Raw genomic sequence first — 258,348 nt, forward strand, 5'->3', positions numbered from 1 at the left:
CGCTTTATTATCCATCCATTTCACATATGATATGCCTTGAAAACTTGTGTAAATGTCTCCACGGTTCATTTTTTTATCCACTGGTGCAGTTTTCGGAAGATGTTTTCGGTTAGTTCGAACAGTCCCACATGCCTTGATATTCTGGTCAATCAGTCTGTACTGCAACAATGGTGAGTTGAAGAAATTTTCAATGTAAATTTCACAAACCTTCCAGCTTTGTCGCAAGTTTCAGCACTACTGATTCACCTAATCCATACTCAGTCCCTAAAGTTCGTTTATCAGTATATAAATCGAATTCAAATCAGTAACCTGTTGCCACATCACATCTGCACCATAATTTGAACTCCATCTTACTGGTTTATTTTTTGTGTACATATTGCTTTTTGTCATTACGTTGTGACCCTTGAATTTGATCATATGCTCGTCGATGGATTGTTTTTTCGTGTTATTGAGAGCATTTTAAAATGAAGTATTCAAGTGATCCATAACTGGCCGGATTTTTTATGCTCCATCATAGTTAGGGCTGTTTATGTCTCTTACGTCGTCATTGTTACAGAAATGTAGAATTCTGCGTATTTTTTCGAATCGCATTCTTGGCATAACATTTGAAATGAATGGTACCGCCATGTTTGGTTCTGTAGACCAGTTATCTCTCAATGGCAAGATATGGTAGCCCATAACCAGATTCACACCAAGAAATGCTTTCATTTCATCGATTTCGATAGTGAACTGCCGTCCATTTGTTCTAAAATGTCGAAATTAGTTACTTAACTGAAAATGTCAAAAGGAGTCAATGTATCGGCTTCAATTTCTTGACAGATTCTCCTGGCATGAGAATTGCACACCAAGTTGACCAGATGGGTGTGGAAGTCGCAGATAGCTGACCGGTATCTTCAGGTTCCGGTCCCGTACCACTTGCCGAGAATGACCACCTTTTATCTCAAATAAAAGGGCTGCTTCGTGGACCCAAAGGTCCAGAGGAAGCAGCTCAGCAAGGATAAGGGCCGAGTGCAGGGACGCGGTCCTGTGAGTCCACGCCATCTTCTGAGCGAAACCTCTCTGGACCGCGCCCAACTGCCTGCGTATCAGCAGCTTCCTAGCCATACACTCGCTGCAAACAAAATCGTCGGCTCGACCAGAGCCTTGTGTTTCGTGCCCCACGCTGTAGCATACTTTATTTAATTGAGCTTGTTAGTCGTCGAGTATTTTGTTTTTAATTCACAGAGTTCGGGGATTTTTACAGCGACTGATCAATTTTTGGGAAAGCTTACCGAAACAAATTCACGATGCTTTGGCCTTGTGCAGTCGCACCAGCCTGTTGAACAATGTGTGTGTGCCTCGTCGCTCTAAAAAGTGGGATTAACAATGCTTAAATATTTAACATAGTTTGAAAAAAAACGTTTGCAACAAACATAGTCACCATCTTTCAATTCTTGATTAATTTAAATATACTATATCCATACTACAAGAAAGGACAGAACTTCAGATCCTTTTTTGAAATTTCATGCGTAATTGCTCTTGTTAGTCCAGTCTAGTCTTCTCTTTCCCGTATTGAAAGTCGTGGATATTCACGTAAACTGCTCTTTCTCTGCCTTGGGGTGTTCATAACCGAAGTAGTTGTGTGAAATCTCTGAACCCAGGAGCGAATTAAATTTACACTGGCTGACTAAACGTGATAGGCAAAGGACTTTATCGCCTGTGTAAACTGAATTTCCTCGTGCCCGTTGATGTTGTTGGGAATATTAGAGAGATACCGGTAATTCAAGGATATAAACTCCCGGTTTTGGCTCGAGGAAATGCTGTTGCCGCTAATTTTGGTTTTAAGAACCTCGTTAGTGTACTCGCCTAGCTGCATTAGGACGGGGCGGTGATCAGAGTCCAGTTCATGGAGTGTCTCGATGCTCTGGACTTAGAGTGATACGTTACTAAGGAGTGCTGCATCAACAGATAAAAAAGTTATAAAGAAAAATTGAATTGTTTAAATGTTATAAAGTTTATAGCTCTTGCCGTTAGAGCTGGAGAGATTCCAGTTTCGTATTTGCTGTTGAAATCGCCAGCAATCAAGACGGCCGGAGCTAAGTAGGTGAGCTTCCTAATATCCAAAAGGAGTATATTTTGTGACAAGATAGGTAGAGGTAGGCAGAGGCAAATATATGCGGTAGGTGTCCCGTGAGGGATTATCTACACATCGAGACTTCCAAGTTAGTGAGAGGTCGAGGATCTAGGGAGAGCAGAAGACGGACCTTTTAAAATTAATTAAGGCGCCTCCTCCCTTATTAGGAGCAGTAATTTCTGACGAGATGGCAGTTGAGGTGGGATTTTTTAATGAGAAAGATGTCTTTGTTTTATTTTCTCAAGACCGCATCACCTCAGGAAAAAGGGCGGGAGCAGGGTCTCGGACTCGTGACGAAAGCAGCCGGCCCATGCTTTGTTCAGTTTTAGAAATAGCCACGTCGTTAAAACGCGTAAGACTGGCACACGCTACATCATTGGGTGAACAAATCAAACCTTGTAAAATAACTATGCTGTATGTAGCATACCTGTAGTGCTTTTCAGTGACCAGTTTAAGAGATTATCACAGGCAATAGATTCCCTCGAGTTCATCACTTAAAAGTCTGTAGCGTTCTCTCCAACGCACACCATATTCATTGTTTACCCAATGTCGCCATTAATACTTGTTACTTATAATAATTTTTTGTACGAAACTAAACTCGAACGCTCGTTGGTATTTAAAGTTTGCATATGGATTGTCGTTGTCTTAATTGTCACATCAGATTATGAACACTCGAATTCACGCTTTCCTATTGATGAGGTCATAATTATTGTCCCATGACACCATGACAATCTGTACGTGGGAAATATAGGAACTTTGTATTTAAAAAAATAACGTAATATACTCATTGCTTACAAGGAAAATACTATAACCCATCCGTTGAATTTTTTTATAACAAGTATTTGTTACGTTTGCCGAATTTATTAGGCTTGTATGCAATATTCTACACATCAGGACTGCAGTCGTGACTTCAAAACAAGATAGAAAGCGATTAAAGATGGCATTAATAAAAAATGCAGTTTTTTGAAAAAATAAACAAATTGCTATTTTTATTCAACTTTATCAATAACTTTATTTACTTTGCGTAGGTACTAAAGTAATAATACTCTACAATTTCTTATTAGTCTGTACCATATTAGTAAATGTCAAACTCAAATGTCAAATTTTTTGAAGAGCTGAAAATAAATGAGAATTAGCCATTAAAAATTATATCCATAATCATCTATTGAGTCTGCAATCGTAAATTTATTAAAAATGGCCATGTTCCCGGGAACTGTTGCTTTCGATGAGTTTGGGCGTCCATTTATAATTTTAAGAGACCAGGAAAAACAAAAACGGCTTACCGGTATTGATGCTCTAAAGGTAACTATTAAAACTAACTTAAGTTTCCACAATTTCTTTCAGCTCAAATTGTGGAAACATCTCTGAAATATAGTTGGCTGAGTATATTTTATTGATCCATAGTATTTAGGAATATTGTTTTGTCTATATTTTACGTTGTAATTTTAAAAATGCTTTTTTCTAATTTAAAAGATAATTATGAACGTGCCTTTTATTTTAATGCTTCAATATCAAAATAATATATCAATAACTCATTTGTAAATAGAATGTAATATAAAAATTTTCATATTTTAAGAGTTATTGACATTTAAAGAAACAGATGTTCTGAGTCACATGATTCATTTTCGGGTCATTTGAAAACATATTTGTAAAAATAAACTTGAATTAGAAAAAAGGGATAGTTTCATAAATTCAATAAAAACTGCGACTCTCTTTTATTATTCAAAGATTTGTTGGAGGTATACATTAATTTCCATTTTCAGAATTCTGTTGTTCTGTTAAATAAAAATATGTAAGGTTTATTAAGTTTTTATTATAACTTTTATTTAATTCATTATCACTTTATACATCTACAATGGAATTTGAATACATTTTTTATAATTTTTACATGCACCTTTAATGATATTAAAAAATACCTTTTTTCAAAAAAAATTACCATTTAATCATGTTCAATCAATTTTAAAAATGTTCCTTATCTGTACTTATTTTCTTATATTCAAAATTTTGAGTTTGTATAGATTTTTTATTTTTGTTACTATAAAATTTCATGTCAGTCTTTCACATTATACAGCTGGTTTATCCCAAAAGTAAAGGCTTTGAACCTTAAGTATTATCTTGGAACAAGCATAAATAGGTCAGTAAACTTGTTTGAACAAAAGGTTAATAAAAACAAAAATTAAAAATGATTCTAATTGGCACAGTGTGTACCAAGATTTTAATTAATATTTTTACTTGAAATTTATTAATCTTTTTCCAGTCTCATATTCAAGCTGCTCAACAAATAGCTACCATACTGCGGACATCTCTAGGGCCTCGTGGTCTTGATAAGATGATGGTATCTCAAGATGGAGAAGTCACAGTAACTAATGATGGAGCAACAATTTTGAAACTGATGGATGTGGAACATCAAATTGGTAAACTAATGGTGCAGCTCTCACAGAGTCAGGATGATGAAATTGGTGATGGAACAACTGGTGTAGTTGTGTTAGCTGGTATGTAGTCTATTAACTTTTAGATATGTTAAGTAATGTAAAGATGGGAATCTTTCAATAGACTTACAAACATTGTACTTCTTTGTTGTTACATTATTGTTTCTTTTTTTTAAGACACTGCATATATGTACAATGAATTGTAATATAATTGTTATAAGTGCCCGTCTATTATTATCAAAGTCACACAGTTATAATTTACCTACAGAAGTACTAAAACTTGTTGTTCACACACATTTACTCTCTATTAAAATCAATTGTTGATATGCCATAGGCTTAGTTATTAATGTTAAATAGATCATGTAGGGAGCTTATTGATAAGGGTGGTGAAACTTTGTGTATGTATGCAGTGAGTCACTCTTCTTTTTAGTTTTCTATATATGTAATACACACAACACAGTGAACATGTCTATTGCCCAGAAAAATCCCAACTAAGTAGATCTTGATCATTGTCATGACCTGTAGCTTTGCCACAGCATTTACAAGCTCACATGTTTTCTGAAACATGTCATGAACAATGAGCCTAACAAAATACACACAAAATACACAAGTTAGGTTTTCTAACCTCTGTATGTATGAAGTAACCAATATTTGTTAAGATTAGCTGTTATTCCCAACATGGGTGTATCAATTAACTAAAAATTATAAACATATTATATTTCTTGCAGGTGCTCTTTTGGAACAAGCTTCAATACTTCTTGATAAAGGTATTCATCCTATTCGCATTGCTGATGGATTTGAAATGGCTGCTGCAACAGCTCTGGCACATTTAGACTCAATAAGTGAGGCATTCCCTGTGAATAAGGATACAAGAGAGCATCTTATAAAAGTTGCTATGACAACGCTTGGCAGTAAAGTAGTGGTGAAGTGTCACCGTTTGATGGCGGAGATTGCTGTTGATGTAAGTTTTACAGAAATAATTTTTAAGACTGTTTATTTGTAAGTCCCTATTTGTTCCCTGGGTGTTACTGGCACTATTTTTTAGTCACTAGGTTGCCTCTAGAATCTTAAAAAAATTATCAGAATTTATAAGTGGTCTAGTTCAAATGCAAAATAGCATAAAAGCAGTGACATACAGTTGCAGACATTAAGCTGTCAAAAATAATTTAGCAAAACTAATCAATTAATTGCTATGAATTTTTTTTGTGTTTTTCTTTAGGCTGTGCTGACTGTAGCTGATCTCGAAAAACGCGATGTCAATTTTGAATTGATCAAGGTTGAGGGTAAAGTTGGGGGTCGAATGGAGGACTCTATGCTTGTGCGTGGGGTTGTCATTGACAAGACTATGAGCCATCCGCAGATGCCAAAAGTATTAAAGGTAATATTACAGAATTGTTCTGTTTAAATATAATATACTATATAATTCTTCCTTTTTTTTAACAATATTATGCAATCCGGTGACAGACTGAGCAAATTATTTAGTATTTGCAATGGCCAAAAATTGTCATTAATTGTTACTTTTATATCTTATCATCCTGTTTTCAACATAGTTCATGAATCATCAGATCCCGAATGTGTGGAGAAAACACTGATAGGACATAGAAATTTTTTTGGATTTCCTACCAAAGTTATTTGTCCATTATAATTATTATAGATTTTCTCTCAACATAGAGAATATTACAAAACTAAATCAATATATATATATATATATAAGATGAGAGAAATGAACTTATTTTTGTTGTTAACTCTCAGGGTAATCAAAATTACCTTATTAAAACTATGAGACAAAAAATTACATCTTGTTAGCCTAGTAATGTATTAAATATTATTTAACATTTATATGCAGCTATTACTTACTATGTAGTAAGTAGCATGATACTGTAAACTTTAAATTTTTTATTTAATTTCAGGATGTAAAATTAGCAATACTTACTTGTCCTTTTGAGCCACCGAAACCAAAAACAACGCACAAGTTGCATGTAGGTTCTGTTGAGGAATACAGAGAGTTACGTCAGTATGAGCAAGATAAGTTCTTAGAAATGGTTCGCAGAGTTAAGGTAAGGATTTTTGAGTTTCCTAAAAAATAATGTTTCCTATGAATGTTTTAACTATCTAGAGTCTAATCAATTTTTTCTGGTTATAATTTTTATTACATTATATTTATTGTCAATGGGTTGAAGGGGAGGTTATGCCTCTAATCTGAATATGGCGCCTTCAAGTCGTCATGTATCATGACAATAATGATAAATTTATTATTATTTGAAATTCAATATAAAATTTATGTTCTTGGATACTGATGATGCCTTCATCTATCATGTAGTGTACTGATTAAATTATGAAATCACTTAGTCTGTTCTGAAGTATCCTTCTTTTACATTGTTTTAGAGTTTATTTGTATATTGTTAACACTGAAATATATAACTGTTCGGTATATATGTTTCTGTTAGTTTTATTTACTGTTGCAAATTTATTTGTTAAATTAAAAAAAAATTCAGGACACAGGTGCAACATTAGCCATTTGTCAATTTGGTTTTGATGATGAAGCAAACCATTTGCTGCTATCGCAAGGCTTGCCTGCAGTACGTTGGGTGCATGGACCTGAAATGGAGTTAATTGCAATTGCTACTGGTGGCCGTATTGTACCACGTTTTGAAGAACTCACTCCTGACAAACTTGGTTCTTGTGGGCTTGTTCGGGAACTTAGTAAGTTCTTATCAGTTATGCATTGGCATATTTGGAATTCATTTGTATTTTTGTTGGACCAATGAAAATATTATTTATATTTACCCTTGCAGCTTTCGGAACTTCAAAAGACGAGATGCTGGTCATCGAGCAGTGTTCCAACTCACGCGCGGTCACCGCTGTCGTTCGTGGGGGGAACCGGATGATTGTGGAAGAAGCCAAGCGCTCTGTGCATGATGCACTTTGCATTGTGCGAAGTCTTGTACAAGTAAGTGTTCTCGACTTTACCCCCTTTAGTTCCCTTTAAGCTTAATGCTATTGTTAAACTAATATATGCTATGTGCATGTATGAGATTTCTTAACCTTTTGACTATTTTGACTTAGTCACCTAGACCACTAACTGAGATGCAAAATATTTTTTCATAAGCTTTGGTTGTATCACATTTGTTAGTTAGCTTTGGTAGCACTGCTTGTCTCTTTTAAATGTAAAAAATATACGTAATAATGCAATGGTTTTCTAGGATTCTCGCGTGGTGTATGGCGGAGGCGCTGCAGAAATTTCGTGTTCATTGGCAGTTGCACGCGCTGCTGAAAAGTTGTCGTCCCTCGAACAGTATTCATTCAGAGGCTTTGCAGATGCTCTAGAAGCCATCCCACTTGCTTTGGCCGAGAATAGGTGAATACTTACAACATATAAGCCTATCAATAAAAGACCACTTGCAAATATATCCTTTTCAATCAGTCCTATAAAATATAAGTACACAATGATTATCTTTCATTTTGAATTAAGGTATTTTACAATGCGGTTATGGCGTCATATTATATACATAATTTAAACATAGTTTATTCATTGGACTTTACTAATTATTTTTTTTACAGTGGTTTGTCTCCAATAGACACACTATCTGAAGTAAAAGCAAGACAGGTAGCTGAGAATAACAACAATCTTGGTGTAGATTGCATGGGTTCAGGTAATATTTCTATGTTGAAACCAATGCTTTTTTTTATCTTATACTTGTATTATTATTCATAATATCTTCAAAAAATATATTCAATTGCAGGTTCAAATGACATGAAAGCAATGAATGTTATTGAGTCTCTCCATTCGAAGAAACAGCAGATCGCGCTCGCGACACAACTCGTTAAGATGATTCTCAAGATTGATGATGTGCGGTCACCGGCTGATGGCATGGAATAGAAATTTAATATTAAGTCTTTAATGCAGAAGTTCTTTAAAATTATATTTTGGAACTTTAACATAACAGGAAGACAGCTTTTTGTTTTTAATTTACCATTATATTTGGTATAATGAAGAATGAATATAAGTTATCAACCAGAATAAACTTGTTTGTAATGCTTTAATAACACAACAGTTAGTATTATTGAGTGAAAGGGCTTGCTTTATTTATCCTGGAGATTTTGGTAATATGTAGTAAATCTATTTTACAGTATCATTTTAGTTTGTTAAAACTAGTAAAATAGCATTTGCTTTTATTTGTGCTAAAAAGTTTGGTCTTTTTAAATACAAAAATACACTAAAATTTTCTTTGCTAGTGTGAAATTCATTCCTAAAAATAAATTCTGTGAATTTCAGGATAAACTAATTATTCAATACTATATATAATATTTTTCATACCAGCTAAGATTTTATTTACTGTCCCTGACACTTTCTTTTTCAATATAATTTTTCATGTAATTTAAAACAAAAATCATAATTTAGTGGACTGATTAAAAAAAACTGAACATACATTTAATTGGCTAATATGTGTAATCAGTGTTAAATTGCCATTTGGAGGAAGATCCGTCTTTTTGGTTAAAAAAGTAAATTGAGCTTGATTTGTGAACTTTATTCTTAAACTAATATTTTATTGGTTTAAAATGGTGGTAAAATGGTTACAAGTTGGTTTATCTAGTTCTTATGATTTGCAGTCCCCAATTCATTTCACTCCAACGTTTTATTGTATTAACATTTGATTATTTTAAACCTATTATGGAAATAAGATAAAGGCTTAGTTTAATTGCTTAGCTTTAATATTTCGTGAATAATTTATAAAAAAAAACTTAAAATAATTGTATCAAACAAGATTAACACAAAGCAATTACATTTTCTACTGCTTATAGAAATGTCACTATTTTTTAATAATATCCTTCAACATATTTCTTGTCACATTTATTTAAAGTTAAATGTACATTTAGTACTGGGCATGTGAAAGTTAATGTATATATGCCTTATTACACTAATAAAATTAATGAATACTAGTGATATTTTATTACATTTAAATATAAAGATATAAGTAACATTTAAATTTTTTCTATTTATGTGTACCAAACATTATTTAAATTACAAGTATTTTCATTTATATGAAACTTAAATTTGGTATAAAAGTACAGATGACATGAAGTTTGGTATAAATAACCTTGACAAAAACACAGCCTATGGGTTTATGACAACAAAAAAAAATAGCATTTCAAATAAAACACAAAAAAGTGGATTGAAATTCTTGGGGTAGAGTAGCATAATACATTTTAAATTTCTATTCAAAAATCCTAGGTTCCCAACATTTTAGATGCATCTCTTTACATGAGAAAAAAAATCCAACATACATCAACATGTCATTAAAAGTATGTGTATATTATAAATATGTATCTGGCTATTTTTGTTTTTTTTTATTAAAAAAAATAGAATTTCATAACATATTTTTGTTTTTGAACTAGCTACCAGCCATGAAAATGCTTACAAAGATTTGTTGGCAAGCTATAAGCTAAGTATATCATAAAATTCATTAGTTTTTCAAATTCACATAACCATAGCAGTTTTCACATATTCAGACATCATAATGTCCACACATCCCACTCAAGCTTACCGAGCTAGAAATCTACTCCGAAGATTTTCTAGCTCGCTTACGCCGTTATATATCAAATCTTTCAAACGCCAATGCTTTTCCTTCCTCTTCATATTCTTCTTTAGTCATGCATAAAGAATAAAATTCAGGGTCCCTAAATATATCTTTCCCACCTTCCCAGGGATATGTTAAAGGATTGTCAGCAAGAGAAACATTAACATTATACAAGTCTAGTGCAAAAGCTCTCACTTCACTATATACTCTATCTCTAAATCCAGGGAAAAGTGTGCACCCACCATACAGTATTATATTTTCCAATAAACTCTCTTTATTTACTTCTGGACAAGCATCTATCGAATGAATTATGGCTTCAGGTATTCCCATTTGGGGAATGCCAACATCAGATGGATGAAAAAGCAATTCAGGTATTGAAAACCTTTCATTGTTCATGCGAAGAGTTTGTTGTTCTAGGTCTTCATCTGGTTTTACTATTTCACGTAAGTATCCTCGTCTAATCGTTGTGTAATCTGGCAGCACATAATCCTTAACTATTGTATTTTCTGTACCTATAAAAGCAAGAATTTTAATTTAATTAATAAATGTTGTGAATATTATACAATTTAAAATAAATGTGAAACTACATTTTTCTGTTACTTCTAAATGCAACAAATCTCCATACAATATGTTTAAGTGGACTGTCACTAGGAGTCCAACAACATAATCAAGATCAGGAAAGTTGTTGAATGCAGGCATTGTAAGATTGGTCATCATGGCAATTTTTGGGATAGGCATACATCTCCCCCATGCATCGATGCAGAGGTCATCTATCGGCTGACATGATGATGAAGAATTTTATGATAGGAAATATATCTTTCATTGAAACAGCTGAATTCTTGACATGTGAAAGATATTTCTACCATGTACAGATTCATCACAATATCTTTCAAACCAAGGCTTTGAGGTTTTAAATTTGGTGGAATATTCACTGAATAAAGATCAGCTAAAAACCAATATGAAATTCCACTCCCAAGGAGTTATTAAGAGATATTATAGGTTCAAAACTTGACCAGAATAATTTTTGTGGTTTCATAAAAATGACCAAGAATGGATTTTATGGAATTAAACTCCCAAAAAGCATTCAGTATTTTCCATGCAAAGTGGGCACATTTAGTTATTAAGTAATGTAAAGAAGTTTAAAATTATTAAATCATATTTTAATCAATAATGAATAGAAAGCAATCAAATTCAGTGTTCAACAACAAGTCAACCTGTGTGTATTTGTAAGAGTTTTGTAATTGATTTTGATTGTTTTTCCAATTGGTTGTCAAGGGGAGCTACAGCTCAAGCCTATAATATCTGAAGTAACAAGGAAGGAAGTAGGCTATGAAAATTGCCTTAACCCTTAATTAGGCGCATGGGGTCAGGGCCACTTAAAATTCAAAAAATAATGGCTTACAGTCTTCAGAGCGTACTGACGCTCTTTCTAGCTTCCCAACTCCCCGCGGGGTACGCAAATTAGTCGCATCCAGAACATTAACTCTTGCGCACACATCGCTGTCCTTTAGAGAGCTGACCCCATGCGCCCAGTTACGTCCCATTTTTTGGCGAAGGTAAGTTTTTACTTTTGTGATTTTTTTTTGTGTTCATATTAGTATATTGTTTACTATTTATCTTTGTATGTGTGTATTTTGATACGGTATGATTTCTTTACGTATTTTCGAGTTTTTTTCTGTTTTTTCTTTTTTTTGAATTGAAATGCCTAACGACAAACAAGTATTGCAATGGCTGGATGAAGTGGTTGATGAAGGGCAAGATGTTGCTGCTTCGGATTCGCAAGACGAAACTTTAAACGATGCTGTCATTAATAGTGCTTATAATTCAGAAAGCGAAATTGAGGAGTCTGAACATATCCAAGACATCCTTGTATCAACGGAAGATAATTATTTTTTAGCTCGACATACTCAGAGATATGGCCCGAAAGAGAAATGGTGTAAAGTACCACCATTGAACGCAGTAAGGACCCGAGCACAAAATATTATTTTACATTTACTGGAGTATAAACATATCTGGCATCGACGCATTTGTCATACACAAAGCGAATACTGAGAAGACTTTGACATACACAAGACGGATTTTCTTAAAAAAAATAGCTGCGAGAATTGTGGAAGATCACAAAAATGTCGCATACAAGTACGTGCTGTACCAGCGACAACAAAAAAACGGCTCCATGAAATTTATAATGTGAACAAGACAGTTTATGTCGATTGATAAGCTAAGCGCGGGTGCTTTTCATCATGTCCTAGAAAGGACAACAAAAAAGTGCCAACAAAATGTTTCAAGTGTTGTAAATTTATTTGTCAGCAACACTCAAGGATTTACTGCGTCGGATGCAGAACAGAAGATTCTGCTGATGAGGCTGAATAAACTTTATTTCTTAAGTTGATCTTGGCTATGCCAAAAAAAATATTTTAAAGAGAGGTTTACTGTTTTTGTTTTTTCTTAAATATTTTTAATGTCATAGTAAGTATTTGTTTCTTAAAGTTAAGTATATTAAAGAACTTTATTAAATACTATAGAAATCCATTAAGTTTTATTCCTTTTTGATACTCTTTTCTCAATGTTTTTTTGGGGTCATTTAAGACCCCATGCGCCTAATTGAGTGATTTTCTTAATGCGCCTAATTAAGGGTTAAAACTAAGTGTATCAACACTATTTGGTGTAATTGTGCTTCATGTGCCAAACCAATAGGGCGAAAAAACAGTATGACAAGATTGTGCAGGTAATTGATTACACATCTTTGATACTAAACATACCTCTCTTTTTGGCAATTTCCATATCAGCCATAAAATCCTGGGAAACGAAACAGGAGTCTTCTTTTACTTGATTTATAACATATGTTTCATCCATAACATTAAGCTGCCGGTAGGATAAAATTTCTTTTAAATGGTTTGTTAATACTTTACCACCAACATCTATCCTTCTGATTCCTTCTTTGTATTTCTTTCCCTTTATATAAGGTACTATATATGTGTAACTATACCCAGAATCTACTACTAAAGTGCTTTCATTTGAATTAAGTTTCCTATAATGGTATTCTGCTAAATCAGTAGCATTTATTCTTAAAAGTGATTGGCATTCATACTCCTCAAAAAAAATTTCTGTTATAGCCTCTTGAATAGACGAAAAATTAAACAATGGTTCAGTTATTATAAGTGGGACTTCACTGAAGTTGACTGGGCAACATTCTTTGCTAAAAATGTAATCCCACACTGTCTTTTGAGTATCCCAGTTAACAAGGAATCCTTTTTGAAAAGGTAAAATATAGTAGAGCCCAGATGCATCTCTGCATTCATCGATTTGTGATCCAATAAAAGGACGCCGACGTTCCGACTTAGCCTTCATTATGCAGTTGGGGACAATTTTAGGTTCGGTTGTGGAAAATCCAACCTTCGCTGTATAACCACCATTATCAAGAATATAGCACGGTGTTTCAGACATACTTTAAATAATTATGAAAACTTATCAATAAAGTAGTATTCTTTACAGATTTTATAATTAATTTGATAAACAAAATTGTATTCCAGTCATTTTAAATTGTAAACTAATATTTGCCTCATTGTTGACAGTCGGTTGCTGTCAAAAGAATCTTAAACTTTTATTAAACTAAGTTTAATGACATTTTACAACACATGGAACTATTAGGATTAGTAGAAGTAACATGACAATTCTTAATATAATTTATGCATATTATCTTGATAAAAGTTCATTAATGAACCTAGGAAAATTATTAGAATATTTGAGATGAAAAGTTTTTTTTAAAATTGGTTTTAAAAATTGGCCTGTCCTTTTTAAATTCATAAGATCACAGACAAATCTTTATCTTGGTATTCATTATTAACACAAAACAAAAATGGACTTTTTATTAACGTTATATTATAAAACTAGTAAACAAAACAATTTTATCGACAAACGTTCCCACATTATGCTTTATACTATATATTACAATTGTAGAATACAAATACTTATCGGTAACAGCGGCCGGAGCTGCGTAAAAAGGAACAAATGATAACTTACTAGTTAATATTTTCAATTATTTAATTTATATTTTCCCTCTTTCAATGTTTTAATAAATTTTTAAGTTTGATGATATACTAACAAATAAATATAATTCTACTAGTTTCCTTACCTTTTTTCTTAGTGAATTACTGCTGTCATTTATGTTCGAGGTAATAGGGTGCTGATGGCTATTAGCTTAAACTTCGGTTTAGGTACCAAATTGTGAGTCTACTTGGCTCGGATCGTTCGCCCTATTTATAACCAGGTGGAAGAGCTGTCGAGCTTTTAAATTGTTTGGACGGACGTTCCATACAGTGACTTGGACTTTCCCCCAACATCGCTCATCTTAAGTCAAGTTACTCAAAAAGGGCTGTCATTAAGTACGCATTTTGTATATGATCTCAAGTGCGTTCGACAGGGCCGAGCCTCGATTTATATAGGTTGACATTGATTATCTAACATTACTATAACTTCAGAAAGTGTTAGCACTGAGAGAAATGGCAGATGAAACTCTAGCAATATTTCTGTCTATAATATTTGCGGGTTGTTATCTCCAGTATAATCCGTCCTCTTTGACGAGGGTGGCTTGTTCACAATTGGCTGTAAATTGTTTTGTATTATGGTTTTTTTCTTATTATCATGCAACAAATTCAAGAGGATGTCTTAATCATAAGATGGCACTTTTGCCAATCTCTAAAGAGATTGTTGTTAGTGATCGCTTCCATACAATTAAAAAATTTGAGTTATATCAAAGACAACGAAATTTGAACTTGCCTGACTATAATATAATGTAACATTAATAAACAAAATAAATTTTTAAAATAGTAAAACCACTTCTAATACAATTTAAATAGTTTTCAAAAGTATTGTTAAAACAAAACCATTATTACAAACAGTAAGCTTGGTAACCAGGTTGTAATTTAAAACTTGTAAATAAAAAGACATATACTCCTAAAAGTTTAATATCATTTACTATCTTAACCTAAGGAAATGTTCCGGGATTCCTTGTTGCTTTTTGTTTCTTGTAGTTTACCTGTAACGAATAGGTTAATTACATGGTGGTCATAAGTGGTCATATACCAAGACATACTAACATTTTAATCTTCATATTATTATATTGACATAAGGATATTATATTTGACACATTTAAAAATAATAGTGACTGTAACTTACACAAAATTAATATTACTTAATCTGGCCAATAGATTACGATATTCCTATAAAACACTGATTAAATTTATTGCAAAAAAAAATAGTATTAATTCTAAGTAGTTTATGTAAATTTGTAAAATTAACATACATAAATTCATTAATAGCTTTTTACTACAACTTATTAACAGTTCATATTTTATTTTATTATACTTTACTTCTTGAGAAGTTGATGGCGGGTGATGAGGAAAGGTGCTGACAGTGCAGAACCCACATACACCAGGAACATAGCAGTCAGCTTGTAACGATTAGAAATATCAAATGGCAGGTTCTGAAAGGAAATATATTAGTAACAATTAAAATGAACAATATTTTAAAAAGTTATTAACACATAACCTATGTATTGTAAAAGACTAAGAAGTAGTCAGTAACAGGAATGATTACAAATAAATAGTCTTTTTTAAGTTATACATGAGTTGAATATTAATGGTTTAAAAGAATATAAGGTTATAAGGCGTTAATAAAAAAAAATACACAAAATGAGGTCTGATATCATAAAAGGTGAATTAACATTGATTTTACTTATAAAAAAGTCAAGAAAATTGTAACACAAACGTTATGTAATAATCTGTGATATTCAAATTAAGAACTCACCTCTCCGGGAACCCCACCATGAGAACCATGGTTTCTAACGAAGTTTGTCATGACATTTCTGCCCAACTGATTGGACATACGAGCCAAAGGATTAAACATTTCGAAATTTTCTTTCTACTACACGATCCCAAGAACACTGAAGATACTGCAGATGTTTCGATCTATGATATTTTTTATTGCTACCGTAGTGTTCATGAAATGTTACCAATTTGTTGGTGAACGCGTCAATTAAAAAACAATTTCCTTGGGATTAACATTTTAAAAAATAAAAGTATTTTTAAATTATCATATTTTATTTCGTTTAATTATTTGACAACTATAATTCATATTCTATATTTTTACACCATTTTTGCGGGTTCGAAAAGTATCTTCATTCTGAAATGAAAATTTTATGACAAAATTAGACTGTTTTTAAAATACTACTAAATTATATATTTTCATTTAATTTACCTAAATTACTCCATACCGTATTAATTAACTTTATATCACCTCAAAAGTATTAAGTAAAAATTCTATTCAGTTAATAATCGCAGTTTGGTAGGATAATACATGTAACACTTACGGAATAAATTAAAAAAATATAGCACTTAGAAATGTAAAATGCTCTTTTTTGACCGAGATGTAAGGTTCCCTAAGAAATATCAATCTTAAATGACTATTGTAAACATAAACAGTCGTTTTACTGATATTATAGTATTTAAATGATTGTACAATAATAATTAACTATACAAGTTAAAATATAAATATGTAGGGATTAAGTTAGTGGCTGATTTTCAAAATAAAACATATTTTTTAATACAATCATGCCTATTTCGTAAATTTTATTGAGTTAGTTTATGTCATAGATAAATATTTTAACTAAATAATAGCTTTTGAGAATGCTTTTGAGCAACTAACCAGTTCACTTTTTTTTGAGTTGATGCACGAGGATAATAAATGGCGCTCCTATTGCAGTACCCACGAACCAAAACATGTGAAATGTAAGACGAGTTTTGTTATGAATGTCGAACGGCAAATTCTGTAATTAAACGATTCATTATTTAATCAAATATTTGTGTAAAAATGTAGTAATCAAATGGGACGGGCGTTTATTACTCGTTTTTTTTAAATTATTATTCATAAGTTGTGAATAAAAATATTGTTGGTATTGCCAAAGGCAACAGTATGTATCGAGATGTATTTAATACGAACTCATCAGTATGTAAAAATCGCAATACGTTTTTGAAACCCGAGAGTATTAAAAACATGATCAAAGACCAAAAGCGACTCATGTCTCGTCTCACGATAGCCCAAAATACATGCAAAATTAAGATCCAACTAGAGTGATATTTATCTATTTTCACTGTGACGCCGTAATCTAAGATCGCCATTATTTTGTTATATTTCTAAGCAATGATGGTTAACAGGTGAATTTCAATTCATTATTAAGGTTACACATACATGGTTTTGTATCATTATAATATTTTGAATAGCACCGTATAAGCATGTTCAACGCTGTGCATTGAAGTGCGAGCTTTGTTTCGCGTACCAATTATTAGTTTTCAAAGCAAAATGTATGTTAGAAATGTGAAATATAGTAACGTCATTGTTACGTTCGTGTGTTGATTGAAATTGACTTGAGCAAAATTGCTGGACGCACCCACTAGGCATTTAAGTACGCCGTATATCTATTGCTAATTCAGTAGTGCAATAACTCATTTAGCAGTAAAATAAATATATACAGTAAAATATATTTATTAGGACTCTTGTTCATACACAATTAAATTGAATACGCTTTTAGACAATACCTTACAGTTGCGATTTATATTACGTAATTATATATAATATTCTTACCTCTCCTGGAACGCCACCATGTGATCCATTTCTGATGAAATTTCTCATAACATTTCTATTTAAATGTTGAGAAACTTTTGAAACGGTTCCTAGCATTTTAAATTATTTTTTATTATTTTCTCAACTGCTCAACCAGGTAAGTAACGTAAGATAAGATAAAGTTATTCACTGAATTTTAGTATCGATATATCCGCTCGGATGCCGATAAGAAATACGAATGTTTAGTTAAACGTATTTGTCTATTCCTGTAAATATATTGGTAAACGAGTTAGAAACTAGCCATTTTATAATTAAAATCTAATAAAAAGTAATGTTAAATGAAAATTAAAGCTATTAAGGGTAATCAAAAATGAAGCTTGTTAAGGTTTATATCACTAAAAACATAGATTCTAAAGAACATATTTTATTTAAGCAATTATGACTACTTAGTTTAGTAAGTGTATGATTAATTTTTCATCTCAATTCTTATAAGCGTTAAAATCATTCTCTAAGTCGTTTATAGAAAAAAATATTGATAATCAGGACATTTTTACATAAATGCAATATAATTTCGGTGATGTTATGATTGTGAAAAAATATTATTAAATAATTGTATTGAAATTACGTAATAAATCAAAGGATGCGAGCAGCGCAAGACCGATCATCGTGGCAGCCTTTGCCTTGCAGTGGGCGCCTAGCCGCTAATATAATGATCGTGAATTGGGTGATATATAATTATTATGTACTGAAAAATTGTACAGAGGATAGTCTAGTTTTTGCATTATTTTGTAGAATAATTTAATTCTCAAATTGTGTATAATTTCGTACAAAATATAAATTTTATTATTTAGAATATGATTAATATTTTCATATTAAGGAAGAAATTTTATGTAAAATAACGTACATTATCTCAAAATTAACATAAAAATAAAAAACATTAAAAATACTAATATAATAAAATCTTTACAGTTGCAACTAAACTACTAGGTACCTATAAAATATATGTAATGACAACCCTCACTGCCCTTAAAAAAAGAAACAGTCGGCCACGCTTGCCACAAAAATCGTCTTGAGATATTTCAAGTATTTTCATCTTTTTTAGTTCTAATATTGTTGTAATTTCCATATAATTTTTTAAGGCAATTTTAAAAATTAGCAATGGCCGATTTAGATGATTTCTTTGCAAAGAAAGATCGCAAAAAGTCGAAATCGGTCAAAAAGTTTGCTACTGCCGATGAATTAGCCAAAAAATTGGAAGACACAAAAAAATCGGACGTTAGGCCGAAAAAAGAGCGACCGATACAAGAAGGCGACGAACCTGGTAGAGCTGGGGTAAGCTTTTTCTTACTAACAATTTGAAATAATGCAAATCTTTATCTTCATTGTCAAATGACATGATTCAGGCGGGTATTGTCGACCTAGCAATGCATGCTTGACGTTCGTCTGGCGACTTTAATGCCGTGTAATATTGAGAAACACTTAGAATAATATTAATGCGTTATTCTTGGATTATTTAAATCCGCTAAGAAAAATGTCTAATTATTCAACTGACCTATTTAATTTAAATTTCATTATACTATGGTTAAAATCATATAATTACATTTTGACTGTCAAAATTGTTTTATTACTAAAACAGTAATGAGAGCATGATTACTATTAACGTTTGCCCAATCGACATTTTGCAACAAGATGAGGGATGTTACAGTTTTATACTAAATGCAGTATTCAAATTATTTTGATGTTAGATGACATGTGCAATATTTTTTTTATGCGTGTAGTTAAATCCCTTTTTTTTATTTCCTTAATTTGCTTGTAACTCTGTTTATGGCTTATTACTAAATGAGATTTTAATATTTTCTTAAGATAAAGTACAAAATTTGGATCCTAATTAGACTATGACTGATTGTGAATGATATTCCAATAACTTCCAGTACAATGTAAAATTCTGTAATGATACAGCTTCCTGTGAAATGATACTTTTAATGCTGTCTCCTTTGGTACTCTTTTCGCAATCTCTTATTTATGATTTTTTTAATGCATGAAACACATAAAAGCAAGCTGAAGAAATGGTCATCTAGCTTTAGGTTGAAAATTTAAATTTATTTATTGTTTAGTTAGGGTATAAAGTGGGGTTAAATGTAGTAAAGTGCAATATGGTGCAGCATACATGTATGCATGACTGCATATTTAGATGATTTAATGGAAATACTGTTATTATACCCATGTAATAGTATCCTCAACAATATCTAACAATAAAGGCCAACTGTCAAAAATATTTTTTTTTTCATTAATCATTCAAACATCACCTTCACAATATTTCTGCACTAATTTTTGATAGAATTTGATATCATAGTGAAAACTTTACAAATTTTCATTCACTTAATAGCATCAACTCGTTGCTCAGAGATTTTTTATTAGGCTGTTATTTCATTAGGTAACCTACTTTTTTAACAGTTTTCTTACAGTACTAAATCCAAATTCAGCTAAAAATGAAAGATGTACATAATAGCAATAGTTTTCACATAGATTTTTGTCTTATCCAATGATCATTTACTGCAATTATTTAAGAATTTGCATTTAATGTTAAATTTGGCACTGAAATTTTGCATTTTCTCTCTGTAGGGTGTGGGTCCCAATTGAGAAACACTGTATATATAATATAATAAAGAGTTATGTTGTTTTAGATGTTAGCAAAATAATGTGTGTGTATAACTTTCTATCCATTCATGAGATTCCTTAAATTTATGTCTGCCATAAAATTATTTTGTGTTAAAATTATTTATTACAATATTTTAACAATGTTCTTTGGTTTTCATAGATTATTTTACTATTGCATAATAAATGGTACGTTTTTATTTAAAAGTACATTCTAGAAAATTTATAATAATTTTGAAATAATTATTATAAATTTAATATTTTGACTAAGGGTTAGTATTTTCTTGAAGTTAATTTTATTTTATTTAACCTTTTTATTAAATATTATTTCTGTATGTATATGACAAATTTATGAACAGTGTTAATCTTGTTTTAGGTATTTTTCTATGAAAAATCTATAATGAGTATACCAATATTTTATATATCAGCACTTTGTTAGAATTTGATAGAATAATAGTCCCTTTTATGTTAGTCAACTTGATTTTTTTGACAATATTTTTGTGAATTCTTTACCCACTTTGGTATGATGGGAGCTGAGCATCGACTTTAGTCATCAACAAAGTAATGTTAACCTATCTCTGCAATAGTTTATTATTGTTACATTAGGTATAAAATAATGTTTCATTTATCATTAGCAAAAATCATACTAATTTTATTAAAGATGAGAGAACGTTAAGTACATGAAATGTACTGCTGTACTTACAACAACAATTATTTGCTAAATTTAAATTTTTGTTCATTTCTTTCGTTATTTGGATTTTTAGGCTGTCAAATTTGTGGTCACGTTTTTTTGAATAAAGGAGTTTATAGATTGAAATTATATCACTATTATAATGTCTTTTTAGGAGGAAGAAGAATGGAAAGAATATGAGGAACCAGTAAAAGACTACACAGGACTTAAGATTCAAGTTCTGCAAGGTAGCACAGCACCTGAGTCACGGGATTCTGCAGCAGAAGATTCTGCACCTGATAGTGGCAAGGTTAAAGGACCTTGGAACAAACCTGTAAGTTTCTTTTACACTTACATTTTAATTAAATATATAATATTATTACCCTTCACAGGTGAATGATTTTTATAATATTTACAATAATATTCATCAGTCATTTATATTGTTGAAATTAGAAGCTTTTAGTTCTGACGAACATATTTTAGATGTCCCAAATTATATTAACTATAATAACATTTCTTTGCTTGCAATTCATTTTACAAACATAAAGTTATTCAGAGTATTGATCCTTAAACTGATGAAACCTGTTAAAATTGGAAATTATCTTGAGCTTCAATGTCACTTTTTTTGAGAGTAAGGTCATTAACGAAGGCTCCAGTTTTTGTGCATCAAAAATAATAAAGATTTCTTTTAATTTTGCCTGTCATACTCCTTTTGTACATATATAGGTGGAGGTGGAACAGCCGCCGCCGCCACCGCCAGTGGAGGAGAAACCACGCGAGGTGAAGTCGAATGTTTACGTCCCGCCAGCTCCCCGAAACCGCGAGGTGGAACCTATGATCCGCCGGAATCAGGCCGTTAGTATTAACTGCTTATATTTTCCTTTGATCTTTATCTACATATTAAATCATAGGTTCCCAAAATTTCATAAAAATGTTAGAATTAATATTGAAGAGAAATTATGAGAGCAAGGCCTCAAAAGAGTCTATCAACTTGTTTACCTCGGTTCCCCGACGCAAAAATGGTCACAATGCCGCTTGATTGCGGAAACCTGTCCACAGAGACAAGACAAGAGCAGCTCAGTTCAGTTATAACATTTAGTAGAAATTGTAATACTGAACTAATATGGAGAGCGCAAATGGCTATAGTTACTGTGAAAAGTAAGAATAAAGTGAAGAAACAGGCGGTACCACAAGAGTACCAAATTAAAATTTATACATGCCTTGTCATCTTGCTTAAGTCTCATACAAGGAAAAGGCACATTTTAGATGTGGTGTTGGTATTGAATTCGTAATATCGTCAAAGAGCTCAGAATTAAGTCTGGCTTGCATAGAATGCTCAATTACTTCAGCTACTTTGCACAGAGGAGCTTCGGTAATCCAGAGAAGGTAATGGATGATGACAATATCCTCTACATTTGTAAAAAGGCTAGATGATGGTCACTCACTGAACGCAGTTTCAAAAGTGCACTGCCACTGCACAGCTCCTTAAAATTTTCATAAAATAGAGAAGCCTGGAGAAAATAGCATACATGGATGAGGTAGGCAAATTGAATGGTTATGGGTAGGTCACATAGTTTGCAGGACAGAATAGCCACTGCTGCCTTAAGGTTCTGATGTTTTCTATTTTTTTTACTGCAAGTCAGACTCAATAATGGTTTGGTTTATATATCGATTGTGATACACAATAATTTTGGTGTTCTTATAAGCTTTTTTGGATTTTTTGTCATTCACTATCACTTCGGTATTAGATTAATATTTTACATTTATTTTCTCATCGAGGAAAGTTCTTCTCGTGTCATAAGGAAATTATAGAATCGGTCGAGCGGTTTCCATAACGGCTTAACTAACTTCCAAAGATCGTTAGTCCAAAAATTCGAAGGTTTAATTTACTCTATTGTTTGCAATGGTAGTACAAACATCAAAAAATTTGATGTTTGTACTATTTTTTTGACGAAGAATGAAGTATTAAAAGAAAAACGTAAATTGGTCAAGCCATTCTCGAGTTTTGCGCTTTACAACATATTCGAAGATTTATTCCTATATACATAAATATTTGAAATGTATTCATTACAGAAGCATGCACCGGATATTCACAACGATGATTATTTCCCCGTACTCGGCGCCAGCGGCAAGCGTGCAGGCGGCTGGAGCACAGCCGGAGGCGGAGCCCCTCAGCGAGCGGGGAGTGCGCGCCAGCCGCTTGCGTTAGGCAACCGTTTCACCTCTCTGCAGGATGACAGCTAGCCAGGTACACCTAAGATTTAAATTCAAAATGACTTAATTCATGTAGGTGTTTGTATGTTTGACCTACTTTTGTATCTTCAATTATTTTAAAGTTATATGTCAGTTTCCACCAGCAAAGCATGTGATAATCTGTTACTAAGAGTTGACCAGAAATATAACGGTAGCTTCTTTAAAATGAAATTTAACAATTTGAAATATTACCTTCACAAGATTTCTTTTTTAATTAAGTATTTTGATCGAAATTGCAGAAAATAGCTTTGTAATGTTATGCACCACAAATCTGCTTTCCATCTTCCTTTTTGAGTTGTCATGTCAGAAAAAACGCAATGTTATCAGTAAAAATAGTACTAGTATTTATCTAATTCAAAATTTTCTTTTGTGTTTTATGTTTCAAAGCAACAGGGGCCAATATTTGCAGTGCTATAATATATATATATACATATACATATATTTATTGTTTTTCTTTGCTTTCACATGCTCACCTTACCACCAAATCACTAGTTATAAATATCTATTCACAATGTAAATATTTATTAAATCAAGGAGTATTAACAACAGTTTTGAGAGACACTTTTTGAAATGCACTCCAACTGAATGCTGTGAAACATTACAGACATTGTGATGGGTTATTTAGGGATGAAAAACTGCATTTGTAGAGATTTTACAGTGCTTAGGTTTCCCTGCTGTAGCAGGGTTAAGGTTAAGCACTGTTTCAACAAGCAACTAGTTGTTCTCGACAAGTGTTCTCGTCTAAATTTAACAACTAAATCATTGCATAGAAATCGCTCTGCATGGGCCCCATGTTGAGAAACATTGGGTTAAAGCTTCTTTATCGTGACTTCATTTTGCTAAATATAATATCCCTATTATGTCAGTAATGTCTAAACTCCCAACTTCTCATTTACAGATAACAATACTAAGCTACAAGTAGCAAAGCAGTAAAGTGAAGTGTCAATATGGACTTGTAAGCAAAGCTCGGCGAGCATACATCTACATACATACATTTAAGTTATGCAACAAATAAGAAGACAGCGCATTTTCACTACATTCACTACGTTACTAGAAATAAAGGCCGACGTAAACTGTGCAGACAGTTGCTATTACTGAAACTCTTTTAATAATAATTGGTCAGTAGGAGATATTTTTATAGAGATTACATCTTAAATGAATTGTAGACAATAAATTATATATATGGCGATGTGCAACTAACGGGTGTTGTTTATGGTTACTAAATTAATACGTATTTTAAAAATTATTCTGATGTTTAAACTTGTAATAATTCCTTATGGCAACTGTCTAATAATGGTGTAATTATGATATGGGCAATCGGCACCTCAATTGTTTTTTTACGTTTTTATGAAATAATTTTAATGGCAGTGTCATTGCACATTTTGTGATTGACGTTTCAGGTAAATTTTTGGTGTTGTATACATAAATCTGCTGATGTAAGTGTAAGATAGACAAGCGTGGATCGATTGGAATTAAATTTGTATATTAACTTAAAAATCTTATAAAAACAGTAACATTTGAAATCTCGTAGGATGAGCTGTTTAAATATGTATTTCAATTGTATATTTTGTTGTATTATTTCGACATAAAATATATGTATATGCATTATTTCGATATCGATAAATCATTCAAAACATGTTGTACCATAGTAATAAATTATGTATTTAAAACTAAAAAAAAACGTGTTTTTCTTCCTTTTTTTTTCTAGGAAAGGTGAGATTTACAAAATTTGGTTCAGCTTAGAACTGCACTTGAGGACAAAAATAAATCAGCATCTCTTGTGGTACATATAATAATCATTAAAATTGATAACATTATTTTTGCATTTATTTCTTTTTATTAATAATCCTTAAAACTCCGATCCCGGTAAATGGCCAAAAAATGATCAATCATTTCTAGTTGCAGAACTGTATGACACATACTTATCACTTATAAAATGATTTAAATTATTTTAATGACGGAGTTATTAGCAGCTAATATCTAACCTTTAAATGTAAATATTGACACTCCGAAGGTAATCAATACAGTTCATAGATGTTATTGAAGACTTTAAAAAATATAAAAATATGTGACAATTTTTAAAGATTGTGGGACATTTTCTGTTTTATCTTTTTTAATTAAGGTTCATTAAGATTGAGCATCCAAATGAGCCAAATGATGAAAAGACAAAGTTAATACAAATAAAATTTTTTTATAACGTATACTTTTGCCTATATTTTAAGGAAATCAAAACAAAGAAACGGTAAAATTTTATGCTATATTTTACAGGTATTAAATTTACTTTTAAATTTTCAGAGTACCTTGTCTTTGCATATTCATACATATTTATATGTACTCAATGTGGAGTTTTTCTCTTCCTTTCTTACAAAGTAAATAAGAGGTAACTTAAACTACTAATTATGTTTAATTATTAAATAAGTACCAAAAGTATTTAATTTTATGCCTAAATTAAAGATCTGTCTTTTGCCTAAATTAAAGGCTGTCACAAAGCCTCAAAAATGTACTTTAAATGCTATAGGTAGCAAATTTTGTTGTGTATGTTGTACCAAATAAATACAGTTTTTAAACATACTTCATCATTAATCTTTTATAATTATATGATTCAAAAAATGTGGAACGCTTCACGATTTTGCGTGTCATCCTTGCGCAGGGGCCATGCTAATCTTCTCTGTATCGTTCCAATTTTAGTATATGTACTGCCGAAGCAAGTACGATTACTCGACATGACGTTTTGTATATATAATCCATGTTATTCAAAACTTCGATAGCGTGATTTAGAAAATTTGGAATTTATCCTAACATTAATTTATCAAACAAACATAATATGGTTGAATAATGTTATTGAAGTTTTAAATTATATTTTAAAATATTAATAAGTAAAAATTAAGTTAAATCTAGAACGAAACTAAAAAAAAAATGCTTAAAATCACAACGGTTGCAATAGTACTCCCATCTAGTTACTAAAAATGTCAACATTGTATTGATATAAGCGCCATCTTGTATTTTTTTGGTACACTACTACGGTTTAATATTAGCATAGAGAAACTAAACTCGCGTATTAGTATATTTACCAATCATCAATTACGATTGATAAATTTAAAATTTCAATAAAAGATATATTTGAAAAAAGAAGTTCATTTTTTTTAATTTAATGCCTTATTTACATTATTTTAATTTTTATACATAAAGCCTAAACTAATTTGAAACTGTCACGGCAACTCTTGAATCGGAAAACTATTGGTAGCCATATCCAATTAATGCTGGGCTCTGGTAGCCTTTTGGCTTTTACTATGAACGAAGAAATATATATAATTATTTATTCAAGGCTTTTACAGTTTCGTCGTACATTTTTAACTTAAAACCAAGTCAAAGTTGTACATTTATAAAAAGTATTATTATAAAAATAAACATATCAATGGTAATGTGTTTTAAAATTTTTGTTTCAAGTATGCTTTTCAACACAATATTATTAACGTACTTGACTTGGTAATAAATGTAAATCAGTATATTATAAACCACTGAAATTTAAAGCATTAGAAAATATGTATTAAAAATATTGTATACATACGGTGTTGATTTTTAAATATTTAATATAAAATGGAAACAAAAACATTAAAGATGTAGTACAAAATACAGTTAAAATTATCATTTATTGGAAGTACATCATATGTAATCAATATTTTGTAATTATTGCTAAATTAGCGTGGAATTATGTTCCGGATTGAATCGCAATAAGTTTTAAAAAAATTTGTAATATTCAGAACAATCTTTTAAATTAATAATAAAGTTGAGTCAAATTTATAAGTTGATTCAATTTATTATATCCAAAACAATGACACGAAGAAAATAATAAGGTTATTTTACGGAGGATCCACGATGAACATAATATGTTACCTATGTCTATTTAATAGAATTCAATTAGTGTGATTTGCGACTGCAATAACGGATGGTTCCAAACATTGGGATATCGAAATATGAATGAGCAAAGGAAGCTAAGAGAGGAATTAACGAGAAGTCGTTTCATCGATGTCTCCCTAATTAACGTCGAGAACAAACTGGGCCAACCCCTACACGTGTAAATCATTGAATACGGCTACGCAAGCACCGCATACCGAAGCAATTTAGAAGCGTTGATGTTAAAAGTTCGCATTCTGTAGTCAAATATGCGGAAATCAGGCGTAACGAGGACTTGTGAAATATTTTTTGTTATTAACGTTTAGAAAAGACCTCTAGAAATTAAGCATTTGGTTATGACTATTACTTTAATCTGCTTAGTAAAGATAATAAAATTTCATCGTTTATTTTATTATCGTTATTGTGATTGATGAATTAATAAATAAAGACGCTAGACGAAAATACGTTTAATAGTCTAGTAGTATGACTTCTTCGTTGCGGCATATTTTAGAAATACGCCCACTGCATGACATAAGTCTGTCCTAAAGATCGTGACAGTGGCTAGTCTTGTGCCGCCTGCATCCAGTAACTTCCTCTCAGCAACTTTATAATGACATCTGTCCACCTAGTCGGGGCACTACCCACGTCGCATCCACCGGCTTGCGGTCACAAATCGAGAAGCTTTCGGCCAATACGGCCTTCGGTTGCACGAGCGATGTGCTCTACCCACTGCCACTTCAGGCGAACTCATCTTAGACCTACGACGGTGACTTTGGTTTCTCTGAGGATCTCCTGTGAGGCAAAAATCATTTTTTTTTATTTTATATACAAAATGTTATTTATGAACTCAAAAAGGTGATATTAAATATGTTTAATAATATATATTCAGCGAATGTTAAACTTTTACAGAGACGTTGAGTATAAATCAACGGCAGCAAAAAATTAAAAAAAAAAAACAAGCGCCACAGCGCCCGCCTAATTATGACAAAATATGTCGGTTATTTGAAGGAGCAACAAGGCCGAATTTTTTCCTCTAATTTATGGCTTTTAATATGAGGTACATTAGTTTTGTCTCCATTAAATCTTGGCACTGTCTACTGTTGGCAGATAGATGTTTTTTTACTTCAAGTGTTAATACTTCAACAGTGATACGTTGCGTATATAGATGGCTAGCTAGGTTTGTAATACGTGAATAGTGGAAAAGTTACTATTAATGAAATCATTAAATTAATTCGGGAAATGCATTTAAATTTTCTGATCATCAAATTACTTTTAAAAATCGTATTAATTGGAACGTGATACTCTAAAAAATTGTCAGTGTTCTAAATCATTATAATTAGTTGAGTTAATTGCTTTTCATTCATCCGTGCGGGTGGCGCTATAGAATTAAATATTTAATCTTTTCAGTTCGTAATCAAAAACGAAAAAATAAAAAGATCTTCCGGCTAAAATTTTTGGTTTAAATTACAATGCAACTAAACTTGAATCATTAATGTTATAAATTAATTTCGCACTATTTTTTGAATTCATATTATATAAGTTTATTTTTCTTATAAAAAGACATTTATAATATTACTATTAGAATTAGTACATTAGTAGTATTCGAATTATAATAATAAATAAGTTTTCGTACGTTTATTTATACTAAAATAAAAAAATAAAAACATTTACAACAACTTATGCAATCATCATCGACATTACAGTCAGGAGGACCACGGCTGGAAATAGGCTTTCCGCTCCTCCTCGAGACGTAATCAGTTGTTCCTTGATATTGGGCGGCCCAATGATCGGCGTTGACTGTTTTACGTCCGGGTTTAGTCTATCTCTGACCAACCATTATACTTTTGCATTTGGGGTTTTGAACTGGCACGGTGAAGCATATTGTCCTATTAGTCGTCTTAAACGACTATCCAAGAAGAGAGAAAGTGGAGCTATTTTTCAAGGTGAACCGGAAACCACACGGACTATTTGGAAGCGGCCTGTAACCACCGTCTTCAAACGTTAATGTAATAAATCAAATTAAATATGTAATAGAATAAATCTTCATCTGATTTGTTTTATTTTCATACATTCATCAATAGAAATAACTAAAAACCTCTTTCAAATTATATTTTTTTTAAATGACAGACATTATCAGGAGAAAATGGAATAAGAGAATCGCATGAGATATTTAATATACATTGAAGTAAGAAAAAAATTACATAAGCTGTTTGTTTAGTTAAAGCATCATGTTGTAGAATGTAACTGCAGTATTCATCCCCTTCATTTATACGCCCTTGCTGCCTATAATAATAGTAACGATCAGTGCCTATATATATTAGGGCGACCGGAAAGCAACATCGCTTTCTTAAAGTTAAATTCACACGTCGATTTTTAACAAGTTTTTATTTCTAATCAACAATGTATTCACCTTCGTTATCAACAACCTTTTGCCATCAGGTATATTAATTATTAATGCCGGAACAGTAAAAAACCAATCAGCTTTTCTTTAATATATGTCGACAGAAACGACATAACTTTCCGGTACCTCTAATATATGTTGATAAATACGGGTATGGTTCATGCGGTTATACACACAGATGTAACGTTGTCACTAATTGTAACTTTATGAAGCATCTACTTAAACTATCTAAGAGCTTGAAGGTTTTCAAATCAAGTAAAATAACTAATTTAACGGTCCTAGCTGAGGATTCAGAGATAGTCCTCGAGTTTAATATCTGCAAAGAGGTTTAGAATAACCACCTTTAGCGATGTACCACTTTTATATTAGTAATTCTTATTTGTATCGCTTGTGTTTTTTTTTACAATATTATTTTTTCGCTTTTACTAAATGCAGACAGTTGAAAAAGGGTTGCCGCTATTTGATTCGGATCTTTCTTCTCCCAGCTGCGAGGCATAACAGCGTTTTATAATCATTTACAATTTTTCTTACACAATTTTCTTTTATGGTTAAATATAGCTAAAATTTATATATATTAACAATACAATTTGAAAGTTTTACTCAATTATGTATTAGTCTGCCTGTCAATTATGTACCACTTTGAACCTGGTTAAGTAGTATATACCAAGAGGCATACAGCATTGCTGTTGTGACTTCGTAATGCCGCTTGGACGTCTTATTGACGCCTGTGCGAAATCTTCAAACAATAACTCTATTTAGATCAAGAATATAAATATCATTAAAAGCACTGAAATCCTAATAAGGCTAACTCATGGCTAATCAACCTCACGTATTTATCCATGGCTTACGAATTCAAGGCACGATGAACGGGTAGCGGTCTGTTAAACTTATAATATGTATGTATATACATTTGTATATATTTCATTTAATTATCACTATGTGCTAGAATAAGCAGCACACGGCTATGGAAGATCAGTGCGCTGCAGCTCGTCCGTGGTGCCATGCTGCATAGATCCGTTTACACAGCGCAATGCACATGAACGGATACCATTCTGTTCTACTACAACACTTTTTTTGTTTATGTGTGTTTCATAAGTTAAATTACTGTAACTATTTTGTCCAATAAATACTTATTATTATTAGAAAATGATTAAACGCATGTTTTTCTACAATACCAGGGTGAGGGAGTTCGCTACGTCGGGCAATAGCGATTTCGATATAACTTAAAAATTTTCTGGATATGGCCACATTTGTTTTTATTGTGGAATACTAATTTTACACTATTACCACCATTTTGCACTATAGTGCTGGTGTAATTTTAATAATTAGTCAATGAACAAAGACTAATTATTTATTCCACGAAAATTTATTATTGAATATAATTGATGGATATAACATGTGTTCTAAGAGAAATAGGTGGCAAGCGGCCTAAAAGTAAGATTACAAGACTATTAGGACATAACTAACTAAATATTTAATGGAATCAGGCGTTACCTCACGGAAGTCCATCCTAAGTAAGAAAAGGACCAATATTTAGCCATTATAGTGGCTAAATATTGGTCCTTTTCTTACATAACTAACCTTTGCCTTATTAAATGTTTAATGTAATATTATTTATAATTATAACTATTGTGCAGTTACCACCGCAGCGCATAGACAAGTCACCATCCTCTCATCCTATGGTCACTTTTAGAATCGGTTCATCGTCTCAACCCATAGACGTCCACTTCATGGTATAGGCTTCCCCCAAAGATATTTATGGGGAGATATACCATAACCGCCCCGCTCGGCAGGCGGGTTAGGAACAGTATTGTGGTATTATGGTACGCAGAGGAAGCTGCTGCTCATCCTCTGGAAACTTGTGAGTGAGCAGTGCCAATCCTATATAATTAATGCACAAAGTATTAATTATATATAAGACTGTATTCCAGGAGTCAAACCTGGGACTTGTGATACAAGTTTCAGTCCTCTAACACCCGGCCGGCAGACAAAAACACAAGCCTATCAGTCCCACGCAGCTCCGCTATTCCGTGCGGGGTCAGCAGCCATGGTAACGACAGGGCAGAGGGTGCTAGGAATCTCGGGCAGAAACACCGACTACCCACCCCGAAGACGACTACAGAAATCTACGAAGGAAGCCTATATGCCAACATGGGACGACCTTTAGCTGAAATTATTAATGAAAATGATAATGAAATAGACAAAGTATTATATCATAATAAATTCATAGGATGCTAGCGGTTTCTTGTCCGTCTAATATATAGGAGAGGCTCGTCCCCAGTAGTGGATGCCCTACGGTTAAAATGAAGATTATGATGATGAAGTATTTCACAAACTGGGAAGAGAACTCTTTGGAGAGAACTCTTAGACCGATTAGGCGGACTCTCCATGGATTGACTGAACTACAGAGAGTCTCTATTCTTGTACAGATATTGTCCCTGAAAACATTTTTCGGTACCAAAAATGCGTATCACTTAAGAATATTCGAGAGAGACCTACCTTGCTTATATTTTATGTTAAAAAATATATATTCAACGTATGGTGGATTAAATCTTATTGTTGATGTTTTAACTCTACGACCTGTTCGTGTGATAAATGCCTCAGACTTGATAAACACAATCGAATAAAAATCATCGGAACCATTGTATATAATTTAAATAAAAATGTAAAATTAGAGATAAATATTAGAATAGCCTGGAGGCGAATACATAATTTACAGCGTTACTGGCACATAAACGTTCTTTTACAATGTTTTTTTAAAACCAGCAATAGAATTTCACTTTGGATCCTACAGTAAAAGCGAATATTTTACGCATAGAAAGACTAATTAACTTCAATTCAGTTGTCTTTCATTATAAAAACTACACGCGTACGACTGCCGTGGTCAATTTTAGTGTTATTAATCTGGTGATAACTGCACGTATTTTAAACGTGACGTGATAGTTTGAAGCTTAATTACAATGACTGTAATTACCGCAACTATAATCACCAATAAATAACGTCTCGCTATAAATAAACTTCTCGTTCACAGTTCCAGTCCCACATACATGACGCGTCCAATTACACGAACTAACTAAATAATTATCACAATTAATGATGATGCGCATATCTCACGAGGCTCCTTAAATAAATCCTAATTTGATGTACAGCGAGACAGACGCGGGCGCATCCGTTCCTGTCTCGACACGCCCACTGTCCCCTGATTGGTTTATTGTTAATTATATCTCACTATCGTCTTCAAGAGCTATTTGCATCGTTTAGGTGGAAACACTTAATAATGAACTGTAAGCCGGTGGTGTAGAAACTAAAATACATAATATAGCTGCTAAATGTAGCATACAAAATTGTCATCCACAAAGACGCCCATTAGTCGAGGTTTTCCATCTTAATTTCGAACGAAGGTATCCCAGCCAGACGATAAATCTTTACGTTCCAAATGATTTTGTGCTTTATGTTTCTGGTAATAAGATGGATGCAATTAAAGGCGTATCGTCATCAATGCTTTTCTGAGGAGGCAGTTAACAGTTTCGACTCGCAGTCGTTTCAACGATCCAATTTGACAAAAACGCATCTTTAGAGTTTCGAATTGGTTTAAATTATTATCGTGTGTGAGTTATTCTACACTAAATCGGACATGGAGGCGAAAAACTGTATTTAATACGAAAGCTTTAAAATGTTTGTTGACTCTACGCCGTACGGACGTCGCGTCTATCTTTGAAAATTATAAAGTGTTACGTTTGATAATGAATTACGAAATGAACGAAGAAATGGAAGTCGAGGAAGTGAGTAAGGCACCTGAGGTGAAAACAGATAAATCGGAAACTAAATTAAGGTTTTCAATAGATAGCTTACTAGCAGACAAATATGAAAAACAAATTGAAATTAATAAACCTGAAGACGATATAGTTAGCAATGAAGGTCCAAATGAATCAGAGTTTTTTTTTAAAAACTTGGACAACGACGAACGGGGTTTTATTTCGGATAATGAAGACGACAAAGATAGCAATAGCTCTGAACAAGTGGACGTAGAAAATTCGGTAGCCGGAGAGACGCATGATTTTACTGACGTAAAATCTCCAACTAGTTATCAACAACCAGGTGAGCTTATTGTTTTTATAAACCTAACCTCTTCATTTACCACAGAAAATTTTATGTGCGTTTACCATTACAGTTACCTCGATATTACATAACATAGTATACATTTCATAAGTTTCTGGCAGGTATATACGAGATTACATATGTAAAAACATTATGAACATACGGAATTTATAGCTCATTAGCTTTCAATTAATATATGGTACTCAGTATCCTAACAATAATGGTTTAGGAAAAAATAAATAACATTATGAAAATATACCAAGAAAAAGAGTTATCATAATTAAACATATTAAAATTATTTATTGTTTACTATTCGTGGTTGCTTATTTTGAATAATGGAAGTTATGGGCATTTCGCATTCCAATATAAATTAATGTTACATATTTTGGAGATATCACTTATAAACTGATAGTAGTGTAAATGAACATTTACCCTTTTGTGACTTTTACATGTATAATATATATACATAAATCACTCTGTACGTTGACATACGAGGAGTTTTTCGGAAGTCAAATTATGATGTCTCCCGTGTAGTCAAATCCATCATAGTGGACATAGATTTTAGTTGACTGGCGGGCCGCGGTAACGGGTAAGCTTTCAATGAACAAAAGTTTTTTTTTTACAGTAAGAGTTGTCGTCGAAAATGCTTCCTGTAGTAACTAAGAACCTGTGTTTAATTAATATTCACATTAATCGCAAATATTTTTTTTAATTTTTCTTTACATTGAAAGATGTCATTATAAAGAAGCTCAATCTGATTTCAGTTTCGATCAAATTAACCCCTTCTAACATTCTTATCGTGACGTATCACTTATTATTTACAATGATCACGTACACTTCTCGTGATTACACTCCTCGTATTGCTGGCCACTACGCCATCAATACTTTTTAAATTATTATACCGCGTTCAAATTCAAATTCGTAAAAAGACTTGAACTCGAACGCTTTCAGTGATGTTACCATCGTCATTGCTTTTGGGCTGATTTTGAAATGTAAATACGTTCTTTAATAATACTTATGTTAAAACTAAACAAAGTTTGACGAACCTAACGTTCATCGCTAGTAAAGCTGTATTCACCAATGGATTCCTTTGGCTCTCGTTGGACAGTAAAGGTATTTCTTTGATGCCATCGCGACGTTTCGAGACGGGTTGAAATTAGAATACCTTTTGACTACCGCAAAGCGATGTTGCGATCGGTATCACTTAGTTTTTAATGATAAATTGTAATAAATATTGACATATATATTACAATATATCATAGTAGTAAAACCTAGTGGTTAAGAAATGCGATTTATGAACTTAGGAATAATTTACTAGCAGATCGCGTGTTTTTATTAAATAACATCTGCTCTGCTCTTTTCTTGCTTGGGTAACACTTTTTTGACAGGCTTATTCGACTCACGACATTTAACGAGCCATAGAAAGGCTATGCTTGAGATTTCTCTCGATATCATAAATTAAACATTGAATCAAGAATGAGAAAATTAGAATACTAATAAAAGTCAGTGGATTGGCAAATTAAAGTGCCAGTAAATAGATCACATAGGGCGTAAAGCAAATAACCTCTGTGGACTTGAATGTTCTGGATAGGAAATCGAGGACCGGCCAACGCGACGCAGGATATGAAGAGAAAAGAATGTAAATATGCAAAAAAATGTGATAAATTGTGAAATTAAATACGTATATTAATTAAGGTTATTGCGTATTACAAATAAGATTGTAATGCCCTGTCCCATAAATACAGTAGGGGTGAGCGAGACGCCCTCAAAAGTGGAAGCCATTAACAAAAAAAAAACGCGGTCCATTTACAAGGTAGACAAATTGCCTAATTAATTTAGTTAAAAACACTGTGTTGTAAGAAAAATCGTATGTCTAGTAGTGAACTTTCTACTGCTGCAATGACAGCAAGGTAAAACGGTATTTACTGAAACTAAAAACTTCAAAAATTGATAATACCCATCAATCAGCAGTAACTTTACGTGGTTCATTACGGAAAGCGTATTGCCGAGCGTCTCTTTTATCGTCTAAAAGAGACGCTCGGCAATATGCCGACGGTGCCAAATTAGAAACAAATTTTAGAAAGCTTCTATTAACAGATTTAAAACAAAACTATCAAAGAACCTTTACGTGCTATGGGTTTCTGTACTGAATAAAGAAAAGAAACAAAGAAGATGGTAAATCGTGGAAATGTGTTCGCCTCCAGGCTATTACAATGAATAGATTAGTAAAGTAAGAGAATTAGTCTTGGATTAGTAATAACTAGTATAATGGATGAGCACATTGTTTGGGCTTACGGGGCGCAGGCGAGCGAACTCGGTGACCACGATATTATAGCATATGTATAGAACTACCGAAAAAGGAGGGAAAACCAGGACAAATTTATTAAAATCCCTTCCTATATCCCGGATGGAATTTAAGGTTTTCAATCAACGCAGAAGACAAACTGTACGAGTATGTGATTAATTTTGTATAGCAGCGCGCGAATGTTTTCTCGTCTCTATTAAAAAGGTTTTAGTAACTTAGTTATACATATTACAATCATTTTAAAGATTTATCAAAAAAATTAATAATCGATTTTCACACAAACTCAAAATGGCAATACACTATAAGATCGCAGGGCTCACGATGATCTTAAAAGTAAAGTAGAAAACTGCCGTACTCAGAAATCAGTGGATATTGCGCGACTAACGCCTTTGCTGTTAAATCTAGAATGAACTCTACAAACAGCGTATTTTTGGATCTTACTGTCTCTGCTGTTCCAAATGGAGTTTTCAGATTCCGCAGGTTAGAAGTGGCCGGGCGCAGAGGAAGCCTAGTCTAAGACCTCTTTCAAAATAGCGAAGGTTAGGCTTTCCGAGGGAGATTCGATTTGGGCTGCTACATACTATTATTTTTCCGAAAAGGGAGCCCGCCAATCTTTTAGATCGTTTCGGTGGACGAGAGGACCTCTGATAAGGTTGTCACTCATCGATAATACCCGCTTAACATTCCGACACAAGGGCGCCTAAGAGAGCCAAACTTGAACAGTTACTATTACCTGGATAATAACACTACTATTCCAAAAAGAATTTGCCTTAGGAGAAGAAGTGGCAAAAGAAACTCTAGCATCGTTTATATCTAGTGTGACCGGGAAATTCGAAGTAACAGTATTTATGTAAATGTAAACAAAAATCTATATTAGGTTGTGCGTGTTCATCTGCTGCCGCGACTAGCGTTAATATTTGTACCGAAGTGATTAACAAAAATGCTAATGAAATATCAGCCGTGTAAATGTATTAAAAAATTATAAAGCCATTCACTTCGTAAGTTAAAATATATTAATTCAAAATATCTCAATTTTCAAAAAAAAATCTCTGCTTAATTCACTATATAGACTTTTGAGTTGTTGTTCTCAATCTGGTTATTTTATAATTTCATTATAGCTGGATTTCAATTTTTCTTCTTCACGTAGAAGTTTTACAAATTCATTATTATCTATCTCATCAAACTGTTGTTAACTGTTTGAATTCGGTTGGATTAATATCGAAGGTGGAATGATAATATAGCCATAATGATAGCCAACCTCCGGTAGATGATGGTCCATAAGAAAAAGAAGTTTGACATTAAGTTTGACATTTGATGAAGCTTTAATGCTAATAGGAAATATTTTACGAGTCAAAAAAAAATCACAATCAAAGCTTTGTTTCTAGGTAATTTAAATATAACAACTAAGTAAGATAAAAAAGTTTTAGTCTATGAGGTTTATATCCAGCTGGTAAATGAATATGAATTTTTTTTTGACATTCCTTTATATTATTTAGAAAAAATCGTAAAAGAAAGGTTTATCCGTTTATAGTTACGCTCAGCTATTTAAAACTTTTTTGAACCAAGTTTCAAATCTTTTTTGGATATTTGCCTAGTTATGGCCATAGACAAAAAATGTTCATGTTACTTTTAGAGAGAACGGAAATATAATACAACACTAACCATGCGCCTGCACGTTTTACAAGAAATTTAAACGAATTAATCATTGTAAGAGGAGCTGCAACACGAGTAACGTTAATAATTCATTATAAAAAGTTAACTTGACTTCGCGCCTTCACGAGCCATTTGACATTATACGGCGTGCCACAGAGTCACATTTATTTTTAGCGCCAATTAACTGTTATTTGAGTTGTAGGTTTAACATATAAAGAATATGGTATTTATTACTTAAAAATGAAATAAATGTATCCTTTATAATTTTGTATTCAGATCCACATTTAAATATAAGCAGGATTTTTAAAAACATTATAATATAGCAGCCAAATAACAGTCAAAATATTATTTGTAGCTGTTTTAAATAAATAAAAATTTTAATTTATTTCGATTTATAAAACTTATAAGCTTTTAACTGCTGGTTAAATACTGAAGCTGATGTAAATAACGCACATATTAATTTTAAAATAAACGTCTTGTGAACATTGTGGCTATATGATAATAAAGGATTTCTTTAAACACACTTATTTGTAAATAGAAATAAAAAACTTTAAAAGATTATTTTTATATGGTCTGTTCACATATAACATAATGTTGTGAAAGTGAAGAAATAATTAAAATAATTAAAATTTTATTTTGATCTGTTTACTATTTGAGCATAAAAAAATTTTATGCCCAAAAAGAAGTAACGATTTTTAAATTTTTAGATATATGGTATACAAACATTATGGTGGTAAGATTGGTGGAATTCAATAACAATTCACACTAAGATGACAAATGCAAACCTAGTACTGCAAAAGATACAACCTCTTTATCTTAAAAATATTGTTATGGCAACGATCAGAATATCCGGCATTAAAATAAATAGTATAATAATAACGGCTTTTAAAAATAAAACATCAACTTTTATTAAAACAAAAAGATATTCTATACGAGAATAATAAATATACACGTTTTTAGCATCAAAAATCGGCTGCTTAGTGGTTTACAACCTGCCAGCGTTCGAGCATCTCTTAGGTTTTTTATGTTCTTGGAGCGAAACTCAAATTAGCCGTTTGAATTGGTTGCCTGACGTTTCGTTCGCACAAACAAATAAAACAATTTATTGGACTCACACACGCGAGCCACTTAACTGCGTACTGATGTCTCATTTTCTAAATTTGTTACGAAAAGATAAATCTCCACTCCTCCCGAGTCTCGTTAGCTTAATCTTCCTCCCTCGTAATTATTCACCGGTTAGGAAAAAGAAGAATAAAGATGAAAAGAAACGTTCCGCGCTTGAAATTTAGTAAGTGGTTTGAGCTCATTAAAAAGTTGTAAAATTCTATTACCAGAAAGCGGATGGGAGATTTTCCGAACGTGTTAATGTCAAGCACTGAAAACAGTTGGATGCTCCGATGAAAGATATATGCCATTCGATATTTTACTTTATTGTTACGTGAAATAGAAGTGATAATTTTTTAAATGTTGTCCTCTTGTCAGCATGTGTAACGTTGTTAATAGGGCATTGGCGTGAAACAAAGACATCGACTGTTGACATGTGACGATATATTGACATTAATTGCTTTACCAGTGTGTCTCTCGGTTGTGTTTTGTATTGCTTTTTCGTCACAAAGCGAATGGTTTAATTTTAGCCTCTAATTAAATTAAGCTATAGATAATTGAAACTGAAGTGATAAATAGTTACAATGTTGTGTTACCAATGCTTTAACAAAGCAAAAATGTTAATTATATCACTTGCAATAAACATTAACATTTACTTAAAAGTTAAATATTGTATACATAAGTAGGACTATTTTAACTATTATTAATGATAACAGTGCTTCATGTAAGATGAAAATAAAAATAATGTTTTGCTAAATTATACTGTACTAATTGTTATTTTCTTTTAATAATTAATAAGTTATTATATATCTAACTATATGTTTAACTAGTAGAGAATGCCTTAGACGTTACGTTCACCATTGTACTTCGTTAAAGTGGGTAAATTAATAAATATATACATTTTAACATTTCACTAAAGTTATCTCTTGCTAAGTTAAAGAATATTAATATATGACCTTTGAAAGTGATTTATGTTAAGAATTATGTAATTGCATTCACCCGTCTAAACGCATACTTTTAATTGTAATTGTACTTTTGCTCATTAGTGACAGCTTCCGTAGAGGACCACGCGGTGTATCGTTCTTAAGATAGTATCCGCTTTTAGGAATGACATGTTGATATATTACCACTAATTACTCATGCCGCGAGGTGTTTATTGAAAATAGCTACAGGGTGATGACACGACATGTCCGCTAACCTAGCCATGAGGATTTTTGCTCATAACTTCCGCATTTTCATTACGAATTATAATCTGCAATCTCCTTAAATTCACTAAGACAATACACATGTAAAAGAAGCTCCAGATTCCAATATAACGAAAAAAGTCAAAGTCGCGACCAAATAAATTAAAAAATCACATTTTAACAAGACATAAGGCGATAAAGAAAAAAACATTATATTTGAACACAAATTACGCGGAATATTTTCGTAAAATGTACTTCTTTATGGCAATAGTTAACCACAGTTAATAACAAATTAGCGGAATCGATAAGTAACCTTTATTATGACAATTTTTAAAGCACTTTTGAAAATAATATTAAATTTTTTGTGCTTTTACGAATTAATACTTTTTATTAAGAAAAGGAACGAATGTTATTTACTTTTTTGAAAGTTATATCGTCAAGGCGTCTCCCCAAACTTCGGGTACATTCTTCTAAACGACATTGAACGTTTTCAAAAACACTTGCAAAAGTTACTATTGTAACCGCCGATATTTTTTCACGAATGTTTTGCCTTAATTCAGTCAATGTTTTCAAAAAGTTACAGAAAACACTGTTCTTGATGTCGTCATAAAAAATCACAGAGCGACCAATCAGGACTTCCTGATAGTCGCTCAATGGATGACATTAATATTGACTCTTCGACTTTTCTCGTGAACATCTCTTGTAAGACCCACTGGCAATAGATACATGACAAATATCCCCTTCCTGCTGGAACCAAGTTATGGAGTTGTACTCATTGAGGTTCCCGAATGTTGCCAGAATTAGTATAAAAACAAAACTAAATTTTGCTATCGCACATCCTTCATTTAGGCTATTAATAGTAAAATTTTACTTCTTATACGTGTTGCAAAAGGCCCCCTACTAGATGAACCAACGACACAGTCGAGGTCGCGGGAAGACCGGTGATCGTGACGGTCTTTGCGGGAGACCTAAGCCATGCAGTGGGCATATATGACTTGCCATGATGATGATGAACATGTGTAAACCTATTTTTTATAGTGACTTAATAATAGTATATTACCTTTTCGCCTAAAAACATTCAACTTATTTTTGGACAGAAAAACTAACGCAGGCAACCTATATCTTTACTGTAAGAAGATGATTGTATTTTTATAATCAGCTACACTTTATCACTGGGCATTTGTATACTTTGTATTTTAATTGGGTAATTTATGAGTTATATTAAATGATGCCTGTAAATAATTATATTATAGATATATATATATGTAACAAAAATGTACAAACGTATGCGACACATTCTAGCACTTTATGACCGTCCGTTATATATTTTTTTCTTAACCAAGTCATAATCCAAGTCATAGACTTCTTTGGAATAAATTGCGTTTTTCCATAAGACCATCCTTTGTACTTAACCCTTTATTATAACATGTGATTTATTCATGTGCCCAAAAATCTGTAAAAATAAAGAGTACAATAAATATTAAATAAATGAATTAAAAGGCTATGTCTAAAGCTTCTTTACGAGATCGCTCTATCAACCGACGGCTGATGGGAACGTAAGATTCTCCACGAGAGGAACTACGTCAAAGTTCTACGTTCGGGACTACCGGTCATAGTGGCGATCTATCTAACCGAATGAAGAAATAAATATTGTATAAATAAAAGTTTTTATTTACATATTTATCTATAATAGTTTATTTGCAGGTCCTTCTACATCTCGCGGTAAAAGAGCACGGACTGCATTTAGCGCTCAACAAATTAAGAGTTTGGAAGCCGAATTCGAAAAAAACCGTTACTTGTCGGTCGCAGCCAGGGGCAGACTCGCAAGACAGCTGAGGCTTACCGAAACACAGGTTAATATTAACAAACTTTACCGATTGTTTTACATACATAATTTCTATAATTGAAAGCATGCAACGATGCTCAAGTAACGAACGGAGAAATTTCACTACAGCTGTTTATGCGCAGGCGGACTAATAAAATAATTATTTTAGTTAATTTATGTATATAACTAATTGAATCCACTTACATAATTTCGTAGCTATGAAATAGGGAAATATACATCGGATTATCTGACCTGTGGCTACATAGGTAAATAGCAGTTAGTAAAATAGCTAATATTTCATCAAATCGATTGCTTAAAATATTACGTATATAATGTGATAATATTTTCAGTATTTACTACTTTTATTATAATTAAAAAAAAATTGAATTTCGAATCTCTCATTTTTATGTCATTGTTCATTGTGTTTTCCTATATTCGCGCCAATATATCTTAAAATATTCTATTAAAATTGAGTGGGGTGCCAAAGAGAACGGAGTCGGTGTGATTGCATTACATAGAGGAAGTATGGTGTTGAAACAATTTTTAAAATCCTCTATACGCTTGGTATAGGTACTAGTCTAATGTTTGTGCACCGAGCTATCGATAAGTACAGTGAAACTTCCTCTGTTTGTGACAGAAAAAGATATGGCCGTCCACGTAGTGTTCGTACAAAGAAGCGATCAAAGCAGTAAGTTAAAGAATTTGAAGAAATCCTGCCCAAAAGCAAAAGATTTTACCTCGGAAGATGAAGATAGCCTTCTATTACCAACGCGTATTTTAAAAAATGACTTAAGACTTGCAGCCTATAACAGACGCACTAGTCATTTCTTAACAGATAATTTTAAAAAGAATAGGATGGTAAAATTAAAACAACTTATTAAGCGGTACGCAAAGGGAGGTCACAGAAAAATTTTGTTTACGGACGAGAAAATGTATACAATTGAGTAAAATTTTAAGAAACAAAGTGGCCGTATTTATGCTGAAAGCTCTACCGAAGCTTTCCACTAGCAGTGTACAACGTGAGCTTCATCCGACTTCAGGGATGGTTTGGTGAAGTGTTAGCTATGTTAGAGTGACTGAGAAATATTTTTGTAAAAAAGCATCAAAACGTCGGCACAAGCGTATCAAGATACCGAGGTGTTTCTTAAGAAGGTAGTTAAGCCCCTCAACAACACAATGTTTAATAACCAAGTATGGTTTTTTCAGCAAGACTTGGCGCTGGGTTATAAAACTCGATCCGCCTAATCTGGGTTAGAGGAGGAAATTGTAAAAAAAGAGATTATAAAGGATCAAAAAAGAAAGTGAAGTAAAAGTATGAAATTTATAAAATGTGAAATTTATAAAATATAAAATGTGTACCCCAGTAGCAAAGGCCCTGCTTCGCACATACCACAGGAAAAAGACAGGTCTTTAAAAAAAAAAAAGGGTCATATTAAAAAAATGGTGAGAAACGGACGTTAGCCGGAGACTGGCCGTCATCTAGTACTGATCTTAATCCACTGGATTATGATTTATGGTCAGCTATGGTTTGATATAAACGCCATAATAATTTGAAGTCCCTAAAACAATCCATACGATTGGCAGTCCTTCAAAAAATGGAGCTTGCAGCCAATGATGACCAAATAAGCGATTTATTTTTTTAATGGTTTTATATTATTATAAACTAACACAATGTAATAGAAATAAATGTTACATTCAATAAAGAAAAGTGTTGTTTTTCTTAGTAACAATATTTTTGGCAAGATTAAGTATAAATATAGTGTACGAGTCACTTGATTCATAAAGTTTTATATTATATTTGTTACAGATAAAAATATGGTTTCAAAATCGGCGGACAAAATGGAAGAGAAAGTACACGAATGATGTTGAACTTTTAGCACAACAGTATTATAGCAGTTTAGGTATAATTACTCCTAGGCCCATGTTCGTTGGCGACCGCCTTTGGATATTCAATTACCCGAATAGAGCACCTTCTTCGCATCAACCATGGATGAAATCGTTACCTAACTTAGGCAATATAAATAGTAGCGGCCATTTAGACAGACCCATGTGTAGGAATATAGCAAAACCCGAAATACCGCCATTTTTGATACCACCTCCATCGGCTACTTATCCAAACGAGAGAATATTTTTAAATATGGAACGTAATTTAAAAATCAATGGACAAAACAGACTGGTTCCCATCCCGAGAGAAATATGCAACAATGTAGCCACGTTACAACGAGATATGGATATATATAAAAATAATATTTTAAACCACAACAATACCTCTCAAGATGCAAACATAGATCATTTAAGAAGATTGGAAGAAAATTTTAGTATCTAATGTGTTAATTATTTACAACGTAAAATGTAATAAAATTCCAAAGTACAAATATCGTTTGATTTTTATAGTTCTAAATTAGTAAGAGACTGAAGACTAAATAAAAACCCGAAATGCCTCCAATTTTTGACATTATGCTTCCTGGTAAATTTGCTATTAATATTAAAACGGTCAAAATTATAACTGTCTCATTCGAACAATTATTTCACCGATTTTCTCTTAATTGTACATAAGTTAAATGGACGAGAATATATATGATTATAAAAAAGTTTTTCTGTCGACATCACGCTACTTCTCGAAGAAATATTATTCATACACAAAGAAAGATCTAAATTTTTATTAATAGTTTATGAAAACTGAACCTTCTTATTCTTTACTACGAAATATAATATTTATTTAATTATTGTTATTTAATTAGTAGATACGATAAATTAAAATGATTAATATGACTTAGTTGTACATGAGAATATACATAAAAAAGTTATGGTAGTGGTTTTAAAAACCAAGATGACGTACTAAACAATTTTATTTTATCTTTGAAACATCTAGCACAACCTGTATTTATTAAACAATAAAATTAAACATAATTTATATATTTACTTATGTAAATGTTAAACATGGTAAATGCTGAAACAAACTTATAATGATTATATGATAACTTACAAATGATTTTGTTATAAAAGAAATAACTATGGCGAAGTTACATGTTTTTATTGATCTAATAAAATGTGTTAAAAATAAGCCGCGATCTCGGAATCCGCTTTTATTTAAATTTCAACAGAGATAACCTACAACAAACTCTTTTGAAATTGACTTCACTGTTACTATTCTGACGTGGAATAACTCCTAGGTGAAATTGAACAACGAACATATCGAAAAGGTTAGACAGTTGCCATTATCATACAACAAAAATAACAATTATAAAACAAAATTAAGGCATATATTGGAGCAAATTTATTTCGTTTTTCCTTATTCGAAGAAAATTTATTGTAAGATATAATTGGTAGTACTCTCTTTTGATAGATAGAGAAATAGTATTAAGTGTAGTTATCATATCTATTTTATAATTCCGTAGTTTCCGTCAGTTTTGATCTCATGTATGCAACGTATAAACTAAACAAGGTTTTGACACTACGTGTCAGTGTTATGTCAGTGTCACTGCACAGTAATCGTTATTGTGGTTGTGGACTGAATAGTTGTGATTAATTTTTTCTTCGTATTAAAATGTAAAGTTTTGTTCTCAAGAGTTACTATTTTTATATGTTAATAAGTGGTCGTCTAAAAATCTTGTATCGATTACAATTTTTGAGGCGTTTAATTACTTTACGAATCAAAATTTGGATACTTTTATTCCTTCGGGGATTTTAGTTATGTTTACAGTTTATTTTACGATTTAACGTGTATTATTATCAGGCGTATGGATCCAGCAATTGAATAAATGAAAGTTTTATTTACCAATGTTCAAAATGCGGATGAACATACGTAGATTGACAATAATAACTGTTGCGTTGGTGACACTATGGTTTCTGGTATCTCATTCATCATTGCTAGAAGTACCGAGTTCAGCGTCACCGCGACATAGAGCTAGTGATATTGAGCATCGAATAAATCAAATTCAGCTCCAAATGGATCAGCAACTAACAGACAGTAATAGTTTGTTGGCCAAAGTGAAACAGCATTTGAAAAAAAATGATTATATTCACGAGGTGCCTGCTAAAGAGACGTTGGAAAATGACTTGGATTTTGAAAGTAAGTATATTTCTTTCTTTTTACAAACTATTATTCAAAATTGTAAATTAAATCTTGATGAGAATGTCTTATAGACATTAGCTTTTTAAAAATAGAAGAGTAAAATTATCAATTTTAATTTATGTAAACAATTTTAAATTTATGTATTAACATTTCAATGTTAATTAAAATAAATTTTTACAATAAATATATAAATAGAATTAATCATTGAAGCAGTTTTATTCTACAGCAGCTAATGGAGACTTTTAAAATCAAAGAGTAACAGATAATTAATCAAATCATTTACCATTGTTATTATTAATCAATGATAAATTAATTTAAAACAATTGTGAAAAGGTGAATATGGTTACATACCTTGTTTTTATATTTTTAATAACAATTATTTATTCTATAATAACAATAACTGAACTAAAATAGTAGAGTAATTTGTGGATATGTGTGTATAAGGAAAAATACAGTTTATTTCAATAATTCAATAAGTATGAATAAAGAATTTAAATTAAATCTCTATTAGATATTTACTCAGTGCATTTCATGTTTGTTAAATATTGTATCTTAGTATATGTAAAGTTTATATATTGTTATATTAAATCTTTCAAACTTGTGTAGTATTAATAATAATAAATAATAAACTCTTTTGTACAAACAATTGGATTTAGGGTTTTTAAATATACATATTTACTTGTTAACATAATGAAGTTAAATTATTCATTTATCTGGCTTCATTTAACTTTTTCAAGTTTGTTTGCCAGTAGGCAAAGACCTATGCCACTCAGATCTCTTTCTGGCCACTCTCTTAAATGTTATGCCTGCAACCTATCTTATGTCATTGTCCCGTGTTATGTGTTGTATTCCTCGGTGCAGTATTTCTAAGCCAGTAAGTATAATATTCTCTCAGCATTTTTTGTTGAAATTCAAAATTTCTTTTTAAAAAAAATAATTAAAATAGGATTCCACATTTATAATTCCTGTAATATTATAATGGACTCTTTTGAGTTCAGCGAACAAAACAAACAAAATAAATTGTGTAAAAATTTTGTAAAATATTGAACATCTGTTGTGTGTGATATTTTTTTTTATTAATAAAAGTTTTAAATTTCATCTCAAAGTTGCAATGTTATAGAAAATTTGCAGTACAATTTGATGATTGATTTTTCAGGTTGTGATTTTTTACTATTGATTTTCTCTTGCTATAGTGTCCTTTAATTCTTAACTATAATGGTCCCATATATCTGTCTATCAAGATAGCATTTGATTTGGTTGAGACTTGGTTAGTGCTGCAGTCCTTCCAAAAATGCCAGCTTAACTATTGATACATGCAGATTTTGAAATGCTTTTATGAAAATGCAACCTTGTCAGTCAGGCTACAGAACTTGAGCTTAAAACCAATTCAGTTGTAGATAGGTGAGAGATTCGAAAATATTACCCTTCCGAAACTGTTCACTGCTGCACTGGAAGAAATCTTGAAGATCATAGACTGAAGCGGGCACAACATCAACATAAATGGCGAGTACACCACTGAATTTCAGTTTGCCGATGACATAGTCGTAATGGCTGAGACCAAGGAAGACCCAGCTACAATGTTCAATTACCTAAGAAGAGCCCCCAGGCAAGAAGGTTTTAAAAGAAATATGGATAAGACGAAAGTATAAGTATCTAATGCCCATGTCGTACCCACTCAAATAGTTGTTGGAGATGTTACGCTCAGAGTTGTGGATGATTATATACAACTGGGACGAGTTGTCGTTAGCTTTCAAGGCATTTTTAAGGGCAATGATTCTCACGTAACAGCTCTTCGGCGATTTTGTTCACAATTCTGTATTCGACGGAAAAGTGACTGGCCATATATTAATTTAATTCGTTCCTGGGTGCAGAGATTTCGCGCAACTGCTTCGGCTATGAAGACCCCTCGGTCATGTCAATCTTCTAGGATCCCTAAAATATTGAACTGGTTGATAACAGTGTCTGTTAAAATCCAAGACTCCAATACGAAAAAGAACAACATCACTGAATTTCCAAGAGGGTCGCTCGAAAGGACGCTCTAAAAATCCGTTCTTTTAAAATTCAAAATATTCGCTGTTATTATTTCACGCAAAACATTTTGTCAAACGATGTTGGAGCGTTTTTATACTGCGAATCAGGGGCATCTGCATTTTTTGGGGCGACGTGGCTCATTTTCACTTACGCGGCCACGTCAACAGGCAAAACTGTCGTCACTGGTCTCCAAGAGATCGCATCCCATCGCATCGACTGAAACATCTCAATTGAATTAAGTTTACTGAAGCGTGTAGGATAGAAAACGAGGCTACATATTGAACAGTGTGTGAAACTCGACAGAATACATTTAGATAATACATAATGATACTCTTTAGAAAATAAAATCCGCATTTCTATTCCATCATATAATGTCAATCAATCTTTCTCCATACACCCTGTATTACCTCTTGTCACACTAAGCGATCCCTCCGCCCCTTCAGAGGGAACGTATTTACCGAAGGAATCTAGGCCTGAGCTGTTTTACCAAACTAGGATGCACCCAAGCTTTTAGGTTGCTTGGGTGGACGCTCCATAGAAAGAACAGGCAAAATGCCCCCTGAAAGAAAACATTGATTTTGGCTCCGTCAATACACGTTTAGTATTCCGATTCAAGAATGTTCAAGAGTACTCAACCTCTGTAAAATTGGTTTTGAATGAAATATTGCATTTTGTTTGAATTCCGCCCCGTAGCTCTCTTTATCGGCTGCAATCAAAACAGAGCGCGTTACATTACACCACAAGCAAACACATGGTGTGTGTCGTAATATTATATTGTATGTCCACCAGAATGGAGGATAATAGTATAATATAGAAGATTAGAAAATTATTTATTTACATCATATATTAAGGTCGCCGGAAGATGCTGTATGCTATATGTCTACATTAGACGTCTGAAATGAAGATTCGATATGTATATATATATGTGTATATATATATATATATATATATAATGTGTGAATAAAATTAGATATACATATATAATAAAACTATGGTATTTACCATTGCTCTGTAGATACCATTAATATATTAATATTTCACAAAAAAAAATTAGTTAACTCAAAAAAATATTTTTAAACTTAATTTAACTATTTATTTAATTCACTTTGTCTAATAACCTTGATGTTATTTGGTTTCAAATTATTATAATTCTAATCAAGTAGAAATGGAAATGCTGAACACGTATTGAGAGATAGTAGTCACTGCGGTCTCGTTCCCAGGTTCTCTAACTGCGGAAATATATAATACATAGTATACATTACATTACCAAACCGCATAAGGCCTGTATCGTTATACTATAGTGAACCGTAGTGCGACCGAGACCGCTGTACCGCGCCTTAGGTATGCGCTTGGTAAGACGTAGGGAGTATCAGACACTCTGTTACGTCTGTGCGCCGTTAACCCTCACGTGGGCGGCGCTAATGCTCTTATTTTTCCGTCCTCACTTCTTTGCGTTTTCCTAACAAGCGATACAGCGGTTTCGGTTGCATTACAACATAAACAGTGATTTCCGTTCGAAAACAAAAATGATTCGTTTACCCGCTCGATCCAATCCATTTAAGCATTTTTAAATAAATCAGATTTCTAACTAGATTTTTAGTTAGTGTTAGCCAATATGAGATTTTTTTTTCAGGCTACTCGAACCCAGTATTGCCAGTGCTGGTCATTGCATGCGATAGGATAACAGTGAAGCGCTGTCTGGACAACTTGGTCAAATTCAGACCAAACAAGGAAACATTCCCCATTATTATAAGCCAAGTAAGTCTATACAAATAGAAAATATAATATGAACTACGTCCAAAATTTTTTTTTCCTAAAAATGATATATTCTAAGCAAAAATCTTGTTTTAAATTTAATGAAAACTATTTCCAGTAAAGGTTTAGGTACGGCTTTATTTAAATTGAATAATTAATTAAGAATAGACTTTCAAATACGAGATATTTAAAAAAAAGCCTTAAGTCAAATTATATTTTTTATACACAGCTTTCCATGGTTTTGGATTGTCAGGAAAAAGTCTCATTTATTTAGGAGCTGTTTTTTTTTTTTTAATTAGAAGAAAATCATTTGTAGTTTTTTTTTGGCACAGGAAACGAACCAACTAGATGTTATGTAAAAATGATGTAAAAAAATTATGATTAAGTATTAGCACCTAAGTTACGCAATATTTTAAATAGATTAAAAATAAAGGCAAATTGAGTCGATGAAAGATGCGTGGGGGTTTTATTAAATTGGGCAATTAAATATTCAAAATGTGAACAATGTTTAAAGGTTTTTTTTTTTTTTACTCGGGACATTCTATATACTTTCAAATACATAAAGTCTACGATTTAACGGATGTTGTGAGTGTTAAGAAGCTATTGAATTTGTAAATCAATATAACATCCGTGTTATACCATCGGGCGTGAATACCACAACAATAGTCTGCGCTACGAACAAGGATGGCGTCAATTATGTTGTAAATTATACTGGAACTTTTGTCATTTGCTTGATCGTACACTTGTTAAACATTGATATTGTTGTGATAGTGTATATAAATGGTGTGTAGGTGAAAATAATCGTTTCTTCTCAGTGCATTTATGCCTACGTTCATAAAAATGAATAATGACCTGTCCTGCGGAACAGAAGTGGAAGAGTAATTTGATATGACAAACACATGGCGCTTTGCAGCCAGACAACAGGACGACCTGGTGGGCAAACGCGGGACTCATACGCGGTGTCGCTAATCAAAACAGTTTTTTAATTAACGATAGAATCTAGAACTTCTTTCACTACTTCCAGCGCTAAACACTATAGATGCATTATAGTTAACTATATAAATTCTCCAGATAAATAAACCATGGTTCAGCCTGCTTCTCTCGAAGACCTTATCGGTCGCTTGATAGACCAAGTGATCTAAGAGCTAGTTAAGGCACCTGGGGAAGGAGCCCTTAACTTAGTTATTAAAAAAGGGATTTAGGCTATGGCCCACGCTCTCTGCCACCCCTGGTGAACCTGAAATAAAACCTGTAAACCCGGCAATGAATCAAACAATTACATTCAGTCAATAAAAACAGCAGATGAAATGGTTCAATGTTCCCCTTATCACCAAGCGCGACCATTGCAGGCGATCGTACGCATTAAACCTCTGCCGACTTAGATAGGGCTATTACGCTTTTTTATGGCCATCCTTTTTGGGGACCTCTTGTTCCCCTCCGCCATGTGTGGGACAGGGACATTACAAACTCGGTTAAACTATTCTCTCATATTATTCTTTTATTTCACTTTCTCATTTCATTCTTCACAATCTCTCATATTATAGTTTCCTTCTGTCCTTCACAATCCCTATCTTCACAGTCAAATCGTCTCTCGTGCATCACCTTTCGGCCCATTACGGTATTCCACCGGTTTTGGAGACTGCCAAGCTATTACATCCCATAGACGAAGAAAATGGACATGGGCATGAGCTGCCACTTGAAACGCAATAACAATTCCGATTTCATTGCTCATTATCATATATAATACTAGCTATCCCCTGCCGGCTTCGCGAAACTAGTGAACGCCTCCCTTGTCTTTGCCGGTGTCAATAAAAAATTATTAATTAAAAACCGTTCTTACTTCACCTCTACACGACGACATGAAAATTCTATAAAAATTTTAAATCTACATCTTATAGGTTCAGTGATATATCAGTACATATGAGAATATCTCATATAGATTACATCGAATAGTATGATTAATACTTAAATTTAAATTTGTACATTATATTTATTATAGACAAAACTATCTCGTACTCGTATAATGACTTGGACTGCCGACGCGCTATTTGTACTGTTTTCAAACTATGGTTGTCGATAAGAAATTGGAACCTGTAGCCCTTCGTACTTTATGTTATTACATCTATATTTTCTTTCTGGTGTGTTATGGACAATAAATATTAAAAAATTAATCAAGTGTTATTGTTTTAGGACTGTGCCCACAACGCGACATTCCAAGTGATAAAAAGCTTTACGGAAGTGGATCCTACTATTACAGTAGTACAACAACCAGATTTATCTGAAATTAAATTACCCCGGGTGAAGGTGAAGTTTAGAGGATACTACAAGATAGCAAGGCATTATCGGTTTGCCTTGAATCATGTTCTGAAGACGTTAGGACACGAGGCGGTGATCATAGTCGAAGGTGAGTTGAATGGTAATCATTGCTATCGACAAACCAAATAGTTTAAAAATGGAGTTTCTTTGACTACATGATGTTATATAGTACATGTACATGTGTAATTTATGTACATATTACATTCTCCTATTTATCATGATCATATCATCTCAGGCCTAGGCCTTCATTAAGATCGTCATGATGATCACTACCCGTATCCAGCGACTACCCGCGACTTTGATTGTTTCGTAAGTCCACCTATTGTCTTGCCGTCGTCGTTTTAGCCCCTAGATGCGCACTGTAAGGCATAGGTCTCCCCAAAGATATTTGGGGGATATGCCATAATCTCCACTCTTTGATGCGGGTTGGCTGTCGCAGTATTGTGTTTTGATACGCAGAGAACGCTGCTGAAATTGCCATCTTCTGGAAACTTGTTATGGGAACAGTACCAATCCCATATGTAATTAATAAACAAAGCGTGAATTATTATATAAGAATGTATTCCGGAAATCGAACCTGCTACCTACGATTGCAAGTCTAAGTCCTCTAGCGCTGGGCTATCACTGCTCCTACCCACAACTGAAAGCTATTAAAGGTGAAAACTGAACTTGGGTATGCGTAAGAAATATTATATATAACACTAGTGATTGTCACAAATACTCACTGATATCAATTTTAATCTGTATCATTATTACGCTCCAGATGATCTGGACATTTCGCCAGATTTCTTCGAGTTCTTCCTGGGCACCTATCCACTTCTTCATAAAGATCCCAGCATATGGTAAGACATAATAATGTGATAATTTATTCATATACTAACCGAATTTACAAAAAATATATATAAATATTATAATAATTTAGCAAAAACAACAAACAAATATTATTGACTGATGTGCAGTGTTACACAGTACAGAAAGTAGATTATACTCGTAAAAAGATGAAGATCTAAATACAGACGTTTTAAACTAATATTGACTACTACATCTAGTAAGGCTTAAAACTAGACAAAAAAGTATAAAAACTATATTTTGTAAGTAATGTTAGTAATAAATGTAATAACTTATCTGTTACCAGATGCTTGTTCTAAAAACACCACCGAGGCTCTTTCTCCGACTTATATTAAGGACTTAACTTTGATAGAGTCGCTTGCTTTTGAACAAGTCGGTACTTGCTTCTGGTTGAGAACAATTGTGTATTAATATTTAAGGTGCGTATCAGCATGGAACGACAATGGAAAGAAGGAAGTCATAGACACATCCCATCCTGAACTGCTTCATAGAACTGACTTCTTCCCAGGACTCGGCTGGATTCTGCGAAGAGAAACTTGGCTGCAACTGGAACCGAACTGGCCAGAAGCGTGAGTCTTTTTTTAAAAAAAACAATTAACTCTAACTTTGTTTCCATTTTACAAAACATTATTCACCAAAATGTATATGTGAATTGGGAATTACATTAAAATTTATTAATTTAATGAACATCTTACCCTCCCTTGACCTATACTCGACGAAAGGAATATTCCTTCCAAATTAATTTACTTAAGCAGATATATCTTATACAGTACTAAAGCAGATATATCTTATACGGTACTTAAGCAGATATATCTCATACGCGTCGATAAATAACCAATTGGTTCCGATAATTCTACATATCTTCTTTAATCTGTGTAACAAGCACAATAGCTCTTTTTTGATGTTTCTAGCTTCTTAAAGCATAGGAATACCTTTTAGCCCCCATGATAGCTTCTGATCGCACACCCTGGAATCGCAATGTTTAACGTGGTTCAAGTGACAGCACAGGAAGGTTGTCACATAATGAATATAGTGCTACCGAAACCGCTATACCGCGCCTTAGGGAAGCCCGTCTGGCTGCCCGTACACCCACTGTGCTTTCGGTAGCACTATAATGACCTAACTACAACTTTAGTCTTTAATGGTTTTCTCTTCAAAATAATTTCAGGCTAATATACCTAATGTATCATATTACGGTAAGTATTCCTGTATCAGAAAGATTAATTTTATATTTTTATTTTAACAGTAACAACATTATTTGGTTCAAGATGAAAGTAAAATAATGTAACTTATCAATGGGCATCTCGTTATAGATTCTTCGACGACTGGCTAAGAGACCCGGAAAACACCCAAGGGCGGTCGTGTATCAGACCAGAGATCTCGAGGACCTACTCCTTTGGGAAGGTATTATTTCATTCGAAAGCGATTCTTTCAAATCATGATCAAAATATATGGTCTTTCCCTTAGTACTACTTACGCACTACTAGAAATTCTAATTACCTTGAATGATATCGATAATTATAAATTCAAATAAAAAAATATCAAGTTTAATGCACATTTTTTTTATTGTCTCATTATTACAGATTGGAGTTAGCAAGGGTCTCTTTTTCGATATGCACCTTCGATACATGCACCTCAATTCAGATTTTGTGGAGTTCACCAAACTTAACCTAACTTATTTACTTAAGGTAAGCTAAATTACAAAGTATTTGAAAATGATGTTAAGCAACAAAGCGAATATTCATGATAACGCCTACATTTTATGGAGAAAAATCAGATAAATTAAAATTCTAGCATGAATGCTATTGTTGGTATACCAGAAGCTCGAGTAAAAGTCCTCTTATGCTCCTGCGAAAACAAAGTCACGGCCGATAGTCAATCCGACTCGAACGGCGTACCTCATGGTTACATTACACATTGAAACTGCCAACCATCCCAGTTTGTGAATAAAAAATGTATCAAAATATACATTGAATTACTTCAACTGACTGACGTCTTGTTAAAATATTTTTCATAGAGGAGCTTGAAGGTGGTACTAAAACGTATATTTAACTTCCCAGGACGTGTACGACGAGGCGTTGATGTCGACAGTGTATGCGCTCCCGGAAATGTCCGCCGATGAAGTGATATCCAGTGCCGGAGACGCCGCCGTCCGGGTGACGTACTCAAACGCCAAGACATATCAGAAGGCCGCCAAAAAACTCGGTCTTATGGATGATTTCCGGGTAAGTTTTTTTAATGACGGATAAAAGTTCTTATACCTGTTGTAACCAACATTTATTACTATCCAATAGTTTGTAGCAATTTACTATTACAGGGTTGGCCAAGCTCTTTGACAGTGCGAGCCTATTTTCGAAATTTGAAATGTTTAGCAAACCGCAATTGATTACGCATTTAAAACACGAAAAAAAGTTTTTTTTCATGAAAATCACATTTACTGAAATTATATATATTATACCTACAAAAGTGCAAAATGTAAGCAAGCGTTTTGAAGATAGATACACATATACCACACACTCCTAATAATACATTAGATGCCAGTTAATTAATTATGATCAGTATTTGGGTTTTGCTAATTTTATGTTGGAATAATAATAATAACTCATTCAAAACAGTAATTTGTTTCCATTTCCCTGCTAACATAGGAAATATAAATTTAAATATTGAAATGATTCGAAATAATCAATCGGAGCCCAAAATAATCGTTCAAAGAGCCGCAGTTTGGCCACCTCTGTACTATTACGACTTATACAGCTTCGTCGATGAAAAACTGTAAAAAATATTTAAAAAATCGGTGCGTAAGGGCAACCTAAGAAGATGCTCAGACCTACCATAACCCAGAGTCATAGATATCCAAACCCTATTTTTACTGTGACATTCTTTACAGCTTCAAACTGAGTTATATTAAAGAAGTCGATATTCAATACATCAAACTTCTACGATCAAAAACCAATTGCAATATAAAAAAAATTAAGAAAAAAGTTAATGTAAATGTCATAACTTTTGTATGTTACAGAGTGGTATTCCGCGTACAGCTTATATGGGTATAGTGACATGTTTTATTCGCGGACGGAGGGTATACCTCGCCCCCGATTACCCCTGGACCAAGTATGACCCCACGTGGGGGTAACGGTTACTCAAGCCACCACGAAAACACTAACAATTTGTAAACACAAGTGACAAAATGTGAGAATACAGTGTTAAAGTGATCTTGTGATGAAAAACAATTATTGACATTAACTAGTGCAGAATAATTCCAAAAGATTAATATAAAGAGAAGTACTTTTAAGTTTAATGATTGTGTATGAATTTACTGAGGCTACTCAAGATGACGGGTAATGATGTAGCAAATGCAATATTTTATGTTTATTTTGTATTTAACTAAAAATGTGTACTGGGATATTTTGTGAGTTATATAAAAAATCAGGTTGGAAAGTAATTTTTCACACCTTTAAGTTTTTTTGACAACTGCATCTGTCATTCAACCATTGTGAATTCTACATATAGCAAGACTACAAGTAATATAATAGTGTTATGTATTTATATAGTTGAACTTTCAAATTGTGCATTTAAATAATTCATTAACTTCGTTAGAGTTAACAATTTATTATAGTCTAGTACCTGGTATTTGATTTGGCACTGCAGAAACATCTTTTGTTGTAATATTTTCAAAAATAGATAATTCCAACCTTTACCATAGTCTATATATACATACTAGTATAAATTTATAAAGTATATATAAATATTAAAACTGATTGTGTTTATAAATAAATACTATATGAGACATGGTAAATTAAACGCCAGGTACTCTTAGGTCCATCATTTGAATGCATCTGCTTTCATTATACAACTTAATTAACATTACATGCTTAATGAAATTTTAGTCAGTAGTCTGAGATAAAAAATTAAATTTTGATGTAACTTCTGTAAATTTGTTTAAGTGTCAAACATTATATAAAACTAATATACTCATAATAATAATGGTGACTAATGGTAAAGTTGGCGAGAGCAAATGCGGTGCTGTACAGAATTTAATATTTCAAAATACTACTACATCACACTTCTACCAAAAAGATAAATCTAATTAAGTCAATGTAAAAACAATTACTGAAAAGAATCCTTTCCTTTTCTTATGGCCGATTTGTAAATAAAATTAAAGGTTATCATTTAGTTTAATTTAAATAATGGTACATAGACCACTTCCAATCATTTGACCATCACTACCCTTCATTTGACAGGTTTATCCTTAAACATATTAAAATGTATATGGCTATGGCAAAAAAATAATCTTCATTGAGAAAATAATTTATAAATTGACTGTGCATAGGCTTTGCTATGCTTTAAGATTTTCTTCTGTAAATATGCTTACTGTGTATGTAGGTTGCCTTCAAAAATTAATGCTAACAAACGCCACAGTTAGTTTCAGTCGCGCCATCATTGTAAAGGTAAAATAAAAATTGTAGATGAAAGTAGACATTTTAATTTAATACATTCATTCATTCCCCATCATATTTAAACCATCACTTATTGTTCTTATTAGTAAAGAAAGAATGTATTAATCAAACAAAGAATGTATGAACCAATAAATTATGTAGAATAATTAATATATAACTGGCTGTGAAACGTTGCCATGCAGCGGTTTTTGATGTAATATGTACCACTATAATACAATAGTCTTATGTAATTATTTTGAACAGACAATGGAATTGTATGTAACATTTTGATATACATTTATAAAAAAAAATATTGTTTACCAAAAACAAACAAATGCTAAGTAATACCTTAATTATTATTATTATACTATTTGAAAAAAAGTTGAATGATGATTAACTATTGACTAAGCTAGATTAGTACTACCAGTACTACACTAGACTGTTATAAAACAAACAATTAACTTTTATAATTCTTAAATATCATTTTGGAACAGCCTTTACTTTGGAAATTGCACAGATGTGAAAATTGTGTTCACAAGTTTTGTTGTTTTGGAATAGGTAAGCTATCAACTAGACATCAAAATTATTTATTGAAATTTATCCACAAAAAGTTGTTTATCTATTGATGCTTTATGATTGCTTAGTGTAAACCCAAAGCCCATTTTAATTAGTTTTAGAAGTTAAAATAATATTTTTATTTGATAAAAGCAAAACCAGAAAAGTTTACTTATTTTTATGAAATTTAGTTATATGCAAATGATCTACATATGCAATAACTTCTAGAACAGGTAAAAACATATTGTTCAACTTATTTATTTGATATGTCTGGACACAATATAGTCATTGTAGCAAAACTGTGACATTTATATGATTTTCTTTCTCATAACCAAGAATTATAGATATAATTGCCAATTAATGCCTTCTGTAGAATTTGATAATAGGTGTATAATTCGATCTCTTCCATATTCCAATTGCTATATAAAATATATGTTTGTTTTGTTTTCACAATTATTTTAATTTAATGATATGTTAAGTATTGATTATTTGTTAATGTGATTGTACTATATTATGTGTGTACTTATAAAATCCAAAAATGTTTTGTATTGTTTTATTTTTCAACAAATGAAACCACAACAGGAAAAAGTTAAGTAAAATGAATTGATGATGAATTTTGCATTTGAAAACACCTTATAAAAATAAATATTTCTTTAGTTATGTGTTAAAGAAAAACAAAAAACAGGCCGTACCTAAAAAATCTTTATCAAAGCAGGGTTGTCGCTTATAGCTTTTTATATAACGAGTTAATAGTGATTTTAAGTATTTCAATAAATTTTATTTTAATTAATACATATTTAGCGAGATTTATTTATGTTCTTGTCTATTGAACAGTCTGATCATACGATTACGCGAAGTTTTTTTTATGTATCAAAGTTCGATTGTTGTCAAAATGTTGAATCACAAACAAAAACAAGAAATTTTAAATGAAGTGCCATTAAAAAATATTTTATATGAAGACAAACAGGTAAAGTTTTTTCATAAATGTTAAATACATTTATGAAGTTACGTATAATTTTGTATAACATTGCGACGATATAAAAATGCTTTTAATAATTTTATTATTTAATGTATTAAGGTTATTTTACAGTGCGTAGTATACGATGAAATATTCAAGAATCACACACCAATGCACTTTATAGTAGAGCCAAAAAAACCTATATCTAAACTATCTCAACCATCAATAGAAGATGAAAAACTTTTAGGTAAGTAATTTATGCTACAATGGAATGTTCTTCAAAAGATTGGGTTAAGTTAAATATATATATATATATATATATATATAACTACTTATCATTTTATGTTAATAATCTTTTTTATCATATACGCATGTAACCTAATCTAACCTTTTTTAAACTTTATCACAGACGTATTATAACACAGCGACTTCCTAAAGATTAATATAATAAACATGTTCAAATTTCTAATGCACGTGTGGTATAATAAAAAAGGGCTGAATTTTGTAGAACAATTTGTTGCAGGTCATCTTTTGCGTGTTGCAAACAAAATAGCTAATCAAAGAGGATTCCATATGAATAGATACCAGGTTAAAATTATCGAAAAACCAAAACCTGTTCTATGTATTGTACCACAATCAGTGCTTTGGCCAATTACACCTACTTCTAGACTGTGATGATTTTTTTATGAAAGGTATTAGTGTGTTTGCTAATATGATTAATTTTCTTTTTCTATATCCTGATATACAATAAAGAGTTTAAAAAATAAGCATTTAAAAAAATTACCGAAACAACAATATTAAACTTATGTTTTATTTTAATAATTTCATTTCGGTAAATGAACAAACTACAAAGAATCAAATATATAATTGAAACTGTCACTTTTATAAAGTTTGATAAAGACATAGAGAATTATTTTTTTAATATTAATTAATTTTCCAAGTTTCTTTTGTTATTATCGCAAATTTCTTTCTTAATACCTTTACCTTACTGTAACTGACAAAAAAGTAAAAAAAAAAACTAGTATTAATTTCATTTATTTTTAATAAATATGAATTAAACTAACAAAAACTTAAACTAAATCGTATTAATTCCTCTCGAGTAATTATTTTGAATATGGATGTCACTTAAGAGAAACTTCGCCGGACTTAAGCGAGACTCAAATAAAAGGGAATATTTTTATCATTACCTAAAATTTTTTATAAAGATTTTGATAAACAGTTTTATCTTTTGTCTTCACGTGAAAATTCAATTCCAACTAATAAAAATAATGTAATTACTATGGTTTAAATATATACTAGAAAGTCTAAGGGTAAGCAATGGTTGCCAGTTGAGGACTGACATTTGTAATCTTAGGTATCTGCTTCGATTTCCGGGTAATAAACCACACTTTGTTCATTAATTATATAACAGTTCAAAAACAAGTTTCCAGGGTAATGAAGTAGTGTCCGCATACTATTATTCCACATTGCGATCGCCAATCCGAGCGTACCAAGCGTGGCGATTATGGTATATCCCACATAGATATCTTTGTACTTTGCACTGGGCGTCTATGGGCCGAAACTACGATTATATTATTTTATTATTATATTGTTGAATGAAGAAAACTTGTAGGAAAGGGAGTGAACTAGTATTATTAAGCCCATTCGTCATCGAGAGCTATGCGCACAAAAGCCAAACACACCGTTTGCTCTTGGAAATTCTACGTTCGTCCGAGACGATTGTCGGTCAGGGTGGTCGGACTTTATTTTCGAGCACCAGGTTGTAAACCGTTAAAATTTAATCACAAACAAAGAAGTGTTCATTCTATACTTCCAATTCATGAAAAACAAATATAGTGATGAAGTAGTAAAAACTGTGGAGGTTAAACTTGAAAATCTCCACGCCGAATTTGACACAAGCCAAAAGCTTATAGTCATTGCTATAACGTAAAAAAAATATGTGCGCAATGTCAGTGTCACCTCTTTTCTAGAATTCTTTCAGAAGATATCTATAGTTTCAAGAGGAATAATGGCAAGTGAAGTCAAGTTAGCGCAGACCGCTGTTGCCGGCGGTGATACTATTTTTGGAAAGATTTTAAGGAAAGAAATACCGGCCAAATTTGTCTACGAAGATGATCAGGTACGTTTTGGTTCTATTTATTTTATATACATCAGCTTTTAAAGATTATCGTTTTTTTAATGCATAGTTACTTCCTTATTTTATTAAAATAAAATGAAGATGATAAACAATAGTTTTTTTTTACCTACTCATGACGATATAAGCATTTTATTTTTGTTTTATACTTAAGTTATATTTATATTATGAAAAAAAAAATTGTTTCAGTGTGTAGCATTCCACGATGTGAATCCTCAAGCTCCGACCCACATTCTTGTGATCCCCAGGAAGCCAATACCACAATTATCACAAGCTACTGATGAAGATGAGCAGCTTCTTGGTATATCTTTTACATTATCTAATTTTGTTTGTTATATATATTTCACAAACAAGTATTCATGTTATTATTTTGGAGCAAAGATAAACAAGACATGAACAAAGGTCACATACTCCACTGAGTAATTGCTTAATTTTTTCCAAGGAAAGGGCTCTAATGAATGTTATTAATATATAAATTAACCAAAGGAATTTTTGCAGTCCTATGCACAAGCAGGTGTAATATATCATTTTACACCACTTACACAAGCTGTTATTCATTTAACTTAGCATTCAGGGATTTTTTTTATATCTGATCTCTGCATGTGTCTTATTTCATGTTATCAAGAGAGGTACAGAGAATTATTGCCTGTTTTTTTGATAACTATACCAACTTTGTAAAGTGTGTTATCTTATTTGATCTTATTTAACTAATAGCATTCTAGTACAAAGTAATATAGTAGTAAAGTATTTAACACATTTTTGTGCTTGATTGGCAGAGACTGCGAGACATTAAGGTTGCCATTGCCCAAAATGTAATAGGAGTCAATAAAGTACAATAAAAAAATATTGTCTACTACTGAATACAGTGATCTTTATACACTTCTGGGGTATAATAAAAATTAATTACAGGTGATTTTTCTTTTAATGGCATCTACAGAAAAATCTAGTTGACAACAATTAATTTTATGAACTAAACTACTAAGTCATATAAATATAATTTTAATTCAAAAGTATTTATTATTATATTCTTTTAAGGTCATTTATTGATAGCTGCAAAGAAAATTGCAGCTAATGAAGGATTAGATGAAAACGGGTTCCGGCTTGTCATCAATGATGGGAAGAATGGTGCACAGAGTGTTTACCATCTCCACCTCCATATCTTGGGGGGTCGTCAAATGCGTTGGCCTCCAGGATAAAGAAGATATAAAAATATTGAAATAAAGATCTTGTGAATTTAATTATTTTTCATTAATATTATTCATGATTGAATCACACTATATGTTACAGGTTGCTTATTAACTATATGTAACTGAAATTATAAAATATTTTTAAATTGTAGCTATGCTTAGTGTAAGGCATTGTATGCAAACTGAACATATATGCAAAGCTATGCAAGTGTGAAAAATGTGTGTGGGGTTAAAAGAGCCAATCTTAAGTAAGACCCTTGAATTGTAACAATGCATTTTAGATTAAGCTAATATGAAGTAACTGTAGTGTAGTTTTGACAAAAACAGTTGGATTTGAGATGGTTACTTTGTTTTGTGAAGGTAGTTTTGTAGTACATGGTATTTTGTATTTGTTAAATCTGAAACTAAAAAAGCGTTTATTTATCGATATAGAGAAAAAGGCACTTAAAACAGTATAAAGGTTTATAAAGTGTTATGAAAGTAAAAGAATGTAAATATATATATGGTAAGGGCACTAGTAGTTGACCGTCTTGTATGAAATTTTAAATAATAAGTGTTGTGTTTATCGTATCTAATTAAAAAATTAATTTATAAGTAGCTGCTCTCATCTATTTACAACTGCGGAAAGCTCAGAACTAAAGCGCATTGTGTGTAGCAGGAGCCGATAGTTGTTTTTGACAGGGTTCAACTGTGAAGCACGTTTTTTGATTTCGTGACTGAATATTATATTTTTTCTATGTGAAAATTAAAGTTTTGACATATGTGTGGTCTTATTTACCATAAAAGTAGGTTTTTATTCATATGGTCAACTACTGATGCTAAATACGGTCAATTACTAATTTAATTTAATTTTTCAGATTTTGATTGGTCAACTACTGAAGCAAACACTTAATATGAATCAAATAAAAATTTAAGTGTTTACGATTTGTTTAATTGAAAGACTTCTTAGTAAAACTTAATCTAAAGGGTATAAGAATTTCCTTTAAGCACCCACTGATATTCTAAAATTTGAATGTATGTGGTCCATCAAAAAAACATTTTAGCAGCGCTCTTAAGTGGTCAACTACTGGTGCCGTTACCTTATAATGGAACTTCCATAGCTTGGCCACAAAACACACGTCTTTAAAAGAGAGCAGATTCTTCATGCCTATTCATATCTTGCAGCCGTGACGCGATTGCGCACGCCATTAGGTGGGTAACTTATCTCTAACTATGGATATTAATTCCGTTTAGCCATGAAATAGTATTGGCATGTCTTAGTAAACACTTAAGACATCGACTCATCAAAGTTTGTCACGAACAGCAAAGTGAAACTTGCAAAGAATTGAGCATGATTTCTTCTTGCTAGTGAGACGACCCATTCTGATACCAGTCTGATGTCCGGCGGAGAATAAATATTGACACCACATAGTTTAAAATTTTATGGTGATCTATTTTAAAGTTGTAACTTCAAGGGATGTATGATCATAGACATTCTCTGAAACATGATGCAACAACAATTTTTTCTTCTATTTCGGAATTCTACACTACTAATGTTGTGCTCTTTAGCTTGCTGCTTTAAATTGCCAAGTACTTAAGTGATGAATGTCCGATTCAAAAAAAAGTTTGTTTTGTAGTTGACGCAATATTTCACCTAAGTCCGCCATTCATTTATACATCTCCATCTCAGTGTGGGTACCTAAGTTTAAATCCATTTCGAGGTTAAAATTAAAGAATCTTTAGTTGTTCGGCAATAGGAATTACTAGTAAGTAATTGTTAATTATATTATTAACATTTAATGTGTACTTAAATATTTAAAAAAAGCTACCTATATTTCTTTTGATCCATGTAGGATTTTTAAGTACTTAGATTAATTATCAACTTTTAGCATATCTATATAGACAAAATACAAGATATATTATTCATTTTTTTATAGAGGTCTTTAATAAACAAGAATTAACAATATTTTGCTTTCATATATTTAATAAATAGCAACTATTTGACATCTGTCAAGTCAATAGCTTGAAACTTTACTTGTTGTAATTGGTTTTTGATAAATAGGAAAACATCAACAAAATGAGCGGAAATCTTGTAATTCAAAATATATTCGGTGAATTTCAGAAATGCCTTGACGAGGAACAAGAATTACGTGAGGTATATACTTATAAAGTATGTCTCTTGATTTCTGTGGATTCGGTAAAGGCTATCAATGTTCTTTTATTGTTTATAATATAGAACGCGATAGATACAATGTTAATAAAAATGCATGAATTGTAATGTGTAGTTATATTAAGGTTCATATCATAAAATTTTACCCTTATAATTATTATTTTACGTTTACAGGTTATTCGTAACATTTGCAGAGAAGTGGATGCTATATCTCGTGCTGTAACAACTGTGCTTCAAGTAATTCATTATAACGAAGCTGGTAGTAAGTATTTTAATAAAAACTACTCAGTAATAAATTATATTTTGTGTTCGAGCTTTATTTAATTTAAAAAAAAACTCGCAGTCAAAAGCTGGTGCCATGCACCTTCAGGTAATCGTCTCACACATCTTTAACTATATTAATTAAGCATTTTATACTATTTCTGTTGTGAAACAAGTTTAATATGAACCGATCTCTGGGCCCATATTGTGTGGTGTAAGCATAATGCATGCTTTGGTCAGTTTCCTGTGGGTGATTCAATCATGACAGCTAAGCAATTTCGTCACAATGAGACAAGATAACCAGCTCTTCGAACTTGTTTAAATCCTGCATGGGTTAATATCTGCTATAAAAGCAACAAAAAGGTTTTGCTAGACTCCCACCAATTTAAACCTTGCTGTCTTGTTTTGGCGTATGTTAGTGAACCTTGAGTATTCTTTTACTCACTAGTTTTTTTTACTACAGGAGTCTTTGCCAAGACAATATCATTATTTTCCTTATATTTATGTTAACTCAATTTCTGCAAGAACTTAAATATTCAATTACATAAATAATTATAAGTTTTACAGGCTTAGAATTTGGCAATGTTGTGTGAATATTCCTATTCTGAAAGTTAAGGTCAGTTAAAAATAGTTTTTATAAAATTACTCCCCCTAGTTGTCTGGTGGGAGTCTGGAGTCTGGAGGTGCATTACAATAATGCATTTGTTTAAACTATAGCTTATATTGGTATAAAACTGCCGGAATATTGTTTTAGCATGTTGAAAATTGGCAAGAATAGATTTTATGAAATGTCTCCCACAGATGGAAGTGTAGAACATGTGAAGTGGGTGAGAGAAAACAAGTATCTAATGTATTATAAGTTACATATATTAATGGGATAATTTTTGTTTCAGTTGCTCCTGCTTGCCTTGAAGCTCGGCAGTTGTTTGAGAAGGCCAAAGATGGATATGTAAAACTAAAAACTGCTGTGCCACCAACTGACTACTATAAGTAATAATCTATTTAATGAGTGTCAAGAAATTATTGTTTCATTTTTCATTCATAAAAAAATTGGCTTCACTTTTCTTAAACTTGTTTATCTTTAGATATCAAGATCATTGGCGTTTCATGACACAGCGCTACTGTTATCTCATATCTTTAACCATTTGGTTGGAGAAGGGAATAATGGCTTCTCATGAGACAGTGGCAGAAGTGCTTGGCAGTGAGTAGCAATCTTTTTATTATTTTATGTTAAAAGGGAAGTTTGTAAGTGAATTACAAATTGGTAAGTTTAAATAAAATAAAAAAAAAATAAAAGGAGTACACTAATAACAAGCTTCCAACCTTAGAAGATTTTAACATTTTGTTTCCAAATATGAACAAAAACATAGAAATTAGTCTCTATTCTGTTTTAATTAATAGAGTGTGTTTCAAGCTAAATAATAAGTTTTGTTCTAAACCACGTCTTCCTAATTTGTCTTTAATTTTCTTTATTTATTTATAAATTAATTGTCCGGCTTGAAAAATTTAATTTTTTTTTTAATTGTATTTTATTAAATCTGTAGTGATAATACTATGTTTTTCTAGGCATCAATAATGTGATGATTATTTTTACTTTTAAAAGGGGTGTTTTTCTTTTGTTAGTAATATGCAAATTCATTATGTAACAGTATTTGGTCTGTCTTCAGTTTTTGTCCCTGTTAGGACATTGTTGTATGACATATATCGCATGGCTGTTCTGTGTGAACTAGTTGTATGAAAACATTACATAGCCACAGTAAGACCCTACTTAATGTGTAAGATATATTCCCTCAAAGAAGATCATAATGTGAAACAGCGCTAAAGGATGCTATCTTACCATATAAATAATGGGATTAAGAGAAGGTAGATAAAAAATTTAATAAGAATAAACCCAATTTCAACAAATAAAAATTCAAAAAGTCAGATATTTCAGTCTATTCTGTTTCCAATTGTTTGCCTATTTATAAAGAAGGCATCTAATAGAGTTTGCGTTGCTCTTTTTGCATTATTTTAGAAGTTCTTGATAAGTAGATAAAGGATGAATAACACTCCGCCTTGCTTCTAAATTCCTATCGAAATTTGGATCATTTTTAAATGATTTGTCCATAATTTGATTATAGTTTCAAAGTCCTCTTTACAAATGACATTGAACATTCTTTTCACTCTTTTTCGAAATCACTACTACCAACATTTTTGTTTTCTTGCTCAGTTAATTCCTAGAGCTCATCATTAGAAATACTAGTCACTTTTTCTTGAACTATTTCTTCAATGTCTTCCACAATTACATCATCTAAACCCGTTTGTTTAGCTAATTCTATTATTTCATCTATATCGACTGCATCCATTGTCTTTGCTCTTACTTTAATCTTGCTAAATATTCTTTCATAATCCTTTCAATGATCTCTCTGTTATCTCTTTCCAAAAAAGTTTTATGTTCTTCATTTTTTTTTTGGGCCCGCTATTGGGGGCCTCTCGTACCCCTTATCTTTTGTGGGACAGGGATTTTACGGGCAAATTTAATTATTCACATAATTTTTTATTATTTACTTTCTCTTCTTTCATACTTCACATTGTCTTTCGGTCTATTCTTTGCCATCATCATTCATGCCACAATTCTGCTGTCTTTCCCTTTTGTTCTGTATCACCTTTCATTCCTCTTTTCGTTTTACATTTTCATAATTACATTGTTATTTTATATCACAGTACTGTTGATATAAATCCTTGAGGCAATTTGCAATGTATTCGCAAAATCAATTCAAACCTTATCTTAAGGTGATATTGATCAATAAGACATATTATTGTATTAAAGATTATTTATGACAAAAACATGCCTGGGATTATTATAATGCTGTTTTTCACGTGACAAATTGACAGTTTATTACAGGAAAAAATTGTAAAGTTAGCCATAGAAGTAACCATCAAGTTTCTTGTTAGGTTTTCAATAGAATCCACATCCCAACCAGACTGTATGTACTCAATGTGTAAATACGTGTTTTAATTTTTTTTATTAATGTATTGACTTTTCGAAAGTGTTTAGCAAAGCCAATTTGAATGAATAAATATTTGTTTATTAGTTGTTGTCTAATTTTTACGATGGGTGGAACTATATACTTATTTCGATTTAATTTAAGTCAAATATTATTTTACAGTAAGTGCAGTGGAAGAAAAAGAAGGATTTCATTTGGACATCGAAGATTATCTGATCGGGCTTCTCAATTTATGCTCAGAGTTGGTGAGACTATTCCTTTATTATTTTTTTATTTATAACAATAATCTGTTTAAATGTGTGCCTTGATTTTTACAAGTGTAGTCCTGCTAAGTCTGATGACTAAACTGCTGACACCAGTACTGCATACTTTATGTTTCTAATTAGGAACAATGGTGATTTACTGCTCTTATAATTTATTTTAAGAGACACTTATAATTTGCTTTTGAATAATTGTTATTATTTTTAGGTACAGTTTTATTAGTTGTAATTAAATGACTGCATATATGTTAATGTTGTGTACTGTACTATGAATAATAAAATCATCGTCATCATTTCAGCTAAGACGGCCACTGGCATATAGGCCCGCCCATAGGTTTCCAATAAAACCGATTGGAGTTTCCCAGCCAGCTTCCAGTTTCTTACAGTCAAACATTCTTGACTTCATTTTAACGTTCAATAATATCTTGTGGTTATATATAATTTTGTTAATCAGTTTACCATCATTCAAGTTGAAATTAAAATGAAAGTGGTGTGTTTGCACATTCAAAGTACACAAGGTGGGTCGATCTTGATAAAGTCGTCGGTAGAGGGTGAATACATCCCGCTTACAACCGGTTTTATGAAATCTGTGGGGGAGGCCTATGTCTTGCAGTGGATGACTTACGGCTGAAATCATGTCGATGAAGTGCTTTCATTGAACAGTTATGGCTATTAGTAGTTTAGTTTCTATTGTTGTCTACAGTCGCGATTGGCAGTGAATTCCGTCACTCGCGGGGATTACAATCGTCCGCTACAAATTTCGAAATTCGTAATGGAACTCAATGCTGGATTCAGGTAAATAAGATTACCTTTCAATTATCTTCCTTAATATTAGAGGGACCGGAAAGTGATGACGTTTCTGCGCATGCAGATATATGATTGTCATTTGGTAGCTCTATACGTACTTGGAAGACGTTTACTAGATGGCAAAAGGTTGTTGATAACGAAGATGAATATATTGTTGATTAGAAATAAAAACTTGTTAAACATGTAGTCATGTGAATTTAACTTAAGAAAGCGACTTTACTTTTCCGGTTCCCTTAATATATTTGCGCATTTTGTTTTAAAGTTTAAAATCTCTTTATATGATAAGCAGTGATTCAATATTTGGAACCCATTACCAATATTTGGCTATGGAAATAACGCCGAGATGCGAATGCGTGAGTGAGACAGATAACTACACCTACTAACAGAAGAAAGACGCTAAACTACATATGTTCTCGAGGTGTAGTTATTGAAGAAAAAAGGACTAGATAAACATACGTCCCAGCCAATGATATTCTCTTACATTTTTTTATATAACGTCCTGTGACCTCTTCTAATTATCAGAAAGTAACTCGTAAAATCTTTATTGAATTAATTATCCTAATTTAATCATATGTTAGATGCGCGAGCAACACTAATAAACATAAAAATCTCGCACATAACGAAATTTTATGGGACATGTCTTGTCAAAAAGTAAACTACAGAGAATTTAAAAATGTATACAAAATTTGGAAAAACGTATAGAAAAATGTTTGGTTTAATTTTTCTTTCAATGTAATCGAAAGTATTTCTGAATGTTGTTGAGCTGGTTTATGAAGTATTTGACTTGGAATATTTTTTGAACTAAATTTATCATCTAATGTGTTCTTGTAACTTTTTAAACAACTAAATGCAATTATAATCTGTTATTTTAAAGCATTTGAGAAAATTTCGTAGCAATCTGTTCAGAACTCTCAAAATGGAAACAAATTTTTCAGTAAACTACTTTGCAAAAAAAAAAAAACATTGTCGACGTTTATGTGGAAGTGAGCGGGGCACATTTGCACATACAACCGGTCGATGTTGGGGCCGGAAGGTTCTCGAGTGACGGCCACGTGTCGTTAGCACGTGTCGTTGGCATGGGTAGGCTCCCCATTAAGTGGATCGACGACATAGTAAAGGTCGCGCGAAGTCGCTGCACACGGGGATCGCAAGGCCGACCGGTTTGGTCATCTTTAAAGGAGGCCTATGCCTTGCGGTAGGCCTCTGTTGCTTGAATAGATTTTATAACGATTTTATGCCCAAGATGGGTAGCTAGAATGCTGGGATGTGTACCTAACCAAATAAATCCGCCAGTGTTTGTTTATAGAACAACTCAGTTTATATTCTTCTTTCAGGTTACTTAACTTGAAGAACGATCATTTGCGCAAACGATTTGATGCACTCAAGTACGACGTGAAGAAAATAGAAGAGGTCGTGTACGATTTGAGTATTCGCGGACTACTGCCCAAAACAGACGAGGACGGTGCGGCTCAACCGGGAAATTAATTTTTTTAATAGTTTTAAGTGTCTGTCTACCTTGTCATAAATAATAAATACGTAGATTAAGTTTAATATAAGATGTATGATTAATGTGACTGACGATTTCTTATTTTATTAAAGTAATTATTGATTCCCTGAGATTGGAAGAATTTTTGGTTGTTTTTATTTGTGATATAGTATACCCGCCGACATGATGATGCGAATAAAAAAACCATCACTTTTTTATTCATGTAATTATCAAAATTTTTCAAATCATACAAAATTACCAATTATCCGATAAAAGCCAAAAGCCGTCTCGCTTTGGTGAATTCGAAAAGTTTTTTTAATAAGGCCCCTTGTATGGCGACTCCTCGTACCCCCCTATCTATTGTGGGACAGACAGACACATTCTTTCTTCTCCTCATACCTTAACTATTACAATTTCTTTATTTTTATTCTATACGCTATATTCTATATCACATTTTTGATCTATTCTAGGTATACATTTTTATATGTATTATTTTATTTACTTGCCTATTTTTAAGATTTCGAATAGATATTCTTTACGAGTTTTAATTGACAGCACAAGGAGAGTTCTCTCGAAGGCCTATATCCCCAATCACTTTTTGAATTATTCGTCACGTGACCTACAAGCTCTATTGCTACGAAAGCCGTTGCGCCGCGCCTTAGGAACTTCCTGACTAAGCGAGGGCCATTGGCATTGTATTGTAGCAGATTTTTAGAATTTCAGTGTTAGCCACTGCGGTACGAACGTCAACTAAATTCGTAAACGTAAACGGCCACAAGCGAATGTGCACAGCCGGCACTTGCGTGCAACGCGCTGCTTCGTAATGTAATTAAAACAAAGTATATTTTTTATGATGGAGGGTGACAGATCTTGCGACACTTTGGAGGGCGGAATGCGAGTCGCTCATCACAGTAAAGGACTGAGCTGTCCCACTGGCCCAGTCCCTTCCGCTAATGCCAGCAGCTGTCTGATGTACAGTGCAGAAGTTGCCCAACTCGAGTACTTTACAGTGCAACAGTGCGGCTTAGATCATAACTATAGATGTAAGGCCGGTTTAAAACGAATTAAACCAATCGGTTTAAAACCAAAAAAACCGTTTAAAACCGAAAAAACCCATTTTTTTCGATTTTAAACCTTTAGTGTTGACGACTATGTTTTCACAAATATAAACACGTTATCTATTCCAAGCGTAGATATTACCTAGCTAAGTTGAAAAACTATTACCTAGTTAACTATATTGGTTATTTTGAAAAGATTTATCAATCAGTTTCATTCGGTTTAAAACCAAACTCACACACTTGCACTTCTCAGACGGAGAGACGTCAAGAGACCTTTGAGTAGACCTTAACTATTTCGAAATAAAGGTCAAAACTCCTATCCACATTTTCTTTATGATTTAGGTACATATTTTAATCTATTATATGTAATATTGTTTCTTTATAATTATAGTACTTTATATGTAATATACTTACCTACATAGGTATAAACTGCATAGGTAACTAACACAAGACCAAGTATTGTTGGTAATGATGTGTAAAAACACTGTTCTTATATTTTAGTAGGCGAGTTTTAAACCGTTTTAAAAGATTGATTTGGGGTTTAAAACCGCCACTTTTGGTTTTAAACGTTTTAAATCGGCTTTTTTACATCTATAATCATAACACAGAATGCCGCACCAACCATATCCTCTACGCGGCTGCCGTCTGTATCAGCTGTGGGGTGATATACCATAATTGCCATGCTTGACAGGCGGGTTGGCGATCGCAGCGTGGTATTATACATAGAGGACACTGCTGCACATACTATGGCAACTTGTGAGTGCTAGTGATTCCGTGTAATTAATACTGTGAATTATATAAGACTGTACCTCGGGGATCGAACCCACGACCTGTCGTAAATTTCATTCTACAACTGCTCTTTTGCTATAGTTCTATTAAACTGCGTTGCGACATTCATGCTGCTTTTCTCTCGGCCCCCACCTAGCCGCGCCTTTCCAGTATACCAGGGCTTCAGTAGAACTATAGCAACAACTGATATACCACTATATCAAACAAATGACCTAATATATCAAACAATATACTACACATTCAAGCTGTGATGGCTTTTTAGGTCAAAAATGAAACAAATATTGCTTATAATTTATACTATTATTCAAAGTTAAAAATAATTTGCACTATTCACTTCGTAAAAACGACATCTAGTAATATTACATAAAAAAAATTTACTAAGATTCTATTAACTATGAAATAATGGCACATCACACATCTATTAAAACTATCACAAAAAGAATAGGAGAGCAAGAGAAGTTTCACTATCGATGCGCTTAAGATAGGAAATCTAAATTCATCTTCGCAATTCACACATGATTATAAAAGACACACCAAAAATACCACACAAAGATAATTTCACTAATTATTTGAACAAATATTAGGCACTTCGCCCACGGCTACTTATTGTGGCCACGCTGTCTCGCGCGTTAACTAGTTTAGTTAGCCGCATTTGCAACGCGCTACTGCATCGCGACGGGAGAGAATCTTCGATCGAGGGCAAGTGCTCACAGCTAGCGACCGTGCAGTGGGCGTGGGCGAGGGGCCTCGTAAGTACTTTTCCGTTAGTCGGACGAATGCAATATTTTTTTCAAATTTCCTACAATCATAAAAGGAATGTTGGTTGTGGTCACGTGTTCTATTTTCTTAAGCCTTATATTATGTAAAAGAAAAAATCGAAAATTTGAAATTTTGCTAGAATTTAGTCTTTTTTCTGTAAATTGAACAAATCATTAACCCTTAAATGCACGACTTTTATTTATACTTTTTTTAAAAAATATCTTGCTGATAAGTACACATAAAATGCAGGGAAAAATAGAAAAAAATGTATATAATATTTTTTTATACTTACGTTTAAAAAAAAAAACTTATGTTGCAGATATACAACACTATGCATTTATTCTTAAGTGTAGTATTCATTTTACGTTTAAGTGGTATGTTGCAGTTTTACATCATTATGCATTTAAGGGTTAAGTTTACGTATTAATTAATTATAAGCTAAATAGTTTTTCCCCAAAAATACTTATTATAAACGCATGCGAAGTAATTTGGTTCACATTTGCGGCCGGCTAACGGAAAAATATCCATTTGCATTAATGGGGACTACACTTAAAAAATTAGATTGCTTAACACTAAAGATATTTTCGTAACCAAAGTTTACGGACCGAATTATGATAATTACTGTGAATGGTATAAAAACTACTAGCTAATAATACATTGTTTCGTTGTAAATTTAATTATGTTAGTTGAAAATACATAAATATATTTTTCATCCCATAACAATGTTTAGTATTTACTAAAATACATACACACTCTTTTTGTAAATATGTTGAATGATCTCACGATGTACTTATTGGCTGATCGCGGTAAAACACAGTAAATACTTAATTATTAAAATTAGAACTGTATATTTACTACATTATTCTTAACCCTTATCTAATAAAAGGCAAATATTTCGAGCCCTTCATACTTCTAATGATCGACATTATGCAGATTTTTGTATGTATATATCCAAGGAAACCAATTACAAACTCACTTTCCAAATTGTTTTCATTCATCATTGTTTATAATTCATCGAAATTAGAATATTAATCTCTCTAAAATTTGATTATTACGATGCATCTTTTTCTAAAGTTAAAGTATTAGCCTAATGTGGAAAGAACTTCTGCATCAACAAAACCCAGAATACGAATATGTAAGGGCAAATAAAAACCTGCTTGCGCGCAAGATAATCCGAAAACATCAGACTATAAACTTATTTCCGTTACGAACATTATATCATACACGCTTATATATGCAATACAAAACTTTAATAAACATGTAAACTAGGCTCTATTTTTCGATATTATCTCGGACATTTTGTCAATAAACTTTTGTTCGACAGAAACATCAACCTCTAATGACCATTTTACAGAAAAATTGTATAAATAATGATTTACTTTAGCTTAAATCAGTGCTATGAATAAAGATATTCATTTCAATTTACGAATAAAAACGGGTTAGTAAAAACAAAATATTATATATGATTATAATTATTCCCTATAAAACATCTTTTTAATCTGCTGTCTGTCGCTAAAATCTCGTTTCGGAGATATATCTATCCAACAAATGTTTTTCGGATTATATGATGACTCTGCTAGAAGAATACTACTGTACTAATCTAAGCTAATAACCTCAAAAAATGCATTTCATAAATTGAAATTATAGTTATTTTTTGGTTTATAGCATCGGTGATTCTTAAAAAATAGTTATTCCAAGAAATAATATATAAAATTATCAAGATCTCCCTATTATATAAATCAACAATCTATGGTCTATGCCTTTACACATCAAAATGCAGTCTGCCATTTTCAATATATCCTCCAAAATTTATTATTTAGGAATTTCGGAGGAAAATATGCATCGGAAGGAATTACATAAGTTCTTTGCTCGACATAACAATCGCTCGCAACACGCAATCTTATTTTGTAATTTTATTTTCTACAAGATTTTCTGATATGAATTTTTATTATTATATCTTATGGTTAATACCTATTCTAAAAACTATTCGGTGGGATTGATTGTTAATCAGTTAAATAACATAATAAATAGATAAGTAAGTTTCAAACTCATCATCAATCATGTCAGCCCCAAGACGTTTAAATTCTAAACTAGAACATACTTCAACATTCTTATGAGTTTATTTAATAAAGATATACAAGTTAAAAAAATAATGTTTCATATTCTGTCCATTCTCTCTGTTTTATTCTATTATGTCTATTGTCTTTAATATGCCAAACTATTTATTATTTAAGTCTAACATAGGACTTACGGACCCCTTCTGCTACAATTTTCTAATATATTTATTATCATAAAAGTTACAAAAATTATGTCATCATTTTAATTACATTTGATTTGTTAGAAATTCTGTTAAAAAGTATAAATATATTAAAACCATCAAAATTCACAAAATCATTGTACAGACAGAAAATTATATTTTTGAGTGATACATTTTAAAGATTGAATCAGGAATAAACAGATGTGTAGCTAAACGAAAGTAACAGATATAGCCCAGCTGATTGGCAGTTAAAATGATGATGATGTGAATTTGAATAAAATGTGGCAATTAATTTAAAATAAAAACTTAATTCCAAATAACACTAAATTGAGCCCTATCAATCCCCATAAATAAAGAAAAGTTACATTGGCTTATAAAATTATATGAAACACTGTCCACCTCAATGTCTATTAAGATAAAATCAATAGAAATTATTTTCTTCTCCACCGTCCAACCACTTAGATCTAATTCAGGATTATACAACTTCACTGTATTTAATATTTTTGCAGTGTCATAATCTATGAAAGATTTTATTTTCATTTGTAGCCTGTGTGAACTCCCCGACTGCATAGCACTATCTGTGATTATGAACTTGTCACCAATAACAGTCTTAATCCAAGAATAAGTTTCCTCATTGTAACAGCTATAGAATAATTTATCATCTACAATCCCATGACATTGTAGCAAAGGTAAAAAATTATCACAAGCATCTATTGCATCCGAAATCAACTTTTGTATAAATCTTACTGAATTTACAGTAATTATTTCCTGTTCATTCGTTGATTTTAAATAAATCTCTCTAAATATTTTTAATTCGTTTATCTTACATTTATTTTTGTCTGTTTTACATATACAGTCCACTTTTGCAATGGATGCTTGCAAACCCTCAATATCTTTTTTTAGACCTTCAGCTTCTTTTTCCGAATCAGGTTTTTTAATATCTTCATTTTTACATTCTTTATTTTCTTTTTGTTTGTTCTTTTCTTTTATATCTTGTAATACATCTTTTTGGCGATCTTTAGCTTTTTTAGTACCGTCTTCTCTCATCTTTAGAATCTGATATTGTCTAAATTCTGCTTCAATACATTGAACTGCAACATTTTTTGTTATACATTGCTTGATTTCATTATTAGCCCAAACGTCTTTTTTAATGTAAGTATTATTCGATGAAACTCGCTTTTTGTAGTCCCTTTTGTTACGATATTTTTTTTGAAGTTTTATTTGCCTGTAATAAAAGGAATTACTAGCATGAAAACAATAGCTTATTTATTGGTAAACCGACTAGAAGGCAATGTAAATATATGAAAACTTTCTATTTCTGTTTAAAGATGTATGTGACATAAGGCAGTTTTAACCTGCTAGGTGGAAATCATTTGATAAGTGTAAGATAACAACCTTGTTTTTACGGTCACTGTAATTTTCAAAAATGACTGTACATGGTTTGAGAATTAACTTGTTGATCGTCATTAACCCATTTGTAACTTTGATACTGCACACTGCAACCCTATCCATATATTGAGATATAAAAGTTCAAAAAGTACTTAAATTGTTAATATTTTTTTCATTCATTAGTTTATTTCTACTTATTCCGTAACAATTTTACAAAGATTAATTTTTGTAAAGAAAAATGAGACATTATTAAAAACTAAGTTAAGCTTTTTTTTCTTATAAAAGCTACCAATTCACTTTAGGAAAGGTTTTGCCATTTATTATATTATACTTGCATTATTAACTGACTTTAAAATTATCATTTTATTACTCACTTGTGGTGTGAGATAATATCCAGGTTAAGATAATAGTCTCCCAATTTATTATAAATTTGTTCTGTAACCAGATCTTCATGTGGCGTTAAAGCTTTCTCCCTTTGTCTGATATTAAGGTTTTCAAAAAAAACATATAAAAATCTCAATTGTTTCTTGTGCAGAGAACCTACGAAGTCGTAGTATATAGCAATCTCATCACTCTCAACAAATTCCAGTATTTCCTGTAACATCATATGTCTGAAAGCAAAACTCCTGAAAGATTTGCTTGAGTAGAACACATAGTCCTTAATGGATCTTAATCCTATCATATAGACCTCGACTGACAGGCATTTTCGGGGACAATCGTAATACTCCACCTCTGTGACCATATTCCCATTATCTTCATACACTTTTGATAACTGAATTTCTCTGAAAAGAAAATTATTTATGAATGTTAAAAGAAATTATAAATGTTATTTCATACAATTAATTATTAATTAACATCCATATTATACAAGAAATTGTATAATATAAATTAACTGTTCATCATTATTATATCAACCAATAGACTCGCACTGTAAGGCATTAGCTTTGTGGGGGTCGTAGATGCGCTAATGTGATGTCTGGATGAATAATTGGTGTAAGATTTTATGGGCGAGCGGAGCCGACGGGCGAGCCTAGTGTGCCGACGTAGTGCAGTGGGCACGCGCACGCACCGGTGACGCAGGCGCAGACCTTTTGTTTCAAACAACAAAGGCGCAGCTTTGATGGAGTCGGAGATCTCTATGATGACTGGTCCTGCTTGACTATGTCTTCGGCCTACTTAGCCCAATAACTTTAATATTATATAAAATACTTTGGTTTTGCTACGTGCTAATGGTTAAAACTAATTGAAAAGGCAAGCAATATATACATTTTTGCAAAATAATGACTATCGTTGCAGAGCAAAATAATGACAGATAATTCACTGAATAATTATGAAGTTTACAACTAGTAAGCGCCAAAAACTTTCTTGATATGTTGCAACACACACAAATTAAAGGTAGTCTCTAATATAATCTCTTCTTTTAATTTTCTGTATATAATTTCACCTTTTCTCTCTCTACTGTTTGATGATATTGAAGAGAAAATGAAAATAACTGTTACCATAACATGTATGTCTATATAAATAACTGTACCCTCGTTACCATAGTACCATTTAAAAAAATCCATAAAAATGTTTTGATAATCCCGCCAAGTTTTAAGTTTCCTTTCAAATATGGTTTTATATCCAATTACCATCACATGAAAATGTATTATAATTTTAACAAATCGGGTAATTATTTTGCTATCATGTGTGCAATAAATATTTTTGTACATTGATATTTACATCAAGGCACATTGCACAGCTATGGATTTGCACAATAACCATGAGTATGCGCCACGTTGTTAAGTGATTTACTTGTGAGAAAATCTACAATCAATATTATCTCATTAGTTATTCACGAATGATTCCTGCCATACTACAGTCGTTCGAGTTAATGCAGAACATTGTATGACATATTTGTAATAGTTAATATGGTGGTTCAAATTATCTTTATTTAAGAAGGCATTTACACTTTTTAACAGTCAATTATTTCAAGATAAAAAATGGTAAGCTACCACTGGCCCGAAATGATGATCTGCCGAGAAAAGTCGGGCCGAAACTCAACAGTCGCTCTTATTAAATGAATTAAAACACTTGAATGCTATTTATTTTAGATTCAAAACTAAGAACAGTTAGGTCTAAGATATATATATCAACATTATTTTTGAACTATGTTATTTATTCGTACACTCAGACTCATTACCGATTGTTTCAAATTTTTAAAGACGGAATTTAGGAGTTTAGAGGAAATTTTATGTTTTTATTAAGCGCGTGATGCTATTTTTTTATATAAGATCTTAAATTTTGTCGCTTAAATAAAAATTAGAAAATTGGAACAACTATTTTAAAAATGTTTTAATGAAATCAACTAATCCTTACCTTCCGCCTGTTAAAATAGTAGCCGCAAGCTGTATCTCAGTAGTACCCATCATGGCGTTTTGTATTTTATAAAACATGGTCCTTTCATAGTTTGTCTCCAGTGCTACAAAAGTTCCCTCATTCAGGCTTCTTATGACCGGGTAAAGAAAGTTGATCTCGCTACTAACCAGCGGTACGTGGAACGTTAACACTTTATGGCGTTCATACGACGAGACGAAATCTAACAAGTTACTTAAAATGTACAAGCGTGTTTCAGTGTCTTGCTTTATTCTCCACGACTTCGTCCATGGGTCTACAAACTGTAAGAATGATCATTTTATTAGGACACGAAATCTGGTTTATCATAAACGATTTTACTGAATACGATCGTCGTTGCAATCTTTGATTAAAACTACACTACTAGAGACGTAAAAGATACATTTTTTTTTAAATAATTATTGTGACTATAGTTTGTCAATACCAGGGGAGGCTCCAGCGTAATCGTTTAAGGCCTGGTGTCCCACATCCCACTGGCACTAATTGACAAGGTCAGATTTCTCATAAACGAGCGGAGCAGTTGAGGAGTGCCCACAAGCAGAAGAGGCTACCATAAGCTGCCAACTCTCTAATACCCTGATCCGGCTGTTGCGACCCCGACTGTGTCTGGTACCAGGGTTCTTGATTGGGCATGTTGTTTTTGACAAAGAGGTGTTTGTTAAAAAGACCATGACCGGTATTGCTGTCCGTAACCCCTAAAGAAAACATCTGTGCACTTTAGGTGTAAGGGAGTAGCACCCGACAGGGCTATTTATCTCGGATCACCGAGGTGCCTCCTGCAGATCGCCGGTCACATCAAGGGTCTGCTAGGAATTCTCGAGGAGTCGAGTGGACTTGAGTAAGGCTAACATCGACACAGGATGAGCGCAGTGCCGTATGCAGTGGCTCAGAGACCAGACAAGGTTGTCAATAATTATATAAACTTAGTCTATCTTACTTGCAAGCAACAGCAGCAACAAGTAACAGTAAAAGACATAACAAAAATAGGGGTGCACATATGATTAGCACTAAATAAAAAGACAACCTTATTACACCTTCCTCTATGCTACATAATATTAGTAACTCTTGTGTTTCTAACACCTTAGTTTTTTTTCCCTTTGTCCTTAGTTTATAATAAACTTCAAAAAAATCTTATAAAAGTGTCAAGAATTTATGAGTGGAGCTTGGGTATGAATTGCCCTAACTTCCGTTTTAAAAATATTTGTGAAAGCTGTCACAAAATAAACTCGACTAACTAGACTGAGGGTTCTTTTCAGATCAAAGACCCTTTTTGAAGTTGAAGGACGTCTAGGTAAGAACTAATTTTGATTCTAATCTCTACCTTACTGGGCTTTTCTGACATTCTTAAGACATGCATCAGTAATCACTGTAGGGTTACCCCAAATTTTTAATAAATTCTAATCTAAATATCCTGCACACTTGAAGTCGGGATTCATTCCCCAGTTTTATTTTAATGATAGTGACGTAGCAAGTAACTCAGCTAATGATCACTTATCACTACGTCATGTAACAATCGTATCGCCGTTTTCTTGGAGCGCAATACAAAATATACTGTCTCAGTTTGTCATTCAAAAACAAAAACCAAGCTAGACCGAGCAACCTGCTGCTATTTATATATATATATTCATTTAAAAACAAAAATAACATCGTCCAAATAAGGATGACCGTAAGTTGTACCAGAGATTTGATTGATTGTAATCGTAAAAAAGTATATAAATGTATAATTAATAGATACAAGTGGGGACATAGAAAATCATAATTACTTACAGACATTTCATCAAATATATCGCCAGAATAAACTGATCCTGGATATGGTGGGACATTCATGAAGTTATTTGGCGCATAGTTATTATGTCCCAAGCCTGCTCCACTTACCTGAAAATTGAATAATTAAAGGCTATGTTACATTTCATTTATTATCCATCAAATAAAAAAGTTTATAAAATGCAATTTATATATGTATATATTAATTCATATATTATTATAATAATAATTAAACATATGTGGAGATACACCTGATACCACACAATGTGCTAGTACAAATTTTAAAACCTCAAAGCTTCATTGAAACAAGTATATACTTTTGTTTTAGTGACCATCATTATCACATTTCAGACACAAGACGTCCGCTGCTTGACATAAGCTTCCTGCAAAGGTTTTTAAAAGGACCGTTGGAGTGTTGCCTGCATACAGCGTTATTCTACGGCTTTAACAAGGTGTGTCCACCTCGTGGGTGGTTTAACATTTTATTGAGACCATGACGACTTGAAGGCAACATATACAGATAACGGAGCCTTGGAGGGGCTTGTTTGCATGACAGGTTAATTGTGTAGCATTGAACCACATGGTCTCCACTCCAGATCCTTAAGGCATTAGTGATCATCTGTTCTGCGCCGCACTATGTGGCCTGCCTATTCAACTTGCCAATTCGCTGGGATATATCGGTTACTTTCATTCGTTCGTTTTCAGAGAATTACCAAGAAAAAAATTGTTTTAAATAATTTGTTGATATAACATTCAGAATTATAATTATTTTCTATGACTCATACTTAATAACATTATACTTGTTTGTAAGAAAAGCATTTGTAACGCAAAAACAAAAATCGAAATCAACTTACGATACCGAGGGCAGGCATGATCGGTTCTGTGATGCCTTCACCTCTCGTGCCCAGGCCTCCGCCGTTCCAACCCATTAACTGCATCATTCTAAATGTAAAATAATATTTAATTTAACAAAAAATTATAAAGTTTGTCGTTTTTTTATGTGATAGTCATATTAATCGGAAACTAAATATTAGTTATATTTGTGATAAATTAAGATAATATAAAATACCCTTTCAAACACTAATATAGTACAGTATAGTACCCGCAGTAGGCGAGTCCATTACAGCTTATGGCTTGAGCAGGAAATGGTGGAAATTTATTTAAAACCATCCACTACGTATCTTAAAAACAATAGATCCGCAGAAAAGAAACGTTTCACTTTTGTAAAATCTTACTAAATCCTGACAAACTCAATTTTAATTATAGAATATGCACATAACACAAAGTTTCTTTTAACGCAGCAGAGTAAATAAGTATTAAGTAAATAACACGAACACTTAAAAGTTTAACAACCGTTCAAGATATCACAATATAGTAACCTATACAGACATCATACAATAAAGTACATTACTCCTTTCATCCAATTACCCGATGACATAAAATTTAAAATTAATTCCAAAAATAGTGTTTAAAAATACTGTTTAATTACGATAAATATACATCTTTACAAGCATATACCTATATAAAGTATAAAAATAATCATGTTAAATATGGGTAACATACTGTATATATACAACATGCGAGAACATACACAAAAATGCTTTTAGAGATATTTTTTGGTCAGCCTACCCCTTATTTTAATAATTTTAACCATTTAAAGTTAACCCTATTTAGTATTAATAACCTTGTTCTGTAAGAAAACAGATGATCGATGACGATTATATATGTACAGAAAAATAAACAAAAGCTGCGCAAGACAGGTTTAAGATCTTGTATCTTAATTAAATCAAAACATGTAAAACATTAGTGTTATTTATTTACAAAAAACTTACTTACCATTTTGGAAACATTTAAATATTCGTGTCTTTGCACGAAGTGAATTTTAAAATCCGACATATGTGTAACAAGTGCAAGCACAGCCTCAGATGACGTCAAATAATAATTTACTAATACATAAATTGACGAAAGGCGCTTATTTCCGAGTTCCTACCTGCGCCGAAACGAGTATAGTTTTTCGTCTCTTTCGCACATGCAGGTATTATTATCCTGTCTTACTTGCCTTTAAGGAAAATACTTTTCAACCCTTTTTTACAACTATACACAACCTACGGACCGCAGGGCTACTGTGATTGGCCCATCTTGTATAAAAATTTTTAACCATTCTCAATTACGCACGCATTAAAAATGAGATAGCGCTAAGTAAATAGGTCCTGGATAAAATTACGACACAGAATTATGCAATGTTATTATTGATTCCATAATTTGGCGTAATATACAGGTCGGAAAATCCTTCGCAAAAGGTATGGATAATGTAATAATTAAATTTCTTTGTCTGTATTATTTGTTCTGTATATATTATTTGGCATTACCTGCCTTAGTTTTAATGAATTTAGGGAAAAATTCAAAACGAAAAATAAAGTTAGTAAAATATTGATCCTAGCTATTTTTATTTACTTTGGGCCGTGAAGCATATTGTAACTGTCTCGCGTGAATAATCTCGTTTGTGTACGTTGTTAACAAAAAACTAAAAATTTCAATTGTTACTCGCAAATCTTTTAAAATGGTAGTCGCATGTACACCCGTCTAAATTTCTCTGAAAAAGAACTGAATGTGGGTTGTAAAGTAATTTGTAATTACTCACCGCTTTGCCTTTTCACATTCAAGAGGCACTGACAACCCTTCAACGAGTTTACTTTTCATGGAATCAGTCCGTCTGTCTAGACTTCTGCCGCGGAAACAGTGTTGTTGATTTGGTGGAGTGTTCATGGTCATCGAAGTCGAAGGTTCGATTGACTCGATTTCGTTTCGTTCATTTGGAGATTCCGGCTGCCCACCGGGTTGAAACTGTATAGTTGTTTTCAGTTTTGTTCTAGGTTCTCTAAAAGATAAGTTTAGACAAACGTATGAACACAAATATTCATAATAATGACATAAATAAAGTGAATGTTTTTCTTATTGAATTTCAAATTTTATTCAACGTAATGATAGCCCAGATATTAGATTATGTATTTAACAAGTTCACGCCGGGGCCGATTTTCATTTTGTTTCCTGTGAGGCGGCGCTTAAATTATGCCGCGCTTCACCTGGCGGCGCGCGATTATTGCCTGTTCAGACCTGCATTCGTGATTTTGTTTGTTCAGTAGTACAGTGGGTGTTTATTTCTTATGGTTATTACAGTCGTTTATGAAAAACCAGCTAACTGGTACAAAAAAGTAATAATACAATTAATAAGTGGATCTTCCCTTGTAAACGCTTGGTATATTCATAAAAGATGGGGCACAAAATATATTTATATGTTACAAATTAGGGAAGTTAATTGGATCACCTTTTGGCCAAACCCATATACTGTCATATACCATTAAATAAACGTGTTCTTTAACACGTTCACTGCGGCTCGAGGCTGATTCAGCCTCATGGTAGACTTTGTACTGGTACGGCGCGTAAAACTCGTGTTTTCTCTCTAGTGCGGCGGCTGTTTACACTCAACCGAAACATGAGGCAGATAAGGCCTCAACCGCACTACTAGGAAGTTCAGCTTGAGGCTGATTCGACCTCAGCCGCACCAGCTGAAAGTTCTTCAAAATTGGGCCCGCAGTGAACGTGTTAACCATATTAAGGATCTGCAAGAGAAACACTGCAAGGTACACTAGGTGGATAGACGACCTTACTTAAGAGCACAGCTAGCTCATTTGCAATTACTGAGTGTGTAAACAATGTGTGAACAAAACTGGTGTTTAGCATATATTTTAACAAGATGTTGTTATCATACATTCTTTCAATACTGCTGTGATATGAATTCACAATGTTGCAGGCTTGTTCTTTGACTACAGCGGTGGCATTTTCTTGCACGCAACTCGGAGCTGTCTTCTCTACTGGTGAGCTAAAAATATAAAAAAATATTATTTATTTACAAATCCATTAAGTTAAGGGTATACCATTATTAAACGTTATGTAAATGGGCACATATAGTGTCACCGAAACCCCATATTAGTAAAGCGCGGGAATGTGGAGAGCGAGGATATTGAATATAAGCGCCATCGTGAACGTTGTAGTCGGACTGACGCAACGGAGCGGTCCCTCCCTCTTTACCGTTTCGACGCGCGCATACCGAAAGCCGGTATAGATACCGATTACGTTTAATATTAGAGGAGCTTGCTACAGAAAATTTATTTTAAAAATCTATTCCATGTATATTAAATATTACTGTCTTTCTTAAAAACAAAAAACTTTCATGCGATAGCGCTGAAAGAAGAAGCGTCAGAAAAGAGTCCAGGAACATTTTTATCTAATATGATCGAGAGTTGGCGTCTGTCCCCTGTGATTAACTAGACGACCTCTACGTCGAGGCCGGGTAATTCCCTAGTGGCTGAGAAATATTTTAAAGGTAGTTTGCCATTATCTCTTGGCGTGGTGCCGCTAGGCGTAATATCAGAAGGGAGCAAACCTATTTACCAACTTCAAGAAACCATTTTTCACCACGGTACAGGCTTTTTTTATTAATTTTCTGGATATAACCACCACCTGTAACATCACAATAACACACCGTCGCCTCCACTCTCTGCTTGATTTATGTGACAACCTGTTTATAACATTTTAATTCAAATACACGCGTTATTAAAGTAATCTCGTACTTAGGTTCATCGCTGCTGTGACAGGATTTAGTGGTTATGGAAGGTGACTGATTTTCAGTAGTGACATTCTCCTCCAAACCACTATCAGTCCTCTCCGCAGAAGGCGATATACTAAAAATAAAAGAAATTATGTAAAAATTATATATTCTAAAACACCATAAAAGAAGTCAAGCAAGATGAACAGTGAATATATTTAATAAACGGTAATCATATATATATATATATATATATATATATATACATATGATTACCGTTTATATATATATATATTTTAAAACATATACTTAAAACTAAAATCGACTAATTCCTATTTCTCAGTACATATATTTTTAATGGTTAATTTCTTCATTTTCCGTGCTCGTTAAAGGACTGTATTACGACAAGGTATCATGTACATAATCTATTCCTAATCCTATAGCGGTAGGATTTAAGGTAACTAAATACACATACACATGGCTACTATTATACTATATTCACCAAATGGAGTTAACAAAGCGCTTCCCAACACTTCTAAATGTAAGGGATAGATGATTGTACTGGTCGTCAACAAATGTATAAGAATCTTTTACACGCTGTGGTGTGTGTGTGTGGTGTGGCTTCTGTCAATAATATTGTGTTTAATTTCAATTAATTGAAATGTTTTATTTTTTTGCAACATATCCCGTTACCTAAGCCCGGCAGTTGGTAGGTACTAAATGCTGTGTAGTTCTTTAAATGGTTCAATTCGTTATTGTTGTGTAAGCGCATCCTCTTCTTTTTATTACTCTCGGGTGATATATTAAGTTAGGATAATCAGCAAGGCAATATTTACTATTTTATAAATATTAATTAATTGTAGTTAAAAACAATGGAAACTGAAATACCTTCGTTCACAGCTCGTGTTAGTTGACTTGGTGGATGTCTCATCCATGGACGATTCACTGAAAGAAATATTTTCTTAAAAACTATGCATGAATATTTAGTGTTACACGAAATTTAATATTTTTCATTATGAATATTTTGTTCAGGCGCATCAAACATACACTCCTTTGAGTTTTTTATAATAAAATTTAATCAAATAAATATATTTTTATAACATATTTGGTAGAAGTATTAATTAATTTTGAAAAGGGAGGTATATTGTTCCAAATAGGTGATCGTTTACAGCGGTGTTTCCCAACCTTTTTGGAACTTTAGCATCTATAAAAATTTCTATGCCACCCCACCCCCTCTATGTAACAAATAATTTTTAAAATAAATTTAACTGTTCACCTAAGAAACTTAAATGATAGGTTTAAGGAAAAAATCCATAGCAAATCGTTAACGAATAGGTAAGTAAAATTTCAAAACGTATAAAGAAAATTAATATTTAATGCGATTATTCAAAAATTTGCTTTTTATTTTAGCAGCGAAGTATAGCATAGATTTTAAATTGCCCCGAAGAGAAGGGGTGGGTGAGTCCATTTTCGAATTGCCCCCATAGCAATAAAATTGCCCCCATGTGGGATGTAAGCACGTTAGAAAACACTGCTGTACAGTGACTAGCTAATCTTTGAGGAGTTTTGTATTTTCAACTCTCTGTAATATTGTTGTAGTATAAATATAATGTTTGTTCTCAGAACAAAAGCTACTTTGTTTTTAGTAGGTTCGTACTTTACAATCAAAATCACGTGCGAATAGCTAACGACGGGGTATTGATTGCTGCTGAAATCTTTGTTAACAGCACTGAGACATCATTTGCCTGCTCATATTGCGCCTGTGACGAAAACTTAACGTGATTTATTAAACATTTTTTAAGCCATTTATATAATACCAGCTGATCCCGCAAACTTTGTTTTGCCGTGTATGTTATTAACAAATAAAAAATAAGGGTTGATCGTAGAGTGGTGAAAATTTAGGGTTATTGTGTATCAAAAAAAAAATTGTCTAAAAAAAACGTAGGGGTGGACCACCCTTAACATTTAGGGAGATGAAAAATAGATGTTGGCCGATTCTCCACCCTGGCCGATATGCACGCTAAGATTCACGAAAATCGGTCGAGCCGTTTCGGAGGAGTCCAATAAAATTTTTATATATTACAAAATTATTCATTTACATCGATATAAATACGGCCAAACTCTAATGAATATACACACTTCTACTTCAGACTTCGTATCGTTATTACCTCCAATGTCCTAGAAAGAATCCCACAATACTGTATTAAATAATAAAATAATACCATTTGAAGCGGCCTGTACTGTTTTTATAAATATTAACTAATGTCACCTTTTTTTAGTGACGCACAGTATTTTAATGTTTAAAAACAATTGGATGGGATCCAAATGATTTTAATTTTCATTTCGTTTTCGTCTAACCGAGGAGAATCAAGAGATATAAAAATTTGTTTTGTGTGTCTTATGTAAGAAAGAATAGGTTTTTGTTCACAGTGATTCTAAAGAATTTATTCAAAATGTAATTAAAGTTACAGTAAAATTACATATTGTATGAATTATGATATTGATATTTGTTACCTAGAAGAGGTATCTGTAAGAGGCTTCGAGATTGCACACAACAGCTTATTACTTGGGTTATGGTCTTCAAGCGTAGGCTCTTTTTGCTTCTGTAAAGATGTTCCTTCATTTTGGTCCCTGAATACCAAGCGAAAATCAAAGGTTAATTTTCTTAGTTTCATTTTTAATAAATAAAAAATGAACTAAATAGAGATTTTACGATAACTTTGAACTACTTATAAAATAGCAACCCCGAAACACTGGACAATGGTACCTCTAAATCATCGCTAATGTTATTTCTAGGTCCTTAACAGGTTGAATATCGCGGGGGTCGCCGGTGGTCGGCATGCCCAAATTGAAAAAACATAAGAAAGTTAGACAAAAGACAACACTTGTAATTTCTTATTATAATCATCGTTGATGTGATGGTGCAAAGAAATGGATGCAGTATAAAACGTTTGAAAATAGTTTTTTTATTTTTATACATTTAACATTTATTATGCGCGCACGTTACGATGTGTCGTATTAAAATATTCTAAAAAAGGAAGGGTTAACCGGCACAGTCTTTCCAATATGGCACCACTTTTTGGAACAGTTGTCTGTAATTATTCTTCCTAGCTCTTTTGAATTTTTTTAATAACAAATTTAGCAAAATCCTCGTAACGTTCGAGCTTTTCCCGGCATTGCTTTTAATTCAGGTCGTGTCGTATTTTTTCAGCTACCTTCAGCTTCATGATAACGACATTTTGTTAAATACATTGGGACTTTCATTCTGAATTTGGAAAATTAAATATCTTTCCTTGATACTCCTTTAAATAATATTGTAGAATTTGCCATACACATATGAATATATGTACATTCAGTACATTCAGTAATAGTTCCATTGCTAATTTTCTATACCACTTCAAAGTTTTGCGTAATGGTGAACTATAAAGCTACAAGACTTCGGGTCAGCAACTATCGAAGGCCTAGGGACTGATATGCGTGTCACGTGTTTTCCCTATAGCGGACATCGCAAACTCTATCGTAAATCAGAGGCTCAGTAGCGATGGGCTAGTTTCCTTTCAACTTCCGCTGTTTCGCGTTTTATGCTAACAAATAAAATTGTAGCAGTGTTATTGAACAATGCGAAGACGTAATTTGAGATAATTGACAATCGCGCGAAATCGAGCTCTAGCGCTACGGGGGTCACCGGCGACCCTCACCGAAATTAATTTGTCAAATATATTTATATTTTTAAATTATCTATTGTATATTTCAACATTATATGTATCACTAGATGGAAATTTCATCGTGGCGCCACGGACAATTTTGGTAAAATTGGCGTGGCATTCAACCTGTTAATTTCAAGTTGAATGTATTTTTTGTGATTTTTAATTCATAATGAAATCGAAAGGTAATTTAAAAAAAATCATTTGAATTTTGGAACGAAGAAATGACTTCACTTGTCAACAATATTTAAATAAAATTTAATGAGTCATCACTACGTCAAGATAATCTGCTTATTTTATTATTTATTTTGTTTCCTTTCTTAGTTGTATTGTCGTGTAGTGCATATAGAAGAAAACAGTCAATAAGATAGATTATTAGATGGTCTGGAATCATTTAGAATTATTTAAATTATTAGAATAAGTGATGATGAAAGTGACGTCAATGACTTTGATAAAAAGCTGTGATTGTTAAATTAGTATTTATATTGTGTTTAAGAGTGTTGATTAATGAAATTACTAGATAAATTACTAAAAAAACATTTTTACGACTCATTTTTCTTAAGAAAATATTCTTAAAAAAAAAGTATCATAAAGACATTGGTCTTTAGCATTGTAATCAGTATTGCCATAGAAATTTAATATTTACAGTTGTCGATTCATTGCAGTTATTGCAGGACCATTATATTAGGGGGACCGGAAAGTAATGTCGTGTCTGTCGACATATTGTACAGAAAAAGCGACTGGTATTTACCGCACCGGCATTGAAAATTTATATACGAAATGACATAAGGTTGTTGATAACGAAAGTGAATATATTGTTGATTAGAAAAAAAAACTAGTTAAAAATGTAGTCGTGTGAATTTAACTTAAGAAAGTGACATTACTTTCCGGTCCCCCTAGTAATAAAATTATCATCAACAATCATTTTAAATTGATGCTTTGCGGCACAAACATCGTCTATTGACAAAAGAGTGCTTTTGATGTCTACAGACAATATACACCACCAGTAAACGCCTACAGAGCATAAACAGACAAATCCAGAAGAAATCAAATTTTTATTAAAAAATTTGATTTCTTCGTTTTTAAAAAACATTGTACCAAATCATAGACATGACATTCGGAGGCACATTTATCTAAAGATAAAATATTAACTTAATATCGAAAGGATTTTATGAATGGGCATAAATTTCCAAAAAAAAAGATACTTTAACAATCCAAAGATACTTACTCGATCTCATCAGGTTTAGTGATCGGCGAAAATTTCGGGGTCTTCATTAAACTGACACTCCTGTAAATAAATACAAATATTAAACATTGAATAGAGTGAACAATGTTATTTGTCTATACCCTAAGTTCCCAAAGCGATCCAGGTGGTCTACGTGGAACTCGACGGAGTCTAAGCAGGCGTGACAAATTAAATGTTAGTTTAAAATTAATAAGCGGTGGTCCAAAGAATTTATGAAGAACCAAAATGTTGCCTTGACTTCGCCTTTCAGTGTATGCAGATAGTTTTTTAGAAGCACAGCAACTTATTTCTAAAAACCTATAAAATGATACAAATGAAGCAGCAGGGGTCCACAGGAACCAGCTAAATTTTGAAAGAGATCTATAAGGAAAAAAAAAACTGGGAACCTCTGATCTAAACCATAGCCAATTTTTAACTATTCCCACAGTGAAATATATCCAGATTCAAATAAGCACAAGCACACAAATGATTCGGGTGTTGTTTCATTTAGGTTAACGTGTATTATTTATTATACGTTACTTTACATTTAAGAAAAGTAGTTGCTTTAAAGTTTTTTAAGCCATAGTTGTAAATAAACTTTTTTACATAAGTTTAACTCACTGTATTATTATCAAAGTTGATGTTATAATTCCGCAGTCACCGCTTTACAAAGCTTGTGGATAGCTCGTAGTTTTGGCACATTTGAAAATTCAGAAACGTCTTAAACACAATCAGTTTTAACTACTGTGTGTTTTTTTATGTACCAAAAAATGCCGGGTAACTAATTCTTTGAATATTCGTATATTCACTTTAAGGCTGTATAAATCTACAAAATAGTCGTCCAATTTTTTAAAAGTAAAGTTTTTAAATTTTGATTGATGATCAAAATTTGAGGAAAAATAGAGAAGATTCAATGTGTTCTAAGAATTTTTTAAAGGCAAAATAAATTAATTTTGTCAAAACCAACATAGTGCGTTTGTTATTTAAAATTTGTTTATGATGAACACGATTGGATGAATTTACGAAATGTTTTATTAATTTACGTGATTTATTTATAGTTAATTAATAGTTTTATTATTACTATGAGATTCTTTTTATTATTATTTTTTTACTTATTAACGTTTAGTAAAAGACAATTATGTCCACGGCCGTATGTGCCTACAACAAGTAAACATGTTTATATTTGTACAATGTTAGATAAAGCTTTGGTAAATAATTGCCGTTTTGTTGTAAGCGTGACTAATTACAAATGAAAATGAGATGATGTGCAATAATGGTGATTACAAAAGGATGTTAAGCCTTTTTACTCACCTTTCCCTTTTACTTTTAATAAATTTACAATTAAGAAGTACCAAATTGAAGCCATAATCTTTGTGTGTGCCTATACAATCCAATAGCTTATTAACTTTCGCTGGAAGTTCATTTACTAGTAACCGTCTCATTTTTACAATGACTTTAATGTTCATCAGGAATTTCCATTGTTTTGGAGGCAAATTTTTAAATATGACGCTAGCGCTCATGCTGTCGTCTAAAAAAGACAATATTTTTTCCAAGGCATCCATTATAAAGGGCACTGGAGCGGCATCAACAACTGCAACTTTCTCAACTATCATCTTATTTCTTTTCTTGAGCCTTTTTTCACTCAGTTTTGACGACTCTTTGTTAACGTGAGGACTGCATAAACAAGAAAAGTTATATTTATCTCAATATAATATTAATATTACATTAGACAAATTGTTAAATTTGTTAATATAATCAGACAGTATTGCAAAAGTGCACTTCGGAGAGGGAGAGAGAGAATATAATATGATAATCTGGTTTGTGTGTAACAACGCAAGTAAATTTAAAAAAATGACGATGTACATTGGGAATATAAAAAACCTTTCACAAAAATACTGTATCTGATCGTAATCTATGTCATAAAACAAATTTACAAACTTTACTAAACAAAAACTTAATTGTAGTATGAAGGATTTTTAGGTTATAATAAAGCTTAGGAATGAATTGCTCTACTACAGTATTATGTATAATGTAAAAATGACATAAACATGCAATACGTCAGGTGAAGCATCTGACGTAGATTTTTTTTTAGTTTATTAGCTCGCGGATTTCGGATCCGCGAGCCCTGAGTCCGATGAAGCTGTAAAAGCCAAAACGGCTAACAGCACCCATCCACTTTCGAATATAGTATTGTCCGCTCTTCTTAGATCAGGCCGCGTTTGGAACTCTTATAGCTTTATATTGAAGAATGCCATAATGAAGGAACTCAAGCTGATTCTAGTTTCTATCAAAATGGGTTCTTCTGGCATACTTTCAACGACGCACTCAAGTGGTCACTGCAAATAATCCTTGTGAATAATAATTTGAATAAAATAATTTTCAAAAAATTGTTTCTTTCTCTTCGTATCGTATCAGAGCTTCTAATCACAAAAGAAACCGGGACGTAGTAATGTCCTACGCACACGGGACGAAATGAGAGATTTAAAATTTTAATTAAATGACTTTTAAACACATCTAGTAGAAATGTGTAGTAGATTGCAATTGTTTAAATATATTACGTGGCAACAAAGAATATAACTTAAGGCAGCATTAGAAAGAACACCAAGGGATTCCATGATTCTATAGGAGTACGCCGTAGTATACCGTAGTTTGCAACCGTACTTCGTAGGAAGCAGTGTTGTGCCGGGAGGCGGCGTAGTTCCCATGGGGGAACTTGCATATCCCATGTATATGCCATATCGAGAATTTATAGTATATTATCAAATACGTATGGAATATGCAAGCATTTTTGTCAGAAACAGTCAAGTGGCTAGTATGAGCTAATCGGATGTAAAACCCTTTTTGCTATTAAGTTCCAAAATGCTTAGGCCTTCAAACGTCGATATAAAAAGTAAAAGATATAAAAAGTAATAGAGATAGGATATAACCTTTTTGTTACGCACGCAGCGGTCGGGTATCCCATGTAGGATATTTACATGTAGTGGGAAAGAAAGGTCTTCGGACTTATTATAGATGAGCAACACATCAAACGCTGCAGTTTAAGTTTAGATCATTAAGTATTCTAGTGATTACACTATATTTCATTTAATTAAAAAAGTGTATAGTTTAAAACAAGAGCTAAGAAAGATATGCCTAATTTTCTATGTAAAATATTACTACTTCCACATTTGTTTTTTTTTTTAAATAATGAGGTAGATCTCAAGGTTTCATAAAATTTAGTCCAAAAGTATCAAATTTTAGATTTTCCTTTCAAAAAATATGTTTTATATTTCTCTACGGGCTAGCGCACTGCTAACACAAATATAAGTAAATAATACTCACATTTTAAATTTTACATCACTATTCCTTGGAACTTTTTCCAGGACCAGCTGCCTGTGAAATACAATCCAGAAACAAATCTCTTTGAAAAAGTAAGTTACAATATTTAGAGATTGAAATAATGATTATGTACATATTTTTAAAATTCTAATACCTTTTTCTAAATATTAATAAATTAATTAGATATAAATTTTGGTCATGAAATATGCAATGAATCATAGACATGGTTAATCATCTCATGCATGTAAATGTTTTATAATTTTCCCAAAGAATAAATGAGAAAACCAACATTAGTATGTATTGGTTGATGTCTCATATCTTTTAGGATTTGTTTCCAGGGAAATGCTATTTTCTCTCACAATTTATAAGCAGTAGTTTTAAAATATATACAATTCAATGCAAGTGTGCTCTGCACCAAAAATAGGACATAATTATGATGATGTGGGTAGGCCATTACTAAGTGGACTGATAACATATTCAAGATTCTGAGAATTCTGACCCATCATCTGGGGTCTTCGGGGGAGGCCTATGCCTCGCATTAGGCATTTATCACCTAACATAAAGATGATGATGATGAATAATTCTAATATAATCACTCGTAACAAAAAATAAAAGCATAAACATAATTAATAATCTCAATTAAAAAATATATGCTTACACTGTATTTTTATTTTTCGCAAGTGTTTTCAATAAAAATTCATATTTATTTTTAAATATTGTCATAGCTTCTCGTATTGATAAATAAACAGCCTTGAAGTCAGTGTCAATATCTGCTTCATAATTGTGATGTATTATGGCCTCTATAAACCCTTTTTCTGATGATGGTATCCTAGGATATTTCAAAATATTTTGTTTTTCATTTTTGATAAAGCTCAAAGTACTTTTTAACCACAAAACTTTGATATCTTTTGAAAATATTTGTGCAGTAACCGGAATTACAACATTTTGTTTATTTGAAGCACTGCTGGAATCAAAATTGATTATGTAGTCCCTGAAAAGTTAAAATTATCTTAACTATAACCTCAACATAACATTGATAAAAATATTTTTACTGACGGCAAATTTGGAAGAAGATCAATTTCAGGAAGGGACCAAGAACATTTATTGGGGTTCAAGACTCTTTATCATAAGAGGACGCAAATTAATAAAGACCCCATTGACTTCTTCATTTCAAAGAGAATATCAGAGCTCAAATGCACTAAGATGGAATCTCGCCTTGTTGGGACATCTAACTACATCTCCATTATCTGTACAGTTAGCACAACTGTCATCTGAGGAGAAACACTGAATACTCTGTATAACAAGACTATAAGTATTCATTTAGATATTATATAGATAAAAATACCAACTTATCAATGCATCCCAGCATGGTTATCCACACTGATTTTTAATCGTAAATTTAAAACAAAGATATTTTTGGAGATATTCAAGATGATTGCTCTAAAGAGAAAGCTTAGACGACATTGCTAAATAAGCAGAAATTAATGGGACAATAGGGCACTGAATAAAACACAGAAGTTACTGAAATAAAAGCTTAGACATATTGAAGTTAAAACTATCCAGGATAAGCTCTTGACGTTATCTCTGCACAAAGCTGATGATTACTGTTCCTGGAAATTGACGAAAACTCTATAGAGACATAAAGAACGTGTCCCTCCCCTAAGACGACCAAATGGCGATTGGTCGAGAGAGCCAGCAGACAAGGCAAATTTGTTTTCACAGTTCCCGAAGGAATTGTTTAAACCTAATAATCCAAAATCTGAAACATCCAGTAGAAGTAATCTATTAAATCCTCATGACTGTACAACAACTCGTTTCCCTTGAAGTTGAGAACACTAGCAGAAGTTACAAAACATGTTGCAACTAAAATCTACCCTACCAAGGAATAGTAGTCTTTCTTACGATACTTTTCAATTTCATACTAAGATTGCCATACTACCCATTATTATGAAATAAATCATAATAAAAATGGTCACTAAATGGGGAAAATCTCCAAGAAAAGTAAGTTTGCATGGGCCCATACATAAGTTTGCTCCCATAATCTGGGAGTGGATAGTACTGCTCTGCTGTGTTACTAGACATACAACAGGCATTTGATTGTGTGTGGCACCAGGGTCTTTTGTACAAATTAAAGCTATGTGTACCAAATGCTGCGTACATATCATATCTTGAGGATCAAATGTTTCAGGTCATAAAAAAATCGTTATCAATATGTAACATAGAAGCTCAAGTTCCTTACAGTTCAATGTTGGGTCCAATTCTATATATGGCCTTCACTTCTGACTTACCTCATTCAAACAACACTGTGACTGTAACTTATGCTGATGACATAACAACACTTTCAAGTCACAAAGACCCAAGTACAGCATCCCTTCTCAGCATTCATACAAACATATAGGCAAAGTTGAAATGTGACATGTTTTTAAGAGAGACTGGCTGAATAGACTGAGAGACTATCCACCAGTTAAGCTAAATGGAACCATCCATCCTAACAAGCTGTCTCATTAAATATCTAGGAATGCATCTTGACAAAGCAAGACTCAGGCATGCACTAGTCCTCAATAAAATTGTAGATTTTTACATAAATAATAAAGTTTGTTTGGGCACACAGCTTAGAACTCTGGGGCAGAGGAAGCCCCTCTTAACATTGAAATTCTCTAACATTTCAAAACAACACCCTGAAAACCACAGTTAGCAAACGAGTGAATTCCATTTAAAAAGATCAAGATTAGGGTCAGTCTGAACTGAACCTACATCATGTGGAAGCAGTACATCTCCAAACCCTGATCATAAAATTTAATTAATGCTTTCTGGCTGATAATAAATAGAGAAATATAAGAAAAGAAATCTTAATTATAACACATATACATTTAAAAATATTATGTAGTACCCCAATTATAGTACACTTAAAAAGAGTTCTGTGATATCTAAACAAGGAATTCATAAAAATTCAAAAATTCTACTTAACATTGTTATAGCCTAATCAAGATTTTTAATAAATGCAATTATCATAATTAATATGATCTTGTTTATCACATATTTATCATTGAAAATTATGTTGCTACATTAAAATAAAAGCAAGAATTAATGTATTCATGGAAAGGTATAGCTAGAGAAATCACTCAGGAAAAGAGGCTTATCACCTTAGATCTCAAGGTGCCAAGAATAAAATTCATGTTAAACAACATTTTGTATCACTAAAGTCTACATTTTTATTACCCTGTGACATAAAAACCTTTCATTGTTCCTGTTTTGGAAAAGATCATGTCATTATATCAAATTACTTTCAGGGTATTTTCCAAATGATATATTCTTTTCACATGCAGTTATAATATTGCTAAAACTTACGATAATTCTTCATATGATGTTAATCCCGAATCTTCATTTGGCAACTCACTGACATTGCTGTTTTCCACATTTTTTGTTAGTTTACTTATATCTGTATTCATTATTTTTGTTGAATCTTCTATCCTCAATTCCTTTATAGTGTTTTCAACTGGGTTATCTGGGGCAACAACCATTGATTCCTTAAAGACTTTATTACTTTGTTTTTGTAGTGTTATACAACCATCATAAGTCATATCATCAGTAATTGCTTCATTTGGATTTATTAATTGGGTCCCATCTTCAATTCCTAGTTTGCTCAATACACCGTTCCCTACCTCAATCATACAATTTTTTAGAAAGTCACTTTCTTCTGTATTTTGCAAAGGAACATGACCATTGCAACTCACTATATCATTCAAATTACTCATTGTTAGGTTTGTGTCGTTATTTGCGGGTTCTTTGTTATAACCATCTAATTTGTTTAAATTTTCTTCCACTGCTTTATAAAAATCATAATAACTTAATTCATTTCTCTCTGTATTCATTAATTCACTCAAGTTACCTTTCTCAGACATATCTTCAAGTTTGTTTGTAGATCTACTACTTTCATTATCCAAAATTAAATTGCTTAAATCATTATTTATTTTACTTAAATCTATACTGGATGTAACACTTGAATTTTCATCCATTTTTATATTTTTTTTGCAAAAGTACACAATAATAACATATGTCTACAGTAAATCACTTGAACACTGTGAACCTTGTTTTCTCATTACCAAATTGTATCTGTAAATAGAAACAATATTAAAGTCAACAAAATTGTAATGACTCACTAAATAGGAAAATAAACACTAGTTAATATTTTCATTTAGTTGAAGATAGAAAATTGTATTAAGCATTAAATAATGAAGTAACTAATGAGTTGCGGAAGTAAATTTTGTTAACTAATATTTTATTAATAATTCAACATGATATTTTAGAATTTGTAACCACTTTGTTATGTTAATATACATAATTATTTTTCAACTTTGTACACTTTCTTAAGTTCATAAGTGAGTAAAATTTGTGGGCATTCTATTTCCAAAAACGAGAAGTATTTATTAGGATAATAGGTTATTATTTTAAATACATTTCACACTTGGATTGCAATGATACTACCAGAGATGTTAGTATATCTTTGTACAGATATAATAACTTCTTCCATCTTCACTTTCTTACGATAATCACCATTTTATTTCATAGCTTGCTTATTTTTCATTGGTCTACAATAATCACGTTAAAAAAATAAATTTATAAAAGCGCTTTATTTTTGCCAAACAATTCTGGTAATATCATTGTAATCCAAATCTAAACTTTACTTAAAAACTACCAGTTATCTAATTGAATATTAAATACTTCTCAATTTTAGAAAGAGCATGCCCACAAATTTTATTAATTTATAAACGTAAGAAAAACTTAAAAGAAATGTACATTAATATGGTAGGTAACAAATTCTAAAATATCATGATGAAATTCATTAACATAATAATTACCAAAATTTTCTTACCCAACTTCGAAGATAAATATGCAAAATTCTTTAAAGGCATGGGAGTTTTATTTCTCATTACTATGGTTAATTATTGTTATTTTCGCAATTATACAATAAAACACGGTTTTGTTAGTAAAGATAACTTTGAAAATAATTGTGTTGATGAAAATCACATGGTTTTATTTAATTTAAACAAAAAAAATAATACAACATAGTATAATACCTATTCTGAAGGATGCCGTCGGAAAATAAACAAAGAATAAATGTGTAAGTACTAACCATAGAGTTACCAAAATAACGTTTTCATAAACTAAAGACCGTTACGAAAAAGTTAGCCAATTAAAAATAGTAAAGGAAACGGATAATGAAAGTATAATAATTAATAGAAATTATTTGATTTAATTTATTCAGCTTTTAACTTCATTTTCAAACGTGAGGGTAGTGTGATATTAGATAGTACTGTCTATTTTTCGTTATTCATATTGTTTATAATTTGCTAGGAGATTATCAAACATTATTATCTTTTAATGTTTTCATTATTTTAAAAATTCTTGAGTATTTATGAGTCACTCATTATGCACATCGATTTAGACCGTGAAACCTTGGTTGCTCAAAATTATTATGAAACGTGTAAAACAGTACCTAAAAACAAATCGAAAACAACAGAGATTAAAAATAACTCAAGAGATCTAATCTTGACCTACTGACTTGACTTAATTAAAAAACTTGACCAAAAAAGCGACAAATTTAAATTTTCTAGTCATGTCAAAAAGATTAATCAGTAGACATATTTATCAAAGATTTTGATGAAAATTATTTTATTAGTTCTGTTACAATATGTTATTATTTTTATTGGTTTCTCTGTTCTTATTCTGTGTACCCTTTAACAGTAATCATTTCTTTTATGAACTAAGTAAATATTAATTGTTGTTTCAACAATTAACATCGAAACGTTCGCAATGGTTTCCAATATAAATCCAAAACAATTTTTGACTGTTAGTGGTAATTTTATTACCTTAGAAATTTTTAACGAACACGACTTATTTACAAATTAAATTCGTTTTTGTGAAAGTGGTATCGCTCGGTGTAGTCAACCGTTACTAAAAATAAATATAAATAGTAATAATAGTAGTAATTGCAAATAGGATACGGTTTGGTTTGCAATTTCTATTACAGATTATAAATTTAATCTTTTCAAAAACGACCGATTATTAGTTAAGAATAAACATAGGGTTGGGGAAGCCCACCTCTTACAAATAATTTAAAAATTAGTTTAGTTGTTACAAATTTTAGTACAAATTTCTAAATTTCTGCATATAACCATATTTCTTTAATATTGACGCTAGATTACATGATAATTATTTGTAACATAAAGGAAAGCTTTTTATCAGCCACACCAAAACCGACATCACTAGTTTCTGTCAGAAACAGTTGTCAATTATTTGTAAAATTGTTTTTGTTTATTTTTTTTTCAGACATATGATATTTTTCATAAATTGTGGATTAATAACCACAAATATAAAATGTCTTTTGATATTACATGGAGCATTGATAAATATAAAGATGATCATGAATGCGAAGATCATTGGGAATTAAGAAAAGCCTTTATGGAACATTGGAAGCACGAGTATCCAGAAGAAAGATTAGTCTGTTTAGGTAGAGTGTTTGCAAATATGGAATTTATGGGATGTAGATATCCTATACCTTTAATGCAAGAAGTAACTCGACTATCAACAGAAGTAAGTAAAACAGATTAATCAACAGTTCTTTGATTAAAAATCAATTTTTATTTACTTGTACTTATTAACAGTTTTTTGGTTAGATAGTAACAGATTATAGAAAATCCAAAAAGAACAAATCACAAAGGACATTTGTATCTGCGTCCACTGCAGCAGAAGATCGAGCTAAAGGTGTAAAAAGAAAAGGAGGAGTAATTACTGATATCTCACCTCAGAAATCGGCTAAAATAAATTTTGTACCACAAAGTCAAAGTAAAATTGAAAACTCTGATGAAAATGATAATGAACAGACAGAAAACGAAAATGATGAGAATGGTTTACAATTACAGAGTAAAAAAAAGAGTTCAGAAGTTGTTTACACTAATGATTATTTGAATGAAATGAGTGAGGTTGAATGCTTAAAAGTTATAAGATTCAACGAAGATATGTTTGAAACTACCTATGGTCGAATGGTTTTATTAATTAGACCTTGGACATCTAAATTCTCTAACATACAAGGTTAGTTAGACAAAATTTTTACTTGCCCCATATTTAACTAAACACGACTATTCTGTTAAGGAAGCTTGTAAAATCCCTTAAACTCTTAATTTAAAGTTTACAAACATTGCCCAAATAATGCTATGACGTTTCTGATGGCATTGTTAATGATAACAATTACCTCCAACTGTTTAGCCAAAGCTCTTTTTTTGAGGCAAAGATGAAGTAAAATAAGGGAGTAAACATGAATCTTGTATCCTTATGTTACTTTTTAAATGTGGAAGTATTCAATGCTAGATCAGGAGCCTGTTTGAGTCTTTCAGATGTGATATATAGATGCCTTTTAAGTTCATAGTGAAAGAATAAACCATGGCTAAAAACTAAGTGACTGCACACTTTCTCTAAGATAAATTAGCCCATGAAGTTTGCAAGTATGACAAGAATAACTAGAAACTTGGAATAAAACTTTTACAATGCTGTACTATAAGTTTTTTAGCCAAAATATTATTTTCCAAAATAAGTATGTATGTATCTACATATGTACAAGTATGTAGTATGATTTCATTTGTTAGCTATAAAAAATGATTAAACTCTTATTTCTAAGATTTTGTAATATGTATTTTACAGCAAGTTGCAGTGTCTGTCATTTAGCAGCAATAAGCAAGTACGAAAATAATTGTTTCACATTTTCAATAAATGGAAAACTTGTGGCCCAAGCCACTGGACAAACCAAAGCTGAAGCCAAAAGCATTGTAGAGATCATGGCTTGGAATGTGAGTATTTCTTATGATTAAATGATTTTATGCTGTTCAATCTATTTAATTATTTTTAATGTTAATTTTAGTCTAACATGCTAGGATTGAATATGTATGGTGTTTTGCAAAAGGATACAAAACCATGAATATGTACTTGGCTCTGATTAAAACCCTCGGGTTGTTCCTTCATTATTCCTATAGTGCTGGATCATGGTAACATTTTAACATGTGTAGAGTCCAGCCTGACTGATGACCACTTACACAGCCCCATCTTGATAGGGTATAATTTGCCTTCCGCTTCCACTGCTAGAAGCGTGTCGTAACTTGATGGCCTCTCCTCCTGGACTACCATGAATCCATCACCTATAGTACTAGAATGCTAGTACTAGTGCCAGCTTGATCTATGGCTCAGCTGCCAGATACAATTTGGCTTTAAAGGAAATTGTGAATCCCTGCAGCACCAAAGGTTCAATTGTTAATGTAGCTTTCTTAAAGCTTCTCTCGAAATCAACAAAATCTAAAGCTCATGAGTTATTTCACCCACAATGATGGCAGTATAGAGGGTACCATTGTGTTGAGGTGTGCTATGCAACTATTACAACTATGGAATGTCCATTGCTGAGCCTAAGCCTTTCCCTTAGATTTTAATAAGAATCGTTGGAAGCTATCTGTATCTGTGTCTTCTAACAACCTTAATAAGGTTGTCTGTTAACTCTGTGGGTCTCCATTTCAAAACCTAAGAGCGCCAGCAGCCATCTGTTGCAAACTTTGTAGTCTACCCACTGCCATTTGAACTTACCAATTTGTATGTTACTTTATGTTTGTCTATGGGTCTCCTCTTGTTAGCATGGTAAAGGTGAATTCAGGAATTTTAAACCATTTGAAAATATTATATTTATCATTATGGATAAATAAAATAGATATATTGATTAAAAATTGTAGAGATTGAAGGAAGAAGTAGTAAGTGTGGTAGTCAAGGAGCAGTGGATAGCCCAAGGTCAACATGTTACATTGAGAGACATTTCTGGTGCAAGTGACGCTGTCTTTGGCACGCCTATAGAAAATAGTGTCGCAACTAAGTGAGTCTGTTTAAGTTATGTTTTTACTAAAAATCACAATTTTAAAATAATATTAAGCAACAATTTAGAGTATAAATCAATGTGACATTCTTCCTAAATAATTGCATATTTGATCTGATTCTCTTCATTTAAATAATTCAGATAAAACAGGACCAAATGGCTCGACAAACAGTAATTTGTTGCACTGTTTGGTCCATAAGGTTTTTAAGAATTATAAGTTCTAATTGTGTGTTAGCCCTTTCCATAAAACTTGAGCTCAATTGCATTCTGATTTTCATTTTTGCTTCATTTACTGGACACTTGGTAAGATTGCAAATTTTAACTACAGGGTTATATTTAGTTCTTTACAAAAAGTATTGTCGTCCAGTTCTTAAAATTATTAATAATGTACAAATAAGTAAACTACATTTAAAATTTACAGAATGATGCAGATGATGGGATGGAAGGGTGGGGGATTGGGGGCTGATGCTCAAGGTATCGCAGAACCAATTAAACCTAATTTACAAATGGTATGTTAACAATTATTTCATGACTTTTTAACTTTCAATTTCAACTTAAACTATAACCGGTGGAAATTTATTTATTTATTAACAAATCCTTCAAAAGTCTGTGTACACATAGATAATAAAGTTTCACTAGATATCTTACAACTTACTTATTTTTAAATCTAAAATTAAAGTATATTGATATAATAGTTTTTACTTGATCAAAATGTGTGGACCTTTGATTGTTTACTGATTGACATGGTTGATATTATAACATATACATCAAACATTGTTAATTTTATTTAAAAATAGAAACTGCTGTGTCTGTGCGGCTCGATTCGGCGGCAGATTAGCTTGTCCGAGCCGATGGTTACTTACAATTAGTAATTTTACAATAATTGACGATACAAAAGTTGCGTTTTCATTCAAGTACCTACTTGAATGAAAACATCTTTAATTGGATTTTATTTCAGGTAAACCGAGCAGGCCTTGGTAGTGATTCAAGAGATGTCCGAAATTTAAGGAAAGCAGCACATTCTTTAATGCGTAGATTTATAGCGTCTGACGCTTTTGACTTGGACCTCGTATTCACAAGTGATTTCAGCAAGGAGGAGCGAGCAGTGTTACACCAGTGTGCCCAGAAGTCGGGATTGGCTTCAAAAAGCTATGGGGATAAAGACAAAGATAGGTAAATCTTTTAGCATCGTAATTTTTACAACAAATTTGAAATTTAAAGTCTTTTTTTTATTTTTTTTTAATTTTTATATAAACTAAATATTTTGTAGGGTTGGAAAGCTAAGAAATTTGTGTTGCCAGTTGAATAAAAATCCCTTAAATATTTTTGTTACCGGAAAGAATACAGCTCAGTAATTATTCAGATATATTATTATTTATTATATATTTCCATAATCAAAACAAAAATCACAAATTACTTTAAGCACTGTACACTGCATTGATTTTAGAAAATCAATTCTAACCCCGATGCTAACATTTAACTTGTGTTATGTGTATTAGAGTTACTTGAAATGATACTATAAGCAAAGATTTTTAACAATTTGTAACAAAAATTTACATAGCAAAAGTGCACATAAGCTACTAATTTGAATATAAAAAAGGCAACTCTAACAACTATTATAGGTTCCATAATTGATGCATAAAATATTATAATTAATATTAATATTTTCTAACATAAGTAATTAATGCTTTATTTTAGATTTCTCGTAGTAAAGAAGAAATTGGATCCATTTTCTTTAGTGCGTGCGGTGGTTCAAAAAGGAGGCGTTACTCCAAAGTATCAAGTTTTTATACCTTTAGCACTTGACAGACGAAGAAAATGTTAAAAAATAATAATTGGTAATAAAGTAATAGAGTGAAACAAATGATGTAATAAGTAAACAATTTTATATTTTTCAATATTTTTATTTACCTAAATATCTATATTGAATTATAGATCAATTAAAAGAAAAAAATAATAAAGTATTCATATCATTTTTTTTGTTTTATTTTTTATAGTCACTTCAATAATGATAACACATATATATATACAAAAACATTGTCTTAAAACGAGTGCATAGGTGTTAATTTTAATGACAAAAAAGTTAAGTCTACAGTGATCTCAACAAGGCTAAAATAAGGTTATGACCTTACTTCATGTCTCCATTGTTATCATCTTTGATTCTCGTGCATAAAAAAAAGATAAATATTCTAGGCTGCTATCTCATATTTCGCACATTATGACATTAGAACTATATATGGCTCTCGCTTCTAGTTACTTCTGGTCAACTTATTTTACTTTTGTCATATTTCGGTATTATTCATATAAAAAATATAAAAACCCATTGATTTCTTTGTAATCGGAATTGAATAATTAGCTTTACCCTACTTTTAACCTGACTTGCACTGCTGCCCATATAGCATTAAAAAATTCCGCGGGTGCGAAAGCGCGGAGCCCTAACGGTGGTTAGCCTAAAACCTCTTTTTAGGAGGCGACATACATGTTCCATGGAGTGACTAGGCTCACGAGACTCCGCGACGGTACCTCCGTTTAGGCTGTCACTCGTCTATAATAGTTAAGCGTAAATCAATTAGCGACTCGGTCGGTTACTATTACAAAGCTAACGTTACTCCTCAGAAAGCTTTAGCGCTGGAAGGAGTGGCGAAAGTAATTCCAAGAACGCGTCTGTCTAAAATGAACGGAGCTTGGAGACCATTGTGCTACACGAGCCGATATCTATTCCGTAGTGGCCGGTTGGTTTTCGAACGACTGTGAAATGTTTTACGTGATGCTTGTCTTAAGACGATAATCCCGTGCCCAGAGACTCAAGCGCATGTCCCGGTCGCGGGACAGCGGGATGCCTAAGTGTGTCGGGTGTGATTGGTATGCAGGTAGCGGTACCTACAAACGAATTTGTGTGTTGTGCAGAGCTAAAGTAATGGATCAATGTCGGTTTTATAAACTGGGCGATCGTCGGCTCTTCCTAGTCTACGTGTAGGTCTTCATTACGCACTTACTATGACGGGCCTGTGGCCTTGCACATAAACCTATTATCTATGACTTGAAGACTGCGAATGACACGCGGATTTGCGTATGTAAGAAGGGTGTTACAATTTTATAGAGGATCACTTTATTTGAAAGTGACAATTTCATTCGGTTAAAAATGTGAATGTAAATATTAAAATATAATAATGAAAAATTTATAAATATATTTAAAATGTAGGTCATTTAAACAAATGAATCAATGACTGTGATAATGCAAAAACTGCGACAATTAATAAAAGCTGTGATATGGGAATATAGATGAGGCAAGGAAGGTCAAGCATGGAAGAAGGTATGTAAGTGAGAAAGAATTCTGAAGGATAAAAATATGGAATAAAAATTATAAACATGGAAACCTTAATTAACTAAATCTTTAACGTCCCTGTCCCAAACACGGTAGGCGAAAAAGAGAGGTCCCAAAAAAGTGGAGCCTAAAAAAAACAAAGGTGCGGTTCGCCGAAGCGCACCCGGACCTCTTGCGCATGCAAGTAGCAACAACAGCATAAACTATATTTTATATATACTATTTCTCATAAAGGCTAGAAACAAAGCGTAATTAACATTCAAACACAGTTAGCTAAACACCATATAGCCATCACGCAAAAAGGCATTTTCAGGCCAATGCCACAAGTACCAACTTTATGGCCACTCATCAAGGAGCTGCTATGGTCGCCCTAGATGAGTATTGTCTATGCGACCACGACACCTCCGGTTGTCGTCGTCTCAAGGACACATCTCTGCTGCCGACTTTCGCACCCTGGGCCTGCGTCCTTTGTCAAACAGAAGGATATACGGCCGATTATCACGGCTGGATGATCCTTTTTTGCGAGAAGTCCCAGCACCCTCATCTTTCTACTCCCTTCGCCCAGCGTGGCAAAGATTGGCCGCGCCACCAACAGACAAGTGTGCGTTGTTCGCTAACGCTGTTCAAATCCGCGAAATCTGTAAATGCCTTAAAAGCATATTAGGTCCTTTATAACACAATAGTCATGAAAATAATCAATAAAAAAAAAGAAAAAAGGTGGTTTAGAAAAATGTATTAACTTTATGATTATGTTAATCACAAAATTATAACCTTTTTCTAAACCGTAGTGACTTAGATTAACCAAGCTATGTATGTTACTTAAGCGTATTTATGTTATTAATTTATACAATAAGTAGGACTTATGTATCTTTCCTAGTTAAAATAATACGAACAAAACGCTTAAATTAAAACTTCATTTTTGATATCTAGGCTCGACTCTCTTCGACCCGCGTCAGCCATCCGTTCTCTTGTCATGGATATTGTCCCGTGTTCTCATAAAGTAGTTCGCTTCGTTATTTTCAATATGTACTATTTAGAAGTTACAAATTCGGATAGAATCGAGATACTACATCCTTATATCAAATAATTTGTTATAAAAGATTTTTTTTGAAAACCAAATTTTGTTTTATTTTTGTACGACTGCCAGGACGATTAAATTTAATTACTTCATGACATGTTTCGAAGTCCCCAAACAATAGAATAATACTTAACGTACGTTGGCGAACTTAGGCACCTTACATTAGTATGCATCGCGTATAAATGGTGGTACATTATCATGATTCTTGATTACCATCTAATGATTACATATTCCCACCGTAAAGTACGGGTATCAAATAACTAATAAGCAATAGGGGTTCAATCGAAACCGTTCACTATATAAAAGGGTGAATTTCAGTACCGTCCACAATTGTTACAAGTCTATCTATCACAAATCAACAGTAACTTTAGTTTACATTTTTGATAAAATGAGTGCCAAATATTCTGTCGTTCTTGCGCTAATCTTTCTTTTCTATGCTATTGTTGAAGGGTCTTTTATAAAACCAAACAATGTACCAAGAGTTGGAAGAAGCAATGAAGCAGATGGAATGTTTGATCAAAGTTCGATGGGCTACGTAATTAAAACAATTCCTAGTAAAAATATTCCCCGTATGGGAAGGAGAAATTATGATTCGGTACGTGAATTTCAAATAAACATTTCAATTACAACTTCATAGTGTTACATACTCTTAGAACAGATTATTGGTTATTAAACTTTTATTATCATGGTTTTAAGAGTACAACAGAATTTTCCTTTTATTACATTTCATAGATATGTTGGATCATTTTTTCCTGTCTTATAATAAGTATAATTACAGAGTATGAGAGAATATTAATTTTTGAATAATTCACTTGCATTAAATGCCCTCGCAGGTAGCTTCTTTGGAAGCAAAATCACGATTTCTTTTTTAGTATAAATTCTTATGTGCAAAGCTTAAAAAAAGTAACCGAGACAATTGCTGGTTTGTTTATTGTACATTACAGTATACATTTAAATATTACTATCTTTTCAATACTGCTTTTTTCCTGAATATCTCGGATATTCTCAAGGAATTCATTTTTCATGGTGAATCGTGAATGTTTACGTCAATAAACTCGTTAAGTTTTATTTTCTCTGGACACTTTCGCGAGTATTTGAAGTGCATTAAATTTATAATTTTATAAATGATAAATAATTATAAAAATGTAATTTTATCTTTTTTCGCAGGTAAACAGATATGATATTCCAAAATTTTATCAACTACCAACAGAATCATTTGATTTGTATGAAGGTGAGTAAGCGTCTGAATGTTAATATTACGAATAAACTTTTAATGTTGCAATGTTTTTCGTTTTAAAAATGTTTTAAAAGATAGATCAGTCGCTGAATGACCAGCGCAAGATCGATCATAGAGGCGATATTTGAGCGTCTATAAACTGAAAAGAAGAAGAAGAAGGAAGTTAAACTATATCAGAATCAGTTTACCGAAGTATTTGCGAATAGCACATGTATTTCTGAAGTTTACTAGTTTGCTGCTAAGAAAATTTTTCGCTTTTGTTCCTGTAGGTGATGTTACTATAAAAGATTTTTATATGTCTTTTCATCGTAAATGTATAATAAATAAAACCGACTTCAATGTTTATTTTTTAAAATTACCCGGACAGCATATTATTAATATCTATCCATGTATGTCATAAAATATAAAACTTTATTCTTCTTATAATTATATTTATTATTTTAGGTGACGATCAATCTAAATATGCTCCGGAGTCATTAGCGACGACATATAATAATCAGTTGGAAAACATGAAGTAATGTTTACAAAGGATTTTCAAACCTGGATAATAAGCTGACACTTAATTTTGACTTATGTTCTATCAATAAATAAATAATATTACTCATAGTCATGTCTTTTAATTTTACATTGTAATAATTTTGCATTTATGTTCAATATAAAATATAATATTTCTGTATATAACGGAACACAATGTTTGTCAATGTCAGCATGTTAATGCTACCAATTTAAGATGGCCAGTGTATTTTACAATAATTATATTCCTTTCTCTTTTGTACACCTCTAGATACGGTATTTATTTTTATCTTTTAGTCGGATTAAACACATATATTGGAACTTTCTTCCACTATTACAGTGGGAGAAACTCAAGTTTTTTCAAAATTATTTGTAGCATTACGTCGACCATAAAACTACTTTAAACATGGTGGTAACCGCTAATGTCGTCCTGCCAGAAGATTCTGAATTGACTGTGGATGAGGTCAATGTAACAACAGCTACTTTGAGAGCAGCATCTTTCCACTTAGGAAAATATTGTGAGAATGCAAATAATGTTAGTATCTTAATCCTTTCATATATATTTTGTTGCCTTTTGTATAATTGGTAGCGGTAGCTTAAATATTTCCATATTAAAGTTGATTGCATAACAAATTTTACAGTAGGTTATGTTTTTGTATAATAAATTATCCAATCTTTCAAATAGCTTTTTAAAATATTATAATTTACCAACATTTTACATCTTGTGAATGTTTAAATTGATGCTTTATGTGATAGGAGTTGAATCTTCTTTTGTGGTAGCATCTTACCTGATCTTTTAAGATTTGGTTTACAAAATTTTCGTGTACATTTAATCATATTGGATGTTTTCGCAAAAAAAGACTTCAGTTCAAACAATCATCAATAAAAGATGTTATCCAGAACACGGTCGTAAAAACGCGTCTCAGTATTATTAATTCCCAAAATTAATTTTATCTGTCTACACAATCAATCAAGTATTAGCAGTTTGATAGCTACTAGCGTGTGATATATACTATTTATTAGATCAAAAAATCTTTAATTAATTTACTTCTCTCAATGTATTGATTTCACTGAAGTCAAAGCAACTACAATAGATGATATTCATTATCATACTGTGATTATTGAATTATTAGATAAAAATAAACATTATTTTTCGATTTTATTTATCCTTTTAGTCATGTAATTGCTGATAAATAATGTAACATTTTCAGGAGTTTATGCTCTGCCGTTTTGAAGAGAATGATCCACGAAAATGTATCAACGAAGGAAAAGCAGTTACTGCCTGTACCATGGAGTTTTTCCAGAAAGTGAAAAAAGCATGTATGGCTGAGTTCAACCAGTATGCAAATTGCATTGATAAAAGTTCTGGAGATTATAGTTTCAGATAGTATGTATTTGTTTCTATTATTTTTTGACCTTGATAAATATTTTAAAATTATATTTTTACATAAGTTGATTTTAGATAATCTCAACATTGAATTTGATTATAATTATGATTAATTTTAGTATTATGATTTGGTACAAAATTTGGCACAAGTAAATGATGTCATTATACTTTTATAGATTTAATACACAAGTGTACTCTTGCTTGTCCATTTTGATTAGCAACTTTATATTCTTGCTTGCATTGATCTAATTGCTGGCATAATGTTGCCTTTATTTAGACCGTGTTTTGTTTTATCTATACATAGGTAACATAGGTAATATCTATTGTTTTATAAAATAATACAGAAATAATTTATTTGTACAGATCAATAATAAATATAGTTATGTAATTTAAAACAAGGGTTTACTACTACAATATGGTTTTGAAGTATATTTAATAATTATGTTAGTTTATGCCGTTCAGAATTAATGTTTTGTTTTGAATAATATAACCATAATTATTGTATACTTTCAGTTGCCGTAAAACACAAGGTGTTCTTGATAAGTGCATGTTGGAAAATTTAAATTTGGAACGTCCACCATTTGGGTACTTCTGTGAAGTGAGAGTTCATGACACTAAAAGGTATTGTTAATTATTTGGTTTATGATATTGGATTTAATTAAAAATGCTTTTTTTTTCATTAGGCACTTTTCACATTTGTCACTTAGAACTATAAATGCCCACTGTAAGGCGTAGACATCCCCAAAAGATATCTGTAGTTGTATAGACCATAATTGCCACACTAGGTAAGTGGGTTGGCGATCACAGTGTGGTATTATATTAAATATGCTGCTGATGATGCTCATCCTTTGGAAACTTGTTTGTGAGCAGTGGCAATCCTACATAATTAATTCACAATGTGTAAATTAAAAATGTGTAAAGTAAACCCACACCCTATCACATTAATAAACTGTAATAGGACTTTTCAAATAGATAATAGTAGAAATTGGTTTGATTACATTTTATTAAGAAAATAGGTTAGAATTATATAATTATTTTATCCTTTTTGTTATACTATTCTTACATGTGATTATAATTTATTTGTGTTATTACTCATTTTATTATTTGCTTTTTTAGTAAGTAGTTTTTATAACTAAATGTGATAAGTAGACTAGTAACACTAGTCTACTGCATAACATTATGAGTAGACTATGCTTTTTAGCCATCTTTTGTTGATCTTTTGTTTACCATCAATCAAATCTACCAAGCAATTTTGTTTTACTCTCACTGGCACAGAATATTTGATGTGATGAGGCTTGGCCATTTTTCTAAATGTATCAGTCTTATTGTATAATTTAATTTTCATTAATTAAAATGAAAAAAAGCTTCATTAACCTAATATATTGAATTATCTCATGGAGTCATTGTTGATTTTGTTCATTTTGACTAATTTATCTATTCAAAATTAGATAAGCAGGAAATGAGCCCACAACAAATATAATGTTAAAAGTTCCACACACACAGACTAAATAGCATGTTAGTTTCTTTAACACAATGAATTTACAGTTCTAATTTGTGACAAAATAACAAAAATTTTGTAGGTTCAATAGTATATATAATTCTAAATAGGAAAGGTCCCTCTTCAAAATCTTAGTTTTTTTTGGTATGTATTAATTTTATTTATTTGATGTACTATTTCATTTTAGACCCAAGCCACCCGTTGAGCCGAAAGCTGTATACCCAGATGCTACTCCAGCTCTGCCCGAAGATGCCGAGAAGAAACCTGCACGGTTTGGATCTCGCTTCTACTGGATGACTGAATAATCAAGATGTTAAAGTTCTTGAAAAGAAAACAAACAAATAGCAGAATTTTTAAATTTAGCGTTTGTTGCGTACTTCATTTAAAATCAAACATTAGATAGATTTTGTTGATTCTTTTGTAATCAGTTTACCTAATTTTGAAAAATTTTGTTTATATTTATTTAAGAGTCACCACAATGCTAATGAAAGCTCTTATTAATCAATTATTTATCTAATGTTGTATATTAAATGTAGTTATTTGTTAAAAAGGTAGAGAAATAAAATATTGAAACATAATTCGTTTTTAATAATTACTTGTGTTCTTTAATACCTGTGAATTTTTATTTAATTTACACTAAATAGAAGAAACAAATCATCAGATAGTTTGGATATTAAATAAATTATTTAAACTGTTATGTGTAAGGGAAATATCGTAAGAAACTACAGCATGTTGTATTTGATTATTTTACCGAATTTTTACATATTAAAAAACAATATTCAGATTTTTTGTCTTAGCTGAATATGCGAAAATAAATACAGTAAAAGCTCTTTATTCGCGGGGTATATGTTTTATATGTGAATATGAAATGGTAATTTATATGAGCTTATGGGAAATACGTCCCTAGGACACAAAAAAAAACCAAATATATTAATAAATCAATTGAAGTCTTTGAACATTTTCATTAATTATCTTAAGGCTTAAAGCAATGGTTTTAAGAAATTTGTAATTTTCTATTGCGCGGCACTTTTTAAAAGCTTCAATTCACACTGATACGCAGCAGTCGCATCAGCGATTTGCCTCTTAAAAATATGACTTCTTTTCATAGACGGATCAGTTTAATAAAGAAATCACAAAGCTCATTTGTCATTCTTAAACCATCAGTAATATTTTTCAAATCAAATGTCACATTTCCAGTGCTTGTTGAAGCTTTTTCAATAGGCTGTGAAATTAACAATTATTGCAAATCGGTTTTAGTCAAATATTTATCTTGCGATTCAAGCAATTCCTGGATGTCACTTGATTCTATCTGTTCGAAGCGATCTCGACCTATTCCATTCGCGACAACGCAACTTCGATTTTGTTCTATTGTTGGATTACGAGCAATTTTCAGAGGACCTTGTTTCATTTTCGGATTTTTTTATCGATCGTACAGTTGATTCGTTGACATTCAACGTGCGTGCTAAGGATGCAAATCAGTCTCCAAGGCGTAAACGATAAAGAATTTCTATTTTCACTTTAAGCGGTAAAACAATTTTTTTCGTCTTAATGCGTTTCTCAGGCTGGAATCCTTTTGTTATTATGTATATAATTATTAGATGAGCAAATAAATATATTTTTAGCCAGGAATATAAGAATTAGGTAGAATTTTTTATTTGCGAATAGTAAAACGCGAATGAAGGAAGAGCAAATAAGTAGTTTTTACTGTACAGAGAATGATTTAACATTTAACTCTGAATAATCTTATTGTGATTTATGTAATTATTTTTTTATATTCTCACTTATACCACCTGATTGACATTAGGTGATGATATACATTCTAGTAATATTATATACTTTTGATGGAGCAGGGGTTACTTATCGCACTAAGACTAGCAATAAAATATTGCAGATTCAATTAACAGGATAAAATTTAATATTTTTCACACTTTCAGCATTTATTATTGCCACCGCCCTCAAGGTTCCAGATGATGTGCAGCAACGTCCTCTACGTACCATAACAACCCTCCTGCCAAACGTGGCGATTATAGTATATCCCCCATAGATATAAATATCTTAGGGGTAGGCCTATGCTTTGCAGTGGGTATCTATGGGCTGAAACGACGAAAATAATACATTTTTTTAAAAGCAGAGAACCCATATTCCGACAGAAACGAAGCGTAAGCTAATTTTTCTGTTATTTATTGTAGATTAAATATTTTATTATCCAATCAAAAGCATTAACCAACTTTTTATTGGTTTATAAAGATATTTGCTGTTACCTTTCAACTTTGTTTCGTTTCTCAGATTTTAAAATAGCAACTGTTTTATATCATCTAAATGAATTCATCTTTACTAAATAAATTAGTAAAGATGGATTATTGTCTTTTAAACACTGTGTTGTTGATTCAATTGTATCAAACTAATTGTTTTTCGCTATTTTAAAAAAGGAAGTAATCACGCATAAAATGCAAATGAAACGACGTGTTGATATTGTAAATGTCAACAGATTTATTGTTTTATTTACATGTTTCCAGTGACAAAACACTTATATCAGTCTTCACCCATAAACCAACATCTGAATAGGAATCAGGTACAAGAATGCCCTTGGAAGTAAAATTGTTTCAGAGTTGGTGGGTTTATGGTCAGTCGTCTAACCAATCAGTGCTTTCAATTTCGATATGACAGAAATAGTAATTAATAAAAAATTATATTAATGAATGCAGTAAACATTTACTTTGTTAGGTCAAGGATAGTCTGTCTTTTATTCCATTAACACTGAAATAATATTCGTGTGAATTTACAGGACATTTTATTATAATTAAAGCTTGTCTTAGATAAAGTGAACATAAAGCTTAATTGTAAATAATCTGAGCAAAATAATATCCACTATATTTTAAAAGATATTTTACAACTTCTTATGATATTTAAAATAAATTATATATATTTTTCTGTAAGCTGACCGTATCAATTTAAAAATATAATTTTTACCTTCATAAAAGGCCACAAAATATGAAGGTAAAAATAAATAAAATACAGAATAATAAATATATTTTAGAAAAGTCTGAAATTATATGGAATCTAATAGATGCGCTTAAATGTTTCAGTTTTAATTGCTTACAGGATATGTTGATAATAAATTTGACTAGTAAAATATGGCCTAAAAGTAAATAGTGATGTATATGGTCAGTCCCACGCAGGAATGCAAAAATATCATTAAATTATATTTAGATTAATAATAAACGATATATCATAAGCCGTTATAAATTACAAGATTAATTAAACCAATTATACTGGTATTAAAAAGTTCTTACATCATCCCGACTTTAACTGATAATATGAAAAACACAGGCAGTAGTGAATATTGTCTCTGTTTATCCATTTTCCATTTTAAAATAATACAGCTAATACTACATAATCTACAATTAAAATGTCTTTTATAGTTCATGTAGGTAATAAGCAGTCTATATGAATGTTACTTAACGAAAGATATGGCAATATGATATTTAACTTAAATAATTGCTTAAAGTTAAAATTAAAGTGCATTCTTGAGTCCTTCTCTTTGAAGTTGGTATTCTATTTATAATTAGACAGCCAACGTTATTAACGAGGCCTCTTATATCTAGAATCTACTTTGACAAACTCATGTACACTCCCTACAAACCGTGCGAAGAGTAAGCATTTATTATCTACACACTAATAGTACAATACTAATTGATAATTATTGTATAAAGGAATTACAACCATGTTTCTACTTGACTCTGCTAAGATATGTTCAGCCTTAAGAAATGTACAGACTACCGTCAGACAACACAATTGACTGAATTATAAAAAAAAAAATCAAATAAATGATTTATACACCTTTATTTAATTTTAACAATTATATTAACCATTTCGTTTGATAAAGTGACTAGTAAATATATATATATTCAGGTTTTTTCCTATGGTCTAAGGGTAGTCTGTAACAAAAATATATATTACACTGTATTCGCCTGACAGTTAATACGAGAAAATAAACAACTAATTGGTGGTACACAGGGCACAAGGTAAAGATGCGCTTACAATGGTGGATTAATGTTTGTGTACATCGGTCGCTTCTACGCTGCGGCTGCGTTCTCTTGCTTTTATCATTATTACTAACTGATTATAATTAACCTGTAATTGAAACATGTAGACCACGCCAAAAATCCATAGACCATAACATCGAAACAAATGATTGAGTATTTCATTAATGTAAGAATCCTAGATATTGGCTACGAAAGTATCTTCAAATAAAATAATATTGCTAGTTGCTCAACTTTTAAAAAAATATCCAAGTGTAGTCGCATCCTTAAATTTCTTTACAATTGTTAACGCCCAATACAAATATCTGTCTTTCACTGGGATACGAAAGTGCAGTTGAAAATACAGTATAGTTCTGAATTCCCGAATTCACATGATTTTATGACAATAACCATTGCAAAAAAATATAAAGATAGTGCCAGGTCAACTCTCCACTTTAATTTTTAGGTAGATAAAATTATTGATAAAGTATTTTCTCAATGGGAACATTTAAATTAAACTTCCACATGAAAAAACACGAGTTTTCAGAGTACTAACATGAATGGAGATTATTTATAGATTGAAATGTTTTAATGTTATATTTTTATATAGACTGATAAGATTGAACAATGGTATGTCAGTATAAGCCATTTTATTGTACATTAAATAATATATTTTGGATTTTTATGGGATAAGTGCCTGTGAGCCCAAGACATTATGTAAAAATCAGCTTTTACACTATAAGGTGTCTGGTGAGCGATTGCCTTTATATAGTGTCTTTTTATGACCAAATTTCTGTTTTAATCTAAAGCAATGTTTTAAAAACATTACACTTTATTATTTAACGAACGTTATTTATCTTACACACTTTTAATACACTTGTTACATATGAAAGCCGGGATAAGCAAAACTTCATAGCTTGGTTATTGACAAATCGTTCTTTACTACTATTGTATGATCAATTAGTTCCAGTTTTATTCATAGTTAGATTATTATAATGCACCATTTGTATGATGTATAATATTTTTTTTTGTATCTATCTAAATAAACATTTATTATGTAACGTCCAGTTATTTTGTAGTTACATATCTTTAATATCATTGCTAATTTTTCATTTTATTGCTTTCTTATCTAGAAATGTTCTCTAATTTAGTGTTCTTAACTGTTAAATTTAAAAAGTGGAATGCAGAAAAATACCTTAAAATGATTTTATAATAAAGATAAACAATAACTTATTCTTAAATGAATTGGTATGGCAACATTGTTTAAATATCTTCCTATATTAATCAAAATATGGCAAGATGTACAATTTTAAGAAGCGCTCCCAAAAAGAAAAAACCAATAGTACTCCACAAATTAAATGAATAGATAACTAAAAAATAAGTGAATATATTTTTGCTGCTTCCATTGCTAATCTCTTCCTAATTTTTACGATTTATATAGGAGAGACTTGTTTTCACTAACAAGAATTGTCGCTGTTTCTTTACATTAATTATAAACATTCCACACAAATATTGGGTTAAAACCATACTTGTAATAGTACAAATATTTATTTAAATTTATTAAAATTAAGACACCAGATATTCCTGATTCATATTTACCTAATATGAAACGTTGGCTTATTATGGAAAGAACTTTAGAAAATAATATTTTTGGCTTATGAACAGATTTCCAGTTACTTTTGTTAATTTATGTATTAAAACATTGAAAAAAATGATTAGCATATAAGCATTTGATTATCTGATCTCTAATTATAAAAGAACTAGTGCAAACGAAACCGCTGTACCACGCCTATGATGGAAGCCTACGGTGGGAGGTGTACAAAAGCGCATGAGAGCCTGCAACGACGGCTTTGACGGTTGGGAAGCGGTTGAAATCCTCCCCCCCATATTATCGAGTGAATACCTACGGCGCGGTATAGCGGTTTCGGAGCACTATAAAACATAAATTATTTTGTCATTTATATCCAAATGTAACCAATAAATATATAATAAAATAAGGCTCAACGTTTACTTTTCATCGGTTAAATATATTAAGCGAGGTGCCAAGTTATATGAATTTTCCCATTTAATTCAATCGAAACTAACTTTGTTACGGGTAAAACCCATAATTTCTGTGATCTTTTCTGTTGTAGAATTCACAATATAAGAAAGTTGACTTAAATAGATTGAATATCGTATTTGCACTTTAAACAGCTCAGTCAACTTATTTCTTTGGTACATGCTTCATTTGCAAATAATTTAAAAACCTATAATTGTACCTTCAACACCAATTTATAAGCTCGGTCAAATAATATGCAGCTTGTGAAATAATTTAATAAAGAAAATTTCATTGTACTGTTACGAAATTTAGTATATTAAAAATAATATGAAAGTCCATTTAAATTGAATATGTTTAGATTCCTTGAAATTGAGTTTTCTTGAAATTGGTGTTAATATTAACTTCATTATTGAAGTGATTAATATTTTATATGACATTTGTGATTTTGTGTATGTTCTTTTTTTATAGAAAGTTATTCATTAAAGTTAAAATTTGCTTCTCATATTTACATATAGAGAGTTGGTTAACACTATGTCCATTACTAAACTCATCATTTCAATTTTTTCTTGTATATTAATGATTTATTTTTCTATTATTGGATAATCTATTTTATAATTTCTAGCCGATATTCTAGTCGTTTTCAGGTTCAACACTTAAAATTATGTTTGGATTAATGTCTTAAATAATTTCACATAATTTTATATATAAAAATTGCTCGACATGTTTGTTTCATACAAGTTACTTAACTTTGTACACGATCTTAATTTTTTATCGTTTATGAAGCGATAAACCCGTCGAAGCAATTGCGAATAACCCACAAATAACGCAACTAAATATGGCACCGAATTCTCCAATTCCTTTCACTATAGCTCCTCCCATATAGGCTACTGAGAGTATCAACCCATGGGCTGTACATCTGTAAGCAAAAGTCAAAATCGGAACATAGTAATAGGGGTCTAATTTCAAATTGTAAAAGGAAAGATTCATAAAGCATATTCATAAAAATATTTCAAAGTGTGTAAAAAAATAAATCCTCCATATATCGCGCAAATGATTATAGGTGTAATATATAAGGCTTTAAAGATGTGATAGCTCCTTTGTCAGGAAGAAGCTTTAAAGCTATTAAACCCTAAATTTCTAATCATTATGTATAAAGTGATCGGTCTCTGTAATCTAAAGCATTATTTTATTTTGTATAGTGCAACAGGCAATTTAGATAGTACAGTCTGCAGGAACAGACGGTAAACAATAATTAAATTTCATACATTGTTAATTACAATTTTGAATATCTTTTTCCTTACTATATTATGTTAAATGAAAATTATTATAAACTTTAACCCTGCATATATCAGATAATATACAAACAATAATTAATATAACAAATGAATACTTTTAAAATGTTAAAACTCACCTTAAGTTAGCTGGATAGGAATCTACGACATCAAGTCCAACATTGTAAAATATGAGTGTTCCCAGAAATCTATAAGTTGCTTCTATAATGTATAGAGCTGTTTCATCTTGGGTCAGATAAAAAGAAGGTGAAAGCAATATACATGCCGCACAAAGGAAAACTGAAACAATAAATAAATAATTAGTGTTTTGATTTAAATTGTATTACTAAAGTGCTATATTATCACTACAGGTCATGTATGATTTAACAATTGTAGTTCTCTTTAGCTGTTTAGATGGAAATCGACCATTATTGTAATATATCTGAAATAAGAGTCTTTGATGAAGTAGTTTGACTTATGCGGGTGTTGTGGAAATCTTCACAATTCTTATTAGCCTATTCAATATCCAGAGGGGGACAACGAAATATTTTAAAATAATACGAAATAAAATAGAAAACATATTTATGCATGTCCTATTTTATTATAATCACATTCCTGATTTGGTTGATCTATGTTAATATTTTAATATCGATAGGATTTATCATTATATAATTCTGTAATGATTGGCTTGAGTGGATGGTCACAAAGGGAACCTGAAACATAGATAATGTAAGAGGTTTTAGTTAAGCGAAAAATAAATACAACGCGACAAGGTAGGAAAACAATCATTTTCATTGAAAAAACCTTTATACTTAGACTTGTAAACCAATATTTGCCACCAATAGGCAAACCAACTTGTTATCCAAAAGAATCAAAAACAGGGAATGCAAAATTTAAATTGATCTAAAGAGAGAAAGTTTTTAATAGTGTAATGTAATTTTTTAAACATGTTTTTGACAAAATTATTGGGGTTGTAAGTACATTTTGTATATTGTGCTTGCTAAACATTTGATTTTTCTTTATCCCTTTTCTGGATGATCCTTATTTAAACTTTAGTTTTAAAGTACTTTATATTTCACTTTTATCACATGAACATGCCTTTTGTAGACCGCTCTAAACATTTTGTAAAGAAGCCGAAGTAAAAATTTGCCAAAAAGAAGAAATCGGAAACGTTGCACACAAGCTACATATTGTAATTACCAAACACCACATATTCCTATTGTCCAACTAGACGTGATTTTCAAATATAATAGAACCGTTGGGTTTTAAGCCTTTTGCTCTATCGCAATTAGTTAATTTTTTAATGGAATCAGGCGTTACCTCGCGGAAGTCCATTCTAAGTAAAAAAAGGACCAATATTTAGCCACTTCCGCACATGCAGTGGTAGTCGTGCAATAAAGTGCACCGCCCGCCAGCCCGCCGCTTGTTATTTGTGACTTTGAGTAGTAGTGGGAGAGGATGTGGCATATAAATAACAAGCGGCGACGGACTGAGCTCGCTCTGTGTTTGGCACTAATCGGTGTAACATAACTCCTGAAGATGCCCCGTGGAGGGGTGTAACACGTGTTGAGTAATTTGGCGGTGGCGGTTGTGTGATTCGCATTGTTTCCGGCATACGCATTTATCAGCGGGCTGGCGGGCGGTGCACTTTATTGCACGACTACCACTGCATGTGCGGAAGTGGCTAAATTTTATTTTGATTAAATAACTGCATGATATAATTTAGAATATAAATCTGATTTAATAAAAACGATCGATTTCCTAATTTTGGTGAAGCTCGAATGAAGTAGTATACTGTTCATCAGTTAGTCGTAAAGCATATAATGTGTAAGTGAAGTGTAATCAAGTGTGAAATTCTAGCCTGTGGTTGGTCTTCCCAGACTTGAAGTTAGTAGCCATAGTGGGTCCTTAAGATAGCTTTCAACAGCACGTATTGGCAACTTATGGGGAAGCTTATGTTAAGTAGTGTTATATGAGCCAGAGATTTGAGTTGGAGGTAGTTACCGGTGGGGCGCAGGGAGCAGGGATGTGGTAGTAGTGCGAAGGTCGCGGCGAGCAGCGCAGCGCGACCCGCGTGGCTTTGCTCGCGGCGCAGGCCAGCTAGGTGGGAGCGTAGGTCGGCGTGGCGCGCGCACCCGCCGCGAATGCCGCGCACCACGCTCCCCGACAGCACACACCCGTCAAGTTCACGCCCCACTTCCATGTCCGTGTCGATTATGCTGGATACGGAAATCACTGCCGGTTAACCATTGTGCTATCTAGGCCTCTGATATAAGATATCTACTACTATAAATTATTATCTACTGATTGTGTATTTACATTGTTTGGCGATCAAAGATTGTGAACAAAAAACAATCATTTAGTAGAACAGTTGTTTGGTAAGCTAATAGAGTGGGCCGCGTTAACGTCCACTGTGTGACGGTCAAGTATGGTGAGTCTTTTTTTGCGTCATAATCAAAAATCTGAAATGATGTATATTTTCATAAAATTGTTAAATTCTCAGAAATTATGGAGATGGCTTTAATGCAATTACCAAGGGATAAATTATCTTAGGGGAATATTTTCATAGTCTACCAACTGCACAAGCAGGTAAACACTTAGTTACTAAAAGTGCTTAGTTTAATAAGTTGACGCTTACTACTTTATTTAAATATGCACATAAATAGCTGATAGCTGATAATAAGGGTAAACGTTGATTTTTTTGTAAAATAAAAAAATGTTTACATGGTAAAAATTCAATTTAAATCATAACATTACTTTTTCTATTAAAAATTGCGTGCACCCCTTATGTTTAAGAAACAAAGAATTTTTGTATACATTTCCTACCTTGACAAGATACAATAATTATTAAACAGTAGTATAGTATTATAGACTTTTGTATCTGCCTTTATTATTTTAAATAGTAAATTCATATCAATAATGATGTAACTTGAAATGTTCTGACAAATATTATAAGTTAAGCTGAATAGGCCATTCAAAATTATCACTTAATATTCAAATAGCATTATAAAATAAACAAAAATCAAAACAACAATACCAAACTCTATAAGTCAGAATTAAAGGTGTCTTTCATTAATTGGTGTGACAAAACAATGAAACTAATATTTATTCTTTTAAATAACCTTTGTTAAGCACCTTCAACAAGTTAAGACATTAACATAAAGCTAGGTGATGCCATGTTCGATTCAATTCTATCAAGATGAACCTGACAAAAGTCTGGTAACTTCTTTAACGGCAATTCTAGTTTTTTTCCATTATAAATCTTTTATTTGTCACATGAAAATCAGCATTAGTATAACATTTCGAGACATATTTATCTCCTAAGTAATCTTTAATACAATAATATGTTTTATTTATCAATCGTGCCTTAACATTAGCTTTAAAATTTTCGCTTCAAGGACTAAAGAAGCGCAGACGTTGTCCCAAAAAGGATGGATCAACTTTATGTAAACGGAAAGTTATTTTTCTTTCTGGTATTAAAGGAATAATGGTCACTGTTTTTAAGTTTTTTTTTTTATAAACTTGAAATGTTACTCACGTGCTATTAACGAAGACGGACCCTTTGAATGTGGTGTAAGACGACATGATATTGGAGAATGAGACATTGGTGAAGGTGCAATTGTCGAACTCGACGTGCGATATGATCATGTCTCGGAACGTGCAGTCGCGGAAGGCGACGCTCACGTACTGCACGTTCTCTAATGTCTCGTTGTAGTGCTCGTTGACGAACGACTCGTTCGCGATCATACGTTTCGACGCTTCGAATTCTTCACTCTCCGCTCTCACTACTGTCGCTGGTACATACGAAGACAGGTAATACTGTAAAGACAAAATCGTACTGTTTACATGCCTAATTATTCGTTGAAAAGTAGTCTTACATAGGTAGGCAGTCCTTGTAGATAGACAAGGACTGCCTACCTATGTAAGTGTTAAGTTTTTGGTTTATCATATTCTGTTTCAGTGTAGGTTTTTCTCGTTTGTGATGTGATATTTATTTTTGATTTATTTTTCACGTCACACGAAAATAAACGTAGAAAAAGAGATGACAGTGATAATGTCTAACTAAAAATCCGTTTTGAAGAAACCTGTTGCAAGACAGTTGTCTTCCCGGCCAGTGCAAGACAGGTCATATAAGATATAATAAAGATCGTCTCGATGACTTGTGCGCTGCCTGCATCCGGCAACTTCACACAACCTTAACTATGTCGTCGGTCCACGAGGCGGGGAGCCTAGCCACGCCGCATCTACCGGCTATTGTTCGCCAATCGAGAACCTTGCCCAAACATGCGTCAGTTGCAAGAATGATGTACCCCGTCCACTACACCTTTACACAAGCAATGCTTTTGTAGTTTCTTCTTTTTAATTGTTTTGTACGTGTAATTGTAGTAAGAAATAAATGATTATCTTATCTTTAGATGACGTCAAAACCTAGTAGTGTCGCCCTAAAGGAATAAATATAGAGAAACAGACGAGAGAATTCTGAACCAGAACAGTGTTTTGAATAACCGTGGGTATACTTGCACATCCAACTCATAGGTAGTTAGTTAGGTAGATCAATAAATAAATTGATTAGTTTTACTTATTTTTTTTAATAGGGCACAATGACAAAATCATTTTCATAAGTTTCATATAACAGCACAAATTTAAATATTCTTTGTAGGGTATAAAGTTCTATCTTTTAACCAAATTTTAAAAAATATGTAAAAGAAATATAAGATTTAAATAAAATAATAATAACTACACCTTTACATTTTTCTGTATTTTTTAAATTAGTAGATTTTCTATACATAATATTTGCACTAATTATATGAAAGTAAAAATTGTGTAGTTAAAACAAGACCAAAAAATCATTACCTGTATAGCCATACTAAAAAGAAGTATTCCGCCCAAGGATATTGTAGTACTCCTATATGCACTTGAAAATAATTGAAAGAATGCTTGCCAGAACTGAAAAAAAAGTAAATATTCTGTTAATAATAAAGTCAGTTGTTATGAATTTCTAAACGGGCTCTCACTGCGTGCCGCGGGTTTGAGGTGGCATGATGTTAAAGTGCGTAAAGTTTTAGGGCTCCCAGTGGAGCGTTGGCTCGGGTCACTACATGCTTCTGTTTTACCGGATTGGGAAATTACCGAGCTCTTAGATCGCTACGGTTGACGCTCCATGAATTGACTACGCAAGTCGTCCATGGAGACTACTGGTCGATAATACCAGCGGAGTATTCAGACACAGGGGCACGCGAGAAAGCCAAAGCTCAATTTTGTCGGTGGCTAATTTTTTTTTTAAAAGAAAAGCTTATGTACCATCGGCACGAGTGTTGATGGCAGAGTGTAGAAATGGAGCGGCTGATAATCTCCCCGTCCCGCCGCACTATACTTAGGGCGCGGTATTGCGGTCTCGGTAGCACTATACTGTTACGATAAATGTTTACCATTTTAACGCTGTGTCGCACGTGGTGCAGGGCGGGCGGACGCCGCTTTCCGGGAAGCGACAACTCACCCAACCTGTACTCGGAATCCCCACCAGCCGCCGCCACGTTTGCTTTACCACACAAACGGAACTGATTGCTACTGTGTATGTTCTGAAAATAAAAACAATAATTATTAATTTATATGTAAGTATACTAGCTGTCCCCCAACCACTACCTGAACTTAAAGAACGCTCGCTCCACCTCCCTTACAGTTATAATTTCGTAAATTCCGTTTTTAGCTGGCCTCTATTCGGCGAAAGGAATAAACCTGCTTAATTTCAAGTGAGTCAGTACATAAATGTAAATCTCTAATATATGATATATCAGATATCAGAATACAAATATATTTTTGTGAGGTATAGAGGAGGGTAACATTGCCGTGTCTATTTCTACTAATAAAAGTAAAGGCTGATTTATTTATTCATATTATTACTCACATAGTATCGTTTACAGTGACAACCTGTGGACATCATGAGAAGAAAGAAACTTGAAGGTACAAGTATGCGAAATGCGCCCTGACCTGGTAGAAGCTCACAAAAAATTCCGCTTTTTTTGACACTTTTACAATATTTTTGTCATAGTTAGCTAAACATTTATCCTTTTAAACCTTTTACTTAATGAACCTGGAAATCTTGTATCTTTTTATTTGGATCTTTTTCGTCATATTTCTAAAGAAACAATTTATAAAAACTAAAATAAAATTTTAAAAAGGAAAAAAAAAACTACCTGGTAGACCATCATGGCATCTACTTCTCGACCCACGTCAAGAAGATACCGCGGCGACTCTTGGGTCCATATCAAGCTTACTAATGAAGCGAGTATTGGTAACGTGCAAAGGAGTAGATACCTGTAATTAATGAAATAGATATTCCATTCATATATTATTGCTAAGAGTAGAATTAAAAATTAAAACACCTGTAAAAATTACAATTAAAAGTGTTGTATTGATATAGTGAAAAGAATAGCATAATAGTTTTGGACTATGGCGGGGTGGTTAATCTGCGGCTCGCGTTTTTCGTGGCTCTCATTAAATGTTTTAATTCCCTTTCATATTTGTGCTATTATATTTAGAAACTATATATATTATCCTGAAATTCATACACTAAGCTGTAACTAGCCAGCATCTAAAAGAATTACTAAGAAGTGCTGCCACCAATTATACATCAAATGTCAATTTTTTCAAAAACTTAAGGCAAATTTAGTTTTCGTGTTTCGATCAATATTGATATTTTTTCAATAACAAACATACAATTTTACAGTGTGCTTACTTCGACGTTAAACATGCTATATTGAGATGTATACAATCGCTATGTAGTCGATAATTTTCCTGCCAAATCGCAGCGTCACGGACTCAAAGTATTGAGAGATAATATAGATATAGCGCCGACAACCGATAACACGCCTGTTAATAGCCCCCTGTTTACAAGTTGCATCCGCCTTATCGCTTCGCGCAATAGGATTAATACACTCGTCTTTCGCGTTCTGCCCTCAAAAGGGGCGTAAGGAGTTATTCATTTACGGAAGCTGATGTGTAAAGGTGTTCTGCAGGTTAGATACCTATGCCAAGCACTGAAATGTTCCTTGTTTTCTTTGAGTGCAGCGGCGCCGGTGTCGGGCAGCGTGGCGTGCGCGAGCGCGGCGGCCAGCAAAGCGCCTGCGCCCGCGCCCGCCGCCAGCAGTGCCAGCGCGCGCCGCCGCCGTGCCCGGCTGCACCACTCGCCGCAATACGTGTATCCCACGGCCGCCGTGCCGCCCGACCCGATCGACGAGCAGAATCTGTTCGTTTATATTTACATTCAATATACTTCTTCTTTTCAACCGATAGACGTGCATCACAAGAATTAGACTAACATCTAGCGACTTTCAGCGACTATAACTGTCGTTGCAGTGGCGTAGCTAGGGGGTGGCGAGCGGGGCGGCTGCACCAGGTACCACAAGCAGGGGGTGGGGCACCAAAGTTGAAAATATTTTCTTTTATTTTTTTTTTGAATGATGAATAATGAAATGTTAAAAGAAAAATGAAAACCATTATTTAAAGTAAATAACATAAAAAGAATATAGAATTTTACTATTTTTGTGCTAAAAAAGTTGTTAAATAATATGAACATTAAAAAAAAGTAAACGGTTACAAATTATAATATACACAGTGTTTAAGCCATTCATTCGCAAATCACGTAAAGTGTTTTTTAAAAGGGCCCTAAATCACAAAAACTTATCTGTGTTCATGAAATGTACAAGAAGATATATATGTGTTCAACATTTAAGGACACAATCCTCTCCCTTAATGTATAAACCACAAAGATGAGTTCATAAAGGGTTCAAAAATTTCTGGAAACACATTTTTGTTACAAAAAGGGTGAGCATCATGTCCCTTTAAGAAAAAAAATATTTTGGTTTCCTTAATATTTTAAAGAAAAAAAAAAACAAAATTCAGCTTCGGATTTTTTACTATTTTATGGGCACAACATAAAAGATTGTACAAAAAGGTGAAAAATATATAAATAAAGAATTTAGACTCTTTAGAGGTGGGGGGCACCAAGCCCCAATCTGCCCCAGGCCCCAAATACCATAGCTACGCCACTGTGTCGTTGGTCTACCTAGTGGACTACCAACCTACCCACACAGAGTCTAACGGCTCGTGTTCGCTACTCAAGAACGTTTTGACCCCAACAGCTACCGATTGCATGGACTATGTGCCCCCCCCCCCCCCTCCCCACTTCAGACGATCAATTTTTTGACCTACGTAGGTAACCTTGGTTCTTCCGCGGATATCCTCATTCCTAAGATCTCTTCCTAAGGCTCTTATATTATTTAAAACCATTTTAATAACACACTCTACCCATAACATTATTAAGCATATGTCTTGAAGAAAATTGCGCGAAGGCTGAAACACTTTTACATTATGAGCACTTTGGCTATCTAAAATCGTAAGTCAGATGTTTGATAGTGTGACCACCGTTATTCGTATTTGATGTTTTTGTTTCTACAATGTTGTTTATAGTAAACATAGTACCCACAAAGTTGTAATTTTTTGTAATTATTATGTACTTATATAAACATACAAATTGTTTTTATCCTTCACAATGTCATCAGCGTCATTGTCATTGCCAGATTTACTTGATTTAATTATAGTGACGCGTCGAGGGGTGGGGGGATAATAACGGTTCCTCCGTTGCGTCAGTTCGCAGTCAGCGTTCATGCTGGTCTTTTTCTCGGCCCCCACCGCGCTATCCTAAGGTACGGTACAGCGGATTTTGAACATGATTGTGGCATCAATAAATTATGTAAGTTTATAATAGGCGATGCCAACTTCAATCATCTGTCTCTTTCACTTTTAACAAAAGTGCTATGGAAAGAGCGACATAACTGTGCCTGGCGAATGATCATCAGATCTGGGGAGATTTGCCTTGCGTCAGAATTAATAGTTTTCGAAGAAAAAAGTGAGTATTGATATGTTGATTAATTGATAGCGCTGTGAGCGTATGTCAAAAAAAGGAAAATTGGCCAATCGAATCACGTTGTACTGAATATGGAATATGCAAGGTTTAACAAGTTGCTTTGTTTAAAATATCACCACCCTTCACCAATAAGTGAAGTGAAATCAACATTTTAGTTCTTTGCAATAGAAACAGGTTAAATTTTCGTCGGCCGCCCTTTTTGAACTGTGAACATACATCTTTATCCCACGCCAACGCAGACTCTTCGAGTCTTCCGTGAATCCGAAGGGGTCAACCTAGACCAATTTAACCAATGTAAAATATTGTATGTCATGAAATACCTGGCCATCATAAAAGTGCCGTAGGTGGGCATGAAGGCAGCAATGGATGCAAATACCGCATTGACAGCGAGGCAAGACAACAGCGTACGTCGCCTGCCCAAGCGCTCGCCTAAGGCGCCCCATCCCACAGCACCCAGAGAACCTCCCACCAGGCTTATCAACACTGTACAATAATTATAATATAATTAATATTTATAACAGAAAAACACTTATCAAAAAATGGAATAGCTTGTTATTTCCTCTAGTGTATGGTTACATCAAATAAGGTTATTGTTTAATATCAAAATAAACTTAATAGTAAAAACAGCATTCTTCTTGTCAAACATTTAATGTCGTACAAAACCTACATTAGATGTGAATGCAATTAAAATATTCTTTTTTTATTAATCATATAGTTAATCAGATACTGCAATTTATGATATATAAAAATAGTTTTAGTAAGTACCACAATATTCAGTAGTGTACAATCTGTGAAAACTCATAACCCTGTTAATATATATAATTAAGATTTATGTATAATTTTTTCTAGTTCAGACAGGTAAATATTTTGACAGTACTAAAAAAAAAAATATCCAAAGGATGCCTTAAACAAAATTAAAATTTTCATCTAAAGGGAATAATATCTTTTTAAACTCTTATCATTTTTCTTTTTAGATTGGAAATTATATTCCTAGTTTCTCTAATCATTTTTGTTGTTGCTAGAGACCCGCAAAAAAGTAATCAAAGTGCTACAATTCGACTATTCATAAACATGGCCAATGAAATTACTATATCAGATAGCCTCAAGTAAATTTTGGTCTGTGAGAGGATATTTCATTAAATTTAATTAACCTAGTACCCGCAATATTTACTAACTAGTGACTATGCTACATAATTGTGTACCGCAAGCACTATAGATGAGTAATGTAAACTTCCTTCAGACAATTCTCTTTACGCTTGCTTATTTTTAAATAAAAAGTTAATTTATATGAAAAAGTGACGTACCTAGCCAATTTTTCTCGTGTGGTAATATACAGAGCTCAATCTCCGCAGACGGTAATACAAAAGGAATAGCAGCCAGCTCAAGTGAGGCACCTGCTATAGCGAGAGTGGCTGCGAGAAGAACACGCGCCTGCGATAGCCCGCAGCCAGCCTGCAGAAAATAATTTAAAATATTATATAAATGATAGTGAGCAGGCCCACATAGCGCACGCGAAGCAGATTCCGTATGGGCTTAAGGTTCTGAAGTTGACACTACAGACCAACAGACGCGGCATTGGTTGTCCACCCATAATGTGTACGACTTCATCAAAATCGACCGAAGACTGAGTGCAGGCCGTTTCAAACCAGTTCTTTTGGAAATCTATTTAGGTGGCCTATGTATAACAGTGAAGGTGCTATTGCTGAAATTTATGATATTTGAATAAAGAGTCTGGAGAATTCTATTATAATTAGCTAGATTTAGGGACAAACATATTGTTAGCCTTTAAAATTAAACAAATAAAAATCATTGGATTGCTCGGAGAGTGATAACGTTTATTTTTTGGTGAAAATGAAAGACGATCTTCGTGTAATGAATAAATATTTTATTTAATTATATATTGGCTATTCTGATCCAACGCCTTTTGCCATCTTTCTGGTAGTAGCATGGCTCCACTCTCATAAAATTCTTGGCCTTTGATGGCAAAAAACTGACCCAAGTAATTTTCGACGTCATCATTTGAGGTAAAGATTTGCAGTAACCGGAACAAATAATTATCCGAAGGCGCCAGATTTGGAGATTATGGTGAGTGTGGCAATGTATCCCGTTCAAGCTGTAAAAGCTTTTGGCGAGAGAACAAACTTGTATGAGGTCTCGCATTATCTTGATGGAACACTACACCTTTTTTGATGATTAATTCTGGCCTTTTCTTTTTAAGTACATCATCCAGTTCGTACAGCTGATGACAGTCGAGTGACGCATTATTTCTTGTGTTATTCGGTAAAAGCTAAAAAACGTCCCCTTTAAAATCTTACCAAACAGGCAGCATCACTTTTTTGATGGATATTGGTTTTCGAAATACTTTGTGCCGGTTCAACTCTTCTGCTCCATGATCTCTAGCGTTAGACGTTGTTATATGCAAATTATTTTTTGTGAGGACATGGAGAACCCATATATCGAGATTCGAGGTTAAACCCAGATTTTTCAGGTGGTCATAAATAGTTGAATTCGGTAAATTTATCTACCAAATAAATACAACAGGGGGTATGTACGCCATACAACGGGTGGGAAATACCCACAGTTCTCACGTGTTGTAATTCGCCAGTTTGCACCAACTAACCTTTATCGTGTCTTTATCATATCTTCGTCATCAAAATTGCCGGATCGAAATTTTGCAAACCAGTTCTGGCACTGGCGTATTGTAACTCATCACTTTCATAAACATTCGTTAATTTATTTCTGGCTTGAACAGCATTTTTACCTTTTCTATAGTTAAAAAGTAAAATATGACGAAAATGCTGCTTATTGCTCGTCATATTTTAAAAGGGGACCAACCAAAAACTACTGAGTAAAAACTTTTTCAGTCACAAGTCTTACTGTATCACTTCTCAACGTATTTAATAATTATGGAGCTTAAGTGTGAAGTTGGGATCAAATAATACAATTAAATCCTCCGTCGAGAAAAAACCAAAGTTCTTTTCCAGCAACCCAAATTATATATATATATATATATATATATATATATATATATATATATATATATATATATATATATATATATATATATCTCAGGAGAGCATCTCTAAAACTAATGAAATGTATAAATTTACTACATTATAATATAGAAAACATAGTAGTTAAGACAACCTGCCGCAAAGCGTCTTCATGAAACTGTTCTAGGACACTGGAGTCATTGTAGTCCAGGAGCTCTCCACTCTCATTGCCATCTGGTATTTGCTCAGGTGGATTTACTGCAGTAGTTGCAACAGTACCCGGTTCTCCGGCACCTTCAGTACCTGAAATAAGGGATTGATGACAAACAATGAACAGTCTTATTGTAATATTGTACAAGTCTCTGAAAGCCTATACTATGAAAAACAACAATATAATATTTTTTTTCTGAATTTGAATTCTAAGATAGTTTTAATTTCTCAATAACGTCATTTATCTTTGTTGGCACCTGCTATAGTATATGCATAGTTAGATGAAGAATCATTATATTGAGATTGATCTTACAACAGCCCTAACCAGTCTTTAATCAATAAGCCACCATAGAAGTTTTTGTCACTTCAGTGTTATTAGAGAGAGTAAATTGCAGTTGCAAAATTTGTTGGCCTCGTAAATTTGATAGTTTTAAGTACATATAAAAATTATATAAAAAGGTTCTAAAGTTCAAATTGCTATCAAACTGCTTGCTATTAAAAAGTTTCCACAAGCTAGTAAAAAAAAAAATATTGTCATTTATAGCCATACCAATATACCAGTACCATATTTTCTTTGAATATTATATTTATCTTTAAATGTGAAGGATTTCACATGTACATTTGTATTATCCATTTTTTAAGTAATTCAACTATAGCCTGTACAAAATGTGTACAGGCTATAGTGTAAATTGGAGCAACTATATCCAAACCTTTTAAGTAAATTAAATAAAACTTGTCCCTAGCAAACTTTAAGTGCAACAAACAAAGAACCAAAACTAAAAAGGGCATGTAGAAATATAATCAAATAATTTATAAAGTATTACAAAAGGAATATAAACACATTAACACGAAAAGCTTTTAGTGAATAGAAAACATACTTTTGTAAGTAATCATAGTCTATCGTTAAAAAATTAAATCAATAAATAAAGAGATAACTCTGAAATACATTGTATTTAATTATTTTTCCTATTGGCCTGTTACATGTCTATAATTGTTTAAAAGTTTTCGATCATCATCATCACCGTCATATCTGCTAATACACGCTCACTGCAAGGCATAGGCCTTCCCTAAAGATTGCCATGATGTCCAGTCTAGTTTTGCTCAAACCTAGCGACTTACTGCGACCTCAACTATGTTATTAGTCCATCTATTGGCAGATAACATTATTTCGAGGCAGATAGCATATATAATTTCGAAATAACAAAATATGATTACCTGTAAGCCTATCCTCTGTGTAGGTCATAGTGCGAGAAATAGATCCAAAGCTACCGAGTTTAGAGGAGCTTTCAGAGTCGGAACGCGCGTGCACAAGGCACGCCTGCTCCTCTGCCATTGCAACTACTACTAAGAGTTGGTGAGCGTGCACAACATGTTACATTCACTTCGAGTATAAGGAACATCTAAAACAAACAAATACACATAACAGTTAAGACCAAATGCTAATCTAAAATATTAACGAAAATGTTGTTTTATAACTTTACGAGATAACAAATCTCCTTTTTGTATAAAAGAAATATGCAATTTATAAAGTCTAAGTACTAATGTAAAAGTTAGAATTTATAATTGACGCAAATATTTTTTCAAAAATTTTATTACATTCAAAGATTCTTCATAACTACTAACCACATTTCTTGTGGTTAGTGGTTATGAAGAATCTTTGAAAACATCAAACTATTGTACAGTTAATTATTTAATTTTTACTATAATTAATTCATAAGATATTTAACATAATGCTTTTCCAACTGCACTTTTGAAAGTAAAAGTGACAGATAATTGAAATGGACCTCAACAGCTGCTAAGAAATTTTGGTTAAATTGTTAAAAAGGATGGGTTTAAATGCTGCCACTTTTTTAAGAGATTGTTCAAGGTGTATATATATTATAACTAGATAATTAATCTTTAATTATATTTCTCATATTATCATGTCCCTTGTTTACAGCTTTTGTCATGCAGTCCACCCACATTGGATACCCTACAGCAGATGCCAAATCATAGATCAATCTCTTTTTTGATGGGTTTTCAATGCTCATGCTGTCATTGTCTGACGGACACCAAATGTGCCACAGATTAAATAGGGATCAATCCAAAAACATGCCTAGACTTAGAGTAAATAGAAACATTCAATATACATAAAAGCAAATATGAAAAGATGCAGGCTAAGAATCTCAGTATCACTGACCAATGAAAAATATTATGCATTTTCTGAGAGTTAATCTCGATTAACAAATATAATCGCAGCACAAAGTGACAGATTGCACTTTGATACAAAGGTGTAATTTGTCATCAGATAAACTTTCTGCTCATTAAATACATTTATACAATCATAAAGAATATAAAACACAAAATGTCAATGGGCAAATTAATTTGACAAATAATATTTATTTAATAGTCTTAAAGTAAATTAAAGAGAAAATGAAGATCTACTAGTTTTTTGATTGTAAAATTATCAATTTTCATTTATAATTAACTAATAATTTATAAATATAATGGTTCAATATCTTATTATGTCCAAACAACTACTTTGCTATTAATGTTAATAAACATACAACTAACATTTATGTTATAATTTTAAACATTAGACATTTAATACTAATATGATAGTTATATGGATAAACAAAGACAAATGACTGTATATTCCTTGATTATAGTTGTACCTGTGATTGTTTTAACAAGGCAAGTGAGACATGCAGTGGTTGTTATAAGGAAGCCACAATTTCCACCCAACGCCTATGTTTTCTATAAAAAAAATTCAATGCACACTTTTCTCAGAAAAGTTAATATATCAATGCCACAATTATTATTTAAACCAAAAAACATAAGTAATGTATTTAAAGAGCTGCTTTTAAGATTTTTTTTTGGGGTAGGCAAAAATTAGCTAGACTTTGTGATGCAATACACTCTTCAAACAGTTTCTTATAAGTTTCCATATTTGAATTTAAACATTCTTGATTGAGTAAATCACATCTTTGCTTACATACTTACATATACTTGTAACTGATAATCCTAAACAGCATCAATTAGTTTACTTTATACTCATTTAAATGTTTTAATGTTTATTTAAAGCACAGTAAGGTAACAACAGGTAGACAACAAGATAAAATATTAAGTGAGATTTTCCTAATGCTCTTATTTGCCTGAGGACCTGCTAAAGCCTTCACAAAAATCTGCAGGGCTACTAGATGGAGATACCGCTCCTGTATGGAATCTATGCTTTAGACAAAAAGATACACTCCTTCCTTACTTGAAAACCCTGTCACATGGGAGCAATAAATACCACTAGTAACAAAGGTCCTAATGTTAAATGACAATATGGCCTAGGGTAATAAAGGCCATTCTGTCCCATTGTTACATTATTAACTCCATAAATAATAATTAATAAATTCAATTCAAAATTCTGTTTAAAATTCAGATGGGATGACTATCAATCAACTAGATAAGAAGAATGATATGCAGTTCTATTACAATGTTCAATACTGACAACCAGGAGCTTTATAGTAGAAAAAGTACAAGGAATAATTACAATGTTTTGAGCTGCTGTTAAAACACTCAGGAGAGTGAGAATTAACCATAATCCATCAACTTAGCATTGAGCTAACTGATGTATGAGAAATATTATACAGTTGCTTCTAGAACTTTTCAGTTTCCTTGTAGCTTTCTACAAATATCATTGACTTAGAAAAATATGGAATCTGGCTTAACATTATGATAACCATGAAGTTACCATTGCTTGACAAAATAAGCAAATTTTAATGATCAGTGATACAGCCTTCTCAAGAAACCTAATGCTGGATAAGGTTTTTATAAAATTTTGTACACAAATCCAGACATATTAGTATAAGAAATCTGAAAATGAATCTTATTGTTCTAGGAATTTTTAGCACAGAACTAAGACTGTATAAGAAATATTTATTTACTACATAAGAAGTTATTGAATATGACATCATAATATACTCACATATAATAATAGGAACTGTTATTGTCTAATTAGCAATTATTAATATAATTATTAGCAAAATAAGAACTTTTTTGTATATAGTCAGAACGAAGCTGATGTTGCTTACATTGCATATTATTTAAAAACTAGTATTAAACTTATGCTGTATAAATGATTTATAAAAATATATTGGATGGCTTATTGATTGGTTTCTAACATAAATTAGTGACTGTTATTTATACCCACTATTTGTTTTAACATGTTCTTGGTGAAAGAAAATAACTTTATATACAGGTACTAGTTAATAAACAATGGTGGTATAAACACGATTGTGGAAAAATAAATTACACAAAGAGATCCGACATCATCGACGTGGGAGATGTAATTGAACAAATTGTTTCTAAGAAGCAGCAAATACTTAACAACCGATGTTATTTATAGTGGATATATAAGCTAATATATATAGCTTATCAGCCGATATTATTTAATATACAAATATAAGAATAATTTATAAATATATGCTGCAATACTTACGTTTTAGTTTACAACTGACAAATATATTTCACATATGATACAAAATGCAATTAACATCACGAACACTGCAAATAAATCTCACTTTCAAGTAAAAATAACAAAACAAACGCAAAAAAACAAGTCGGTGGGTGAAACAAAGCCAATAATATGAATTAAAAAGCGCACACAGACTATACAAATTATAACAAGTATTGATATTTTGAATTAGGTATAAATGACAGAGACTCATATGTCGTTTTAATTTGAAACATATATAAAACTTCAGATATTTTGTATCAGTAAAGGATATAATTAAGCTAAATATAGGATGAAAGTTTGAAACAATTTTACAACAAATCTGAGCCCATATTAAACATATTCTTGATTTCAATATTATTGCTGCGTGTATAATATTTGTAATTATATAGTCATTTATTTATTTCATGATATTACTCAGAATTAAAACGTAATAAATAAATATTACAATAAAAGCATTTTAGCTGGATCACATTTAATTACAGCAAGAGATACAATTATAACATTTAAAGCTGTTTTGTACTAATTTTTTACTAAAAATTAATGAAATATTGTACAAATTACATTGTGTAAATTTATCATATCTGGTGTTAAGTGCGAAATTTTGCAATAATCTAATTGAAGTGTTTAGAACCTGTTCCTCAGTTTATACAACATTTTTCACTTGAAAAAACACATTCACTTCATAAAGTCATTGTTCCTATATTTGTGATATTAAAACAAGAAAATGACACGTTTAAGCACGAATAGACGTTTAAATAAGCTTATTCGACAAAAACCCAATCCTACGTAAATAAAATCTTTAGTGAGACAGTTATATAGCAGGGTTTAAGGTCAAGAAAAGGATAGTGTATAATACGATCGGAATGCCAGAAAGAGACAGTAATATAAGATCAAGGCAATGCAGACAGTTGCTTAAATGAGATGACCACATACGGATATATTTTCTTAAACGCTACATTTGTACCATATAATTTCGGTACATTTAAATTTTTTAAATAAACTTGAATATTCGAAAAGACATTTTTGAATTATATTTTTATACATTACATATACAAAGTTCAAAATTAAACTACTTTTTCAACGATTTTCATCGGAAAAAGGAACTTTCTCAAGATGGATCTCGTGTGCAGTGTTTTCCGGCATCGATTATTTTACCTAAAGAACTGCGCAGGAATAAAATTAACACATGCGCATTGCATCCAACTTGTATTTTATTAAATAGCTAGAAGTACGGAATACGGAATACGAAAGACAGCACACCACAATTATATATAGTATTAAAATAATTGTAATGTATCCATACATAATCATATGTGATATATGAGAGAAAAGCACAGCAAAAACAACTCTTGTTATTGCGGTGCTTTTCTTTCATATGTGATGGGCCGCTGGAAGTATGAGAAGTATAACTCTATTTAAAACAATACTATTATTTATCAAGCCAGAAACAAATTAACAACCAACTGGAAGATGCATATCAAAATTATGTTCAAACATTACTGAAATTTCCTTTTTTCCATGGTCAACGATACAAATTATTAAGATATGACGTTAAAAAGCAGAAAGGTGATAATAAAATTTTGTAAAGAAGTATATGAATTCCAAATTCACAATAAATTAATATTTGCTACTCTTAAACATTATGAATACAAGAGAAAGTTTCATAACTTACGTAAATATGTAATATTTGTATTAATTATATAAATGGAAAAGTTATTTTTTATGAACTGGCAATTTAATGTAAATAATGTTATTTCTCAAGGTCACTATAATTATTTTGGTTCAGGAAGTCTATATGGCTTGTAGCTGGATAAGTTTACCTTATTTTTATTTAATTTTTTGGTTATTTATTTTCGTTACTGTTTAAATAAATTACCAAAGAAGCTATCGGACAAAGTTTTAATTTAAAGTATAAAAAAAATTATAATATAATACATAAGGAAAACGGCTGTATGATCTCGATGTCTTTTATAATGTACGATATAAAAAGTGACGTACGACACAAAACGCGGGAAAATGTAGTCAATGTTAAAGAATAATACACAATAAGAAACTTGTTTACCTTCATGTTGCAATTACAAAATGTATGAGCTAAATCTAATACAAACACTTTCGGTTCACATAAAAGTCATTAGAAAATACTTGAAATTAAAAATTTTAGAAGACAATGTGCAGTTTCACAAACACTTTCAGGAAAAAAGTCATGTATATAATCTCATAAAGCGAGTTGTATCTCATGGGGAATCCCATTCCGTTCTTATTATTGGACCAAGAGGTTGCGGTAAAACAACTGTGTGTTCATAATTCTAAGGCGAAAGCCGTTTCCTAGTTTTAAGTCATTTCGGAATTCTTAATATAAGGGTCCCATATATTTATTTACATTTCATCTATATCATGTACATATTTTTATATTTACATTATCTCTCAAATCTCTATGGAGGTACTCTGGTACATATTTTTTGTAATTACAAGTACTAAGTACATTTCATTAGTATTAAAAATTATTATGTAAAGTAATAATTATTATATAAAGTATTTGAATGTGCTTTCCTAATAGTTTGCACAAATGAGAATTTTGAATGTTTCATAAATATAGTTTATTTTTGTTTTATATTTTTTCAGCTTATTAATTCTGTACTTCATCAGTTATCCAGTGAATTAGATTTGAAAAATGATTCATTGATAGTAAAGCTCAATGGCCTTCTCCATCAAGATGATAAAGTTGCATTGAGATCTATCACAGCTCAGGTATGACTGATGCAGACCCTTGATACCTTATGATATATATATATATATATATATATATATATATATATATATATATATATATATATATATATACACATATTTATATATATGTGTGTGTGTGTTTTATATATATTTATACATGTTGACTCAAAGATAACATGTCTAAATGGTAAAGGATTACAGCAGCCCTCTACAGTCAGCACCAATTAGTATTGTCAAAAATATATCAAGATAATTTTATCCAGTTTTTTATTCCCATGTATTTAAATTAGTCATCTACATAAAACTTAACTTTATTTTAGTTTTGTACATCCATTTAACGTTTCATTTTGATAATTGAGTAAATTGTTTATATTAGTTCTTCCAGTATAGATTTTTTTATGATATATCAATTCTTTAGCAAAGAAAATATTCTTTGTTACATATAAAGACAAATCAACAATCTTTTTAACATTAATTATTTTGTACTATTCATAGATGCAATTAGAAAATGCAGTGGGGGATCGTGTCTTTGGTACTTTTGCTGAGAACCTAAGCTTCTTGCTGAGTTGCTTACAGAGTGGAGCTGATCGACGTTGCAAGAGTATGATTTTCATTTTAGAGGAATTTGATTTGTTTTGTCATAGTGGTAAAACACAGACATTGTTGTATAATTTGTTTGACATTACTCATAGTAAACAGGCACCTATGTGTGTATTAGGTAAGTTGTTAAATCTGTTTCAAATTTTGATTGTTTAACAAATTGAACAAATGACAATATAGTGTAGTAGAATGGTATAGTTGGCAAAGTTTGAATCTCATAAATGTCAATGATAACAAAAATTACATTATACTCATATTTGTTAATATTTAAAAGATGTTGGTTGGGACTACAAATTTCCCATAGACTTTGGTATTACATTGCAGTACACTTAATCATATTTAATTTTACTGAATTTTCTAACATACTTTATATATAAATAAAAAATAAAATAAGCTTGCACTTAAATTTCTGCTCACTATATTTATATTAATTTTAAAATAATTTTGTTTTGTTGACTTCATTAATTATGCAGTATATATTTTAATACACTATGTTATCAATAAAAATGAAAAGGAGTTAATAATTAAGATTTATAAAACTTCTTAGAATAATTAGAAGTTGCAAAAATCAAAACATATGACTTATAAAGTATTCAGAAGTTACAATAGCCGCTGAACATTTTTTTTGTTTTATTGACATTCATTATAATTGACATTTTAGCTGTAGGACATCTACTGCTGGACATGTCTCCCTTTTAGATTTCCAACAAGATTTGTGGGATGCTATTTTCATCATGCATTTTCTAATGACCTTAGCGAGGTCATCTGTCAACCTTCTGGATGGATGCCTGATGCTGGCCTTGCCAATCTGTGGTCTCCACTCTAAAACCTTAAGGTCCCAGGGGCCATTTGATTTGGGTCCTTTGGTAGTTAAACATACATATCAATTGTGTTTTTTTAACTTATAGGTATAACAAATCGTCTGGATGTAATGGAAATGTTAGAAAAGAGAGTCAAATCACGTTTCTCTCACCGACATATCTTTTTGTTTCCAAATGAGAATACCGAAACTTATAGTGATGATTCAACACCTTTGATTGCATTACAAGAACGTTTGATTTGGTTACTTTCCTTGCCCATGAATTTAGCAAAAAAAACTGCTGTGGTTACTAATACTCCAAAGCAAAGAAAAGGTGGTAAAAGAAAATCTATAGGTATGAAATTTATAACTTCAAGTTACAGAAATAAACTTATTTTTATTATGGATAAAAGTATTAATATTTTTGTACTGCACTGCAAGGCATTGATCTCCCCCACAGAAATCTATAAGGGCATATATCATAATCATCATGCTTAGTAGGCGGGTTTGCTGCTGCCTATCTTTTGGAAACTTGTTTATGAGCAGTAGCAATTCTATATAATTAATGCACAAAGTGTGAGTTATATAAGATTGCAACCCAGCATTTGTATCCTCCATCTAGTCCTAAGTCTGTCCTTATTGCTGGACTACCTGATCACCAATACTGATCATAATTATCTTAAATTTTCATAAAACATTTGATGTTAAATTACAACATACAATAGCTCTATGTTGCTTCTGTTATTAAATTTTATTTACATTGTAGCTTAAGTACTGAATTTCATATAGCTATTTATAGGTGATGAGAAGGAGTCTCGGAAGTATTATTAGCTAAATTTGAGTTTTAGCTTAATATAGGAAGTAGTTTCTGTATTGAAAAAATCTCATGGCATCTATATTTATCACAGGATATTGTAATAAACATCACATTTGCTTACAGTAAAGGAAGAACAAATGGATGTAGATAATAATGACGACACAATGCAAATGGCGCTACCCCTTGAGATTTTGGCTAAATGCAAAACAGGTCTTCAGCAGTTCCGGCAACTGGAATCTGGCTTTATAGAAGACTGGAATTCTCATATTAAAAGCTTAGTGGAGAATCAAGGGGTCGTAGATGCATTGGAAAAGCTGTGTTATTACACAGTAAATGAGCAAATATTAAGAAATATTCTAGTGAGTTCCTTTTATTGTTAATAATAAATTATCTGGTGCCATGGTAGCAAGTATTTCCGTAAAGCATTGACCTAAGTAATTTAAGGACTTGGTGGTATCCTAATCCAATAAAATAGATAATGTTATAGCTTGAACTGAAGTTCCTGAGAGAGTCTTTAAGCTTAGTTACTTAAAAAGAGGTTAGGGCTATGCAATGTGCTACCATCAAGTGAAAAGGTTAATGCTAATAATATTACAATTGACCCTTCCCTCATGAAAAAGAAATTACACAATCTAGAGCTAGTATAAGGCTCAATTTGTCATGTTCATTTAGTTCAGAATAATAATAAAAATACATTTTTTCAGTTTCAGGTTGTATCACAAATAAAACCAGAGAAACCATATATCGAGGTTAGGGATCTTGTGAATATTATAGACAATACTGTTGCTCCGGAGCATAAGGTGAAGCTGTTACAATCATTGTCCATACTGGAATTGTCTCTGGTCATTGCTATGAAGCATGGCATGGAAATATTTGATGGGCAACCAATGAATTTTGAAATGGTGCTACATAGGTGAGCGACTCATCTCAAACATTACTTGAAAATAAAATCATGATTAATATTTGGAGAGTATTACACTAGTTTCTAGTATGAGCTTATCATTCCTTCAGCTACTATTTGTAAATTTGTTGCAAGGAGCTTCCAATATTTAGTTTGAATTAAATATACTGTTATTCCTTGAATAGACCATTGTCTTATGGATTCATTCTAAATATTTCCGTCAAAAGTAAATGATAAAGTTTGCTTAGCTTCAATTTTTCGCAGGAGCCTCTTTACTGTCGATGTAATTTCATAAGGAATATTAGTGCAGCTTATATGATTCAAACACCAATAACTGTTGGTGAGGAGGTAGAATATTTATCTAGAATCTCAAATCTGTTAACATACATCGTAGTATGTGGCATTTAAATGTTATATATAGTTACATGTACTGTACGTATTTACTGTAATAAATAAAGTTGTATTATGTATTGATATATATAAAGCATATACAAAACGTGAATAGAATTATCATTTCAGTCAGGACGTTCACTGCTGGGCATAGGTCACAAAGATTTCAAATGAGGTCTGTTGAAAACAACCCCAATTTATCGACTTCCTTCGACCTTAAGAAGGTTGTTTATACACCCTGAGAGAACCCTAGAACATTAAGTCCTTTAATGGCTATTTGTCCTGTGTGTTACGGTTCACTACATTCCTGTTTCGATCTCATAGTGAAATCCCGAGCATAGCTTTAATCATTAGGTCTAAAGGAATATTTTTCTTTTTTTTTTTACAGATATACAAAGTTCGTTAACGCGAACTCGTCGACACAAACAGTTCCACGACCTGTAGTATTGAAAGCTTTTGAACATCTGCAAGAGTTGGAAGTTATCATGCCAGTCCGCTCTACAGACTCCATCTATAATACTGGAGACACCACAACTAGCAGAGTACAAAAAGAATATAAGCTGTACACTCTGTCTGTGTCCGAGGAAGATCTAAAAGAGGCAGTGAAAACATTTAAAGCTTTACCCACAGAAATCAACCATTGGTTTAATAATTCAGTCATCTAAATCAGTACAGATATGTTGAACTCGAAACCGTTGTTATAATTTTAATTATGTATTCAACATCTATTTTATATTCTTTAGTAAATTATTATTTTTGAGCTGTAATAGAAAGTCTGTTTTAAGAGAGTGTGTCCATATGTGAATATGAAATAAAACCATAAACACAAAACTATTCCTTTGAATTTGATTCATCCATTTATAAAGAGACATGCAATTTCGGGTAAATAACCCGACCAGAATCATTTCTTTGATTTAGTTAATATTTATATATTTTATTTGAAACTTTTATGATTAATAATTAGAGATAGGATATGCGTATTATTTGAGACTATAAATTGTGATGTTTCTGTAACGGGTGTGTATTTTAGTGAATAATGGACGTGGTAGGATTTCCCTCTAAACATTAAAAAAATTTTAATTTTCGACGCGAGAAGGCGGGATTAAAAATAAAAAGAAATATTAAGTCAAATTTTTTATCAATGTGAACAAATGTGCGACTAATCGACCCACTTTAAATTAAGTCCAGGAGCGTTACTCCTTATTACATCATTCCGATAATCGTCTTCTGTATATCGAAACCTGAATCGATTTTGACTAGCGTTGATTTCTCCCAATTCTTCTAATTCCGTAACGGTTAATTCTTTGAATTTTTTATTTCTTATATTTTCTGGAATATCCTGTATATTTGAAGGGCTGTTAGACTTTTGTCCTTTCTTTTCTGTTTTTTTCTGTTGTGAATAATTTATCTCATGTGTCACAAAGTCTATAGCACGATGAAGATCGTTTTCTGGGTTGCCTGGGCGTTTGTTCAAAAATCCGGTGTTTTTAAAAGCTTGTTCGTTCTGCTCGGTAGATTCGTCGACAAAACCTTTGTTGGTAAAACTTGTTAAAGTACAGCTGGGACTGGTTTTATTTTTCTTTTTTGCCTGTGAATAACGATTTTAGACATTAGTAAATAATTCAACGTATTACAAGTGCGATTATTATTTATATATATGCTCTATACTATTACTATATGTACACTGTCGGTTTCAGTGTGTTAAGTGCTTTGGGCAAAACAAAGTTGGGGCTCTTTTATGCATATTTATTCAATATCACACAATAAAGAACCGCAGTAATAAAAATGTTTAATATTTTAAAAAAGTTAGTTACGTAACATCAACACAACATGAAAAGCGAGAATTTCGAAATTTTATGCTATTTATGTTGCATACGCGAAACGTACAAGATGTTTTGTAATGCTATTTGTCAAATATTGAAACAAATATTTTATGTTTAGATCAGAGCTTCTCCAAGTTTTTTTTGTTTTGGTTTATAATTAAATATAAATTAATAAATAAATGTCGCCTCCGCAGTCGCCCTGCTAGCCCACCCTTTTAGGCGACGCAGTACATGTACTAAATAATTATACAAACCTCTTGCAACTTATCAACAATTAGGTTATGTCCTGTGTTGATACCAATACCTCCAACTTCTTCTATGCTGTTAGACCGATGAAATGGGCGTAGAGCTGAAACAGCACGCGAAACTCCAACCTGTATTTAAAATTATTACATTCTAATTCTAATTAAATAAATGATAATGGTTATAAATCCTCATTACAGTTGTGACTGTAAGGAACCTTTGCATTGTGTTATCACGTTGGAACAATAGGATACCTGTCCGTGTCTTATCTTATGTTCGGTAAGGTCAGCTCCAAGCAGTTCCTCATAGGGGTCCATGCGGATGGGCACCACGCGATCAATGATCCAGAGCAGTAGCATCGTAACAAGGGCACCCCATGCCATCAGACAGACGCCCGTTAAAGTTTGCACACCGAGAAGGTACCAGCCGCCGCCTGATAAAAAAAAATTGAAAATACTGTAGTGCTACCGTAACCGCTGGGCAGTGCCTAAAGAAAGCGCTTCGAGGTGGAGGCCGCCGCTATGATCCTTGACGGTGGACTGATGGAACGTATATCTAACGCATTCAATAGCGGTTTCATTAACGCCAAAGATTGATGGATTTATTTTATCTTGTTTCATCAACAGCAAATCTTTGAAGATGAATCTTTAATAAATTAGTTAGTAGGCTATATGTTTTGTGAACAATCCAACAACAGTAACCTATGGAGCCCAGGTTCTTTTCTAAGCACCCTCGAATAATAAAACCCTTCATATAGGAATCCAAAGAGCCCTCGAGCTTATAGTTATACCGAAACTACCGTAACATGGCTTAAGTTAAGATCGGAATACTGAAGAAAAAAGAGCATGAGCGCCACTACTTGGAGTAATAAAAGTGCACTGACAGATCGCAACGGCTGATAATCCTAAGCTAAACCTAGGCAAGAGGCCTTTGACGTTCTACCGTCATATATATTAACTGGGAAATAGCATTTGTCAACGACTTAAAAAAGTATTTTTTTATAAAGGATTTGTACAGAGAGGAATACCTTTAAATAATCCTGATCTTCCATTTGTAGTTTCCATAGGTATGGGATTATCTGCAAAGAGTCCAACTGCTATAACTCCTGTAAAATGAAATATAGTTGATTACTTTATTAACAATTGATAATAATGAATGACTAAGGTGTTTTTTTTACATGCGGTAAATAGAGTTTAAACATTTATTTCTTAAAAAACAATCAAAAATAAAAATTTACCCCAAAAACCACATGCACCATGAACGGCGGAAGCGCCAACTGGATCATCTACTCTCATCTTGTCAAAGATTATGGAACTAACTGTCGCTATTCCAGCTCCTATCATGCCGATAATTAGGGACTCCCATGCACGATATAGAAAACATCCCGCTGAAAACATGTTTATTATTTATCGAAATTTATATACAAGTTGAATGGTTATATATAAGCTTTAAGGCAGTTAATGTATAGCTCATTTGCTATCAAGTTAGAAATATCGGAAGAAGTCATGGTCATATAGTGAAAAAGCGTTTTCAAAATTCAGATTACTACAAACAATTTATAATTATTAATTATCTGTCCCTATAGATTTCGTACTGTCAGCAGTTATCGGCCTATCGCATTTCAAAAGAAAAAAATAATTAATGTGACACTTCAGAGCGATCACATACCCTGGAAATAAATTTAAAAGCTTTTGCTTACAAATTTGCTATAAATTTACAATTATTACTCCTAAAGCTAATTAGCCTGTATATGTATCAAATAGTAGAAAAGGTGAACAAGATGCATTAGCGCAACAAACTATTAAAAAATTTAATAAATACACGTTAATCGTACTCTACACAGATGAATCTTATTTATTATTGAATTTGGAATAGGTTTTAAATACTTTTTATTTATTACGTTTTTTGGGCCTAAGTGGCGTAGATTCAATAAGAGGTAATGTTTAAAAAAGTCCTTAATATTTTCCTGGTATTTTAATCGTTTATTTTTAGCCAAACAAGGAGGATAAAGCAATCTCTATTAAAGCAGTTTCCGATACTTTCTGTAAAAAACCAAAGAATTGGCGTCTAAACGAATTAGTTCATGCTTAAAAATACGTATATTGAATTGTAACTAAATAAAAACCATTTTTGATATTTACAAATATTGTTTTAAAAATAAATATTTTTTTTATCCATTTATAACTTTGCTATTTTCATATAAATAACCAGTAAACTCTAATCGGGTATGAAAAATATCGGTTACTCACCGGTTACTGAAACTAAAGCACCCAAGATGCTATTGATTAGTTCCATCACGTCCGCTCTGCCTTTGTTTTTAATCATTGTGTATCTGTTCAATATAAACATCTGTTCAATATAATTATTTAGTAGACTATTTTCTTAACAATAGAAAAATATTTAAAGATGTTTGCGGTATCTAATGACTTCTTGTGTGTATATCGGAGAATTGTAAAGTTAAATTATGGAGTTGTTTTAAGAGAGTAGAGCAATATACGATAATAGCAAACAATCATGCCGAGACTGTGCTTTTACCTTTTTTTGTTTATCGTCGATTTTACATATTGTACGAGTGACAAAAAGTCGAGACGTTTTATGGAACGCCTAAGCAACCTAACGCTGGTGATAGACGTTCGAGCTTCTAAATTGTTAATTTGACGTTATTTTAACCAAAAGTTTGAGAACTTACGTTGAAGTGGATGAGACACAGACAGACAAACTTTATTATTAGGCAAAGTAATCTAAAAGAGCCAAGTCGAGCTTCTTCAGGAAGCTTTATAGCTTAGTTACTGTAAATAAATTTTATAGGCACCTTTTTAGCTGCGTCACCTTAAACACAATAGTTATAAATTCTATATATTAAGAAGCATTTTTTATTGATAAAAAATACAATTATGCACTAATACCGCTTGTTTTTTGATAATAGAAAAGTAGAATCAGATTTGCATTTTAAATACAAACAAAGTAAGTAAAATTTAAATAAAATTATTTTTGATTTTGTTATAATACTATTTATAGAATAATCATCCTATCTTTTAAACTCAGTATAATCCGATGAACTTAATAGTTATGTAGATGTGTAATGATTTACAATTAAGCTTGTAACAATTTGTTTTAACCAAATAGCCCGTAATTATATTGAAATAACGCGCAATAAAACGAAAAGTTTATTAGATAAACATACATTATACCAAAACAGCCGCCGCCGAAAGAACCCATCATCGTCATAACCGCAGCTCGTGCCGCGTACTGCCATTTTGCTCCACTCACCTGCATTAACAGATTTATTGCATTTTTAAAGCTCAGACGTCAGAAACTTTGCCATGGGTTCGTTACTAAGCAGGAAGGCAAACTAAATGTCAATAATATAAATAATAGACAACATAAATCATCACACAGAACACGTTTTAGGGTCTTGAGCGCTCTGGAAAAACAAAATTTAGCTCCTTTTCATACAAGAATGTACAAGTTTACTGTAAATTAAAATATAACAGCAAAAATTCATGATTACTCAACAAAGGACTAAAAATAATACAAGTAATGTATCATATGGATTAACATAATGAGTGCATTTGAAAAGTCAATTATGCTAGCTCTGTTGCCTATGTGTAACTTATTAGACTTTTTGTAATGCTATTTGCTAAATATTAATTTTTATATCGCCGCCTCTTAAAATTTGGCGAGAGCAGTCGCTCGGCTTGCCAGTCCGTTTATAGATCACTAGTGTATGAGAAAAATCCCAGAAGAACTCAATTTCATAGAAACTAAAATCAGATTAGGCTTCCAGACGCTGCCTGATTTGAGAAAAACGTGTTTTTTGTAGTTATTTTCACTATTATCCTTATATTATTTAAAAATTTATTATCTCACAAAAAACTCCATACTATTAAAGGGTATTTTTACAAGTTTAAATTTAAAAATGTTCGCGAAATTTGTTACGCGATAATTCGGAGACTCATTAGACTTACTAGTCAATACACTTATTGTAATACCGTTTAAAGCTGCCACAAAAGTGATACCCATTTTGAAGCCCAGAGTAAGACTAGATACGTTGTAAAAAACAGAATATAATGATGATGAGGTATATTAATCAATTGGATTACATTAGTTTTTTTTAACAGTTTGAATAGAAGTACTACGAACCAAAAAAACTGAGAATTACCATACCAATTAGTATTTAGATTGCGTCACGCAAATAAAGACTCGTGCGCGGTTTGTTTGATTGTACGTAAATGGTGTCATTTTAAAGTTAGATGGATTTCACGTAATGACAACAGTTTTCCATCCACGCTGGTTGAAGGTAATGACCGGTAATTGTTCTCGTTAAGTTCAATTGATAGTATAAAAGAAAAAAGCCGAGTCCTAAATGGGCTCTTATGAAATCACATTAGTAGGTACTAGAATTATCGTTGAAAAATGGGTTTTTAAACAGTTAATAATGGAAAACTATTATTATTTATCCTTACCCCATAAGTACTTCCTGAATTAAAGGCAAGCCAGCCCCACCAAAGAACAAAAGTTCCCATTACGGCATTGACTGGGTTCCCTAATGGGAGTGGGGCTGTACCACGAGCATAGCGTCCCAGCCGAGGTCCTAACATCAGAGCAGATGCGAATGCTGATGATCCCCCTAATAAATTATTAAAAATAAAAAAACAACTTATAAAAACATGTTATTGAAAAATACATCAAATTGTTCATATGTATAGAAATCTATCAATAACTTTAGCCGTAGTTCTGACCACTGTTGAATTCAAAGATTTCCAATAAAGTCGGCTGGAAGCGGACTGCGTCCAGCGTCTTCGGACGACCTCAACAAGCTTGTCTGTCCTTCTTATAGATGGACGTCTTTAGTTATGCTTGCCAGTTCATTATCTGGAGATAACACTCCAGAACATTAAGGCAGTCGCGGTCATTTGTTCAGGGAGCTATGTAACCTGCCCGCTCCCACTTCAACTTGCTTATTAGTTAGGCTTTATCTGTTACTTTCGCTCGTCTACAGATCGTCTCATTCTTGATTTGATCTCGTAGAGAAATCCCTCTCTATGGCTCATTGTGAGCCTAGTGAATATTCTATTCGTATATGACCTTGTGTGATATCTTATAGCTTATTCGCTGCGGAATTCCCAAAAATAAAAACCAATATGCACAGGATGTATCAGCGATCGTTTATGGTAACATAATTAATTATTACATCGATAAGTGGACATCCTTTAATGGCAGTCCTTGATTAAGTTGTAATTACTTTTAAGGTGAATAATGTTACGATAAGAATATTTTTTTTTTTATTTCTCTAAAGTAATTTATTCAACCATGTAAGGAATATTTTCGAATGTTTTTACAGCAAAATATAATGAAAATCCTAGCCTGGATCTACACCTTAGGCAACACTTAATCGGTATCTGCGGATTCCACGGGTTTGAAGGTACAGAGCGCGGAAAGCGCTTAGTGTAAACCTCGATCATGTAAGGTTTTAAGGGCGTCCCCGGAAATCTCGGCTCGAATCTTTTGGAACGCTTGCAATTTTAGCGGATTGAGAGGAGGCCGAGGTCTTAGATCACTTAGGCGACCGCTCCTTCCAGTGACATGGCGCATGTACCATCGAGAGGGTAGTAATGGCTCACCAAAGTAACGGCTAACCTAATTAAAAGTTACCCCGGAAATCGTCAGCGATGAAAGAAGAAAAGTCGGGTACGACGTAGTGATAAGTAATAAAGTGTAGGTAGCGTAAGACGGGTAAGACCTAGTATTATATATTGTGTCCAGAAATCCAGTTGTAATTATTCGATCGCTCATCAATGTACAGAATTTTTAATTTTGTAATCCTTGATAGTATGTCATATTTACTATAAAATAAGTTAGTTTTTATTATTAAGTTTTTCTCAAATAGTGTATTTTTAATGAAACGTATCTTTTACAACCAATTTATAGTAAAAATTCTACATTTTGTCACGAATGTCATAAGAATATTTGAGCTCAGTATTATTTGTGATTGGAACAAATATTGGGGCATTTTTACCGATAAGATGTACGGGTCCGGAACCAGCGATGTCCACGGCGCCTAACTTATTAAGGAAGCCATGCTCTCCCCACACCCAGCCCGCTGGCACGCAGTACACTATAGTGTTGAGGAATGAAAACACGCAGTACGCTTTGAAGTTACACCTGGTATTGAAAATTTGTTACATTAAATTAAACACAAGTAATATTAATTACGAAATATTGGCTGATCAATTTAACATTTGTTAAATTTGCTTATTTTACTACTAGCTTACATGTAATATTTTGTTTTTAATATATTCCTTATCTTAATTTATTTTATTATGACTTAACCGGCTATATATGCCATAATATTTAGTAGTCACACGATTTTTTTTGCCATGTCTAAAATTAATGTATATCTACTTTCTTGTAGCAATGTCAAGGTCGCTATGATGACTTATTACTTGCGCTTACTTTATGTCTTGCGCTGTTTTTTTATGTTTTGGGCCGTAATATTAGAGTTGAACTGACCAGGCTCAAGGGCCTCCATGAGGGGACTTCGGCTTCATCGTCACTCGCCGATAATACTCGCTTGTTTTCCGCTGCTCGAATCCAGCGACATCCCGCGACTTATATTGTAGGTTCACCTAGTGGAGGCCTACTCACGTCGCGTCGATTCGTGGTCGCCACGAGAATCGTTCGACCCGGACTATTCTGTTTTGTTTATACATGATACATTATCATGAAATATCATAATACTATTAAAAAAAGTATTACCTTTCTGCCATTGCTCCACTGACAATAGTCGTGGCGGTAGTTGCAAAAGATAACTGAAATAGGAAGGATGCGAACACGGGCCCCATCAGGGCGTCTCCAACCGGCGGATCCAGTAAGAAGTCGCCGACGCCAATAAACGGGTTCGACCATGCACCTTGCCCGAAAGACATTCCGTATCCAAAAATCCAATACGTAAGACCTGTAGAGAACAACCAATTTGTAAAATATGCTCGCAACACAAATCGTTGATAACAGAAAACTTACCGCCCAGTGAGATATCAGCTAAGTTCTTCATCATGATATTAGCTTCATTTTTGATTGATACACAACCTGATTCTAACATGCCGAAACCTGAAACAAGTTTGATCTTTTTACCCAGTAATTATCAAAAATAAATAAATTGTTAATATTTTGTTAATAGACAAATTTGTTTGAAATGCCGAGTTATGCGATTATTTAAATGTAAGGATTGCACTGAAGGGGAATGCACCGTAGAAAGGGGATAAAAACAATTTAAGAAAATAATCATTATTCCGATTCGCAAGCGTCCAAAATACGGGAAATGCGTCCAAAGCCTTCTCAACAATCCATGGATTCACAATGCGAGCGTCGGTACAAACGAGTTGTGGAGGGGTCCAACGTTCATCCAGATTACGGTGCTCGGGACTGAAGAACCGAAAATGAAACGAAAATATTCTAACGAAAATAATCTTACAAATGCAGCTTTGGAAACTCGTCTCAGAAATGAGCTGATTTTTGTTCTAGACATGTCTAATTCTTTTTGCAGGTTATAGAGAGATTTCCTAGTTATACACTTTGCTCCTACTACCGCCCCATAAACTCATATGAATTTATTTCTAGCCATTGCGTTGACTACGTCGTTTTACTCGTGATCTTAGTTGTGTGACGTTGGGTATTTTTTTCTCCGTGGACAGTGAGTTCTCTTAGTATTATACGTTTCAATATTCTAGAAAATAGGAATAAGTCCAGAAGACGTCATTGTTATATCGTCAAGGATTCTATAACGCAGGGGTGGCAAACGCCAGATAGTCAGAGCCATTTTAGAATGTTGTGATATTTCGCGAGCCATAATTGACTACGTATTTACAGGATATGCAGAAAGATATTAAAAAAAATCACTTTGGCAACATGTAAATAAGAGAAATAAAAATATATATTGTAATCAGTTTTAAAAAATGAACACTTACTTTTCCTGATAATCCTTAAAAATTTCGTGTGTAAGGTGGCACGTCTCAGTAATTCTTTCAGATCCTGTTTAGTTAATGCTAATCACTGTTTGAATTTTAAGGCTAAAGTGAAAAGGGAACTCTGGTACATTTATTGAAAACCACAAACATCTTTCAAAGAGCCGAAGGTTGGCCACCCCTGCTATAACATTGTTTATTATATGTGCCTATCGTAAGTGTCGAATCAGGAGCTCCTTCCAGAAAAAAAATTAAGAGTTTTCGAGAACTTCAAATAAAATACACAGTATTTTCGAAAACCAGGATGTGTTAATTATTTTACGTATATTCTAAATGATATTTTCTGAAGAACTTAGAATCAAAATCAATTTTATACCATCCATTAAGCTCCCGACTAATAAATAGATATAAAATCTTGATCAACATCAAGACTTGCATTCAAACAGTCGTATTAGGTAGAACTGCAATTATTTTTAAGCTTATTTAACAATCTTTAATAGCTGTTTTTGGTCATACACATAAACTATCAAAGATCCAGTTACTTGTTATTCAATGTGAGTTTTCTCGTGACTCCATTACAATTGCTTTAACATCCCTTTTGAATACCGATGAGATTGTTTTGCGTAAAAATTTATTGTCTGTCAAGTATTGCAGGGGTCAATATAATAAATTAATTAAACCATAAATTTTATTGATCCAGCTATCTCTAATATTAAAAAAATTTAAAATTATATTATTTTTTTAAGGAAAGGTAGTAGAAAAGTATACGGTTTACTCCATGTTAAGAGATCCTTTAAGTCTCATTGGTAAGCTGGCCTAGGCCTATATCCAGCAATGAACGGCATATGGCTCAAATGATGATGAGTGGTGATGAAAGAGATCTTCTAGCTACAATAAAATCCAGTATTCTTTTTGAATTCGACTAAGTCTATAAATGCCTTTTTAAGTGATATAAAGTACTTATTTATTTACCCCATCGATATTTGCATGGACTTTTTCTTACTTTAAAAAAATCGTACGTAAGCATGTTTTTACTGAGTAATAAATCATTAGACATATGACATTCTGAATTGAGCTTCCCTCAGTGAAATAAATAATGGAAGTTTCTTAGGAAGCTAGTTCCAAGCGAACTTAGTTAATATAAAGAAATTAAGATTAAGAGCATTTAACGCTCTGCCGCCTTATAACACGTAAAGCAATAAATGTAAACTTACAAACAGCATTTGTCCAGAAAAAACATAAATCATGAAATGATTAATTAATTTAGTAATTTCAATACCCATTAAATACGATTTATAAATGAGATAAAATTGGGAAAAGTTTGAATCAATTTTTATTTTCTTGTTTAAAAGCTTACAACTATAATAAAACACTAAAAGATTATTGCTAAAAAAATATGACGAAGAAAAACATTTTTCAAGATAAATAAGTTGAGACCATTGATGTATATGTTATTTAACACTTATGCTTATATAGTTTTATGCCCGGCATATAAGATGTTATTAAGATGTAAGTACCAAGTATTCACTCAGAAAACCGGTTAGGCACGCATTGACCTATATTCATAAGGAAAGTAAAGCGAATATTACTTAACGCAACAATTTTCCTCCAAAAAGTTTTCAAAGTATTAGTAAAATAAATTAAAAAATAAAATGAAAATGTTGGTTTGATTATTTCTCTCAAGAGTTTACCGAATCGTAAGTTTTTGGGTGCATTTATTTTCAATATTGATAATAAGCTAAAATAGTAATTCAGTCTTCGCTGGAGTTAATATTACAAAACCGTATTTAGAAAGAAAATTTGAGACCCATTGGACCCATTCCTTTTATTATATATTTATTTATGTAAGGGTTCGTCACCTATGTACTGAGTTTTAACTATACTCTGTAACCATAAGGCTTACACTTTGAAATTTCGTAGAGATATTTCTTTCGCCAAGTTGAAGTCAACTAAGAACGAATTTTATAAAATTCCATCAGTAAGGGGGTTGAAGAAGCGTTTAATAAGTTCGTAAAGCGGATAGTGGTCAACTAGTTATCTATTGGTAATAAGTTAATATGTATATAAACTACAATCAATTGTATATTTAGTATTGTGTTTATAATTTGTATTGTATTATATAATATGACTGAATGTTTTATGGACTATCCATAAGGAATTAAGTCTATTATTTGTTCAAAGTAAAAAAAAAGATAAAATCAATTTAGATATATATTCTTTAGCACATAATATCTCGAAACAATTTAACGTACGATTTACGTTATTCATTAAGTCAAATGTTAAAAAGCAGATTCACTGTTATGCCAAAAAATGAGAAACAAGTGAACTACATAAAATAGTTAGATTTTTTTAAAAACAGGATAAACTATGAAAATTACTATTTTCGGTACACAATAAATATAATGTGTAGATAAAGCCCTTTTATAATGAACAATTTAGATATGATTAATATATACTAAGATTACAGTATTGGTTACAAGATTTTTGAAAGATTCAAAGTGTAGTGTTCGTTCCTATGAACTAGAAAAATAGATAACATTGTAATTATTTTATACGTAAATAATTACCTACAGATGTAAGTGTTCCATACAAATAAATAAATAATAAATATAAACTTTATTTAAGATACGGTTCGGTCATGTCAGGTCATGTGTTTATTTAATTGGAGATGTTGAAAATCTAATAATTGTAATCACGTGAATTAATATGTTTTTTCCTGTATTCTTTATTGTCGGTCCCAAATAATAATAATAATAAGACAGTAATTATGAATGGCAATATCTTGGCTTAATTACTTCATATTGTAATCAGTGATATATTTGTTCATCTGATTAAATCTTTTCTGCAAATATTGTCATAGATATTTCAATAGCTTTAATTAGAAAGAAAAAAAATCGGTGGGCTTGATAACACTAAGTTTATAAATATTTTTAAAGCTATAATGAAAAATGTTGAATTCACTGGCGGTTTAAATACAATGTAATGAAGGACATTTTTAATTGTCACGAGCGAATGATTTTGTTAAGAATAATGATATTTCCTTTACTCGAATTCATAAATATTTATATGAAAAGCAATTTAGGTGTTAATTAGTATAAAAATACTTACCAGTTTGCATCGTGAAAATGATAAAAGAAGATGTCAAAATCCAGTTTGTGTCTTCAAGATCAATCTCAAAATTCTCCTGAAGGCTAACGGTTGTGTTCGTTAAGTTTGGGGATCGTAAACCGATACGAGAGTATAAAGTCCAATTGCCTTCCATCTTTTTAAACTTGACCTTTTTTTTTCAATTTAATTTAAGAATTAAAATAATTTGCTTAAGCATGTATTAGTTTTCTTTTATTCACAACTCATTGCTGTCATAATACATATTTTAACTAGTGAATTTTCTTAGTATTATTTTTAAATTATTGTATGCTTTTCTGTAATTTATATTTTTGAACGAAGAAAAAAAAACACTAAAATGAAACGCAGCGGTTGCCGGAGTTTTTCCGCTGAAAGACTATGTTGAATAAAACGGATATCGCTGTTGTCACTTCTCTTATATTGCGTCGTCAGGGTTACCGAGTAATGGGAAGCTGATTACTTTGAAAAACGAAAGATTTTCAAGGTTACTGTGATTTACAATTGTAATTGAGTTATAAAATGATAATGCCGGGATAACAGCTGGAAAGAATACTAAGTGAAATATTTGTTACATCTATGTCACTAAAACTTGGCAGCAATTTCGAGTGAATATAATAATATTCAAATCTGTAACAAAAATGATTTAAATTTTCTTTTAATTTAATACGGCAACAAGAAACGGAATTTAGGAAATAGATATTCTAACTCTTCAGAAAAGGTTTAACATTACAGTTAAAGGTAAATTAGAATCGAGGGGCCAAATGCCCATTAAGCAGAAATAGGCATGCATTATTGTGTTTCCATTTAAATAGAGAAGTTTACCGGAATTATGACACTCAAAATGGATATGTAATGTCTTAAAATTATATATTCGATGATTCTTATTTAGTACGGACTCTACCAAAATCCTTGACTTGGATTATTATTGTCAAATTGTAATCCTCAATACAAGAAGGAATATTTAATGAGAAAAGTTTAAAGTCAAGTACATTTTAAAATCAAGTTCAAGGTTACCTGCTAATTTTTTAATCTTATACAAATTTCTGTTTATAATCATTGGTAAAATAATATCTTGTATTGTCAAATTATGAATTCTGTCGGTTGGAATAGACAGTAAATAGCTGATATTCTTTCATTGTTTAGATATTTATATTTATTTCATTATGTATACCCTTGGCTGTGGCAGTTCCGGATACATCAGACAGTTTTCCTTCCCGTTTCTAAAGCTTGGTTTCATTTCGAAATGAGCGACAATATTATTGAATACAAGTTATGTCAAGTTTTCGTAAAATATATTACATTTTCAACGACATGTGATAAACTTTAACAATTCTATTAATCCATTTTAGTAATAGATTAAAATTTAAAAAATATTTTTTTAAAGAATTTAAATTAATTAATAGTAGAAGTAATTCGATATTACTTTTATTTAAAGTAAATTTAATTTTTATGTGATAAATTCACAGCGAAAAAATTTAAAGGCCTTGCGTGCAACTAAATCTATGTTTGTTTAACATTAATGAAGCTGCGCAGTCACTGAATCGTCGGAAGGCTTCGTTACCCGATGCGATCACGGCAGATATATGCGCTGTCTCTATCGGTAAGCTAGCAACTCTTTTCAGAGATTGCGAACCATTTCTTAGTTTCAGGGCCGAAGTTTGGCAATGCGCTTATCTTCGTACCTGCACCGAGTCCGTCTGAAGGACAGCCAGTCCTGCCTTTGCGACTCCAAAGTGATGGAGGCACCGCTACACATGTTGCTGGACTGCCCTAATTACGGACAGTGCAGGTGCGACTTGGAGCAAGTGTTAGATACTTAGACCGCCCTTCTCGCCTTCAGATGCGTAGCTATGGATATATTGGCTAAGAATGGCAGCTCGGTTTATGCAGGCTGAAGCACAATGGCGGCTATTAAATCACGTGACAAAAATATAGACAGTAAGTTAAAATATAGGAATAACAATATACTTAAAGCTCACTTCTAATAGATGAGCGGCATATTCAAACTAAGGATATTTATTTTAATGTACGCTGATTGATAAGGTATACATTATTAGTATAGGCACTAATGTATCGGATATGGTAGTAAAAGAAATAGTTAAGCAATTAGTGATAAGAAAAATTGATAATAAAACATGAAAAGCAACAAAATTTTACTCGTGACAATTAAAAATAATAGCATTTCGCGATAAAAATGCTGACTAACAAAACTTTCAGGATTTTTTTGCGCGTGTTGTTTTAAGTTACGCCAATTGTACTTTAGTGTCCTGTCCCTGAGCATGGATCCACTGAAAGTGACATCATGCCAAGTCTCCAAGGGAAAGATCTTCAAAATAGCAAAGACATTCAGGTCATAACCTTGTAACATAAACACGTCACATATTAGTTTAATAAATTTTTCATTGAAGTATTTTAATACACTTTCATGTAACGTGAATTCAGAGAGATCAGCGTACGAAGTGTTAAGCCGCCTTGGAATAATTAGCATTGATACTTTGACATTGCGCCTACATTTCGTTCCATGCTAAACAGTAATGATAACATTTTTATTTAAGCACATATCCAAGCAAAATCTCATTGACTGATATCATATGCCATTGACCTGTTAAATTTCATGTTTATAATTATTATGATCAATGATGACTACACGGAGAATTTAAAATTTGTTTGAGCTTAAATGTACTATTATTCTCGTTTTTCATTTTATTAAACTGTTTTGTAATATTATAATCGGGAAAATAATTAACTATACAATTTAATCTTGTCTTCAAATCACTTTATCTCTGCGCACGACTGACAAAACGTCACATAGGTAGTGTGGTACAGAGATAATGTCCTACGAAGCCGAAATAAGTCGATTGTTTCTTTCCAAAGGTCGATGTGCAATATTTATCGCCGGGCACTGTACCCGCATGCTATTTTGACATTGAGCGGGTTACAGTACAAGAATTTTACAGAAAATGTTTTCATTTAAACTATGGGATATTTTTATTTTAATGAGCTTTGTTATTATTTAAAAAGCATTACCAATACAGAAGGGTTTTAAAAAAATTTAATAAAAATTAATAATAAAATAAGTTTCATATTAATGTTAACAGTAATGAACACTCATTTTGCTTCATTAAAGAATGTGAAGCCCCCGTAGAAACTACACACCTGAAATAATTATCCTCTTTGATGCAGTTAAAATTATTTTACAACTATAAATGTATAGACAAAATGAATAGCAAAATAACTTTCATTATAAACGAAAAAATGATATCATTCAAGCGAATTGAACAAATAAGGAGTCCATTGTTGATACCGTAAATGCAATAATTTATAAACGAAAATGTGTCATTAATGTTACTGATTCGATAATAGACAGTTTCTAAAGAGACATTAGCATAGCTTTGATTTATTACAGGTCTAAATATTGCGTTCAAATATTGACTGATTTCGCTTCGCAGCATTATGCAGGTGTCTGTGGCAGATTGATTATTTTTATACGCTTATTTCTAAAAGTAATTAACGGTACAAAAGAAGGTGGTACGGTTTGAATTACTAACTATGCGGGTTTTTTAGACATGATCTTACTGTGGTCAAGTGAGCATCGCACGTTCACCGTCAAGGCATTTTTAAGAGTATTAATTAATGATTTTTACGTACCTGCTCGTCGACAATATTGTTCACGCTTCGGGATTGGACGGATAAGTGATGGACCAAGTTTAAATTTAATTCGTTTCTAGGTGAAAAGATTTCGCGAAACTGTCGGGTACGAATATCCCATGGCAAGGATCCAGTCGATCCTCAAGGATTCTTGAAAACTGAACTGATTGAAAGCAGTGTACGTAAACATCCACGATTTTTAATATGAAAAAGGAGCCTCAATGGGACTTCTTAGAGCAATTGATGATATTTTTATAATGAATCTGAACTTTGATCTTATAAATTTCAAATTGTTCAAGAGCTGAAAGAATGTGACTTTGTTTTTGCACTGAAAATTCCATTTTTGGACGGACAAGCTTATTTTTACTTATACGGCAATATCAGCAAAACTACTTTTACTGGTGTCCAAGATCTCGCAACCGTCGACAGAAACATTACAAACTATTTCCCAGAGTAACTAATTGGTGTGCCTTATCTAAGACTGGGATAATAAATCAAGGAATCAGTCATATACTTTTCCTAAGTTTACTGCCGGGTGTGGCGCAATATACAAGATTCCGTTTTGGACAGTGTGTGCACCTGGAAGATATTTAGATTTTCAATACTTTGTTCAATACTTGTTTTAAAACTATGTCCCGAATATTACATTTTTATTTATGTTTGAAAACATTAATTTGCTAACCGCCGTTTTGTATATTTTTATTAAAGTTCATGAAAAAAAAGGGTGATACTGTTCTTAAAAAATAACAAATTACTTAATAGCAGTAAACCATGGTATGTAAAATGTTAATAATTGAATACAATTTATATCTACAGATACCTACTAGCAAGCCATTCGTAATAATCCCACCCATTAGGATACAGCGTAATTTTCCGCTGCTGCTGCTTGGTTTCGATTGAAGTTGATGCTGTTAGCCCAGAGGCTTTTACAGCTTCATCGGAACTGAGTTCACGGAGCGGAAGAGTCCGTGAACTAAAAAGTAAAATAAAAGTTAGACAGACGTATTCCAGTTGTACAATGATGTTCGCAAGTAGAAAATAGCTCTACCCGAGTAGAGCTGTGTAGTGTTCATGTTGTGTATATGCGGCTTGGGACGATAGCGTGGATCACAGGCGAGCCAAGGATGGATCCGGATCCAATCTCGGTTCGAATAAGCTGTTTGCGGTTAGGAAGCGGGTGGCCGCCCCACCTAAAAAGGGTTGTTGTGAATGCCGCAATATCCTGTGCCGCAGGTAAACGGGTTGCTAGTGCGTGAGTGTTGTGAGTGTCTGCAGCGGGTGTGGTATGGCGTGTGTTCTGTGGGAACTCCGTGGTGGGCATTAGGAGTACGTCTTTGGGATGTCTTTTGGCCTTTGCTAAGGAATGGGGGGAGTAGTGAGCGGAATTTGCTATGAGAGGGTTTCGGTGAGAAGATGCCGTTTCTCACCGAAAGTAAGTCTCTGAGCAAGCCTTAAAGAATTCTTGAACCGTTGGGAGTTTCAGGTTGCTATGGAGATCTACATAACGCTGATACAACTCCGCTTCGGTGGCTATCCGGGTGAAGCGGTTTTGGAGTGTTTCTAGCGATTTGAGAACGGTAGCAGCGGCGTGCACGAATAGAACGCTTAACTGGTCGGTAAAAGATATGGTTATTTTGGGTCCAGCTTTTTATGCTCTTTTCTGTTTTGTTTTTAGTCTGTTGGTACCGATATTTTAAGTTTTTTATTTTATATTTCTTAATAACGGGAGTGTCAGGACAAAGTTAATATTATTTTTGTTGTGTTCTGTTAATATAATGTTATATTTTTACTAACAGTTTAAATTTATTAAAAATTTAAAAATCATTTATCAGATTTTAAAAAGCGACATCTACTGGATATAACATAAATTATTGCGATTGTTATACCAGTGTTCTTTTTCAATGAAGTTGTTTTCTACCGCCGGATAAAAGTAGCTTTAGTTAATATTTATCTACTCGACCACAGATGTCGCTAGTAGTATCATAAATCAATCACGTAGGCTTTCTTTAAAATCAATATGAATAAGTTAAGACATTGGGTAATTATCTTGATTTATTTATTTATTTCATGCAGTAATTTATGTTTACACAGATTATGTTCATGTTCTAGTGAATATAACTGATTTATTAATTAATGATATTTATTTAATAAGTTATATTTTTTGAAAACGTGTGTTTTCAGTAACTAAACAACGATGTCTTTCATTTTTACGTGTAAAATAACTTAATTTTATACAAAACCGACATGCTTGCCCCTTTTTTAATTTTTAACATTAAACAAAGAAAAAGATTTCATTGAAATTTATCTTATTTCTTCAACTTATTTACTAATTGCCCAGCTATAAATAACTATTGTTTTTATAGTTCATATGCGAATTAATTTTATAAATATAGCCTAGAAACATTAATATAACAATAGAAAAATACAAATGGCGGTCTTATTCACGATCACGATTTCTACAGATGAACTTTGAATGGCTAGGAAAAACTTGCACGTTATATAAGAAAGAGGGAGGAAAGGATAAATATGTAGCTACAAATGCAAAATTAACAGATAATGTATAATAGCATAAAGAATATAATATGTATATTTAATTGAAATAAAATATTTATACTAATATTACAAAAATATAAAAAAAAGAATCAAAACGTATTACAGAAAAAAAAGAAAATACTATCCTAATGTAATACATAACTTTTTGTCTAGTAAAATGATTTTGTGTTATAAGCACTTCAAATAATAGTTTGTCTTATACTTTCTTACAGATGAAGTTATCCGCTTCGTTCAGATGCAAGAAGTACAATTAAAAGATGATGTTTGTGCGTTTGATAGCCAGAAGAGCATCGGAGGCTTAAGAGCAATTGATTACTTAATATTTTTTGCTAGTATTGTAAGTTAATCAGATTATTTTCATCCTAACTTTCAATGTGATACATCACTTTAATATGTTTTTCGTTACAATCCATCTAAAGAGATTCATCATTATTATTTCAGTCGTAAGAAGTTCCCTACTGGATTTTGGCTCCCTCGAAAGATTTCCATAAGAAAGAAATGACTAGTTATAAGTGTCAAGCATCCAGCGTTTTCCGACTGCCTTAGCGGGGTCATCAGTGCATTTGGTGGGTGGACGACCAACGCTGCATTTAAGAAGTTAGTAATGACTGTTGACATTTTGTTTCTCAACATATTTTATAATAATTTAATAAGTATCTCGAATCCATTTCCTGACGCTTAAGCTGGTTATATAAGTAAGAAGAACAATATAAAATCCCTAAAAATTTCGCAGTGAAATCTTCTAGATGGGACTTATTTTTATTTTCAAGAACATTGAAACGTGTAAACTAATATAACTTGTTTTGACCTGGTAAACAAATCTTACTATTACGGTATAAAAATACCATGACCATGTAAATTTGTAAGTGGTGGAGGCAGAAGCGATGTACAGAGTAGCGAAATCTATTTCTGTGCTGTAGGATTTAGTCATGTTAAGAGTATTTAATGGAATCAGGCGTTACCTCACGGAAGTCCATCCTAAGTAAGAAAAAGACCAATATTTAGCCACTTCCGCACATGCAGTGGTAGTCGTGCAATAAAATGCACCGCCCGCCAGCCCGCTGATCATGTTAAGAACGAACATATGCTAATTTCTGCAATAGGTTTCCAAACCATTGGTAATTTAAAATTTGGTTAGGTCGGTAGTGGAGTCTGGTCGGTGGAGGTGAAAGCTAATGCTTTGCAAGGGAGCTTGTCTAAAGCAGCTACACGCTTTGTCTGTTCTGAGCACCGTACCCGCCCTCTCTACAACGCGGTGGACCACTGGTGGCCTGTTCATAAATATAATTGTGGAAGTAATTTTATCTTCTTTGATGTCTCAAAATCATTTAAAAAGTTATGGCATTCTGGTTTTATGAATAAGGCAGGAACTTTTACATATTTTTTTGATTTTTCCATTAGAATAAAGGCTTTTTTAGTAACTTATCTATTCGTGTGGTTATTAACATATATGATATATCGGAGGCGTTCTCTGTCAACGAATTTCTATATCCGTTAATTTTTAAAGTTTAGTGTTCCCGTTCACTGGCAAGAGAACTTATTTCACCTTGCCTTTTTCTTTGCAATACACTGACCACTCCTTGAACCTATAGAAATCACAAAACATCTCAATTTTGCTCGATTCATCTTGTTTAATACACGGGTATGTACCTAAGGGATTATAATACAAACCAAAGAAGCTTGAAGACATATAAAGTAAACTTGCGATGGTAAAACGGAATCATTCAATTAAGTTGGATTTCTATCTAAGGCACCTTCAAACTAAAATTTTTAACGCGTTTTCAACGCCGCCAATGCGAAAGTCCTTTCTCGGCCGTAAGCTTTTACACTTTTTTTTTTACTGGACCTTCACTGTTCCTGAACTAGGTTTTGAAATTATCGCGTTTCGAGAAGGCAGGGCGCAGGTGGTGTTTAGCCTAAATAACTTTTAAAGGCAGCAAATTTTAAAGGCTTCCGTCCCAACATTCTATATATTCTACTATATTACCAGGTTGGGTGGCCACCGAGTTCTTAGGCCGCTCCATATTTAGCCACCGAGAGAGGACAACGGCTTGCGCTGTCAATCTCTATCTGTTTAACGTTCCAAAGAGTGTGAGTGATCTACCGACAGGAAAAAGAAAAAAAACAACGCTCGATCCATTTTAGCAAGGTTCGGAGCATCACTACCGTGTCAGTTTTATAATTATGTATATAAATTAGTACCCACTTGGCTAACTAATCGATGCAACGACTGGAACATGAAACTAGTCATATTAAGTTAAGTTTGATTCCATTGGACTGATTTTGTACCAAGATGTGTCTACATATAATATGAGTTGTCTATCTTCCGTTGTTTCGCAGGTTGCTCAGTTATTTCTATTTATTTGTTGATATTATTAATTTAGATCGTGTAAGGCAAGAATGCCAGAAGAACTCTAATTTGCTATTTCTGTTCCAAAATGATGTAATTATGAAGTCATTACATAAAAAAATATTATAAACAAGTGTAAAAATTAAAACTTGAATGTTAACAACCCAAATAATTAAGAAATGCTATAAAATGGACCATATATGTTATTACAAAACATACTTGTAGTTGGACAGTTGTAAATCAAAGAGATATTACTACTTTTAGCTGGTATAAGATTAAGACAAATGCTAATAATAGTCCGCTACTGACAGAACTCATACTGCCAATAACAAAATTTTTTTTTTGGAACAACAAGCGTTGGCTTAAAATAAATAATGAAGTTCTGGGTTGACATTAAAATAGTTTTTAGTAACTGAATAGTTTATTTTAACATGTTACAGTCTCGTTTGTAACATATATTTGCAAATATAGCTGTCAACTGTAAGACGGTCAACTATTAATGGTTTTTCAATGGGAATTTTAACATTTTTAAAAAATGGGTATGTTACAAATATTCTTCCAATAGCGCTCCTGTCAAATTTTATTTATTATTCTTTTTTATCACTCATGGCAGTAATTCCAATAGTTGTTGGCTGGTGCAGACACAAAATTTAACAAAAATTAAAAATAAATGCATACATATTGACAAATATGTAATTAATAATTGTGTTTGATTTATTAATTTATTCATTAAAGCTTAAATATACAATACATAAAAAAATTGTGAAACATACTTTTATAACACAATTACTTCGTATTAAAATGCAATAAAACTGTCTACCTACCTTTTTTGATTTTTTTCAAGAAACCACAGATCATGATCAGTTTATTAGCTATAATTGTGCGATCTAAAATGTATCTTAATACTTATCCAGTAAAGTTGGCAATAGTTTTTACTGAATTCACGTTTTGAGGCATGATAGGTGAATATTGAAACTAAACTCTAAACCTAGCATGATAAGAATAAAATTTGATAAAGTCTTGATACCTCTGTTCCCCTCACGAAGGCGTGGCTACGTACAATCCGTTTAAACGCCAACAAAGCCTAAGTGAGAAGTACGTCCCTCTGACGGAGCTACAAAAACATTCCAAATTCAAACGTTGTCCGTAGAGCAGACGCGTTCGTTGTGCCAGTGACGGTAGTGAAGTGACATAACATTAGTGCGATGGATTCAGAAATAAACAAGATGCAAACCAAAATACCGCCCAAGAACTTTTCAATAGAGTCAATTGTCGGAATAAACGAACGACGGTCACCGGAGATCGATATAGAGAATAATATATCGCAGGATTACACGGTGGACACAACGCACTCAGAGGACGAAGATGTAAAAATTAGGGAAGGGAAAATGGGTTATTATTTCCAACAAAGTTGCGTACCGAATTTTCCGTTTTTCATGTCTTATGAGAAACAGGCGATGAGAAATGGGTATCCGGAAGGGCAGGGTCAAGAGGATTTGAAAAGGTCAAGCCCCTCCAGCATCAGAAGCGAAGTCGATAGCGACGGCGCTGAAGACAGGCCACAAGGTATTTAATGAAAACCTTTTTTAATTTCCACAGATTTTAAATTTTCCATTGAAAGATTATTACGTTAAACGTTTATATTTATCCTTATCTGTAATATCTATTCTTATTTTGTAAAACTATTTGTTTTGGATCGTGGTTTTAATAGCTTTATGACATAGCGGTATCTATTTTTTCGGATTTTTAATGTTACGGCAAATACCGGACAACACCGTACACATAGATCCCGAGAATGACGGATAGATGAGAAAAAACAGTTTTCAGCCAAGATCTATATTTTCGAAGTCCGGTGTTAATTCGATCCTATATTTTATAAAAATTTAAACAATATGTAATCAAATTATTAATATGTAATTGTTACGATTTTTTGACGAGATTCGTAAGACTTTTTAAAAAATTACTTATTTTCTACTTTATTTACTTGCGCACTACGCAGCTTACAAATAATTCAACTATCAAAATATATTAGGTTTGGAATGGACATTGTAATAATGAATATTACAAACAATTCATTTAATAATTCCATCTAGCTTTATTAATCTCGACCAGCTATAAAAATGACATGTTTATTATGCGAGAATACGGTGAATAACTTCAATAAAAACTCAAGTATGCATTGCTGGATCTATTTCGATTAAGGATAAGAATGATGATTGGCAATGTCACTATGCATCCTATTTCTCAAATTATGCTATCATTTGCTTGAATGTAGCATTGGTCGTTTTATTTGTTTTTTTTTTTGAGTAGACGTTGTGTATAAATACACTAAATTATATTTTGTGTGCTATCCATAATTAGAAGTTATTTTTACCAAGTATTGGAAATCAAAGGCTAAACTTTAGTCATAAAACTATATGAGTAAGATATTACCGTGAATTCTCTTCCCGGCGCTAACGCTTTCTGAAATATTCGTGTTAGCTAAACAATAACGATCAACCAAGTCAAGGTTCGGCCCCTACGGAAGCCATTTAGTTGGAATGCTAAATGCGTTATGTGTGACAGTCCAAACTGAGGTTTCCTTTTCCAGGCCTCTTGTTTTAGGTCACTATGAAGCTTCCGTCCTAGTGATTTAAGAGGTCGGCGGCCTCCTACTTCAATAAAGTACTATGTAGCGGTTCGTGCCTACGCTTTTCATAGAAACCTCGAGTTTTGCTGACGATAACGGGGTTTAGACTATGGGCCATTTGAATTAAAGCTAACAAATCTGCGGAATCTGTATCTCATCTGAACGACTATCGGTCAGAAGAATTAAAAATAATGTTTCCATTTTATTTTATAATGATTAATAATTTAATTATACAAACGTGTTACACAAAGCTAGTTATCATTTTTTTTTGAAGCGACGGCGTTCAATGTTAGCAACATTTACCACAATGGACATAAATTTTCCTTTAGTTTTGTACATATGTGTAGGGTGGACGTAAATTTTTACGGTACCTACACTTAGATTTATGAGATAAAACTGTTATTTTTATTTAAATTAAAATTTAATTCGAACTATACAGCGAAACAAAGTAAGTAGTTTCCTATTTTCATTTATATTACTCTTTTTTAACAGTGAATATGTTATATTGAGGAGCGACAGAACAAAATATGACAATTCCATGATGTTATTTTTTTACAAAAAGTCAAAAACCGGCAATTTTTTGACTGCCCGAGCCGCGGTTCCCTTGTGAGGCCCTTTGTGCCTAGTTACTAATAGCTCTGCGGCCTCACAACCTGGTAAAATATTAGTACACAGCGGCCCGAGCCAAGCCTTCCCGGGAGCCTTCCCTAATTTGAAAGAGCTCTTAGGCTAGGCGCACTCTGCGCCATTTGGGCAGCAGTAACAGTACACATCCAAAAAAAAGGCAACTTTTTTGCCTTTGTGCAATTAAAACATTTTTCTTTATGAATAGATTACTGTAAAAGCTTGTTAAGTTAGTTTTTTATTATATTTTTTATTCAAAATTGTGTATCTATTTTTTTTGTAAAAAATAGAGTTATCATGTTTTAATTTCGATCGATCGATATTACAATTTTTTTTACAAATTTGTATCTTCTGGGTGTACGTATCCATGTACCGCTCCGCGCCAATTTCTTTTCTTTACGCGATGTTTTAATTTGTGGAAACCGTAAATTACTTATTATTGTTTATATGGGTTAAGTTTTTTGTTGTTCTCCAAATAATCAATGTTAAAGATTATTGTCATTTCTATATTTGTAGCCAGATATAAATGTGTATAGATATATTTCACCCTTAGTAATTTCCTCTGGACTGAACATCTTATTCTCCGCTATCAGTTTCCTGAAGGTTTCTTTGTAAAAGTTCTATGGAGCCGGTGATGTACTCTTTTGTAACTTTTTGTAGGTGATGTCCTCTAGAGCATTACATTATACATTCCTCGATTCAGTCCATTGACGCCCACTACAAGGCATAGACTTCCCACAAATATGTCTAGGGAGTGTGCGTGTGTGTGTGTGGGGGGGAGAGGTTATACTATAATCGCCACGCATGGCAATTGCAGCAAAACTTATTGTTGAACAATGGCAATCCTATAACAAAAATCTTATACAAAATCCTATAACTAATGCACAAAGCAGAACCTGTAACCTACGTTCGAAAGTCTGTCCTCTACTGCTAGGCTATCACTGCCATGACGACATTACTTTCCGGTCCCCGTAATACTTTGGCAACTATGTATAGATAGGGAGCCAGTGGAAAAAAAAACATAATACTTTAGTTAGGTAATTAACATAGCAGCCGCTTATCTATTTACATTATTTACATAATTATATAAATATATCTTATATAACTATATATCAAAATATATTATATAATTTATTACCTAAAACGTTATATGTAAGTATTGTATATAAAACTTAAGGAGTAGATGTTCGGGCATCGTGTCATTTAATATCAAAGAATTTGTACTCAATAAAAATATTTCACTTGTTTCTTCATTATTAAAAATACATGCTAAGGGTTTAGCAGAACGAAACCATTAACCATAAAGACATAAACGTGACGCAGCACATTACTGAACGCTTTAATTTTAACAAATCATGGTTGGAAACGGTAGCATTTCATTCCACACAACATTGTGTATCTCAGCGTGAAGAATGAAGTCTGGTCTGTTCTCTCCACTAGTATGTCACAGCGGGACATTTATGAGTTTTGCCGCCGAAACAAAAGAATCCGTGAAAAGGTACAAATTTGGTGACATAAACAAAGCTTTCTTTGCCTTTTGTGTGTGTTTTGGTACACAAATATTGTCTTTGCTCAATTATAAAGTAGTGCATTGTTTGTGGTCAAGCAATGAATATTGGTTTCTAGTTTTCTCTTTTATTGCTTCTAATTCTCAGATTTTAAACGTTATTTAGTTTTACTGCTTCCACATTTATGGTCATTTCTGAGTATAAATTTAATCTTATTATAGTTTATTGTATAACAATGATTACAAAAATTAAATTTATTTTGAAGTTAAAAGCATGGCGATATAGTAAGATCGAATTTTAGGAAATAATTTCTTTGACACTTTTGATACCATAAATGTGCGAAATGGGATGAGTTTCATGTTCATTTCTGTTCATTACAATGCAGGCCTTGATTTTTAAATACAAAGTGTATACACACGTGTGCAGCCAAATCGACTCACTCACCCAAACAAAATAGACAAAAAGTGTGTTCTTATTTCAAAAATTTATAAAATGTACTTTTTTATTAAAGCTAAAATTCTTTTACTTTAAATTGACACATTTATCATTTCAATCTAATTACCACTTTTAAAAATATCGTTGTATTAACCTAAGCGCATAAAAATTACCCTTGCAGTACTAACAAGTTGCGCTATGCAACCCCCTGTATAAGCCCCGTACGCAACGCACCCTTATCAGTCGTTTACCAGAAGTTGACCTAAACATATTTCCGCAAGGTGCGATTACCAATTCGCCGCCATATGTATACAAGACCAGAAGTCGTCTAAGTTGTCCTTTTGGTACAATAGAGCTTTAGCCAGCGAGGATTCGCTTTTCGACTGAATATAAGCCAATCTGCTGGATCCAGGGTATACAAAAGGTTTTAGAGACAAATTCTTACTCAAGGAGGCCAGATAACAGTTCGCGTCGGTGTACTTCTAAGAGAGACGGCCGTGTTCTTGTCTCTATAAGTCTCAGAAATCGCCATCGCAATGACAGGAGAGCAAGAGTCTACCGGTGTCCAGATGAGCATTTTCCCTAAAGTTATTACGCCGAAAGAGTGGTATATGGCGGCGGTACGTGTATGATGAGGGCGGGAATTTCAGTGGAAGGAAAAGCAGCTCTTGTTTTTAGTTTCTGAGGAGCCGGTCTGACTGCAGACCGATATGTGGAAGACGTTTTCCTTGACGACGTTTTTCCTTATAAAGGCTACATAAACGATAATGCCCGCTGCCATACAGCACAAATCACACGTCAATTTCTGTATGAAATTGGCATTGAGACTATGGACTGTTCGCCACTTGGCCCTGATCTCAATTCTATTTAACACACATGGGACAAGCGGACCCTGCGTTTTAGGGTTCGGACCAGAAATCCAGCGTCTGCAGACATTGAGAAGCTAAAGACAGCGCTCGGAATGAAGTGAGAAGGTCTCTCTCAAGATCTGATAGTAAGGGTTATCAGATCGATGAGGAATCGTCTAAGAGCTATTATGAAGGCCAGAAGGAGGCAACACTAACTATTGATTTAATAAATTTTTCATGACATTCTAGACTAGGCCTCAAAGAAAACCCTTAAGCGTTGTAACCTAAAACGAAGTTTAGGCTAAGCGCCACCTGTGCCTTGCCTCCGCCATCTTGTTGAAGCTGTAAATGCCTCCAGGGAAACAATGGCAATCCGTCAAAAAATATAATTATTGAATAAATGTATTACGTTTTGTCTTTGACGATTACTGTTTGTCTGTTGACACATATAAACAATTTCATTTGATTTGAGGTAGCAGAACGATAAAGGTATTTAGCTAGGAACTGATCAACTTAGCTCGGAAGCTTAGCTTCTTGCCATTACATTATTCAAGGCAAGCTCTTAAGTTACTTACATTGAACCTTCATAGGTGTAAGAATTCCAGGAAAATTATTTTTTTTACCACGTCTTACATCCTTTAACAGTAGATTAGTCGATAGATATCTGAGACTCGATAGTCTAGCCCGATGGCTAAATTAGTTTTTAAAGTTATCTTCACAATTTTGCTTATCACTAATCGCTTTACTATTTCTTTTATTACCTTAGTCGATACACAGTAGTTACTTACGTGTTCCTTACTAATTAATTTGCATTCAATTGAATATATTTAGTTTATATATTATTTTGTATGTTACATACAAGGTGTTATTTATTTGCATTTTGCTTTACTAGTTCATTTGCTGTCATAGCCTAAGGAGAGATTATTTCAGATCATTAACAAACATAAAATTAAATTTGTTATACACGTTGGAACTTGATAAAAAAGTAAAATATGAATTGGCAAGCAAGCCCGGAGTCAATTCATCAGAGTGAACTGTAGGTGTCTAGTTATGGAGTATTAATACCGGGCCGCCAAGCGATAAGGCTCTATGATGCTCAGTGTTGAATGTTCAGCGGGAGACGCGAGGGGGCCCTATTAAAGCGAAATGAGTTGCGTGATTAATTTAAGCCAGTGGCACACCGGGACACATTTTTTCAGTTTTAATCTAAAACCAAAATATTTGTTAAGGTATCTGTATAGACCCACATGTGTTACACGATCATTTTATAATAATACGTCTAACATGTTTTAATTTAAGGCTATAAGCTACTGAATCAAAACACTAAATTCATTATATTAGATGATAATATATCATTTGTCACATATCAAATTACTATTTGCTATGTGACAAATGATATATGAACTATATTTTATATAATATTAACAACGTTTACACAATTGTCTATTTATTATCACTACACCACTTTTGGTTTACTTGTAGAAAATGCCTATAAGGCATTAAGTCCGCTGCTACACCATGTGTTAAGAGAATGGATAAATAAATAAATTCATATGCTATAAAACAAAACCTTTTTCAGAATACTTAGTTTTAATATGTTCAAATCCGTTTTACTTCACGTTTACTTTTAATTTTATTAAATAAAATGCATGATGTTGATGTGAATAAAAAACTGCAGGTATTAAAAGTAAGCTCTGTGTATCTCTAGCTTTAGAAAATCGTTTTCAGTGTTGTAAGCTCGTAACTACGTAAGCTCATGAGCGAGAGAGACAGAACAATAATTGAGACCACGCCCTTACTGGTAGCGGAAGGGGGGAAGGAGATGACGTTATTGGCCGACGCATTATAGATTTTTAGTGAGGCGGCGCGTAATACGTACAACAAACTATAAGTGACATTGACAGTTCTCTGTCCACGCGCGAGACGGCGGCTACACGTTTTGAAACCATACCTTTGTAATGGAGACGTTTAAAAACTTCATAATGGATCATAGTTCGATACACGAACCGTTAACAGTCGATTTGATTAAGAAAAATCATATTTACAGTGATATTGACACGCAGAATACTCCCCCGTCGTCGCCAAAAAGTAAAGGTTAGTGATCTGTTATATTAGATGTCTTTCGATAAAGGTGCTAAATATTGATGTTTAATATATTAATAATCGCCTTTAGCTTACAAAAATACTTTTGTTACAATTGTATTTCAAACATTTATTAAAGAAAAAATCTTTGGACATCTCGACGTATTGTTTCTAACACTAAAAGATTGTTTTTACGATTCATGTTTATTTTAATGTCAAAACATTCTGCGTCTTCGATAATTCGACAGTTGGATGAGAAAAATAAAAAAAAATGTGGAATTTCAATTAGCGAAATATACCCTGTTAATACAGGGTAATCTAAAATAAGTAATCTTCGCGGTATATAAATTCCATTATTTTTTCGGATTGCTAGAAACTATATCACACGGAAATAAATGCGTCGAGCCGATAAATATTTAAATTTTGAATTTTATATCTATTTTCCTACTTATTTTGTAATCTGTGTATATATTTTTATTAAATTGACATTAGAAATACGTTTTCTTCAGTGATATATTTCTTGTAACATTTAACATTCTGTATTTAAAAAGTTTGTAGGTAATTCATAAATTGTATTTTGTTCGATATCTGTCATTGAGAAATTATGTATCTGTTGGTTGAATTTGGTGAGAATTTTTTATTTGATGTTATAACTTACTATTATACTAGTATACTATACTACTATATACTTACTATATATCTAGTGTTTCGTTAGCAAACTGGTAAACTGGTCTTAAAGAGCCAGCCAGCATGGGCTTTCATATACGCAGCGAAATTTATTTCAATGAAACACTTTAGTGCAGAAGTACAATATAAAGAAAGAATTGCATTGGATTATCTTCTTCCGTAATCTCTGTTCGCTTCTCTGTTCTTTCTCTCAATTAAACACGATTCTGCGCTGTTACGGCGTCGTAGGCATTCTTCATTAGATTCTTCTAGACTATTGTTAGCCATGTGACGATATCTTGACGAATACTTAAACCATGTTATCAATGGATCGTGACAATAATAACGCAATGGTTTTTATTTAATTTGATCTGCAATTTTAGTATGCTTGCTCTCATAAAGGTTATCTTCCACTTGAATTAGGGTTCACTACCAAGAAATACAAGACTAAGATCCGGAATTAAAATTGTCTGTAAATATTACAGACGTAAGAATTATTGTATTAGGGTAACCGGAAATAATGTTGTTTCTGTAGACATGTTTTAAAGAAAACCCGATTGATTTTTGCCGCTCCGGCATTGAAAATTTGTATACTAGATGGTATAAGGTTGTTAATAACGAAAGTGAATATATTGCTGATTAGAAACATAAAAATAGTAAAAATTAAGTCGTGTGATTTTAACTTTAGAAAGCGACATTACTTTCCGGTGTCCCTAATATTAATTTTGATATGTACTTCCATTGTTATTGAAAAGCGATTATAAAATTATAAAAGCTTATGATTTTCCTAACGGGACAGTAAATTTATAAAAATAAAGGACCGTTTGTTAAAACCAAAACGACTATTTAGCGACTATTACAATATTTTAGTGTACCGTCAAAAAGACCGCCAAAGAACAATATATTGCCTTATAAAATGAATTGTAAACAGACTTGGGTCTCTGCAGGTAACGTTATAGTAATATTGCCGTTAATAAATCGAGACGGTAAATGATTTTAGACTTTAAGCTAAGGCAATAAGCGTTATGGACGTGTCTTAATATTTCTCTTAACGATTATGTCTTATTTGTCATAACACTAAAGCAATTATGAGGTTTTTACGGCCGCTTTGAATTGTACCGGCCTGTTGTTGCTAAAATCAAAAATGTTTGGTTTCGTAAGTTATTCTGTTAGTTGGGAGGAAGGAATTTTATTGCCAGTTAATGTATGGGTCTCTAAATACCGTTAGGTAAAACATTTGTTAGATTATTATTATAATGGCTACATTTTTAAGTTCTCTTTACTAAATATTTATTGCTTAAGTAATTATACTAACTATTCTATATTTCAGAAGAAAAATGACAGTAAGTTTATTAAAATGTATATTAGAAGTTATTTTTCATTTCTTACAAATTTTGCCTTACGGAGTATAAGGCATTTTGTCTTACACTCCTTTTAAATTGCTACGTTACATTTGAAAGTTTTTTTTTTTCTGAATCTATTGGTTTTTGGATTCGATGTACTATATGTTACTTGTCAGCGAATGAACTATACATTCACTCATTTAAAAATTTTACACCTATAACCCTATATAACTTGAAACTATAAATATTTGCATTCAAAGCAAATGTAGTACGGAGACATAATAAACATTCAATGTTTACCACAAAGTAGTTCAAAATTTTTTTACTATGTTAGTGTTGCAAATAAATGTAAAATAAGATCAATCTGTCCGAACAGCTGCGCTAATTATCCGCGTATTTTAACACTAACCGGGCCACAAAGATCAATTGAGCGAAAATTAAAACCGTTGTGCTTGCTTTAGAAAGACAAATGTCAATACGTGGGTGGATTCCGCGCCAAAATCTGACAGCTCGTCGCCATTTTTAATTGTACGTATCACAATTGAGGGGTCCAGTTCGTAATAGGTAGTATGTCTTGTCAATTGGGCTTAAACTGATTTTGTTTTTATTGCAGTCAACTCCCCACTGAGATATTTATCTTCATTAGATCGTTGCCGACTAGTAGATACGGATTTTATTATGAAAATTGGTTTAGGGGAACGTGCCGAGGGATGACACCGTATAATTGCCTTTGTATTGGATAATTGTTCGGCAAATGTTTTGTTCGCGATCGTGTAAATTACTTTAATTCCTTTGGGATGTAGTGATGTCTTGATTAAAGTATTTGCACATACTCAAAATAAGCTTGAGAAAGTTATCGGGTGCGGTTTTTACAAAGTAAAATAAAATGAATCGTATTTTACATGTCATTCATTTAATAAGGCATAAATAACATGGCACTCGACTCAAACATTTTTATCATGACGAATTAAAGAAAGTTTCATTTATTCTGCGGGTATTTATTAATTCATTCACAATTTTTATATCTCGGCTATTACATAAATAGCACACTTAATGACATGTATAGGTCTTTTCAACCTCTCAACGCGATCAGAACCTTTAACTCGATAATTAGCAAATCGTCCTAAAACCCAAGTAATTAAAAAAAATTCTTAAATAACATCCTCACTACAACATTACAAGAATATTAGTGCATAAATTAGTATGATTTTTAGATACATTTCGATACTAATGTGAAGAGAATTATGATAAGGTCGAAGGAACGGGTTGCAATAGGAATGTTATGAAAGAGCGATAAAAATAATGGATACGTAATTGGGAATCGGCGGAACGATCACCGGGCAGTGTCATCGTACAATGAACATCTAGGGAGCATTCAGGACACAATTAGGTGCGCGTGCCGGACCGCCTGCGGCTCGCACGAGGGTGGCAATGCCAATTCTCGATAATTCCAATGGTTAATGGATAGCGATCGGTTTTCACCTATTACAAGGGCTATTCGGTCAGTGGCAAATTAAGCGCAGTCAGCATTAATTAACCGTTCAACTGTTCTTAACTGTAAGCGATCTGCGGTAATGGCGCGTGGCGTAATTGATACGGAATATGACTACTGTATGTATAACCTAATGAATTGTTTTAAATTACATTATTTCTCGTAAATAAATACAATGTTAGGTTAGTTAGCTCTGTCATGGTTGTCCACTGTTGGACATAGGCTTCACTTCTAGATATCCAATAGGACGATTAAATTCTGAATCCAACTTGTTTGTGGAAGTCATAAGCTGCGCTTGCCCGTCCGCGGAGTCACTGCAAAACTTAAAGACCTCAACGGCCTTCGCTTCTGTGTGATATGAAGTCTGCCCACTGTCAGTTTAACTTGACTGGGCGACATCGGTTACTTTCATTCGTCTACAGATCTTTTTGATTCTGACTCTAGCATGTAATTAAATCAAGAGGATAGTCGTCTCCATGGTGTGTTGATTATAAGAAGCGACATTTTATAAATTTGTTTTACTACTTGACATTAATATAATAAAGATTATATATGAGATAAACATGCGCGGGATTAGTATAATGCGATAAATAAACGATTTTTAACAGGGAAAAAAATGTAAAATTAGCGCTAACATTTATCAGAATCGACATTCTGAATCCGGCAATAGACAGTCAACGTATAGATACGTATTTAATTGTTTGTCATATTGTCTTGATTTTTCGAAGGTGTTTAGTGTTTAGGTGCAAAGCTTATTCGAAAGAATAAATATTGTTTTCATTGTTTTAGTCGCTTACTTATATAACGTACTAAATTCATTGTAATTTTTCGAACGATAATATTCTCTAAAATTGAAACTATTAGCTGCTACTTATTATGACCGCAATGTTTCGTGTTCTCATCTACGGGAGCATAGCATCACTCATTAGTGAATGATTTAGATGCGCGTTCGAAAACATGTGTTAAAAGGTGAAACACGTCGCGGTTTCATAACGTTTCAATAATGTATAGTCATTTGTTGGTTTCCGAACTTATCGCTATTTCAAGGTGCGTTCCGATTGTAGAGTAAAGAGTATCAAGTTTTAAAATGAACTAGATTTTTGCCAAATACCTACAGATATTTACTTAATGTTTATTATTTCCACAAGTATACACAGTTTTGTAGAGATTCATAGCCTGCAAACAGAAAGTTGTTGCGGCCTTAAGGTTCTGCAGTTAAGACCACGGACTGACTTCTACTCACAAGGTGGACAGATAAGCTTATTACGATCGTCGGGAAACGTTTGATGCAGGCCGTTTCCAACCGGTCTTATTGACAATCTACGAAAGAATCCAATGCCCAATTGGAGAAGCCTTACAACTGAAATGATCATTATATAACATGACACATTTGTAGGTTAATTGATACTTTACTACATAATATACATGTTCGAATATTTTCAATTCGCTTCTATCGTATGTGACATAAAGAAAATGATGTATTTTTTTTGCGTAAACATGGTTAAAAAGTTGTTACAATTTTATAAACATAAGTATCACATGTTTAGCTAGTATCGGCATGCAAAAGTAACTAGGTATTATACCTGTTTTAAAACAATCCTACTTATAACTACTAACTTACATTACGTATTTATTCTATTCAATATCATCTAAAAAATCCTTAACAGTATAGTAGCATTTATCTACTAACCGTATATTTAAATTATTTAAAAATAGCTTTTGTGGTAGCTTCCTTATATGCAATGGTATTTTATTTTATATAATAATGAACATCACATAGCAGTTTTTCTTATATTGGGATGATCAACCTCATAACCTAGTAAGTGGGCAACGCAAAACCGGTCATTGTACTAATTTTTCACACACGATAATGTTACATATATGACAGAAATATTAATAAATCCGTGAATCCTCAGAGCTTTTATAACCTGTTATTGATATAAAGTACGCAAGTAATAAAATTGACCACCGTTCGATTATTACGTTTAGGTACAAATGTGTCACCGTCTTTACATCGTCTTAGATGTGTTTATGACCGTTCCAAGTACTGTATGCTTTGGAAATTAGCGGGCATTTTGAAACAAAGGCTGCGTCGGTCGGTATGTGTCGAAATGTTTCTACTGAAGCGACACGAAATCGTTACAGCATGTTTGGAGGGCAATACGTATTGGTCATTAAAATAATGAGCTTGCATGTGACTTTTTAAAATTATATTTATTGATATAATTATTAAACAAAATATGGATTTTTTAAATATTTTTTGAAGTACAATAAGGAGTAAATAAGTAATTTGTTTGTAATGCTAGATCATTAATTTGTTATTTGAATGCAAAAGAAAACTGTTTTATTTTACTAAAAAACTACGCAGGATGGAACTACACACGGAGCACTACAGGCTAATTGGTCAACAAAAAGGTTTTACCCTTTTTTCCAATCATTCTATTTAAAGTTACAGACACTATGAAGTTTGATATATTTTTATTAGAATGTGGCAAACTTTTAGTAGTACACAGTCTGCCGGGACATACAATAAACAAAAAAATTCTGAAAATGACTTTTCTTACTTTATTATCAATACATTATTTATTTTTTCTGAAAACATTGATTTTTGGATAGGGTGTACCCGACAATAAATGAGACGATAACTTTAAGAACGGTCGGAGACAAATATAACTTCGCTACTTAATAAATGCAATTTATGTGACGGAAGCATCATAGACGGAAGCTTTTTAATCTGTTTGTTGTCTGTCTATTTCCTTTTTTTTTTCTCAATCGGACACACGCCGGCACAGCTGGCTATCTTTTAAGCGATGAAGAATGAATGCGATGTTTTGAAAAAAATCTGTCAACAAGCTTCTGAACGAAAGGAAGCTCGGCTAGACTATTGCAAATTGAGTTTTGAGTGTTCTGTCGCCACCCAGCATGGGAAGCGTTCAAGTGGTTAAGTCGCCAGTCGCAATCGAACAAAAAACATGCACTTTATTACTGTATTGTTTCTTATATGATATTCATAACACTTTAATTTAGATTATTTATCCCTTTTCCTGTGTTTTGTTTGAAAGTTAGTTTTAAATGGATTTATAACATGATTTCTTGTTGGTAAAGAGAATTTCGATTAAAAATAGTGTTGATATTATTAATAACAGATGTAAAAACCACCGTAATTTGTAAAAAAATATATTATTTTTTATGTTTAAAGAAATAATTGTATTTATTTTAGGTATAAGGTAATTCATTTACAAGTTTACCGGAAATAAAATGTCGAACTTATAACAACATCTTAATCATTCCGCCATTAAAGTCACAGACAATAGAAGCGAGTTGAAAGCATTCAATTTTGTTTTTAATGGGCTGTGTCAATAGCGGCGGCGTTTGCTGCGCCCTTTTTTAAATTTAAAACCACTTCAGCGGCTAATCAGATTTGTAAAGTCAATGTTTTGGAGCTACCGCTTTTCGGTTCCGTAAGTAAAAAGTGATAGCGGAGTATTCTCAAATTAGGTGTACAACTTTTTACTAAACGCCATTCAGTTTCAAATTCATAATACCTTTATTCAATCTGCATTTACAAGGACTTGTATCATTAATTAATTTTTACATTGTTTAAACTACCTTCTACCAAATCAGTTGCGATTACACTTAAAATTATAATTTAACATTTATGTATGAATTTTTATATTACATATAATCAAAAATAAATATTTGAGAAGATAATTATTTAAATATTTACTAAATAAATATGCAAAGAATGACTTATATGGTGTTAGTTTTGATATGCGTAAAGGCTTTAAGGATGTAAATATATAGCTCATTTGCTATGAATATGGCACATCTTATCTAAAATCAACGGTTTTTAGGAATAATAAATAACGTAATGATAGAATAAAATAAAATCGTTTTATAAGTTCAGATTTTTGCATATTAAATTTAATTAATGTTTACTATCTGTCCCTGCAAAATTACTAGACTGTTTCAAAGTGATCGCTATACACAGCCTTCTTACTGATAAATGAGCTATTGTATAGTCACTTATAATCTTTTACCACTAAAGTATATTTTTTTTTGTTATTTATGTATATTTACAAGATTCAAAAGAAAAAGTTTATTTTTTTTTTCAAATTGATTATGGAACTTAAAATTTAATAAAGGTCAAACTTTACTCTTCGTTTTTCAAATCGAGCCCGGGATAGTTTAGGCGTTTCGGTTTCTTTGTGACGAACGTTATAATGGATGAAGAAAATAAGGTTCATGAACACCGCATGGGAAAATATTTAATTAGACAATAGCTTATTTGTGTTTGTTTTGTGTTAATGTACTCCTTTTGAAACGCTGGGTGCTGACAATTAACACCTACGAGCCGCCGGTTCCCGACGAACGCCGGGTTATACCGTTTTACGACAAGTCAATCTAAAACTCAACGCGCAATTAGTCTTTCTTGTGTTTTCGAAACTGTGACCGCTTATACTTCGGTCACGAAATAATGACATATTGCTCTAAAAAATCCAAAAACGAAAGGTTTTTGGGTTTTAATTTTAAATTCATTTCATTAATTGTTAATTGTGACGAATTATTTATTTATGTTTTACCCCCTAACAACTTGTGTGGCGGACTTAATATTTTATAGGAATTCTGTACCAGTCAACTCAAGTTTGTGTAGAGATAACATAATGGAAAGTTGGGCTAAAATATTGATAACTTAATACTATTTATTATTGCTTTTCGCATTGCTTTTTTAGCTTTCTTCTTGTATTATTTTCATCAAACTGTAGGTCTTTTACAACTGGACATTGGACACAACAAAAATAAATAAATTATTAATGTTGCGAAGCTCACTTTTAAGTGTATCAAACAATCAATTTAATTTTAGGATATTTTACTTTGCTTATTGATTTGTAGACTGATGAAAGTAATACGTCGGTAACTTCCGTAAGATCGTGCAGTGAGTTAGAAAGTTGAGGTGTCAGTGGGCAGATCGTTATAGGCATGCAGAACAGATGGTGGCTATGGCCATAAGTTTCTGGAGTGGAGACCACGGGCCACCAAGCGCAGCGTAGTACATCCACCCATAAGGTGCGCAAACGACCTTGTAGTCGCTTTCAACCGGTCTTAGTGAAAATGTGTCGAGGAGGCCTCCAGCAGCGCACTTTCTAGATCTGAAATGATAGCGATAATTTATGTTATAAAAGATTAAAAGTTTATGTACTGTAGTGCGCTATAACGAGGTGAAAACTACAAGAAAAGCTGCCTGTTAGTGCGATTAGACTTGATATGGAGATTGGGAAATAACAATTGACGATAACAACGTGTGGAATCTGCAAAATATTTGTTAGATGTTTATTGTAATATAAGTTAGTACTAAAAGTTCAAGGGCTTTATAATATTATTTTAAGCTTTTGAGCTTATCCTCAAATTGCGGGCGGCGTCTTTCATTTATAAGTACAAGTAGCTAACGTCTAGACAAAGCGGTAATGAAGATAAACGATGCTTAAATCGAAAAGCCAGCCGCTTGAAGAGCATACTTATAACTCTTTAACCAAACTGTGCTTAGAGATAAGCTAATTAAACCAGTCTTAAGAAATCTTTAGAAAGATTTTTAGGAAAAAAAAGTCATTAGATATCTAGAAAAACAGAATTTCATATCAGGTTAAAATTAATTTGTTGGACTGGCTATAGATAGATTTTTTTAACTGTTGCCGAAATGGCATTTGTAGATTCCGTCGGTTCGAGGAGGCAGGGCGCAAAGGGCGCTTAGGCTATAACCTCTTGTAAGGTAGCGAAGCTGGATGTATTCCTAAAGAGCCTCGCCTCGGGCCGCTACATTTTAATCCGTTTAGTTAACAGGTTTAGTTTAGATGGATCAGCCCTCATAAGTACAACAGAAATTATTCAAATAAAAATAAATCAGTAATTCTGTTACCAACAGATTTAGAAAATTTATCATAAACGAGACGCCGTTATTTGTGAAAATATGGCATTTCTATATAAATATTATATATGCTTAAAATAAATAGAAAAAAAAACACATTAGATTTTTAAAATAAACAGTTCAATTTATATTTAATACGAAAGTTATATATGAATACTGTACACCGACTAAAAACTTTATTTGTATGTATATATTGTGGTGGTAGTAAATTTGGAATATACTTAGTGTTAATCCTTTGTCGATACAGGTTTTGGTCATGTTTTGTATGTAATGCGAACATCGTTATAACAAGTTCAGATTTAGAATAACAACAATACTAACTGGTAGTAACACTATCAAATAAATTTAATTATTTTTGTCCGCAGAATCATTAAGCCCGCAGTCTGAACAAATAAGCAACTCCAATACCGCCCCGGATCCCAATATAAGGTTAGTGGAGTTACAGAAAAAAACACAACATTAACCCAAAATCGATTCTATATTATGCATTTTCTTTCATAGAATCTGGTTTAACCTCAGAAAAGTGATAAGATGGAAGTATGTACACGGGGACTAACATGTATTGAAATAAAACGTACTCGTATTTGTGCTTCTAATCTCATAAATGCTGGTAATAAGACATAAGAACAATAGATATCCAGGATATGCTATTTTTCTAGACCTATATGTCAATGCACAACAATGACGCAATAAAAGAAACCGTCTATTTTTTAAATAATATCTCCCAAAGTCTAGGCAACTGACAGCGACTCGATTAGTAAAAAAAACAAATCTGTACTAATGAATAGAATAGTGACAATGAAGCTTTTTCATGACACTTGAATGAAAATCATAATTTATTTAATCCTTTTTTTATTTAATAGGAGATATCGAACTGCTTTCACGCGGGAGCAATTAGCGCGTCTGGAGAAAGAATTTATGAAGGAAAACTACGTGTCACGGCCGAGAAGATGCGAGCTAGCTGCCCAACTACAACTACCAGAGTCTACTATTAAGGTGCGTTCATGTTTATTTTATAATAGATAATATAAGAAAAAAAAATTGGACGACTTATAATTTTGAAAAGGAAAAAAGTGTAAAAAAAATACGTGCGATGTCTGCTTTGCCGACGTCTTTGGTATGATTTTATTGATTAAAACACAATTTCAATACAACATGTAGGTACTTCGGAAAAATTGACGATATTTCTGGAAATTCATCAAGATGGAGATCAATGACAAGTAGCATTTAAAGTAATCTGTAGGGATAGTAGGGTATTCTTCATTCGTCATTCTTCTGGCGCGCTTTGGAAAACATTGCAAATGTAGAGATTACATGTGAGAAAATTGTGATCAGTAAAAGTGTAACTAATTAATCAGTGTAACATAGACGGTAGTGCATAATTGTTCCTTGCCACTAACCCTCGCATTTCTTGTGTGCGTGGGGATGGGTTTAGTAAAGAACACTAGGACAAAGACCCTACAAATACAATTTCATACAATCTTCTGTTTGACTGAGAGCTTAACAATGACTCAACTTATGTCCTCTCAACTAACAACTCTTTGCCGTCGGTACATGGTCATCTACACCCATTAACATACAAGTTAAAACAATCTACGTTTTAATCGACTATTCTCAATTATTTATCAACCATCAGGTATTATTATTTGTCCACCTCGCAGTAGTCAATATGCTAATATTCTAAAAATTGATAGTTCTATACTTATTTTGTCATATTTAACTATAACTAAAAAATTGTTCTCTTTGTCAAACAGACGTTTGTATTTACGTTTTGACACATTTGACGCATTCCGGCGTAGGATTGCGACACCTTAACTGCTGTTAAATGTACAATTGACTCTTTTTCTTTTTTAACGACAAATAAATGCAGTTTCTTCATTCATGTCAGCCCGCCCACGTTGTGACCTGAATAAAATCGACCTCCTCTGACAATTATAACTTTCCATAGAGGGCGCTTTCGCAATGTAGCAACAATCAATTGACACATAACCTTGTTGCAAATTAAGAAGCAATCATAATTGAAAATATTTTGCCGTTAAAAATTTAATAACACAGCACGCGATCAAACAATACACTACAAGCATATAGAACTTAATGAATTCATTTATTAACGTGTAGATATAAGCAAACATAATTATGGCCAGGTATATGTAGGCCTACAATAGACAAACATAGTTATTTTTGTAGTATGCTATACGAAACTAATTTCCTCATTTTGTTGGCCAGCATGTTGTAAATGAATACATAAAAAATCAATACCACATTTTCGTTTATCTTGATTGCCACAATGACATTGATGCCTTGAGAATGATGACTCAATTAGATATAAAATAATTTCCATCACATTCGTTTTATGGCATGATGCTAATTTGCAAAAATCACGTCCTCGAAGTGCGAATGCAGATGAAACAAAATACTTTTTTTTAAATAAAGTTGTTATGATGAAATCAAATGGATAAATGTTTTTATTCCGAAATTCGAAAGCGTATTATGCCTCGAATACCGTTTTCTACGCTAATTTAAATTTCTCATTCGCGCGTAAACATTCAGTGTCCAGTCATAATCTCAATTATCACTTTAACTTAAAAAGAAGATCCAACGGTCTGGAAAAAAAAAACACGTGTTTATATTGCTTCATTCGAATTTTACATTCACGCTAATTTGTCGATGCGCATTAATAAAAGAAACCGGCCGAATTATTCAGTAGCTGTAGAACTCTAATGAACATTAATGCCGAGAAGAACGAAACCCTCTCAGAGCTATAAAACGCCTATCATTAGTGAGCTTGTATATGAAGAGACTTCATCGGTTGTCTATTGACGCGCATCTGTTTTACGGTGCGATTATACCAATTAAAAACTATTAAATAAAGCGGCGGCTACCATTTGATGCGCGGTCATATAGAAAATTTGGAATTCGTGTTTGTTTATTGTAATGATTTTTTATTGCTATGCCAATAAACGGTGATAAAATTTAAGTTTTCACTAACGGAACTTTCTCGATTTCTTTACTACTATATCTCTTTAAATTATGTTGTCTGTTAACAAAATAACAATCGTAACTCCAAACTATACAAAAGTGTGATCCCAGAAAATGTTCAGAAAGTTTCTTTTGCTAAAATAAACAATATAAAGAACTTTATATAAGAGAGCACAACTTCGGTATTATATTAAATACGATTTTATGTTGTTTAAAAAAAAACACTACACCCTTCTATTTTTTTTCGCTTGTTCTTCTTAGGTCTGAGTCATTTTATCAAAATAGAAGGTAGACTTAAATTGACGAAAGAGAAAGATAATCCATACGAAGGTTAAATAAAGAAAATTTTTGAACATTTACTTTAAATGTATCGATTTCAAATTATACTTCAAATCGTATGAATTTTAGTTTCAAATATGAAGAATGAATTGTTCTAAATGAATTATTGTCTTGTGTAAAGTTATTAAGCGTAAATGAAATCCGCCATTTTCTGAAAATCCCAAGCACAAAACTGCCGCCAATTTGCACGTCATTCGCTGCCTCTGCGAACAAAAGGCGTTTTAAGGCATCTTGAAGGGAAACTTTGTTTGTATACTTTGTTGTGTTTTGCCGAGAAGGCCATTATACTGCGTTAATGATTTCGAGATGGCTTTTAATGTTTTCTCTCTGCGCACTGAATATTTTATTGCCGGCAGCTGTTATTTTTAAATATTCAATTAATTAACGATGGTGTGCGAAAACGCGCTGTTGAATTATATGGTTTTATATATAAGTGGAATATGATTATAGAAGATCTGTACGATAAGGCGCGTTCACTATCTTTGTAAAGACGTTAAATGGTCAGAAGAAGAGAATTTTTATTTTATTTGTCTCATAAAAATAAACCGGATTATATTACGATGTTTTTAAAAACTTGAAATTGTAAAAATATGTTATTAATCTTAGTGTTATGGACGTTGTATTAATATTCGTTTTTGTCAGCAGGTTTGGTTTCAAAATCGGCGTATGAAAGATAAACGTCAACGCATTGCTGTCGCTTGGCCGTACGCGGCAGTGTACAGCGACCCGGCGTTTGCTGCCTCAATACTTCAAGCAGCTGCTTCCTCCGTTGGATTACCTTACGGATATCCATCCCCAGCTCTCCTACCTCCTTTCCACAACCCACAACTATTACCTACAGGCTATCCCTACCCCTACCCCCCGTATCCTCGATACCCCTATATCCCTCCTACTCCTCCATCTCCTGTCAATGCCGAACCGTCTCAGTTACGGCCAACTTATTCAAATTTTAATTTAAATGTTGACAAATAACTTTTCGAGTTTATACACCAGTAGCGTGCGGCGTTACATGTACGTATGTAAATAGGTTTGCCCATGTAATATAGATAATTTATTCATAAAAACATCCAGTAAAAGAACCGAACAAATGATTTATAGTGAAGCAAAATATCGTCTTCGTTTATGTTTTTATTTCATTTGTTTATTCGTTTTAAATAAATATAAATATTTACTAAATTATAAAAGACATAAGTTTTAAGTAGCATTTAGATTAAGCGAGATTATATTATTGTTGTACAAAGCTTTATATTACAATTTATAGTATGGTTTATGTAAATTTTGAAAATTGAATCATCTCAAATAAATTGATAATTACTTTTAAGATAAAACGAAAAGTCGTACTGCCGTTTGCCTATCTATTTCATCTATATACTTGTGTAACTGGCCATAGTAGGTGCAATACATGTTTTTAGGAGACAAATTATACAACATTAACAAATTATTATACAATAAAAAGTTCAATTTGTTCAAATTAAACTTTTTCAAAGCGACAAAGAATACTTAAAAATAATACGATTATGTCATTCCAGTGTATCTATGTAAAACTATATTTTATGCATTTAGTTGTTAAAATCTGTATATTAAGCCGATAGCTTAGTTTTAGTGTTCATAACATTAAATGAGAACTGTTAAATAGATGAAAGGTGTATTTTTAGTTTTAGGAAATTTGTAAAAAGTTATTGTTTAAACATAAAGGAGATAAATGAGAGGTTATACATATAGTTTTGTGGTTTTATTTGATCCAAATTATTTTTTTGTCTTTAACTAATGCTGTCTGTCTACACTCACAAGTTTAAGCTTGAGGAGTTTTACAGTAGCGGAATGCTGAAGGCGCTTAAAATCAAAACTAATGATTCTCCAAATTGTGGACAAAAAGGACTTCAAGGAGTGCACGGGAGACTAAACAATGGTTTACGTTGGTATGAAAAAAAATGTGGGTTCATAATTCGTAACCAGTTTTGTAAACGAAATAAGTTAAAAACGATCGGTATTTTGTGCTTTGAGTAGATGTCGTAAGTAGATTTAACCAATAAAAAAGTGATTCTATCCAGTTTTCTGTCCAGCAAATTTCTATAGTCTGATCTAATTTTCATTTTTTTAAAGTTTTCATAATATGGTAGGAACGTAGCTGCAGAGAGTACACCGGCACCAGCTACATTTTGAAAGTAGTCTTTGAGGAAAAAAGTCAGAGTGTGTCTTGTGTACTGAATACAAGATGTTCCTTTGGAGCCCCGACTCAGGACGTTACCTGCTCCTTTAGGTTTCATGGATTGACTGACAACACAAGTGGGAACCTCCGCTGGCGTTGTCACAAAACGCTCGAGAAAGTTCGACCTGGATTCGATCTAAATTTTTGTTATCGAATTAAGAGTAATAACTTTTAAGTGTTATTATAATAACACGAAAATAAATTGGTTTAAAAACTGATATCTTTATATACAATGAAGAATACGTATTGAATTCCGTAGACAAACGAAAGTAGTCGACATAGCCAAGTTGTAGTGGCAGTCGGCAGGCCACGTATTGCACGGAATATATGGCCGTAGAGGGTAGGAAGGTTTTGGATTACAGACCAGGGACCGGCAAGCGTAGCACAGTATGTCATCCAATGAAAAGAATAGAAAGACGATAAATGCACGCCGCTTCCCAACGGTCCTATTGGAAATATATGGGAAGTGCCAAAATCCAGCAATAAAGTTTTTAGGGCAGAAATGAGGAAGATGATTCATTAAATTACTAATTGATATACCTACATTCTGGTAGTGTCTTTCACTATGTAGGCTTGGCATTAGTGTTTCGGCTTGGAGTGAAATAATACTATACCGTAGCAGGGTAGCTAACTACGGCCCACAAAATGACATGCGATCATATTTGTTATTAACCTGGTAGCTTCATGTGGCGTTCGAGCTTCTCCGAGTTTACGTGTGCAAGACAGTGTTGCACATAATTTCATTATTTTATAATAATGTATCTCTCCCTATTTCATTGCTTATCGCAACAATATTTTTCTTATCATTTTTAAATGTAAATAATGTGCGCAAATTAACAAAATTAACGTTCATGTATACTTAAATTAAACTTTAATAAAATACCTCAATTTAGGTATTGTACGCTATCAAACCCATGAGATTCGCAGAATATTTATCCGTAATTTTTTATGACTAAAGAGCTTTTATTGGTAGCAAATAGGTAGCTTCGGCTCGGACCGGTACATTTCCGGATTGGAAGGCCGCTGAGCTTTTAAATCCTTTAGTCTGGTGCTACATGGAGTGACCTAGTGTAAGGACTTCCGAGAGGGGACCTCTGCATGGGCCGTTCATTCAAAAAGTGTTTAGCGTCCCGAATCAAGGGTACTTGAAAATGCCGAACCTCGATTTGGACGGCTTCTATTGCCTGATTATTAGTAAACGTAAGCGCTGAAAGAGGAATCGGAAATAAACTTTAGCTAGGTTCTATCTAATGTGATCACGTGTTGGTGTACGGGTCAACCGTCTACGGCGGCTTGTTCTGTAACTTATATTAATAATGTATACGGTATCGATATACGTTTTACGACGGCTTCGAACAAAACATCGCCTGTTAAATGTAAAAATGATGAAGTTGTTGAAAAAACTTCGTGCTTTATATTTAAAAAAGTAGGCACTGTTAAAATATAAATGGAAAAGACGTAACATTTTAATAACTGGACGGAGCGTATAGATCATGTAATGATAACATTAATGCAAAATTATCTATTCGAGTAAATAAAAAACTTTCTTCGAGCGCTTGTCAATGTAGTACTATACAGTATGATGTAATAGACTATGAACATAATGTCTTTTATTATAATATGAAAACATGAAATTGACTGCAAACAATGGTTGCGGCGACGATTCTCGTTTTGAAAAGTAAATTTAATCCTCATATTACAGTAGTTTTATTTAATAGATATTTCTTAATAAATTTGACTCAGATATTTTTTTAAGTAATTTTAAAATCGTACATTCGACCTATATTTGCCAAAATATCAGGCAATAACAAAATTCTAGTTGGATCAACTTTAATCCATAGTGGCCGCGAGTCACTTCCTGTAGACTTTAAGTTCGTGAATTTAGCTTGGATGAAGCTGTACAAGGCCTCTGGCTAACAGCAACAACATCAACACAGATTAAGTAAGTAAGACCTGTATACAAACGTCAAGCTGTCTGTTTTCAAATATCTCGTGCGTGTTATCTAGCGCGATCTCTCCAGTCTTACCGCTCAAAAACTTTATGCGGTGTCTAATGCTTCCGCTCTTTTTATAATAACTTAGCTATCATGCTTAATGGAAAAAGACTATTATATTCCAATATATCTAAAGAATCCAAAAAATCTGATGTTTATATATAATTTGTATAACTAACACTCATGACGCTTTGACCCAGACTATTAGATCAAAGTGGCGATGGCCTGGTCACACGGTGTGCTAAGAGGACAAAATGTGGAAACTACGGTCAACGAAGTGAAAATGTGGCCGGTCATCAATAATTAACATTTTAAATGTTAATTTTGTGATAGCTCTAAATAAAAATTAAAATCCATATATTATAAGAAAACTTGAAATGGTCGATAGGAAATATTTTCATTTTTAAACTGCGCATAACTCAAAATTTTTGTTCTTTTCTCTTATTAGCGATGTGAAGCGAAAGTGCACGTACACTTATGCTATATATTACAAAATATTTTGTCACAATCTATTTGAGTCTACAATTACTTACAATGCCTAGCTTAAATATATTGCAATAAGTATAATTTATTATTCGTAGTCTCGATCGATAAACACAATAATTATGTTTAAGCTTGGTTGCAATACATGATATAAATATAATAACATAATTACAATGCTTTATGGAGTGACCGCTGTCTTAAAATAACGAGAAAGAAGAACAAAATTGTGTCCAATCATTTATTAATTGTGTGCCAATAAATCTCGCTTAATAAGGTGAAACATCCCCTTTATTGCGTGCGGTGACGATGCGCAGTTGGCTTAATTAGGGCAACTGCGCATTATCCAGCCGACTTGTAGCAACCTGGTGATGTATTAGCTACGTGGTGGCAATCGGCTGGGATTCAAGGTGAGGCTGATTGATGGGCGGGTAAATCTTTTGGCTCATTTACCACACTTCTCATTGAAGAGTTGTACAATAGTCTACCCAAAATATAAAATTATAATTAAAAACAAACTTAAACAACATGAGAGCTTTCTTTACCTTATGTATTAAGTATCCAACAGCTCTGTTGTAAAAATACTTAACAAAATGTAATATAATTTGCTTCATTTAAATACCTTAAGTTTTATGAGAATAAATTCCTTAAACCCATTTTATTGTCTTTCATTTGTACAGAAAACAATACCGTTTATATTTGATTACTTATTCTATAAATACTGAAACAAATAGTAAGGCTAATGAAAGGTTTCCGCGAGTATCTTAGAGGTAAATTGGTATACGCAGACAAGGCAAGAACAAAAGAATGCAGCAAAAAATCTCAGGTAGAATAAGTATTGCAGGATTAGGTGCGGCAATTAATATTAATTACGACATAGATATCAATTGTAACCGTATATAACATGGTAAGACAATTGGTCTGCATACACTTTTCCAAAGTAATTTTTGTGATGGACAATAGGTTCAATTGCCCTTTTTTCCGAAAATATTGAGACGGATTATATTTCCATTTAGAGTTATACATACCGACTTATATGAACGCGAGATATTCATATGGCAGAGATTTGCGTATTATATTATATTAGCGCGGGTAAGCCGTCCCCCAAGTCGTACGATATAGCCAAGGTCATGGGAAGTCATCGACGTAGCTCGAAGAATTGCTCAGGCAGAGAACGGAGTGCATCCGTCGGCCGTTGGAGCAGGAAGCTTCTCAAGTGACGACCTTGAACCGGCAGAGGCGGCGTAGGTAGGTCTACCACTATGCCGATGAAACTACCCTAGTACAATAAAGCGTTCATGTAATTTTAACAAAAGGCGTAAAATATAACGTGTGGTTTTATCCAGTACAAGTTTGGCATAGCTTTTCCTTTGTCCCCTGCAATAATAGGACCCCGATTTAGGATTTACCAGCGAGACAAAAATAAAAGGTTTATATTACTATAATTTTGTAACCTTCAATCAAATATTGAAATATGTTTTTTCTATTGGAATTCGACAGGCCAATTATATACAAAGTTTATATATTCATTACATTGCTTGTTATTTCTGAAACCAATGGTAATTGCCGGCAAATAAATATTTTTAAAGCTCTTACACATATAACCAATCATCCTTTATATTACAATATTCTACATAGTCTTCATTTAAAGAAGTCACAAGATTTTAAAGCGATGTTCAAAATTTTGAAAGCGAAATTGAACTGATTTAGAAAGTACACTTGGCACGTAATCGTGCATTGGCGTATCAATTAACATAAAATTTACGAACACTGATGCGTTATTAAGATATAAGTGAAATCGATTTACTTGTGCTTAGTTTATTTTCCATTAGTTTTTATAAATTTCATTATAAAGAATTAAAAAGGTTTCCTTAATGAAATATCCAATATCAAAGTAGCAGTGGCAGCTCAGTGTTTAAGAATTGTAGTCTTGCAGATCGCGGGTATGATATACGCTAGTACCCACTTTATGAATAGAATGGAATATATCCTGTGCATATCGACGATTCCAAAAGAAATGTGACCTCACCTATACGCCAGAGTCCTGCGCAATGTATAATGGCTAGTCATTTCAATATACTATATTTGTTTAATAGCTCCATAAGTGCTCGGTATTTAATTTTGCATGTTTTCAATATATTACAATACAGGCATTATTTTATTATTATTTATATTAATATGACTATTTCATTGATAAATTGGAATGTACTGCTGAGGTTTATCTTTTTAATTTATAAAAAAAGTTTGTTGCGGCTAAGCGAGGATAAAACTCCACTTTTCGTCCGACACTCGCCGAGTAAAGATCTAAATCTCTAAAAGGAAATACAAAATTATGTATCATCTCGGTTTTTATTTAAATTTAAAGATCACATAGGTTCCCAAAGGAACCAACAAGTTAAATAACTAACATTTTATTACTTCATTTCTAATTTATGCAATATCATATCTATGAAAGAAAAAAATTTATCAAATATTAAAAATTTAATAATAAAAATATATTTAAATAATATTAAAAAAATATATTAATTATTAAAAATTAAAGACAATGTGGGGTATCCATAACGCTTGAAGTTAATGAACAAATTGTTTAGCTAGGAATAAAGTTCCATATAATCTATACCTGTATATGAATAATAATTAACTTCTAAACGTGAAACAAACCACAGAGTAAACGAAAAAAGACTTGTTAGAATGTAATCAAACAAAAAAAATTGTTCATAAATCATTACAATGAATACGTAATAACACTGTTATATAAATCTTGCGTGCGAACTGTATAAATTAAATATAATGTCAGAATCCCAACAGTTGCCCTTTTAAATGATATGTAACAATTTTTGATGTGTACATTATAATATCAATCATGTATATGAGTCACAAACCAACTTCCACACATTTCGATCAACTAAAAACTCTTATACGATAGAAAATTTATTTATTAATTTACAGATTTAAAACTAATGATTTCATAAATTTTATTATATATGCGTACATTCAGACCCATGAAGGATTTGTGAACTTTTTAAACTAGGAAATCTGTTGGGCCAACTAATTCAATTATAATTATTACTGTCATAAAGTTTGCACTCTAACGATTTACGGTTGGAGATAAAATAGTATAATAACTTTAGCGATAGGACGCCGACTACTGGACGGCCACCCATATAGTTTTCCAATAACGCCAATTAGAAACAGCTTGCCCTCTATTGTTCTGCGCGCTGTGTGATGTGTTTATTACCTCAACTTTGCAATCCGCTGAGCTATGTTAGTTAATTTCTTTTGTCTACGAATCATCATTCGATTTTGAAGAGAGATACCATGCATAGACCTCTACATGGTTCGTTGAGCAACGGTGACCTATAAAATGGTAATCTTTATTATGATAGTATATTAAAAGAAATCAAAACTCAATTGAAGAACGTTTCATTATTATCACATTAGCCGATAGGCGCCCAATGCAAGACATAAGTCCAAATATCGCCACGATGACAGATTTTAAGCTATCCGCATCCAGCCTCTTCCTGCAACCTTAACTATGTCGTAGGATCACCAAGTGGGGCGCCTGCCCACACTGCGTCAACCGGGTTTTGTTTTTCGTCCCCAAAAGCCGTCAGTTGTACGTTTGCTACTTACTTAGAGAAGAGCGATTCTTCGAGCTACGACAGTGACCTTGATTCTTCCAAGGATCTCCTCATATCTCTCATTTGATTTCGCAGCTAAGCTCCGAGAACACTTAAAGCGTGTAATACGAACTCAAAGAAATATATTTAATGGACATCTTGTACGCTATCTACAGAACGTTTTCTCTTTTATTACTTTTTGGACGACACTTTTATTCAGACTAGTCGCACAATATTACAGTTGAATATTCGCATGATAATACTGTAATAACAAATATACGCCATATATCTCCGTCAGATAAGAGAGTAATAAATGATAAGCGTGTAACAAGAGAAAAAGTGCTTTCTCTGAGTAGGGCGACAGTAAATAAAAATGTCTGCGAGATTATATTTTATACAGTATAAGTGCTTTTATTAATGTGAGTTATATTTATAACTGAATTAGAAAGTTCTTTAAACGGTATTTTTTGAGTTTTACGATTTTTTTCGATTGTCTTTTTTCATCTACATATAAATATAAGATTTTCACGTATGTACCGACTCATCACGATGTTTCTAAAACCATAAGGTCTAGAGATATGAAATTTGGTAAAATCATTACTTTTTCTAAGAATAAAACTCCCCCCGGAGTGGATTATTTGTGGACGTTCTATTAAACGTATATTTTCATATTGTAGATCTTATAGGTGTTAAAGCTGTCCATAATATTTTTTAATCTAATTTAATAAATTTATTCTTCGTATTTATTTCAAATGAATATATTTTCAAATTACACCGACAATAGTTAGTTGGGTTCAGAGAACAAATTTGGATTTGGTAGGTAATATATAACTTATATTCATTTACGATGGAATTTCACCATCTCATTATCCCAGTTCGGTGAAATTGTAGTGTGTACGGGCTCGAACCAAGGCTTTTCAAGCCCTCGAGCTTGCTCAGAGCCCTGCTTCTTGCACCCCCTAGAGAGTCAGGTCATAACAATCTTGATATTTATTATAGTCTGCATAAAAGCTTTAAAAAAACTTTCGAATATCGCTGCCTTCTAAATACGTGTACCTTGACGAAACAATGTAATAAAGGAGAAAAGAAAGTCATATATTCTATTTAGAACTAAGATTTAGTTTAGTATTATGAAAATTACAACATTATTATTAAATTTTTGATTAGAATATATTAAACGCGAATTGGGTAAAAATGGTATCTACTTTTTAAAAGTTTTAGGATAATTTAATTACACTGAATGAGTACAATATAGAAAATCTAATAAGTTTTAAATGTAACAAATTTCATGTTGTGTCAATTTCATATATAAATGAACACTGGCTCGTAAATTTTTAATATACGGTTACATTAATATTTTTATTCTACCTTTATTGACAATGTGGAAATTACAATTTTTAATCTGTTTATCTTACATTGCTTTGTAGTACAAACAGCAATGATTTCTGTTCATTAAAAGTAGGAATTCCAAAATCAAATCAACTCGTTTATTTGCAAAATTAATGTTACTATATTAGTAACATGTATTAGTTATTGTTATGTATATATGAAGCCGCCATATTCTGTCCACTAAAAAAATGTTTTAAAGATATTGTGAGCAGATATAACACATCATTACACACATGGACATACATATGTCCTAATGTTAATAAAACACAAGTATAATAAAACATACTTCGTAAGACAATCAAACTCAAGCGTAACAACACAACAACGTGCCAAAAATATAGACCATTATTAAAATAGTAGTCGCATCTACATTACGAATAAACGTTCTAGAATTTTCCATCAAACATTTTATGCAATCAGCGGAACAGTTTATGTGCACGTTGCACCATCGTTCACATGTCTTCCGTAATAATACGCCATGTGAAATATATCTGTAATAGATTCAAGCAAGATAACGCTGTAATAAATGATAAGGGTATAAACGGGGGAAAACTACATCCTCGTGAAGTGACCACGCAGTGGGTACAATGCGGTAAAATCTTAAAACGTGGACTTATTATATTTATGGAAAATGTGCAGATTTTTAAAACTAAATAAATTGTAAGTGAAATTTGTTTTAGATACCATGTTTTTTATTTGTAAATACAGGATGATTGGTTGAAGATTTAAAAGCATTGAAGAGTGATAAGCATTTTCAGCAAGAAGAATGGTATTACATCTATTTCTAATTATACATCATAATGTGGCGATCACTCTGAAATATGTTACATTAATTTATTTTAACAATTTGTCTACAGGGACAGATAGCAAACAATTTTCAACATTATTTGAAAATACAATGATGCCATCAAGTTATTAAATAATACTTTTTTTTTAATAAAGGTATAAATCAAATTTTTGATTTGTATTAATCGACTCCGGCAGGTATATAAGTTTTTGCCAGGCGAGTAGGTAAATGCGTGCTACGCAATAGCGTGCGCACTTATCAACCTATTTTTACTATATCATCATAACGATATTTATTATTTCTGAAATCATTAAGTTTTCGATAACGAATATCATACATTAATTAACAACAAACGAGACAACAATCTTGTGTAAGATTAGTAAGGTTTAAGCGAAAACGCTTAGTATTAAAGGTGTATACTGGCAACTAATCAATCAATATTTTATATAGATAATTATCATCGTTGGATTTCAAATTCGAACGCCTTCCAACCGTATATGCCTATAATAAGATATACATAAATATCAGAAAAACTCCAATTCACAGTACAGTAAATATCTTCATTCCACTTTTAATACTCTTATCGGCCAACTAGCATAGTTTCCACTAGACAACTTATCACCTCGGTGGTTATCGAACGACTGACCGAGCGCACGACTCAATAATCAAAACGCTGTTTCAACCCCACCACTCTCAATCCTTTTACCGGAAGTTGTCACAAAAGAGTGACGGGGTCGAGTAGTGTTGCCATTTAAGAAAAATAAAACAACCTTTACGTTTTATATAATTATTACATAAATATCAAATAGATCATAACTATCTTTTATTTTCCTCACTTTCGAAGAAGGGACAAATCTTTGCAGTAATGGTTTCCTGCTGAACAACCGCAAAACGAGTGTAGACTATATATTTAATGACATGATATTTTTTTACCTATTGTTTTGAAAATTGCGAATATTTTCAAGCGGATTCTAGCTACTTCGGCTAAAGCTCGGAGACAACTAGAGAGTCTCGTTATATTGGTTGTTGTTGGAAAAGTAGAGGTAAAGACCTAGAGGGCTATCACCAACCCTATGGGCGTACTCTGTGCGGGTGATGACGGGTTTCGTTCGAATTCTCGACCAAGGCTTTCCTGGAAGAGCGCGACCTTCAGCAATGAAGACAAACGACCAAAAAGAACAAGAATATCAATTTCATAATAATTTCTTTTAAACTTTGTTTTCTGGCACTAATCTCTTGATAAACGCGAGTTATTACAATAATGTAGTTTAATTGGAAAATAAGATAGAAATATCAATAATTTAATAAATTATTATAGATTGTAATATAATAAATTTCATGCATTGCATTAGTTCTATCTTTCCGATTTACAGAACAAAAAAATAATATATAAATTTAACAATGAATGACTACAAATTTTTAAAGATTAAATTTCATTATCGTATAACCATCGTATTTTTTATAATACTTACACGTCTACCTTCTTGTTATATGCCTATACGACAATCTCTACGATAAGAGTTTCTATTTGTTGATTTATTTAAATGATTGATATTATAATTTGCAATTGAAAAAATGTTAAATTTCATTTGAAAGACCAACTTTCGAGTTTCTAGTCGGCTCTTCTCAGTATATCAGCGTTCCGAGCCGGTGGTAGGGCTCGGGACTTACTGCTTATAATGTTAAAGTAATCGACGATCCAAAAGTGCGTGAAAATGTTTATCTGCATAAAGATATTTTTAATTTAAAGTGTATAAATAAATGAATAAATAAAAACTAACATCGATCCTTATGACTTCTATTGCCTGGAAATAATGAAAAAATATTAAGAGGCCAATTATAACGGGGAAATGGTGTTTAATGAAAAATAAGCTTCATGAATACCCATCTCGGAGCGGCAACGCGGTCTATTATTTACCAACGATGGAGAAGCGACGTGAAAAATGATCGCCCTGCTGCCGACGCGGGGTTATTTCTTTGCGAAAATTTAAATCTGGAAAATATAGATATGGTATATTATTAGGGTATTTTTTCACGTCTTTAGGCACCAGGTATTGTTAATTCCAGCTAAATATAAATTTAAGAGTATTTAAGGTCATCTATTAACTATCTTATCCATCTGCAAAACAGAGGTGTGCAAACATCACTATGTTTCTGTTTTACTTTTTTATTGAATTACCCGAACTAAAGATAAGCGTAAATCAGTGCAGACTTTTTTAATTCAAATTCTCGAATATAGGTATTGTTCATAACTACTCTTATTATTATCATTATCGGCAGTAAGACGTCTACAGGTGACCAAAAACGTCCTCTATGAATTTCCAATAAGACCGGTCGGAAGCGACTTGCAACCAGCCTCTTTCGACGCCCTTAAAACGGTTGTTTGTCCACTTTGTGGGCGGATGTTCTACGGTGCGGCCTCTGGTCCCTGGTGCCCACTTCAGAATTTTAAGGCCCCCGGAGCCACACATATAAAAAATTTTATAGTCTAAAAAAACGCTAATTTAAAATCAGTTGAACTCTTATGCTTATAAGAATCCGACAAGAACAAATGCAATGCCTCTTTGTAATTCCAGGTCTACTGAGACATATCAGATCTAGCAGACGAAGTGTTGAATATCTAAATGATGATATATGTAGGCCTCACAATCCGGTAACAAAGTAGTAGCGCTCTGAGCCGAGGCTCCTGAGGGAACTCTTGAGTTTTCTACCTAAAACAAAGTTCGATCTAAGCACCATCACCCTTTCCCCTTTAAACTTAAATTTTTAAAGGATAATAGGACAGTGACCCTACGTCGAAAAAAGGACACGATAATTATGCCGAAATAAGCATCTTCGTGTATAAATAATTAAATAGAATCAGATTAATATCATATGTAGTATATTATACAAGTTATCTCACCATTGTCACTATGTCATTTTGAAATGGCTCTGTTATTACATTTATGTCATCTCCAATGGTTTCTACTTATTGCGGAAAAGAAATACAGGCATAATTGTCTAATAAACTCCACCGAGAAACGTAATGGATTAAAAGGTTTTCGTGTCAATCGGAAAATGGCTCTATATTACCCCCATACTGAAAGACACACGACATTTTGCTTTCGTGTGAAAATGGCGCATACGACGATTCTAATCTGCGATGATAAAGAACGCGTCGCTTGCAATATGTTTTGACCAATCGGGAGCTACGTTATTTTTTTGAAACTACCAATGGCGGGATGGAGATTAAAGCCCGTTTCGTTCCTGTGTTCCGGACACTAAGTCCCCGGTCGTTTTCCGACAGGAGATACTGTGAAAAGCGTTTACGGAGTTTTCGACCGTATTGTATTGTATAATCAGCCATCATGGAAGCCGAGGGCGATTCAGTAGCGTATCCGACAATGAATAGTCGTATTTCGCTCGCTTTTTCCCCGTGAGTGTAGACGAGAAGGAAATAAGGCAAAAGAGAGGTTGGAAAAGAACAAAAATAGTGGGCGCTTAAGCTTTTCTGGTTGCAGCCATTGATATTGTAATTTTGCCGCTTTTATTCAGCGCGTTGCTGAGCGGGCGATGTCGTTACAATGTAACGTATTTTGTAAATATTTTCCTTTATACACGATTATTAAGACTTAAGAGGAATACTACCCTAATTTCGAATATTTAACTTTGTGTAGTTACGACGATTGCGAACTAACGTAAAAAAATTATGTACGTTTATTTGAATACGAGGTTATGAATAATTCCAATCGGTTTTAAAATTTATAACACAAAATATTCTCGAATTTGCATTATAAGAACCAATTAATTACAAGAAAAGGAAAAACTTTGTTGAGATATGAGTATTATTTAATATCATATACAATATTTATACATATTATGAAAACTCATGAAAGAATAAAGAACGCATTTCCGAAACATACTGGTGACCTTAGATAACTTAAAAAGTGAGCTATTTATTTAAAATTATTTCACAATTAAATAAACTAACCATTTAAAATTTATTGTATTTTATTTCAACGTTTGTTCGCTTAGGTCTTTATGTTAAGCTAGCTAGCGGGATTTTCGGATAATGATAGCCGTTTATTCGCGCGGCGTCTAGGCGAACGAGACGGGAACGATTCCAAATGACATTAATTTCGGCGGGAATCTCACTACATTTTGGCGTTTACGCTGCAATATGGCTGCCTTAATTTGTGGCAAAAACAGAATATTTGCACGGAATCATATTTTTTGGTTATGTTTTTAATTTACTACAACAAAAATGTCGACACTTTTAGAATAGTTTTTGTTATATAATAAAAATATTCACTGTAGAGTAGTAATATTATTTTAGGCTTACTTGTGTCAAGAGAAAGAATGGTAATAATTATTGTTAACGAGATATTATCGATGACGCTCGGCTGCGTCTCTCAACAGACAATGAGAAATTTATATGACTTCTCATTGTTTCAATTCTTGTTAAAATGTTGTAATTTCAAATGTCAGAATTTGTATACATTTTCTCAAGTTTCTCCACCATTAATATTATGAAAAATCATATTTTTATACTAAATATACTTTTGATGACATCTTAGATAAATAAGTCAAATTTTTCGTCTAAAACCACTTTACCACTACATTAACTATTTACTGTTTACTGGTAACTTTTAAAAACGTGACCGAAAGAACAACTAGTTTTCTATAACTTATTTTGTTATTGAATTCATTTTACGAGTCAGCATAACTAAATAGTTTAGTCATCGTCACCTACACTATAAACATCTATATAAAAGATTATTTACACTTTGAAATGGCAACCGAAACTAATCATTTGCTACTGGTAGCAATATTAACAACGTAGCCCGGTGGGGTGCCGCCCATTATTGACAAAATATAAAACGTTTTTGAACAATTAGGGTCCAAGTCTCTAACGCAACCATAAAAGTAAATTTTCACGGAACACCAACATGTTTCTTTCCTCAAATGCTGGTTTTTTTTTCTAAAACCTTTCTTTTTTATAATCCATTATTGACTATTTTGACTGTTCGCCCAAAAGATGTTTTTGTTTTTATTAAAACTTGTTGTATAAAAATTTCTATTATGTAGCGTAGGAATAAATCGATGAAAGGAAGGTTCAGAAAATCAAAATATATTACTAGGCAAAGTTATAACATTTTACATACTGATAAGAAAATAGCATTCTTATCAGTTATTTAACAACCACAGGTTTTTAATTGATAGTATAAGTGATACGTACAATAACTGTGTAAAAAATGTTTTGTAAGTAGCTGTTAGAAGTTAGGCGAATGAAGAAGAATTACAGTTGATATATTACATGTTATTAGTCATCCTGATCAGTGTAATGTTAAAATACTGTAGCAGATAGGCTGTAGAAGGAGCGACCATAATTATTTGTCTAGAGGGACATTAGAATTTAATTTTCAACAGGCAACTTTTAATGGCCATAGCGTAAAATGATGATTGTTATTTTTAATTCGGTTATGTTCAGTCTAAGTTACAAAGAATAAGTTATGAAAAAAAATTTTGCTTCTAAACTAGAAGGAACTCCAACCCTTTCGAAATAAAACGTATAATACAGGTCGGGGTCTCCCTTGCGGGTACTACAACATTTTCACCGGAAAAAATAGTGCAGATGGCAGGATGATTGCCCCAGAATATCCGTGATGCCGGTTGCCGGGTTGCCAACTGTATTTACGACCCGGACTCGGATGAAAAAGTAATGGCGTACCGGTATTATTGCACCGCCACTTTCGACTAAGAAATACGCACTACATTTATATTTAATACCACTTCCTTGTTAGAAACAGAATGTAAATATTTAAATAAATAAATGCCGGTATAAAGACAATAAATATTACGTTTGGGGAACAAACGATAGCAATGCTTATAATTGTTCGTACAATTTACAGGTATTGTATAAAAGTTTATGATTCGTTTCACCATCAACCTTATGTTATCAATATTTCGGGCCAGTGATAATATTTATGCTGGTCTCGACAAAAATAGATCTTACTTCGAACTTAAGTTCTTGTTCCTGTAAAATAACACAGCCAACAGAAGTTTTTAAATCCACGGTGGAAACTAAGTTTGAATAGTTCACGGACCCTCCGTTCCGTGAGCTCTGTTCTGATGAAGCAGTAAAAGCCCCAGGGCTAACAGAGTTAACTTCATCCAAAACAATAGTGGTGTATACTGTACTGCTTATTATAAAAAAAATAGATAAGTATGATAAACAACTCTAAGTCACACGAAGTATTATAACCATTTTCTTATTTCTAATTATTAATAAAAGGTACATGTTATGACACTGTACCCATATTCAAAGTGAGCTAGAATGGAAGACAATGTCATTTAAACAATTATTTTTTTAATATGAAAAACTAAAATTAGTATTATTGGTATTTGTAAAGACAGCAGCAGTAGTAAGTACCCCAGAGGGAAAGGGCTGAAACTTGTGATTGTAGGTCGCTGGTTCGATTTTTGGGATAAAATTTTATATAATTTACAATTTATGCATTAATTATATGATATTGCCACTCACAAACAAGTTTCCAGAGATGGGCGTCCTCTAAGTACCATAACACTTCACTGCCATCACCAACCCGCCTGCCAAGTGTGGCGATACAGTATATCGCCCATAGATATAGATATCTTTCAGGAAATCTTTTCTTTGCAGTGGGTGTCTATGGGTTGAAACGATGACGGAAGATTGAGAATAAACTATATATGGATAAACCATAAAGATTGAATATATATTTTCTTTACTATTAATTGATATTAAGCTTAATTTTTTTACTTTTTATTTTTAGTCAAAATTCGTTGACATAAAAATAGTAGCGCGTCCATTATCTTTCGGTTTCGTCGCCATCTAAAAATAATAACAAGATTTCATCTCATTGATTATTAAAAAATTCGTCAGTCGCAACCCTCGGTGACGACCTGCCAGTCCCACAGCAGTCATGAAAATAAAATCATGGTACCCGACACGCGTAGATTGAATTCAAAATTGGAATCAGAAGACAATCCTTTTTTTATTGCGACAAATGGCAATCGTGTGAGGTAACGGTCCGGTCTCCAGTGTTGAATATTGTATGTGAGCAAGTTTGGGGGTTCGGTAGAATCAATAAAGTCGTACTCTTTTTTAATTATGTTTTCTCACTGCATAGATAAAAACTAACTACACAAATTTTTACTGTCATGACATTTCAAGAATTTTTTCGAAAAAATCTATGTTTATATATATTTTGATTCATTACAAAAATCTACGATGTAGTAATAACTCAGAGCCTTGATAGTTTTCAATAGAAAAAGTTTTCGATCGAGATATAGTTCGTGTGGATACACGTATATTAAGAATTTTAGGTATTAATATACGTAAAATAAGGATCTAAGATCGGACAAAATATGAACTCAAACTTGAATTTATTTTGTAATTAAAATTATATTCTTCCACTCTCTATTGTATACCAAGAAATCACGTGATATAAAAACAAAACAATTTAGTGCAAAAGGCTTCTTTACCTTTCATACCTTTCACCAAACACGATTTCTTCCAGTGCGAATTTTTATACATGAATTTTCTATTCATAAAAACATGGCGTCTTTGCTGCAAATGTTATTGTTTTATTTTTTAAAGTTAGGTTATTACATTTGTGGTTTCTATAATTATTTTTATGTTTTTGCCTCATATCTTCTGACGACTTTATGGGTCGATAATAAACTTATGTATTTGTTAGTTCTCGTAAATTTTAACATAGTTAAATGACGATGGTCGTCAAAGTCACCGACGAAACAAAAGAGACAAAATTTGAAATAAAAGGAGCATCCATTTTTAACGTCCCCAAAATTGCGGTAGTATCGGAATTACGTTATGGTTGTAATATAACAATAATGCACTACCGTAAAGTGGTGACATTGAATAAAGCTGTAAAACAATTTCTCCGTTCTGTCATAGGCAGTTGACTGGGGCAAAGACAATTTAGTCACTCTTTATTCAAAGGTTTCTTACGAAGTGATAAAATATTGTATGTATGTCCCTTATTGTGGAACGACCTTGAAATGGCGGCGACGGAAAAGGTGGGTACAACCATTTTCTTGTACACTTTTTTTTGCTTTATCGGTAAGAAAGTTGTAATTTTTTTTACATTTGTGGTGAATTTGTTACGTATAAAATGTGCCATAAACACTAAAGTTTTTCCAACCATCTCACGCCTTTATGTACTTTGTTTAGTCACACTTGATCTCTGTAAATATAATATACCTCTCTTTTTTGCAATTATTCCGTCAGTTACTTTTGAATACTTTAATTTAAAGATTTTTGTAAATAGCCAGACTTAAACTAATTTCTTTTTCATCAGCTACAAACGGATTCTTGGCTACTTTGAGAATATCGCTCGGAGGTAACCAACGAGTCTTAATAAACTGGTTGTCGTAGGAAAAGTAGAGCGAAGAAAGACCAAGAGGGCCATCATCAACCCGATGGGCGGACCCTATCCGGGCGCAGATCAAAGTTACCTATAGAGGCAACTTGTTAAATTCTCGACCAAGGCTTTCCAGGAAGGTCGCGATCTTCAGCTGCAAAGATTAACGGACAAGAACAAAGAAATTATTTTATTCATCTTATTGGTTTAATTCTTATTTAACTTATTAATTCAAAAATCATTACCGTAACTGACGACGGCTAGTGTCGGGAAAACAGAGCACAGTTAAACCACTTAGAACTGGATAAATCCGCCCCTAATCCGGTTAAAACCTGCTAAATCCGGATTAATAGTCTGTCAAATTGCCGCGAGGGGTGCCGCGTGGCACCTGCGACTCGGGAAGTTTTGGAACCCTATGTTTTGGCCCTATTATAGTTAGAAGTAGAGACCCGTAGTCAAATGTTTTTTGGTTATGTCCTGGATTATATAAGTGAGAGTAGCATAATAATATTATTGATGTTTATACTGTGTAATATATAAATGTTAAAGCATAATATATTAATAAAAAACATCCTCCGCTTGGAAATACAAACACTAATAATCTATCTTAGAAATACCATTAGAATTTGTATGTTCTTTATTTAATTAGGATTTGCCATATTTAAATTGAAATAAGTTACATAATCGTCACATCATTTACAATTATTTGACTATCCTGTGTTTTTGATACATCTAGTATAAAAATGAAAAATATATGTTAATTACATTGTTTAATATAAGTTTCTGTAAATTATAATTGTACATCTATAAAGTCGAATTTAAATGTAAACAATTATATCTGTTTCGTTATAAAATATGTTTTGATTATTACTCATTGAAGTGATAGTAAATTTTGAAAGTGATAGTATAACATTAATGTTATTATAATAAAAAAAAACTGCGGAACCTTACAGCTAGGATTAAATTTCTATTGTACGTCTTTTATGAATCATAACGAAAATAGAGGATGAGGGATTATTTTGTTTATTAGATAAATCCATTTTTGTTTACTCGAGTCGTTTCGAGTGTTATGATAATTTGAAGAACATGAGTGAAAATGAGGTGATTCTTAGATGAACGAAAGTAACCGGATATAGCTTAGCGGTAATTTGAAATGGTAAGTTTTAAGTAGCAGAGGGTTGGACATAGCGCGCAGAACATATGTGACCTGGCCACTGCAACTTTGCTATAACTTTTTGCAATGGAAACCAGAGACAAGTTGGAGCAGCGCAGGATATCCACCCATGAGGCGGACAGATGGCCTTGTTATAGTCGTTGAAAGACTGGATAAAGACCACTACAATCGGTTCTGTTAGAAATTTACGAGGGAACACTGCCCACCAGTAAAAGTCTTATGTCTCTAATTATGATGATGATAAGCGAAAACTGTTCTATGCTAGGACGATTTCCGCTTATCAGTTTAAAGGGAGTGACTGTTAAGTGCTTCTCTAGTGGCGACCAAGAGGTAGCAGCATGGGTACGACCCTCAGTGGATCGACAAGATAGTAAAGGTTGCGGAAAGTCACTAGATAGAGATAGCACAGGACTGGTCGTCGTGGCGACGTTCGTGTCGGATGATGTTTATTGTCGAGGGTTGCAATTAATTTTTTTATTGTTTTCTTTACCTTTATTTTTAACATATATTTTAAAATTTTTGTTCTAAAGATTTTGAGGAATATGAATATGCAAATAAGTTAATGATATTAACACTCAATAAAGAAAGAGTTTGCAGCTTATAATCTGTATAAGTATTGAAAAAAAAAAGAAACCATGAAGCAATATCAAAAACAGGCATCCATTTAATTAAGTGCTCGCATTCTTTTTTAGAAACAAACAAGGATATTACATTATGCGTCCGCCGTTCTATTTATGTCTGAAAAAAACACATCTCGACCCTAATTGCCGGTTTATTGGCCGATACTTTTAACTGTGACATATTAGGAGCGTTTACGGAGTGAGCTTTAGCGCTTTAAGTGGTGTATTTAAAAATGTTTGATGTGACATTATGGTCATGTAGTAGCATCTGTGCGGCTTCCTGTGATGTTTAATAATATGGCGAGACGATGACGAGCGACTGAATTATTAAAACATAAGAAGTTGTAAGAAAATTTACTAAATTAGGACATTAGTTTATTGATATTTATTTTTTGAATTTAGTTTAGTGTGAATTTCATCTTTAAACGCTATTTATCTCAATGGAAATGTAAGACATTACTACACTCTGTCATTAAATTTTAATATTTTAGTTGTTGACCACAAACGCAAGAGATGTCATTAGTTGATTGAATATACTTTTTTAAAACAAATATTACAGTTCCTCATCCTTACATTAAATAGACTTTCTTTTATATAAAGATGTTGGTTACAATATTTTTCCCTTAGGTTGGTAGTGTTTATAACGTTAAGCCGATAATGTAATCAAAAAAATTCAATAAAAAGGTATCCCAACAATATATAAAAAGTTGTCAATTTGTTTTCTTTGTCTTGTTTATGTCTACAGTTTACAGCCCATACACGCCCATTGCAAGGATCGCAGTGTGGTATTTTAGTACGCAGAGGACGCTGTTGCCTATCGTCGTGGAACCTCGTGGACACAATCCACGGCCTATGATTGCAAGTTTCAGTCAAGTCTTCCTCTACCGCTGTGCTACCACAGCTCTAACGCTTCAAACTTCTATACAGTAACTAAATAGAGAGAACTTCCTTGTGATCCTCGGCATGGGTTTTTAAACTATGTATTTTACTGAATTGTTAATCTGTTGAGCTCTTATTTCGCTACAGATGCTTCTTGGGACATGGCTGACAATTGAAACACGTTGCAGAACATATATAACAGTATCATTATTTAATACCACCCTGTTCTTTAATCTTTGAAATGTAGTTATAGAGACCACGGGGACAGGATATAAATTAATTGAAAATAGAATATTCAGATAAAAAAAAACATTTAGTAAAATAAAACTGATTGGAAATTGTGAATTTAATCACTGATACACGTGTTGGTTTTTTGCTAGATGAACTACCTATGTAACTGATACCATCAAACCTGGCATTTCCGGTTTCGGTGTTACCTGTGGTTAAGGCAAGAACTTTCTTAAGCTAATTTATTTAAAATCAACTTAACGTAATGATGCATTAACTTTTGAAAATGTTACTTATGATAAAATTATTTAAACCAAGTAAGTGCGTCGTTAAATACTCTACATTGAAATTATAAAAAAAATGTTACGCATACAACGGACATCGAAAAGTACATATATGTTCATCATCATCTTATAATTAAGACTGGGCTCTAATCAACAATCAAGTCCTATGTTATTTTGGGCATATGACCAGATAACTTCGACAAACTACTGGTTGAAGGAAAGGTAGACTGTAAAAGATCGGCGAGGTCGTTTGCCAGTCTCATCAAGTGAAATCAATAACTGGACTCTATTTTTACTGTCCCCAGGAAAGCTGATGTTGGGACAGTATGGAGAGATCTTGTTATCGATTCCGCCAAAAGACTAGAGTAGTCTGGAAACTAGAACTGAGAAGGAGACAATACTAACTGATCGTAGTACTGTGCGTCAATTTCCAAGAGACTTATTTATAAAAAATAACACGTCCTTACCTGCAAAGCTGCGTTATTTGAAAATAGCTCATTGTCTTTTAGTTTAATATGGTTTTTAAGAAATTCTTTATTATAGGAATCAGATTTTCACTGGTAAGTGGTATTTGAAGATTCCACAGGTACGAGGTGGTAGGGCGCAGATGGAACCGAGTCTAAGACCAACAAGTTTTAAGGTAGCGGAACTCCTGGGTTCCGGGGGAGTCTCGGCTCGGGCTGCTTTACTACTATTTCACGGGACCGGACTTAAGAATTCCGTTAAATTAAATGTCAAAATCGATTCGTGGCTAGGAATTTTAGTAAGTAATTTTGTTTAGCTTAGTAAGGTTTATTTACTCGCGATATTGCTGTCGAACACAAGTGTTGGAGGTAAGGTTATAACTTCCTCGAGGCGTATAACTAAAGGACTAGTGTGTTCCATAGGAAAAAAGAAAAAGATCAGACGAATCTAGGGAAAAGATATTTATTAGGTAAGTTTCCATAGAAGCCCTTTCTCTCATAGCTAAATGCTTTTCAAATATATAGTGTCTATCACTATGAAAAAGTAATTAATTATTATCATTTAATTTTTAATCATCGATTTTTTTTAGAAAAAAAACGATTTTAAAGTACGGTATATATAAACCCAAGTAAATCGTTTAATTTATTTCCATTGCATCTGTATTTATTATATTAAATCTTCTTGTTTCAAACTCTTATATATTTCGTTTAACTTGCTTTAGCTAGCGTTTTAATATTTATTAGAAATCTGCAGTCATAATAGCCTTTTCTGAACAGAGGAGACAAAACATAACAGCTGAGCGTGTGCGAGAGAGAGAGTTGCAGTTACCTTCAACGATTTACCCCCAATTCCCCCTCGAGTCGGTGTCGGGGCCAGATTATATTTTAATGCAATAATTCTACGTGATCATACAGCGTTTACGAGTGTCGGCAATGCTCTACATGAGATAAAAAATTTAAATTTGTCCTAAGATTTTCTCATATTAAATACATAATAAAACCTTCAATATGTTAATCGCGATGAAGGTAAAACAATAATCAGTGTATATATTCAGATCAAAATACTTTAAAACAATTATAAAAATCAATCAGACTTAGTTTTGTTTAACCTTTACCGACATTAAATGACATTAGGATTATTAAACAAAGTATGTATATTTTCTAAACGTGATATTTCATCAAACACTATAGATTGGTTATAGTCGCATAAGCTTAAAGCCTTTATACTTTTAATTTACATTTTCTACTGAAATGTGACTGGCCAATAACTTCTGGTAATACAAAGTTTGCACACATAGTAAAGAGCACGTTAAAGGTTTTATACCTAGAACTAATCACTATAAGTATACATAATTTTTAATAAGGGTTAGCCCTACAAAGAAATATAATTGGTGTACCTTTTCTATAACAAAGCCGTTATTACTATACCCAGAATTTAAAACAACATAAAATCTGTTCTATGTTCATTTATGATTCTATAGGATGAAAGTTTTTGATAGCCCAATTATTTTTGCAAATATTGTTTTGTGTTTAAAACAAGTATTATTTTCAATATTCATTTTTAGATAATAATTAAAAAGACCTTTCATTATTTTATAAAGATTGTTTTTGTCATGTATAGATACCGTTTGTCCATTGGCATTTATAGTTTACACTGGAAATGACTGACTGAATGCTTAATGTGCTTAGCCTGCATAGCATTTTACAGTAACCCAGATTTAAGACTCCCTTGGAAGTTTCATGTCGGTAATGTATAAAACGTATAATGTACGCATAAAGTTGAAAAACCCGATACATTGATCATTTTCAATATCTACAATTCTGGGGTCACTAAAATTAATTTCTTGATTGGCCAAATTTACTTTTTTGACATCTACTCACAGCACAATCAATTTATCTATTAACCGACCAATTTTCACTTTTTTTTCTAAAACAACGTAATGTTAACTTCCATACTTAGATATAATCTTTGCAATTTTTTCGAATTTTCGGAATATGGTAGAAAAGTAGGTACAGTGGGTCCACCGGAACAAGCTAGATAATTTTAGAGATACCCTCTGCGTCAAGCATTTCGCGTTCGCTCACAGATTAAATTAGTCGAATTCCACCAGGAGATTCAAGCTAAGGTACAGTCGGCGAAATAGATACTGTTATTCTATTAAAGGTAAGTCAGAAATAAAAATACATAAGCATTGTAAAATTTAAATTTCTATTTATAATTATCCCTTTTGTATTTGTTTTTAAAACGCTAAGTTAGGTGTGGTACGCGCGTAAGTTATTTAAATCTCTGCAAGATCGTACAGCATTCAAATCACATAATAAAAATGTGGCTTGAATCTGAATATATTTAATATCATTATCAAGTTTGGCTTTAACATTTTATACATTAAACCATTTTAAACCGGGAATCGTGTTGGTAATTCGATGAGATTTCTCGTTCTCAAGAGCTTTCTATGGTTTAACTTTAGGTCCCTTTTTAATTAATCTTGCACGTTTATATTGTAGTACTTGACGGCATCACCGTATTTGGTGCGATAGCATAATATTCAATTATTAAAACAATAATCCCGGTTCACAGGCCTCCTAGGGCTTGACGCCATCTATCCGCATTTAATAAACTAAATCGCTAGAAATATATTTTTTCAAATTTTAGTAATTTTAATTTACAGTAATTTGTATATAACGTTTAAAGTTTGTATGACAGCAAAGAGGAAGTGAATTTGCCAAACATTGTTTTTGTTTATATATAAAAAATAACCATAATATATAACTTTTAGTTGGCTTTTTAGTGCCATCTATTATTGAAAAGTGGTATTAATCAGAAGAGACGTTATTTTTTTCTTCTATTACCCATATAGTGTCGCTATTTCAAATTGAATAATTCATGAATTTAAAAACATTGAAATGAATTTTATTTAATTCAAGATAATTTAAATTAAAATGCAGTATTTTAATAAAGGATTCTAAGCTAATATAATTATTAAAAGTCTGTCAGTGAACTTTTATATTTAATGAGTGAGGCCTTTTTATTGAACTGACATTTGACACTTCCAGAATGATGTTGTTAGGTTATAGCAAAATTATGTTAATCTAATAATAATAAAAAAAATATGTTAGAAAAGCATTCCTGATGAATATAATGTGTTAACACAGACTTGTAATACTGTACAGAAGAGTCAATAATGGAGCAGATATATGCGCTTGGAGTTTCGTGCATTGAATTTATTCAGAATTGGTATACTGTTTTATTGACTTTTAGTAATATCTTTTATATACTGTTCAGAAGAGGATTCCAAAATAAGTAGTTTTAATATCATGTTTACAATTTTTTTCATTATACTGTAATATATTATGGACATTTTTACACATTGTTGACTTTTGGCACGTTTTCTAAGGATTCAAATAAGTTTTGCTGTTTACCATTTCATTAAATTTTGTTTACTGTTGAATTCTATAATTTTTTTTATAAATTTGTGTATAAATGATCTTTTTTTTACACATAGGTTTGAAGATTCTGAAGAATTTTTTGAACTAGTAAATCACTTATCCAATCCACATCATGTTGTTGAAGTGCTGTTTCCGCTGGTTTCCATTATTGACTCGGTGTTTGCGGCGCAATTACTATTGTGTTTGGCCTTCGGTGGGTGGCTCAATGCAGTCATGAAATGGTTAGTAGACATAATAATTGTTACAATCAATATCTTTGTTAATTAAAATTCTGGTACAAATTACTTTTGGATTGATATACAACTGCACAATGATACATAATATCATGCAATACATTCTAAAGTCTCCAGACGATAGTTGCATCTGTTACAACCAGTTTGTATTACTTATGGTCATAAGAACACAGTTGTTCTTGCCACTTTATTGTATATACAAGTATAGATAACCCTCTCAAAGGAGGCTGTTGGAAAATACCTAATGTTTTTATATAAGTCATCACCTGTTTATGTCACATACATATTTCACCATTAATCTATTTTCATTTAAATTAATAAGAAAAACTCCTGCAAATTTAGGTATGATTTATTGGGACTCTATAATATGCTATATTATAGTATGAAAATGGCCAGTTTTTATTATGAATACTAATTTACATTAAAAAACATTATTTTTATATTTACATTGAATTAAATGCAAATTTAATGCTTAGATTATCTCTTTGTATGAAATGTGTCTGTAATATAGTGTACTTTCTATACATAGTATTATTAGTTAAATATGTATAGAAGTACCTAAAATGAAAATAGATTACAGTTATGTACTAAGGTAATACTTTGAAGTAATAACATTGTCAATGGCTATTATATCTCCATACATTTCTTAAATTTTGCATACATAAAATACCTTAAGTGTATTGTAGCAATACAGAAAGCACTGTACTGCATCTCTGGTAAGTGGGGAGGCTGCAAAAACATTAGTATGTACAGTTAAGGTGGCCTGATGAAATGGAGCAGCCATTCTCCCTTCTGACCACAGTGTACATGCCTTAGGAACAAAGGTTTTAGTAGCCATCCATTAAAATTTTGTTGATGTCTTTAACATTATTACAGGTGGTTATTAGAAGATCGTCCATATTGGTGGGTGCAGGAGACATCATTTTATAATGGAATGAGTCGCCCTCAGTTATTACAATTTGATCAGACTTGTGAGACAGGGCCAGGATGTCCATCTGGCCATTCAGCAACCGCTGCTACTGTGTTGATGTTAGGACTTATGTGGATATCACATGTAATGAATGATAGGTAAGATTTACAATTAAAAACATGTACATATTTAGACATTCTATTTTTTGCATAAAGAGAACTTTTTATATATTTATTTTGCAATTGAAATTTGTTTATTATTCAAATACAGTACTATTACCATAAAATAGAAATTGCAAGGTCTCATTTATGTGAGGCAATATCATTTTCGTATTAATTATATTATATGAATGAACAAGAAATCATCAGGTCATATAAGAATATACAATACAAATTTATGATAAGTAAAAAAATTAGTATAAACAAAAGAAAATCTTAAAGAGTACATAATAAACAATATAGAAAAAAACTATACATTTTCAAATTGTTCATTACATCAAATAATATGCATATTTATTCATTATTTACAAGTGATTAAATATGTGAATGAACAAAATATGTATTTGTATCTATGTCCCTCAAAATTTGATGCCACAGATTGTCCCTCGGCATGTTTTGTTTTTCACATGAATTACTATTTGTTAAATAAAAATTGCGTTACATTTTAGAAAATGCTATGTGTGGTGGTGGAAATTCGCCGCGTACCCAGCGTTCGCAATGGCGCTGGGCGCAGTCGTGCTGGCCAGGTTGTTTGTCGCCACCCATTTTCCCCATCAATGCCTTATGGGTGTATTAATCGGTTAGTAATTAAATAGTAATTTAGTAGTTAAAATTTGCTGAAAACTTATTCTATACAAGAAATTGAGGCGGTTGTCTGCTCCTTAACCGCGAACCGCGTATTTGTACTGTGGTTGGATCCAGATAGCTCCTTTGCTCATCTGTGGTCCACGCTACCGTCCCAAGTTACATATACATAACATAAAACTACACTGCTCATTATTTTTTTTTGAGGTATGAAAAAGAATTAAAGAAAAAAATGGAAGCTGGGATGAACTTAGACTAAGATATTTGCTGCATTTATTAACGTAATAATAAATATTATTTTTAATAACTATTTTATTTATCAAAGTAAATTTAAATCAAATAACATTTGGTATCTCAAAATTTAAATATATGTGTAAGTTCTTTTTGAATGGTTTCAGTTAGTTTGTTTAAATGGCTAATCAACAACTAAACAGTCATAATTTTTTCAGGGTTGTTCTTGGCTCCAGCGTTATGCATCTACGTGTCAGATCCGTACATATGGAAGTATGGTTTAAAAACAGATGCGGATATACGACGCGCTATTGTCTGTCATGTAGTGTCTGCCTTTGCTACCATTGCTATAAGTGTTGTCACATATTTTAGTTTGAAACTTTGTGGAATCGATCCTCAGTGGACTGTGCAAATGGTATGTATATATATTGTGATTAGTAAATTTGTAGGCATAGTATTGTATGAGAACAATTTTTTAAAAACCTTGTGTAGGAAGGCTCATAAATAAAAAAAAACAAAGGTCTTAGTCTATCCTAGAAGCAGCTCCTGATCGGACGCTCATAAAGGATATATATACTATATATGAGAAACTATAGAGAAATCCAACGGATATGCAGGTGATATCTTCCAGACCGGATTTCTTCCTATTTTCAAGAACATTGAAATGTGTAGTATACAAATAAAAATTATTGTTCTATGGGAAAAATACATCTAAAGCCCATTCAACTAAGGTGAACAAGTACTTTCACCTAGTCAACAAAATAAGTATCAATAAATTTAAAGGATATTTGTAGGCTTTTAACAGCTTAATCTCTATAGACTGCAGACTCTATAGACACGCATTAATCCTTTCTACACTTGCTTGCTTGTTTGTCAGCATGGCCTTTCAGTATTAGTGTGATTTATCAACAGTATTAGTAGGGAGAGGAGTCTGGTTAGTGAAGGTGAACAAGGCCAGGTGTTACAGACTATATGCTGCAATGCATTGGATAGAAAAGTACTGGCCTCATGGAGGAATTGTCTATACATATAGTATATATATAGTAGTGTGAAGTCTAAGGTTAATAATAAAACTTTACAAGTTAAATAATATTTATGTTATATCAATTTTTTAAAATTTATGTTTTTTGTTTATACATTATTTATGGATTTTGATGAAAACGTCGAATGAAAATATCGATTTCAATTGTGTTTTAGGCTTTTATTTATATTTCCTTTAAATACAAAGACTGTTTCATTGCCAGGCATTCCGCTGGTGCGAGAACCCAGAGGACATTCATGTATCCACTACACCAATGTTTGCACTAGTTCAATGTACTGCTAACCTGCTCGGGTGGGCTCTGTGTGTTACTCCAGCTGTATCACAGTAAGTTTCTTTTGTTAATAAATTAACCTTTTACATAATAGCAATTGTGTATTTTGAACAAACAATATTGTTCCATTTGTTAAAGGCTGTCACAACATCTAGTTGTGTAACTATCTTACAGAATCTTTAGTTTATGCTAGGTCTTTTTAGAGGTCAACATCAGTCACTATTGTTTATTTACAAGCCAGAGATAATTACAAACGATTGAAATGGAATTTGACTATTAAATGAATGCCATGGATCTTAACTTGTAAACAATGATTAAAATTTTTTAAAATGAAAAATTGAAAAAATGTATAATTATAATAACAAATGAAACTCAATATTTCACAGTAAAATAGATAGTGCCAATTTTTTAATTATACATCCATCGATAAGGTGGTCAGACCTTAATATTGTCGGAAGACACTGAATGTGGATCACTTCCAATTGTTTCTTTTGGAAAACTCAGGGTAAGACTATGTCCAGCAATGAACATTATACAGCTGAAATGATGATGATGATTAAAAGAAATCTATCTTAGGCACCTTTCCTAAAAATATCCATGTGTAAACATGTTTTTTCATTTTTGATTTACATTCACCAATAAATTCATCTATCTTTTTCACTTGCTTATAAATGTTTAAATGCTATTTCCTGTATTATGAATGATATCAGTAGTTTTAATTAGATGTGTTTAAATATTTTTCAGGTACAGGCATTATACGAAGAATCGCTCTTTGATAATATCCGCGTTCACAACGGCTGTCATCTTGTACGCAGTGAAACAAGCTCAAGACAACATAAGCAGAAATAACGCTTTCTATTTCTATACATTTCAGTTCCTCCTGAATACCATAAAGCCTGCTTTATTATTGAGGTTGGCTCCGGCGATCTCCATGTGGCCGTATTCGAAGGAGATAAAGCCTAAAGTTCAATGAATCTGTTGCATACAAAAATGTCCGCCAAAAATAATAATAGATTATAAATATCACGTTAAATGTAATTCTGTCCTTTTATAATACATTTAGATGCACAATATTTATACCAGACAAGTCTGAGGCAATAATAATTATGAAAATTGCTTTTATTTTTATGTTAGTTAAATTATAAAGAACTTTTTAATTTTCCAAAACTATAACCATACATGGAATAATCAGATGTATATTTACCTTGCCAGCTAGGAAATTATGGAGACGGCTTCAATAACTTGCTAATAGACAAATGAATAAAAAAAAATTTGTAGCCTATACTTGCACACAGGTGTATGATGTCTCTCACAACGTTACTCGTCTTAGGCCTGTTGTACACACACGTTTTGCGCTGTGAAAACCGGGTAATTTGATTTATGGTCATGGTTAACTGTTGTATGGACCATAGCGGCCTTTCAGTGAGCCGTGTCGTTTTCTATTCTTTTTTTGGGTTTTCTGTAAACATAATATGCAAGAATAATCTTTTTCTTGTAAGGTTTTGAAGCCTTCTTCTTCCATTCTTGTAAGGTTACTCCGTGCTTTTTTGTGCCGCCCGCGACTTGCCTTTGGTTCACCTAGTGAGTGGTCTTCCCACGTCACGTCTACCAGCTCATGGTTGCCACCCGAGAACCTTTCGCCCCCAACGGCCATCGGTTGCACAATCGATGTGCTTATCTGAAGCTTAGTGCAGAAAAATTTCAACTTAGCGAGATTTAGCCGTTGTTTTGACCGGTACATTTGACGTGTCATGAACAAGCTTGCTAGTTTTGTTGACCGTAAAGCTAACACGTATAGCTAAGAATTTGTGCAGTGGTATCAGGACTTACTCTACCCATTCAAGTCCCAAGATTTACATACACAAAAGTGGTTTCTATAATGTCCTGATAAATATGCATCAGAATATCCGTTTTTCATTTTTGAAATATTTTACAATATTCGAGATATTTGTATTTATTTAAAGGTATAATTTATTGTTATAGAATGGGCTAAGATCAGCATTTAAATAAAATTTCAATATTATAACGAATATTTTGTTATAATTCAAATTAAAACCATTTTGTCATTATTGTATAAATTAGTTCATTTTTGTAGAGCGGTAATGTGATGTATGTACACAGGGTGATTGGTTTTAGATGTAAAGCTTTAAAGGGTGAATGGATAGCTCATTTGTAATTAAAAAAATTAAAGCCTCTATTTCTAATCATCCTGTATAAAGTGATCACTCTGAAATATGTTATATCAATTGATTTTATTCTATGGAAATGCGACAGGATAATAATTTCTGTCAGTACAAAGTTTGCAGGTACCAATAGTAAACAATAATTAATTTTAATATGTTGTCGCTATTTTGAAAACGCTTTTTTACTCTCTATTATGACGTTGTTTATTATTTCTGAAACCTGAATATTTAACTATTTGTGTACAATACATTAGTAGCAAAAAACTACAACCAATTACCCTATAAATGTAAACTGAATTAAATACATGTGTATAATTAAAGGTCAATAATCCTAATGGGTTATGAAAAGGTACCACTTTGGATCTGGAAAGATGATTTTTTTAAATCTTACTTATTAATTTATAAATCCAACGACAAGCTGTCTTATTATTTATTAGGTAATAAATATATACGGGTTTACGGAACATTTTGTATTTTCTCTGTGATATATTTAATGTTATGAACCTACTGTATATATCAATAAAATAAATATGCATTTCCTTTTGTGTTATAGAATCAAATATGAAATGTTTGGTTTTCTTACTATGTTAATTGATTAAATATTTGCCATGATTTGTGTTTTATTTCTTTGATCTTTTAATTTTTTTTAATGAAAAATAGTAAAATAATAAAATATAAAAATAAAGTATATAATAAAATAGTGATTGTATCTTAACTTTATTAATTAGACATTATAAATATTTAATACTTCTCAAAAGTCGCTGATTTTGGCTTTGCTCGAAAATAAACTTTTCATGGAGAATGGTTTTTTCTTTAATTTCACTATAAGTTGGCCATTTTGTGTCAAATAGCTCTTGTGTATTATCATACCAGTCAAATCCTTCGAGCATTTCTTCGGAATCGGAACGGCCTCTTTCACATTCCAAAATTTAATTTTCCTGTTGTAATTGTCCGTGTAAAAGGGTTCAATTTGAAAGCATTTATTAATCTTTTTCGGCTGTTTCGGCACGTATACAAAACATTTGGCCATGTTTGATTTTTTAGACGCACATCTTAACAGTTTCTTGGTTCTCGTGCTAAGGTTCCCGTACTTAGAGACGCTAGATTTAGTTCTATTTAATGTAACCTTGCTTAATACATTTGAAACGCGGTTTGACACAGTTATTTTCGATTTAGACTTTTTCACGAAACTAGCTATGTGCTCTAAAGGTATACAACAAAACGCCTTTGAAATAATTATGAATCTAAACATTACATTCTTAATAATTTTTGTGAGAATTGATGGTTCAGTGCTTCTATAACCAAAACTCATTTTATCATGCCATATTTGTCAAACTTTAATATTTTTTTTATAAAATTTGACAATGGTTGTAAATCGTACATTGCGTAAAATAATAACAATTTTTTTTCCAAAAATATGTTTATTCTTAAACACACAACATCTGATTTTGTACATACAATAATACATCCATAATTGCCTAAAATGGATGTATTATTGTATATTCACCAATAATTATAATTTGTAAACGAAGTCCGTCAGAAAATATAATGCAACAGTTTTGCTAAAGTTGACAAGGTAATAGTTTCTCTTCTGGTATTACAGGAGTGTACAAAAGCTGCATTATACTTAGTCTTTTTATTGTACGTAACATTTGTTTCTATTACAGTGTGTTGAGGCCAATTATATATTATACAGAAATTCTCCACTGTATGTACTTTTTCTAACCAAGATTGGGAGGATTGGGCCTTATGACCCGGTGCAAAGTCTTTAAGAGTTTCCAGCATAACTACGGTCATTTTATTTATTATAATATTATTCAATTTTAAAAATTTTCTCATTTGAACGGCGACGATGACGGTATTCTATGACTTTCCTTTGCGTGCCACTTAAGTGGTTTTTTTTTTAATTTTACTATCCTATTCTTTTTAAAAATTATCATCAGTGCGTCTCTTATAGGCTGCAAGTCCTTAGTCATCTTTTCAAATACGCGACGTGGTTCAGGTGTTATCTTCATCTACCAAGAAAAAATCTTTTGCTTCCGGACAGGATTTCTTCGAATATTTTCTTTACTGCTTTGGGCGACCAGTTTTTTTTGTACGAACACTAAGTGAACAGCCAGTTCTTTTTCTATATATTGTACCTATCGATAGCCCCGCATTCGAAAATTTGAGTCAGCAAGCAAATGGAGTATTTTAAAAAAATGTTATCTACACCATACTTACTTTATGAAATGCAATCACATCGATTTGTTTCTATTTATCACCCCACTCCATTTTGATGTTACAAAATATTTTTGCTATATATTCATACAAAAATTATAGATTCCAAATTCAAAAGTAATATTTTGTTCATCTTTAATAATAACAGCATATGGCCAGACGAAGTATATGTACATATATAATAGCATGTCGCGTCTTCAAATTTGTGCGTGAAATGATTGATTAGTAAAATAATTAATAAGGAATAACTTATATTTTTTGGGATAAATTGGACCAGAACATCATTAATTTTATGTTTGCTGTAATAGCAAATTGGTATCAACTTTGCAATATGGTTGTTGGAAAGATTCGTAAGACGCTTAATGATCTACATTCCAACTCCACTTCCAACCATTCCAATCTATTGAAAATTGATGTGGAAGTCTTACAAATGAAATTATGATAATCGCAATTACCAAAAGTACCCAAGCAAGCTAGACCTGTATTTTAGGAAGCCAATAATTCAGAGTAATAACATTTATTAAGGTAATTGAAACAGATTTTTAATTATTCGAAGTTACGTATTAGTATGTAAAGTTTATGAAGATATTTATTTTAATCTTGTTTCTACCTTGTTCAAACACTCGATAGAGAAAATTTGACAATGGCATAAAAAGATTAGAGACAAATTTCTAAAATTGATTAAAGGTTCTTTTTATCGAACGGTAATTCATACACCGATATCGACAGCTCACTTTTAATATAATAACTGAATGACAAACTTGATAAGTACTGAAATATTAAATACTGGTGGCACTTTATTAAATGTCACTTGGGTTCTTATCGCAGATCCATAAAAATTCATTTATAGCATTTAAGTTCTTCCAGCAAGTTACAATCTTTTACTTTTTAATATCACATACTGAAGCTAAATGTTTTTAAAAGAAAAATATTTGAACATTGGTTCTAACCAAAGTTATACGTCGAGTGATCTTTCACAATACGTAAGTACATGAAATTGTATTTGTCCTTATTTTTAAAACGTTATTGATTGTGTTTAGAATTAATATTTATTTATGCTTATATTTTATAGAGTTTCATTTAAAAATATTTGTTTACTTAATTGACAAGCGTAGCCAATTTAGATAATATGTCGTCTCGGTTACAAACGGGAGCGCTTCATCTAAATAACCCCCTGGCGTTTAATTTACGCGTCAAAGAGTTATTATAATATTTATATAAGATGTTACTAAAATATATTTACTTAAAAACTGTGATATGGACGAAAGAATAAATTACGTCGTCATTAAAGTTAAAGCTATATTGATGTTAAGTTTAAGTCAGTCCATAGTCTATAGACTATAGAACCGCATGCAATACCTGAAAAAATAGTCTAGCTTATTTTATTCATAGAGTAATATCAGACTATAAAGAATTGTAGTTGAAAGGTGTTGGTGATTGTTCAGATTAATCTTTTCCTTGAAAAATGCTACGGGCATTCCGATACGCATATTCAGTGTGGTTTGCTAGACGTTACATACCTTTTGGATTTTAAGCCCTACATACCGATATCCTTGCGAAGTTTTCATTCAGGCCGCCAGGCGCAAATATTTATTTATTTGTATTATTATTTATTTCTCAATGATCATTTGTGTACGTTATGAGACCCCGCATAAACATGTTCAAAGGGCTGCAAGCAGTTCGCGGACCACGTGTCGCTCATCCCTGATTTTAACTATTTATATTGTCCAGCTCATTATATATATCTTTAGCATGCCTTTCAGTATTTAATTATATTGAAGTTTTTTATCGTTGATTTTATCGATGATCTGTAATTATTAAAACGGGCTTAATATGTTTCACAGATTAAATATATCATGATTAAATCGCATATTCAAGAAAGAACTGCTCCGGTAAAAAAATTTGGTTGGCTTGCTTCTAAGCAATCGATGAATTTTGAAAAGTCCATTGAGCCGTATTTGAATCCGCATAGGCCTTTAATAAGCAAGGTTGGTTTTTACTATTACAATTTTAATTTAGTTATAAAATAAATATGTAAATATGAATTGTTCTACAATTGTAGCAAAATTAAAATGTAGTGTTGTAGCTAAATTAAATATGTTATAGTATTGTAGCAAAACTAAAATGTTGTAGTGTTGTAGAAATAATAATTTTTAAGTAATCTTGACCAACGTAAAGGCGCAATGGCAAATTATACATTGTACAAATTAATTCTACGGGGTGATTGGTTACAGATGTGAACGCATTAAGGAGTGACTGTATAGCACATTCACCGCTAATTAATGAATGTATAATACACCATATTTGGAATTCGGAAATTGCGAAATAATAAATAACACAATCAAAATAAATAAAGAAATAGCGTTTTCAAAATTCCTATTAATACATATTAAAAAAAATTCTATTTACTCTCTGTTCCTGCAAACTTTGTACTGCCACATGTTATTGGCCGGGTGGATTTAAATAGAAATAAATAATAATTGTACCATATTCACTTTCTACAGAGTGATTACAAATATTTATAAAACTTTAAAGCTATTTGCCAAGAAAGTGACATATGAACTCCGTATAGAGTGAATCCCTCTAACGCTTTTACAGTCATAGACAATCACCCTGTAACTGCAGTTTTTTAGAGTAAGCTATCATAATATCAATACCTGGTCATATAATACTGTGCTTACTCACGCTGTGTTAAATTAAAAAATGTTCCGTTTTCGCTAGAATGAACGCCTATGTTGTGTAATATCTAAGCAGTACATTCTTGTCTTATAATTAGATATTGTTATTGTACTGCATGTAAACAGAGCTCTCGACCCGTACATCTTTTCTGTATACTATAATTTCGTGCAAGTATAAAATTGCATTGAATTTAAAGTTGACACAAAATTAAAAAGTAACATTTGTTTTAAAGATGTCACCGGAGAGTTGTGTATGTATCGCCATGAAGCTTGAGAAGTACGCCGCTGAATATAAATGTGCAACGATGGAAGATATTATTTTGACTGCACAACAGTTGCTCCAAGAACAGTTGAGCATACAGATGATTGACAAGAATATTCAAATTGCAAAACGAAGGCGAGTCAATCGTAACAAAGCCCGTCCAGAAATTAACGAGAGTGTATCTAAAGTATCTTACATTTTTTCCTAAATAAACGATGAAATATATTTGTAGTTTATTTTTTGTACTGAAACCTTTTTTTTAATATACTCTCTTTTTGTTGTTTTGAGTCGATTGACGTTCACAAAATAGGCTTGTCCCAAAAATCGCCACGATGGCCGGTCTCGCGCTGCCTGTATCCTGCGATCTTCCGCGATCTTGAATATATCGCTGGTCTACTTAGTGGATGGCCTACCCACACCGCGTCTAGCGGCTTGTGGTAACCACCTGTGAACCTTTCGACCCTAATGGCAATGTCCCCGCCTACCGTTTTGTCACAAGATTATAGATAATATTTTTAGATGGGTTATGGATGGGTGCAGTCGCCTAAAAAAGATCTTGTTTTAGGTTCCATAAAAAGGCTAATATAATCCGGATCTGATTCCAATGTCATCAAAATCCCATCTCCACTATAGAACCTTAAGACTCCAGCGGCCATCTATTTGTCTGCTGGTGTAATAAGGTCGGCAAAAAGAAGATAACACTAAATTTTAATAATAATTGAATATTCTGTAAGATATTTTTTAAAATTATGTTTAACCTGACTAAATATAAAATACAATTTATTATGAGCTAGAAGTAGCCACCGTATGTAGTGATCCATTTACTTTATAAATATAGAAATTGGCATTGAATTGATGCACAGAATGTGGATGATTCCTTAAGTATATTATAATCTGCGGTCACCGAATACTTTATTAGCCTATATAGGCTATCTTATAGTGAAAAGCAACACCTTAAATACAAAAATCACAAGTTAATAGCTATTGGTATCCGTATAAAAATGTGACTTGTCCCCATCAACGTGATAATAATTTAAAAATGGACTCATTCCCTTCTCTCGTATTTATTTAACAGATTTTAATAAGTACGCTATTAATCGGTAAAATCATTCAAATGTTAGTTAAGATTTTATTCATGAAATAATTAATAGTATTTATTTGATAAACCACTCAATTTATAAAAGGCTTTGTCGATGTCATCTTATAAATCTTTTTTTATTTCCGTTGGTTATTCTGTTTCTCTACGATGCTTTAATTTAATTCATTTTTACACTTCAATCTTTTTACTTTTTTTTTTGTTTTCTCAATGTAATTGCGGACTAATAAGACCTAATACAAATAGGTAGGTGAGTAGAAGATGAAAGTATAGCCTCCCTCATGGGAGACGTCAAATGCCCTAAATCGGCAGAAACAAAAGTAAGCACTAAAATAAAGTAAAGTTCGACCACAAGAACACAAATTGTTATAAAATATTAAATCACCTATCGATGTAAATTAATAAATAAATCAAAGTATAATTACAAATAAATATTCGTAAATTAAAATTGTTGTTAGTTAAGAAAATGAAATAAAAAAGTTGCTGTAAAATGAACCAAATTTAACAAGGAATGAATATAAGCGAAATAAGGTGATGTACGAAAAAAGATAAAAATGTGATGAATGAAAGAAAGTGAGGTAAGTGAAAAAGAAATTGTGGCGAATAAAAGTAGAAAGATAAATAAAAAATATAAATACTGAAAAAATATTTACTCCGATTTTGTAATGTCTCTGTCCCACACAAAGTAGGGGGAACGTCCTCACGTTCCCCCTACCCCAAAACAATTTTGTACCAGTCAACTCAGAGAGGTGCATATATAACCAGTCGGCAGGTGCATAAAAAGGTGTAATAATTTAATGTACTAATTGTCTAATTACAAATTAAAACAAAATTAAAATTGATAGGTATAATATTATAGGTGTGGGATAAATTCGAGATATTTTAAATGCTATTTTATTCTATGACTTCGATTTTGATGATTTAGTAGATAATGATATGATGTTGTAAACATTTTGGAATTTTTTTGGTATTGTTTAAAGAAATATGTAGAGATTGAAATAGGTTTCCACTTATCTACAGGCGCAAGCTCAGTATTATATGGCTAATGTATTGTCCCCTCCCAGCCAAACTCTTTGTTTTCGCTGAATGGCTATAGACGTATGTTGTCTAACGTTATCGTGATGAAAGACCACAAGCGTTCCTTTCATTAATTCTGGGTATTTTCTCCCAACATCATTCTATAATGTCATCAGTTGTTGGCAGTACAGATCTGAATCGAAATCGAAATATATTTCCGACGTGTCAAATTAATTGTCAAAGAATATCACCATCGTAAACAGATCATTCTCAAAAATGTACTGATCGCAGCATAAAAACACTATAAACTTATTTTAAATATTTAATTTATATGCAGCAGTAGAGGTTGAATCCGTTAATGGTATAGATAGCTAGCTGAATTTGTAATATATTTTTAATGAAGACTTATTGATACCATGTTAGCTTAAAAGGTAATATGTAGAAGTACTAAAGAAAACTGTTTAAATGACTTCATTAATAATACATCAGGTCTAGACCGCGGTCGGCGGAACTAAGTTAAATACTCATATCCGTTGATTACTCATTAAATATGTTAAGTTGAAAGTTAATAAACAAATTTTCTACTAAGGTAATGCGAGAGGGATTTCTCTACGAGACCGAATCTGAAGTGAGGAGATCCGTAGAAAAACGAAGGTGACCGACATAGCCTAGACGGTTGGCAAGTTGAAGTAGTAATGGGTAGGCTACATAACGCGCACAACTGATGGCCGTTGTGGCCTTCAACTCCTGGAGTTGAGAACACGGATCGGCAATCGCAACGTATGACATCCGCTCATAAGGTGGAAAGACAACCTTGTAAAGATCGTCGGAAGAGGCTGGATGCAGGTTGCTTCCTACCGATCCTTTTGTAAATACATACCAATGTTCAGCATTGAACCTTCTATGGCTAAAGTAATGATGAAGTTAAATGTGATTTTTACATTTGGTGTCAGTACATAAATTTCAAAACAAATTAGTCCAAATATTAAAAAATGATGTTTCTCAGGAATTCAGCATAAGTCGAGATATAAGAGAATTAACTTCAGCCTATGTTATATATGGTGTTTCCTTGTTGCAGGTGCATAATTTTTTTTGTATCGACCTTAATCACAATAATTAATAATTAAGTAAAAAAAATAGTTATTAAAAAAAAACGTTATTAATTTTTTTGAATTAAAATCAGGGTTGTCAAATAAGTGTTGCTGTACTTAAAAGGAGACTCAAAAACTTGTTAATATTATTAAATAATTCGGTTGGCAAAATAAAAATTTTTGTTATTTGCATTAAATATAATTTTTCGTTATGTCAGATAGCTGCCGGTTAAAATCTCAGTCATCTTTTAATGCCTGTTGTCAAACTATGAGAACTCTTTTGCGTACTACAGTAGTTTTATTGTTTCTGTATCTCGATTATCTGTACCCTAGCAGCAAGGTTTGCTCTTTCGTTAAAAAGTTAGGTGATTACGTTCCAACATTCGACGGATTGCCATGAATTGTTACAAGTTTTTCTCGGGAAGAGCTCATGTATCGTTTTATCTTTCACAAGTAACTTTAACAATAATATCATTAACACAACCATAACATTCGCATGCAATATACTTACGTATAATTATAGTTAAAGTTAAGCATAGCTCTGCCTTTTTATTTGATTTACCGTTCCCGCCTTTCTTATCCTTTTTTATAATTAACTTATGTGACGACGTTTGTCTAATGTATTAATTAACTAAAGCATTCTTCGAATTTAAATACAGGAATCACTAAAACACAATTTTGTTATAAAATGTATTGCGTAAATCTATCATATTTCACTATTTGTTACAACAACGATTTTAATTAGCTGTTTTTTCAACGTTTATGTTTTGAGCCTGCCACATCTATTATTAACATCTACTATTAACATATACACGTAATACAACGGAAAGAGTTAGTGTTACATATGAAGTATATCATGTATCTTCTTTAAAATAAAAATGTATTAGTCTTATTCCTAATTTATAAATAAAACGATAGTTAACTTTTTTTATTTTAAATGTACTACTACAGACATATCTCTTTGTTTCCCGTGATAAAAATTTTTTTTAATTATTTTTTGCTCAGCGCATATATTCTGGAAATATTAACTCTCTCATCGTGCATTTCAGATAGACTTATAGAGCGTCTTCAGAGCGGTTGCTTTGGGCCAATCCAAGAACCAGGACCGGAACTTCTCTGTTCATGATTAAGCCATAACTTTGTTTTTTTATTTAATGGGATAATATTCAAGACACCTTGCCTCTTGGGGAGAGGAAAGGGTTCTGTGGTATTGCTACTCGCTAGAAGTTCCATAGACGTTTTCCCTCATTGGATGCCGGCAGCCCAAGACTGGTCATCGTGGCGGTCTTTGGAAGAAGTGGCGTCGATCCGCTGAAAAAATGAAGAAGAAAACGCCCTCGGTGGTCGCGGTTTACGCGTTGCGAGGGTGACTCAAATATTTTCTAAAGCAACTTTTTTATTATTCCCACAATCCCCCGTACTATACTATTCTGGATTGTGCGATTCGGAATACGCATAGTTCACTTTGTCCCTGAAACATTCGTGATGCTACCAGGATTGTATGAGACCGTTGATTCACTGCCCGCCTCAGAGTCGCTGAAGTTAGTGAGAGTTTAGGGACCCTGCTCTAAACAACCTTGTCTCCAAAGGCCTCGTTTCTGGTAGGGGTCCTTTCTAAACTCAGGGGTCTTGTATTCGAGTTTGTAAAACGTAGGTTATATTTAATAAAACACCTTTACAATAAAATAACAATGATTATTATTTGTTATAACAGTGTTAATGTTAAAACGTAACAGAAACTGTACGAGATTAATTTATATAATTAGACTAGATACTTACATCGGTGTAAAATGCAAATTAAGGGAAGAATGAATAACCGCCTACATCGGTCATGGATTCCGGATAAATCCGTATTCGATGAGCTCTTTACATTTCATTACTGTAATTGGTAATGACCTTCGGTACGACAGATCCTTTTACATCGAACATTCGTCGTTTGAAATTAGATCAAGTTTGTTTTAATAAAATAATTACAAAAATTAATTATAAAAAGTTAGAGAGGACAAACAGCTAACAACGTGGTTGTGGAATGTATTTCAGATTCACAAAAATATTTATCATCACGATCATCATTTCAGCTGTAGGATGGACAGGACGAACGGACAGGGCTCCTCAGTGGGTTTCTAATAACACCGCTAGGAAACGAACTGCATCCAGCATCTCCCAACCACCTTAACAAGGTTTTCAATCCACATTGTGTGGACGTACCACGCTGCGCTTGGCATTAGGATATGTTCTCTGTGCTATGTGGCATTGCCTCTTGCCCGTAACAATATTACGCTGACCATAATTAAGAACAAAATCAAGAGCGTCATTATACATATACACCTCCACATACACCATTACCACTTACGCTATGGTATTGAAGGCCACCAAGCTTTAGGAATACCTCGCCTGGAGCTGTTTGGTACTGCGTTGGTTATGATCAAGACTTGTACAATAATAAAAAGATTAAACAACAAAAAATAGAATAACTTTCAAACAGCCTGTCCACTTTGTTTTTAGTAAGGCGATGGTTCATTCTAGAATCGGTCAAAGTGAGAGTTTCATATGTAACGCGTATATTTCAGCAACTGGCGCAGCTAATTGCAACGTAACGTAAGTTTCATACAATAGTTCACGCTGCGTAATTTCTTAATTGGTTTATAACACGTTACGTAGCATTTTAGACAAAAAATAAATCATGTTTAACGTATTAAACAGTTAACCAATTTAACAAAACGCGATATATATAGACTTATAAATATTATTGACATTTCTTAATTTGGGTAACGTAATAAAAAAATATAATTTTTAAACATTCGTAATCAATTTTATAGTTTGTTAATAAATAAAGATGTGGTTGATATAAATATGACAACCCTTGTCTTTGAATAAAAATGAAAGTTCTGTTTTATTATCATCATTTCTGCTATACGACGTCCGCTGTTGTTATGCCATGGAACGTAACTGCATAGGCCTCTCATATAGATTTTCAACATGACCGGCAGGAGCCTGCATACAGCGGTACAGCGGACATATGACGATATTCGGAAGGCCGAATACCGTTCTGTTCACCTTATGGGCGGACGTCTTAACTTCTGTTTAGCTGTCTTTCCTCCCGTTTCACAATTTTCTAACACAAATATTGATTTTTATGTGTCATTCAGGGAACTTCTGATTCTAAAACTCAGGTTTTTGTTTTGGCGGTGGTATCCTTTGTTAGGTTTAAACCTTATAAATAAATGTCAAACGTGTGTCATTAAACAGTGTAAAGTTGTAAGATATTAATTAGCGTGTAAATTTTTATAATAATCCATTTGCCACTTCGGTTCGTCACTGTCACGTCGTCGGTCGACCGCGCGGGAATCCAGTCCGGTACGGAATCAAGTCTGAGTTACTTAAAAGCATCTACGACATTACAATACAATCCCTCTTTTAAATATAGAATGCGCTGGGCTCTGCGCAATTACAATTGATAAATTGCATAAGTTGAAATGATATTTTTAAACTTGCTGTTATTTTGTGCATTTTTTGTTGTTTTTTGTAAGTTTCAAGGATCAACGATTTCTTAGCACTACAGTGATACAAAAAACCTTTGTTATTGTAGATATCAATTCGTAATGGTCACCACTGAACATCGATTAATTTTTTTCTCAAAAATACTGTATTTTATTTACACTGTTTTTAGGGTAACGAAATTCAGAAAAAAAGTCGAAAGTATACTTAATTTTTTATTTACAATTTTTACACGTTTTTTACAAGAATTAAATGCTAAAGGCATTTTTAGATTGTAACCCGAATATTTACACATTTTTGAATGTTATGGCAGTGAGGGTACATGTTATTGCCTAGAGTTTACTAGAAAATGAAGTTGTTAAAACGTATGGAACGCTCAGATATTTTTTAAAGAATATCAAAGCTAACATTCATTTTGAAACTCTGACTTAAACGATTGTCGTCTTGTTGAGAGGGACGGATTGTTGACTGTTCACCAGCAGTATGGGTAGTTGGGGCACGCTGCAGCATTGAAGTTGGCAGGATATTTCGGCGCAGCATTAGCATGTGGGCTGTGAAATAGATTAATATTAATTTGTTTGTTTTTATTCCTAAATATTGCCGCAACAAACGGTAAGCTGTCTAGACAGAAAATCTTATTAACTGAAATTTGATTTTATTATCATATAAATCAGATATAGTATATTTAAATGAGTCTTTCTTTTTAATTCATTATTTCTATTAGAAGGCGACAAGAATATTAATTTTTACTGGGACAGAAAACAAATAATTATTAATTTTAATTGTAGTAATCTGAACTTTGAATACGATTTTTCTTCCTATACTATTATTAAGTTATTTATTATTTTTTAATTAATTGATTGGATAGGATGTACCATACATCAGTTGACAGGAAACTAGTTTTATTCATTCCTTTAAAGCGTTTACTTTCATAATTAATCCTTGTACAAAAAATTTTAACATTTATTTTGATAACTACAGATTATTATTATATAAAAGTCAGTGTTTTATGTATATAATATACTTACTCAGCAGGAGCTACAGGCAAGATGGAAGGGTTGTATACCCATTCCGGGATAGGCATTCCCTCGGGGGTGAATCGGGCGAAAGTGTTGGTGTCACAGTAGGGGTAGTTGGGGCAAACCGCTGGATGCAGACCGGCAGGGTACTCGCGAGCCAGCGCTACCGCCGCCACAACGCACAGGAGGAACTTAGGACGAAGGTGTAATTATAATTTTAAGGTATTTACATTTTACATTTTTTGCATTGAATGAATGCAAGTATCAATTATTAATTCAAACCAAATGGACAGCGAAAATCTTCGTGAATCAGTATAATTGGTGTAGTTGCTATCGTAATTTTCCTAATTGAAATTTAAAGATTCTGTTACAGTATGCAGAACCTGTACCTGTTGGTCTCTACAACGTGGTTGGAAAAAGTAAAAGCGTTAAATAGATGAATGTTTTTGCTGCAAAATGAGCTACATTTACCCGTTTAAAGTTTTTATGCTCATTTTCAATCATTCCGTATAAAGTGATCACTGAAATATGTTACTTTAATTTTTTATAAGAATTCGCCAATTGAGAGAACTGTCTGAAGAGATAGAAAGTAAATAATAATTAATTTCAATATGTCGTAATTAGAATTTTGAAAACGCTTATGGTATCATACGTTATCTAATTGCAAATGAGCTATATATTCACTATATAAAATTTTTACGTCTTTCTCCAATCACCTTGTATAAAGAATGGAAAAAGATGTGGTTTATTAGTAAAAATAAGCTTACTAGATAATTACAATTTTTATCATCCAGTCATATTTCGTTAGGACGGTTAGCAAACTATTATTGCAACAAAATAAAAGGCGTCTGTTAGCACTGCAACTCGTAAACTGTTATGCACCATTTCGTTTGATCGTGTAATTTGACACTTGGATTGGTTATTGGTTAAAGGATGGAATGTAGAGCGCTTACAAAATCTAAATAATGGTTTGTAGAGTTTGATTGACAACTAACGATATACATTGATATCTTTGTTAGCTGTGGGAACATTTTTACAATTGTTATACGTCAGCTGTTTTATAAATTTTCCTCGATTGATTATAATCTATCATTGTGAAATATCTATTTTACTTTTCACACTTATTCTTTTGTTCTATATAACATATCTTTTCTCATAAGAAAATGAAGTGTTAATCATATAGAATCTCAATTGAATCGATTCATTTTGATAGGAAGAAAAATCTAGAATCTTCCTTTAAAGAAATCACGGATTTTTTTTAATATTACAATGAATCAATTTGACGCTAAATCAATAGTTTACGAATGATTTTTTATGGTTAATTAAATAAACCTACTTAGAAGTATATGAATTAATTTAAAAATCAGAATATGCTTTAAGATTTAAAGGAGTGTCAGTATTTTAGGAATTTAACAATGTACTTGACAGGCCTTTGAAATTTCCTCGTGGGCACTTAAACATAGCTCTTGCTCCAAAGTGGGTGCAAGGTTGCGTAGGTTTGTTCCAAGCAGTCGCGTGTGGTATGAATATTTAATGTGATCTGATACATCTTAATTACATTTAAGCAATAAATAACATACATTTATTTATTTCATATATGTCACCAACTACGATAAACATATTACGTGTTAAGACACTAGTATTGCACGGTATATTAATAGATTTTTTGTAAGCGTAGAATAATTTTTTTTCAGTTAACACAAATAATAAATTAAAAATTAAATTAAAAAAAACACTAAAAATTTAATGCTATCTTATTACATTAAAAATATAAATTAAATATTTTTTCCACTTTTTACATCTTGAATGTTTTATTTAAAAAATCGAAATTAATTTTTAATAAATAGTATAAATTAAATATACTTTTTAATGTAAAATGTGCATTAAAATGATTTTTGCTAGAAAAGAAATATAACGTTCAATGTAGCCGTACAAGAATAATTTGGCGGTGTTGATTTTAAACATTTTTTATGGTAATATTAATGAGTAATATTAATACTCACCAGTTTAGCGTACATGTTGTATGTATGTATCCTCTCGACTTAACAGTGAGACTGATGCATTGTGAACAGCCGTGCGGCATTTTATATGCAGCGCAGGAGTGAATTTTTTGACGTCCACAACCGCTCGTTTGACATACGCGTGCAGATTCTACAGGGTTAGCAGGATATTTCGTACTTGTCACTCAAATTTGAACCCAATTGTTTGAGGGTAAAGACTTAAATTACTTAATTTTGGATTCAAAAATAGTACATGTCGATTTTGTATAATAGATTTAAGGTGCACTTCGTATGCTATGGCATTAAATGGTCATAGAGAAAAACGCGTTTGATCTAGTTGAACTAGATACGTTTTTAAACAGAGCGTTGTTGTTTTTATTTTATTTTTGTTTTGAATAAACGTTATGAAAAAGCTGCTAAAGACATTTGTTGTTGAGGATCTAATAGTTAAAAATATTAAGAATGACGTCTCGCATTTTTGAAAATCATAATTGTTGTACATTTAAAAATTTATTTACCCGAAGGTACAAGGTGTTTACCAAACAGTGATAAACCGCAAAATCTATTCAAGCAGGTGTTTACATTTTCAAACATTTTAGCATTAGCTTAGGAATTTTCTTGTTATGTCATGCTTAAAATTAGTGATAGGACTTTGAATAAACAGGCAGTTCGAGATAACAGCAACATGGACAGAAAGCGGGATGGTAAGAATCGATCAATTTGTGAATGTAAGAAATTAAAAAATAAAATGACATGCATCAATAACATAGTAATTACTAAGATACCTAGATATACAATTTTTTGCTTAAAGGGGTGAGCAGCAATATATTTTTGCACAGGATGTTGTATTTATTTTAAAACAATGCGTAGATTCGTATAAGTCGCGTAATTTATAATGTTATAAAAGAATTTCTCGTATTGACATACATATAGAAGACATAGAAAGTACATATAGAAAAATAATATATATAATATGTATATACATGTCTTGTGAATAACACCAAAATAGAGTTATCGCATGTAAATATTAAAGTATTTCATGGTATACTATACACTATACTACGTATACATGTAGTAGTATGTACCTATTTTACTGCTGTCAAGAAAAACATACTCCTGTCTTAGCTATGTATATTCAATTTGAAACTTAATAAATAAAAAAATATTAATAACGCAGTGTTCATTGTAATACTCTGCGACTGTCAGTTTGTTTCTTGTGCGTAAATAAATAATCTTGACGTATTTACTACACTGGAACAGGCGATATAAATAAAAATCTATGTTTTTCATAGAGTTGACCGGTTAAATGTATATTTTAACATATTTGACAATGAGAAAAACGCAGATTTTCAATTCACACAACTGATTTTTTTAAAGATCGTTGAAATTTTTAGTCTTTCTCAAGCAAAGGCGTGACAAGGAGAAAATGGATTATATTGTTATCTATATTGCAATTCAGCATAATAAAGCAAGCTCTAAACTTACTCATATATTAGGGAAATAAACACGATAAGAGTATAAAGCTACATTTTGATTAGTCCCTGGTTACGTGTGCGTATCCACCAAAACATTAATCTAAGTGAGAGTGCTTCGCTGCGAGATTGAATCAGAAACCAGAAGATCCGCAGGAGGACCTAGGTCATCGACGTAACTCGAAAATTGCTCGTCTGAAGTGCCAGTGGATGCATCACGTCACTCGTGCGAGCGATGGCAATTGGGGCCGAAAGGTTCTTGATAGTCGACCACAAGGCAACTTTGGTAGGCCTAGAGGTAGACTGACGACATAGTCAAGATGGCAGGAGGTCACTGTATACGGGCAGTGCAAGGCCGGTCATCGTAGAGATCTTTGAGAGATGCCTATGTCTTGCAGTGAGCGTCTATAGGCTGAAAGAAGAAGAGTGCTTCTAATTTCAAATAATGTAAGCAGCTTTAGTCAAGCTATTTTATTTTAGTTCAGCTTATAACTATAATTAACTTTAAAATAACATATTTAACTTAAAAATTGCATTTATATTTCATAAATGATTAAATAAATCAATATATGAAAGTTCAAATATTTGAAAGTTCAATATTCCGTCAAGCTTTTTACTGATAATGACGAATAGATCTCTTTTTTTTGCATTCCCTTCTTATCTTTTTCCTCTAGTGATTTTTTTAATAAACCTTTTTGTATACAAATTATTTACTTTTAAATATATATAATATTTATTTATATTCATATATTGTTTATATTATATATATATTTGTTTTTGTATATTAATAATTTAAATGAGGTAAAAAAATCTGATTATGGTTACAATTTTCGATTATTGATCTAATAAAAATAATATATTTTTGGCTCGATATCAATATTACAGAATTCTTTTTTTTAGATAACGGATGACATTTTACTATGGAATGCCCGAAATACAGCTAACATTATAATTTTATACTAAATTTGGTATAACAGTGTGTGAACTAGATGTAGAACAGAGATTGACTGCAGAAGACTGACTGTAAATTATTGAAGACTAAAAAGGTTTCAGTCGTATTAAAATAGAAATATTAAAATAATTAGTATAAATGTTCTTTAAACATCCCACGCTACGCTTGCCGGTCTGTACGCTCCGCTCCAGATCTCGTAGAGAAATCCCGAGTATATCGTTAATGATTATGTTTTTACATTTAATTTTAGTTTGTAACAAAACAAAGCCAAAATTTCATTGTCTAAAGTTATTTAATGCCTGTGTTGATATCGATTGACACGCAAACTTAATTCAAGGCAATCGATTTCTGAAATGTACCATTTAAGTTAGTCAAATCTAGTTAACAAAAACGCTTATGCATGGTGTGTTTTATTTATCTAATTTACATATTCTTCCCTACATGGTGTGTTATATTTATGTAATTTATATATTCTGCCCATCGATAGAGAACTGCGACTGGCGATCGTAGGTTACGGGTTCGATTTCCGGGATACAACCTTATATAATTCACAAACTAACAACTTTCTAGAGGATGAGCAGCAGCGTCCCCTGCTTACCATAACACCATGCTGCGATCGTCGACCCGCCCGCTAATATTGACTATTATAGTATAACCCACATAGAAATATTCTGAAAAGGCCTATGCCACGCAGTGGCCGTCTATGATATGAAACGTTGATGACGACGATTTATTCTTATATCTATCGGAAGATTCCACTGCTGGTATTTTTCGTTTCTCGAGAGTTATGCTTAATTTTAACAGTTAAATGTATCTATTAGCACATTGCTATAATTTTAGTAATATAATCATAAGCTTTTGTTATTCAAAAACATTTACATTTACATTACAATTAATAACATAAGCCGAAAATGAACCAAGCAATAGTTAAAAGTATATAATTATCATCTGCTACCTTTGTTCCAATTAATGTAAAAATTAAAAGATATCATAATTATATCAGTCGATAGACGTTCAAAGGAGTGCATAGGCCTTTCTCACAGATCGCCTCGACGGTCTAGAATCATTCGTCCTCAACGGAAAGATCATAAAAAAAAGATTAAAACCTTTATTTCACTCATAGAATTTTTAATTTCAGAGCATGAAAGATAGAAATTTTGTCAGACCTTATGCGGCTGACTTTTCTTTTATTATCAGATGAGAATAACGTCCCCTATTTCTTTATAGTAAAAAAAAGATTTTCTAATAGTATTTACAATAAAAAATACATAAACTTAAAATTTTTATTATTGTAGAAGAAACACATATATAATAACTTTAATGTTATTGCGACACCTTAAAAAATCAATGAAATCTATTTTCCACTGAAATCACTAGTAATATGTAATACGATTCACGAAATCCTAATCATATTATTTATTTCATTGCATTATGGTACGATTTCAAAATTATAATTTTATACATGGATATAATAAAAAAAAATTCACATGAAAAATCTATTTAAGATACGTAGGGGTATGAAATGTGAGTAATTTTAGAAAGTTACTTATATTATTATCAAGACTGCACGGAATGGCGACGTACTGTGGACGACCTCTGCCCCATCTTGGGGACATAGGAATAAGTGAAGGCTTATATTATTACAATATATTTTCCGTACAAAATGCAATATTAATGGTATATTAATTTATTATGATAAGCTCATGATTTTGAGTCCAATCCAATCCAATCCAATCTGATCATCATATATACTTATACATAGCCATATTTCATATAGGTGTATGACCTGAATTTGTGAATTTATCACACCGCCCAATTAAAGATAAAAATATGTTTTTCACAGAGCAAAAATTGTAAGCTGTTTTTTATATTTGCTAAACATTTTTTATGTTTTGTAGCTTAAATAATAATTTATACTAGAATGTAGTTAAAGTATTCTGAAGTATAGTTAGTAACAGTCAATTTTGATTTACAAGTTATTTGGAAAAGTCTATAAACTATAATGCGAATATTAAGTTATGACTATAGAATTTAATTTCTCTTATTTTTAAAAGTGCGTCGTATTAACGTTAAGTCTTTTTACGGTTATTGAAAATTGATTACAGAATTACATGTTCAGTGTTTTTTCAATGTATTTATCTGCAGTTACTAAAAGATTATTGATGTACGAAATACGACAGGAATGATTGGTGGTCTGTATCCTTAAACCTGCTTCGTTGGCCGTAAGGATCCGTTCAAGGATATATTTATACGATAGGTCAAATTATGAATTATAAAAACAATGCCTTAACGTAACTAAATGGTAATTTATGGAATTAGTTTTTTTTTGAACAGCAAATAAGTCAATCAGTTGACAACCAATTACTCTGACGGCTTCATTAATTATTCAGTTTATGTCGATTATACGTTACATGTAGCTTTGTGGATTATAACGTGTATTAACTATGTAATGGAATGCCAATTGACATGAATTACTTCATCATAGCAATAAAGATACTATATGTATTGACAGTACGATTGTCAGTTTGGGTATTGGGTATATTCCAATGTGACGGCATTGATGTTTTTATTGTTCATTTTTTATTTAAATTCTGCGATATTTAAATTTGCATTGCTTTTAGTTTAACATAGGTTTGACAGTTATCGACCGGACAACTCTTGTAAAGAACCAGATTTTTTATTACAAAAATCTATAACGCATTTATATTACATAAATTATACAATAATATCAATCGATTTATTTAATCAATAAAGAATAAAAATAAAAATAATTTCACTGTTCCTTAATTGAAAATGAGGAGAATCCCAACGGATTGAATTGTAATTTTTTTAAATATGATTTTCATGATAACTGATAATTAATACAATAGAATACTTACATTAGTAATTAAATTAAAAAAAAAAACATTATTAATAACATAAAGTAAATTACGACGGTTAATAAACAAAAATGGAACAGAGGATAGGGTGTTATGAATTTTCGTAACGAGTTATTGTAATTAATAATTTTGTTGCATTCTTATTTATAAGTATTAATTTATACAAGCTTTATTAAGAAATAATAGAGCGAACACGACGTTATTGAACTTCTATAATTAGGGTTAATATTTTTTTTTGTTATAGAGACATCGCTATACTTTTTTTTGTTAATGTTTTTAGTAATAGAATATATAATTATTACACGACTAATGTATAGATGTGTTTGAAAGATACAAAATAACAAGAGCTAAGATAAAAGACTGAGGTGATCTTATCTTTCTTTAGTCTTGGATGAACCAAATCGGACGGCTAGATCTTGTTGCTGCTCGCGACGAGTGGGCTTCAACGAACGAACCCTTAACTATTCGAGTATTGAGCAACAACTCAAGTATGCAATTGCTGGCATAACCAAACTCAAATCAATAGTGTAATGACACACTATGTTGAAAAGACGATGCAGAGGTCTGAAAACGATATTTAAGAAATTCTGTTGATTAATTGTTATCTATCATTGAAGTACATCTAACGATATCTTAATTTTTTTTCGAATAATTTCGCTTTGATATATTTATATATATATATGTATATTTTCGTAGATGTATTTTTTGTTTCTTAAATATGAAATATAAACATTCTTTAAAACGCAATATTAACACAGCACAAAATTTATTAGGAATTTTTATTTTTATATGCTTCATTAGTAATATAAATTTTAATGTACAAAATAATAACATTAAAATAGTAAAGTACAAAGCTATGTATGTACCGTGTGACCCGTACGTCATGGTCAGCTTACACGACATCAAGTTTGGCTTGATGCAGTGTACTTTTATGGTACACAACATTAAAACCGTTGTCGTTTATGACGTTTTATGAATCGTTTGAATGTTAAGATATAGAATAAGTGTGTGTGATTACCTAGTGTTAAGTTTCAACACAGCGTGTCGCGCAACCTGCCAGTTACAAATGTCGTTACCGATTTTCCACACGATCAGCGAAGTGCCAACAGAACATCAAATGCGAGAGAAAAAAAGAAAATATATTTCTATTCCGAAAGGCAATATGAAATTTTTAAAGCCGATGAATTCCATATCATACATCAAAATGGCTTTTCTTACGCCTGTTCTGTTTTAGAATGCCTTATCGAAATCTATATGAAAATTATTAGGAAATACTTTTATTTCTCGTAAAGTTTTTTTTTTCTCGGGAACATATTGTTTTCGAACTGGTTTGAGTCAATTTTTGATTTGTATAATATTTTTCTGGTTCTTTATTTTATTTATTAGTTATTTATAATATTTTGTTACTATGTGCTATGTATTTGCTTTTTGGGTTTTATAATATATTAGGGGAAACTGAAAGCATTTGGTAGCTCATTACATACTTGGAAGACGTTGTATACTAGATGGCAAAAGGTTGTTGATAACGAAGATGAATATACTGTTGTTAAGAAATAAAAACTTTTTAAAAAGGTAATCCTGTAATTTTAACTTGGGAAAACGACATTACTTTCTGTCCCCCTAATGTTTATAATATCGTAATTTATCTTCTACAATCTATAACACGTCAATTATCGGTAAATTTTCTTTGTTCTAAATCTATACTAAAGTTGTCTGTAAAATAGTGCCTGGAGTGATAAGACCGCAATTGTTATTAACTTTATTATAATAATGTTTTTATTTTAACGTACATGTAAAATAAAGAGCCTTCAACTTGATGTGGCTTTATATTTAAACCTGTACGGTTAATATTGTCGGTCGATATTAACTTTCTTCGTAGACGACGTCTCGTTAAAAATAAAACTTAAGAATGTGTCACCTCGGAACCTTAGTAATGTAACAGAACCTGATTTAAAATTTTTGTTCTGTTACTAATGAATTATTCATTTTAAAATGTCATCGATCCGATGTTTTAAGAAATGTCACTTACAATAAATTGACTTTAATAAATCAAATGGGATTATATGTCCTTGAGTTTGTACTTCCTCGTATTGGTGCCAGTAGATTTCGCAGGACTATCTTGATATTCCCAAATGTCCAATAAAACAAATATTTTTTTTTTATTTATTTTACGTTTAAGAGCGAAGTTAATTTTATCAGATTGATATAATGCTATTTTTAATAAACACAACATAAGAGTGTAGCCAGTGCTTAAAAAAAGGAAATCCTGTAACCAGCAACAGATTTCCATTTTAATTAATTACTGTTGGACGATTTATATTTATCGTTTCTTTTGTTCTCTTATAATAAAGATATATATATATATAAGCAATTGAGCAGTGGTAGCCCAGAGGTAGAGGACTGAAATTAGCGATCGTAGGTCGCGGGTACAATTCACAGAGTATAATTTTATATAATAAGCACTTTGTGCATTAATTGTTATTGAATTGTTCAAAAGAACTTTCCATGGGTTGGACAGCAGCATACTCTGCGTACCATAATATAAAACTGCGATCGCAAACACGCTTACCAAGCGTAGAGATTATAGCGTATAACCCCACAGATATCTTTGGGGGAAGCCAATGACTTGCAGTGGATGTCTGATCTGGACGAGGGTATTAAGTAAAATAAATATAATTTTTCATTCATAGCACTAATAAAAAGAAATCGATCCTGCGACCTATGATCTCAAATCTCAGTCCTCTAACACTGGACTATCACTGCTCATAATACGCTATTCAATTTCATGTACATAAATTGTTAAAATGTTTATGTTTTTAGATTAATATTATAAATTTACTTGTGTATTTTTGATAGCTTATTATAACACTAGAACTTTAAACTGATGAGTATTTTTAGCCACAGAGGACGCTTTGCAGGTAAATGGAAAAGTCTAAAAGGTGACATAGTGAAAATAAGTTTGGGAACTTCTTGACTAAATGCAAAGCTTGACGTTTTCTTAAATTTTCACAATTTAAATAAGAAGAAAACTATCTGTCATTGAAATGAAAAAAAAAATGCTTTCTTAATGACTTTTTTAAAAATGTACATTTTAAGACCGCTTGTCAACGAAGTACTAGCAACGTAGTTAATTGTCGTCCCTTAAAATTAATAACGCAATATTGCTAAGTAATCAATTATTCGGTATCAAAAGTTGTCCGTGCCATTGTTCGAAAGCCAGTCCGCTTTAAAGATTGATGTATGAATATAAGGTTATTGGTTATAAATGTAAGACCCTTAAAAGGGCGTATATCTTTTACTGATAAACAATATAATGATAATTAGTAGTTAAATGCGTTTTCAAAATTCGAATTACTATAGATTGAAAGTTATTATTGTTTACTATTTGTCTCTGCAGATTTTATACTATAAGAAGTTATTGGTCTAGAAAAATAATGTAATTTCTGTCGACATTTTTACCAGAAAAACCGATTGATTTTTACCGTTCTGGCATTGAAAATTTTAATATTAGATGTAAAAGGTTGTTGAAAACGAAGGTGTATATTGTTTATTATAAATAATAACTTGTTAAAAATGTAGTCGTGTGAATTTAACTTAAGAAAGCGACATTAATTTCCCATCCTTTTAATATAAATGTAAATATTTCGGAATGTTAATTTGAACCAGATGTCAAAAACTTTAAATCTTTTGCTGATAAATGGGCTATCCGTCACTTGAAAGTATTACATTCTTCCATTTTGACCTCATGCGGAAACGTTTTAAGATATTTTTCTAAATACACTTGCTCTAATTGAGCGGACGCTCACACATAACGTGGCCTCTTTTTTGCTCTCAATTAAATGAGTACTTGATAAGTGTTTAACTGTAACGGCATTGACACTTATTATACAGGAAAACATTAGAAATTATTAACATATACATAATCACATATATCTATTTTAAAATCGTTCGATTAACATCGTAAATAACGGAATTTACACGTTTGAGACATTACGTTATTATTAAATTATATATAGTAATTGAAGTTTATCTTTTGTATACGAGTTTGTTCTTAGAATATTAACTGCATAGTTAATGTATTTAAATGACAATGTATTGATAGTTCTCTAGGGCGTCAAGTGTGTTTAGCTCCCAATTATGATTTCACTTTCATACTTGATGAAAGTAGTTATTGTTATGGTATTTAAAACTGTAAAGAGTTAGTGTATATGAATAAGATAATTTTGTTATTCACTTTTTATTGGTATTAAAAAGAATAGGGCTAGGCAATGATATAAGACAGATTATCATCGTCATTTCAGCCGTAAGAAGACCACTGCTAGGTTTTTCACAGAAATATCCAATAGGACCGGCTGGAAACGGCCTGCACACAGAGACTTCTTATAACCAAGGTCCTCTGTATATCTTTTGGGTGTAAGTCTTGCGCTGCGTTTAACTTTTGACAAGGCGGAAGTCTACCACGAATACAATTGTCGATTCTTTCGTAATTTTTTTCAATCACTATTTCATTAATTACGTCTTATTGGCTGCTATCGACTCCATTGCCTTTATATAGACTGTCTGTCTTTAACATATCTGAGTAATTAATATATAAAAATAAGCCAGTGGTAAATCGAATTATCGGTCTGGCTAATTAACATCAGAATTTCGTGACTGTTGAGTTTCGTAATTAATTATTTTTGTAACTGTGTGACTGTCTGTCCCGTTGAGACAACGTGTTATTAATATCTACATGTTTAAGGAACAAATTTGGAAACACATACTTATTGTATCGAATATTACAAAAACAAACAATGACATGTTTAATAAGTAATTTTATTCTTATACATTTTTATGAGCTACACATAATGAAGCAACGAATTATCATAGCTTACTTAGCTGGTATGCTTTACATACTTTGCATGTATATTTTGAATTTCATTAATATCATTGCGTACTTAGTTCCAACGCCTATAAACGTGTTTTTAGAAGTACGAGAACACCTTTTAAAGCCGTAAGTCATCACTGATAACAGACATTAGTCGTAGACTCCTGTCTTAAAGTATAGTGGAATTTTAGATGATGTGTTTCGTAGTTTTTCGAACACCGCCCAACCGATTTTGGCTCGACGATTGACCGAGGTACTTAAGTAATTTTAGTTTTCGATTTAATGAAACACATCTGAATTTACTGTGATAACGCACCATGTTTCAAAATAATTGTAGTAAATACGGTATTAGCGGATATACTTATATTACACTATTATATATAATCCTTGGACATATCAGTAACATTTATATATTCTTCTTGATCCATTATGATAAAAAATACTTTGTATTAATATCGAATATATTTACTATGAACTAAATAATATTAAATAAACAGGTTTTTTGTTCACTTTTTGTTGCAGTTGACATATGAGAACTCAATATACTGATCTTTACACAATCAACTGTCATTATATCGGTCATACAGTAGTGGAATTTATGTTTAATATATTAATAGTTTATTATGGCCTCTGAATAATTAATACATGTATACATGTTTACCTGGGCGCATAATATTAATCATAATCAAATAACAAAGCTATATTTATAATGATCATGAATTTAACACGCATGTTTTTATTATTTTTGTAGAAATAACTTTCGGAACTAGTATTACGTCTATGTAGCACCAGTATAGCACATATGATAGTAAATAACGAAAAATATGGTACTTGGCATAACTCCAGTATTTATACTAGCTATGGCGCTCTAACTCTGGTTTTCTTTTGGCAATAAAGCTTGTCTGGTGACAATCACTCAAAGAGAGGGCCATGGGGAGGGCTATACTCGAAATTTGTTAACGGGATAGAATATGGGTTGAGGAGATCTGTAGACGAATGTAAATAACTGATATAACCCAGCGGATTAGCAAGTTAAAGTGGCAATGGGCAGACCACATAATGCGCAGAGCTGATGTCCGGTGGTCTATTAAGATTCTATAGTGGAGACCATGGATCTGTAAGCGCAGTATCGTATGCCCCCTTACAAGGACGACTTTGTTAAGATTATCAGAAAACTGTAAGTTTATCTATGTCAATTTATGTTTATCAAAAATTTATTTTAGTCCAATTTTCAATAAATTTATTAAAAAAGTGAAATTTATTTATATTCATCCTTCTTAAATTATAACATGTATCGTGTTTCTATTGACAGTCAAGTCCCGAGAAGCATCTATAGCTATCTAAGAGCTCTAGAGTCCTCGTTATTTAGTTACTGTAAAAAGGCTTGAAAGCCTTAGAGCAGAGGTATCGAATCCCGAGTATATGCAATCTTGTGTAATTTACACTGCATGCTTTAATTGTAAAAGATTGTTCCTGCTCACCAACAAGCTTCCAGAGGATTGGCAGCAGCGTTCTCTGCATACCATAATACCACACTGCAATCGCAATCCCGCCTGCCAAGCGTGGCGATAAAGGTCTAAACCCCGATCGTTATCTCTGGAATAGTACTTACTATGCCTTACAGTTGTTTGTGGGCAGAAATGACAACAAAGACGACGAAAAAAGTTTAACTTATCTCCATACCATGTACAAATAGAAAAAAGTTTAAACATCACATTAAATACCTATTAATTAGTTTATTCCAACTTGATAACAAACTCTGCTAATCGACCTTACTGTGTGTACATTGTTATACTTGATATTGCGAGTAATTATAATAAATAGGTGTGCATACATGAATTAATTGTAATAAATTAAATGGCGAGTAGTTCATGTTGTTTCACATTTAAATCCAAGAATGTTGCAGTTAATTTGGGTGTTTGCAGATCGCGTTTACACTTGCCATCCACGCTAAGACTTTTGGAAGACGTTGGTTGCAGAATGGTTATAACAGGTCCTATGAAAAATCTATGAGAGAGGATTATGGACCAGCAGTAAACGTGATACGGTTGAAAAAATAATAATGATGATAGTTACATGTGTACAGAAATCCATAGTTTGCCAAGTTGTAGCGTATTTATTTAAGAGTTTTAAGTTTTCAAGTCGTTAAATAGCATTTAATGAACTGATCTTGGTTCTATAACGTTTTTAAAAAATATTAATCTGATACTATTAACACAGTGCTTTATTGGTATATGTTGAAGTGTAAGCTGTTTTACTTATAACCTTTAGATTATATTCAATATCAAGATAAAACCTTTCATCTTAAGAAAGAAAAAAAGGCATCCTAATTGCCGACGCGGGCCGATGTGGGCTAATTTTATTATATTTTTTGAAAAGTATTATTGCGTTTTAGGTATCAAGAAATTACAAATATGAATATTACCAACATATGCCGGTTAACAGACGATATTTTTTTGTTGGAGTATGTCGTTTTCCTAACAATATTTGTGAGTCAGAGATCGTATTTGTAAGTGATAAATATTAGCAAGAATTTTAAATTCAATTTTAAAAATACTTAATTCAATTGAAAATTATATTTTTCTTTTAAACAATTATTAAAACACATCGTTACATGCCGATAATTCCCTGGCTAGATCAGGTTAAGGCCTTTAGGTCATATGAATATCTTTGCACAATCCCTTCGTTTTGGGGTCATGTTTCATTATTGTCAGTTATTGGTTCACATCAACTGTTTGCGGTTGTAATCGATATTTATATATCTAACCAGTCAAATATCATTTTGCAACCCAAAGATTTTACGTACTATATGGTATTAGTGTAAAATCACTAAGATTTAGTTACATAATGTCAATCATCTTATGATAATTAAGATTACGATCATTAAACGTAATGACAGGTCATCATTATCACCATCGTCATTTCAGCAGAAGAACGTCCGCTGCTGGAAGTAGGCTACCCCATAGACTTCCAAAAAGACCGACAGGAAGTGCCAGACCTCTATATGAAGCAGTACAGTACCCGGCGATAAATATTGCACATCGACCTTTGGAAGGAGACAATCGGCTAATTTCGGCTTCGTAGAGCACTGTCTGTGTCCCACTTCCTTTGTGATGTTTTGTCAGTCGTTGTATTTCGTGCGACAGAGATAACGATTGTCTCTTTCCAAAGGTCGGTGTGCAATATTTATCGCTGGGTACTGTATATACTTATATAGTGTATATCTGTAAACTAATAGATTTTTACCAATCCGGCATATAAAATTTGTATACTAGATGGTAAAAGGTTGTTGATAATGAAACTGAATAAAATGTTAATTAGAAATAAAAAAATTAAAAATGTAATCGTGTAAATTTAACTTAAGAAAGCGACATTACTTTCCGGTCCCCCTAATATTATATATTTGTTTTTTTTTCAAAATGCATAAATTCTTTAAGTAAATTTCATATTAAATAATTAATGCAGTCCTTTATAAGAATAATGAAAAAGAAGTTTAGATATTATTTATAGTTTTAAATTTTTTTTAACATTTTCACTGACAGGTATAATGTGATAGTAAGTAAAAAGTTACAAAATCATATTTTCGTAATATCTCAACGTAGCATCTTCTGGCATAAATATAATGTTAACACGATGAAAATTATTTGGTCGTGTTATTTATATGTGTTAAGTCATCCCAAATTACAAAAAGAGTTAAGTGTATTGATGCATAACTACGAATTAATGTAAAACAATAAAAATAAAAATATTTCGTGACATTCCTTTGTTTTACTCTAAACGGTAGATGGTAAGTCAAAAGACTGTAACAGTATTTTGATGTATATCATCAACCAACACCCTCGTGTTTATTTACTGTTATGTTTAGTGTAATCACTTTTAGCAATCTATCATCTCTAACCCAGTAAATCTGTTAATGTCAACCTTCGAATAGCTATTGTTAACCGCAATAAGGGTGTGAGTGAAAAAGTATGATCATAATCTTTCAATAACATGTTCGCTATCTGTTCTTCTCAAGTAATGAATTAAAAATAAAATCAATGTAAATATTTTTAAGGATATATTAAGTCTCGATCACTTCCTTCGATAAGTTTTTACTTTAGAATGATCCAAATAAAACTAGGCAGGCAAAAGCTCTGTGAAGGTTGATCCAGTTCACTGACTTTAAACGTACACGTTAAAAAATAATTTACAACGCGAATGTTTCATCTAGAAAATACTTTAGTCATTCAGAAGCGATGAAACGTTAACAGAAAAAATGGAACACCTGAACTAAAAGGCGTAGCACTCGCGGAGTTTACTTAAAAAAAAAATTAAAAAGCTGTCAACTGAACTGGTTCGAACAAAAACCTGTAAGCGGTCAATTGAATATCGCCTTGTGTCCCTGTGTCGGTTAAGTTCTTTTTGTTCCAATTTCAATAATATTAAACAAAACTTCTATATTAAAGTCGAAATGTTTTGCGGAAATCGAAAATAATTCATTTTGTGTGAGTCAAAAACAAAACATCGTAAATTTTTAAGTTATTTTCGCTGCCATGTTTATGATTGTTATTTTTAAATTTAAAATTTCAAATTCTTTTGACTCGATTTTTTGTCAGTGACAAATGTTTGCCGATCGATATTTATAGCTTCACTGGGTTTGAGGTAGCAAGGCATTGGCTTAGCCTAGACTTTTAAAAAAAAACTAAGTTCAGGGGCTTTTACAGGAGTCGCAGTTCATGCTGTTACATTACATATTCAAACAAAATTAAAGATCACCAAGCTTAGGTTACCTAGGCGATCGCTTCATTCAGGTGGGCTTCGGATTGAGCTCGAAACGCGTCTAACGTGTTGCCCGGTATAAATTTCAAATAAAGGGTACAGACAAATTATGTTTTTACTTTAGAGGTCAATGATTTATTAAGATGTTGAACGAGAGATTAAAAAAAGGCGGGTGATAATGATAGTAACGGTTGTCCTTGACTGCTTTTAACCTGATTACCTTTACTCATCAACTTTCCTCAGCTTCAACTACAACACATCCTGTCCTTTGGTGGTAGGACAAGATTATGTAGGCTTTATATTATATGTAATAGAAAAGCATTACATAAATATATATGTTTCTGTTATATATATTGGCTACAAGCCCCTAGGTGATCGTCCTCCATACTATTGGAGGGATCGTTGGATTTTCTACGAATTTGCAGGATGGCTTCGGTACTACCTCAAGGCACATCGCGGGGACAAAGCAGAAACGCCCCCTGTATCCTTGCTGTGTCGCAGCAACACCAGACTTCATGTCGCTGACCTCCTCAGGTTCGTAAACGAAATGAGCACGCACTCACGATGCCCACGAAACCAATGTTTTTTTTAGTCGCCCTTTACTACGACCTCGGGATACCTTAGCTCTATTCTAATGAACTCAGGTTGAAGGATAGAACTAGCACTAACCTAACATCTCAATAGTCTCACATATAGAGACTATATGTTGTTCATATGGTCATTATAAAATTAAAAGTAATTGTATAAAATTACCTTCGATAATCTCAATGCAAATTTTTATTAATTGTGTTCGCACCCCCAAGTGTGAGATGGTTGTTGTAATATTTCGAGAAACATTTTCCATATCTGACATAATGACATGTACCAACGCGCTATGGAGATCGCGTACAAAACGGTCGTAAAATTGATTAATCGGTTGTAATATATCGAATTTGATTCATTCTTTTAAAAATTGTTGTTACGTACGCTTGTTCGAATGGTGGGTTTACCTTTACTTAAATCGTTTCCTTATTGACTCCATACGTCTTAATCGGAAATATATCGATATCTGTATTGTAAATCAAAATTATAGAGTAAATTACCTCCGTGAAATGTTAACGCAGTTTGTGTCTTTAGTAGTTCATATTTCTTTCAAAATCTATATTATCACTTTCATTCTTGATATCTTTGATTTTTAACTGTGGCGGAATTAGTTGGCCATTCACCGGTTGGAATTATATTCTAAAATATAAAACCATGCGCATATGTCTTTGCGCATATGTTTTGTCGTGCGTATTGTGTGTAAGTCTCGCTGCTATGAGGGTTTATTTGATAAATATCGAATTGATCACCAAGACGTTTTTAAGGAAGTTATTTAAATAAGTGTACATGGTAGCACGGTAAGTCCATCCACATGAGAGACATTTTGCGAACTTAACAATTTTTTGCAACAAGTGTTTTTTTTTTAAATCCATAGAGCTCCATAGAGGAGCGTATATTTTACGGCTGAAATGATGATGGTAATGATACGTAGCTTCGTTTTTTTCGGTTGCGTGATACTGATTGGTGTCGAAGTTACGGTTGTAGATCGATTGTGTGTCATGAAGTGTGATCAACATGTCTATGAACTATAAAATTGGATTTGTCTATGAAGTCTGTGTCTTTTTTTAAGTGCGCCAATAGTGTCATAAGGTAATTTTGAATTTCAGTTATCAATTTAATTCGATCTGATATTTGCATCCGAAACTTCTTTATAATAAATGTATTAACCTATAACTTTATACAAAATATTATCATTACCTTACCTCTAGGATTCTCTGAAACAGGTTTTTGTAATGTTGATATAAAGCAATTATTTTCTATAACAATCAGTACAGATAATTAAAGACCAAGTTCCGTCTTTAGTTTTTGTATTCAATTATCACAGATTGCGCATAAAGTTATAAAACGGGAACGCCTTGTGACATTTCATTTTGGTTGTAAAAAACTTATGGTATTAAGTACTTCAACTGTCAATATGCAGAAAATTGTATAAATTAACTTTATTTGCTCAGAACATCGCGATTCGTAATCTCGTTATACATCGCGCCATGCGCCAACTTTGCTCGTGGATGCGGCAAAATGAATAAAATATTACTTTGTTTTTATTGCAGTACAAACATTTTGAAACCTTATTTATACCATAACTGTAATGCTCTCAATAAGTATATCGTTCAAGTTGAATTGGAAATTTGAAGTGGAAATGGGCCTTATGGCTCTGATTTGGGGACTCCGGACCGGCTAATGCATCATTAGACGCACTCAGGAAGTGGACTCGCGACCTTGTTAAGGTTGTCGAAAAAATCAATGGGGGAGGCCTATGTCAAGGCAAGGCACGTCCTACGGCTGATATAAAGAAGTACAATTTTCTTTTTACAAATATAACATAAATATTCTGAAAATAGATGTAAATTTTTTATCCGAAAACACACATCTATTTTCGGAAGATTTTCACAAAAAGAAAATGTAAAAAAGAAGTAAATTGAAAACTTATTTCTTAGTACACAATGATATTTATAATAATTTTCAATTATCTGTGGTAAAATATGCGATTGTGAGTAATCATAAAATTTTCAGGCGTATCGTTATTTTGTGGCTGATTGTAATGACATTACCATAAGTTATCCGTATGATGCTCATTACAAGCGAGCGGCTAGTGCGTATATATGCTATCCACTTCCGCGTGCCGATACTGGGCGGGGCACTGAAGCCGCGCGTTCGATTTATTGGGCCATATAGAGCCAATTTACGAATTATGTCGTAGGAAGGAAACTCGATCTACAATAAGTCGTAAATCTTTGTGATGGAAATGGTCTCTTTTGATGGAATTATTTTATGGTAATATTATTTGAACTGTCAATTCAATTCAAGTACATTTTTTTTTATTTCTTTGAGGTCGGTAATACGGAATTTTTTACCACAACACTGAAAAAAAATTATAAATATGTAAAGACAATATTCGTTGAAGGTTAAAATTTAAACGAACTCGTTACGGTTTTTATAGACGACAAGTTTTTATATTCGACGCCCACTTTTCTGTCATTTTATAAATATCAAATTGTAATATAAAACGGACATCATGTCGGTCGGTTAGTAATAATAAAGTTAATAATTAAATTTTCTGACATTTCTAAAACACATAACAATAAATATTGTCTAATATGAAAATTTTCCTATTAATGATTAATAATTTTTATAAATATGTATTTAATATTTATAAAATATATACATTAAATTAAAATTGTAGTTATATTCATCTGTAATTTAATATTCAATTTACTTAGTTACTGAGATTCTGTTGAAAGGAAGAAATATAAATATGTCAAATAAGCTTATATTATAGATTTTTAAAGGTCAACTCAGATATTCTCACATCCTTTGTTTGTTTTTGCTTGTGTTACAAAACAACAATAAATTTCAAGACAAGATCTAAAAGAAGTCTCGAACGGTCGATAACCGGAGTAGGAAACAGTTGTTTCTGAAACGGAAAGTCATTAAAAACTTGTAAGGGGGCAATTAAACGTGCGCAGTATATACTAACTAATAACACGTATATTTTATGGGAAATATATAACGTATTATCGTTTATTTATTTTTTATTACGAAAGCTTACTGACTAACAATAAAATGACATTGAGAAAACATTTATAACAGTTGGCTAACAACAAACTTCTTAAAATTCTTGATACAATAATGTGGACAAAGATGTTTTATTAAAGAATTGATAAGGAAAACATATTTGTTTTACAACTCTCTTTTTAAATTAGGACGTAAAATAGTCATTATTTTTATTAACTAATAGAAGTGAAGACAATGGATTAAAGGTGATCTTATTGTCTAATACTCCTCAGTGTTTGAAAACCAAGGTTTACGACCAATGTATATAATTTTTTCTCGTACCCCTATCTTTTGGAAGGACAGGGACATTTTATTTCTTTTACTGATTTTTTCACATTGTTTTTTTTTATTTGCGCGATATTCTTTCATTCTTCTTATGAGCTTTCATTCTTTTCCTTGCTGTCTACATTTCCTCTATCTTATCCTTTCATTCAATACTTTTCTTTCGTCATCTCACGTTTCGTGACTTCAATTATTACAATCTTATTATTTATATTTCGTTTTACAAAACTTAATTTCTGTACTCATTTTAATTATTTACGTAGTTTTTATTATATTAACAGTTTTCTTAATTTTTATTTCGTTTTATTGCATATTTTGCGATTTTCCAGCATAAGGAACTCCGGTTGCGTTTTATCTTCCTTAATTAGCGAGGCACTCTATAGTTCTCGCCAATGCATAACCGGCATTTGGAGTCGACCCGGAATCCTCCGAATGCGGGACAGTCGGCGATCAATGTACATTGCAAGTGATAACTAAGGGCAGTGAGAAGTTCTTTCATTTGGAGTCTCATTGGTCGTATCATAAAAGGGCTCTCCTCGGGATTTCTCTGCGAGATCGAATCCGAAACGAGGGGATCCAAGGGCGAACGAAAGTGACTAACATAGACCAGTGGATTTGTAACATGTAAGTGTAAGTGACAGTGGGCAGACCACAAAGCATGCAGATTAGGTGGCCGCTGCATGGTTGGTATAGTTTTTGGTTCTGGAGCGGAGACCATGGATCGGCAAGCGTAGTAAAGGCTGTCCATTTAAAAGTGGACAGACAACCTTGAAAGTCGTCGGAAGATGTTAGATGCTGATTCAAACGGTATTATTGTAAATCTGTATTATGTAAATAAAGGTGAGGCCTATGTTCAGCAGTACAATTCTTATGGCTAAAGTGTTGACGAAACAATAATTAACAAACCTTACTCAAAACAATCAACAAGTTGAGTCATCATTCGCTCATAGCGGAATATTTTTTAAGTCAGTAAATTGAGACCGGTAGCAAATAAATCGAAGGGAAAGACATCGTTAAAAAATTTTAAGCATGTATGGAATCAAAATTATAAGGAACTAGCAGAATTAAAGATTTTATGTGAGATATATATTTAAAATTTTAGGATTTACACTGAAAAAAATTGTTATATTAATATAACATAGTTAAAATCCTTAAAATTTGTTTGTATGCTTTTCTTTATAATTCTTTTACTATCGATGTTATCACAAATAAATTGAAAGAAAATAAATTCACTCGATTTCATTAAGTCCAACTGTTCAACAATAGCTTATCACTGATCTGACAATGTTTATTAACGCTCCAAGAATATAAAAAGCGTATCATTATATTTTTACGGCGTTATCAAGTCATGCGAACAAGAAGTACGACGTTCATTAAAGGCTACTTTGGTAGAGTATGTGGATAATTACACGGACTAACTGTATATTTATTTTTACGTGATGTTTAATTCACTCACGGAAAGAGCGGTTTGATTATACCTTGGCACCGGAGTCAATTATGAGCTTGTGATGGAATTGGTTACATATTTGGGTAAAGGTACAGACAATAAAAAGTTCAAAAGTAAAATAAAAAATATTAAACTCCTACAGCACAAAACAAGGATGTTATTTAATAACTACGATATAACATATGCGCTTCCTTATATGGGAGAAAAATAGTAGAATGCATGGGAAATGGAAACTTACACCTTTAGTTTACCAGTTCTAGAAACGGAAGTTAAAAATAGGTACAGAGATCAGAAATTTAAGCCCGAAAAAAAAATATATTTATATTTATTTCTCGTATTATATATTTTGTTTTGAGATAGTTATGTCTATCAACCGTTAAATCTCTTGATACTTGAAATGAAAATGAAGTGACGTCCTTAAATTAATTTTAATTATAAACAATTTAAAGCTCTTAAAGCATGTGTAGCAGGCTCAGATCAATTATTTTACAGGTGCCGTGCAAGTAAATAATTGACCCAGTTCATGCAACAAAGAACAATTCTTTAATGCTATAACAGTCACGCCGAAAAAATTAATGGATTAACTGTGAAAAGTAAAATTTTATTAGTGCATGTTCTAATTTTAGGCCTCTCTCTTAAACCATAAATCTCATATTTCTAGGTCAATTTTATTAATAATGACGCTTAGTGTTTTTACTTTAATATTTATTAGTAACAATAAGCCTACACAGTGGATTGGCAAATTTATTTAATGGTCCCTGTTGGAGGAGTTGGAGGACCTTACGTACCCCTATCGTTTTTGGGACTGGGAATATGTTTTCTTTTAATTATTTTTTCATCTAATATTTTATTTTCGCGCTCTTCAACTGGATTGGCAAGTGGAGCAGATCACATAGCTTGCAGAATTTATGGTCGTTAGGATTTTAACCTGCGGAGACTACGTATCGGCAAGTGCAGCGTAGGACATTCACCTACAAGGTAGACATATGTCTTTGTTAACATCGTTTCAAGACGCTGGATATAAGCCGCTTCCTATTGGTCTAATTGGAAAATTTTTGAGGACGCCTATGACAAGAAGCGAACTTCCTACGGTTGAAATAATGATGATGATGAACATCATCCGGAGAGATAAAAATAGAGAAAAAAAAAAGAAGAAAGATTTTTCACATGCATATTTTATCAAAGTTATATTTTTATTAGTTACACCCAAAAAATACATCTTTGATATAAAAAGTAAGGAAAGTAATCGAGTAAATACAGCCATAGAACTACTGATCTGACCACTGGATGCCGTCAAGGAATTATGAATAAGATGTACTAATCTCAAATTACCAGTTTTGTACTTACTGTTGATATCGATGCCTGAAGCCTGAGGATTAGTCTAGACCTATAGAATAGCTTGGTTGGGCTAAACAGCTTCCTCAGAAGCATCAGCTTGTTGCATTAAATTATATGTTTGTTTTGTAAAATTTAAAGTGGTCGCTTGAGTCTCTTTCTGAGAAAACCATCCCCGGATGATTGGACCGGTCGGTACTCTACATAGTTCTTTCGTGCCGATGAATGTCGACTACGTTACGCCCGCCTTATAATGTCAAGGATGTCCAAGGTTGGTTTGTTGAATTTGCTGATATTTTTATTCACATATGTAATTTGGTCGATTTAATACGTACATAACGACTAGGAAATGTAAGAACCAGATGCATGGTTATTTTTTTATTATTGAATTGTGTTAGTTACGATGTTTCTAACAATATTGTTATTACAATAACAATAATAATGAATAACAATATTGTTATTGTAATAACAATACTATATAAAAATAGAGACGATGTTCTATTAATATCGTCTCATTTTTCACTGTTTGTACATGTTTGTATGATGCAAAGAATTAAAACTAGTTTAAAAATAACTCCGTTTACAGTTTTCGTTTTTATTCTTATTTCTTTTTTTCCTTTTGCAAATACTTAATATTTGACTCTCTCTAACCGTATACGTGTATACGGGAAAAGCGTGAAGTTATCCATTAAAACTACATTAAAATAACTTTGTGTCTTTCAGACGAAAGAACTCTAATAATGTTTTCATATAAGATTAACACATTGTTTTTATATGTTAAAATTCTTGTTCTATAGAAATATGTATAATAGATGCAGTCGCAATCGAATTATTGCGTCTTTGCTTTTAAATTGTAGTTCTAAGTTATGTTGGTTTGCAAACCCAAAGCAGAGAGGAAATTCTTGCCCTTAGTTAAGCGGATGCCTTAGTTTATAGAAAGGAGGAAGCGCTGACCATCAACATGTACGCCATGCGTCGATCGTCTTGTTCCATTTATAGATAGCGAGCCATATCATGTATGTGATTAAATCTTTATATATTTAATAACTGGACACAAATATATAATTGCATCAGTATTTTTAATTCCCTGGCCTTTTTGCTGTTGTGCTATCTCGAGTGAAACAAGTATTAACGATTTTTTAATGGTATCCATGCTGAGGGAAATATACATTGTCATGTAATAATAATACTATGTTACCCGTCCACCAAGCGTGTACTAGTTTTTTAACTGTTTTTAAATAGGTAGACATTGCTGATGGATACAAACTGATATTGAACGAAATTTGATTGCAGAACTAGTTAAAGAAACTTCCTAAGCTATACCAGCTTAGGTGAAACTACCTAATTCTAATCTAATCTTTTAAAGTAAAACAAGACATATCTTGTTTTACTTTATATTTATAGATTAATACATAATATAAATAACATTATATTTATAGATACGCTACATATAGCGTATCTATAAATATAATGTTTATGGTGCAGCTTCCTTTAAATTAATAATTTGTTCGATCTTTTAATAACTTTGTTAGCTAAATGTTTACAGAATTTTAAAAATCCATGTGCACTGTCTTTACTGATAATCTGTTTGTGTATAATTGATTTACTATTTTAATTGGCATATCTAATTCTACTGTACAGAAGACAGTCAGTTATAATACGTATTATACATTCTCTGGTCTCCAGGTCAGGTGTACGCCGGACTGTCCTTAAATTTAAACTTTTATACGTTCAGAAAACCTGACGTGTCTCGTGAGCACACCAAAGTTAGCACTGTCCAAACCAGCAAACCGAAACCCAGCATTTTCTCTACGGACTAGAAGGCAAATGCCTCTGAAAGTAGTAGTGGTCGATCCGTCTCTCCTTCCCTGTAACGGCAGTTTCACACGTGAAGCTCCATACTAATTTGTTGCTTATTGGTTAATAAGAAAAAAACCATAAAGCTTTTACATCTATTTCCAATAACATTGTATATCTGAAATTAGGTATATATTTTACTGGAATACGACATTCCGAACAATTTTAACGTTGAAATGTTAATATTACCCGACGATAAACAATAATTAATATTTAAATGTAGTAATCCGAATTTTATTTATTATTTTTGAAACCATTGATTTTTAGATAGAGTGTACCATACATTTATCGACAGCAAATAAGATTTACGTCAAGGACGAAGGAAGTCTGCGGTTGCAAGATCGGTCATTGTGGCTGTCTTTGGAGGAGGCCTATGCTTTGGTATGGGCGTCTAAAGCTTTTAGACCTACTTTCTATCACACCCTGTATATATGCTATCAGAGTTGATATGGTGAAATAAACTTAAATCAATTTAAATTATATGGAATATACTTTTGTAGGTAGTAGCAAACGTTGGTTATAACAATGAGAATGAGAGAAAGAGAACAAGATTCCGAAGAAAGCGTCAGCAAGCTTGGAAATGTATAATAATAATACTAATGTATGTTGGTACACAAGCGTATACGCATTGAAACACCTTATGAAAAGTATCGAGGTGTAAACGTTACGGAGTAGTGTTTGTCAAGTGTTATTTTCTAATTTTGTTTTATTTCGGGTTGATGGATTAGTTTTTATTATCGTTTTTAACAATTTTTTACTTTAATATTTTATAGTTTCTTAAGTCGGAACGTAATGTTTTGCCAATTACATAATTATTTTTACATAATGCATGCTGTGTTTCCATAGATATCGTTAACATACACACCGTTCTGTACCGGACTTTCATTACTAACCTGTTGTTTTTTCTTAAGAAATCCTCTTTGAAGACACAAAAAAGTGATATCTCGACGCAATATTCCAGGTTTCCTCACTGTCAAACATAAAATGCAAAATTGAAAAATTCTTTATCTTTCATACGGTGCATTTTGCATTACATCTATAGTTGCATTCAAGTTGGGTCTGAAAATCAAGGTCTTTCTCTGTTACTTTCATTGTATAGTATAAGCTTTTCTGTATTCCCGGAAGAATCCGAAAGAGAGATAGAGAATGGTGGGTGCAGAGTAGCATATTCACTTAAAATTTGGACATACAATCTTATTTAGCTCGTCAGAAGACGCTGGATGCAGGGCTATACCAACCAGTATCACAGATAATTTTTGGAGAAGAATAAGTCCAGTAGTAGATCTCCTACAGCAGAAATGGTTATGATGAAAAATAGTAATAAATGAAAATAGTACTAGTGTGTATTTACAATTAGTGACATCACATTATTGTCATTATTCAAAAAGAATATAGTTATCAAGTTATTATAGTAAATTTTAAGCAATTACGCTACAAATATTTAGGAAATAAAGGTGTTACCCCATCTCTAATTAAACGCTACGGATACGCACTGGGGTCGTTTCCGTGACGCTTTACCGACATGCAACCGATAATTAACAGTGCGGGCAACGCCTTACAAAATATCGAGATGCTTGTGCAGCAACGGTGAAAATTTTAATTACAATTAAAACTAATTACTTAGCGCCTGCAGTCTCAGTACAAAGTGCTCATTTTTTATAATTATTTTTTTTTGGATTACGTTACGTTGTTAATATTTTCATTTCTTTCAGAGCTCGTGGATTTGAAATTACAGTTTAAATACTAAATAAATTAAAAGCATAAGTAAAAAATATAAAATTTATTTAAAATTTTCATTTATTAGTGGTGTTACTGTAACAATATAAGCTGCACACAAATCGCTTAACTGACAACCCGCGGGCTCTGACCATCGGCACGTTAGGACCTAAGTCAACTCTCTTCGAACAATCATCTTACTTCAACCAATATTAAGCATGTCAAGGAACGCCGCCGCAATAGAACACTGCGCTTTGACAAACGTCGCCTCAAAAAACGGATTGCCATTTGTTACGCCGCGCGACTATCGGAACCCTTTATGATACTATTCTTTTATAAGTATGTGTATTATATTATCTATTAGGAAAATATAAAAGTTTATTTCATTAATATGTGTGTGTTTATTTCTATCAACATCTTATATATTATAAAACGCCATGATTCTTTTATTGTAAGCATTCCGTATGGTATGAAAGTAATGCATGCCGTTTGCTACATAACATAAAATTTTTATTAATGGATAGAGAGATTTCTCTAAAGCTGTTTTTTTATAAAGGAGTGCTTTCATAACAAGATTCATACGCCAAAAAGATATAAAATAAATAATTATAATCATATTCAAGAATCAAAAGTACTTGTCGGAAGTCAGGCAAAAGAGTTTAGAAAAAATCCATTAGCTTTGATTATATAGGCGTAACAATAATGATTGTATTCTAATGAGGCGCTGACAGTCGCGTTTTGGAGGTAACGTCATTTAATTTTAATATCGGCTCTGTGAATATTTCTTGATGAACAGTTTCGTTTAATGTCATTGGTTGCATTATATTAACGGAGTATAGGGGTTTTGTAAAAAAATACATCTCTAAATAGTTTAAATGCACATATATTCATTACAATAATATTTAATGTTAATAATAATTTATATCTCTTAAAACACTATTAAAGCTGGCACAGATTTTAATTGGTTTCACCGCAACGACTCTCTATTCCTATTTCAAATTATAGATAACAATATTATTGTAACAGCTAATGTGACGTAATCAAATATAACAACAGTAACATGACAGACAGGTTTAACGCAGACATTCATACTGACATTAATACAATTATTTAAAATTACATCAATATTATAATGATTAGGATAAAACCTATAACATTTGCTAAATTATGTTAAGTTATTATGGCAAAAGCAATTAATAACATATTACGACAGAAATTAACTTCATGCCATTCACTTAATAAAAAAAAATTCTTGACTGATAAAATCGTTAATAAAAATAATTGCTCACTAAAGAATGAAGGGATTACATGATTTGCTTCATATAAAAAAACCAATGGCGTTTACGGTAATATGGTAATTGCGGCAATTAAATAAGATCATTTCAACTGTATATAGCCCACAGCTGGACATAAGCCCGCATTGATTTTCATCAGGACGGGTTGGAAGCTTCCTGTGTCCAGCGTCCAGATTTTAATAAGGTCGTCTGTGAACCTCCGTACGTCATCTGTGGTCTCTGCTCTAAAATCTCAGAGCCAAGTGACAATCTGTTCTGCAAGCTGATAAAAAAGTTACAGCCTGTCTTATGGTATGATAGGAGGATTAATTAGCAGAGTTGTATTAGTTGGTACTTTTGTTGGACCTACTGTATCTTTAACCACAAAGCCGCTATTTATCTTAAAAATAAATCTCTCCGATGAAGCAGCAAGAACTCTAAATAGACAACCATTTTAACAGTGTTGCATCACCATGTATAAATATACGAGTATTCCTTACTGAAAATTCTCGTTGAACCAAATAAAAAAATACTTAATTGCCTGTTCAATTTTTAGTTGGTCCGTTAAAATAACAAAAAAAATAATATAAAAAATTATATCAAGATGTTATTAATTTGTTCTTTCTTGTTACGGCTTTGAAGTTTTATTTTAAAATGTACAATTTAAGATACTCATCTATGTGCATAATAATATTAATAAATTTATGAAAAATATCTATATATATATATATATATATATATACATATATATATATATATATATATATATATATATATATATATATATATATATATATGCTTTGGAATTAGGAATAAAGATAAGCTTGTTATTCTTTTCTCGGCTTTGTAAAATTAGTATCTCTTGTGAGTCACTACGGTTTAAATAGTATACTCCCATTCAACCGCTAATATTCGCTGAATTATCATGTAATAACTAAGGAAGTTTATAAATTAAACAAAAACTAGTAATAAATTACAGCGTGAAGGATATTTAAGTTATAATAAAGCCTGGGAATAGGTATATCTTCTGTTGTAATAAGTATTCTAAAATGACAACAACAAAAAAAACGTCTTAGTTTGTGGCTCTTCTCAAATTAGATATAGCATTTGGGACCCTAAAGGCTTTAAGTTGAACGATATAGGAGCTTAATCTGATTCTAGTTTCGATTAAATGATGATGTACACAGCTGATTACTGTAAATGTGGATAGCTATATGAATCCAGTATAGACTACTAATTAGATAACTGAAAATTAAAAGTAGTTCTTGTCTATATTACATTAGTGTTGACCATCGTTAACCATTCTTGCTTTTACAGCTTCATCGGACGGCTAACAGATCAAAATCCAAGAGCTT

General features: G+C 32.3%; 18 protein-coding genes, 1 long non-coding RNA gene and 1 other non-coding gene across 33 annotated transcripts; 13 read left to right on the forward strand and 7 right to left on the reverse strand.

The window, feature by feature from the left end:
• The first annotated feature begins 3,197 nt into the window (after positions 1 to 3,197).
• Positions 3,198 to 9,445, forward strand: CCT5 (chaperonin containing TCP1 subunit 5). Its single transcript, XM_068765703.1, has 10 exons — positions 3,198 to 3,415; positions 4,371 to 4,605; positions 5,271 to 5,503; positions 5,762 to 5,920; positions 6,453 to 6,599; positions 7,038 to 7,245; positions 7,338 to 7,492; positions 7,746 to 7,900; positions 8,104 to 8,195; positions 8,286 to 9,445. The coding sequence occupies exons 1-10, from the start codon at positions 3,308 to 3,310 to the stop codon at positions 8,420 to 8,422; spliced, it is 1,629 nt and encodes a 542-aa protein (XP_068621804.1). The 5' UTR covers positions 3,198 to 3,307; the 3' UTR covers positions 8,423 to 9,445.
• Positions 9,117 to 13,691, reverse strand: Arp6 (Actin-related protein 6). The gene is made up of 2 exons (XM_068765704.1): positions 12,881 to 13,691; positions 9,117 to 10,633 (listed from the first exon to the last, which is right to left on the reverse strand). The coding sequence occupies exons 1-2, from the start codon at positions 13,563 to 13,565 to the stop codon at positions 10,134 to 10,136; spliced, it is 1,185 nt and encodes a 394-aa protein (XP_068621805.1). The 5' UTR covers positions 13,566 to 13,691; the 3' UTR covers positions 9,117 to 10,133.
• A 2,509-nt stretch (positions 13,692 to 16,200) lies between these two features.
• LOC137922769 (uncharacterized) lies at positions 16,201 to 17,979 on the reverse strand. Its single transcript, XR_011107542.1, has 3 exons — positions 17,760 to 17,979; positions 16,824 to 16,944; positions 16,201 to 16,301 (listed from the first exon to the last, which is right to left on the reverse strand). It is a non-coding gene; the product is annotated as an uncharacterized lncRNA (long non-coding RNA).
• A 785-nt stretch (positions 17,980 to 18,764) lies between these two features.
• On the forward strand, positions 18,765 to 24,967 carry LOC137922748 (protein CDV3 homolog). The gene is made up of 5 exons (XM_068765797.1): positions 18,765 to 19,070; positions 21,239 to 21,397; positions 21,790 to 21,918; positions 23,137 to 23,311; positions 24,215 to 24,967. Exons 1-4 carry the CDS (start codon positions 18,897 to 18,899, stop codon positions 23,305 to 23,307), a joined length of 633 nt encoding a protein of 210 aa, XP_068621898.1. The 5' UTR covers positions 18,765 to 18,896; the 3' UTR covers positions 23,308 to 23,311; positions 24,215 to 24,967.
• Positions 24,968 to 25,921: 954 nt separating this feature from the next.
• On the reverse strand, positions 25,922 to 26,028 carry LOC137923123 (U6 spliceosomal RNA). Its single transcript, XR_011107546.1, has one exon. It is a non-coding gene; the product is annotated as a U6 spliceosomal RNA (small nuclear RNA).
• A 7,326-nt stretch (positions 26,029 to 33,354) lies between these two features.
• On the forward strand, positions 33,355 to 44,106 carry lms (lateral muscles scarcer). The gene is made up of 3 exons (XM_068766186.1): positions 33,355 to 33,709; positions 41,660 to 41,808; positions 43,588 to 44,106. The coding sequence occupies exons 1-3, from the start codon at positions 33,355 to 33,357 to the stop codon at positions 44,104 to 44,106; spliced, it is 1,023 nt and encodes a 340-aa protein (XP_068622287.1).
• A 1,197-nt stretch (positions 44,107 to 45,303) lies between these two features.
• Positions 45,304 to 58,202, forward strand: Mgat1 (alpha-1,3-mannosyl-glycoprotein 2-beta-N-acetylglucosaminyltransferase). Its single transcript, XM_068765692.1, has 9 exons — positions 45,304 to 45,852; positions 49,520 to 49,644; positions 51,832 to 52,045; positions 52,721 to 52,799; positions 53,226 to 53,375; positions 54,120 to 54,210; positions 54,390 to 54,494; positions 54,867 to 55,031; positions 55,823 to 58,202. Exons 1-9 carry the CDS (start codon positions 45,561 to 45,563, stop codon positions 55,934 to 55,936), a joined length of 1,335 nt encoding a protein of 444 aa, XP_068621793.1. The 5' UTR covers positions 45,304 to 45,560; the 3' UTR covers positions 55,937 to 58,202.
• A 473-nt stretch (positions 58,203 to 58,675) lies between these two features.
• Positions 58,676 to 59,439, forward strand: LOC137923099 (adenosine 5'-monophosphoramidase HINT2-like). The gene is made up of 3 exons (XM_068766234.1): positions 58,676 to 58,761; positions 58,885 to 58,999; positions 59,276 to 59,439. Exons 1-3 carry the CDS (start codon positions 58,687 to 58,689, stop codon positions 59,425 to 59,427), a joined length of 342 nt encoding a protein of 113 aa, XP_068622335.1. The 5' UTR covers positions 58,676 to 58,686; the 3' UTR covers positions 59,428 to 59,439.
• A 1,254-nt stretch (positions 59,440 to 60,693) lies between these two features.
• Positions 60,694 to 62,124, forward strand: LOC137922779 (adenosine 5'-monophosphoramidase HINT1-like). Its single transcript, XM_068765844.1, has 3 exons — positions 60,694 to 60,871; positions 61,076 to 61,187; positions 61,922 to 62,124. Exons 1-3 carry the CDS (start codon positions 60,761 to 60,763, stop codon positions 62,080 to 62,082), a joined length of 384 nt encoding a protein of 127 aa, XP_068621945.1. The 5' UTR covers positions 60,694 to 60,760; the 3' UTR covers positions 62,083 to 62,124.
• Positions 62,125 to 64,067: 1,943 nt separating this feature from the next.
• On the forward strand, positions 64,068 to 70,168 carry trsn (translin). The gene is made up of 7 exons (XM_068765880.1): positions 64,068 to 64,207; positions 64,397 to 64,484; positions 65,377 to 65,473; positions 65,569 to 65,684; positions 67,633 to 67,715; positions 68,434 to 68,525; positions 69,872 to 70,168. Exons 1-7 carry the CDS (start codon positions 64,130 to 64,132, stop codon positions 70,020 to 70,022), a joined length of 705 nt encoding a protein of 234 aa, XP_068621981.1. The 5' UTR covers positions 64,068 to 64,129; the 3' UTR covers positions 70,023 to 70,168.
• Positions 70,169 to 72,151: 1,983 nt separating this feature from the next.
• Positions 72,152 to 97,367, reverse strand: LOC137922676 (uncharacterized). 8 transcript variants are annotated; one of them, XM_068765694.1, is made up of 15 exons: positions 96,635 to 97,367; positions 93,945 to 94,277; positions 93,290 to 93,340; positions 91,280 to 91,642; positions 89,972 to 90,031; positions 87,554 to 87,670; positions 85,928 to 85,984; positions 85,065 to 85,175; positions 84,203 to 84,313; positions 83,075 to 83,311; positions 81,288 to 81,375; positions 80,437 to 80,544; positions 78,634 to 78,932; positions 76,650 to 77,057; positions 72,152 to 76,111 (listed from the first exon to the last, which is right to left on the reverse strand). In XM_068765694.1, exons 1-15 carry the CDS (start codon positions 97,300 to 97,302, stop codon positions 75,193 to 75,195), a joined length of 3,930 nt encoding a protein of 1,309 aa, XP_068621795.1. In that variant the 5' UTR covers positions 97,303 to 97,367; the 3' UTR covers positions 72,152 to 75,192. The 8 variants fall into 8 exon arrangements, with proteins under 8 accessions (XP_068621795.1, XP_068621800.1, XP_068621796.1 ...); XM_068765699.1 differs by lacking the exon at positions 96,635 to 97,367 and adding an exon at positions 95,575 to 95,594; XM_068765695.1 differs by lacking the exon at positions 87,554 to 87,670.
• Positions 97,368 to 99,591: 2,224 nt separating this feature from the next.
• On the forward strand, positions 99,592 to 104,066 carry LOC137922838 (uncharacterized). The gene is made up of 7 exons (XM_068765928.1): positions 99,592 to 99,880; positions 99,964 to 100,378; positions 100,985 to 101,130; positions 102,055 to 102,191; positions 102,613 to 102,700; positions 103,150 to 103,364; positions 103,890 to 104,066. Exons 1-7 carry the CDS (start codon positions 99,665 to 99,667, stop codon positions 104,014 to 104,016), a joined length of 1,344 nt encoding a protein of 447 aa, XP_068622029.1. The 5' UTR covers positions 99,592 to 99,664; the 3' UTR covers positions 104,017 to 104,066.
• Positions 104,067 to 106,939: 2,873 nt separating this feature from the next.
• LOC137922911 (uncharacterized) lies at positions 106,940 to 108,382 on the forward strand. The gene is made up of 3 exons (XM_068766021.1): positions 106,940 to 107,189; positions 107,762 to 107,825; positions 108,276 to 108,382. The coding sequence occupies exons 1-3, from the start codon at positions 106,983 to 106,985 to the stop codon at positions 108,347 to 108,349; spliced, it is 345 nt and encodes a 114-aa protein (XP_068622122.1). The 5' UTR covers positions 106,940 to 106,982; the 3' UTR covers positions 108,350 to 108,382.
• Positions 108,383 to 108,602: 220 nt separating this feature from the next.
• On the forward strand, positions 108,603 to 111,794 carry ND-19 (NADH dehydrogenase [ubiquinone] 1 alpha subcomplex subunit 8). The gene is made up of 4 exons (XM_068765849.1): positions 108,603 to 108,879; positions 109,556 to 109,731; positions 110,245 to 110,352; positions 111,417 to 111,794. The coding sequence occupies exons 1-4, from the start codon at positions 108,751 to 108,753 to the stop codon at positions 111,532 to 111,534; spliced, it is 531 nt and encodes a 176-aa protein (XP_068621950.1). The 5' UTR covers positions 108,603 to 108,750; the 3' UTR covers positions 111,535 to 111,794.
• Positions 111,795 to 113,720: 1,926 nt separating this feature from the next.
• On the reverse strand, positions 113,721 to 135,890 carry LOC137922764 (synaptic vesicle glycoprotein 2A-like). 4 transcript variants are annotated; one of them, XM_068765824.1, is made up of 14 exons: positions 135,737 to 135,890; positions 135,158 to 135,222; positions 131,905 to 132,089; positions 130,634 to 130,782; positions 128,791 to 128,938; positions 127,807 to 127,969; positions 125,586 to 125,804; positions 124,755 to 124,875; positions 123,990 to 124,139; positions 123,415 to 123,507; positions 122,099 to 122,379; positions 120,565 to 120,779; positions 118,701 to 118,860; positions 113,721 to 118,205 (listed from the first exon to the last, which is right to left on the reverse strand). In XM_068765824.1, exons 3-14 carry the CDS (start codon positions 132,020 to 132,022, stop codon positions 118,058 to 118,060), a joined length of 1,965 nt encoding a protein of 654 aa, XP_068621925.1. In that variant the 5' UTR covers positions 132,023 to 132,089; positions 135,158 to 135,222; positions 135,737 to 135,890; the 3' UTR covers positions 113,721 to 118,057. The 4 variants fall into 4 exon arrangements, with proteins under 4 accessions (XP_068621925.1, XP_068621927.1, XP_068621924.1 ...); XM_068765826.1 differs by lacking the exon at positions 135,158 to 135,222; XM_068765823.1 differs by lacking the exon at positions 135,737 to 135,890 and having other exon boundaries at positions 135,158 to 135,247.
• A 1,307-nt stretch (positions 135,891 to 137,197) lies between these two features.
• Orc4 (origin recognition complex subunit 4) lies at positions 137,198 to 142,224 on the forward strand. Of its 3 annotated transcripts, none has more exons than XM_068765894.1 (7): positions 137,198 to 137,467; positions 137,798 to 137,923; positions 138,401 to 138,623; positions 139,414 to 139,659; positions 140,245 to 140,480; positions 140,826 to 141,034; positions 141,801 to 142,224. In XM_068765894.1, the coding sequence occupies exons 1-7, from the start codon at positions 137,258 to 137,260 to the stop codon at positions 142,075 to 142,077; spliced, it is 1,527 nt and encodes a 508-aa protein (XP_068621995.1). In that variant the 5' UTR covers positions 137,198 to 137,257; the 3' UTR covers positions 142,078 to 142,224. The 3 variants fall into 3 exon arrangements, with proteins under 3 accessions (XP_068621995.1, XP_068621996.1, XP_068621997.1); XM_068765895.1 differs by having other exon boundaries at positions 138,401 to 138,506; XM_068765896.1 differs by lacking the exon at positions 137,198 to 137,467 and adding an exon at positions 137,502 to 137,623.
• A 347-nt stretch (positions 142,225 to 142,571) lies between these two features.
• On the reverse strand, positions 142,572 to 154,895 carry Amt (Ammonium transporter). The gene is made up of 12 exons (XM_068765932.1): positions 154,551 to 154,895; positions 150,502 to 150,588; positions 150,238 to 150,436; positions 149,498 to 149,643; positions 147,945 to 148,108; positions 146,663 to 146,748; positions 145,728 to 145,810; positions 144,716 to 144,865; positions 144,506 to 144,583; positions 143,733 to 143,911; positions 143,490 to 143,609; positions 142,572 to 143,000 (listed from the first exon to the last, which is right to left on the reverse strand). The coding sequence occupies exons 1-12, from the start codon at positions 154,702 to 154,704 to the stop codon at positions 142,572 to 142,574; spliced, it is 1,875 nt and encodes a 624-aa protein (XP_068622033.1). The 5' UTR covers positions 154,705 to 154,895.
• A 9,364-nt stretch (positions 154,896 to 164,259) lies between these two features.
• Positions 164,260 to 185,662, forward strand: LOC137922756 (segmentation protein even-skipped-like). Of its 2 annotated transcripts, none has more exons than XM_068765812.1 (4): positions 164,260 to 164,685; positions 181,035 to 181,098; positions 181,533 to 181,665; positions 184,633 to 185,662. In XM_068765812.1, the coding sequence occupies exons 1-4, from the start codon at positions 164,325 to 164,327 to the stop codon at positions 184,957 to 184,959; spliced, it is 885 nt and encodes a 294-aa protein (XP_068621913.1). In that variant the 5' UTR covers positions 164,260 to 164,324; the 3' UTR covers positions 184,960 to 185,662. The 2 variants fall into 2 exon arrangements, with proteins under 2 accessions (XP_068621913.1, XP_068621914.1); XM_068765813.1 differs by lacking the exon at positions 164,260 to 164,685 and adding an exon at positions 171,088 to 171,257.
• A 23,924-nt stretch (positions 185,663 to 209,586) lies between these two features.
• G6P (Glucose-6-Phosphatase) lies at positions 209,587 to 215,046 on the forward strand. Its single transcript, XM_068765778.1, has 7 exons — positions 209,587 to 209,752; positions 210,021 to 210,185; positions 211,074 to 211,265; positions 211,775 to 211,905; positions 212,360 to 212,556; positions 213,386 to 213,507; positions 214,199 to 215,046. Exons 1-7 carry the CDS (start codon positions 209,700 to 209,702, stop codon positions 214,425 to 214,427), a joined length of 1,089 nt encoding a protein of 362 aa, XP_068621879.1. The 5' UTR covers positions 209,587 to 209,699; the 3' UTR covers positions 214,428 to 215,046.
• Positions 215,047 to 227,710: 12,664 nt separating this feature from the next.
• Positions 227,711 to 230,602, reverse strand: LOC137922898 (cuticle protein 1-like). The gene is made up of 3 exons (XM_068766006.1): positions 230,522 to 230,602; positions 228,528 to 228,709; positions 227,711 to 228,050 (listed from the first exon to the last, which is right to left on the reverse strand). The coding sequence occupies exons 1-3, from the start codon at positions 230,534 to 230,536 to the stop codon at positions 227,972 to 227,974; spliced, it is 276 nt and encodes a 91-aa protein (XP_068622107.1). The 5' UTR covers positions 230,537 to 230,602; the 3' UTR covers positions 227,711 to 227,971.
• Between the last annotated feature and the right edge of the window lie 27,746 nt (positions 230,603 to 258,348).

The sequence above is a fragment of the Battus philenor genome, unplaced genomic scaffold, assembly GCF_028537555.1.
Source record: "Battus philenor isolate CCGP_79_NKW_IND1 unplaced genomic scaffold, ilBatPhil1.0.hap1 SCAF_20, whole genome shotgun sequence".
NCBI classification, from domain to species: domain Eukaryota; kingdom Metazoa; phylum Arthropoda; class Insecta; order Lepidoptera; family Papilionidae; genus Battus; species Battus philenor.

What these genes read in the sequence shown, in the direction of transcription:
- trsn (XM_068765880.1), top strand. Translation starts at nt 64,130, where the DNA reads ATGAGCGGAAATCTTGTAATTCAAAATATATTCGGTGAATTTCAGAAA. An exon ending in AGGAACAAGAATTACGTGAG is followed by an intron (nt 64,208 to 64,396) that starts GTATATACTTAT and finishes TTACGTTTACAG; the next exon opens with GTTATTCGTAACATTTGCAG. An exon ending in AGTGGCAGAAGTGCTTGGCA is followed by an intron (nt 65,685 to 67,632) that starts GTGAGTAGCAAT and finishes ATTATTTTACAG; the next exon opens with TAAGTGCAGTGGAAGAAAAA.
- G6P (XM_068765778.1), top strand. Translation starts at nt 209,700, where the DNA reads ATGGAGCAGATATATGCGCTTGGAGTTTCGTGCATTGAATTTATTCAG. An exon ending in ATTGAATTTATTCAGAATTG is followed by an intron (nt 209,753 to 210,020) that starts GTATACTGTTTT and finishes TTTTACACATAG; the next exon opens with GTTTGAAGATTCTGAAGAAT. An exon ending in TCACATGTAATGAATGATAG is followed by an intron (nt 211,266 to 211,774) that starts GTAAGATTTACA and finishes GTTACATTTTAG; the next exon opens with AAAATGCTATGTGTGGTGGT.
- LOC137922911 (XM_068766021.1), top strand. Translation starts at nt 106,983, where the DNA reads ATGAGTGCCAAATATTCTGTCGTTCTTGCGCTAATCTTTCTTTTCTAT. An exon ending in GAAGGAGAAATTATGATTCG is followed by an intron (nt 107,190 to 107,761) that starts GTACGTGAATTT and finishes CTTTTTTCGCAG; the next exon opens with GTAAACAGATATGATATTCC. An exon ending in ATCATTTGATTTGTATGAAG is followed by an intron (nt 107,826 to 108,275) that starts GTGAGTAAGCGT and finishes TTATTATTTTAG; the next exon opens with GTGACGATCAATCTAAATAT.
- LOC137922676 (XM_068765694.1), bottom strand. Translation starts at nt 97,302, where the DNA reads ATGGATGAAAATTCAAGTGTTACATCCAGTATAGATTTAAGTAAAATA. An exon ending in ATTAAAAGTAAAAGGGAAAG is followed by an intron (nt 90,032 to 91,279) that starts GTGAGTAAAAAG and finishes ATTTATTTACAG; the next exon opens with GAGTGTCAGTTTAATGAAGA. An exon ending in ATATATTTGATGAAATGTCT is followed by an intron (nt 78,933 to 80,436) that starts GTAAGTAATTAT and finishes TCATTCTTACAG; the next exon opens with TTTGTAGACCCATGGACGAA.
- LOC137923099 (XM_068766234.1), top strand. Translation starts at nt 58,687, where the DNA reads ATGTTGAATCACAAACAAAAACAAGAAATTTTAAATGAAGTGCCATTA. An exon ending in TTTTATATGAAGACAAACAG is followed by an intron (nt 58,762 to 58,884) that starts GTAAAGTTTTTT and finishes GTTATTTTACAG; the next exon opens with TGCGTAGTATACGATGAAAT. An exon ending in AGAAGATGAAAAACTTTTAG is followed by an intron (nt 59,000 to 59,275) that starts GTAAGTAATTTA and finishes AATTTGTTGCAG; the next exon opens with GTCATCTTTTGCGTGTTGCA.
- Orc4 (XM_068765894.1), top strand. Translation starts at nt 137,258, where the DNA reads ATGTATGAGCTAAATCTAATACAAACACTTTCGGTTCACATAAAAGTC. An exon ending in TGGTAAAAGAAAATCTATAG is followed by an intron (nt 139,660 to 140,244) that starts GTATGAAATTTA and finishes ATTTGCTTACAG; the next exon opens with TAAAGGAAGAACAAATGGAT. An exon ending in TTTGAAATGGTGCTACATAG is followed by an intron (nt 141,035 to 141,800) that starts GTGAGCGACTCA and finishes TTTTTTTTACAG; the next exon opens with ATATACAAAGTTCGTTAACG.
- Amt (XM_068765932.1), bottom strand. Translation starts at nt 154,704, where the DNA reads ATGGAAGGCAATTGGACTTTATACTCTCGTATCGGTTTACGATCCCCA. An exon ending in CGGACCCGTACATCTTATCG is followed by an intron (nt 148,109 to 149,497) that starts GTAAAAATGCCC and finishes ATAATTTATTAG; the next exon opens with GGGGATCATCAGCATTCGCA. An exon ending in GGCGGCTGTTTTGGTATAAT is followed by an intron (nt 145,811 to 146,662) that starts GTATGTTTATCT and finishes TATATTGAACAG; the next exon opens with ATACACAATGATTAAAAACA.
- ND-19 (XM_068765849.1), top strand. Translation starts at nt 108,751, where the DNA reads ATGGTGGTAACCGCTAATGTCGTCCTGCCAGAAGATTCTGAATTGACT. An exon ending in GGAGATTATAGTTTCAGATA is followed by an intron (nt 109,732 to 110,244) that starts GTATGTATTTGT and finishes GTATACTTTCAG; the next exon opens with TTGCCGTAAAACACAAGGTG. An exon ending in AGAGTTCATGACACTAAAAG is followed by an intron (nt 110,353 to 111,416) that starts GTATTGTTAATT and finishes ATTTCATTTTAG; the next exon opens with ACCCAAGCCACCCGTTGAGC.
- LOC137922898 (XM_068766006.1), bottom strand. An exon ending in TTGCCTGTAGCTCCTGCTGA is followed by an intron (nt 228,051 to 228,527) that starts GTAAGTATATTA and finishes TCTATTTCACAG; the next exon opens with CCCACATGCTAATGCTGCGC.
- lms (XM_068766186.1), top strand. Translation starts at nt 33,355, where the DNA reads ATGAATTACGAAATGAACGAAGAAATGGAAGTCGAGGAAGTGAGTAAG. An exon ending in AACTAGTTATCAACAACCAG is followed by an intron (nt 33,710 to 41,659) that starts GTGAGCTTATTG and finishes GTTTATTTGCAG; the next exon opens with GTCCTTCTACATCTCGCGGT. An exon ending in TGAGGCTTACCGAAACACAG is followed by an intron (nt 41,809 to 43,587) that starts GTTAATATTAAC and finishes TATTTGTTACAG; the next exon opens with ATAAAAATATGGTTTCAAAA.
- Arp6 (XM_068765704.1), bottom strand. Translation starts at nt 13,565, where the DNA reads ATGTCTGAAACACCGTGCTATATTCTTGATAATGGTGGTTATACAGCG. An exon ending in GGAAATTGCCAAAAAGAGAG is followed by an intron (nt 10,634 to 12,880) that starts GTATGTTTAGTA and finishes TTGCTTTTATAG; the next exon opens with GTACAGAAAATACAATAGTT.
- LOC137922764 (XM_068765826.1), bottom strand. Translation starts at nt 132,022, where the DNA reads ATGGCAGAGGAGCAGGCGTGCCTTGTGCACGCGCGTTCCGACTCTGAA. An exon ending in CATTTCAGTGCTTGGCATAG is followed by an intron (nt 124,876 to 125,585) that starts GTATCTAACCTG and finishes CATTAATTACAG; the next exon opens with GTATCTACTCCTTTGCACGT. An exon ending in TTTTTAGTATGGCTATACAG is followed by an intron (nt 122,380 to 123,414) that starts GTAATGATTTTT and finishes TTGTCTTTACAG; the next exon opens with TATTACCTGTCTTCGTATGT.
- CCT5 (XM_068765703.1), top strand. Translation starts at nt 3,308, where the DNA reads ATGGCCATGTTCCCGGGAACTGTTGCTTTCGATGAGTTTGGGCGTCCA. An exon ending in CTTGCTTTGGCCGAGAATAG is followed by an intron (nt 7,901 to 8,103) that starts GTGAATACTTAC and finishes TTTTTTTTACAG; the next exon opens with TGGTTTGTCTCCAATAGACA. An exon ending in TGTAGATTGCATGGGTTCAG is followed by an intron (nt 8,196 to 8,285) that starts GTAATATTTCTA and finishes ATTCAATTGCAG; the next exon opens with GTTCAAATGACATGAAAGCA.
- LOC137922748 (XM_068765797.1), top strand. Translation starts at nt 18,897, where the DNA reads ATGGCCGATTTAGATGATTTCTTTGCAAAGAAAGATCGCAAAAAGTCG. An exon ending in ACGAACCTGGTAGAGCTGGG is followed by an intron (nt 19,071 to 21,238) that starts GTAAGCTTTTTC and finishes ATGTCTTTTTAG; the next exon opens with GAGGAAGAAGAATGGAAAGA. An exon ending in TGATCCGCCGGAATCAGGCC is followed by an intron (nt 21,919 to 23,136) that starts GTTAGTATTAAC and finishes TATTCATTACAG; the next exon opens with AAGCATGCACCGGATATTCA.
- LOC137922779 (XM_068765844.1), top strand. Translation starts at nt 60,761, where the DNA reads ATGGCAAGTGAAGTCAAGTTAGCGCAGACCGCTGTTGCCGGCGGTGAT. An exon ending in TTGTCTACGAAGATGATCAG is followed by an intron (nt 60,872 to 61,075) that starts GTACGTTTTGGT and finishes AAATTGTTTCAG; the next exon opens with TGTGTAGCATTCCACGATGT. An exon ending in TGAAGATGAGCAGCTTCTTG is followed by an intron (nt 61,188 to 61,921) that starts GTATATCTTTTA and finishes TATTCTTTTAAG; the next exon opens with GTCATTTATTGATAGCTGCA.
- LOC137922838 (XM_068765928.1), top strand. Translation starts at nt 99,665, where the DNA reads ATGTCTTTTGATATTACATGGAGCATTGATAAATATAAAGATGATCAT. An exon ending in TAACTCGACTATCAACAGAA is followed by an intron (nt 99,881 to 99,963) that starts GTAAGTAAAACA and finishes TTTTTTGGTTAG; the next exon opens with ATAGTAACAGATTATAGAAA. An exon ending in TAAATTCTCTAACATACAAG is followed by an intron (nt 100,379 to 100,984) that starts GTTAGTTAGACA and finishes TGTATTTTACAG; the next exon opens with CAAGTTGCAGTGTCTGTCAT.
- Mgat1 (XM_068765692.1), top strand. Translation starts at nt 45,561, where the DNA reads ATGTTCAAAATGCGGATGAACATACGTAGATTGACAATAATAACTGTT. An exon ending in AAATGACTTGGATTTTGAAA is followed by an intron (nt 45,853 to 49,519) that starts GTAAGTATATTT and finishes TTTTTTTTTCAG; the next exon opens with GCTACTCGAACCCAGTATTG. An exon ending in GTCTTATGGATGATTTCCGG is followed by an intron (nt 55,032 to 55,822) that starts GTAAGTTTTTTT and finishes TGTATGTTACAG; the next exon opens with AGTGGTATTCCGCGTACAGC.
- LOC137922756 (XM_068765812.1), top strand. Translation starts at nt 164,325, where the DNA reads ATGGATTCAGAAATAAACAAGATGCAAACCAAAATACCGCCCAAGAAC. An exon ending in CGCTGAAGACAGGCCACAAG is followed by an intron (nt 164,686 to 181,034) that starts GTATTTAATGAA and finishes TTTTGTCCGCAG; the next exon opens with AATCATTAAGCCCGCAGTCT. An exon ending in TACCAGAGTCTACTATTAAG is followed by an intron (nt 181,666 to 184,632) that starts GTGCGTTCATGT and finishes TTTTGTCAGCAG; the next exon opens with GTTTGGTTTCAAAATCGGCG.